Here is a 282823-nt window from a genome sequence, read left to right as displayed (position 1 = left end):
AAGGTATATTGAATAAAATTAATAATAACTATATGGCATGGAATTCCAGACAACATACAATACAAATCTGTCTGTGTCCTACCATTTATTTTAAAATGTTAGAGAATGTATACTACTTAGTATTTGTTCATAACTATTTTTTCAACCTAGTACAAAGATGTTCATTTCTGAATTTCCAACTTTTTGGTGTTGAGAGTACGTCTCTTAATTGTGAATATGAAAGATGAAAGACAATTGTTATACCATAGATAGACCATGATTCACCTTACAATGTAGATCTTAGTTCAAAACGACATTCAAATTACGTGCATATAATTAATATATTATGCACTTTCAGTTAATATATTATGTGTATTACACTTAAAATATTAAGTGTGTCTGTATATATATATATATATAGTTAACATATCTGCATGTAGTTATGTCGTCCCAAAAAAAAAAAATCTTCATGTAGTTATAAATTATGTATATATAATTAACATATTATATTATTATGTACATTTAATTTATTTATAAGTACATAATTTGTCAACTGCGAATACATAATATGTTAATTGACGATATACTTTAAATGTCATTTTAAACCAGGGTCTACAATACAAGATGAACTCTGAAACCATGGTATAATTTGCCGATGAAAGATGAATGATTAAATGTATGGTCACAATGGATATCAATTGTTATACCATGGACAAACTAATCAATTACATATATGTTAACATTGTGTATTAGTAGTATACAAATTGTAAATTTTTAACTAAGTATTGAAGTAAATTATAAATAATTGGATTCGGATCCACCTTGCGGAGTGGACTTGAATCCACATTATAATTTGCGAGGACTCACTTGTCTTAGGTCAATTTATGTTGTTTTCCAGTTCGACCCATATTTGGTACGACAGTTCCAGTGTTCCACAACCCAAAAATAGGCCCATATTAATTCAGCACTGAGACAAACAAAAAAAAGTCCTACTCGAGGAGTATTTATGCTGTGCATCCGTATGCACCATGCATGGTGCATACGAATGCAAAAACGACGTCGTTTTATTAAAAACGTCTCCCCTTTAAAAAAAAAAAATTCAGGTTCGATTCCCAGCAACAACATTATGTTGTTCATTCATTCTGGAATTTTAGTTCATAGATTATGGAATTTTAGTTCATTGATTCTGAAATTATAGTTCATTGATTATGGAATTGTAGTTCATCGATTCTGAAATTATAGTTCATTGATTATGGAATTGTAGTTCATCGATTCTGAAATTTTAGTTCATAGATTCTGGAATTTTAGTTCATTCATTTTGGAATTTTTAGTTCATAGATTAGATTATGGAATTTTAGTTCATAGATTATAGAATTATAGTTCATCGATTCTGGAATTATAGTTCATCAATTCTGGAATTTTAGTTCATATGTTGTTGCTGGAAATCGAACCTGATTTTGTTTTTTAAGAGGAGACGCGCGTTTTTAATAAAACGACGTCGTTTTTGCATCTGTATGCACCATGGTGCATACGGATGCACAACATAATTTGCCCTACTCGAGTGCCATTGTGTATCTAATAATGGGTCATGGGTGTATTATATTGTTTGGATTCAAATTTTATCTTCCCGGTTCATTAGATAAATCCAAAAGATTATGGAGTGTTTGGTAAATAGCTGTTAGCTGATTGTGTTATTGAGTTGGAGTGTTGGACCAGAACATGTTTGGTAATTAGCTATTAGCTGATAGATGATTTAATGCAAAATGATTTTCTCAAGAATATGATCGAAAGAGATGCTTTGAGCAGCTTTTGAAGTTTAGCGTTTTGGAGCAATAAGCTAATACAAAAAGCTAATTAATTAAACACTCATATTGATTGTTTAATCAAGTCAAACAACTAATACTGGTCAAACAAGCCAAAATCAACTAATAAACTAACTATGTTACCATACAGGATTACAAGGCCTTAAGTTAAACAAAATATTCAATATTTATATCACACAATTCTTCAATCAATCAATTGTTTAAGATTAGCTGTATTTAAAAAAAATAAAAAAAAAATTAGCTATTAATAAACAATTTAACACCGACATACTGCCAAGGATCTTGTAATCCAATGACACCAAATTACTCCCTCATAAGGGAGGTTGTAGGATTGAGTCTTAGTGGATGCGATATTGACTATATTCTAATAAAGTAAGTAGTATTTAAAAAAAAAAACACAGGCATACTCTTTCAAGCTAAGGCATGATAATATCTTCTTCCAAATCTTTTTTTTTTTCGAACTCCTTAGATACAATTCGAGAATTAAACTCTCATGCACTCATTAATCATTTTAAACATATACATCATTTATCTCTTCAATTAAGAAAATTCAAATTCACTTTCACTTATGTATCAAAATAGTCACACACAAGCCATTTTTCCAACAAATACTCACAAACATAAGTTTTAAAACCTCCCAACATGATACAACTTGTAGTAAGATCTCAAGTTCCAATATCGTGGAGTAGATCAATATTATACTTGTGTAACGTTTCCAAAAAAAAAAAAAATTAAAAAAAAAATCTCTTAAATAACATAGCAACACAACTTTACTCTAAATTAGTTAGAACTAAACATGATTTAAGTCAAATCACAAATGGAATACAACTAAAAAATTACTATTTTTTTCAATGTGTTATATATAGCTTATAGTAAGATCTTAAGTTCAAATATTATGAAGTGAAGCAATATTATATTCCTTTTGCATTAAAAAAAAAAAATCTCTTAAATAACATAAGAACGCAGCTCAACCCTGTTACCAATTGTCTGAATCAACTACTTGTCATTACGCCAAAAGCTATATCTAGTAGTGAAAACTAATTAAACGCAAGTTTATTTGCTTTTAACGCTACATTTCAATGGCAGAATGTTGCACTCGACTCTCCAAACCGCCGCTCATCAACAGAATATGACCAAAAAATTATTTATTTTTACTTCAAAAAAAAAAAAGAGGACCTTTTGGGGAGGGGGTTCACCATCCAATTTGTGTTGTGATGGCGGGAGAATTATTATGCAAAGGGAAAATTGACCACTCCACTGAGGATTTTGAAATTTGTGTGATGGCCGTGACAATGTTGAAGTGTGCTTTTCAGATGAGGAAAGCAATGCATGCAAGCTAGCTCATAGCTCAGCTCGGAAATGGGAATATAGCATAACACCATTTCATTTCATTTCATTTTGATATATATGGTGGAAAACACACAGGCATGAGATAAAGACGTCTGCACTGCACTGCACTTCACTTATAGATTGATGGAGTCAAACATTTTTTTTGTATTCAACTCTCTTTCTTTTTTCTGTGCAAACACCATCAATGCCCATCAACATTTTATCCATTTTCCACTCTTTCCTTTTTCTCGATCTGCATACACTTATACATGCCTATTTCTTTTTTTACCAAGTATATATACACTCCATTACAATTAATTAGCGTACCAAAAGTTATAGTTAATAATAACGGTACAATTTTATTTTCTTATACTTAGCTTGCATATAACAGTTAGTGTCACTTTTTGATGTTGCACTAAGCTATTCAAGTCCACCTAAGAAGATGAATCCCCATTTCCTTCTTTGACCCTCCTCCGGATGGTATTTATAGACTACTAGCTGCAAATTTTAATGGGGTTGCGTGGTCTCATTTTCTCTAATTTTTAGTGGGTTGTGTGGTTTCATCGTTTTCTCTAATATTTAATTTTCTTTATGCTTTCTCCCTTATATAAAAAATAGATCGAGTTGAGTTTGACATAACTATAAGAATAGTCACCTTACAATCATGCTAACAAAGCATGTGTGAGGATATAAATGTAACTTATTAGTTAAACACAGATACTAGACCTTTACTTAGTGCACACAAGGAGCTCGTCACTTTAAGAGATCGTTTTTACACTGCCGCTAGTGAGACTCGATCTCGAGTCATTGTTCTCAAACTTCACCCCTGTGACCAACTGAACTGCCCATGCAGGCAAGTAACAATATAATTATGCCGTAGTGACCAGTACCAATACATAATATTTGCACCACATATGTACATTACACATGTATGTATATATATATACATTCCCTTTCTCTTTGTTATGGGGAAAAGGAGAAAAGAGAAAGGTGGGAGGTAGAGTCAAAAACAAAGTAGATATGATAGAAAGATGGTGACCTAAATGTAGATGGATGGAGGGAGAATAACTTTCAATTACCACAATGATGTGTATCCCCATTACATTAAAATCACCTCAACTTTATATATACCTCAAAGGGATCACTGCTCACAATTCACCATCCCCCTTTTACATCGTCTATCGATTCCCAAGCCAGACGAAAAGGTTTCCAACCCAAAAACCAAAAGCCATTAGTAGCTAGCTAAAGTGGGTGAACATGACATTTCAACTATCTCCTACTATACTTTTTTTTTTTTTTTATTTCTTTGTGGAATTTGTAATCATGGCCCTAAATTTGATGCCACGTGTTAATGTTTTCCTCTTAATTTGCTCTTCATTGTCCTCTCAAATAATATTATACTTACTCTCAAATTTTACTCTGCACAATAAGGTGACACATTTTTACTAATTTAGTATTTTTAAAAAAATATCTTTGACACTGTAAGACTAATTAGGACACGGCACAAGTAACACTGCTTACCAACGTAACGTAACTATCCCAAATTGTTGGGTTACCTTTTATTACTTCTATTTTTACTGTTGAAAATTTGGGATTTCCCATCACCACCTCTGCGCAACAATTCCTCTCCCAATTTTGGGATTTTGCATCATTGCCTCCGCCCAACAATTCCCTGCCAGCCTCAATTACACATCATGCAAACCGTTACTTGCTCTAGTATCAATTATCAAGACAAACGCTTATTGTCACTGTGTCAAAAAGTTATAGCTAGTAGCAAAGGCGTAAATCTCTCCAAACTTAAGCTCAACAACAACAACTAGCGGTAGTAAAAAAAATAAATTAAGAATATCCTAAAATCTTCATTTATTTTTTGGCTGTGTTCAAAAGTGATTGAATTCTGAATAATTCTCTAACAATATTACATTTCTCCCTATAATAAAATTAGAACTCGTCATATTCGTTTCATAAAATACACTTATTATTTTCATGTCCTCTTATTTGATCTCTACACCTATCCTCTATTGGATTGTAGTATGGTTCCCAAAAAAAAACCTAAAAGGTGTAAGAGCATCCCCATTCAGAGTTTTTTCATGGTTTTTTGCAGAATAAAAATCACCAATAGATTTTTAACTAATATGAGGATAGTTTTTTGGTGAGTTTTTTCTCTTGTCATATAAATTTTTTTTGGCGTGTTTGGGCTGCATCTGAGCCCAGTTGGGTACGTGCAGTACACGCACTAATTAAGCGCGTAACTGTTCATTCGTATGTTTTTTTGGTCACATTTCTTTTTTTTTTTCTCTCTTTCTATTTTTTCCTACTTCTCGATCTCCCCTACTTGGATATGTAAAACTAAGTAAAAACTCCTACTATTGATGTTGCCCTAAAAAAATTGAAAAAATTAATAATAAATATTTCAAGAAATTAAGTCCGGTCTTAATTGCGATTACTACGTTCTAAATGTGCTTCATTTTTCAACTCAAAGGTACATTCAAGCATGTGATGGCGTTTGAAGTTTACCTTCAGACCTCGACAACTATATGGCATGGATTTCCAGATCAGACGACATACAAATCTCTCGTGTCCTCACATTTATTTTAAATTTTTTGGCTTTTAATTTTTCCATTTTAATTTCATCACATCAATAATATACGCTGTTGGACGGGTTGCCGACGATGAAGCCTTCCGAAATAGTGTATACACTTAAAATTAGAGGTTTATCCGATCCGATGTTGAAAATCTTGAATACATCTAAAATAAAATAAAAAAATTCTATTTTTAATAAAAACTATAATGTAGTGACATTGATTTTTTTTTTTCCTACGAGAGGAATAATAAAGAAAAAAACAAATATAGTTAAATAAATTAAAGCATGCCTGAGCCATACCCAAACTATCAGTAAGTAGAAGTAGCTTGATCCCGGTTGAGCATATAATCATTAACGTGCAATCTAACTATCAGTTTAGACTTTTAGTTGAGATGGAGCACATGCTTCAATTTGGTATTAGAGCCATGCCAAAGGTTATGGGTTTGAATGGTGTGAAGCCAAAGGTTATGGGTTTGAATGGTGTGAAATCTAACTATCAAACGATGTCGCTAAGTTTTATGAGTTAAAATAATGAATGAGTTTTATGTGTTAGAATAATGTACATTATGGGTTAAAATAATGAAACTTCTGGGATAAGATAATAATGCACATTGTGTTAGAATAATATACTTTATATATTAGAATAATGTACATTATGAGTTATAAAAATGTATATTGCAGTAAATTGCGTGAAGAAAAAATTTACGTGAAACGACGTAATCCACAGAGTAACTATTGCTTGATCCCATCTGGCTGAACCTCCACAACTCGCAAACCAACTAGCCCCCAAAACCCCAAAATTTATTTTTTTTAGTACTACTGACTTTGTTACAATACAGTATGTTTGATCCCATCTGGTTGAACCTCCACAACTCGCAAACCAACAAGCCCCCAAAATCCCAATTTTTTTTTTTTAGTACTACTAACTCTCTTACAATGCAGTATGTTCATAACTACATTCTTAACATATTGAAGCACAAAGAATCAATACCATTTCCACTAAAACTTAAACCCACAACCTTCCATATGAGAGAGCAACTTGGTGTCACTAGACCACAAGGTCATTGTCTCAGACTCTTATTAATTAATGAGTGATTTTTAATAATGTTATTATCCTATTACATTTGGATGTTAATGTGGCATGGACAACATTCCTAGTGTTGCATCATAACATAGAATCTAAATGAACAACATTTTTATGAAGAAGACAAATAAACATCATATATATATTTATACAAGATCGAAACACCCGTGTGTAATTAACACATGCTAAACATCAATAATCCAATTAGCAAGGTTCATAGTTGTCATTATTGTATTGGGGAATCTATGTACAAACCTTATAAATGATGTTTGCAGGCATATTAATGTTTGGCAATTATTACTAATCCATCTACCCATCCGTGGGTATAGAATATACGTGTGAGATGATGGATATATATACATATATAGCAGTATATATATATAGTGACATAAGCCCTAATCATTGAACATTCCGATAGTTTAGGGGATCATGATATGATTCAGTCGACAGTTCTCTTCCTCCTTCTATAATGAGCTGAACAGACTTGTTTGATGCTGGAGTTAATTTGTACCTGCCTACCTGGTTATTATATATATACCATCCGAGATCCTCTGAGTATAGTGGTTTTGCCACGTTTAATCCTAAACTTTCAAATTGACCATTTGTGATCCTTCGACTTTCAAATTTAACCATTCGTGGTTCAAGTTAACCACTCGTGGTCCTTCAAGTTTCAAAATTTAACCAGACGTTGTCCTCTTGAAAGGACCATGGTTGGTTAAAAATTTAATAGTTGATGAACCATGAATGGTTAACTTAGACCACGAATGGTTAAATTTGAAAGTCGAAGGACCATATATGGTCAATTTGAAAGTTTATAACTAACTGATAGACACTGTTGCAAAAATCGCGCCTAAGCGCCCGGCCTCCTAGGCGGTCCCCAAACGCTTAGAAGGCGCCTAGCGATTTTTTCAACATTGCTGATAGACTAGCTATTTTACCAAACAGGGTCATAATAAGTTGAGATAATTTATATATTTAAAAAAAAATGCTATTTGGACCGGCTCCGGCAAAACCCACGGCAAGAGCGGGGAAGGGAGGTAGGGGGCCGGAGGGGACACGTGGAAATGATGAGAAATAATTCTGAATCGCAATGATGGATTTCCACCGTTTGTTCCACTGTGTGGGACCCGGTGAGCTCAGCTCACTCATCATCATCATTATGCCATTTTTTTTTTCCCGGCTCATAGCTTCCGACTTCCAGGAACCTTTTTCTTTGACGGACAATAAACCCCGTCAAATCAACCTTTTCTTTCACTATATTTATAGCTTTAATTTGCTGGTTTAAATCCGGCCATATGCTCTTGTGATCATTAAATTCCTGTAAAAAGTTAAAATCATCTCTGCACTGTACGGGATGAATGAATGAATGAATGGATGGATGTTGTATGTGTGCATTGCAATTTGCATGAACATAATGCCCTCTCTCTCTCTCTCTCTTAGCTTTCAACTGCTAAAACAACATATTGATGATGATGATGCATGACAACTGTCTAACCATTTGCTTAGGTTTTACATTTTTTCCATGGAATTCTTTTTGCTAATTGAAGGATATGTTTCGTCTTTAACAAGAATTAATTATGAACTTTTGTTTTCTTATTTTGAATTGAAAGATATGTTTTGTTTTAATTAAAAGATTAAAATTTAAAAGTATTTTTTGTGTGGTTATAGATTTCCTCAATCAATCAATCAATCAAGTAGGACCAGCCTATTATATTCTTGCATAACAGGACTTAAGGGTGACAAAACACTTGTAAGTTTAAAGGTAGCTTGTTGGTCGAAAATTTAGAGGACCAACTCTAGCATTTTGCCTGGATGTTGGCTGGCTGACTGCTATGCAAGTTAGTGCAAATATAAGAAAATAAATGTATATATTCACTAGTAATTATAATTGTTACCATAATGGTAAGCATTTAATATGATAAATGCCATCCATCAAAACGCCCTTCAATATAGTATGTTAGCACAAAGGTCATAGTTAGACTAAATCACATGTAACTTCTTCTTTCTTTAATACATTTAGTTTATCAGCTTATGTCAAATTAATCCTGAGTCTCTAGAACTATTATCCAAGAGTTATTATAGGAGGTGAATCTCGAGTTGTCCAAAAAGCCTATCATCAATCCATTCATGTTGTTGACACTATGCAGTAGGGATCCATCTCCACGCTTTCATCAATTTAATTGGAACCCTCCCGCTGAAGTATTAACTTTAGGTCAGGTAGTCCACCACTTGAGCTAGCCTAGTAAAGCGACACATGTTGTTACCTGTACTTAGATTTGAGAAGCATGTTGAGCACGTACGCGCGCACACACATATATAATGAATATTCATGGAGTTTAAAATTTTTAAATGACACAGAATATATTATCCATTTTGCTCAATAGTGGTGCTCAAATGATTGTGGCAGCAAACTTACCTAGAATCTGCAGTACTACGTAGAGCAGATCGAATAAATCCAAGTATGTTAGGTGCATGTACGAGTTATGTATTTTTTTTTTAAAATATTTCTTTTGAATAAAGCTGTTTTATGTTGTCGTCAAGTGTAAACAGACGACAAACCCTAGAATTAGGTGCAGAATGATGAACTAACACTGGTAGCTGCTAGGAACCTAGACCATCATCTATCGTTAGTTTTCTCAACAAACCATGAAACACAATTTCTCCTGTCGTGATTGAAGGGCTTCAGATCAATATATTCCTGAATGAATGCTGATCATTGATCAACCCAGGCCAGTCTTGCTGTCATTGGTCGATCTCATCTGGTCTTCCCTGCGCGAGAGGTTTACACTAAAAACTCTCTCTCAATCATCATTCTCCCAGACACCCACTGCACCTAAACTGCCTGGTTTTTCAGCACTTGGTCTCATTTTTCCAACCACAAACAAACAATCTCGTACGACCATCATAACAGCTACTACCAGTCTACCACGGAATATAAAATTGATAATACACATAAAGCTAAGGGTATTTCATAACTAATTGATTGGTTGGTTTGCGAAGGCTCTCCCAGATTTATACAAAAAGAAAAAAAAAAAAAAACCTCAACTTTTTAACAACATGCATGCGATTGATCTTAAGTGTCTCAAACTGATGCACTTAAGTGTCGAACTTATGCAACTTAAGTCTTGAATGTATGCACCTTAAGTTTCGAACTAATGCACCTTAATTCTTCGAACTTATGCACCTTTAAGTCTCAAACTGATGTATTTAAGTGTCGAAATTATGCACCTTTAAGTACTGAACCGATGCAGCTTAAGTACTGAATTGATGCATCTTAAGTTTCAAAGTGATGCACCTTAAGTACTAAAATCGATGCACTATAAGTTTCGAATTTATGCACCTTAAGCTGGAAAATAATGTACCTTAAGCTTTAAATTTATGCACCTAGAGACCTAGAGTATGGAAGTTGATATTCCTAATGAATCAAAGTTGTGCACCTTAAGAGTTAAATTCATGCAACTTAAGCTGGAAACTTATGCACATTAAGCTTGAAATTTATGCATTTAGAGTTTGTAAGTTGTGCACCTTAAACTAGAAAATGATGCACCTTAAACTAGAAAATGATGCACCTTAAACTTTAAACATACGCACCTTAAACTATAAACATATACCTTAATTAAGCTTTAAACTTAGGCACCTAAACTATAAACTTACGCACTTTAAGCTTTAAACTTACGCACCTTAAGCTTTGAACTTACGCAAAATTACCATAATGATACTGCATTTTTAAAAATAAAATAAAAATTGTTCATTCTGTGTGTTGATTTTGACTAGATCAGTAGCTTAGATTTCACCTCATTTTTTACCTAAGAACTCCTTCGCATTTGATCTCTAGTGTGTGTGTGTGTGTGTGTGTGTGTGTGTGTGTGTATATATATATATATATATATATATATATATATATATATATATATATATATATATAAGTGTGCAAATGTATTATTTTTGAGTGACGAGGAAAACAAACAATCGCTATTCGAAGATGTACACTGAGTAAATCTCACATTGTGACTTTTATCGGATTACGAAGATGTAAAGTAAGTAATATAAATTATTTATTACTAATCAGTTCAAATCTAAGTCAATAAATGTTCTTGTTGGGAGAGTTACTTATAACATTACAGATGTATTATCATAATATATCCATGATTAATGATGCTAATTGCAGAGGGAATTAAGAATATGTGTATATATCATTTTGCTATTAAAATTAGGGAATGAAGTTGAATATCAGACTCTGATTTGACGTTCGGGTCCATGCGGTGTTCAGAAATTGTTGTTTAATATAATATTATTGCTTTGTTATGTATGTATCTTCTGTTGCCAAGTCAATGTAGCTTGTGAACTGTCCATCAATTGTATATTATTATTAAAATCAAGATTCCAATAATTAAAAAAAAAAAAAAAAATCTCTTTGCATATATACATACTTAGATAAGTTTTTTCTCTTATTTGTGTCTGTATGTGTATGTATTTATGTGTGTGTCTATATCTGTGACCATAATCGATACTTATATATCAATTATTGCTACTGTTAGTACCAATTTTTAAAATCATGTTTTTTTTTTTTTTTTTTTTTTGCATTAGATATTATGTTCATTGATATCAATATATAGCATCCACTATATTATGGTTATATATATATATATATATATATATATATATATATATATATAATTGTGTTAGAAGAAGTTTGGAGAGTTAAGTCCAGCATCCTCTATTTAAATGTGTGTATATATATATATATATATATATATATATATATACACACACAACGCATGGGGCACTTTAGATGACAGTACATTATCAAGAACTAATCCTCTTTTTTTCCGACCAAAGATCCAAGGGTCATTTTCATCGTGCCAAAAATAATGTTTTCTTCTGAATAACATGGCAATAAATTACTGCAATTAATCTTGAAATGGTATAAACATTCTTTTCGGCCATAAAGTGGTGTCTTTTGGTTTGCTGAAACATTTTTGGAATGAGGACAAATTGTAGGAGATCTAAGCTTTTTGCATTCATACCATGAAGAGCGATATTCTATGCTAGCTGCAGAGTAGCAGGTAAGATGAAGATATTCATAAGATTTGTAGTACATCAATTTCAGCACTATACTCCCTCCATGGTTTTTGTCAAAAAGAGACATTGTTGGATTCACATTCCTTGCTAATTAACTCATTTTATCATGTTATATTTTAATATATCTTAAAACTTTTATAGTGTTTACCAAAAAAAAAAAAAAAAAAAAAAAAAAAAAAAAAAAAAAAAAAAAGATCTTGCTAGCATCTATTTTTAAAATTGATAGAATCTGTAATACCAATTGTATGGATCAAACGCTTATCATTACGTCAAAAATTATAACTAGTAGTAGTAAAAAATACAAAAGACTAGTTTTTTCAGATAACAAAGAAATATAAATACAACAAAGGCATAAAAGTAGCACTGAGATTTGATCTCATGACCTCTCATATGAAAAAAGTCACTACATACCTTCTGAGTACAAAGTGCTTGACAACTTTTGGATACTTACTTGATCCTAATTGTTACAATTTCATGTCGCCTTTACAATCAAATGTGGACTTGTGTGTAAATACAAAATACGGTGCACGCAATTTTCCTTGTACATTGTACATGCTGAATATTTGATTCAAAAACTTAACTATTCAAATGTGGAAAATTGTATGTATAGGCGTGAATAATTAGAGACAATTGTCAAAGACAACAAATTGCATGCACAAATACAGCAGCAGTAATGTTTAGCCACGTTTCGGGATTTTGTAGGTTCCTACTAAATTTTCTTTTTGACTTTATCACACCCAAAAAATAAAAATAAAATGCCGTTTCGGTGCAATCACGGAATTAACCAATTAATATAGAGTTAGATTTTGATAGTTTATTTAATTAAATGTATACAATTAAAGAACTAAATAAATTGTCTAATGACTAAACCTCAAACAAATAATTAAATATTTTGACAAACGTTTTATTTTAAACTAATAAAACTCTAAACAGATTCTTTTGTTGCTATTTAAAAGATATATAAAAACGTACTAATAAGTGAGTTCCTTGTTACTTTAATATTTTGAAAGCCATATGTGTTGAAGGGAGTGACTTTACTATGTGACAAATCCATAGGGAAGTTAATAGATGAATTGATTATATGGCTTTGTTATCGAATTTTTTCTCATTGTGACGGCATGTTTTTACGATCCCGCAAAGGGATTGGTTAATGTTCGGCGGAAGTCTAGATGAGTAAGTCTATCATCCTATTGTTCAAAATATGAAATTGATTGCAATGCAAGTGCATCTGTGTATATATACATATATATATACATATATATATATATATATATATATATATATATATATATATATATATATATATATAAATGTGAACATGTCTTTCCGTGCGGATTGCACCATTAGGAATATATATAAATGCACCACAACGTATTCAAAAATATACCAAGGTAAAAATGCACAAATGTACCACAAAAATGCATCACAAAATGAGACGTGCGGTACGGTCATGTACCACGTGTTCAGAAATGCACCATCGTAAAATACACAAATGTACCACATCTTAGTGTATTTCTAAACACGTAGTGATGCATTCTTGCATACCTGGTGATTACATGACCGCACGGCCACACAGAAAAGTTTGTCTGCACAGGAACCAAATTCTATATTTGTATAGTCCTAATCATAAGAGAACTACTCAAATGGCCCTTTTGATTAATTAACTAATAAATATATAATGAATGAACTATAAACAATGGTTCACCTATGGCCCTTTTGATTAATTAAATTAATAATCCAACCATTATTGGTTGTGATAATTCATCTTTAGTTTTGGTAGATGTGAGCATGTGGGCAGGTGTTTTCATACCAAAATGGAACGAAAAAGGAGATGGTGGGTTTATACTATTTGGGAAATTGGAGTAAACAGTTCCCAAATAAGATCCTATATATACTTCTCTTACTATGTCGTACTCGTAGGATAACGGTTTTGATTTTTGAATGCTACATTGCTTTATTATATATATATATATATATATATATATATATATATATATATATATATATAATTAATTAATTAATTCTTAAATTCAAATTTTTAATTGAATAGTTATTTTTAAATATTTTCATTTTCAGTTTTCATAAATTAATGTATAATACAATGAAACGGCAGTAGTATTTCTTTTCTCTTTGCATTTCTTCGAAATTATGTGATAAGTTATGTCACTTTTTTATTTGGTAAGTGTTATGAGTTGGAATGTTATTACTTCATAATATAAGAGCTGATTCAATGAGAACAAGACTTTTATGATGTAATTAGAACACTAAATGCACGCGTGTCTAACTTTACCACACAAACCACTAACTGAGACAAATGTTTCACATACATCAACTATTAATTAATCACATTTTTATTATGAGTTAATAAAAATTAACACATAATTGCACGTTACATGTTTTTTTTTTTGAAAGAAACGATAATTCATTAATTCAAATTAGTCCTAATTAAGAACATTCAGACGAAACATAGGAGGAATAGAGAACCACCCCGAACAAGCAGATTTGATCGAGTATATATGGCTTCTCTATTTAAGAGATGGATTGCCATATTCGCAGTTCATTTAACAAAACCAAAGCGTAATTACACTAACAAACTCAGCCGCTAAACTTTTAATGTCATTAACTAGGAGATCAAAAGAGGATGTCATAGAAACATTGTTGATTCTTTGGATAACTAGTAATGCATCCGATTCGATCTGAATATGGTCCACACCGATAGCTTTTTTCCATTTCAACACCTCATTTTGTATTGAACTTTTTTAATTTGAGTTAGTCAGCTATGAGCAAGCTAATAAGCTAGCTTATCTTATTATGGTCTTTTCTCCACTAAAGTTATAAGACAGATTTCACTAGCAGTTGCGAATTTTTCTGTAAATCAAAGAAATGCATACACCTATTATGGAGTACCACATGTCCACATACTATTCGAGTATTACGTGGTCTCTCCCACCCACTTGCGGTGTTTAGTTTTGAAATGTGTTATTTGTCTCTTTCTTTTTCACTATGATTATTTATTGGATTATACTACAAAATATTCCATTCACCAGGAAATGTAAAAAGACGGCACTCTAGCTCCATTGCCAGTTCCCCATATCCGTATCTTCAAAAGAAAAAGATATATGGGGTTCCATTTTCAAGTCTAGGGATTGGGGGAATCTTTAAATAATATATACTACTTTTTTTCCCCTTCATTCCCTTCAATTCGCCTTTATTTCTTTTGGGGGTGATAAAGTTATATGGAAGAATGAGAGCCTAAGAGAGGCCACCGAAAAGCACATGGACAACTTTGCTTATCATCATCATCATGAAAGCAAGAAATTTTAGAAAAAGTTAAAGATGTATTCTGATTAGACGACCCAACTACACACACATGCACGGCAAACTTTATATCATTAATTTTTTTTTTTCGTTTCTTATATATATATATATATATATATATATATATATATATATATATATATATATATATATATATATATATATATATATATATCAATTTTCCTATATTTAATGGTGTCAAAGGATAATTATTTCAATTGTATTGGGTATAATTTCACTAGTATGTAGTCACACCACTTGGTCATCACTCCAACCATTTATATTTTGTGGTGTGAAAATGGGAAATGTATTTGGTATAGTATATTTTTTTGTACTGAATATTATTGACACTAATGCAACTTCACTAATAAAAGTATGGTTAGAACTTCAACTATTTTTGTTATGTGGTGTTGCAGCTGTCGAGCACACTCAAATCACATAACAGAACTAGTATTGTATACCTCTAATAAAAAAAAATAAAAAAAATAAAAAAAAAGCTAGCAGTATACATATAGTTGTACTTGATATTATTAATTGTTAGTTTCGAGTAAGTAAAAGTCCATAATGGCGGGGGGGGGGGGGGGGGGGGGGTTGAATAGGCATTTACTTCAATTCATTGATATCGACAATTGTTTTCATAGCAAGTTACAAGTTTGAATCCCATTGAAAGCATGTTGTATAGTTGAGGCTGCAGACAGGTGCTAAGAATGAGATTGTTGGGCTTCTGGCTTGGAAGATCAAGTCCAATATCTTGCCATTAAAATGTAGAGTTAAATGTTACGCAAGTAAAAATAAAGTTGCGTCTTCCCTACTAGTTATAACTTTTATAATTGTTTGATCTTGACAATTTGTATTAAAGCATGTCACGAGTTGTTATGCACTTAAGTTTGGGACTTAGTACCATAAAAAATATCAAAGATATCAACTCTTAAATAATAATAATAATAATAATAATAATAATAATAATAATAATAATAATAATAATAATAAAATACTAATAATAATAATTATTATTGTTATTATTATATTTAATTTCGAAATATTATATGGATGATTTGTACTAGCTACCTAATATTCTATTGTCAATCATGTATACGTGAATAAGAGCATGATACATTAATATTATATGAAGTATATGCAATAATTACGAGTAATAATAATTATTGGATGTTACACTTTTTGATACATTAAAATTAAAAGAGTGGTTACTACGAATGTTAAATTAAAGAGCGTTACTTTAAACCCATATGTTTAAAAGAATATTGACTTAAAACATAGGCTGATGAAGGCTAGTTGATCTTTATAGGGAATGGTACTATTGCTGGTGGGTATCTTAGTTTTTTAATGTAGAGGGTATTTAGTTTCCTATGTTTAAGGTACTTGTAATACATTATTCTAAACTCTAAAGGTCCCCAACGTCCTAGCTTGACAAAGTATGTAGGAGGAGATATATTACAGTAATTCATTGACTTAACAGAAATGATCAAATGTCAGTACGCAAAAAAAATCTGTTTATTTTAAGCATAATTTCTTTACTGCAGTTGTCGAATTTCGAAACTTGATCTCTTTTTTCTCAAATACTGCCTACTAAACCACTAAGCTAAGCCCGTGCAGACTTTTGTAATACATTATTATTGTTAATACTTAATAGCATGTGGGTGTTAATTATTATGTATTAATTGCTGTTTTTTTTTTCTTTTTTTTTTTTTTTTTTTTCATACTATGCTAGTATTCTCACTTCCTAAGGTGAAACTAAGTCAACCGAATTTTTGTTAAGCCTCATTTAAGGAGAAATTATCCTAAAAGTGTTACTATATATGTGTGAGTTTGATTTGAATATTTTTTTTTATTATTTTTTTTGGGAGATATGTCTAAACAAAATAATAAGTAACAATACTATTTAAAAAAAAAAAAATTTGCAACTACTATCCAAAGGTGCATTTTGGGTGAAGCCTGCTTTAAGACTCTAGTCAAAAAATAACTACATGAAAGTAAACTAGCCTAGATTACTCATGATTAACCAGTTCAAACCAAAAATACTAATAGACAGCTCCTATGAAAAGTCGAACTTGAAACCTTTGTAAGTAAAACCCTAATAAGGTTTAAGAGTTCTACTGATCCAGGAGCAAAATAATTTATTTGAAAGATTAGGAGTATAGTACAACAACAAAAAATTAGAAACTAATATAACATGCGAGTAGAGAATTGGATGACTAAAAACACATTTTTCCAAATAGGCTAATATTAATATAATCTTACAACATCTGATTATTACAAACTTTCAACCTCATACTTAAATAGTTTAGTAGGTTCTTATTCACTTGAATAAACCTATTTTGATATATAAACTTGAAAAAAAAAAAAGTAAAATTTTTTCTCTGTGTATTTATTCATTGTATCACCCACACGCTCATACACTGAGATAAAATGATGGGGTTTGGACAGCCTCTTTGGAAATCACTTTGTTTTTTATGCTTACTTTTATAAAATGGAAATCATAAGTCAACCTCGCCTCATCATTTGGTCTTGGTTCTTCTAGGCACCCACCTCATTTCCCACTTTCTTTTTCCTTTTTTTTTTCCCTTTCAAACTTTTACTATTTACCAGTACTCTTGCTAGTACCAGTCTTTTCACCTCTATATAACCCACCCTTCTGCGTGATCAAAGGTTTAACCCTCACGGGAGCACAAAACCCACATCATCTTCATCATCATCATCATACCCTGCAAAATTAAACCCACCATGAAAGTTCATCAGTTCACACGTGGATTCATCTTCGAACAAGATCAAGTCCCCTCCCTCTCCCTTGGCTGCAAGCGTTTCCGCCCTCTCGCCCCCAAACTCGGCGGCGGTGACGCCGCCACCGCCGCCATCTCCGTCACTCCTCCCGCCTTCGACCTCAAGAGCTTCATTAAACCCGAAAGTAGCCCTAGATCTCCCGACGAGAAGAAAGACTCCCCTCAGGTATAGCCAATCACATACATATATATAGCCTCCCAAAGGGTGAACTCGTGGCTAAAACATATATGATTAATACATTATATTCTCGGTTTGGGACAATTCCAGTCAAGTTTATTAGGTTGTAACTTGTAAGACTATTTATTTGTTAATTTATAAGTTTGATTCTCAATCGGAACAGTCTATTGTCTTTTGTCGTTTGAGTCCGTTAATAGACCTAGGATCACAGTAGGAATGACCTATTGCCGCTAAGAACTGTTTGAACTAATTTACCTCTCGTGACGTGCACTCCCTCGAACAGTGGTTGCTGTTTCCTTGCCACCCCAAAATGCCCTCTTGGTGTAATTTAGATCCTGGCTTAGGATCACAGTATGAACAGTCTATTAACCTTCTTAGTTTGAGTCTGTCATCTATGAACAGCTAGGTTAATTTACCTCTTGTGATCTAACTAGAGTCACTAGATCGTGTTTACCCGTATATACTTTCGGATAGTGATTGCTGTCTGGAAAATACCCTCTAGGTCTAGTTTGATTCCTCTTTTGTGTGATTAAATTGTATGATTTGTTTGACGCAGGCGGAGACGCACCCGGGTGGGACGAGATGGAATCCGACGCAAGAACAGATAGGGATCCTAGAAATGCTTTACAGAGGGGGAATGAGAACGCCGAACGCCCAACAAATCGAGCAGATTACAGCGCAGCTGGGAAAGTACGGTAAGATTGAGGGGAAAAACGTGTTCTATTGGTTCCAAAACCACAAAGCGCGAGAGCGGCAGAAGCAAAAGCGGAACAGTCTCGGACTCAACCACAGCCCAAGAACACCTCCGCCGCCGCCCATAACCACCGTTTCATCATTAACGTTCGACCCTTGGGTATGTAATACAATATTACTATTACTGTATAACAACGTACGTCGAGGTAATTAAGGTTTGATAAATTATTGTCGCAGGGGGAAGATATTGCATGCAAGAGAAAATGCAGGCCGTGGGCGTTTGAGTGCTTGGAAGAGGAGAAAAGATGGGCCTGTAGCAGAGAAGAAGGAGATGGAACTCTAGAACTCTTCCCCTTGCATCCTGAACTAGGAAGATGATATGATGATGCCTGGGCAACCTTAAAATAATAATGATTTCTGACTCATCGTAATTCTTGATGGCTAGCTAATTAAGTCCGATGTTGTTTTCCTTTCCTGATCTCCCTCGGGGGGTTCTTGCTTTTCTTCTTTCCTTAGTTTCAGGAAAGAAGACAAGCAAGTTGAATTTATTGTATCTTTCTAGCTACCACTGCCTCTCTCTTCAGTTCTCGCTCTCTAATTCTGGGTATTGAAAAGTTATTCTTATTCTTGACTACATCTGAGATTCACTAGTGTATTGGGTAATTTTTTATGTTTTAATAAACTTGAGGAATCGAACTTGAAACCTTAAGATTACACAGCCAAACTGTATTGCCTAACCAACTTAACTAGGATTGTCCTGTACATATTTTCTATATTAGCTGTTTATGATGTTTAGGGTTTCCTGATGAATCCCTATCCGGCCAATTAGGTCAAGCACTTAAAAACAAGATCTAGCGTCAAGTTTTGGAGGGCGGCCTTTAGGGTGAGTTTTAGCCAATTCAAGACGCCTTTCTAGCCTTAAACGCTAGCGGGTAGATACATTTAGTGTCGATTTTCAAAATATTTTTTAAAAACCGACATTATGCCCCAGTAGTGGACAAGAGCAATGTCAATCGTACATCGACACTAGCTAGCTTGTATCTAGTGTAGGCGGTTTTAAAAACCAACTCTAGATGTTGGTTTTATAGTAGAGATAATTGACACTATGCCTTGGTAGCAGACAAGATATATAGAGCAACGACAATCATACCTTGACACTAGCTAGCTTGTCTCTGTAGGTTTAAAAACCCCAATAATCATGAAATACAGGCAAGTTACTGGCTCTATTACATAAAGAACCTATCTGTTCAAGGCATCTTTTGAAAGTTACTGGCTCTATTACATAAAGAACCAATAACGCCTCCACTCTGAGGCTCAAACTCATAATCTTCCAAATGAAAATCCAACCCAGGTACCATTGGACCACATAGTCCTGGTATGTATTAAAGTATTTATATTAGATAAGATTGTTTTGACTTAAGAAGATGGTTAGAAGAAGGTGTTAGGTTAAAAGGTGATTATGAAGAAGGGCAAGTACAGGACACTGAAGTCCAGGCAGCAGCTGCTAATAAGCTCACACATATATACTACATATATATATAGGCCATCTTTATCCCAAAGTCTAATCGTGGTTTACATAAATATAGGAGTAGTTAAATTACTATTTTGAAAGATGGAGGATTTCAAATTTGCTTTCATTTCATGCAATAGTAGAGGTGCAGAGAATTTAAAAATGAAAGAAATCTTTCTTCAAAAAATAAAAAATAAAAAATGAAAGAAATCTGTAAGACTTTGATAAAAGCAGATTGTCAATCAGCTCAGTTGATGGCGACGACATGCTAATTATTTTTTAATTTTTTTTTAGGAAATTAAATTATTTATTTATTTATGCAGAGAGTAAGTAGTGGAATGTGGGGTTGATGTTAGGAATGTCGCCGTCGAACCGGAAAGTTTTGCCTTCACCTATCCAATATTAAAATATTTTTTAAATAATAATATATAACTTTTTAATTAGAATTCATATTCATATTATATTTAAAATATAATTAATAATTTGAGTAATAATTATGGTAAGATTAATATTATTAAAGTAAAAATTTTAATATAATAAAATACTAAATATAATTATGATAACATTTAATATATAATAATCTAAATAAAATCAAACTTATTTCTTATATTACTCCAATATATAATGTTTATATATATTATTACTATTGAAGAATATAATAAAAGATATTGTGTATGCATGTGCATAGTAATAATAATGTAAAAAAAATAACAGAAATAATATAATAGTTGAGATATTTTTGTCCAAAAAATTGTATAATACAACTTGCATAATGTATAAAAAGATTAACATAAAAAATAATCATAAATCAGGGATATAACATGAGTTTAGATTAATTATATATATATATATATATATGTGTGTGTGTGTGTGTGTGTGTGTGTGTGTGTGTGCGCGCGCATTGCCATATTTTATTGTTAGGGTTATAAATTGCCTTTCAGTATGCAAGATCTGAGTTTTAGCCTTAGCCTACGTATCAAGGAATGCTCTATGTAATGAACTTGATCTAAAGAATGTTAGTAAGAACTGATCTCATAATTTTCTAATATGAAAATCTTGCTCTATCACTTGTTCACTCCTTTTACAACTACTTCAATTCGTAGCATATTTGTCGTGATTGTTGGACATTGGTTGTTGATTAGGAAAATTCAAAATATTTTTTGACAATTCAAAAAGTTTGTGCTTTGACTTGAAATTAGTTTGGGTTAAGTAGAAATTTTATTTATTGAAATCAAGAATAATAAATTTGGCCTAAGTATGCGATTGGCTAACTAGAATTATGTATAAAAATTATCTATGATAAACTTTGGAATAGTGATTACGGATTTTTCTATATATTTCCAATTTTGTACTAGTGTATTACTCAAAAAATTAACCTAATTTTTTTATTCAAATTAATCCAGTAAGTAAAATTAAATTATTCATAATAGCAATTTTAATAAATCGTGACATATTGACATGAAGTTTTGACAAGAAAGTGTGCAGGTTCAAAAGGATTGGAATTAAATATTCCTAGCTCTAGTATGACTATGATTAAGATGATTTTTTGTCCTATAAATAAAACGTATCCTTAATTCTTGAAGCTATCAACTATCTCCTGAATCTCGTGAAGGCATCTCGCAGGTTCTTGAAGCAAGGTCTTAGACTTTTTCCGGTAATTTTTTCAGTTACATTTTTATATATGTTATATTTATTATTTATTTATTGGTCAAATCAATTCTTTCTTACTTATTTATTTTTGTAACATTTTTTTGTCCAATTTTACATGTTTTACTATTCATTGATCAAACTAACTCTTTTTAATTGTTAATTTTCTTTAATAATTTTAATTATTATTTTTTTGGGTGTTTAATAGTAGTTTTGATGTAATTTCTAAATACTGCGTATATAAATTTTATATATTAATACTAACCTTAATATTATGAAAAATTAAAAATAACTTTAATTAAATATCATTAATCGAACCAGACAAATGATATGAGACGGAAGGAGCATTTTTTAAAATTATTTTTAAATTACTTTTTTTTTTGTGCTTAATAGTACTTTTAATATAATTTTTAAATATATAAAAAAAATAAATTTTAAATAATTTCAATAATTAAGTGTGGTTAACTGAACTAGGGGTGTAAATGAGCCGAGCAGCTCGGTCAAAGCTTGGCTCGAGTTCGGTCAAAATCGGGTTTGAGCCGAGCTCGAGCGGCTCGTTTAGTAATCGAGCTTGAGCCGAGCCTAGATATTCTAGGCTCGTGGCTCGTCGAGCTGCTCGCGAGCCATATAATATATAATATATAATATATATAATACATAATATAATATAATATAATATAATAATATATAAAAATAACAATTAGAAATTAAAATTTTGAACTCAAAATTCCTAAAAGATTTTTATTATTTATGTATTGATTAAACAAAGTAGTTTGAATTTTATATCAAAAGTATTAAATAGGTCAAATTCAATGTCAAAATCGAGCTCGAGTTTGAACTCGAACAATACCGAGCTTGTGCTCGAGCATCAGTTCTTGAGCTTGATCGAGCCCGAGCTCGAGCTCGAGCCAAGCCTCCATTAACAAGCTCGAGCTCAGCTCGACTCATTTACACCCCTAAACTGAACCAAATATATAAAATAAGACAAAGAGCGATTATCTAGTAAATATGAATCAAAATAAGTTTAAAACAAAATTTCAAGATTAGTTTAGTAAAATAACTTTGGGCTTAAATAAGCTTTAAATATATATCACTAATTAATGTTTAACTCATATTTGGGTTTGCGTACAATTACAATTCAAATAAGCCCAGTTTGCATAACTGGACATGGGCCTCAAGACGATTTGGGCTTGGTATCAAGTCAGCCTAACTGTCACCGTTGACCGTTATGTCAATCCGAACTAATTTTCCTTAATCACAGGAGATATTATTAAATCGCAATCTACAATATCTACTTATCCACTAATGATGGTACTTAGACTTCTAAACCTTACTTAGCTTCCTGAAATTAGTTACCAGAATCTTAGATTATTTCGCCCCTATTTTAGCAAACTGGAGAATCGATCAACGGTGCAGCATCGCATCGTACACGTGTCGGGTGTTTTCGCGGTCCAGATTTCGCTCCACATTCAACTAGGGTTCTTTTGCAACCGCCACTGACACTCTGCTCAGTATTTAAACGTTGCGGTTTCATTTCCGCCGGTTTGCGGTGCAGTTCTCTCTGCCCTCCCCTGAAAAAGCCAGATATATTTTCTCCGATCGCCGGCGGAAGCTTTGTTAATCCCTGTTTTACCCTGCCGTTCCTTGTTATTTGCATTCTAAACCCTCGGGATTGTTGTTGTTTCGACTCACCTGGTTGCCGTTTTCGTTCGTGTTAGCTTGCTAGGGTTTTATACGGGAGACGAGGAAGATAATCAGCGGTTGTTGAAGAAATGGCGCAGATTCAGATGCAGCATCAGAGTCCGGTGCCGGCACCGAACGGAGTGCCGGCGGCGAGTGCTGTTGCCGGCGCCGCCGTCTCCATCGCTGCTGCAGCTCCTGGTGGTGCTGGGGTTGCGAGCCAGTTCACTACGACGTCGTTGTATGTTGGGGACCTGGAGCCGACCGTGACAGACTCGCAGCTCTATGATGTGTTCAACCAGGTTGGTCAGGTGGTTTCGGTTAGAGTTTGTCGGGACCTCAGCTCTCGCCGATCCCTCGGCTATGGATACGTCAACTATAGCAATCCTCAGGATGGTTAGTTCTCTTCTACATTGATGCAGAACTTTTAATATTATCGATTAAATGGAACAGTCTATGCAGTCTGGTTTGCATTTGCAGTGTTTTGTAGTTTAAGATAGTTGTGTAACATTCTGTCTTCATAACTTTTCTTTTTGTTGCATATGTTTTGGTTTTATGATGACATGATGCAAATACTTTGAATTTGGAAATTAAAAAAATAAAAATTATCCTGTCATTTTGATGTGTCTTTCTTGTAAAAGTTGCAAGAGTTGGTCTAGGAAATCAGGACATTTAGCTGACACTTTAATTTCTGCAGTTGTGAATTGTGATGCATGTGGCATTTGCATGATTAGGTGATTATTGTTATGCTCTTTGTTTTCCATTTCTATTTATGCTCAGTTAACATATAATGGTACCCTTTTGGGAGGGTCACTCATTTGTTTTCTGGTGTTACGAACTAAACCTCCCTTCTGTATGTTTGCAAGTTGGTAAATGTTACCAGGTTTGGATTTTATCTCTTCTCCATTGACTGTCCATCTAATTGCCTAAAGTAGTCTTGTTTCTTGGTTTGTGAAAGTGAGTGTGGTTGTGTGGTAGCATTGCTTTTAGCTCTGGTTGTAGTCTAATCTTTTGAATGATTTCATATGTTTTACATGTAGAAACCATATATCTTATGGCAGTATATATGTAGATTCAAATTGCCTAATCCTTTGTGACTTTGTCCTGTTTTTGTTCACAGTTTATTTTGGCCCAAATTGCTTGATTCTGGGACCATATCTTGTTATTTTCTACAGTATACTTTAATAGCATTGTTTTATTGTGTGTGGTGATGTTATGTTTAAACTTCCTGACAACCAAAACTACATGCTTCAAGAGTGTTTCTTGTGTGTGGTGATGCTATGTATGAACTTTCTGACAACCAAAACTACATGCTTCAATACTTAATAGTGCTTTTTTGTGTATTCTCTTATTGCAGCGGCAAGGGCACTGGAGGTTTTGAACTTCACACCGCTCAACGGCAAGTCGGTTAGGGTCATGTATTCTCATCGTGACCCTAGTCTACGTAAGAGTGGGACTGCAAATATATTTATCAAGGTATACGTAGTTGGCAAGCTTTTTTATTGGTACTTGTGATACTGTTGCTTTTGAATTTTATCTTGAATGTATCCTGGATGGAAGATGTGATTAGGTTCTTTAATTGCTATGCAGAATTTGGACAAATCAATTGACAACAAAGCCTTGTTTGAAACTTTTTCAAGCTTTGGCAACATCCTTTCATGCAAGATAGCAACTGATGCTAACGGCCAGTCTAAAGGCTATGGTTTTGTTCAATTTGACAATGAAGAATCGGCTCAAAATGCCATAGATAAGTTGAATGGCATGCTAATTAATGACAAGCAAGTCTATGTTGGACATTTTCTTCGTAAGCAGGAAAGAGAAACTTCAACTGTTAAGACAAAATTTAACAATGTTTTTGTGAAGAACCTATCAGAATCCACAACAGATGATGATCTGAATAAAACTTTTGGTGAATTCGGGACAATTACTAGTGCAGTAGTGATGAGGGATGCAGATGGCAAGTCCAAGTGCTTTGGGTTTGTCAATTTTGAAAATGCAGATGATGCTGCTCGAGCAGTTGAAGCTTTAAATGGGAAGAAATTTGATGACAAAGAGTGGTATGTTGGGAAAGCTCAAAAAAAGTCAGAAAGGGAGCAAGAATTAAGAAGTAAATTTGAGCAGACTGTAAAGGAAACAGTGGACAAATATCAAGGCGCAAATTTGTATGTCAAAAATTTGGATGATAGTATTGATGATGACAAGCTAAGGGAGCTCTTCAATGACTATGGTACAATAACATCATGCAAGGTACATCATATGAGATATGTGCACTTTTTGTTATTTCGTCTGCTACTTATAATTGGATAAGTTGTATTTGATTAACATTGTTTTCTTTGTTTTTCAGGTTATGCGTGATCCGAGTGGAATTAGCAGAGGATCAGGATTTGTTGCCTTTTCAGCTCCTGAGGAAGCTTCCAGAGCTGTAAGTTAACAGCAGTAGTTGATGTGTTGTAACATGGGTCAGTGCTAAGTATAGTTTCTCTTATTTTAAGTGAATAAGATACTAAAAATATTTTTATTATTATATTGTTGTAGCTTAACGAGATGAATGCAAAAATGATAATCAGCAAGCCACTTTATGTTGCAATTGCTCAGCGGAAAGAAGAGAGAAAGGCAAAGTTGCAGGTAATTTAACACTTGCTCTAGAACTTGAAATTTTTTGTTTTATTTGCTAGAATATCAGTTTGATATCCACTTATTTTCTTAATTACTCGTAATATTTACTCTGATCAGTTTTGATTCTTTGAATACACATATTAATTGATGCACAATGCTTATATGACTATCAGCTCTATGGCTGCATGGATGTCTTTCTGTTTCTAATTTTTGTTTATACGACACTCTTGCAGGCGCAGTTTTCACAGATGCGACCAGTTGCAGTGACACCAGCTCTCGCTCCTCGAATGCCAATGTATCCTCCTGGTGCACCAGGTATTGGCCAGCAGCTCTTTTATGGCCAAGCTCCACCTGCTATGATTCCTCACCAGGTATGACCTTTTTTTTTGTACTCTCTTTTAACTGATGATCACCAACCTTGCCTGTAAACCTAATTATTTGCTTTAGTGAAGACAAGTATTGTTAGTGTAGATTTTAAGCAATCAAATCCATTTGAGTTGTCTTACTGTATGCTTCAAGTTATTACATTCTTATCAGTGAATCATATTCTGCATCATGGAGACTGGTTAGTTATGATGTTAATGACAAGGCACTTGGGGTTTAAGCTAGTTGGAATTGAAATGTTAAGCCATCCTCGTATCCTTGGCTTCAGAAATTATGTTACTTCAAGAATCAATACATTCAAAGAGGATTATCTTGTAAAGTCTTTTGTTTCGTTTTGATGGTAACTAATTTTAGTCATTGTTTCTAGGCCGGATTTGGATACCAGCAACAGCTTGTCCCCGGAATGCGGCCAGGAGGAGCTCCAATGCCAAATTTTTTTGTGCCACTTGTCCAACAGGGTCAGCAAGGCCAGTGTCCAGGTGGCAGGCGTGGATCTGGACCAGTGCAACAAGCTCAGCAGACTATGCCCTTGATGCAACAGCAGGTAAGTTTTGTTTTAAAATCATGGTCAGTGTCCTGTGTCAATTGGTTGGTACTGTAAGATAAAAGAATTTAGTTTTATTTTAAAATGTTCAACAAGCAATCCTGATTTATTTATTGATCTTGTCTCCAAGATGCTCCCAAGGGGAAGGATGTATCGATTCCCCCCTGGCCGGAATGTGCCAGAGGTGCCAGTGCCCGGTGTGGGTGGAGGTCTTCTTTCTGTTCCATATGATATGGGTGGTGTTGCACTTCCTCGAGATGGTTCTTTGGGACAACCTGTACCAATTACCGCACTTGCAAGTGCCCTTGCAAATGCACCGCCCGAGCAACAGAGGACAGTGAGTATCTAACTTTCTCCACATCGATCCATGTTCCTTTTCAAGATAGAATTTGACTGTGTTTCTGTTTATCAGATGCTTGGTGAGAATTTGTACCCACTTGTTGATCAACTGGAGCACGAGCACGCAGCAAAGGTTACAGGCATGCTTCTCGAGATGGACCAAACTGAGGTCCTGCATCTGCTCGAATCGCCAGAAGCTTTAAAAGCCAAAGTTGCAGAGGCTATGGAAGTTCTGAGGAATGTTCAACAGGCTAACAGCCCAGCAGACCAACTTCAACTTGCTTCACTTTCCCTTAACGACACCAGCCTTGTGTCCTAGGCGCAGTCAAAACTGTCTCTGCTTGGGTCTGAAGAGATTAGATTTTTTTTTTTTTTATTTTTTTATTTTTTTTTATTGTAGTACCAAGTATTAATCTTGGTATGTTATCTCCTAGGATTTTCAATGCGAATAGCCATATGCACTTTTAGATTTAAAAAAAAAAAATGGATCTAGAAATTGTTTCCACCATTTATATTATTATTTGTTTTTGTTTTTGAAGAGTCTCTCTCATTGTTCATAGTGCTTGTGACATGCTTGCAGAGTTGTGTGTGGCTTCTATCTTATCGCTGCCATTATTTTAGTTCATGAATCATCTATTATAGTTGTAGAGCAAAAAAAAAAAACAAACAAACAAAAAAGATCTTGTCATTGGAAATTATTCTTTCCTAAAATATATTTTCACTAGAAAAAAGTTATCAAAATAATCATGTCCAAAATATAATAATATTGGGTGGTAAATGGCAAAAACGAAATCAAAAATAGAAACAAAAGAAATGCAAGTTCTTATTGTATAATGTCTTCTATCCCTATATTTTGAGTATATTTTCATATTTGCATGTTTACCTTGTGCTTTGTATCTTATTTTTTTTAATGAGTTTAGGATATAGTTAGATAAAATTGAAAAATTAGACAATAATAATAATAATAATAATAATAATATTATTATTATTATTATTATTATTATTATTATTATTATTATTATTATGTTGCAATATGCAAAGTATAAACATCCATTGATTTAGCATTATCTCGTAAAAAAGGTAATAAAAGAAAAATATTGATCTCATCTTCTACAATGATAAAAATTTAGACATAATCTTAACATAACTGAGATTTTATTGGGCTAACAAAATTTTTGTTAAATTTGAGAGCACTCATAATCCGAGGTGAAAGACAAGTTTCAAGATCCATGCTCCCTCCTCCCCTTCAATCCTAGGGAACAACGAGACCTTCCCATTGAACTTATTTGCACATTCACTTTGAACGGCCACAACTTTTTCGAAACCAACTCCACAAACACTATACATATCAAACCGGGGTGAGATGCCCATCATCATGCTGCAAGGATCAAACTCCCTGATACATTGGTGATTCCTACCCACGCGTTAACCCGTTCGCAAAAAATTCTATGTATGTGACGGTAATAAAGTTATCGAAATATTTACTTAGAGAGTGTAAAGAGTAAGCAGATGAGTAATCGTATTGCTAAGATTTTGAAAACAAGATTGAATGTGTCCCCTACCTATTACAATAAGTATAACAGTCCCTATAATAACTGCCCAGTGTTCCTCATAACTGTTGCTCCTTAATGAGGCGGTGTTCTGTAATAAGTAGAATGACCCTGCATTAAGTGTGTCGACTGTTACATTTTCTCGTTGCTCTACACTCGGGCCCAGGTTAAGTCTAAGTAACTTATCCCATTATCTTGTTAATTACCAGCTCCATACTCTTGAGCGATGAGATAACTGAGTCAGCTAAGGAGTAATAATAAGAATATAATAGTGATAGACTCATAGAATATTTAGAAACAAACAATGATAATTATTAATTGGAATTGATATATTCCTTTTATAGTTACATGTCACTTCCAACTAACACAAGCATCATTGGTCATTTTCCTCCTACATGCATACTTAAACTTTCATGTTTCTTTCTTTAAAATTCATATGCATTCAAATGAAATAGAGGAAAAAGTTATTGTACGTAGGACATGACACTCACTAAGTGGGTAGAAATCATAGTCATATCTTTTATGAGAAACTATGGCTAGTTAAGCCTGAGTTATTTGACTATATTTGTATTCCATATTTGTTCATTTAATTTGCTTTTTTTTTTTTTTTTTTTTTTTTTTTGAGGGGGGTGGGTTGGTGGGAGTTTAGTGGTAAAAGATTTAGACTTGTATGTTCGGTGACAATTATACCGAGTTTTTAATGTTAAGCTGAGACATGATTTGAACTTAACTTGAGACTGATTAGGTGGGATAAAACTTACACAATCTCATCCACACCCCGTAGTAGTTAAAATAATTTTTTTATTTTTTAAAAATCATTTAAGTTCTAGTTTCATTTCAATTGTAAAATGGAATTTTTCTGATTAATTGAAGATCATATTTAATTACTCTAGGAATAGTCCCAAAAGTGAAATATATTAATTTACAAAATATATACACAAATGGAGGCCTACATAAAAGCTAGTAAGGACAATCTCCAAACACTCCCAAAAGCTATATATGATATGTGTAAAGGCAAAATTAAATGGGAAGAAATGTCTGTGTGTTTATGTCTTAAGGAATGGGAAAAAAAAATTGTTTGTGTGTGGGGAACTTAGCATGCATATGATGTCCCCATGGACCATGGTGCCAATTATTTAGAGCATCCACATTTGTTGGGGAGAATAGGGGGATAATGTAAGAGTGATTAGGAAAGAGAAGATGGGAGGGGAGAGAAAAAAAAAAGAAAAAAAAAAAGGAAAATTAAATTTAAAAAAAAAAAAAAAATCAGACTGTCAGGCGCGCCTCTCGGCACGCCTGACGCGCGTGCGGTGCATGCGCCCGTCATGCGCACTGGTGACAGCCACGCGTGGTTGTCACCAGTGGTGGCTTTTGGGGTGGGGCCCACCATTTCTGCATTATCCCTTCATTTGCAGACCAATTATTTCTCACATTATCTCTTCCCCACATTAGTTATTATCTTGGGTGGGGAGAATTCTTTCTGAAATATCTCCCTATTATCCACAAATGTCGATGCTCTTAGGGAGGTCACTAAGGTGATAAATCAACCTAAATTATTAATTGCTAATCAGTTCAAATCAAGAAGACTAATAAGCAGTTATCATACAGAGTTGAACTTTAAATATGATGATTATCAAATCAACTGTCTAACTAACTTGGCTGAAATTGTCCTGTTATAGTGATATATCTAGTCATTAACAAGAATCTATTAATTACTGAAAATGAGTTTAAAATAATTATATTTTATACTCCTTTAATTAACATATAACATTATACCTCTCAATCAAAATCATTCTATGTATAGATGAAAGAGATAATTGTGAAAATGATGTGTTACTTTTATGGTTACATGTCACTTCCAACTAGTATAGCACACAAGCTAAAATCATTGGTCACTTCCCTTGGACATGCATACTTAAATTTCCAATGTTTCTTTCTTTAAAAATCATGTGTATTCAAATAAAAGATTGTATGGCATACACTCTTTGACCAAGTGGCAGGAAATCCATGGCTAACTAATAAAGGACAAATTTGACCATATGTACTCCATATTTGGTAATTTAATTTTTGTAAGTGTTATTATTCTTATAAAAATATATAAGGCTATTGTAAGTATCACTATATCAAGAAAATTTCATACTTAAATACTGTAGTTACAATGCTTATGGTAAAATTATACTAAATAAAAAAAATCAGAGAAGAATAAATGTTTAATATCCTCCTAAGCTCATCAAAGAGATGTAAGTTAAGAGGAAGACATTTATGCTTAGTCGCTATTTACTTTGCTTACTTATTAACTTCTTTGTGAATATATCTCATCAATGATCTGGGATGTAAATCAAGAGGAAGATGTGTATGCTAGGTTGTCTTGTACTTTGCTTACTTATTAACTTCTCTATGGATATGTCTAACGGTATAACGACAATCACATATAAGGTGTCTAACCAAAACCTCTAATGTTTGTGGCAACTTCTATATGAATATGTCTAATGGTATAACAACAATTACGTCTAAGGTATCTAACTCAAACTCTAACCACCAATGTTCTTGAAAGGAATCAAGCCTTTATTTATTACTCCGTAATTTCTATGTGAGTATGTTTAACGGTATACCAACAATCACGCCTAAAGAGCTTAACCTAAACTCAAACTCTCAATGTTCGTGACAGAAATCAAACACTTATTTATTAACTTCTCTATGAATATGTTTAATGATATAATAATAACAACAATCACATCGAAGGAGACTAACCAAATTTGGGATGAAACCTGGAGGGTGCGGTTAAGTGGAAGGAACTCATTCATCCTTAACCAAAGGTCAAGGGTTCGATCTTTGGCCTCCAGGAAAAGAGGTGCGGTGGAAACTCTGGTTATACAAAAAAAAAAAATTAAAAAAAAAAAATTGGGATGTACTCACCGTTAACACGTACACCTGAGATGACAGAATAAAACCCCCGGAGAAGCGTCACGGCGAAGCCTCTCCTGTCGCGCCCCTATATAAACCCCAGTGGTCATCAGAAAATCTTTCGGTGGCTGACTTGATTGTGTATTGCGAAGATGGGGGACGTCAACAAGGATACGACGTCGTTTGCCCTCCCAGGTTCAGGGTTCTACCCTTCCGACGAACAGCTTGTAGGCTACTACCTCTCCCTGAAGAATGACGGCGATCGTCACGGCGGCACGAACGTAATCAAGGATATTAACCTCTACAATTTTGACCCGTTCAACTTACCCGAGACTTTCCGCTTCCGGTTCGGCCGCGGCGGGAGGCGCCTGCACTGGTTCTGCTTTGTTGTTAGGGCTTTGAAGGATAGAGGAACCAGGCGAGCCGGCGGCGGGTACTGGAAAAGGAGAGGGGGGGTTAGGGTTGTTGTGGATCGGAGTTTGGGGAAAGCCGTGGTTGGGACGCGCAAATGCTTCGTTTTCTACTTTGGGGATTCTCCGAAGACTGCTGTGAGAACTGACTGGTTTATGTATGAATACGAACAACCTAATCATCCAACGGTACCCTCTTAATCAGAGCTCCGCTTTCGTATTTCTTGCACTTGTAAATCGATGGACAGATATATATATATATATATATATATATATATATATATATATATATATATATATATATATATATATATATATATATATATATATCAAGGTTTTGGTTATTCTTAATAATATGAGTCCTTGGGAGGATCAAATTCAGGTTTTTAAATCAAGCTGGGGGGTTTTGATTTTGAGTATGTTGAAGTAATGAAGGGGGCCTTTGTTTTTACACTTCATACTGCAAGGTATAAATACAATGGGGTTAAAATCAAGATGCTATTCTAGTATTCTGGCTCAATTGTTTACTAGCACAATTTATTTTAAGAAAACCTGTGATTTATGTGTTATTTGTGACTGGTAAATGTCTGAATATGAGGCAGTTGATAAGAAAATCAATTGTTGGTTCATGGTTTTCATGATTTTATTCATCATTGCCTTTCGCTCATGGCCTGTTCTGTCTTATGTTTGACTGTGAGTATAACTAGTATTGGTACATGCTTTTGTTCATATGCAGGCTGCTTTCGTCCTATGTCGAATTTTTTCCAAATCACATCACGGAAACAACCTGTCAGAAAATATGGTGAGTTCCTGTGCTGAAGAAAGTGTTGCGACTGTTCGTCACATTGGTATTCAGTGCAATGGAACTGCCACGTCAGCCACCGATGAAAAAATGCAGGATGAGAAGAATGAGGTTTTGAATTTCCCAGTGGATACAGTTAGCAAGATAGATAATCATGTTAGTGAACCAATTGGTGACCAGGTAATGCATGATGAAATATTTTCTGCTGCATTTTACTTCAATTTTCTTAGTAATCTTCCTTTGAATGATCTTTTTCTTTTTCCTTGATACCCTGAGTACGAAGTACTAAGTTATGACCAATGAACTAAACTTAATTTCAATGAACAATTCCAACTACCCACAAATCACAGCTACTCCTAAGTAATGGAAACTAAACTACTCGCCAATTATGAGATTAGATCTACCTTGCTCCTGGTGAGGTTTGAACAGGGCCTGGTCTTAAGGTCTTTGCCAACTAAGCAAGATGAGCTTTGAATTGTCTTAAAAATGGTAATGATCATAAGCTGAGCCAATGTAAACTGCTAGTTCTTGCTATAAAGTATTTGTGATGTGATATCTATATATGCTTTATGCACCTCATATCTTGTGATGTTAGATGTTCTAGCGCAGCAAATAAGCCTTTTCTAGCTTCAAACTTGAAATTACCTTTAGTTTCTATTGATGGATAGGTAGCCAATGTAGGCGTTTTCTGAAGCTTAATCCAAAGATTTCCATCTTTCATCTCCCAATCTACTATCTTTCATCATAGGTTATGCATTTAGTTCTTAATGTCAAATGAATTTGCCTACAATTCTTTATAGGTTGTTGCTTTTTGCAGATGAGATCAACGGGACTTGTTAGTACTGGTGCTACATTTATTGAAGCCTTGGCTGCTGAGGAAGAATTAGGCATTCTTGAAGGAGATTTTTTGGAGCTGGATGACCTTGTCTGCCCACTTTTGGGCGGTGACTAATTTATTACAATATTGATAAACCAATTTAAAAGGATTTCTCTAAGAGAAAGATGGATAATCACTAAGTGATACAAAAGTATTACAATACCAATCTTGGATTACAATTCCAATTCAGATATTATTGACACATTACGAATCTTGGATTACAATTCCGATGAGATATTATTGATACATTACCAATCTTGGATTACAACTCCAAATGTGATACATTACCAATCTTGGATTACAATTCAGACGTCTAAATGAGATACCATTCCATTACTTTCCCAAGAATAGTTGGGATGCATACTGAAGTTGTTGATACAATCATGTAAGGTTATGTAAGATATATTGGCGGTGAAAGCCTGAAGATATGAAGTGTTGTCTGTTCTTTGGAGACAATTGTCCCATGGCGCAAATCATCTGGCTTATGAGGTACTTTCTGGATTTTATCTTTTAATTCTATCTTTGATTCTGATGAGCAGAGAAAGTGACTTGGTTTATTATCGAAGTGGTCTTTCTGATTGGGCAATTCATGTCATTGATAGGGGGACCCGTTTGGTGGTTAGCACGGTGGTATTTGTGTCGTGGATTATCAATGTATCAATCTCAACTCTACTCTGTTCCCACCTTGCCAAGCTGTTGGCCATTTTGCTGAAGGTGGAGTCAACTATGCTGAGCAGACGCCGCTTAGCCTTTGTAGATTTTCTGTTATCTCAGCTTTGCAGACAGATTGTTTTCCTGTTTTGTTGGTCAATCAACAAACTTGCTTGTTTGAAATAAATGAAGTTTGTGTTAACTTTTGCTGCTTCAGTCCTATGCTGCTGCTTTAAACTACTTTCTATTTGTATCTGTAAAATACTTTGGATTTTCAGTAGTCTGATACTTTGTTATAGCAGCATTTGCAGGTCTTTTCATCTAGCTTTCTATGCTTATATATTTCAATTTGCATCTCACAGACTCACAGCCTTGCCTTTATTGCACTAATTAAAAAGCAAATAATTCAATGGTGGTTAGTATCCTCACTTATGTGTGTTTTTATTTAATTTTTATGTACATTATGCTATAAAAATTATACTATATATTATCTTGAACATAAATATTCTTGCTATTATACTTTTTGTATTATTGTTATAATAATAATACACTACATCTTTTCTTATATTATTATTACTATTAAAGAATATATAAATGAAATATATTGTAAATAAAAATGAATAATTATAAGCTAAATTTCATTTACATTTTAATTAGCAAGGATGGTTATTATTACCTAAAAATGAATATTAAATTTATATATAAAAAAATTACATTTTTATCTGATATATTGTATATATGGGTATGGGTACATACATGCGTGGATGTTGAAGCACGGATTCCAAATAGTGGGTCGAGAAGCTCCGGTCCAACTTAATGCCAAGCACGGATTCTAAATAGTGGGTCGGGATGCTCCGGTCCAACTTAATGCCAAAAGTCCCCTCTCAGTAGCATGAAGGGGTCAGTCTCCGGGTTCTCGGCATGGCGGCATGTAGCGGACATGCATCGGCTACGGTCGGGGCCGGGTACCTTCACGCCACGCGGCGGCTATACTCTGAGCCCCTTAGGGCCGGAGCTGGGGAGCAACGATCGGGCCTGACCATTGGGGTCGGGCCTCGACGTTTGACGGGGCGCGCTAGGGACCTGGCGAAACTGAGGCTTGGTCACGGCAAGACGCTCGGGAAGGCCGGTCGGACGGAGGGGCGACCGTGTTAGCGGTCAGCTAAGGAGACGCAAGGTGAATAAGCCGACTAGACCTGACCGTGGGACGGATCGGTGCCGACCGACCAGTAGACTTCACGGGCGTATATCCCTATCATTATCAAACAAAAGTATGAATATTGTTTTTCAATATTACTTTAATAAGTTATAAAATATAGTTAAGACCCAAAATTTTTAATAACTATGAGATGATTATAATTTTAATATGAAAAATATTATTTACCCTTACAAATATCACTCACAAATTTGTCACTTTTTTATGTGACAAATTTTAATAGGTTTGTTTTTTCTCTTTTTTTTTTTTTTTTTTTTTAAATTTAAATTTTATATATCAACCTATCAGAACTTGCTATATCAAATTTGTTTTCAAATAAAAAGTGACAAATTTGTTAGTAATAATGTAAAAGTATATAATATTGTCTCTTGAAATTGACACGGATTTATATTTTGTGCATTGCACATATTATACATTAGTAAATAAGTAAATATAAATAAATTTCAGTTATCATTCTAAATGGGTAGTAATAGGTCTAAACATTCCCAATACGCCAAGGAGTATAAACAAAGTTACCAAGAACAGTCCGCATGGGTAGCTCAATTGGTCATAGATGTGAAACTTTAGAAGAATGATCAGGGATCGAGTCTCATCAGCATCAGCGGCAGTGAGGGGGCTCCTTGTGCGCAGTGAGCCGGACTGAGGTGTGGGGGACTCTTAGGGTTGGGGTTCAGCCTTTTGAAAGAAAGTTACCAAGAGCACGAAATTCATATAACAAAAACAAAATTATAATTTCACCCTATTATGTTGATATATTTACAAAAAACACCTACTATATATTATTAAATTTATATCCCATCCTACACCCCTCGCCGCCTCTCGACTGTATTCCATGTTCACAGCTCTTTCTGGTTCTGCAAAATGACCATCTAATTTGTATCTATATCTGTATGTAATCAGTATCTATTGCAAATCATGTCATTATCAATTTCTAGGAGGCTTTTGCGTTCGTTTTGTTCATCTGATTCCCCCGCCGGTTTGCTCCGTTCCCTCTCTGGATCTACAGGTTTGATTTTGCTTTTAATTTTCATTCGGCATATTATAGAATTGAAATTTGGACCTTACTGAGAAGATTTCCTCCCCACTTTTTGATACTCTTAATCCTTGTTTTCCTATTATGCTAAACCATATGTTTGATAGCACCTCAATTTCTTTTTGATACAGCTTCGAATGTAACTTCTGCGAAGCAGTTTGCTTTTGCTAAGGTAAAATGATTGCCTTCCTTATTTCAATGCTTTGAAAATCGTCGTGTTTTTCTAGGGTTGACTTGTTGATTGTTTTTCATGCTTTTTCCTTTGTTGCATTACATAGCATCTGTATACCTTGGTCTTTGCTGCAGAATGAACCAATTTTCTTTGCCTTACGAAGATTTTCGACTTCAATCCTGGCTCCTGATTCAGGTGATGGTGAATTTCCATCAGATTTATTGACAAAGAAGCGTGTTTTGACTCTTGATCGTGAATTAGGTATGTGAACAGCATTACAGCACTTTTATAGTTAAATTCAGTGCTTTCTTTATTGACAAATCCAAATAATTGTCATGATTTATTATTCCTCAATTCCTCTATTTTCAGTTTCTCTCTCTCTCTCTCTCTCTCTCTCTCTCTGCTCTTGTTTCTGATATGCTAGCTTGGAACAAAGTCATGAAATTTGCGAACATTTTCCAAATTTAAGTATCTTCTCTAGTATCACTCCATCCTGTTTCGTAAATAATTGCTGTAAAAATCATGGTTACTTGTGCCTACATGGATGTAACTGGTTTTGAGTTCTCTTTTGTAGCCGTGTTTCAAATTTGCTCGCTACTGTTTGTTAGAAACCACTTATGAGATCTCTTCTGTTTAGTTAACTTGTTCTGAGTTTTGATTTTTCTTTTCTTGTTTCTTTGTATAAGCTTGTACAACTTTGTTTTATTGTGTTGTGATTACTGCAATAATGTAATAGGGCTCTATCAGGACCTGGTTGTTCCAGTAACAAACTTCCGTAATGAAGATAAGGGTTTTATGGTGTTGGCTGGTGATGTTTTCGATGTGCCAATTAGGAAGGACATTATACATCGTGTTGTAAGATGGCAGCTTGCTAAACGGCAGCAGGTATAGTATGAATCAAAAAGCTATCTTCGTTTAGAAATTATTTGTTTGGATATTTTACCTTCTTTTTTTTTGGTCATTTTGTTCACCACTGGCATACAAAGAAAGGAAATGATTATCTCAATTTGAAACTTGTGCCCTGGAAATAATGATTTTTTCATGTTGAGAAATCTGGTTTATGTTTCTGCAGATAATTTCAAACAATTGGATCCTTATGTAACATTCCCCTGATTTGTTCCCCAAATGTTTTGTTATTTCTGTACACATTTTTTAAGGTTACCCAAGCTTCATTATCTTTTGCACTTGATATTTATTCCCAAAATCTCTATAGAATTATGATTTCTGGTAATATATGAAATCATGGTTGGAAAATGTAGGGAACACATTCGACTAAAACTATTAGTGAGGTCAGTGGGACTGGGAGGAAGCCTTATCCGCAGAAGGGTACAGGTCGAGCAAGGCATGGGACACTCCGTGGCCCTCAGGTGATATTCTTTCCTACATTTGGCCCCTCTGTGTTCTTGTCTAAATTTACATAAAATATTTTCTCTCTCAGGTGTTTTTTTTTGTTTTTTTTCAGTTTTGTTTTTTGAGTTGCTGTTATAAAAGAATACTAATAGCATTTGTTAATGGGCAATAGTTTCGTGGAGGTGCAGCTATGCATGGCCCAAAGCCTCGAAGTCATGCTATCAAGCTGAACAAGAAGGTTCGTCGACTGGGCTTGAAGATTGCTTTGTCAGCTCGTGCAGCAGAGGGAAAGGCAAGTTTAAAGCCTCACAAGTATACGAATACACTGTTTAAATCATTATATGTTGCAGGGAATTTCAACTTAATAGCAAATGTTGTGCAATTTACAGCTCATGATTTTTGAGGATATGGAACTACCTTCACACAAAACCAAGAACATCGTAAGCTATGCCCAGAAAATGGAGAATGCCAAAAAAGTTTTGCTTGTTGATGGTGGCCCCATCAACGAAAACCTCAAGTTGGCCACTCAAAATATACATTATGTCAACGTTTTGCCTTCTATTGTAAGTATCAGAACTACATTGGTCTCTTCGATGGTTTATACACATTTGTCTGCACTTGATACTTGGCTATTGTAGCAGCTATTGGATCTAGCTTTTGAGTTTGATTTTTCTTCTAAGTGAGTTTTTTTTTTTGAGTACTATTGACCCTGTTACATGTAGTATCTGTTCATATATACTTTCTCAACCAACTAAAGCCCAACGAGTCAACACCGCCTCTATTGAGGCTCGAACCTATGACCTCCCATTTGAGAGAGTCACTTCATGCCGCTTGACCACAAGGTCTTTGGCTCTTAATGCATTAATTGAATTAGTAAAAATCTTTTGATGATTCTCATGAATCTGTTCATGCACACAATGGTTCCGTAGCTCTATCTGTGATGAACCAACATTGTATAAACATATTCCCTTTTTTGTTAATGCTGATATAGATGGTGGCTGTAATTTCTGATTCTCTTGAAGGCTATATTTATATCTTCAGCTCTCGCCCTAATTTCTTCCATCTAATTTCCCTTACTTTTTGGCAGGGTTTAAATGTCTACAGTATTCTGCTACATGACACGCTAGTCATGTCACGTGATGCAGTAAATAGGATAGTCGAGCGGATGCACACTCCAATCAATCGCTAATTGAGCTTCTCTAGGTTGGAATGAGTGTAGATCTTTTCCTTGTTTTTCAAAAATAGATGACGAGACAGTAGAATATGCGTACTGCTACCATCGATTGAACTGTTTACGATTTTTGCACTGCAATTAACTGCAGCTGTGGTTGAGAACAGTTATGAATATGCAGCAGACAAACCAAAGTTATTATTCGACATTGAACTGCTTTTAAAGAACCTTGTTCAACTGCTAATGAAAGATGATTATGTGGGAAGAATTGCATTTAACTGTTTCAGTGGCATTTTCTTTCATTGGTGATCAGAAATGAATGAATATATATATATATATATATATATATATATATATATATATATATATAACAGATATATTGTTTTCTGTTTTGAATAAAATGGTTGTGTTTTCCGTTTTGACAAAATGGCAGTGTCCTATTTTGTGGTTTTGGCAAAGCGGAATGGATAAAATTGTTTGTCCTTTTCCCTTTGATAGTTTATTGTTATTATTATCATTTTTAAAAAGTGTCAATTTGAGCATTAAGATTTAAGATTATAACTTTTGTACAATTAGGCTACTGAACTTAAAATATGTGCAAACAAACCATTAAACAAATTAAACATACGTAATTGAACCATCATTAAACAAGCAATATATATACAATTGAGATATTTTTAAAAAAATTTGGTACAATTTGAGTTGTAAATATTTCAATCGATCCACGGATCCACTTATCACAATGGAGAAAATAAAAAATGTTTGTACATACTATATTAGTAATATGACTAGATTTTGTTAGGAAAAAAAAATTCTAAAAATATATCAATTGTACATATTTTGTATGTTTAATAACTTAATTACACTTTTAAGTTTAATCGCTTAATTACCCAAAAGTTGTAAGTTTAATGGCTTTGCCATTTTTCTTTTCTTATTTATAAAAGTTAGGCCCTTGCCTAGGTAGCGTCTTACTTACAAAAACATTTTATTGTATTAATGTAACAACTAGTTCCGCTGTATCGCTGGCTAATTGTCAAAATTTCAAGATAAATCCGGGTTCGAATCCCGGCAGCGGAATACAATTTTTCTGTTTTACTTATCCTACATTCCCTAGGTAGTATCTTACTTACAAATATATTTTGTTGTACTATTATAACAACTTGTTCCGCTGTAGCGCTGGCAAGTTGTCAAAATTTCAAGATATATCCAGGTTCGAATCCTGGCAGCGGAAAAATGATTTTTTTTTTTTTTTTTTTTGTACATATCCGACAAAATTATTTTATTGTATTATTGTAACAACTGGTTCCGCTGTAGATTGGCTTGTTGTCAAAATTTAAAGATATATCCAGGTTCAATCCTGGCAGCGGAAAAATGTTTTTTTTTTTTTTTTTTTTTTTTTTTGTTTTTTTTTTTTTTTTTTGTTTTTTGTTTTTTGTTTTTTGGGGTACATATCCTAAGTTTTCCAATAACAAGAACTCCCCTTTAGTCCTTTTGCGCTTTTCACATAGAGATGACCATTGTATTTGAATAGAAAAAAGATTTATTTCACGTATTGTCACCTTTCGTTCTCAATTTTAAAAATAAATAAATAAATTGAGTGAGATTATAGATACTCATCATAATCATCATATTAAGGTAATGATTTGACCAATCCAAAAATAAATAACGAATTGAGACGAAAACAAAGCTCGAGTCTCGAGCTAGCTTGAGTCCTGTGAACTAACCATGGTGTCATCCAAATGTCAGGTGAAAACAAGACTAATCATCAGGAGATTAGAAACCAAAGAAATTTGTTGATTTTATTTAGTTTGAATCTTAAAGAAGATAATAAATAATAAAAAATAATTCAATCAAAACTTGTATTTTGAAATTTATATGCTAAATATTTTGTGCTCAATTGATACCTTTATGACTCTCCTTGAGAGAAGGTTACATGATCGAAATAGAGTTGATAGTAGTAAAAAAAAAGTGTATATTATGTATTTTTTTTTTGCTCTTTTTTAAGTATATAATTTAATTTGTTTAGTAGACAAGTGAACACATGATTTTTTAAAAAAATTCATTTTGAAGTTTTGAAATGTAGTATATTTGATGATTTTATTGGATTAGACCCACCATAAATTAAATAATCGAGGAGTAATATCTTAGGCAATGAGTACAAGAAAATAAATAAAAGAAGATTGACCAAGTGGCTTGTGGTCCACTGGTATCGGGTTGCTCCCCTAAGTGGGAGGTGAAAGATTCGAACTTCAGTTGAGACGAGTAGTGTGTATATGTAGGATATCCCCCTTCCCTTACAATAAAAAAATAAAAGGAGACTGGACCCTACACGGCTTCTTTGGTCCATAATGGACTAAGTAGACGTGGCCACAAGGCTCAGGCCCAAAAGCATAAGCCTAGGTCTAAGACCAGACTATTATAGACCAATCGTTATATCGTGCACCAGGACGCATTGTGCGCCCTAGTTTAAAAACGACATCATTTTTATAAGTTGGTGGAGAGCTGACGCGACAGACATCGTTCTGTCCGTTACAATTTTTTTATTTTTTATTTTTACATTTGTGTTTATGTGTATTCTGTTAAGAGTTTCTGTGTATTATGTTAAGAGTTTATGTGTATTATGTATTATGTTAGATTATGTGTATTATGTTAGGAGTTTATATGTATTTTACTATACAATTCTGTACATACGAAACACACCTTTCTCTTCTTGTCCTGTCATTAAACTCGTGTTCAAATCTTACGAGAAGTGTGTCTTGAGGACTAAATTTAAGACCTAGTATGTTTTAGGTTTAGACAACTCCGGTTGGGCAGACTTGTTATTATTATTTTTATTTACTTGTAGCCCAATTGTGAATATTGTTCGGACCTAGATTCAAATTAATATTATTCATATTTTTCTCTCGTTCTACCTAGTTTTATGATGGAGCCGGGTCCATAAAACCATTATTGAGTATTTTCGAATTTCCGCTACAACGTTTATCATTTTGTTTGCATAATTGTTTAGGGTTCAAATATGTATCTTAAATTTGAAAAAAAAAAAAAAAAGAAAAAAAAGGAAAAAAGAGTGTATACTTTATAAAATGATGGTTTTGTTTTGATAAAATGGCAGTGTATCTTACTCGGGGGGTTTTGGCATTGTTTTTATAAGAAACGCTACAACATTTAAAAGAAATAAAATCGTCCTATTATAACAAATGGCTCCGCTGTAGCACTGGCTAATTCTCAAAGTCTTCATTTGAATCCGGGTTCGAATCCGGCAGCGGAAATCAATTTTCTTCCTTTTCTAGAAAATGGTCTCTTCCCCTTCCGTTTTCTTTTCCCAGGAATTGGTCTCTTTACTTGGTCAATTTAGTGTTTTTTTTTTTTTTTTTTAATCAATGCCTTTAAATTTATTCATCTATCTTGTCTAATAACAATTTTGCCCATTCCACTCAAGGATGACAATTATACATTTATACCTAAACTTGATAGGAAGCCCAATTCATTGTCTTTGGGATAAGAATAGGGAGGACTTTTCAGAGAATGTTTTACACCCTGCACTGCTTTATCTTATCCTTGATATTATATATAAATTAAAAATATAAAATTTTTAAGGTGAGGTTGTGGATACTCATAATCAGCATCAAGGTATCAATGAGACTAAGTCCAAACTAAACAAGTTGTGATGAAGATAAGCACAAGAAAAAATATGGATCGGGACTAGTTATGTTGTCATTTAAATGCTGTAGTAAAAACGGAACTAATTATTAGAAGATGAGGCTCGTTTCCTACATAATTCTCACAAGGACAAGGACATGTATATTTGAATAAATCTTCAATCCATAATGAGGACAAGGACGGGGAATTAGGGGCACATGCGAAGAGTATGCCCTTTGCATATTCCCCAACCTGTTATAATCGCCCTTACTTCTATAATTGACTTGAACCGGCCATTATCTTTAAATATCGAATTATATTAATTTTTTTTTTAAATAATCAATGGAAAGTATTAGTAATTTATAGAAAAATGATATATTTTTTATCTGGATTAACAATTTATAGTGTTAGCTAATAACAAATAAAATAACTTATAAAGATATTAATATATTATTTTAATTATTTATTTACTTATTATCAAAATATTTTATAATTACAATCCCTGCCTGCACAAACGGTTGCAGGATAGAGACTAATGTTTATGTTATTGTTATTGTTATGAGTCTGATGTGAAATAATGCAATTTTCTTCGTGGTCCAATAATTTCAATTCATTTGAAACATCGCTTTAATTAAACCTCTCTATCGGCTCGTTAAATACGCTTGAAAAACCTCACATGCCATTGTCCTTAGCCGTTGTTTGTCACTTGCCGATCAATCATGCATGCATTCCATCTTTGTCCCGAACAAAATGATCGAGTAAGTAAAATTAAGACCAGTATAATTCGTAAAAAATATAAGTTCTATCTAATAGTTTAATTTTGACTATTTTTTAAATGATTATACAAGTAAGCTAAGTACAAATACAAAATAAAAATGTAAAAAAAAAAAAAAAAAAAAAAAACTTTTGTCAAAATATAATTCATAAAAATTCAACAGAAAAAAAATATAAATCAAAATTTAACATAAAAAAAGACATTTTTTGTGTATATTTAGATACAAAATTATTCACCAATTTTCGACACCAATTTCTATACAATTTTGTTTTCAGTTTTGCAATTAAAATCAATATGTGGATTCTAGAAACATAATTATCAAGTATAAAAATATTGAATTACATATAAAATATTTCGCCCTGGCCGTACACGGCCAAGGCCGGTCCTAAGTAGAAATGTAGAATATAATTTTTGTATTTAGCTGGTCACAAATTTAATTCTTATCAACACATTTATTATATATGGACGAATAGTGGTAACGGGTTTTCCTCCTACCAAATAATCACGCGTTGACACATTCTTATCATCTAATATAACAATATAAGAAAATGCTACCTGATTGTATGAATTTCTGAACAAGTAGTTAACCTCAAATTATTGCTTCAAAAATGTCTCTTACGTTATTTTCAGCTACCTGAGAAGCTTCCAAGAACAATATCAGTAGCTAAATGAAGACAAACTGATGTCTTTAGTCTTTACATGCATATATGGTACAACTGCAGTCTTGCACGATACTTGCATACTTTTGACATGTTTTTTTTTTAAGGAAAAAAGAAAACTGAAATCCATTATTTTCTCCTAATCAATCAGAACTTTCTGATCCACACCAACAAATTAATGAGTTTTTTTTTTTTTTTTAATAAGAATATATGCACTATTATTCTGAAAACTGTTGCACGATCGCACAGGAAGATTTCGTCGCACCGAAACTCGACTATATATATATATATATATATATATATATATATATATATATATAATCAATATTTTTCTTGTGATCTCAAAAAGACCCAAGACTCACAAAGTTACAAGGATATCACTTTCAAAGGACAGGGAAAATATGCCAGAATCTTAAGGTATTATAACCTTAATATGAATAGTAAAAACATTAAACAGTCCAATGTGGAGCCTAAGCATAGGTTCCATCGCACAATGTGTCTCTTCTAATACATTAACTATGGTTTTCAGCCAGCTGACAGCAGATCACACATCTCTGGAACAACTATGAAGCCGTCCATCGCCCGGCCCCTTGTTAGGGTGTTTAAGTTTCGGTTAATCGATCGAATCAAAGAATTTCGGTTAATTATTCTTTAATCGAAAATTTCGATTCAGTTAATGGTTAAAGGATTTGTAAAATTTTGATTAAACTGTGAATTCGGTTCGAAAATATCGATTAATCGAATTAATCAAACAATTAATTAAAATTATATATATATATATATATATATATATATATATATATATATATATATATATATATATATATATATATGGATATATGTTGGACTATATAATTTGTGTTTTTATGTTTGTAGTGTTGTTATGGTATTGTATTTGTATATTTTCTTATGAATTTATTATTATAGGTATTATTTTAAAGAATTAAAATTTAATTTAAAAAATTTTCGATTAATCCGTTAATCGAAAAAAAAAAAAAAAAACTTCAATTTGGTTAATTTGGTAATACAAAGTTTGGTTCGGATTAATCTTTTAAAAATTTCAATTCGGTTAAAACGGTTCGATTAACCGATTGCACACCCCTACCGCCTTCACCTTCCATTTTAATTAAAAGTTTAAACTAATAATTAGATTGTTCATTTTCACATTTACTCATTCTTTCTTATTTTTTGGTGACCGGGGAAACCCTCATCCAATATCTGAAGGTGTGCAGTGTGTAAAACTCGTGTTGTGACTTTAGCAAACAAACGACTACAAGGAAGTAAACCACTCTAGGTGTTGACCAATTCAAACCGAGAAAGCCAATAGGCCATGATAGGGATTATACTTTGTTCGGATACTTATACACGTGCTCAATATTTGTACAAGGGACTAGTAGATTCATTTCCCGAGCATAATCGACTATCGGGTGTTCCACCGGACCAGAGCCTAGTCAAAATTAAAGGTAGTCCCTTTGGGATTAGTAGCGCTTTGCTCCCGGGATAGGACTCTCGAGCTCATATGATTGGGAAGGCTATCCCGAGCACTGAACCTTCATTATCGAAAGACAAGTACAACCCAAACGTGTTGCCCGACTATAGCATAATAATGCAAATGTCAGAATCTCGTAGCATGTGGAATTATTATGGCCACCCCATCGCGATCGGTACACGTAGGACACGTGATTAATATGTCGGACGCTCATCATGTGTCACTTTAAGACTTCTATATAAGGCTGCCACAATTGGAGATTTTTGGGGGACTTTGAACCTAAACTCGGAAATGTCTGATCTCATAACCAGCTCTCCGAGTTCATACACTCTACGCAGGGCCGGATTTTAGGCTGTGCAAGCTGGGCTACCGCACAGGGCCTCCAATTTTAGAGGGGCCCCAAATTTTAGAGGCTCAATATTTAATTTTTACCTATCTAGTTTAGAAATAAAAATTAAAAGTTTTCAATTAAATTTAAAAGGTTCTATGAAGAGATGGTAGGAAACTAGGAATGTATATTTATTGTATTTTAACTTGGAAGTCAAAGGTTCGAAACTTGCATTTATTGGTTTTAAAAATAGGACCTCATTTATTTATCAGAACAGGGCCACCAAACCCTAAAATCCGGCCGTAACTCTACGGAATATAAGTATATAATATACTTACATATTTGTCACATCATATCACTCTTGCTAAAAGTCAAACTTTTAATCATTTGATTGCCAAGTCATTCTCACCAACATGGCTGAAACTTCCTGCTATTTCATTCTGAAGTAGTATAAATGTGCAGGTCAGAGATTAAACAGATTGCATAGCAAGAGTTTGTGTGAGAAAAAAAATAAAAAAAAATGGGTGGGCTTAAAGGCATTCCTCTTATCATCCTATTTGTATTGGTTTCCTTTCAAGAATATTTAGTTTCATCAAACAAAGTCACCTACATTGTCCACATGGATAAGGCATTTATGCCCAAATCTTTTGTCAGTCACGACCATTGGTACAACTCTGTTGTTAACTCTGCAAAACTCGAAAAAACAACCTCAGACGACCAACACAATCCGACCAGGCTTCTCTACACTTACGACCATACGCTTCATGGTTTTAGTGTCGTGTTGTCCGAGGAAGAATTCGAATCTCTCAAGGAATCTCCGGGGTTTGTGTCGGCTTACAAAGACAAGACTGTGACGCTTGACACAACCCATACTTTTGAGTTTCTGTCTCTCAATTCCGCCACGGGGCTGTGGCCGGCGTCGGACTATGGCCGGGACGTGATCGTCGGCGTCATTGATACCGGCGTGTGGCCGGAGAGTGCGAGCTTTAGAGATGATGGGTTGGGGGAAATTCCGGCGAGGTGGAAAGGGGAGTGTGAAGAAGGAGAACAGTTTGATCCTTCCTTGTGTAACAAGAAACTGATCGGCGTTCGGTACTTCAATAAGGGAGCTATGGCGGCGAATCCGAACGTTACGATAGTCATGAACTCCGGGAGGGACGTTGAAGGCCACGGCACGCATACGTCTTCCACGGCCGCCGGAAACTACGTGGATGAGGCGTCGTTCTTCGGGTACGCCTCCGGGACGGCGCGTGGGATCGCGCCGAGAGCTCGGGTGGCTATGTATAAGGTGATTTGGGAAGAAGGGCGGTATGCTTCCGATGTTCTCGCCGGAATAGACCAGGCGGTTGCCGACGGCGTTGATGTGATCTCCATTTCCATGGGGTTTGATTTTTCTCCGTTGTATGAAGACCCCATTGCCATTGCCGCTTTTGGCGCCATGGAAAAGGGCGTTCTTCTTTCTTCCTCCGCCGGAAATGCCGGCTCCGGGCTCGGAAACTTACACAATGGAATCCCGTGGGTTCTCACCTCCGCCGCCGGCTCCATTGACCGGTGGTTGGCCGGAACTTTGATTCTAGGAAACGGTGAAGAAATCCTCGGATGGACATCTTTCCCGGCGAGCGCTATTGTCATGAATCAACCGCTAATTTACAATCAAACAATATCCGCCTGCAATTCATCTCAGCTACTCTCCGAATACGACGGGATAATAATCTGTGACAACATAGGATCATTCATGTCCCAAATCCGCGTCATCGCAAACTCCAAGGTCCCAGCCGCCATTTTCATCTCCGACGACCCTGAAATCTTCAATTTCAACGATTTCCCATACCCCGGAGTCGTAATTTCCCCGGCAAATTCCTACAACCTCATTAACTACGCTAAAAACGGCGCTAACCCCTATGGCACCATAAAATTTCAGCAGACATTTCTGGGCACTAAATCTCACCCTGTGGTGGCCACCTACACTTCCAGAGGGCCGGCCCCGAGCTACCCGGGGATCTTGAAACCGGACATAATGTCGCCGGGGACATTAGTATTAGCAGCCTGGGTTCCGACATTATACGCGTCTTACATTTCCCCTGACATAGAATTATCCAGCCCATTCAACATGATCTCCGGGACATCCATGTCCTGTCCCCATTCTTCCGGCATTGCGGCTCTCCTTAAAGGCGCGCACCCGGAGTGGAGCCCGGCGGCGATCCGGTCCGCCATGGTTACAACTGCAAATCCATATGATAACACTAATAAGCCCATTAAAGATCCCGCCTTTAACTTCACCTCTGCTTCTCCCCTCTCCATGGGAGCCGGTCAGGTTGATCCAAATTCTGCACTTAACCCAGGGCTGATTTATGATGCCACTCCCCAGGATTACGTCAATCTTCTCTGTTCCATGAATTTCACCAAAACCCAGATCCTCACCATCACCAGATCAAAGAATTACACCTTCGAAAACCCGAATTCTGATCTCAATTACCCCTCCTTCATTCTCCTGTACCCGGTTAATCAATCTAGAAGTGAATCTGGGTATGGGATTAGAAGGACATTTGTGAGGACTGTCACATATGTTGGAGATGGCCCCGCAACTTTCACAGTTCATGTCTCGGGTCCTAGGAATTCCCAGGTTGAAATACAGAACGGAAATCTTTCCTTCAAGAACAAGTACGAGGAGGCGGAATATAAGCTCGTTTTAACCTACCTGGGGAATCAAACTGGGGAAGTTGAGTTTGGTTCTTTGACTTGGATTGATGAGAGTGGTAAGTATAAAGTGAGGAGCCCCATCGCCGTGGCGCCTATGATCCCGACATGGTGATTTCTTGGTCGCATACATTAATTAACCTGTTTCTCTACGTTAATAATTTGTTTAGTTTACTCACACTTTGGTCTGTTTGTTTTTCTTACACTTAGATTCTGATTCAGTAACAAAGTTGTTCGAATGTTGTTTGGATTTCATTTTTATGTTTGTTTAATGAAAATGTGAAGTGAGTGTTACTCTTGTCATGTGTCTCTTATGGATTGAACAAAAGATAAATAATAGAAGGAAATGGAGAGTGAACGGTTTATTAGGACTAGTGACGTTTTTGTTACATTAAAGAGTATAGAGTAAAGTAAGAGTACATGTAATATAACTCGTATTTAATATTTTAATGTCTTACGTCCAAGCACTAGTCATGGAGCATCACTTGCTGGATTTTGGGTGACAATTCAAAAGAAACATACAGTCACCAAGGATATGTATTGGATTCCCGTTCTTGTGTAATAGTTGTCGTTCAAAATTAATTGCTTGTTTGAGCATATACTTGCTTGTTTGTCCTGGTTTCTTTATTTAATTCTCTTTAAAAAAATTTGATTAACATGAGAGGAAAATACTCCAAATCGAAGGAACAGTAGAACTACACAAATCAAAAAACTCTCCTAGAATGTGTAACACCCTCCGAGCCCATCTGAATGATCTATCAATGGATTGGCAGAAAACTTATAACACAATGACTCAATGAGAGCAGTGATGGATTTAATTAACCCGGGGCGCCCCAAATTATTAAATCTGAATAAGAACGTAATATGGAAAATATATAAACAGGACAAAATGATGTCGTAAGGCTGCAGGGACCGTAGGTCGTGAGGACCGTATATTGTATTAAATGTCGTAAATAGGCTATTACAAAGTATGTAAGTAGGATAGATCGTGTCTTGTTAAGACCAAATGGGGGGCTTTTATACAAGTTATAAACCCCCCAATCGCCTCCCCCTAAAACGGGGAGTGGTTGAATCTCAAGTTAACCGCGCCCGGTCTCGCGACCGGGCCGTGCTGTGGGGGCCGGACCGAGCCCATCTGGAGGTCGGACCGAGCCCATCAGGAGGTCGGTCCGACCCCGTGGAGAGGTCGGTCCGACCTCCAGCTGTGGTTCGCGCAGGGGCCACGCGCTGAGGCCTCGTGCAGTCGTGCCGGGGCGGGTACACGGCCCCGCTCCGGGACCCGTTCTTGCTCCGCGGCTCTCTGGTCGGTTTGGGTCGATTCCCAATATATCCATCAAGCAGGATCACGCAAGACAGAATATTTAGCAATGAAATCTATCACTTTATTCTATGACTCTATCACAAGATAATATCTGTTCAATATATTTTTTCTATCTTTTATAGTCTAAAAAATTCCCCACCACCTGGTTCAAACATGTGACCTTTAAGAATTACACAAGTGCCAATAAGCACAAGTTGCTTAGCCTCTATTCTATTCTCTGTAAACACAAATCAATAAAATGTCTCACTTTCATCTCATTATAAGCTTACACACTCCCCAAGAATCTTTAAAAATAATAATAATAAATAAATAAATAAAACCTCTTCTTCCCTTCTAAATTTCTTTTAAATAACTTTGATATTTGAAACAGAAGAGAATTAGATACTGACAAATTATATCATGGACCAATGTCTACCTAACATTATGGATCTTGGTCTAAAATAATCTTCAAATTATATAGCTGAATATCTATATGCAGTTAACATATTATGTATCTGTAGTTACCATGTTATATGTTTGTAATTAACATATTATGTATTTTTAACTTATTTACAGACACATAAACAATTAATTACAAACACATAATTATTGAATAAAAACTCACAATCCAAGATGGACCTTGTCACCTAGGTCCATGGTATAACAATTGAATTGAATTAGATAAACCCCCTGATTTGGATATGGGATATTGGACCGGGTGACCCAAAAAATTCAGGCCTGGGAGGTCCGCTTCCTTATAAATCATTGAGCGGACCATTATAGTGGGCCTAAATCATAACACCAACCAACAAGTATTATTTGAAATTAAGAAAATGTTAAAAATATATGGAGCCACTGGATTGAATTGATTCAGATGTTGCCTCCACCAGATAAAAATTACCATGCTTCGATTCCAATCAAATTATATATTGTAAAATTGCAATTAAAATCAAAACCGGATTGATGGTTTCATTATGCTCTACACATCTATGTAAATTATAATGTACTTTTAGTATATTAAAAATATATATATTATATAGTACACTATATTTTTAATATATTAAAAATGTACTTTTTGTTATGGTCTACACAACAATGTGTAGACTATAATCCCCACATAAAAACCAAAACAAAAAAAAAAAAAAAAGAAAAAAAAAACAAAAAAAGAGATCAACAATTGGTGCGTGATGCTCAGAGTGTATGTTGTTGTTCAATTTGGCGATGAAACAATTATGAATTCAAAATGCAGCAATGAAAATCATGTGGAAACGAAAGAGAAGAAAGCAGCGAGTAGTAGGACCACTTCTCTCTGTTGTGATTGATTTGTTATAATAATTACTATTGTTTTTATTATTATCCTGTGACTTCCAATCATCAATAAATATAAAATTAAATTATTTTTGTCAATCTTCGAAATGATATATATTCGTCACATATGCATATGTGGAGACAAAAGTGAATGAGAAATGATGGAATTGCCCTCGCATACTAACTATGATTTATTGATTTGTGCACATATGGCTCCCAGCCGACAGGTGTATATATATTCAGTTAATTTTAAATTAAATAAATTAATTTTTAAATTTGTAAAAATTGTTTACAGAATTAAAATATCACTTTTTTAAAAAATTAATAGAATTTAATTTTTTTTACTTTATATTTTAATAATAATTTTTTGAGTTAATTTAATTAACAGATGAAATTATAATGGAAGAATAATGCTAGAGACTTCTAATATTTTTTCTCGCCAGTCCATCCCCCGTGAAGTGACATAATCTAGTTGGTAGTTAAATTTTATTCCGAATTAGTTGTGGGGCCAATTAATTTATGACACTGTATGAATGGGTGCCACGTCATGAGAAAAAATATTGGAGGTGAAATTTAAGAGTGGAAGAAAACATTTTCTTTAATCGAGTTTATATAAAGAATAGTGAATTTAAGTATACTAAACTCAAGTATATTGAGTTAAATAATGGATTCATGCAATATTAATTAGCATTGCATAAAACATTAAAAAAGTTGATGAATTTTCGGTAATTTAATTAGTGAATTCAGTGAAAAGAAATTGAATGTTAAAATCTTGATAGTAAAAATTAGACATGGGAGACGGAGAGTGCGTTTGATGGATATATTAGAGATGGATTTGAGGTAAATCAATTTGAGAAAAAATGAGAACAACCCGGAAGTCGACATCGGCCTAGGGCTGCCCAAGGCCAGTCTCTGAGGCGGCCTTGGCCTTGTGCGCTCCGCATGCCAAGGCCAGCTCGACTTCGATTATGGACATGGTAAAAGAAGATTCAACCGCCAGCCCTGTTCTCGTGGGGGTGGTTATGGGTAGCTTTAGTATAAATTAACTTGTTATTATTTCATTAGGACATTATTCATTCATTTGTAATTCTCTTACAATGCTTATTAATACAAATTTTGTCTCTACGACACATAACTCTTATCTTTTCCAATTCATTATCCATTTTATTTCTTTCTTTATTATTGGGTTAAATAATTCTGACTACCCGGGTTAATTTAATCCATCAATGTTCTTATTACTTATCCAAGTATAATTAGACTAGATAAAAGGTCAATAAACTGATATTTAACAATATAACAGGGCGTTTGGTTGGAGGGGGGAATTATGTGGGAAAGGAATTGTAATTCCATGGGAGTTGAATTACTGGGAATAAAGTGGGAATTAAAATTCCAGTGTTTGGTTCACAGGAATAGAATTACTGGGAATTTCAATTCCAATGTTTGGTATACATGGGAATTAAAAGGGAATAAGTAGTATAAAGTCAAAAATGTCCATTATTGTTGTTAGACATTAATTTTAGGTTAAAAAAGGAAGAGGTAATTTTGACTCATCACTATCTTTTTTCCCCAAGAATTAAAATCACAGGGGGGGGGGGGGGGGGGGGGGGAGGCATGGGATTTTAATTCCTCCAACCAAACGCCTTGTTACATAGAATAATAAGCTAGTACAAATCTACTATACTAATAAGAGCCCAAGAGAGTTAGGCCTATAATGGGTAGAAAAAATGACGGTCAAATTTTTTAAACAAATGAATGGCTCAGATTGATCTGATTTTAATTTTTCCTTAAGATTTACTAATTTATCCTTAATGAATATGATTATCCGTTAACTTTTCCGTTAAATATTATCTTTTTTGTTAATTTCTGTTAGTTCACCGTTAACTTACTCATTGATTTCAATAAAAAAAAAAGGTCTTAGGTTCGAACCTCATCCCAATCAAAGTTGGCATAATTAGTACTTTATTTTACTCTTATTAAATTAAATAATAGTTTAGTAGCTACAACAAAAAATAATACATATGCATTTCTTTAATTTAGAATAATGTGTCTACAATGTCTTTATTCAAAAAATTTTATTATTATCAATAAATTAATTAAGAGAAATAATTTTATTAGTTATATTGTCTTTATATTTCTCCAATGTAAAAATTTTTTACATTCAAATTCATCAATTGATTATATTCATTACATTGTCTATTATCTTTTTTGTGCACTGTTTTTTAATTAAATATCAAAGTTATAATACAAAATAATGCTATATATTTATTTACCAAGTATTTTATTAATACCATGAAAAAATTAACAAAAATATATAATTAATAAAGTCAATCATATTAACTACTTTAGGGATTTTTGACAGCAAAGAGGGTATTCAAATCACCCAACAAATTGAAGTGAGAACTACCTCACAATGTCTTTGTTTGACAATCAGCAGTTAGCGGTTAGCGTTAGCGGATTATATTAGCAAATTTGACCGGCGAATTATATCAACGATTGGTAAAAAGATATTTGAAAAAATTAGCTGTTTAGATTAACATGTAAAATGACCTAAGGGTATACATATATTTAATAATAATAATAATAATAATAATAATAATAATAATAATAATAATAATAATTGTTTTAAAAAAAATATAATTAAGCCAATCATATTAACTACTTGGGGATTTATTGACAAAAAGAGTACGTATTCAAATCATATAACAAATTGAAGTGGAAAATATCTCGTAATGTCCTTGTTTGGCAATCAGCAGTTAGCTCTTCAATATTAGTATATATTTAATATTTTATGCCCTAATTTTAATTTGTTCTCCCTTATGTCCCGTATTTGGCTTCAACCATACATATACAATTATTTTATTGACAATTATAATCAATCTTGACTCTATTATATTGCATTTGTAAACTTAGAATTGCCTATTTAAATATGCAAATTTAACATTCAATTATCTATGCATGAATAATTCCAATATAATCTTGTCTTGATATACTTTAAAGTACTTATTTACAAAAAAAAAAATAAATAAAAAAAAAAATAAATAAAAATTGGACATTATCTCAATCGCGTAAAAAACTAGTAGTAAGATACGAGAGAAAGTAAATGTAAGATGATTATATTCATACACATTGCGGCTTGATGAGAAATTTATATCGTATCCTAGTTACACATGTCATGAGGATGTCTTGCAAAGGAGTTGCGTGACACTTTATGATCAGTTGGTCAGGCGACATAATAGTACAATGTTTTTAGCTAACTATAATAGCTTATGTTAACATAGATCTATTAATTTGATTATCACATATATACCTAATTGGATCGATTACATACTTTTTAATTTATTAAATTAAAATCGATCATTCAAAAAGCTAAACATTAGGCTAGAAACTTATTTATGTTCACTATTTCAAATAAACAATTAAGTTTAATTTGTAACAATTCTTGCATACTGTTATTCCCATATACAAATTAAAGACATGGATGAATGGGTGCGGATTGAGACATTGCAACCTCTTCTCGTGTTGTCTTCTATTAGTTTCAAATTGAGTTGTTCTCCAGAGCTATTGGAAGCCTGCCTGCACAGAAATATAATTCTCTCCATTTTGCGACTCTTTCCATTAGTTCAATTGAAATTTATAATAAAACAATTTATAATAGAGTTGAAGAATATTGAGAACTTGAAAATACTTAACTCGTTACAATCTCTAATACGGAGAACTCATTTTGAACTCTATATTTTTCTTCAAAATTGCTTTTTACTAATCTTTGAAATCAAGTTTTAACTCTCACAAAATTTATCAAATATTTTACAATTTTAAACACAATTTTGAAACCTCAAAAACGAGCTACATAATTGACTAGTTAATATTTTATTTGTACCAAAATGTTAAGCAAAATTAGTTCAATTTACTTCTTCAGGTATCTATAAGCGAATTTATGAAATCTAAAATATAGTTCTGTGAAATAAAAAAATTTAAGTTATCAATAAAGAAAATTATAAAATATAAATAAAAATATATAATATGGAAAGATGATAGAAATAGAATGTGGGCCATTAGGGTGGAGGAGATAAGGTAGTGTTGGCAACTGTGATAATGTTAAGTAAAATAAATCCAACAACAGATCTCTCAATTCTGACCTCTTTTTATCCAATGGAACATCTTCTTGCTGCAGATAACAACATGTCTCTTTATTCATGTCTTATTGATAATAAAATACAATATTTTAAGTATCCAATTTTTATTGTTCCTTCACCCTAAGGGACCATTGTTTATTAGGCGCAACGAATCCCCTCACTTTGAAAGGTTATTCTCACAATACCACTGATGAAGTTTAATCTCAAATTATTGTTTTTAAATTTTATTCTTGTAATCAACTGAGCTGCCCGTTCAGACAAAGTATCTTATTTTTGAATGGAGAGAAAAAAGAAATGGCGGTGGTGGCATTTCTGATCACCAATTTATACTATTGCAGGCGGCATAGCATATGCAGCAATGGAAACCAATTAATTAACCTTAGCTTATTTTTCTCATTCCCCTTTCCCTTTCTTCGCCCACCCACCTTTGCAAAACTACAACTGTCATATATATGATCTTCATCGATCCCTCCAAATAAGAAACATAAAACTATTTCTCTGTTGCTTCTACCTGTTTCTCATCCTCCTACCAACCAAAAACAATGGCAAATGCCATTACATTCACGCAATTCATCATCCAACCATACTTCAATTCAAATGTTTAATTTGTGTACACATTTTGATAACATGATATTGGACTCGCCCCTCCACATCGCTGCTCAATAACCCCTTCCTAGTTTTTATATGTTAGCCTCAACTGCACTGAAAGCTATAGTTAGTAACAAATGTGAAACTTTATTTCTTTATACTTTGGTAGCAATCACTGTCACATTTTGATGGTAATATTTTATGGACCGAGCCTGAACTAGTGAGTTATTTATTTAATGTTTAGGGCTGACAAATGTGCGTAGATAGATGGACAAAACCTCATCTTATTACTATACGTAATATTGATTGATCTGCATGCATGCATCTGCAACAATATAATAAATTCTTGTTTGTTTCGAGGCCTCACTTAATGTTGCCTTGAATTGTCTCTTAACTCCGATATATCAACCATTAATGTCCTTAGCTTTCCGAATGCGCCGGGAAATCACATCCGATCCTTCTCTTCAATTCGTAAATGCCTGCCCGTTACATGTCCCAATCAATCTCTGCAACCCATTGACACAACGTTTCCATCAGCCGTCGAACCAGCGCTAGCTGTTTTCTTATATATACTTGCATAACAGTCAGTCTCATAGTCTGATTTTTAATAGGATTTTAAATTTCTGATCCTAACTCTGATACAATCAATCATATTCTTATCAACTTTAACTAATAATAAAGACGTGACTTTATTTCCTTATATATTGTACTGTAAATTAAAGCTAAGGTTATATATATATATAGAGAGAGAGAGAGTAGTAGAAATTGGGATGGTGGTTTGGTTGAGTGTATAGTAGCGGTGGTGATGGCCGGAATGAGTTGGTTAACGGGAAGCAGACAAGCTAAGGCAGAACCTGATCTGATCCACCTCGAAAAGCGTTCCATAGGGACAGGTTTATGCTGTGTGTGCAGTCTATCGCACCCCCCAATAATTCCTACCACTTGATTGCTCACATCTGGCTAAACTTGCTTACACAAAACCAAATTCTCTAACCTTCTTAGCATTTTAATATCACCCTTGATAAATGACGATAACTCACGGCGGGAAATTACAGAATTTCCGACCACCTGAAAATGATCTTAAATTAAGTAGAAAGTATTGTTCTGATCACTTTTGATATTCGAAAAAAACTTTTGTTGTTATTTTCGATCACTTTTTACTTTCAATTTGATATAAAATCACTTTTAGATGGTCAAAAATTCTATAATTTTTAACCGTGCATACTCAATAGCTCATTCGGTAGGAGGACTAGCTATTGTTTGGTGCTCATATGAAACCAACTATATTAGTTCCAAACTCCTTAAAAAGATTGAAATAAGGGATAATCTCAATCAAATTAGTCATGTTGTTGACTCTGTAATCATAACATTATAACTTTAACTCGGACAAAAACGACTTAATAATTTTCTTAATTTGAGTCTGTCAATTATGAATAACCTTAATTGTTTTACCTCCTTGTAATATTTTACTGATTAAAATTACGAGATAGAGGTTACTCATCTTGAGTTTCTTGCCGTGACTAAAAAGGTAGCTAGGTTGAGATAAAGAGTAAGCATGACACGTGATGAGTTGATGAGGGGTGTAAATTTTAGGGTTCTAAACATCATGAAAGCAATAAATTATTTTTAAAAGGGAAAGTTTAAAGAGTGATCCTCGGTTCCACTCAATACTTATAGATAGATATATAAATATATAAAATACTCAATCTGTTCATGCACCATCAAAAGCACTTATGGCATCCCTGCAACAGCTGGTAGATCTTTGGAATAGTTGGTGCCTGGTGGGCCCAAATTCTTCTACAAGATAACAACGTATGTCTGTGTCCGGCTTCCCATTTGATTGATATATATTTTCATCATTTTAATATTCAACATTATACATTTCAGTAATATAAATATATATACTGTGTATACACACACGATATTAATTCGATCATATACAACTTTATAAACAAAATTTAGTACAGTTATATAACTTTTAAGTTACACCCCAAAAAATATTTATGTAAAATATGAAAATTCTACTGTCTATATTAACGTTTACCTATAATATTTTACTTAGAGAAAATAGTTAGGCCGTTAAAACCAATATGACATCTTGTCTTTGATACGAAGGCGATGGCTTCAAACTTGGCATGCCAGGATTGCCAGCAACATTAAATGTGATCAAATGCACATGCCAACAAACTTGAATTGGGGAGCATTTAATTTGGTTGAAACATTGAAATCAAAATCCTAGTTAGAATGGAATACATGGTAATTATAATGGGTTAAAGTAAAAAAGATTTCATTGTTGGGTAGTAAATAGAAATAAAAATCAAAACAATTAATTAAAATAAATAAATAAATAATATATACATACATATATGTGTGTGTATATATACTAAAGTTCCATATTGAATACATGAATGTACAATGACTTTTTATTATTATTATTTTTCTTACTCAATTTTTATTCCATTGTTCACGATGAAGGAAAGTGTAATGAATTTTATGATTACTAAAGGATTTGAATCAAATAATAATAAAAGTATGGTATGTAAGCAAATTAATTAAACATGGTCATTTTTGGGCAGAGACTTGAAGAGCCAAATCAAGCATGCTACCATTGAAATGTGACACTAGTTACGTAATAAACATGTATAAGTAAATAAATTTGCTTTTTCGCTTCTAATTATAACTTTTTGACATAATTGTAAACGTTTGATTTGAACGGGAGCTATCAAATATTTCCCTTTCGCTACTAGCTATAATTTTAGTGCAATAGTAAGCGTCTGATTGCAACATTGATTTATTAGGTTTAATTTGGGTTGTGCCCTAGGTTTGCAAGTTGCAATAATCAATGAATTTGGTTTTATATGAAGATATTTTTTTCAATAAAATAAAGAGAAAAGAAAGATTAAAAAGCTTACCAACTTTAATTTCATGGCAGTATGAAAGCGATTATATTCTGATGAATTAATTGCGGAGTATATATATAAATTATATACTACAATATAATATGTGTGTATATATTTATATAATAATGAACCACTTGAGCTTATAGACACATTTCCCGGAATCACTATTTCATTGCCATCATATTTAATTTCTTCTCCAAGCAGTCTGCTTAGTGCTTTGCCGACCTTCACTGAAAATTCTGATGAAACTCTCAGACTTCTCTTCTCTTTACCCATCCCCCCTCAGCTTTTGATCATTTCTCTTTCCTTTTTTTTATGATTTTATTTTATCTTTTTTATTCATTATTATTATAAGAGTTCCCTAGCCGCCATGGATATTGAGCTCTTGAAGTCTGCTTCTTCTGAGGCTGATCAGATGGAGATGATGCTTATGATGCAGATGGACAAGCTCCCCGGCGACTTCTCCGGCGCTGGGGATGATTATTCCGACGTCAACAACGTGCAAGTCATGGATTTTACCTCACAGGGGATTATTGATACTACTTTCATGAACGTGGCTTCTTTCGCCGGCGGGTCTCCTCCGGCGGCGTATCAAGAACCGGGTTTTCCGGCGGATTCTGTCGGGAGGCTCCGGGGCGCCGGCGGGGGGAGCGGTTATCCTCCTCAGAAGGGGACGACGACGACCTCCATGGCCGCAATGAGGGAGATGATATTCCGGATAGCCGCCATGCAGCCGATTCATATCGACCCGGAGGCGGTGAAACCGCCGAAGCGGCGGAACGTGAAGATATCGACGGATCCCCAGAGCGTGGCGGCGCGTCACCGGCGAGAAAGGATCAGCGAGAAGATCAGGATTCTCCAGAGACTCGTTCCCGGCGGGACCAAGATGGACACCGCCTCCATGCTCGACGAAGCGATTCATTACGTCAAGTTCTTGAAAAACCAGGTGCAGTCACTCGAACGCGCCGGCGCAAGTCGCCGGCCAACCGGGATAGAATTTCCGGTGCCGATATCGACCACCAGCACTTACCTGCCTACCTCGGGAACTCAGAGTTATCATCAATCTCCCCAAAACGTTCAACATTATGGCGATCCTTAATTACAAAGGTGTAGTCATTTAATTTTTAGCATAAATGCATGGTTTTAGTGATAATTAATAATCCATAATCACTTGTATGATCCGTGTTGGGGTTAATTTGCCATGCACGTGTTGTATCACGTTAGAATAATTAATATATGGTATAGTACTATATAGTATATATAATCACAAATGATTAAAGCCTAATCATATTCTTGATATTCAATAATTTTTCTTTTCTCTCTGTAACCGTTATTGACGATGAATATATAAGCATATATGGCAATAATTACGCTTCCCAGAATTCTATGATGATGTCAGAAATTAAGGTTTGATTGCTTATCTTGCTAATCCCGAGGTTGACAATGCAACCATGTTCATATTATCTGATCTTTCGGAAAATATCTAGAAAGAACCAAGAAAAAAAACACCATTTTTTGCATTTTATGTATTCATTCTCTTATTTTGAATAATAATGAAATTTATAAGTGTATATTGGTAAATATTATCTTGTGACTCTAGTTAAAAAAGATAAAAAAGATTACAAAGAGATTAGCCTAAGTTACCAACTTGAATGTGATTGCATTTAATCGCAAAAATTTTAAGAAAAGCATCTCTACATTTTTTTTTTTATTAAAGTTTTTACAATTGTTTATGTCAGTTTAATAATTTAATTTATTTACAAGAAACATTTGTAAATATATCTTTATATTTATTTGTATAATAAGTTTCTTTATATATTGTATCTGTGCTACTAGTTTCTTATTTCAAAAGGTTAAATTTTTAACTCTAAGGGTCTCACACCTTAGAGGATGATGTAAATCACCGTGATTCAATGACTCAGCAGACATGGTCAAATATCACTACACACAAAGGATCTGTCCCGACCACTTTAGACATGCATAATTCTCACACTGTCGCTACCGAGATTCAAACTTTAGTCTCTTCTTCTAAATACTGCCTAATAAATCAGTGAGCTAAGCATGTACAAATTTCTTACTACTAGTTTGGTTTACGGGGTCGGGGTCAGGGTCGCCCATGAATTAGAAAGGGATTTGAAATTAAGAGCAATCTATTTAGACTTTTATAGGGTACCTTTGCTCTGAGAAAGGGATTTGAAATTAAGAGCAATCTATTTGGACTTTTATAGGGTACCTTTGCTCTTAAGGTCAATAGCAGCACATGCCCTTAGAACAAGAACACACATTAATGGAATACAGTTATGAGCTTATGTTCCAATATATTTTTTATTCATGGGAAAATAAATAACCGCCACTTATAAATGATTGATTAAAATATAATTCGCTTTAAATCATACAATTATGTATATATATTTGGTTATATCACAATTATCAACATTGGTGTTGTTAATACATTGTACAACTAGCTAGCTAGACATACATATATTATATCATGTACATTCGAATATCGCATGTGAGAGAGAAAGAGAGATATTTTAATTTACTATGTGCAACTCAGAATGGTACACAACTTTTAATCTATGAGAAAGTTCGCAGTCATTATCTGAATGTGCGCTCTCGATTAAATCTACCTTGTGCCTCTAGTCGTCAAAGGATCACATAAAAGTAAATTAACTAAGCTTATTCCTAATTGACAAGTTCAAATTGAAAAGACTAACAGGCAACTCCAACATCTAAATATGTTGACTCATTTCAACCTTGGAACAACTAACAATGTTGAGTCATTTTATACATTTAACCACATATTTGGTTCATTGAATGATAAATGAATAAGAATAACTAATATCAAAGATGACGATATAGTTCGAAACGTCTATTCGTTTAGCATATATAGAAAATAAAATCATCATTTTACAAGTTGGTTCAACAAAGTCCAAAATGAACTACTTTAAAAAAAAAAAAAAAGAGTCCAAAATGAACTAAAAGAAAGTAGTTTTGCAAAATTTTATTTTGAACAATTTAATGAAACAAAAATTTCATGATTGAGATAACATAATGAAAAAAGCATACTCCGTAGTCCGTATCTACTTACTTAAAAAAGGCATATTTGAAACCCCACAATTACAATTACGTAGGCCTGATGTGGCGCATTGTGTAGTTTTCCATCCGCTCCCAAATTTGAATCCCCAACCTCAAGGGCTCCCAATCCCCGACTCGACAGAACATTTAGAATGATATAAATCACGTCACAATGTCTCAAGGACATGATCAAATGTCACACAAGGGATCTGTCCACTTTGAACATAATCTCCACACTTCAGTCGTCAAGGTTCGAACCTTTTCTCTTCTCTCAAATATTGTCTAATGAACTATTGAGTTAAACTCGTACGGACACATTGTATAGTTTTTCATCATCTCCCAAAGTTGAATCCCAACCTCAAGGGCCCTAATTCCCGGCCCGACAGAACATTTGAGATGATGTAAATCACGTCACGGTGACTCAAATAAATCAGGGACATATCAAATGCCGTACAAGGGATCTGTCCACTTTGGATATAATCCCCACACCACAGCTGCCAAGATTCGAACCTTATCTTTTCTCTGAAATATTGTCTAATAAATCATTGAGTAAACCTGTACCGACACATTGTATAGTTTTGCTGTATGTATATGCATACGCAGACGTACACATACGAATACGTAGTTGTTTGGGAATGAAAGTAAAGGATGGAAAATTGGGAAAGTGGTTGGGGAGCGGGGATGAGAAGTCATAGAATGCACGAGATGTCCACGTGACGGACTGACAGTATGCGGTGGTTTCTGCTCTTTCACGATTGCGTTTAGCCGCTCACGATGACGTCGGTACCGTATTTGCCGTCGAGACACGTGAACGCCATCCCACGTGTCATTTCCTCTCTCCGACGTGGCGCTCCACTTCACACCTGATAACCCAATTCACAGAGTTTTTTGGAATAAGGTTCAAATTGGCCACTGAACGTAACCTGAAAATGCAATTAGGTCACTGAACGAAAAAAAAGTGCAATTAGGCCACTGAACACTCCAAATGTATGCAATTTCACCTGATAGCAGGTTACCATCAATTTTAGCAAATTACCTGCTTACGTGGCAGCTGAGTTGGCATTTTAAATAATTTTTTATAAAGTTTAATAATAAAGTTAAAAAAATATTTAAAACAAATTTTATTTTTTAAAAATTTATTTATTTTCAATTTTTTTATAAAAAATTATTATTAAAAGTTATTAAAAATTATTAAAAATGCACATTTTTGGGTGTTCAGTGGTCTAATTGCATCTTCTCTTTTTTTTTTTTTTCGTTCAGTGGCCTAATTGCATTTTCAGGTTACGTTCAGTGGCCAATTTGAACCTTAAATAGAATTTTTTCAATAGTTTTTTATACTCTAACATCCTTTATCTCACTCAATTACAAAACTCTTCTCACTAAATTTTAAAAATTAAACAAGAAAAACTTATAATAATAATAATAATAATAATAATAATAATAATAATAATAATAATAATAATAATAACAAAAAAATAATAATAATAAAAAGAAGCTAGTCCTTGTAACCGCCAACTAAAAATAAAAAAGAACAAGCTTCATTTCAGAGTGGCCGCCAGCTTGCAGCCACTTTGAAGCACCCCAACAGGCTCATGTGGAACATGCGTCCGTTTAGGGCGACCGTGCGCTCAAAAGCTTCTTTTTTTTTTTTTTTTTTTTCTCTCTCTAAGAAAAACCATTCATTTGCATGAGAAAAATTTACCCAAAATCTTCCTATAATCCTATCTTATCCGTCAAAAACACATGTTCAGTTTTTTCTACCCTAAAAAACCAACAAAAATGCACTAATAGGGATGCCTAAAAATATATGTCTAATATTAATACTCAATTGTTAAAATATTTTTTAAAATAATAGTATATAATTTTTTTAAAAAATTTATAGTTGTAGAATTCATTATATATTAAAAGTATAGTTGATAAATTGCAAATAATTATGAATGATTAATATTATTAAAATAATAAATTTATAAATGATAAATATATTACTAAATATAATTATGGTAACATTTAATTAAAATATAATGAAATCAAACTTATTTCTCATAATAGCATGTCTACATCCATTATTGTTATAATTGAAGAATATAAGAAAATATATTATGTATTCATGTATGTGCATGATAATAATAATGGAAAAGATATCAGAAGTTATAACGGTATGAATCGATATTTTTGTCTAAAAAATTGTATAATACAACTCTTATAGAATAATGTACAAAAAAAAATTAAACAGAAAAACAGACATAAATTAGGAATATAATATGGATTGAGACTTTAAGAAAAAAAAAAAAAAAGATTTTGTGAGCCCAAAATTTTCACATCACTATATAATCTACTCTCTTATTTTTTCTTCAATTCTTTTTATCTTTTCTAACTTTTTTGTGGGTCATACTCAATAATTATTAATTTCAACTTTATAAATTTAATTTTAATTTTAAATCAAAATAAAATAAATTTTGAATTATAAATAAAATTTAATAAACTAATCAAAATATAATTGTATAAATAAAAATTTGCATTCGAAATCATCTATGGAGAAAATTAACATTCAGAAGCAAATACAAAATTTTAAATACTAAATATACCAACAAATAATACAATTAATTTTTAAAAAATAAATTAAATTGAAAATAAAAATAAAATTTAAAAATAGAATTAAATTTTAAAATTGAAAAAATTGAAACAAAACAGCAACCGATGGTTTCTTTTTTTCTTTTTTTCTTTTTTAAAAATATAAAACAAAGGGCGGGGAATCTGTAGGTGTGTTCTAGCCCTTCTAGGTAAAGCTCACCTTATAACCCTAGCCAATAAATCAGTTTAGATTATCTATAGTTGTCCGACTCAAACCAAGAATCAGATAGACAGTTCTTACGGAGTCAAACTTAAAACTTTGTGGTTACTAAATCAACTGTTTGACCAATTTAGTTTAATTGCCCTTAATTTTTTTATTTTTTTTTTTGAAAACCAAATGAAACCACATATATTAATTCATAAAGTTCTTACAAAACAAAGTAGAGATAAAAAATTTATTCATAAGATTTGAACTCTTAACCTCTCAATCTAATGTTCCGCCCTCTATTTATATAAATATTAGGAGTTAATTTCATTTTTGGTCCTAAATTTATAGGTGACAGTACACTTTTAGTCATTTTTTTTAAAACATCCACTCTTGGTCCTCTATCAACAAAACAGTTTAAATTATGTTAAATACAATGGTGCTTCGATCTTCAATTATAGATTTTTTTTAAAATAAAAATAAATATAAAAGCGGGTCTACCTACTTTATATAAAAAAGATCAAAATGTCCTTAGCTTGTATTTAACAGTATTTCAATGATTTTTTTGACGAAGGACCAATAATAGTCATGCGGCAACAAAATACTAGGACCAAGTGAAGATGTTTTGATAAAATTAAACTAAAAATGGACTGGTACTTATAAATCTAGAACCAAAAGTGAAATTAACTAAAATATTATATACATATAATTTATGGTTGGGACCCTATAATACCCAAAAGATATATAGTGGCAGTGTAGGTTGGGGAAGGCATATATCATAATGCATCACCAAATGTCTCATATTCCTCTCATCCGGGATCTTAACGCAACCCTATCAAATCCAGGAACATTGAATTCATACTATAAAACTGAAAAATAAAACATATATAAAAACAAAAGAAAAACAAGAGTGGTCAAAGCACTAGCGGAAAGCCCATGTGAGGATTGTCGTAAGGTCCCAAAAATGGAGTCATAGGATTGAGTCTTTTTTTTTTCTTTTTTTATATGAAAGGAAGCTAAGGTAGGATTGAAGATGAAAGGGGCGTTTCTTTTCCTGCAGAAAAATGGAAATAGGGCATGCACTGCACCCTTTCAATCCTGCTTTAGTTATCCCATGAATATGATTAGTCAAAATCAATCAAATTGTATCAAAAGTTTTTTACTAACATTTTCATTACTTAAAAATTAGAAATGATCAATCTTTAGTCGGTTTAAGCTAAATTCTCCCTTATATATGAGTGAGATATAAGAAATATTGATATCATCTATTCATGTTTTGCGAGGAGGTAATCAATGTGCGGACTACCTGGTCAACTTGGGACAAACCAGTGGGAAATAATGATTCTGGATCAACCCTGGAATGCATCAAGACCTTGTTGGAAAAAGATGCTAGAGGTGTTGCTACTAAAAGAATTTACTACCTCGCATGGACAACTCAGTTGGTCATAGGGGTGAAATGTGGAAGAATGATCAGAGATCGAGTCTCACCAGCGGCAGTGTGAGAGCAACCTGTTCCTTGTGCGCAGTAAGCAAAGGTCTGATCTAGCCTCTGCGTTCAGCTGAGTTACCATAATTTACATCTTCTCTGCCCTCTGTGTTCAGCTGAGTTACCATGATTTACATTTCTCTACTTCTCATATGCTCTGTCAGGTCGGGTTACCCAAAAAAATGGTAGACCCATCCAAGACCAGAAATATTTGACTTATAATGTCCACCCCTGTTTGAGATAGGATTAAGTTTAGTATAATAACACAATATAATAAGATATTTGGCATAAGTATCATTATTTATGAATTAGATTGTATTAAAACTCAAGATCATTTTTTTGGTTAAGTTTTACATTATTTGAGATTAGACGTGACTACTAGACTAATTCAGATTCATCGTGTCCAATCAATATATAGCCACCTCTATTTCTGATATACACAATCAAATATAAAAATTTTACGAAATTTTATCATACCATATTTGTTTTAAAGAGCATTATCAACACCATCAAATTGAAGCCAAGAAAGGGAGTGGTGTGGTATGCTTGAATATAGGAGTGCAAGTATGTCCGAATACGAGGAAGCTATTACACCTAATTACTTGCCAAACCTAGTAATTCGCTAATTGCAGTGATGGATTTAATTAATTCGGAGTAGCACGAATTATTAAACGCGACAATAAAGACAAGAAATATATGTCGTGGAGATAATTGTTATATTAATAATCGTTTGTAGGAAAATTATAAGGAAAATTAATAATTGGACAAGTGAATCAGATTAGATGTCTAATCAAAACAATAATGAAAGATTTTATACTAGGCTTCCTCCTAACTTGCTTATCGCATAATGGTTCCCCACTTTCCCGACGGTTGTGGTTTAAGTATATCATTTTTTTTTTGGTGAGAGTGGTTTAAGTATATCATGTACTTATTTACTAGGAGCTTAAACATATTTCTCAAATTATGGTAATTTTTGTCAAGTCAGCGATCATTCAATAATAATTTAAAACTTTTAATCATTTTACTACAATCATTGTCTTCGAATAATCATGTAGTTTTCTTATATATATATTTTCAAATAATGTGTGTGTGTGTGTATATATATATATATATATATATATATATATATATATATATATATATATATATATATATATATATATATATATATATGCTGGTTTCTGTACAGACGTGTGGTCATGCACCAGGGTGTTGCATTTCACCTTGGTACATTTCTTAATATGTTGTGGTGCATTTATGCATATCTAATGGTGCATGACTGCACGTCCGTACGGGAAGGTTTATCCGCATTTGTTCCAGTATATATAAAATAAATATAATATGTGCTTTTGTGTCTTATGTTATGCGTTATTGTATCTTATGTAATGCAGTTTGTACCTTAAGAATATTAATTCTATACCTGAACTAAAGTAAATATAAAACATGTCTATGTGTCTAGTATTATGCGTTTGTGTTTCATGGTATGCAATTTTATAATTTAAACGTATGGTTTTTGTACTTGAAATATATTAGTAGTTGTGTAACATACAACATATTGTGTGTCTTATTTTACAAATTTATGTCTTGTATTATAAAGTTATGTGCCTATAGGACATATAATATCTACATAAATCATATTTAAGAATAAGTAAATATATAACATCTGTATATATCTTGTTTTTTTGAGTTTTTATGTCTCGTCGCATTATGAAATTATGTAACTTAAAAGTATTGTCCATTCAATATGAACCTGGTCCACGAAATAAATTTGCCCGTTCAATATGGACCAACACAGAATAAAGAATTTCCTCGAATGATAGAAGAAAGCCGAAAGAAATTTTAAACTTTACTGATTTCGGGCCTTTAACTAAACCGGACCCCCTATTTCTAGCCCAATTTTTCGTGTTTGATAAAGCCAACTTGTTAAAATAAAACCAACGACAATTTGAGCGCAAATTATGCTGTGCAACCGAATGCACCTTGCAAGGTGCATACGGTTACAAAACGACACCGTTTTGGTTAAAAAAACGCGCGTCCCACTTAAAGAAGAAATCAGGTTCGATTCCCGGCAATAACATTTTTATATATCCAGAAATTCATAACTATATAACCACAATTTCATAACTATATATCCACAATTTCATAACTATATATCCACAGTGAATGAATGAAGTAAAAATCCACAATTAATGAATGAATGAAGTAAAAATCCACAATTAATGAATGAATGAAGTAAAAATCCACAATTAATGAATGAATGAAGTAAAAATCCACAATGAATGAACTAAATATCCACAATATATGATTGAACTAAATATCCACAATGAATGAACTAAATATCCATAAATTCATAACTATATAACCACAATTTCATAACTATATATCTACAATTTCATAACTATATATCCACAGTGAATGAATGAAGTAAAAATCCACAATGAATGAATGAATGAAGTAAAAATCCACAATGAATGAATGAATGAAGTAAAAATCCACAATGAATGAACTAAATATCCACAATATATGATTGAACTAAATATCCACAATGAATGAACTAAATATTCATAAATTCATAACTATATAACCACAATTTCATAACTATATATCCACAATTTCATAACTATATATCCACAATAATGCTATTGCTGAGAGTCGAACCTGATTTTTTTTTTTTAAAGTGGGACGCGCGTTTTTAATCAAAACGACGTCGTTTTGAACCGTATGCACCATGCACATGGTACATTCGGTTGCACAGCATAACTATTGCAATTTGAGGGCAAATTAACCTGTGGACCGATGTCTCGCAAATTATGCTGTGCAACCGAATGCACCTTGCAAGGTGCATACGGTTGCAAAACGGCGCCGTTTTGATTAAAAAAACGCGCGTTCCACTTAAAGAAGAAATCAGGTTCGATTCCCGGCAATAGCATTTTTTTATATCCAGAAATTCATAACTATATATCCACAAATTCATAACTATATATCCACAGTGAATGAATGAAGTAAAAATCCACAATGAATGAATGAATGAAGTAAAAATCCACAATGAATGAAGTAAAAATCCACAATGAATGAATTAAATATCCACAATGAATGAACTAAATATCCACAATGATTGAACTAAATATCCACAATGAATGAACTAAATATCCATAAATTCATAACTATATATCCATAAATTCATAACTATATATCCACAGTGAATGAATGAAGTAAATATCTACAATGAATGAACTAAATATCCACAATGAATGAACTAAATATCCATCTATATATCCACAAATTTATAACTATATATCCAGAAATTCATAACTATATATACACAATAATGCTATTGCCGAGAATCGAACCTGAATTTTTTTTTTTTAAAGTGGGACGCGCGTTTTTAGTCAAAACGACGTCGTTTTGCATCGTATGCACCATGCGCATGGTACATTCGGTTGCACAGCATAACTATTGCCGATGTCTACAATACTACAATACATTGTGATCCAGACTTCAAAACAGTGTCGATTCTTTTAATGAAAAGAAACGACATCTGTTTCACGTCGTTTCACATAAAGTAACCTCTGTTTGTATAACATATTCAGTTTCATTTTATATACACTGCAGTTTTATTTCAACACAATTACAGTTTCATTTCAATATAACTACAGCTTCATTCGACATTATACACTCAAATATGTTTTCATTTTATATACACTACAGTTTTATTACAATACAACTACAGTTTTATTTCGATATAACTATAGTTTCATTCGACAATATACACTCAAATATGTGAAATTGTTATGCAGTTTCATTTTAATACAACTACAGTTTCATTTCGATATAACTACAGTTTCATTCGACATTATACACTCAAATATGTGAAACTGTTTTAATTTATATATACTATAGTTTCATTATAACACAACTACAGTATCATTTTGATATAACTACAGTTTCATTGGACAATATACACTCAAATATGTGAAACTCTTATTCAGTTTCATTTTATATACACTGCAGTTTCATTTCGGCACAACTACAGTTTCATATTAATTCAATTACAGTTTCATTTTTAAAAGGTAAATTGTAAATATTTAGACCTGAGTCCACCTTGCAAAGTGAACTCGGGTACACACAATAAGTAACTTGGCCGGCTAAAACGTAACGGCGTAGTAGTGGAAACCCCTTAGAAAAGTACTAGTATGCATGTATGTACAATAATTATTGTGTGGATCGCGGTCCACACAATAATTTGTCATGTATGTATGTATGGACTTTTCTTGTTTTTATTTAATAAACTTTTAGGAAAAAATTAAATTTCCATATATATATGATAAAAGCAACAACTTTTCTAACTTGTAAATTTGCCATTAGTGGCATGCTCTACCTAACACTCCTTTGCCATTTTTTTTTCCGCCACATTCCATGGGGAAAAGGTGATACATTTAAATTAATTATTAAGAAAATTTTTAAATACACCCTAAACTTTACAGAGAAAAGGTTAATTAAACTCTTAAACTTTAAAAAGTTATAATTAAACACATCGATATCAAGAACTAATTATTGACGACTTCTTGTAGTAAACGGTCACTAGGATTTCAGTAATGTTCCAGCAACTGTTGTCACCTCCGATCCATCATTGACGAAGAAGGCAACATGCTGGACGACTTCTTCGTGAGGAGACAGGGGTTAGTTTTAGTACTCGGAGTTAACTAGAGCCTCGTCAAAATCCTACTGACCGACTATTATATACACAAAAACTTACATATGTGAGATCGTCTCACAGACACTTATCCGTGAGATGTATCGAGTCAATATCAAATGTAATACTTATATTGAAAAATGTAATCCTAATAAAAAATAAAATGTTTACACATATACACACCTACCTATCATTGGGCTTTCACACTGACTTGGATGTCAAATTCTTGAAGTTCCATCCCATGGTCTATATATATCTATTTTATTCATTAATAGTATTTGATAGTATTAGAGCTAGTATTAAAGTGAACTTGTACACGTTCTTTCATAGTTTTAGTTACTATATAGTTTAGTTAGTTATCTCCTCCGGTTAGTACAAAAGTACCCACGGACTACTGTTAAAACCTAAAGCACAGTCAATATATATATATCAAAATATTGATCGGAAGAGCCGTGTGGATATGATTTTATAATTAAAATCCCACGATATGATCTATCCTCGCGTTGCTCGTGCGACTATTAAATAGTTTTCATTGTTTGATTAATCTCAAAAAAAAACCAAAAATTATATTACAAACAAATGACGCGTAGGACCAAGTCGAAGAATTATATTCAATTTTTAATGAATTTTCCAACGTTTTATATGTCGAAGAATTATTCAATTCAAGATTCATCCCATTAAATACAACCATCTTAATTTGTTCTACCAGAGAACACAATAATGTTGGAATAGTATACAATATCTTATATATCTATGAGAATCATATCATCCACCACACAACTAATAATATATATATTCTTTCTATCTCATTTTATGATTTTTATCTGTCCGGTTTACTATTCATCATTAGTCAAATCAACTCCTTCTTCATTTCTTATTTTGTTTAGTAATTTTTAATTATTTTTAAATATGATCCTTTTGTGTTTAATAGTACTTTTAATGTAATTTCTAAATATATAAATTTTATATATTAATATTAAACTTAATATTATGAAAAAAAAATAAAAATAACTTCAATCAAACTTCATTAATCAAACCAAACCAAACAAATAAAATGAGGTTGGGGAGTATATTTTATCAGTTCAGCAACATCGAGTTCCACTCTTACTTGAAACAGTTTTGGCATGGCATAAATGTGCAAAAGTCGGTCGATTTGACCTTGTAGTTGTATTAGTCGTATGTTTACCAAATCATCAAATGATGTGTTTCATTTCAAATAAAAGTTTAAATTAATGATTTACATATATTATTTATATATTAATTACATGCTTTATTAGTATGCCCCTCAAATGTGTAGGGCGATTACTTTTTAATGTTACACTCACATGGTACGATCAGTTTGATACCATATCAAATGGCATGCTTGTTCTATTTCAACTAGAGTTGTATGTTGGGGTTAGATTATTGCACATTTATTATTTATATGTTATATATGTTCAACATGTTAATCGTACATGAATTGTTGATTTAATATTATTTTTTTTGTATATGATTAATATACAATTCTTTTCATAAGCGAGTAATCAGAGTTTTATTGTCATGTTGAGTAGAGAGGGGTGGGTGGGTGGAGAAGCATTTTTTTTAAAATATATAAATAAATTGTATAATTGTAAGGCAAGTGGCAAGTGAAAGTTACTACTATAAATTTGGAGAGTTTGACGTAGAACTCATCCAAAGTGAGTCTCTCTAATATTCATTTCAATTCAACTCAAAACCCATTATTTCCATGGCGGCTTGCAACGAAGACTTCTGCTCGGAATATGCCGAGCTGAAACCGGAAGAAGCTAGCTTCTTCGATTGCCTCCGCATCCTGTTCTCGCCGGAGTTGGGAGGGACAGACTGTTTCGACACTAACTCCTCCGTGCCCGGCGGCCGCCTGAGCTTCCGTAGCCGGTGGCTCATTTTCATCTCCGTCGTCGCCCAAAAAATCCTCATTTACTTGAAAGAGCCATTGGCGTCGCTTGGATCCGCCTTAGAAATCTTTCTTAATTACCCTTCCTTCAACGGCGGCATTTTCTGGCTCCTTATCAATTTCCTAACAGGTTTTATATACGTAGTTTTGCACCCAGATGATCAGAAATGCAGAACTGATTTTCCAGTTTTTCTTTTCTTTTTTTTTTCTGATGAATTATCGGTGTGGGTTTGCAGGGAAGATGGTGCGGCCGGAGACGACGTCGGAAAATTTCAGTTCGTTCATAGCGAACATGGACGTGAGGGTTGACTTGGATCGGAAAATCAAGAATGGCGACAGCCGGTATGCTCCGCTTTTGTCTATCATGGCTGCCAAATTGTCGTACGAAAACGAAGCCTTCGTCCAAAGAGTTGTTACGAATAATTGGAAGGTAACTAAAATAATTCAAACTATGTAATTTTTTGAAAACAAACTATGTAATTAATTAATCATAACAAATTTAATTAAAATTTTCTCAATCACCCAAAAGGTCAATTGTTATACCATGGATCTGCTCCATCTTACATTTAATATGTTATATATCTGCAACTAATATATTACGTGTTATTAATAAATAAATAAATAATATACAAACCGTAAATTACGTATCTGCAGTTAACCGCATATACACCACATACACATAATATGAATGTTATTTTCAACCACGATCCAAAATACAAGATGAATCATGGTCCATGGTATAATATGTCTCGAAAGGAATGATCGGTTGTACGGAACATATTTAAAGATAATGAGTTTGATTCTTAGTCAAGTTCGTCATGTTCTACTCCCTTACATAATATGATTATATTTTAACTAAAATATATTATTATACATTTAACGTGAGACGCCTCACATAATACTCCCTCTTATTATTTATATTTTAATTAATTTTTTTTTTCATTTGAACAGATGGAATTTTTGGAGTTCTATAATTTCGAAAACGGTAAAATTTCATCTGGCCTCTTGCATTACTTGTATAACATTATTTATTTCAATAATTTTGCGTGGCGTGCAATTTTTTTTCCTTTGACAGTTGAACCATTAAGTAAGGTAGTGAACAACGTTAGCCATTAAAAAAGGAAAAAAATTCTAAAATATGAATCTGACGAGTGACAACCAACACTTTTATATATATATATATATATATATATATATATATATATATATATATATATATATATATATATTCTGGTAACGATATAATAATAATAACCTTACATAACTCAAAATGGGTAGTCAAATGTAAGTGGGTAGAGTATGGTTCTTCTACCTAAAGATCACAAGTTTAATTTTTGCTAACACTCTTCTGATTGAACCGATAGCACGAGATCTGAAAAATAAATAAACTTTTTTGTTTGGTTTCCCTTTAAAGAAAAATAAAAAATTCCAACGATAAAATTTGTTATTTTACTAAGAATTTAAAAAACTAATTATGCATCGCACCACACTATGAATTAATTAATGACTTAAATTTATACCATTGAGAGGTCAAACTAAAAGTGTGTTGTTTTAAAAACATTGTAAAGATAAGGTTATCTTCTTTTTTGTGGGTAGATGATGAGATTCAGGACTAATGTTGCATTATCACTAGCTAGTGGTAATTATACTATATTTGAATCCATGTGAGAATGTGCTGGCAAAAAATCACCGTCACATATTGCATGCTTCCAGCTACTTATACCTACTCCATTATGTTCACTTGGCCAGTAGTCTTGATCTGTAATCTCTTGATTAATGATTTACATTTATCCAATCCCCCCCCTCAATAAGACCCACTATTATTATTCAAGACATCATCATGTGCCGGGTAATAATTAAAAAAACAAAAATTATATATTGACATCAGTTAAAAGGAGTGTGTAAATTGAACGCCCACAATTTGTGGTTAGGGATGCACAAGGAGCCTCATTATTTTGAGAGGATGTTTTCATACTGTCGCTAGTGAGACTCGATCTTTTAATCTTTTGTGACAATTTTCACCTCTGTGACCAATTGAGCTGGTCATGCAGGCTTTTAATATTGGGTAACACTATCCCTCTCACTTTGTCAGCATGGGTAGATGGTTTTTTATGAATTCTTGAGAGAATCTACTCACTATTAGTGCATGATACTTTGGAGTTTTTTTAGCCAAAATGCATATAATAATTGTTTTTCTTTTTCTTTTCCCCATATCTAACAAGAAAGTTGTAATTCAAAAAGATAGACGAAAGGGTAAATTGAATAGTATTTGAGTTTGGAGTAAATGTTAGTAATTTTATTGTATTAACAGACTATGGTGACGATAAGTCAACACAAGCAATAATGTTCCAAGACAAAGCCGAAGATCCAAACCTGGTGGTGGTGGCGTTTAGGGGGACAGAGCCGTTCAACGCGGAGGACTGGCGGACTGATTTGGACCTGTCATGGTACAAGCTGGAAGGAGTGGGGAAGCTTCACGCAGGATTCATGCGGGCCTTGGGCTTGCAGCAGAACAAAGGGTGGCCCAATGAGATAGAGAGAGGCCCGGGGAAGAAACAGTTTGCTTACTACGAGATCAGGGAGAAGCTGAGGGAAATACTGAGGTCTAATGAGAATGCTAAGTTTGTAGTGACAGGGCACAGTTTAGGAGGGGCACTGGCAATTTTGTTTGCGGCTGTGCTGATTATACAGGAGGAGGAAGAGCTGTTGGGGAAGATGGAAGGGGTTTACACTTTTGGGCAGCCAAGGGTGGGAGATGTGGAGTTTGGTGATTATATGGTGGAGAAGCTGAAGAAATATAGGGTGAAATATTTGAGGTATGTTTATGCTAATGACATGGTTCCCAGGTTGCCATATGATGACAAGACTTACTTCTTCAAGCACTTTGGCTCCTGCATTTACTTCAATAGCCTCTACAGTGGCCAGGTAACCCACACTCAATCTGATCTCCAAGTTGTTGAAAAAAATGCTTGTATTATATAATACATTTGAGATACAACAAAAATACAGAAGACAATAGGGAACAAAAATTGGATCATTTGATATCTTCAAGCGTGTAATCACTTGTTGCTTTTATAGAGGGAGATTTAAAGCTTATAGGAAAGTGATTACACGCCTGAAGATATCAAATGATCCAGTTTTTGTTCCCTGTTGTCTTCTGTATTTTTGTTGTATCTCAAATGTATTACAGAATACAAGCACTTTTTCCAACACAAGTATTTTGGTTGTTTTGTGTTTATGAGTGATTGATTTCTGATGAAGAGAATGTTGGTGCTGGGAATATTAATGCAGGTTCTTGAGGAAGAACCGAACAAGAACTACTTCTCACTGCTGTGGGTGATGCCGAAGATGATGAATGCAGGTTTTGAGTTGATGAGGGGGTTCATGCTTCCATGGATAAATGGTGGAGATTATAGAGAGGGTTGGGTTTTAACACTAGGTAGGATGGCAGGATTATTGATTCCAGGAATATCAGATCACGGCCCTGAAGATTATGTTAATCTCACCCGATTGGGAACGCCACTTGAATCCCTTCAGTTTCCAGAAAGAGTTCAACAGCAAGGTCTTAAACGTGATTGAGAGATCTACAAGATTCCAAGTCATTCACTGTCAGCTAAAAATGCATGAAATAGCTTTACCTCGTGTTGTTAGGTCGTTTCACTTTTCTGTCTGGGTGAAATGCTAACAATATATATATATATATAACATATATTCCCAGGTTTTATAAGTAACTTGTGCTACAGCGAATAGTTCATTTCTTCCCCACCATAGACGATTATGAAAAGACAAAAGTTTTCAGTTTTCAGTAGTTTATTCGAAATGATCAATACATGAGCAAAGTTAAGCCCTTTATAAGAGTTTAAAAAAGAAAACAACAAACAGGATAAGAATATTCAATATTGTAAAGAAGTTACCTGCCAACTGAGGCTACACGAATCCAAGGATAGTCTCAGAATATGTAATTAAAATTCATGGCATGTAAAGCAGCCACTAAATGAACCCATATGATGAGTCTGGCGAAAGAATAAGGCTCTGTGGGAGATTCTTACGACGTCATGACTCTGTCTTGCTAATGCTGTGCTTCTCATTTCTTGTGCCTTTTTCTGTGCAGATCTTAATTTGTTCATAATCTTATCCATGGATGATGATCTTTTCTTCTGCAGTTTCATCTGAATAATACTTATAATGTTAGTTAACTTTATGGGCATATAAAATTCCACTTACATGAAATTCAAGATTAGTATTACTTAATAAGAGATTCAGATAGAAGTGTCAACATGTTGGTAGACAAAAACTGAAAAAAGTGATGAAATGAATTTCCTTTAAAATGCCTAACTCTAAGTGATCTGGGCTGCAAATTGCTTTATGTAATTTCTAAGTTTTTTTTCTCCCACTTTATCAAAAAACAAAAAAAAGTTATCCCTCAAAGAGGAAGTAGTATGTTCTACTAAACAAAGTTAAAGAGGTCTAACCTAAGGTTCTAAAATCTTTTAAGAAAATATTTATTACTCCGTAATACAGTTAAGCATACATTTGTGTTCAAAAGAGAAACCATAACTTTGGTGAATGAAAAATTTAGATGGAATATCACTCTTTTTCATGAAAAAGATGGTTGGAATAACCTCAAGTTTTTGAATCTCTGCCTCAGCTTTTGCCGTTTGCAAGTTCTCCCAGGCAGTTATTCTGGCTTCTTCCTTCTTGACTCTGGAATATATTCAATGCAAAAGAAACAGACAATTACATGCATATAATCAGTAAGAATTTACACCTGATCAATCAAAAGAAAATAACCTCCAATATGCATGTAATAATGCAAAACAAAACAACCCTCAAATATAAAGGGACAGAATATAAAAAGAAGAAAAAAAGCAACCAGGAGATAATGTATCAAAATGTGAGATGCAAATGTACGCCAATATTGGGATAGACAAGACTAAATGATCATTGTCAGAGTAACTACTTATTTTTACTTCTTGAGGTTCCCAGCTTCAACTCTTTTTGATAACATCTCAAGAATGAGGTGGCTACAACTTAACAAATTAAAGGAAAGTTGATCATACACTTACTTGGATAAAGAATGTGCTGTTTCTAAAACTTCCCTGGCACCAGAATGCGTTCCTACATGTTTGCTTTTCCGATAATCAACAATGTCCAAACTCCCCCGTGGAATCCGAACCTTCTGTTTCTTTCTCCACCTTGTTAGAGTGACCTGCTCATCAACTAGAACATTCCTGATATCTGCTTTTGAGGAAAGGACACTCTGCACTTCCATAATTGGTTGGATAGATGGTCGTTCAGTAGGGGATGATGAGGATCTCATTGGAGATGATTGGGGACTAGCCTTGGGTCTCATTTGAGTTGCCATATCCTTCCTTGAAACAACATGAGGAATATTGGCATCCACACCTTTAGCACAGTCACTCTCACCTATACATCCAAAAGCCAAAAACAAAGAAAGCTGAACAATATCAAAATATAACTTGCATTCCATCTTTCTAAGTGTCTAAAGGTCAAATGAAGTGGAGACAGCTAAAATGCCCCATATATAGAAAAAGAAAAATAAGAAATCACTAGATATTTCCTTAGTAAATAATTGAATCAACCGTAGATCAATGACATATTCAGCAAGAAGCAAGAAGCAAGAAGGTTAAGATATTTACAGTGTACAAAAGAGTAAATCAAATATTTTCACTTTTCTTCTTTCCTTAGCTTTTGATTAGCTTTAGAAACAACTAGCCAACTATAACAAAGAATGCACTAAGTTTCTTGACAGCATTACAAAAGTGGAGCAGCATGGGAAACAAATAAGGAGCCATACTAAATTTCAAATAAATGCCAATTTTTAATTAAATTCAGCAAAGACTCAGGCAGCAACTACAACATAAAACCTGTACCTTGGGGAGCAGGAAATGAGGATAAGCAAAAATTTTCAGAAGATCCATGGACACTAATTGACCTTGTCATGCATAGGTCACAGCATGCAGCTAACTTTCCACGAATTTCATGGCCCCCATATTGAACCGATAAACCATCTGCAGACATCACTCGAGTTGAAAAAGGAGAACTAGCTTGTAAATAAAAATCATTTCCTCCTTTAGACACAGGCACTATTGGAGAATATAAAGCAGACCCAGGAGGCCCAAGAGGTCCACTCTTGGATTTAGGCCGCATTTGTGGCTGCTGCAATGAAGTCCTAATAGCACCATCCCTCGATACTGGACTAAAGATCCACCTCTCAGCATCAACCCACTTGAAAGGTAAGGCCCTTCCAGTATTAAAAGGCAGAAATGTTGTATTCACTTGTCTCCTGTTAGCACTTGTATGCAATGGCCCTTGCACTGAACTCCTGTCTTTCTGAGCCCCCACACTGGAATGGCAGTAATTCGGAGTTTCAGGACTCGAAAATGCACTAGCTTGCCGAGTACTAACAGATGGTTTCTTCATGAGTCCATACCGAGGCGATGATGAGTTTGCAGCATGTTTCATATCTAGTGAAGCAGGTCTTTGCCTATCTAATGTCTTCAGTTCAGATCTCAACCGCCTATCTTGACATTCTAACAAAATAAAAACAAAAAGTAAAGCGCAGAGCCAGCAGAAATCAAGTAATATTTTGGTACTAAAAAGTGTATTAAGCTGTATTGCCTTTAAGTGCTTGAGAGAAGGAGGTTGACGCCAAATCTACAGCTAAACCTTCACCCTCTGTCTCAGCAATGCTGATAGTGGCTTCGTGAACAGGAAGAAACAAAATTCATAAGCCACTGAAATGATTGAATTCAACAGGTGTATGTTCTTCAAGATTCTAATAGGAAAGCAAGCTGACCAAAGAGAGAGGTAAGACTACCTTTCGACTTTTCCTTTCTGCTAAGGTGACTATTCCTGTGTACAATATGTTTGATTGGATCTAAAGCCGGACCACCTGAAGAACCGTAAAATCCATGTCCAGCCAAATGCTAGTTCAAATCAAAGATTCAAACTCAGACAAGTTTCCATGGTTATGAATTAGAAATTACTCTCTACACTTATCCTTCTAGTAATTAGTATCAACTTCAACAGAAACAGTGAAACACCGAAAATAAAATAGCTCAAAAGTTTCCGCTCGTGTATTGTTCATATTATTGCAATCATGTTCTCCCTCGTGTAAATATTGGCATGCATATACTGATATACAGACAGCTTTAGGCTGTTAGGATGAAACGCAAGCTCGTTTATTGTGTATTTCGGTTCAACACTTGTCATTCGCATTGACGACAAAAGTTGCAGATGTGTACACAATTCAATACACAGAAAGAGAACATGCAGTGCATACACATAGATAGATATATAATAATCATATTATAAATCAATACTCTGCGAAAGGTAAATGAGCAGAGAGAGAGATTACAGTTCGAGAGGCAGTGCGGAAGGAGCATTCTCGGTGGTGTGCGTCGGAAGAGAAAGAGCAACGATCCACACTGCCGGAAGCAGAGGAGTAGAGACTGAAGTTGGAATCGGCGGCGAAGATGACGGAATCCGGGCTGATATCTCTGGCTCCGAAGCCGTGTCTCGTCGGATCGTGAATACCTAGCTCCGACATGTTTCGAAATGGCTTCGCATTCATTCGCTTAGCTTCCTCCTCCTTCCTAAGTCGTCATGGCGCGTAAAGAGAAGGTGAAGAGTGAAGAGTAGAGTGGTCATTTGTTGTTGGGGTGGGAGTGCGGAGTAATGGCCTCTTAATTGCGAGCTCCTTCCTCCGTACCTCAAGGATTTTAAAATAGAAGATTTTGACAGCAAGGACAATGACAATAATAATGACAGGGAGGAGAAGATGTCCCAATCATGATCGCGTTTGTATTTTTGACCAACTGTAACAGTAGGGTAAAAAACAATATATATATATATATATATATGACCAACTGTTCAAGTTATTGGTCTTTTTTTACCAGCGGGTTTAAATTTTTCCTGTCATTAACTATTTTCATGTTTTGAGGAAACTATTTTCATGTTAAAAAAGTGTCTGCCAGTGAGGAATCTATTTTCGTGTTCGAACTTCTGTCAAAGTAACAGTGTGCGGCCAGAGTGCCAGTCTGGCTGCTTTCACAACTTTGACGAAATCACATTTTTGTCTTCCTAACGCCCTAGGCCCGTATAAGATTGTGTCATAATTGCATGTATGTTGCTGTTATCAATTTTTTTGAAATACATTGTTGTTATTTTTTAGTTATGTTGCATTGAATTTTGAAAGTATAGTAAACATTTTTCTCCAAGATTGACTGTAAATTGAAAAAGCACGCTAGGCTTCAGAAGTAACATTAAATGGCAAAGGTTTCATAAAGTCATGAAAAACATTAATACCCAGAAGCAAGTTTGATATTTAATGAAACAAACAAAAGCAAGCAGACAAAGCTGGCTGCTGCAAAGCACACTCTAATACTCCTCTCCATCATCTCCGTCCTCGCCCTCATCCAACTCAGCGCCAACTTCCTCATAATCCTTCTCCAGGGCAGCAAGATCCTCACGAGCCTCACTGAATTCACCTTCCTCCATACCCTCACCGACATACCAGTGGACGAATGCACGCTTGCAGTACATGAGGTCGAACTTGTGGTCAATGCGCGAGAACACCTCAGCGACGCTGGTGGAGTTGGAGATCATGCACACAGCCCTCTGCACCTTGGCAAGGTCACCTCCAGGAACAACAGTGGGTGGCTGGTAGTTGATACCGCACTTGAATCCAGTAGGGCACCAGTCCACAAATTGGATGGTTCGTTTGGTCTTGATGGTGGCCACTGCAGCGTTCACATCCTTTGGCACAACATCACCACGGAACATAAGGCAGCAAGCCATGTACTTCCCGTGGCGAGGATCACACTTGACCATCATGGATGATGGCTCAAAGGCACTGTTGGTGATCTCTGCAACAGAGAGTTGCTCATGGTAGGCTTTCTCAGCTGAAATAACTGGAGCATAGGAGGAAAGCATGAAATGGATCCTTGGGTAAGGCACCAAGTTGGTTTGGAACTCATTCACATCAACATTCAAGGCTCCATCAAATCTCAGAGATGCAGTAAGTGAAGAAATCACCTGCAACACACAAACAGTAATTGTTAGAGCCAGTTCAATATATACAATCAATACAATTAGAACTATAATCAAACACTAGGGGCTAATAGATACCTGTGAAATCAGACGGTTGAGGTTTGTGTAAGTGGGGCGCTCAATGTCAAGAGAGCGGCGGCAAATGTCATAGATGGCCTCATTGTCAAGAAGCACAGCAACATCGGTGTGTTCAAGAAGGGAGTGTGTCGAGAGGACACTGTTGTAAGGCTCAACAACAGAAGTTGAGACCTGTGGTGAAGGATAAATGGTGAAACCTAGCTTTGATTTCTTGCCATAGTCAACAGAGAGCCTCTCCAGCAGAAGAGATCCAAGACCTGAACCAGTGCCACCTCCAACAGCATTGAAGACCAGAAAGCCCTGAAGACCAGTGCAGTTATCTGCAAGCTTACGAATACGATCCAAGCAGAGATCTACAATCTCTTTCCCAACTGTACACAACAAATAGACAAGCTATTAGAGCCCAAAACATTTACATACAACACTAAGCAGAAGAGAAACAAGTGGTGGTAATTACTGGTATAATGGCCACGGGCAAAGTTGTTGGCAGCATCTTCCTTGCCACTGATAAGCTGCTCAGGGTGAAAGAGCTGTCTGTATGTTCCAGTCCTGACTTCATCAATGACAGTTGGCTCAAGATCTACAAAGACAGCACGGGGAACATGCTTCCCAGCTCCTGTTTCGCTGAAGAAGGTGTTGAATGCATCATCACCACCTCCAGTTGTCTTGTCACCAGGCATCTGGCCATCAGGCTGGTGCAGACAAAACAAAGGACAACTGATTTTAGAACCATATACATGATCAAAGTGTAAATATAGGCAAAAACAAACGGCCCAAAATTCAATCCTATGAATCTAAGGGCATAGAATAACCTAGGTGTATTCATTCATTCATATATATATATATATATATATATATATATATATATATATATATATATATATATATATATATATATGGTTTATATACACACAGAGCAAAGCAAATATTTAAGCTGTAAAAGTTTCATTTAAATACAATATAAACTACAAAGTAAAGGTAAAGTGTATCACAGAAATCACAAATATCATTCAGTAAAAAACAAAGCATCTTATAGTCTAAACACAAATAAATATATAACCACGCGGTTCTAATCAATCTATTGAAATGATAAAGGAACTACTCAGATCTATCCATGTATAGATTCATAACATAAACGAATACATTTAGAGATATCAAAACTGCAAGAGATTCATGTAGATCTACGAAATGAGACAGATATCAATGCACAACTAGACGAAGATCGCGCATGCAAACTAGAAACTCACACAGATCTATACGGGTAAAGAGATCCGCGAAGATACAAGGGAAATGACTAAAATGAGTATATACCTGAATGCCGTGCTCGAGGCAGTAAAGCTCCCAGCAAGCATTTCCGACCTGGATACCGGCCTGACCGATGTGGATTGAGATGCACTCTCTCATTTTCGCTACAAAAAGAGACGATTCGAAACCCTAAGATTTGGAGAGGAAGGAGGGGAGGAGAAAGCAAAAGAGCAAATGAATGGCGTTTATCAAGACGCCTTTCAGAGTTCAGATGTGCTTCCTCAAACGGGCTCTCAAGGGTTTATATACAACAGAGAAATGATCCGTCCCCGCTCGCTGCAGGCGATTGACCATGGTTAGTTAACCGCGGTGACAGCTAATATTACTCCACTAGATAACCCGGATAATTGGGCCTCAACTAACCTTGGTTAGATCTAGCCGGCAGGTTCAAATTTTAAATTTGGTAGCGAAATAGGTCTTCCTTTTGCTAGTATTTTCAAGAATACCATTAGCTTTTGGGTTACGTTTTTTGCTTTGGAAGGGCACAAATTTCATTTTCTCCTACCAACGGATACTTCTGACTTGCGAAGGCTTTACGTCTTGTGACTTGTGGGCCCATCCCACTTACCATAACGTAAGAGTGGGCTGGCGCATCACATAACGTGCCCTGTCAGCAATGATTTTAAAATAACATTATATTAATTAGTTGGGGATTTCAAATATTTCGTAATTTGAGCGGGATTAATGGTTTTTTTTTTTGAAAAAAAAAAAAAAAAAAAAGATGGTCATTCATTAGTTGGCAACTACCAAATACGAGTCTAAATACACGAAAGGCACACACTTATTGTGTGTAAGTCACACTCGTATAAAAAATTTCCTCTTTCTTCTTCACATTACAAAAAATTATAAAAAATCTTCAATTGGGAAGGCAAAATGAAGAAAAATAAAAAGAAATAGCTTTACCAGTGTACTTTTTTTCAAATATAATCTCAATAAAGTAAAGGAGACTTGTGACTTTTTTTTCTCATTCACATCATATATTTAAATTCATCCCACTTAATTAATATCTTCTGATTAATTATGACTATTAATATTGGCAGCTTGTAAAGAAGCAGAATTTTTTTTTAGACCACCACATAGCAATTATCCGAAAATATTTAAAATATACTAATTGAAAAAATTACTCCATAACAAATGAGAAAACACAGAATACGTTTACTCCATGAAAATGAAGAATCAAAGTAAACACAATGTTAAATTCTACATTTTGTCCGCTAATTAAAATACTCAGTGGATATTGATCAAAAGGGGCTAGTTCATCCATTTGACACTGACAGTTAATGTACTCCGTATTACACAAGTGTGTGCAAGAATATGTTGATAAATGCTAATACATATACATATGTACGAATTGAGATTTGAGAAGAGCCAAAGATGTTCGCAGTACTACAGTAGGACCATGTAAAGTCTTGGTTTGATGCTGACCTCGGACTCGCATGTCTGCTATGAGGAAGATTTAATGAAGTAGGCAGTGATTGCTTTCAGCTTGCCATTTAAGAAATTTTTCTCCACCTAGGACCACAGACAAGGTAGAGTTAAAATTTATATAGGGAGGACGGATACTTTGTTACTCCGTATTTCCAAATGCATTATAGTATATAATAATTCGCAGCCATTTAAAATCACCTCCAACCCTCAATGCCCCTCATGATTCACTTTTTTTGTTCCAACCACCCCACATGTCACAACCCTCCTCAAACCATTCTTTTTAAGGCAGTAACAGCCGCCTTGATCAGAGAATATATTATTGTGAAGATGGATACAAAAATAAGATCTAGGAGACCCTTGTATATATAGAAGTTTGCAACCATGAAAAAGGATTTAGGACAAATACCTCTAGTGACCATGGTGGATTGGCGGATAAAGCAAGCTCAGCCAATTGGTTGATATCAACATTTTTAGGAAGGAACATAACAACTTTAGGAGCAATTCCCGTGGCAATGTTGAAGAGAAAATGCCTGATAGATATAGACAAATTAGATACACAATGCTATGGTCACTATGAAAAGGAAAGTAACTATCAAAGTTAGTAGAGGACTAGAGGCCATATACAGCCAAAGTCAAGCAAACATACCCATCATGTGGCTTAAGCATAGTTTGGATGTCAAATGTCTTAACCTTGGCATAATCAGGTCCACCCCATGGTGGCGACATGAAGACTACATCGACCTGCAATGAGACAAACACCATTTTTCAATAACATAGGACGAGTGAGGAGAAATAAATTTTTCTCCAACTTTATTGAATGAATGCAGCTAATATATATTCATTTGAAAATGGAAGAGTTGTGCCATAAATATGGTTTATAGCTCTTCAAGTACATATTATAACATGGCCTTTAAGACCACCAACTTCAGCAGGTGAAAGAGCTGTGCAGGATATTCCGGGAATATCACAAAGTCAATAACAATTCCTACATGCCAGAAGGGCATATACAAATATACAATAAGCAATTATTTAAACTCTGCATCTATTTCAAATATCTAATGCAAATAAGACATCCAAACAGTCGCACAGAATAATGGGACAAAGAAATTAATACCTTCAACATTGGAGCCAATGTCAAGGAATCTCCTCGAATGAAATCTATCTGGTCACTAACTCCATAGATGGCTGCATTATGTTGTGCGTAGTCAATTTTATTCGGATCAATATCAATGGCAATTACATGTCTACACCTGAAAAGGGTTGGGTATGAAAGTCACAGACAAATGTTGAAAGTTCTTTACAGCAAACAGAGAGTAATAAAGATATCCAGAGTTTTCTGCTATATGCAAATCAAAGAAGTAATGTAAATCATTGTCCTTGTGAGGTAAAATTAAAAATGAAAATAAAAAAATAAGCAAGATGCGTGAGCATCGGCAATGTCTGGCATGCCATTTTTACTCAAAATAATGTGTCGTAGACTCGTAGTGTGATAAAACTTCAAAGGAAACCAAAAGCAATGGCTAGAAAGAATATGTAGCATTATCAATACTATATAATGGACATCTGAAGCATGCCTAACATGCCTTAGCCAGAATGGACAGGAATTCCAGGATTTAGTCCAAATTAACTTCAGAATGTAGATTGTAGAAAGAGAGAAACTATGTTACTAAAATCAACAAAGGTGTAACTCACAGCATTATTACCAACTCTCTAATTTCAGTAAAACAGTCTTTACATTTTTTAATACATTAGAGATATGTAATGGTGCAATTTTAACCACTAGGGAAATTAGGGCTTGAAATAATAGGAAGGAGAGAAATCAGAATGCTCACCTTTGTGCAAATTGAATTGCATTTCCACCAACTCCAGTGAAGAAATCAACTAAAGTACCATTTGCACAACGATGTGCATGATGCTTCGCTATGGACTCAGGAGTAACAGAGAACCATCCTTCTTCATCCATTTGAATGCCTTCATCATATTTTGAAAATAAACGATACCTTTGACACCAGTATTTACTCAAACCAGGATAAAACCCTTCAATTATCAACGGGAATTGAGACTCTGTTGGAGAAAAAGATAGGTTAAGGAGATATAAAACATTTTACTTGTAGACTCAGTGAGTAAAAGAGTAAATGAGATCTGAACAACTGGCATACCTCCACTTCCTACGGATAAATTCTGTTTGGACTTCACTCTCCTCGATTTCTTTTTTCTTTTTGCAGAACTGATGTGACAGGAAATGTCAGCAACGAGTTCATCTCCAACTGAATCATGAAGCTGTTGATCTAACAATCCAATATCCCCCTTGTGTTCTTCTGATAAGTCAAGACTAGGTTGTGTACCACAAGAAAGAAGCTGATCAGCAGATTCTTCAAAACCATAAAGGGTGACATCCAAGTTAGCAATATCATTCTCTGGCTCTGTCGCCTTATCTGTGATATTAATAAACGCTAGCTCTTCTATTTCTGGATTTGGGTCCCATGTACATTCAACTTCATCTCCAATTGAATCATGAAGCTGTTGATCTAACAATGCAATATCCCCTTTGTGTTCTTCTAATAAGTCAAGAGTAGGTTGTGCACCACAAGAAAGAAACTGATCAGCAGATTCTTCAAAACCAGCAAGAGTCACATCCAAGTTAGCTATATCATTCTCTGGCTCTGTTGCCTTATCTGCAATATTAATAAACACTAGCTCTTCTATTTCTGGAGGCGGGTCCCATGTACATTCAAATTTATCTCCAAATGAGTCATGCAGCTGTTGATCTAACAATCCAATATCCCCTTTGTGTTCTTTTGATAAGTCAAGGGTAGGTTGTGCAGCACAAGAAAGAAGCTGATCAGCAGGTTCTTCAAAACCAGCAAGAGTGACATCCATGTTAGCTATATCATTCTCTGGTTCTGTTGCCTTGTCTTTGATATTAATAAACACTAACTCTTCCATTCCTGGAGGTGGGTCCCATGTACATTCTTGTGAAATAAGATTATAAAAGTAGTTCCTCGAGTAAAAGTTGTCCCAATACACCTTCCAATCACCAAAACCACTTCTACCATCATGGTTAACTGCTAAGGTGGACTCCACACAAATAGACTCCATGGGGTCTCCTGTTAGGTCCTTGCTATCACATACAGCACCAACTATCCCATCTAAAGATAAGTGCTCCATAACTCCAACGTCTTCACTTAGTAAAATATCATGACATGTAGACTTGGAATTTAATTCTTGGTCCTGCCCAAGATCACTGGGAATAAATTCATAAATTGTAGATTTAGCACTAGACGAAGTTGAGCTGATTGAATCTTTCACTCTAGCAGGGATATGACAAACCTCATCAACACTAGCTGCATTATCAAAGGTTGACAATTCACTCTCTCTTCCTATTAACAAGCAAGACAATGATTCACTTGTTTTGTGCAGAATTGTAGAAGATGCATACCCACCCACCATTTCTTCTATAGGCTCTTGCAAACCATCTTGAGTGGGAATTGTATGCTTCTTCTTTTGCTTTCTCTTTCCTCCAGGTGTTTCATTCCTCTATGGAAACAAAAATAATCAAATCACCAGATGAATTAAAAATAAAATCTAGGTATATAAATGAATAGCCTTAATATCTAGACTACTGCAATCCACCATATCCGCTACTCACAAGGGGGTGAAAACACAAAGAGAAGTGTCAAAAGAAATGAGATCAATTTGAAAAAGTGCATTTATCCAATAAATTTTTTTAGGACTGGCATCATGTTTCAAAAAAATTTCATAAAATAGATTATCCACTATAAGTTCCCTAGGAGTTCAATCTATGCAGGTCATATGCACTGGCACAACACAAATAATTCGCGAAGTAAAATAACAATGCTCTTAAGTCTTAACTTCAAATTCACTCGCATTTTTCACCATTCCTAAAACAGGATACAGTAAACATTAAACCAATGTCAGGCTAACAAGTCTCATCATAAGCTACAACTTTGTAAACCGAGCATCATCTTCGACCTTACTGTCAAAAAGAAAAAAAATGCATATGCGAAAACAATTTTTTAACATGATACCTGCTTGGTGTGGAATGACATAGGGAGCCCCATTCCACTCATCAGTTTGGCAAGCTCCATATCTTCTGGTAAGAAATCAAATTCCGAATTAATATTTGAATCAACAGCATCTTCATGGATGGCTCTCTACGCAGAAAAAATAAACGAAATAAAATCAAACAACTAAATCTCAATATTTACTCTCACTGCGACCACCAAATCAGCTCTAACCAAATCCAATAGAAATAATATAAGAAACGTAAACTTAGCATAGCTCACCGTAGCTTCCGTAGAAGCCAAGCATCGTTGAGCTTCATACGAAGTATCATCCCTGTAACCGTAAATACTTAGGTATTATTCCGACGAATTTAAGAAAAAAATCAAAATTAACATGCTTATATCGCCAAAATTTTCGATTAAACGTACGAGAGATAAATTTCGGTGAGCTTGAAGAGAGAGCCGAGAGCTTTGATTGCCGGGGGCGTTTCTTCTTCAACAGCGGGGGCGGGGCTTCCCATCTTTCTGCTGAGATTTCTGTCCGAACGAGAAACGAAACGCAGAGCTTACAAGTTACGATACTATGGGAGAAGAATGGAAGTTATGTTTGTACCACTGTGCTCCGACTTGAGTCAATAAAGCTGGACTTATTCTCAACGACGTCGTTTAGTACCCTGGCCCTAGCCCCTAGAGGACTGTAACGTCGCCGTCTTGGTTGACGTGAGCTGTTTTGCATGCGCACAATTTTGGGGATTTTAATTGAAATAAGACAAAGGATGTATTTGGTAAACATAATTGAAAAGCTATAAGCTAGGAGTTGAAAGTTGAAAAGTCATAAGCTCGGAGCTAAAAACTGAAAAGATGTTAAACTAGCTGTTTGATTGAAAATGTTTGGTAAAATTAACTTTTTGATAAGCTGATAAATGTAAAAAAGACTAAAAAAGACATATTCATAAAATTTAAATTAGTTTGTTTACATATTAGAATTTAACATTTTGTCTTTTAAAAAAAATAACATTTTGAAATAAAACTATTAACATAATCATGATTTAGCATCTCATAATGAAGTACCAATACTGTTGCAAATCTCATAATAATAATAATAATAATAATATTATTATTATTATTATTATTATTATTATTATTATTATTATTATTATTTGTGGTGAAAGTTGCGGATAAAAGAGAAGAAAATAGTTTTAATTGGCAGAGGTAAATTATGTTATTTCTTTAAAACAACAAGGATAAGGATGGAAAAAAAGTTATGAAGCTAGAAGCTTATTTTGAAACGCTACCTAAAGTAGCGTTCCAAAATAAGCTCTTATTTTAAGCTAGGAGCTTATTTTATGAACATTACCAAACAGAGCTTATAGATTATTAATAGCTTAATATAAGCTATAAGCTCTGCCAAACAGAGCCAAAATAAAATGGAATTAGGCATACAAAAGGAAAATAGTCAAAATACTACATGTACTTTCACTTTATATTTCAAACTTTTACTTCCACACATAAAATATTGATGTAGACGCTTGTATTGAGACGCACATTAAAAATATATATATAAATATACGTGCCTGTCACATCAGGGAGCAAAATTTAGAGAATATGATTTGTGAGTCTATGTAGTAGAACTCCATACAAAAATAAGATGTTTCTAAAAATTAGATAAAATTAGAAAAAAAAAATATTTTTAGAAAATGTCAAATGCATTTTTCACAAGTGTTCTCTTCAAAAGCATTCTTTTAGTCTATGTAGTTTTTTTTTTTTTAAATACTATTGACTCTTTCCTCCACTAAGACTTGATCTCAGCACAAAGTGCTTGGCGGGATAATATATTTTAATAAAGGGAAAAGTGCATTTTTCGTCCCTAAGTTATAGGGTAATGGTAGGATTCGTCCCTAAGTGTTGTAAATACCCACTTTTCATCCCTAAGTTATAAGCTATGATGCAATTTTCGTCCTTTTTCTAACAGAGGTGTTAAGTGACTGTTTAATGTAAGGGTAATTCTGTCCAAACACATTTAGGCTCATTATTAATTTAATATTTCCCTAATTATACTCTTTCCCTAATTATACTCTTGTACTCTTGCGTAGACTGGGTCATTTCTTTTATCATTTTTTCATATTTTAAACATGCAAAATTTATGATGTTAAAAATTGTTTTTGAGATGCTCCGGCTAGTAAGTACACAAAAATTTTAAAACAACACTCAAGACTTTCAATAAATATAATATTGATTTCTTTCAATATATTGAAATGTTGGTAGTTTTCAACACAAAAGACTTTCAAAATTAAAGTGATTCACAAAAATCATTCCAGAACTTACCTATTAACTACTTAGCTTGTATTAAATATTGGTTGCATTACAAAAAATAAAAATAAAAAATTCAAGATCTAAGCAGCATTCAAAAAGCCTTCTAAACCTACATACTAATTGATGCTATAAAGCATCATCTTCATTTATGTTGTTTGGTCTTTCTTGGTGCATAACCTTGACTCAATTTTCTTTTTCTTGGTGACTTTCCAACTGTCTGTGATGGAGTTGTTTCTCTATGTATCTGTGTGCATTGGGGACCAAGGAGTTATGTTCTGCAAACAAAGAATTAGATAATTGTAGTGCATTGAAAATCAAAGTTTTTGCAAATTTACATATTATCTTTAAAGAAAAAGAAAAATTTAAGAGTATTGACCAACCAATTCATCCTGCAAAGCATTAGAGATTATCATTTCAATGACATTATCATTTGGAACAAACCATGCAACAGCACTAGGGGGCTGGACTTAAACATTAGCAACTTCAACAGCAAGTGGTTCAACTTCAGCAGCTATATTAGCCACAGGGTGTTCAACTTCAACTTCAGTAGCAACAGGGTGTTCAACTTCAACTTCGGCAGGGGGTTCAACATCATTTTGCCTCTATTGAGAAAGTGTAATAAATGATAATGAAATTGTCGATATAGAAAACATAATGTAAAGACAAATACAAGTGTAATTACCTGGTTTTTGCAGCTACGCTTGTTATGGCCATATTGTCCACAAATTGAACACTTCTTTTTCTCACCCTTTCTTGATAACTTGCTAATTAGTTTATCACCCACAACAGATTCATTCTCAATAGGATCTCTCTTCCTTAGTTTTTTTGGTCTGCCTGGTTGCACTTTATACTTGGGTGGTAGTGGTGGTTTTTGGCCAGTTTTTGTCCATAAATCTGAGGGATGAATTGGCATTATTGCTGGTTTATAACTCCTCATATATGCTTCCACAGTATAGCAATGATGGACATAATCTTCAGGTACTTCCCCTTTTGTTCTAATTGCTGCAATGGCATGACTACAAGGGATTCCATTAAGATCCCACCTCCTACAACTGCAACATCTTTGATTCAAATTTACCTTGTAAGTCTTAAAAAAGCCAGAAATGTCTTCAACTTGGTAGTTGTCATCATTTGCTTTGTATGCTATCAAATCACCAGTGTGTGCCTTGTTTTGTTCAAGAATTTTTATGATTTTATGGCATATTTTCATTACACTTCCCTTCATTTTGTCTCTGTTCTTCTGCATCCTAGACATTAGGTAAATTCTCAAGCTCTCACACATTGTTAGTATGTACTTATCCCTTGCATGACGAATGGAGCTGTTAAATGACTCACACAAATTATTCAGCAGCATGTCAGACTTTAGATAATCAGAAAAATATGCCCTGCAAAAGTGTCTTGGTTCCCTATCTAATATCCATTGGGCAGCTTTTGGATTTAATAATCTCAAACCTTCCAAGTGCTTTTGAAATTCACTTTCTGTAGTTGATCTACAAGCAACCCAAAAATTCTGCTTCATGACTTGACCACCATATCCATCCTTGCTGAAATTAGCATGGAGATGCCTCACACAATGCCTATGTTCTATATATGGAAATAACTCTTCAAAAGTAGGTACTAATCCCTTTTGTTTATCAGAAATAAAGGTCCATCCAATGGGGTTTTGAGAAATATGAAGATCACCATCTAATAACTCAAGAAACCACTTCCAAGTTTCGTTTAACTCACCTTCAACCACAGCAAATGCAATTGGGTACATGTTGTTATTAGCATCTACTCCAACTGCACTTAATAATTGTCCTCCCTTTTGATTTCCCTTCAAATGGCATCCATCTACACCAATTAAGGGCCTACATCCATTTAAAAACCCTTCTTTACATGCACCATAACATATATACAGCCTCTTGAATCTACTCCTACCCTCCATTGAATAAGTGTTGTCCAAAATTAACTTCACAGTAGTGCCAGGGTTAGTTTTCTTAAGTTCTTCACAATAATCCGACAACAAATTATACTGATGATTTTGAGAACCAGTTACTAGCAACTTTGCCTTTTGCTTGGCCCTAAATGACTGAAATTTTGAAATATTGCATCTAAACTTTTTCTTCACATGCCTTTGGAATTGAACTCTGCCCCATTCCTCATTTAATTTGAATTCATCCTTATAATATTTGGCAAGAAATCCAGATTTAATCAGTTGATTGTCATGTTGTTCACCACAACTATGATTGAACCTATATGTTTTAATGGTAAAAGGACAATTTTCATTGCTCCTAGAACCAAATATAACCCAGTCACAATTTACATCCCTACACTTTGCTCTAACTCTCCTAGGCTCATTCTTCACAAAGTAGACATCCTTTTTTCTCAATGCTTCATACCTTTCAACTGCCCACTTAAACTCCTTGTTATCTTTAAAAATCATTCATTCTTGAAATTGAAAATCCTCCAAGTTGAATTTTGATTCACTAAAAACTAAACTAGAATTACTCCCTTCCTCCACATCAGAATTTGAACTAATACTCCTTAATTCATCTTCAGAATCAACACAATCTACTTCATTTATTTGGGCAATTGAACTACCAAATTCCTCTACAACATTTGTAGCTGCACTATCAGCAACATTACCATGTTCATCTTCACTTGAAAACTGAGAATCATCAAATTCACCATCTAATGATGTTGATTTTTCATTCTCAGAATTACAGTTACCCCCTTCACCACTATGTCCTTCATGTGAATCTAACAAACCAAAAGACTCGGTTAAAAAAAAAAAAAACAAACAAACCAAAATATATTTTACAATTAAACAAGTACAACACTAATCAACATTAAATAATGAAGACAAACAAAGAATAACAAATATACTATTCTGGTTTTATTCATACGTGGATCCAATATTTTTTTGATTACATAAACTAATTCATAAAAATTTCAAAACCCTAAACATGAAACTATTAAACAAATAACAAGAACTAATATTTTACCCAACAATCAATTAAACAAATACACAAATTTTTCAATTATATAAACTAATTTGTAAAATATTTAGAATCTAAATGCAAAACAATTAAACAAATATGGAGTAACATGAACTAACATTTAACCCAACAAGCAAACAAACAAAAACTAAGCCCTAAACATTAAAACAAAATAACGAAATTAAAGAAAAATATGCCTTGCAAAATTAACGAGAAATTGAATTGCTTAAACCTTCGAAAATTAACAAAGGGGAAGAACTTACACGGTAGAGTTCCCTTCCAGCCAAGTAATCGCCGATTAATCATCGAGAAATTTTTAGAATGCTTCATCTCTTGACCATCAATTTTGTGTGTTTGAAATATGAAAAAATAGTAGCGTGAACTGTGAAGTGGAAGAGTCAGTGTTGAAAACCTACGCAAGAGTATAATTAGGGAAATATTAAATTAATAATGAGCCTAAATGTGTTTGGACAGAATTACCCTTACATTAAACAGTCACTTAACACCTCTGTTAGAAAAAGGACGAAAATTGCATCATAGCTTATAACTTAGGGATGAAAAGTGGGTATTTACAACACTTAGGGACGAATCCTACAATTACCCTATAACTTAGGGACGAAAAATGCACTTTTCCCTTTAATAAATGTTACATTCTTAAATATGAACTAATTTAATGGTAAATGATAAAGGGAACAAAGCAATTTTTATTTTATTTTTTTTGTATTAAATTGCTTGAGCCTTGTAAAGGATGCTAAGGAGTATTATATATTCAGAATTAATTTCACTTTTGGTCCCATGACTTTTGAGTTCTTATCACTTTTGGTGCACAACTTTAAATTTTTTCAATTTTGGTGCCTATCTTTGTTATTTTTATCAGTTTAGGTCCTTCTAGCCAAATTGACAATAAAATATTTCCAGATTTTTATATTTTAGGGGCAAAATCGTCATCCCATGGAAAGATCTTCAATATTTAAACAAAAGAAAAATCATATTAAGAGGAAAAGAAGAGTTTGTCAATGGTCGAAACTATAAATCCCATAGATCTGTTTGGTTTCTGCCCATCTTCCCCATTATTCTCATCATCAAACACCTATAGATATGATTTTACGGTGATTTTGTTTAGATATTGAAGATGTTTCCTTGGGATGACGATTTTACCCCTAACAATATAAAATCCAACAACATTTCGCTGTCAATTTGGCCGAAAATACCAAAATTGATAAAAATAACAAAGTTATGCACCAAAATTAAAAAATTTTAAAGTTGTGCACCAAAAGTGATAGAACATTAAAAGTCGTGGGACCAAAAGTGAAATTAATTCTATATATTCATAATTTGAACTTTGTAACTCCCAATTAAAAGGTGGAATGTCAATTTATACAATTAGATGAACCCACACGACATTAAACGATTAACTTGAGCTATTGATACACATAACAAATTTTGAAGAAAAAGTTTTGACATTAGTTACAACACACTTCTTTATTTTGTATTGAGTAATTGTTTATTTTGTTATGTAATGACTTTTTTGAACAAGAGTTACAACATGCTTCTTTAAAGGAATTATATCTTCAAATGTTTCTTAGAACTACATCATAATGTTGATTTGAGTTTATTGTCATTCGCCATAATCTTTATCTTATTGAACTTGAAAAAAAAAATGTTATAACCCCATCACTTATTTGGACTTGACAAAATATTATTATAGCCACATCAGTTATACTTTTTTTTATTTATTAATTGAGAACCAACTAAGTTATGCCAATAAATAATGTTATCAAAAAATTAAGTACGAAAAATAATGACACAAATCATGCATTATACAAAGGGTAAGGACTAAGGAATAATGACCTGTTCTTTCCTTTAATTCCAAAAAAAAAAAATAATAAAAAAAAATAATAATAATAATAATAATAAAATTAACATAGCTTGTTGGTATTTAAACTTTTGATATTAGTACCAATTAACTTATAACCCAACGACCCTTTTTGTAGATTTCTTAAATTGAAAGTCACAAGTTATGGACATATATTACATTGCAATAGAGTCAGTAATACAAAAAAAAAAAAAAAAAAAAAAAAAAAAAAAAAAAAAAGCTTAAAATCATTATATGTTGTACTAATCATGTTGTTTAAGCAATTGTTACAAGAATTTGAATTTTAGCAAACTTAGCTACAATTACGCTATTTTGTACTCAAGCTCCCCAAACACTCGTAAAAATAATATTATAACTGCTTCCAAGTTATTTATTATCTTATTACCTTATTATTACATACTAAAATTAGTACCTTAGGTCGATAAATTTGTCACTAAGCTAATAATTGAACCGTGTAAGCTGTAAAGCTGTTAGTATCTGTTCCATAACATTTTGCAGTTCTTGTATGGCCTAGGATGAAGACGAAGATTGGCTTTTAACAACAACAACAACAACAATATTATTATTATTATTATTATTTTGCATCCAAGTCACTAAAATACAATGTTGCAAAAAATCACGCCTAGACGCCGATCGATCGCCTAGAATTTCATCGTAATTGATGTTCTAGGCGGCCAATTAACTATTGTTCTGTGTTTTTCTAATGAACTATTTCACTTAAAATAACGTCATTTTGAGCAAAATAACCATAAATCGTTCAAATCCATCGCAAACTCAAAAAATCCATAATAAACAAAAATCGAAATAAGCTACTCTAACATTAATACTTTGTGAGTTGACTTTATAAAATTATGTTCTGATTTTTTAAATCTTTACATAATTTATAATTCTACATGTTTTTAAGTTAATATTTAATATTTTAATATTAGCTATTAAAGTATTAAATAATTTATAATTATCAAGTCTATTTTGATAAATAATTAATAATTATCAAGTCTTAAATAGATGCAAAGAACACCTAACGATTTTTACAATCTTGCTAAAATATAATGATGTGAAACTTATTTATCTACAGTAATAGGTCAAAATAACTAATTACACATTTTCTCTAGGTTCATGTGTTTAGTTGGATTTTTTTTTTTTTTTTTTTTTTTGGTTTAATTCAAGAATCTTAATTAAATTTTCTTGAATAGTTCAAGAACTTATTTGACCATTATCCTAATCCTATTTAACCCAGAAAGCCTGTAATAATTAAGGGTGTTAGAAGCAGAAAACTAGTCCTAGATATCTTCTAGTATAGGAACATGAAATTTTGCAGACCTAAATGATCTATATATCCATTCAACTAGATATTCTAAATTGCCTGCATATGTGCAGTGTAAACAAGGCAGATTCCAAGTAAAGAAGAAAAAGAAAATAAAGAAAAAGAGACTGATAACTCTCTTCTGATTTAAATTTTAAAGTGAATATATGATTCATTTCCATATTTACGAATGCCTAAACTCGATTTAGATGTATCCCAGCAATCAATGCCTGCGCTGCTTTTACCATGGACTTGTCTGTGTGCGTCTGAGGCATCGCCTTTTAGCTCCACGCTGAAGATTCATCATCTCAAGAACCTGCAGTTATAATACAGTTTGAATAAATTGAAGAACTTTAATTGATTGGATACAATAACAAGGCTGTTGTTGTGATAGTTCCAGAAATCATAACACTATGTTGATTATGCAGACTGGTCGATAATCAAATTAGACAGCTTTGTTCACTCTAATAAGACTGGGTTCAACTAGAAGATGAATGATCAGAAGCTAAGAACTTTAATCTTTGCCAAACTAATCTTCGGCATAAGTCATAAGAAATTCATCAATTGATCTACCCATCCTAACAGCTTTAATTTTTCCTTTAACCCAATGTTAGTATCGAATCTTCCCATCTTTACAATCATCTATTTTATCTTTTGTGACTTTTAACCAACACTTTCTCATCTAATAAGTGTCTGGATATACCTTTCAAGTTTCAACTAAATTATGAAAGCCAAATTTCTGGCAGTTTGATCTCCAACTCACCACATAGGAAAAGATATTCTACTTTACCACTTCTGAGCATGATGGCAATTCCTTTTGTTCTACGTGCTAACTACTTAGCCCCCAGAAGTTAACTCCAATGTTTTCTGAATGAATAATACACACAAACACACAACCTGTCCTAGGAAACTTCAGAATTTCGTTTTAGCTTAATATTAAGTTAAACCCCATATGGGAGGTTGTGAGTTCGAGCCTCAGTGGAGGCGTTATTGGTACTTTGTGCTTCAGTAGGTTGAGAAAGTAGTTATGAACATGAACAGATACTACATTGTAATAGAGTCAGTAGCATTCAAAAAAAAAAAAAAAAAAGTTAAACCCCTCGCCAGGTAGTAGGCTTGGGTTTGCATCCCATCCCCTACCATCCCCATTAAATGTACCCAAAAAGATAACAAAAATGATAAACCCAGAAGCAGTATATATAAAATTTGGTGTACCTGATTTTTCTGCATTTCCATCATCTCCGCCTGCAGCAAAAACAATGTACATATTCATGTCAGCGAAAAGGATATATAAAAGTGCTCATACATAAACGCATCACATAACAAATTCAACACTGACCTGTTTCTTACGTAGTTCTTGGTTTTCTTCTTTTAGTTTTGCAACTTCTGCTTCTAACTCCATAGTATATGCCTGGAAAGAAGTTAAACAGGCAGACACTACTCAGTGAAACTTATTTGCAACTAAAATATTGATTCTGGATCACATTCTTAAGCAAAGGAAAGTTAAAAAAGCATTTGTTTAGTACTGTTTCTTGCAGTTATTTAGAATAATGATGAAGGCACCAGCCATTCTATAGCTGATTATGAGTTTCATTTGTACAAGTCGTCAATACTCATTTATATGACCTTGTTGCAAATGTAAGTCACATAAACTAATAAAAGTTGAATGTTATAATAATAATAATAATCCTCAAAGCAACAAGAATTAGTAACTCGATCATTAATTTCCCTTCCTATTCTGTAAGTTTGACTACTATATATTTCATTTAAACCATTTTATACTCCTCAATCCCGAGATGGAACAATTAAATTTGAAACTTTCTTTAATTTGATAATACCATCATATTAATGAATGGAAACTTTACTATAATGCAAGCAAGACAGCAAGTACCTGCTTCCTGGCCCTTGATCTTGCAGCTGACTCTCGATTTTTTATCATTCTCCTCTGTCTCCTTTCAACGACCTTCTCCAGTGCACTGCCTTTCCTCCCCCTTACACTTCCATTGAAAGCATAAGGAGCTGGCGACACAGAAGAGGTATCTCCATTACTCTTGGTGAGCCCGTCTGATGAAACAGCTGGGGATCCTGTAGCAACGGTAACACCCCCACCCCCAGCTCCTAAAGCTACCAAACCCATCCCTCCACCCTGCAGGGCAGAGCCTTGAACTAGATTGCCATTGATTGCAGTATCGGGAATTCCCATAACCCCACCACCCTTCATTCCATTACTGCGTAATTGACCATTAGCCGGGATTGGCATTGGAGCACCATAGGCCAAGGGTGGTTGCTTAGGAAACAGCGGTTGCTGGTGGTGGTGGTGGTGGTTCTGCTCTACCTTTTGTTGTTGTGAAGTCCCGAGCTGTGGCTGAGAAGGCCTTGCCCTGCTCATGTTCAACATCAAATTAGCGGATTGGATACCAATTTCAGCGTTGTTTTCAGGCATCCTACCGCCCATTAATCCTGCGTTGTTGTTGTTCTGCCCAGCCTGCTGATACCCGAATCCTAGCCCAGAATTACTCACCAAATCACTAAATACTCCTCCACCATTAGTAACCTGTCCACCCATCTGTGTCTCTTCCCTCACAACCCCAGCTTTAGACAAGAACTCCTCAAGGGTCATCTCTCCCAAAGTGTGCTGCCTCTGAGGCATATTTGAGCCGCCAACACCACCACCACCACCACCGCCGCCACTCCCATCTTTCTCAACACAGTATTCCTTCATTATATCCCTCCAAACCTCATCAACAGTCTTCTGACTCAGTGTTCTTGGCAATGTCAAAGACCCTTGTCTCTGCAAATACCCACCACTAGGACCACTGTTCTGCTGCTGCCCACCACTAGCTGATCCCATGCTCTGATTCTCCTCTGCACTCCAAATATTCTTCAGCAACTCATCCATGTTCATAGACCCAAAATCCTTCCCAATCCCACCCCCCACCGCGCTCTGAAACTCATCAAAAGTCAAGGAATAAATCGACGACTGCCGCACCAGCCCAAAACTCCCCTGCCTTCCCCCACCATCCCCCAACTGCTCATTTCCAAAGTTCTTGAAGTTCAAATTACTCCCCATTTCAATCACCACTCCCACACAGCCTTCACAATCTCACTGAATTTCTAACAATCACAAAAAAAAAAAAAAAAAAAAAAAAAAAAAAAAGTATGTCAGATTAACAATCAATGAATCAAACACCTAAACCAGAAATCACAAAATTTAACCAGAAATTCACCACATTCCATCATAAAACATCGAAATTCCAAACACAAGCAACAGAGATTAAGCTTCAAGCAACCATTTAAAAGCAAAACAAAACATCTCAAAGCTTATTTTCCCCCAAAAACAATACTATTCCAATAAAGCAAGCCGATGATTCAACCAAGTAAAGCTAACAGAAAAAAACATCAAAGCAAAGCAAGCTCAAGCAGCTAAGAAGGAAAGCGAAGCAGCAATTAATCATCCCGGAGGCACAAAAATAAATGAATAAATAAACAAAAAGAGGAATTTGAAGGAGACAGAAATGGAGATTTTCATTTTTCCATTTTTGATTACCTTTTCTGAGATATTTAAAAATAAAAGATAAAATTTTCTCTCTTCTCAGGTGAATGCTTATAAAGAGTGCAAGCAGCCAAGACGGTTCTTGTCTGCAATGGTTCTATTCAAAGCGACAAATGGCTCGCTGCTGCTTTCTTTTTATTTTTATTTTTATTTTAGCGGAAAAAAAAAAAGAAAAAAAAAAAAAGAAAAAAAAAAAAGAAAAAAGAGGCAAATACGGAGTATTATTTACGGTGGGGCCCGGGCGGGACGAAACGCGAATGGTATGAGCAGTAGAGGTTGGTGGAGATCAGCCAATGGGAGACGGGCACGTTGGGAGAAGGATGGGCGCACACGTATCTGAAAGTGGACGGTCTGGATGGAGTCTTGAATGTTGATCAGATTGGGGAGGATGGGTCATGGGACAGTGACGCGGCATAAAGTATGCACGAGGCCGCAGCGTGAGAAAAACTATTCTAGGTGGGGGCATATTGGGTCCTCCCTTATTTCTTTTAATAATCATTTATAAAGCTTCCTTTTCTTCTTTTTTTTTTTTTGGTGAAAATGTATATCTCGTTTAATATTTTTAATTAAAATGTAATTATTTTTTATAAGTTCATATTACATGTCAAGGACTTTGTGATCTAGTACCAAGTTGTTATCTTATTTGAGAGGTTATGGGTTTAAACTTCAGTAGAGACAGTATATACTTATTCTTATATTGCGCAAGTTCTCTGTTGAGGGGGCGACTTTATAAAAATATGAAACATATTGACAATCAAAGGTACAAACCCCTAACCTTCATTGTAACCAAACACACGTTTTACCAACTAATCCAAATCATTTCTTATTAACAATCAACAGTTTTTATATACTAATACTCAAACGTATACTATATATACACTCAAAGATTATATATGGGGTGGGGGTGGGGGTAAGGGGGGCAGCTGACCCTCCTGCCCCCCTTTGGCTCCGTCCATGTAAATAAGTAATGCAAGATTATATATTATATATGAGAAGTTCATACATAAGTAATTGAAACTTTATAAAATCGATAGTCTAAATAAATACTACTTTTGATTTGAATTTTTCTAAGTATTCTTAATTCTCTTTTGAGTAGTATTGTCATTGCCATCTTCATCTTCACTATTTGTCATATTCTTTTGGTAGTGTGTTTTTGTAATTGGGAAATTAAAACAAAAAAGGGAAAAAACATTAGTGTCTAATAGACTAATGCTTGACACCAACATTTGCTTTTGCGAACATGAAAATGAAAAGAGGGGGAAAATAGAGGAAACGCTAGTGGTAGGCATACAACTACTCATCATTGACACTTGCTTGCACCTTACGAACAAGAAACTAAAACAAATATGGGAGAAAAAAACACCAGTGCCAGATAGATCGTTGCTCACCAGGCTACTGGCATTTTGCTTTGTAAGCATGTGTAAACACGAAAACATAAAGAAGAAAAATGGAAAAAATGTTAGTGATGGACAGATAGCTACTCATAATTAACACTTGCGTGCACCTTATGAACAAGAAATTAAAACGTAAAGGAGGGAAAGATGGAGGAGGGGGGAGAGGGGAAATATCAGTGGCGAACAACTCACTGTTAACATTTGCTTTGGAATATGTGCGAACACGGAAACAAAATAACAGGGTGGGGATAGATAATTGTCACTACTAACACTTGCTTACACCGTACGGATGAAAAATTAAAACAAAAAGGGGAAAAAATTAGTGTCTGATAGACTAATGCTTGACACTAACATTTGTTTTTGCGAACATGAAAACGAAAAGAGGGGAAAATAGAGAATGTTAGTGGTAGGCATACATGATACAACTACTCATCATTGACACTTGCTTGGACCTTACGAACAAGAAACTAAAACAAAAATGGGAAAAAAACACCAGTGCCAGATAGATCGTTGCTCACGACAGGCATTTTGTTTTGTAAGCATGTGTAAACACGAAAACATAAAGAAGAAAAATAGAAAAATGTTAGTGGTGGACAGATAGTTACTCATAACTAACACTTGCGTGCACCTTATGAACAAGAAATTAAAACGTAAAGGAGGGAAAGATGGAGGGGGAGGGGGGGGGGGGGGGTCTATGATGGACAAATAATTGTGGCGAACATATAACTATTGGAAAATACGAAGGGGGGATCCGGAAAAGAAAAGAAAACATTAGTGACAAATAGACAAATGCTCACAATTGACACTTGTTTGCACCTTATAATAGTAAATTAAAACAAAACGAAAGGTTAAAAAAAATCAGTGGCGGATAGACTGCTACTCACTAATGACATTTTCTTTTTAGGCATGTGTGAACACGAACACAGAAGGAGGGGTAGGGATAGATAGTTGCTCATGACTAACACTTGCTTGCAACTTATGAATAGGAAATTAAAACAAAAAGGGGGAAAAACAATAGTGGCGAATATATTGATGCTAGCCACTAACATTTGCTTTGCGAGCAGGTGTTAACCCGAAAATAAAAATGGGGATAAAATAGAGAAAATATTAGTGACGGACATATAACTGCTCACTACTAAAATTTGCTTTGCGAGCATGTTTTTGAAGGAATTTTGGTCACAACGAGAGTTGTGTCAAGATTCTAAGTCACTCATTGCATAATCATTCTTTCTTACTATGAAAATAGGGGAAATATGAGACTTTTGATGCTAATTGTGTTTGAAGGACTTAGAATTCCTCTATCACAAGAGTGAGGCAATTGCTAGTCCGTCCTAGCCATTGGTTATATGTTCAGAAGAGTAACTTGTAGACTAGGATACCTACACGCATCCCTTCAAATCCTTAGTTGTATGTTCTTTCCCCAATCCTTAGGATTGTGTTATACATCTAGAAGATAATGTTCTATAACTTGAATCTTATTGTCCTTATTTAGTGTTATCCCCTTGTTTATATGTGTGTTTATTATTTCTTATTTAGTTATAGGTGTCTTTGACTTCTTGTGTTTGCTTAGCTTTTGTGTATTTCATAAGGTTAAATTTTAATTGGTTGTTGTCACATATTGTATGTCATAAACTACATTCTTAGAGAGCGACATTGCACCTATGCACACTCTATACCTACATCACAAGTGTACCACATACACTTACACGTTATAAGTCGTGCTCCACATGTGATCTTACCTCTTTTTTTTAAAAAAATTATTATTAAACAATAATCTTGACCAAATATCTGGATACAAAGTTGCACCAGAATATTTAGCCAAGCCAAATATCCTCCATCCCCATTCCCCAATGTAGTATATGTGCATATTCCCTGATGTGGTGCCTTATATTTTTTGTGTATTGATTCCTCCTTTCGTAGGTATATTTATTCATGTGCATGCCTTTCTTTTTCTTCATCATGTTATGGTGTCTTTTCTAGCTGTATGTTTTGCCCTCAAACTCATATCCTTCTTTGTTTGTTTTCTTCTTCTTCTTTATTGGCTCTCTTTTTTATTCTTGTCCTTTGCTCAATCTCAGTGTGTTAAGAGTGTGTATGATGGTACACATAAATATTTAATGAAAGATATAAATAATCATTATATATATGTTTTTGTATGAAGCTTAATGCTAAATTATTTACAAATAAAACATTCACAAAAAAAATAAATAAATAAAAAAATTAAGATTGTGCCCTCAAAATGCAATGTTACCAATTAAGTTTGAACCATAAACTTAAAGTCTCTCACCTATTATCACAAGTAATTAAGTATGAACCACAAATTAAAGGTCCCTCACCCGTTACCACAAGTAATTAAGATTGAATCATAAATTTAAGACCCCTCACCATTCATAGAAACGGGTGAATAAGGTAAAGCGCAAGCGCAATTTGATTTAACTAGCCTATAGGTCTCAAATACTTGTTCACTAGTACTAACAATAATGTCAAATTTATACCTTATTTTTTTAGTTATTAATAGACTGAATTTTGTGTTCTGCCACTACTAATAAAGCAAAACTTATGAAATTATTTTGAATTCTACCTTATGGAAATTAAGAGCAGGACAAAAATTGTTGAAATTATCCAAGGAAGATCTGAGGAGGACAGACAAAAGTAAGAGAGTTGAAGTGGGGATGGCCTAGGTCAATAAAAGTTTTTCAAAGGGATAAGATCAGACGTGGCTGAAAATGGAACTGCTACCCTAATGGCAATCCAACTATTATGAAAAGATACCACCAAAAGAAAGGGGAAGAAATCAACATTAAAATACATAGATTTTAATGCATCTTATCACAGACCTCGATTTGTCAAATAAAAAATAAAATATTTTTTGTCAACTTATACTATTTTTTTTTTACCATTCTCAACCCAACTAATAAAACTATACGATCATAAGAGATATCATAGAAAGTTTCATATATATTATATTTGGTTGAAAATATATAGGCCAAGGCTTTCTACTTTTGCATCAGAAAATCTCACCTAACAGAGGATGATCTAAAAACCAGCCTCTGGGCCATCAACAATTGTGCCTAACACACAAACACTGCACTATCCCTATGCCTTTCTCTATTTTTAAAGCTATAGTGCACATTGGCAAATTATTGTGTGGACCATGCTGTATTAACCATAACAAAAAGTACATTTTTAATATATTAAAAGTACATTATTTGTGTACTGAATGTACACTATACAAAATAATATACTTTCAGTACTCAAATAATATACTTTCTCTGAATATAATGTACATCTTTAATATATTAAAAATAAATTATTTGTGTATTGAATGTATACTATTTGATAGTATGGTCCACACAGCTATGAGGATCATAGTCCACACAATAATGATTGGTGCACATTGCACATACACAACATAATGTACTTAGCCCAACACAATAAAATTTATCACCAGTAGAGGTTGCCTTTTACTAAGAAAAAACCTGTTGATCTTATAATTGTATTAGTAGTTCATGTATCAATTACCTCAAACTGTTGAATTAGTGTTAGGGATTTTTAATTACTATTAAATAAAAAATATTAGACAAAACAAGTGGCATTGTGGCAATACAAATTGAATGATTTTGAGGGAAGAAATGATAATTTCAAAGTGAATACTAATTTTGAGGGAAGAAATGATCTTTATATTTAGCAACTATAAAATACTAATTAAACTCACAATTTCTACTCCACTCAAATTTGTAATGTAGACATTTTTCTAGAAACCTATATAATGAAAGATAGCCTGTCACTGCTTGCTACATCAATGAGTAAAAACAATCATTATACAATGGACCAGGAGGATGATCCATATTGCAAGATAAACCACTAACATACAATTTCATATTTAATATACTAAAATTTCATTTTTAATGTACTACATGTTTATTTTTAGTATACTAAAAAAAAAAATGAACGTTCAATACATTAAAAATGAACCTTCAAATCCTTCGATATATTAAAAATGAAAATTTATTAGTGGTCCACCTTACAAAGTAAATCATGCCCCATGGTATAATTTGCCGAAAAAAAGTTAGTAAAAATTGGGAATACATATAGTAAAACTTTTAGCAATATTGTGATATTGATGAAATTTTGACTTCAAAGTCTAATATTCATAAATCTTCATTTTGTCTATATAAGAGGAAATATTGTCCACACACTCTATGCCTAACTTGAGAAGCTTCATTAAAACTTTTGACTTTCAAAAGCTTTTCCCTTGCCTACTTCAATTTTTAACTTTAAATTGTTATCCAAACAAGCACTAACATAGCAAATAATTGTCTTAATGATGTCACACCTAGAGCAATGTCTGGGGAAATCTCAATGAACACTATTCATAATTCATAATGATAATATTACTTCAATGACAATGAACATTCATAACAAGTGGGATGAATATTTTACCAAAAACTCACTGAGGTTGGTGAGCCCAGCAGGTTCATGTGATCTGCTTTGCTGGAGATAAAGAAAAGGCAAGGAACCTTACCAGCAAACAGCTATAAGTGGCAAACAATTTCACAAAGTCAGACCAAACCAAAGAAACAAAAAAGAACAAAAAGAAATTTGTGACCAAGCTCTTATCCTCTTTAAGACCTTAACCAAAAATGGGTAGAGCAAGGGGCAAAAAAATCCTCCCCAATGTCCTTTCCTGTGGCTGCAATAGCCAGTGGGAATGGATGGATCTCTCTCTATGTTATCTCACTCCAAACCATTGACAGATCGATGCAAACTATTACTCAAAAGATAAAAATGGCAGTTAACAGAATTATTTCCTATGGCTAATCACCAGCATGCCAAAACCTGTCTTAATTCAGTGACTACCTGGCATCATTAGCAAGTTAATGGTCCTGATCCCAAGCATATCAGACATCAAAGAAGTAAGGCATTGAAGTCAAGAAGATAAATATAGCTCTTTACCTCATGGAGATTGTATAAGTGTTCTAGTTGTATTCAGAACACATTACGTGTATATCATGTCTTTGATAGATCTATATCAACAAAAATTAAAGATAAAGTAACCAACACTTTGTGTTCCAGAAACAAGAAAACCCATGCGACTGCAGTTCAGAACAAGGCGAATTGATTAAACATGGACTAAAGTTATACTATAAAGTCATAACAAAAATAATTAAATTTTGACATAGCAATTCTTCCCGTCAAAGCTAAAGTTAGAATCAATACCATGGACTAAAATGACCACAAAGTACTATACAACTAGACGACTAGTAATAGGGTTACAAAGCAAATGCTGCATTCTTGTTTGGCAGGAAATGTCTAGCTTGTAAACATTTCATCATACCATTTCAGGATAGCCTAGGAGGGGTAGGCAGTACTTTTTGCGGAACTTGGCAATTAAAAAAAAAAAAAAATCATTTCCAATTTTGGCCTCTTGACTATTGTGTTTTTGAACTTTGTCTTCAAATTCAAAATGACCAAATTTGGTCCGTAACCATTACAAATGTGTCACTTTTACTCCTAATAGAGGACTAAAGTGACATTTTCAATAATTGAGGACCAAATCTAGTCTAGTTGATTTTAAACTCGAGAACCAAAAGTATTAAAACGCAATAGTCAAGGAACTAAAACTAAAATTAACTCCAAAAACATAATATATAAGGGTTTTTTTTTTGGATTAATATTTGAATTATGAAAATAATATACAACACCAGCACAATCAATACAGGGCTATATATTGGTTATAGTAAGTTTGAGGAGCAGCAAACCATCCGGACCAGGAAATCAAACCAGATTAGTGAAAAAAGATGATGGGGATGAAAGAAATAGTTAAACGCTCATCTAGGTAAAAGAAAGTTTTAAACAATCATCCTCCAACTGAAGATTTACAGAATTATACTCTGGTACTTTTCACAACATACTAAATGCAACAATTTACATCATCTTAGATCATTGCCCTTAAAGTGGTGGTTGCTCAAAGCAATAGGTCCAAGAATTTGTTTTCATAGAAGTTGGGATAACTACAAGTTCAAAACTATACCTTCACTCACGCGTACGCCTCTGAAAATGCCTAAGAATAAAGCTGTCAGCATAAAGTGGGTAGTTTTTCCTGATCAAGCCCTTTACGCACTTCCAGTAAGAAAAGTCAACAGATTCTCCATCGTTACGCACTATGAATAAACATCTTGATCTTCCAAAATTAGGGTGGTATCCTATCTGTAAACCAGAATCGATAATTGCAGCATTTCAGATTCAGATACAGGGCAATCTAATTATTTGAGTGAGACCTAATTCTTACACATGCAAGGTAGATGTTGTACAAGTCATGGCAATTTATTTTTTCAAAGCCTTCTCTGTTCTTTTTACAAAGGTTCTGGTACTATTTAGCAGAATAATTGCATGCACATTTTCTAGCATACTAGGCTGACAAGATTAGAAGAATTATTTTGGGGAAAACGCTGTGCTAGTAATTTCTTTTCATTTTGGGTAAATGCAGGTAGTTGAATAGTCAAATAGTCATTAAAAAAATTCCTTATACACAACCCCCTTGGTCTCTTGAAGCCATGTGAATATAGAAGTCTGGTTACAACTTGCAAATACTAAACAGATAAAGATAATCTACAAATTCAATTACTTATTTTCTTGAAGAAAAAGTACAAAAGAATCTCTTATCCTTCTGACTTCCACAAAATAAAATGATTACATCCACTTTTACACCTTTCAAGTATATCTTAATTCTTGCAATTTTTTGCTGCTAATTTTCCAAAATTATTACAAGTTTGTAGTGAGAAGAGTTACACCACTATGTAGATAATAATGATCGAGAAATCTTTAAAAATTATCATGTGCATGACAAAGATTTTCAAAGAACTTCTCATTTAAGAAATCACCTTCCTGTTATGATTGTGTGTGCAGTACTGCAGTCATGCTAAATTCATGGTGTATAGGATGAACACATGCAATGTGTCGTTTAACAATTCTGAGCAACATTCATGGACAAGAAATTCTACATATGTAAAATGTAAGTGGTGAAATGGATAGGAATAGATAGCCAGAAGCCCAGACAGATAGACAAATCTATGAATTAAGAAAAGGGGAAAGGAAGGGTTACATACAGTAATATAGTTAACACCACATCCAATCTTCTTTTCACCCTCTGGATGGTATGGAAGAAACCTTTCTAAAATAACTTTTTCATGCTCAAAGCTTAGTCTATCACCAGGTTCGTATCTGCCATGAAGAAAATCCCATCCGTAAATGACCTCACTTAACAATTAATATGCATTCAACAAAAATACAAATAAAAATAACAGGGGGATCACTCAAGCACCAGCCATTTGCCCATTTCTATGATGAGCAACACAACAATACGTTGAAAACACAAATTCTCACTGACAATGTAAAACCAACTTTACTCGCAATGCAGAGAAAGCAAGCATACACATACATATACATACCCATATAATTATGAGTTAGATGGCCAACTTGCACCAAGATTGCACATGGTCATGGTAACAGCTTACCAGGTATGTGCATACACCTGATTTATAACACTGATAGTGAGCTATATGCAAAATAGCAATAATCACAGTGATGGAAGGAAAGCATGCTGATGTTGCGTATGCTTGGTCGAGAGTGATCTTTATGTTCTTAGAAGTGTACTCTGTAGTAATACAATCAACTACGCTTAATTCGCCACACCACGAGCAACTGTTATGGCCATTATGAAGAAATCCTTTACTGAAGGAGATTGATTGGTGACATTTATATATGAATAATCATTATTTGAAGATATAACATATTAACATAGGTCTTCTAAAAGTTGGTCAGCTATTAGAAGTGCATTTGGTTGATAAACAATTTAGGAGGCATTGACATTTTTTAAATGCAGAACTTGCCTCACTACAAGTCAATAACATATAAGCAATGCATTATACTACCAAATAATGACAATTCGGTAAGTAGGTAACTCTTTCCCTACAGCTCAGCTGTTTTCATTAATTAATTTTCAAATAAACTATCAATGCGCGCAAAGCCATACTGGAACAACAATAATCAACAATTTTGAGGTTAAAATACTTGAAAGATGAAGCAAATAAATACTTTACCTTCCAGAATGAAGAATCATCCTAGCAAACCCCACAAGCGGAATGGTGTCCTCCAAAATCTTTTGCTCCCAATCAACCCAACTCTCTTCGTCACTCTTCTCATTCTCATCGTAATCCTCCTCCTCCTCCACTGGCTCTTCCTCTCCGGCAGGATCCAACGACGGCGTGGCCACCGGTTTCCTCAGCAGCTCCGAGCCGTAAGCGTCCTGGTCAGTCCCAATCCTGCCACCCTCAGAGCCGATCTTCAGCGCCGTCACGCACCGGCGAAACTCAGGTTGCCTCCACCCGTGAAATGAACGAGACGACGGCGGCGGCGAGAGTGAATGGCGAGACGACCGGATTCTGTTTAGGAGTTGAAGTTGCAAAGGTCTGGACGAAGAAATTGAAATCATTTCTATATAGATTAGCAAATCCAATAAACTTTCGCTAATTTCGTTATTACTATCGCGCGCAATTCAACATGATAATAGTTTCTCTCTATCGCTTTTGAACTTTGATTCTATGAAGAAGCTGCGAGTACTGAGAGCGTAGTGTTTTCAGTTGTTCACAGCTTTACACGTTGGGGAAGATTGAAAGAAGATAAAACCCGAACTCCCAAGGTGGGTTTTGGGTAAATGGATTCGGGTTCGGGTGATCTGCATGCGAATTTTGGGTCATACAAGTTATTTGTAATTGGAAAAATAGATAAATATGTCCATAAACTTTAGTTAAAACGTTAATTAGTCTCTTAAACTTTTAAAATGTGTTATTAAATTTATTAATATATTATTTTGCATTGTTTAATTTTAGGGCGTGCAAGATGAACAATAGCACAGATTCTCAAATTTTAAAGGACCCAATATTTATTTTGACAGTGCTACTTAATTTAAATTGAAAGTGGATTAAGGTATGAATTGTGATTTTTACATTTAGCTAGTGTTACACCCTTCGTACGTATTTGGAGTAAAAATCATATATTTTACGATAGTGATTTAAAAATTGCGCTTATAGTTCTGGTAGAGTCTCATTTATTTAAAAGAACGTTGCCACAAAAATTCAAAACCGACCATGTTATTTTGGTACATCGAAGTTTAAAAAGTGACTTGTAATCCATGCTACTAGATACTAGGGTTCTGGCGACTGGCGACAGCCGAACAGTTTGAGGATCAAATTTGGTGATTTTTCATAATTTTAAATTTCGTTAATTTGGTTCCTGAAAGAGTTTAATTGATGAAATTTTAAATAATTTGATTATCAAATTGGTTGAAATTGAAAATTATTGACTACATTGACAATTGAAAAACAATTGAGAAACTCAAATATTGATTTCCCCTAAACTAATACCGTAAAATATAAAAATCTAAAAAATTAATTAAAGGTGATGAAGACTCATTTATTGTAAATAGGGGTAGAAAGTAGAAACTAAGAATTGATTAGATGACTCATAATTTACCTAATTGCTAGGAGTTGGGTCAAGATTGGGCCTTGTAATCATTATATTCCATATCAAGAGGGATAATCAGCCTTATTGGCAAGCATTGTCAACCCAATGTGCGCCTCCAATTAAATACTCCGTATGAACTTTGATAACAACTTGATGTAAAGTGTAAACTCAAATACCTTTAGGTGGCGTTTGGTTCAGGTCATCTTTGATTACCTAGGTAATCTGAGTCTGGTAATGTTATATTACCTTGTTTGGTTCAAGTTATGAGATTACCTGGTAATGTTATATTACCAGAAAGCTGATGTGGCGGTAATGTTTCAAGGTAATGTGATTACCCCCATTTTTTTAGGTAATCTTAATTTGAATTATATATCCACAAATTCATAACTATATATCCACAGGTTCATAATTATATATCCACAAACTCATAACTATATATCCACAGTGAATGAATAACACAAAATCCAGAATGAATGAACTAAATATCCATAATTAATGAACTAAATATCCACAAATTCATAACTATATATCCACAATAATCATGGTTGCAAAACTCGGCCGCATAGGCGCTAGGCGGCACCCATCCTTGCCGTTTTGGCCTATACTCGGCAAAAACTCGGCCGGCCGCCTAGGCGGCCAACTCGACCGATTTCGTCCGATTTTGACTAATTTCGTCTGCTTTCGCCTGATTTCGTCTTTCATTAATTATTGATTTTAATATTATTATGATGTTATGACTTATAAATTATCATTATTTCATTTATTTGGAGGTGTTATTTGATTGAATGTTGAAAACATGCTCATTAAAATTGTCAAACTACAAGCTTGTCACTATTTTTTTAAAAAATTTTTTTGTGCCCGCCTATGCACTAAGCGCTGCCTGGCCGCCCGATTAGCGCCTAGCGCCTAGTGCAACCTTGACAATAATTCATAACTATATATCCACAATAATGTTGTTGAGAGGAATCGAAATTGATTTTTTTTAAAATGGGACGCGCGTTTTTAATCAAAACGACGTCGTTTTGCAACCGTGTGGATGCACACGGTTGCACAGCATAACTATTGTATAGTAAGTGCGATTTTCCATCATCATCCAAAATAACTTTGAACTTTTGCATTCATGTATTAACGTTGGTTCATACCTTCTTTTATATGTTTTTTTTTTTTAATAAGAGTTAAACCATGCACCATATGCCTACTAGCAAAACAAAGTGTATGAATTTATTTCAATTAATTTACCAGTTAAATTGTGTCCCATGGCTTTATTTAATACCTCATATGTCTCATTTTGTTTGTTTACTATTTATTGGTCAAATCAATATTTATTCATTGCTTATTTTCTTTAGTAAATATTTTAATTATTTTTAAACTTTGTGTGTGTGTGTGTGTTTAAGAGCACTTTTAATGTATTTTATGAATATATAAATTTTATATACTAATACTAAACTTAATATTATGAAAAGTTAATTAAATATAACTCCAGACATGTCTCGTTAATCGAATCAGACAAACAAAGGTCCTGTTTGGTAACATAGTTAGCTTATCAATCAATTTTGACTTATTTGACCACTATTAGTTGTTTGACTTGATTAAACCGTCAATATAAGTGTTTGATTAATTAGATTTTTTTTGTACAACTTATTGCTCCAAAATATTAAAATTCAAGAAGCTGCTTAAAACAACTTCTTCGATCCACTTTTTTGAAAGTCATTTCGCATGTAATCAGCTATCCGCTAACAGCTAATTTACCAAATATTTTTTTACAATCAGTTAATGCTATCAACTAGTCAAACTCACTAATCTAATCAACTAACAACTATTTACTAAACACCCAAAAAATGAGACGGAAGGAGTATATATCATTATATGGACATTAGTTCATACGTTATTTTACTTCTATTAATTAAAGTATAAATAATAAAATAGTACTAAATTTAAAGTTGGTTGAAGCCATGTGATTCAAAGAATGCTCACCGGTTAGACAATATCGTGACTGAATTAAATTGTATGGCACTCATTCAAAGTCTTCAGAGTAGCAGTATGAACTTATTTATTGTATACGAGTTGAGTCGTCATTAGGAATTATCTTGATTTATTATAATTTAGCTTTAATTTTGTTTTTCCAATCCCATATAGTTAGAAGATTAACAAATCAAGTAACTCGTATTCTAACAAAAGTTACGAAATTTTAAATTATTTTGGGATATAGTTACCCCTCCCCCTCTACGTATTTTAATTTTTATTTCGATTTAATATTTTTTTTTGAATGTCATTAGCTCTATTACAATGTATTTTTTAATATATTTGTATAATTTTGTAAAAAAAAAATACAAAATATTACTTTTTTTGAATGCTACAAAATATTACTTGTAATAAATATTTTTCATAATTTCATTTTATGAATTGATCACCCATCACATGACAAATTGACAACAAGAGAACATGAGATTATCCCCTCAACAATCAATTTATTTTTAGGTGTGACAACCTTTGTTGATTACGTTATATGTCTTTTCATATTGGAATATTTTATACTTTAATCTTAATTGTTTGGTTGAATGTCTTTTCCGAATTCCAAGATCCGAATTGAAGAGCTATTATCCATTCGCATATAAGATATTTTTCAGTTGCTCAAGATATTTTGCTCTAAGGTATACTGTTGTATACTTGTATATAAATTTCCAAAACAACTCAACAAACTCCGTACACCAATAAACCTTCTTTCTCACGTAAAATATAGTTCCTCAAAGGAATGTAATGGCAACGAATTAATTTCACTATTAATTTCACTGACTTTTGAGGTCTTATCAAGTTTGGTGCACAATTTTAAATTTCTTCAATTTTGGTATCTAATGTTTTTTTTTTTTTTTTTTTTTCAGTTTTGATACTTCCGGCCAAACTGTGAAACTGATGGTGAAATGTTACAGAATTTTATATTTTCAGGGATAAAATCGTCATTCCAAGGAAATGTATTCAATATCTAAATAAAACCATTGTGAAATCATATCTATGTATGTTTATCGGTGAGAATAATAGAGAAGACTGGTAGAGACTAACACAAATCTATGAGATTTATAGCGTCGACGATTGGTAAACCCTTCTCTTTCTCTTGATTCTCATTTTGTTTAGATATTGAAGATACATCCTTGGGATGATGATTTTGCCCATAAAAATATAAAATCCGACAATATTTTGCCGTCAATTTGGCCGAAAGGACCCGAACTCATTTAAAAAAAACAAAACAAAATTAGACACCAAAATTTAAAAAATTTAAAATTGTGTACCAAAATTGATAGGACCTCAAAAGTTGTGGGACCAAAAGTGAATAATTCTAATGGCAACTGTTGTTGAGAATATGTTACAGCCCACTAAATATGAAATATTACATATTTAATCATCAAGCAGCAAAAATTTAAAAAAATAAATAAATTAAGAGTCAAATAAGTCAACAAATGATACACAAAATTGTAATTGATCGAGTTATTCGATTCAAAAAATTATAATTAGATCTCTGAACAATAAAAAATCATGCAATTAAATCAAAAGTAATAGTTTTAATTGGATAAATATATTATTTAGCACATGTCACTTTTTGTTTTTTTCTTTTTTTTTTCTTTTCAAATTTTAATTTATTCAAAATTAAAATGGATTAAAATTTAATTGTTACGTTTAAAAGTTTACCACAACATCAACCTACTATCAGAAGTACAAGTCACTTTCGATTTAATTACGTGATTTTGAATTATTCAGGGACCAATTATAATTTTTTAGCTAGATGACCCAATTCTAATTTTTGTGTGTAATTAAATGACATATTTGACTTTTATTCATACATATAATAGTGGTTTCAATTTTTGTATAGCACTATCATTTTTTTTTTAAATGTCAATGAAGTCATACTACCAATCTTTTTCTTAATGAATTTGTCAAAATTAACCATTATTCTTCAAAAATCATTGTTAATTAAAACTACTAATGAAATTTTACATCTTATTTCTCCTTTCTTCCTTCTCCAAAATGCACTATGGCTCCACATTTTAGTAGGTACAAAACACAAATCAATAATCTGTGTTACACTACTAACTTTTTAATTTGTCATTATCAATGTAATAAAGTTGATGTCGGCGATCTACTTTTCTAACCGCTGAAACAATGACTCAACACGTTAAGTATACAATATATTTTTATGATTACAATATTGATTAACCAATGAATAACTCTAATATAATTCATGAATATGCCATTGCAACACAACTAAACTCATGATCAAATGTTTTGCTAATTGGATGGCTTAAGATTTGTTTTTTGTTTTTTGTTTTTTTGTGTGTTTTTTTTTTTTTTTTTTGTTTTGTTTTGTTTTTTTTTTTTAATTTTTTTTTAATTTTTTAATTTTTTTTTTGCATATAGCAATAGTAGCATTCGGTATCTCTATTATTATGAGACTAATTCAGATTTGGCATGAGTTTTTCTCATATAGTTTGATTCTTATTCATAAGGAAAACTAGTGCATATATTGAAATTTATTTATTAGTATATGATTTGTGTTGGGATTATGATGCCTGACCCAATCCATCCTAAAAGCCATGCAATAAGAAATTAATTAGCTAATTATGAATGCCAAGCTAACATTCTAACAATTTGTTTGCATTTTTTGTACTCCCAATTTGTGGTTACACGAAATTGAAGAGTGTGCCTAATTGCATATGCTTCTTGATTATTAATTTCAATTTGGCCCCATTCACGAAATTCATGCTAAGAGAGAATATTCCCCATGCAGCATGTGATATGTAGCGATATGGGTAGTATATATTGTCAAGAGTATAATAATAATTGTCCGGGGATCAGCGTAGTTGGTTCATCGCATAACGTAAAGGTCATGACGAGAGGTATGTGGGTTCGAATTCCACACAAAAAGGCCCAAGATGCCGGTAGGCCTAGATTGGATTCCTTGTGCGCACATAAAGATTAAGATCTGACTAGTAGGTTGATCGCGCAACTCGTGATTTACCTCCGCAGTAACTCTAGGGACAGAGTCCTACACTCATGTGAGCATAGGATTAGTCCAACGAAACTGGGATCATCAAAGTTAATAATAATAAACCAAATTCACGTTTGGTGTTGTTTCTTTTTGACAAATAAATAAAAATCTTCTCCCAAAAAAATCTTGATAAGATTCTATTGTGCTAAAGTATACATTAAATGCGAAGCAAATTGCAATTTGAAAGACTTGAAAATATATATCCTATCTTTTTACTCTTTACCTTTTTTTTCATTTCTTCATAATGGATATGGCTGATGTCCTAATCACACCACTTAAACTTCTTAATCCATTTTTAATGTGAAAAATCCACAGCCACTAATTAAGGGTGTGCATGAGATAAATCTCGCTCTTATATAATAGCTCGCAAAGTATATTGGAGAAACAAATTTGACTAAGAAGACCTTTGTAAAATGTGTTTGACTGTAAAAGTATCGACAATAATCGAACTCATGACCTTAATGTACGCGAATTATACTTCATCAGTTCATCCCTACTTAGGTATTGCATTGAAAATGTCCACCCATTATAGATCAAAGTGGGAAAGTATGGAGCAAACATGGGTTATGGGCGGTGAATGCATGTATAGTAAATAGTAATCATCCTCAACGTACCAATTCATTGTCATCCCTACTTAGGTATTGGATAATAATGTTTCATTTGGTGAAAACTTATGACTATTTTGAAATAGTATCAAATGTTAATAACTATATTTAAGATCATTAAAGAGTATTTGAATCTAATTTGGACTTTTGAGGTTCAAATACTAAATTGGTTCCCACTCTTTTGAATACTAAATTAAGATCGACTAACATTACATTTGTTATGATAAAAATAGCATTTAATTCAGATTCGACCAAAAACATTCTGGCAGAGTTTGATTCTTATTTAAGAAAAAATTTAGCTAATTTTTTTAACATAACACAATATTTACAAGAGTTTAATCTTTGATTTTTACCAACCAAAAAAAGAAGAAAAAAAAAAAAAGAAGAGTTGATTCTTTGACTTTATAGTGCGGGCATGAATAATTCATTTACCAATTATCTAAATTACTAGGTTAATTTACAAGCAATTTAATGAAAATAATTATATGCGTTGTTATAGATTTTTATCACACAACATTTATTAATTGGTCAAAAAGGAGAAGACAAAATTAATTGTCCATAAATTAATGTTTAATTAAACACTTAAATAACACTAAATAGAAGTAAAAAAAAAAAAAAAAAAACATCAAGCACACTAGCACTATGTATATAAGCCTATAAGGTATATCATTAATGCTTATGTATCTTTTAACTCTTCCCCTAAAAAATTGAATCCTCAATTCCAAGGGCCCCCACACCTCGGTAGAATTTTTGAGAATGTAAATCACGATGACTCAACTCAATGGCTTAACAAGGTCAAATTCCAAGGGCCCCCACACCTCGGTCCAGAATTTGAATTTGAGAGTACCCTAATCACGGCAACTCGAGCCCCCACACCTCGGTCCAGAATTTGAATTTGAGAGTACCCTAATCACGGCGACTCAACAAAGCATTTGAGAGAATGCAAATCAATGCCGGTGTCCCGCCCCCTCCCCCCCGATCCGACTTAGCAGGATCAAATGCCGGTGCGCACAAGAGATCTTTCATTTTGAACATAATCCCCACACTGTCACCATCAAGGTTCGAACTTCGATCTCTTATTCCAAATACTGCCTACTAAACCATTGAGCTAAGCTCGTGGGCCCGTGTAGGCGTATATCTTTAACTCTCTCCTTAAGAATAGTAGAAGTTATAATATTTAACAGATAACAAACTCGATTGTCCATGCATTAGCAAAGGCCACGAACTCTCAGACTAATGTCTTGGAATGGGTTAGAACTCTGCATGCCTGGCCTTAGCTTCTTGTATTAGCCATATTATTTCTGATAATTTGATGTAATCCAAGTTTGTTTGGTTTCAAAAAAATAGAATGAGAATAAGACTCGACTGCTCATCATTTGACAAAGAACGAGCGATAGCGTGCCGCTGCCACGGTGGAGGGCCGTGACAAGAAAAGCACCAGACATCCCATTAGGCATTAGGTACAAGTATCCCAACAAAATGACACAATTGTCACATGGTCAAACAATGTTCCACTTTCTCTACTAGAATAATAGATACGATTTAATTTTTCGTATTTTAGAGTTTGATAATATAAATTGATGCCGGTGAGCGACCCTTGTGGTCATGAGTTCGAGTTCGAGTCTTAGTGAGAACGATATTGACTCTTTGTCCTTCAATATAAACTACATTGTAACACCTGATCATTTACTATTTAATTTAGACAGAGAAACAATCACCTCATATTGACGTTAGAGTTAAAGTCAGCTCCATTTTCTCTCAAAAGACATTATGTACATGAAGTTAACAAATCTATGAGCTAGTTTGGTATCCCACACACACGTACACACGCGCGCACACACACACACACACACATATTCAAGTGAGAACATTTCTTAACGTGAATACATGCAGACTTCTTCAATAATATATGGTAAGTTCTATATGAATGCAATAACTACTCCAGCTCTGTGACTACTACATGAATGGCACCGTGCATTCGTTTAGTAATTTTCGTGTATTTATGTAGTAGTTTCAGTGCATTCTTGTTATATTCATAAAACTAGAGTAGTTATTATGCATTCATGAAGAACTTACCGTGCATTACTGAAGAAGTCCGTATATACTCACGTTAAGAAATGTTCTCACCTGAAAATAAAAAAATAAAAAAAAAACAAACAAAAAACAAAATAATATATATATATATATATATATATATATATATATATATATATATATATATATATATATATTTATTTATTTATTTTACCAAAACTTTAATTAATAAGTATAGGACCATACCAATACTCATGCACAACAAATATCTTGGCAAAGTTAAATAAAGATTCACCCGAATGACCCGATGACCCGAGGAGACAAAATTCTGAATTAAATTTCAAGTAAAGAACAATCACTCATCTTTTAGTAGGATCTAATTTAAATATTACTATTCAAGCCTTTTTTATTTAAATAAAAATATCATAATATCGTGCGTAAAAATATAATTAAAAATATTTTTTTTACTTGATATAATGTATTTATTAAAACAATTTAAATTTTAATATCACTACGTCATCACTTTTTTATTTGCGAGGAAAATGTGTACAAAATCGAGAGTTATAATATTATATATTTTGTATAAGTATACTTTATATTTTACAAATTGCAATCTCTATTACGTATTGATGAGTGATGACCAAACATATCGCAATTTAAATCATGAATCGAGGTCCACCATACAAATTGTAGACCATGATCCAGATTATGTACATACAGTTAACTTATTATGTATATGTAATTTACATATTATGTACATGTAGTTAATAAATTATGTATCTATTACAATTACTACAATTAACATATTATGTACATTTAATTTATTTATAAATACCAAAATTATGTGGTCTAATTGTACTCGAGTTGGACTTCTATTTAGAAGATTGTAAGTTCGAGCCTCAGTGGGGGTATTACATTGTAATAAAGCCAGTAGCATTCAAAAAAAAATTATTTATAAATATATAATCTGAATATCGTTTTAAACCAGATCTACTGTGCAAGGTGAACTGAGTGGGCCTGGACTGTTAAACCGATAGAGAAAGAGTAAAAGACCCGAATCACCTCGTGGTTTAAAAAAAAAAAACAAAAATTGTCAAACTTAGGAGTTAGGAATTATAAACTCGTCTAAAAAAAATTGATTTTTTTAAAAAGAAAAGGATTTAATATTACCGGGAAGATATTTTGGGGCTGATATTTTCAGAGAAGGCGTGCCAAAAATATCTGGCCGTCTTACGCTAGCTATATGGTACCATGGCGGATTGATGGTCAGTGACACGTGTAAAAGCGGTGACAGCTGGCGCGCTCTTTTCCCCCCTTTTATGTATCTGTTGGAAACTTGTTTAACATTACTCTTTCATCTCAATCTGAAAAATTCCAATTCAGGTCGTTCGCTGTCTGCTCTGATAATTTCTGAAGATGGAAAGTTTAGTTGATTTGGAAGGGAAGCTTGGAGGAGGAAGAAGCCAGCATGGAGAACTGAGAAATATTGACGAACAGGAAGCTAGTTCGACTTTTGAGGTTAGTTTTGCTTGATCTCCTTTTTGAACTTGCTTTGTTGTAGATTAACAGTTTTGTTATGTAAATCTGGATTAGCTTGTGTTTATTTGAGGTGTTTATGTATTTTGGAGTTGGTTAGGGTTTCTGTGTTTCTGATATTGCAGTGGAGAGGATAATTGACATTTTCAGGACGAAATTTTTCTGTTGTTTATAAATTTGTTTATGGAGTAGCTGAGTAGAGTTTGTTGAGCGGATTGAATGGATTTTGGTTCTGAATTCTGAAAGTTTTATGGCAGGATTCGCACACAACGGAATCGAAGAAGACGGAATGGACAAACGAGAAACACAGTTTGTATCTCAGCTCTATGGAGACGTCGTTTGTTAACCAGCTATATGATTCCTTGGACTCATTTGGCTGGAACTCTGAGGAATCAAATCCTAAAATCTCGAGGCAAAAGCATTCCGCTTCTGGCCAGGTTTGCTCAAATCTTAGTGGCTGTTGCTTGCTATTCCGCTCTAATATATGCTCTCGTGTGATTCTTTCAGATTCTGGTTTTTGCTCATTTTGATTGTCTGCTTTGTTGTGTTTCAGTTTAAAGTCTTTCGAGATGGCAGTTGGACGAGAATTGATGTGAAGAGAGATGAACCTCGGTTGAATCGAAAAGAGGAAGCTGGTCACTTCTTGGCAAGCCCTTGGATTAAGCGCTATAGACCACACAAACATCATAGTGGAACATCTCAAAACCAATCTCAGCTTCCTTCGCACCAAGATTCAATTGACAGCATTGCAGGTAGCTAAAATTGTGAATCAAAATGTTTTACTTAATTAGAAATCCTTGCAGTAATGGAAGACGAGCCCAAATGATGTTGTTTAATTTTAATTTGCTCTTTTGCTAGAGATGACAGATCAAAACTTTGTCGATGACGATCTTGAAGCCAAACCATCTCAGAAAAGGCAAGGCATAAAGAGGGTTAAAACCTCTTTAGTTTCTGAATCAAGCAATGATCAAGTAAATGCATTGGGCTATAATACTATTTGCAGCTTTAAATTCTTCTATTCTATTTTGAGACTAATATTGGTATAATGGTGTCAACTGTCAACTAACATTGTCGACCTCTGAATTCATTGCGCAGGTAGTACCCTTTGGCAACCATCCTTTAACAGGACACAATGCTGAGGTTCATGGTTGCACGCAAGTCATTGGAAATCATCAGTGAAGAATTGCGACGTATATTTGACTTTGGATTCATCATTCTAACCCAAGATGAGAAGCCAAGAACACCTTTTATTCCTCCCCTACATAGGTAGTGTAATGGCAGGGAGAAGAGGCTAAGGGTGTGGTGTGTGGGGTGGGTAAGGTGTAAAAGCTTGAGCTATTTGTAGTATTATAACTATGATTTTGAAGGTGCCTCTAAGCAGCTGTAGGTATGCTTTCGGATCCACAAATCACGATCTTGTGAATCTTTAACGTATTTCGAAATTAAAATGGTATCTTGATTGTTTTTACCTGGGAGCTTCAAATTAGTTACACATTTAAAATCCTAGGTAATTACTTGGAGGTTGTGTGGAGCAGTTACAATAGTCAGAAAGTGGCAAAGTGGGACCATTTCAACCAAGTTGGTTTTGCTGATAGACTTAGTAATGATAAAGTTTTATATTAAGTTTTAGTAGGAGCTATTAATTTTCTTCCCCAAAAAGTTGAATCCCCAATCCTAAGTGCTCCTCACATCCCGACCCAACATAAAATTTGGGAGAATGTAAATCAGGGTGATTTCAGCAGTTATTAATTTTCTTAATTTGAGACAATTCTTAATGATTATAACCAACTTTTGCCGATTTAAGTTACAAGGTTTATTCCAATATAAGGTACTGATTTATTCAATTTACACCTTAGATACTAATTGTGAATTTCTTTTGTCTTCTAAAAGAAGAAGAAAAAAAGCGGCCAAAGTGCTAATGAAACACCCTGCAATTGCTTCGGGTTTTCCAATTTGACAACGATTGGTTTTGGATCCCAAGCAGGTTGTTTTTCTTCTAGGCTATATAGAATATAGATGCGGAGGTTGTTGATACCCGTGGGCCAAAAGTCCTTTGGGTCAAGACCACTTTGGCCCCGTATGGGCTGAGCTTGGGCCACACACCATTCTTCCTTTGGGTCATGGTTCGTTTTGGACTTCTAGATCACTGTCCATTATCACAACATCAAATTATTCTGTGGACCTGGTCCACGTTGCAAGGTATATTCGAATTTAAAAATATACAATTTATATATTGAATGTTCACAATTTACATATTAAATTCAATATGTAGATTGTGAACATTCGGTATGTAAATGGTATATTTTGTACTCAGGTCCATCGTATAACTGCTGTTATCCCATCACTTTAGATAGAGATAGCAGAACCATGATTACCAATCGTGTTGGAGAAGTTAGTTCCTTCAAATTTGAGGCGGTCAATAGGTAACTATTGATTGAACTATAAAGTTGAATGGTCAATAATTCCTTATTGATTGAATTATAAAGTTAAATGGTCAATAATTCATATTTTGTCAAACTTTGCAAACGCAACTAGTGAATGCCAAATGGAGTTGAGAGCTGGTTGTTAATGCAACTATAAGAAATGCAATCTAGGCCATCATGAACAATAGATAGTGAATGCTGGGTGGAGTTGTTGGGGGTGGGTGGGTTGGGGGTGAATTTTTTTTTTTGGTATACACAGAATTTCCACCGTCGAACATAGTGACTAATTCCCTCGTTGAATTGCAGATACCTCTTTTTGAGAGGTCCCCTCGCTGAATTGTAGACACCTCTTTTGGGTGGGACTGCTTCGCTGAATTGTAGGCACCTTTTTAGATGGGACAGTTGGCCTGGAGATTTAAAGCTGCTCCATTCCCAAAGTCAAGGATTGAACCTTAACCAAAAATGAATTCCTTTCACTCAACCACACCCTTCAGGTGGGGGAGGGGGTGGGTGATTGTGTAGCTGGATAGCATTATTTAGACATGATACTTCTTGCTCTGCAATGTATATACTGTTAAATCCGAAGATAAAATATCTTTGAGTATGGTTGGTGGCTTAGGTTATCCTTCAACGCAGTACTTTACGTTCCAATAGAAAATCATGTAACACGAACATCTGTCCAAACCAACAAGAGCTGTCTATCTTTGACAAATCTTATCTTCATGGATCCATGGTTTCCAATCACAACCAGTACGTACGCAGTAATACAATGGTGATGTCTTGTTCACGTGATCAAGAAGCTAGCTAGGTTACAACTATCAACTTTAATTTTGTGTTGCCATTTCAGTTTACAAGAACCAAGAACAAACAATTACATGTCTAATATAAACAAATCGAGACAAGTTACTTTCACGTTCGATTCTTATTATGTCTAATCGAAATACAGTATTTTCACATTTGATCCTTATTACGTCTCGTCTTGATAATTCAAGAAGAGTTTACTTCAGGAATTAGGATTTAAATTTATTTAAGATTTTTAATCAAGTTGTTTACTTGCATTTGGTCTTCTGTTTAATAGTTTATTGGAATTAGGTTCAAATTGGCCACTGAACGTAACCTGAAAATGCAATTAGGCCACTGAACGAAAAAAAAGTGCAATTAGGCCACTGAACACTTCAAAAATGTGCAATTTCACCTGATAGCAGGTTACCCTCAATTTTAGCAGGTTATCTGCTTACGTGGCAGCTGAGTTGGCATTTTTAATAAATTTTAAATTATTTTTAATAAATTTTAATAATAAATTTTTATTTAAAAAAATTTTAAAAAAATAAAAACGACTTTATTTTATTTTTTATTTAATTTTTTTTCAATTTTTTATAAAATTTATTATTAAAATTAATTATTAAAAATTATTTAAAATTTATTAAAAATGCCAACTCAGCTGCCACGTAAGCAGGTAACCTGCTAAAATTGATGGTAACCTGCTATCCAGTGAAATTGCATACGTTTGGAGAGTTCAGTGGCCTAATTGCACGTTTTTGGAGTGTTCAGTGGCCTAATTGCACTTTTTGTTCGTTCAGTGGCCTAATTGCATTTTCAGGTTACGTTCAGTGGTCAATTTGAACCTTATTCCTAGTTTATTTATTTACTTATTGTTCAAAGATAAAGATAATTTATATAAAATCAATTGCTCGTGGATCAAAATCAAAATAATCTTGAATGTACATTGAAAGTTTTCAATTGAAGGACAAAATGTCTCAAATAAAAATGGTGAACTCAATAATAATAATAAAGAAAACTTCAGTCCGCATGGGCAGTTCAGTTGGTCACGAGAATAAAATTTGAGAACAATGATCCGAGATAGAGTCACCAGTAGCGTTATCAATTATCATGATTTACATCCTCTTAGACTAAATGCTCTATCAAACTAGGGCGTAGGGGAACATTGAATTAAGGATTCAATTTTTTTTTTCTTTTTTTAAACAACAATAAAGAAAACTTCATACCGAAAAAATAAGAAGTAAAATTTGTCCGAATGGGCAGCTTAACTGGTCATAGAGGTGAAAGTTGGAAAGAATGATCAGAGATCGAGTCTCACCAGCGACAGTGTGAGAGTAATCTCTCAAAGTGAAAGGGGCTCCTATATTCTACTGGATCGGAATGTGGAGGTCTTTAGAATTGGGATTCAACGTTTTGGAAAAAAAAAAGTAAAATTTAATATAACCGGAATCTAGCAAACTTTTGGAATTGTCGTGTTTTTGCGTTCTGATGAGGCTTGTTGGATATAAATGGAGATATCGTGGTCCCATCACACAATTTCCTAGGTAGTGTTATTTTATTTTATTTTTATTTCGGTTTACAAAATGATGAGATTTTCATACTTTGGTTAAATGATTTTCGATTTTCAACCTCAATGGGTATGCAATAACGTACGTTCCATAAGAGATTTATTTCTAAATAACATTCACTACTACACAGCTGGCTTTTAACGTCGGCTAAATAGACCTTTTAACGTCGGCTAAGATACGTAGTTGTTGCGGGCGACGTTGTAAATATTATCTATAACGTCGGCTATTTATATAGCCGACGTTATATATTATTTAAAAAAAAAAAAGAAATAAAGTTTACAACGTCGGCTAATAGCATTTAGCCGACGTTGTATGGTATTTTAAAAAATAATTAAAATACTTACAACGTCGGCTAATAGCATTTAGCCGACGTTGTATGGTATTTTAAAAAATAATTAAAATACTTACAACGTCGGCTAATAGCATTTAGCCGACGTTGTAGGTATTTTAAAAATAATTTAAAACACCTACCACGTCGGCTATTAGCAATTAGCCGACGTTGTAAGTATTTTAATTATTTTTAAAATACCTACAACGTCGGCTAAATGCTATTAGCCGACGTTGTAAACTTTATTTTTTTTTTTAAATATATTCAACGTCGGCTATTACTTAATAGCCGACGTTGTAAGTGTTTTTTTTTTTTTTAATATACAGTTTATATGTCCATTTATACCCAAAAACCTGCTCAAATCTACTCACAACCACAACCTAAACCTGCTCAATTTCTCACAACCACAACCACAACCTAAACCTGCTCAATTTGCACAACCACAACCAAAACCTGCTCAATTATTTCACCACAACCACAGCAAAATATGTAAAATCTAATATTTATAATGAAACAAGTAATAAAAGTAATGAATCTCACAATTTGATACTAATTAATAATACAACTTAACATTATCAAAAGCTAATATCAATTTGTTTAATTTACATACTTAACCATACATCAACAAAGAAGTCGGCCCATACATCTCTTACTTGATCAATTTCTTGTTGAGTGTAGCTCGATCTACCAACTCTCTCAACAATCTACAAAGTTGATAATTATTAAATAATTAGTAAGCTAGCATTTTTAAAATTAGAAAAAGAAAGGTATTATATTAAATTACATGCCTTATCCATTCCCGCACATGCTTCTTTGGAAAGAATTTCAAGCATGTATTTCATCACATAATATCCACATGCCGTACTTCCAACTTGTTGAGCACACTACATTTGAATTAAATTACATTTAAAATTTTATTTAATAAAAAACAATAAAATATATGTAGTTTTACAAATGTATAAAATACTTACCAAAACCTTAGTCCATTTTGGTGAACGAGTTGATCCATTGCTTCTCAACAACTTTGCTGAATTGACACACCTAAAATTATAAGAGATTAGTTTACATAAATACTTTATACTTTACTAATTATACATATTAATACTTATAAGTTCACATACTTTTCAACAATATCTTTGATGTCATCACGTGGCTGGCCTCCAATTGAATCAAACCAATAGATTTCATTAAGTTGAGGACAAATTGCCATCAACATCCAATGATCACTACAAATCAACAATATATTAGTTGTAAGTAAATATAATATATAATAAAAGTGTATTATATATAAGTTATTTTATTTTAAACAATTAAAACTTACTTTAAAATATATGGCTCTAGATAGCATTGTTTTTTGCCATATTGCATGGTGACGTTGATATACCCTGTCCGTTCATCTATAGTATTTGAAACTGGTTGAATGAAATGCGGATCTAAGAAGCCATATGTGGTCTTTGATGCCAATTCAAATTTGTCATAAAGACCCCTATTCAAAAATACAATCAATCATATATATCAGTAATATAATAAATGAATGACAAATATTATATAAACAAATATAAGTAAAGAACTTAATTATTACCTTATAAAGAACTGCAATATGGAAACATCTAACGTCTCCATCCTTAAGAAACGCATAATCTCCAACGGGTCAAGTTGTAAGCGATAGTCAACATCGCCCACAATACCACGCTCCATCTTTATCACAACATTTTCATCAAGTTTGCGAATAATTCTATATACCTTTAGACATCGAGGACTCAAAGAAGACGGATCAGCTATATTCAGATCAGCAAAAGGTCGTTGCACACCGGAATCATAAGTCTTTTGTACCTGTTCAATATAACTAACAATTACTATTTTTAAAAAGTAAATTAAACACTATTTTAAAATCCAAAATTTTTAAAAATACATACCTCATCACCTTCGGTATACAACTCAACCAACTTCTTTGGCCAAATAATAAAGTTGTGCAATGCATCCCTTAACAGTTGAACCTCATCGGTAGGGAAGGGTACACTTGCACTTGACACGAGAATTTCAGTCACGGTGACCTTCACTTGATCCGCATGTATTTGTATCCCGTGAACCCTTTCGGCCTTGTAAACTATCCCACGTGCAACTTTACGTCTAATGGGATCTTCCAAAAACAATTCACATTCGGCTCCTAACTGCATGAATTCATATTAAGAAATAGGTAAAATGTTTTTAATAAATAATAAGATTAGTTATAAATGATTACTTACGGCCGGTAAATCAGCAAAAGGGTCTGGAGAGCTTGCTTTTTCACTTTGACCATGTGGTTGGACAGCTACACGCATGTCTTCCTCCTGCCTTGATGGTACAGGTTGAGCCGCTGGAGTCCTCATACTACTAATTTCATCCCTCATCTCTCGAATGGCTGCTTGCAAGGATGTTTCATATTGCTCTCGGGCAACTGCTAACGCCTCAGCAACTGCTGTCTTAATCATATCTTTCACTTCTGGTGTAGACTGGCTTTGACGACGTTTTGCAGGACCAAAGTAGCTTTTTAAGCCATGTGCTCTACCCATGGCTCTAACACGTCCGCAATGCTCATCTGTACCTATGGCACTAGACAATATATCTTGTGTACCGGACTCAACAAACTCTCCTTGAGAAGCTTGCAATGATAGCAAATCCTAACATATAAAAACAATATTTAATAATGTAGAAAATTTTAACATTTTACTTACAATCTTTTCCACGACCATTCTAGTCGCTTCATTGTTGATATTTCCTGATTTGTCCATTCTTGCCCTCTTCCACTTTTCATGTCTAGCTGGCGGAGATGGAGGAACAACTACTGACGATGGATCTGATCTTGCAGCTTCTTCTTGTTCTTTCATCTTCTCATCCATCATAATCTTCTCCAATCTCTTATAGCCTCCTCGGGCTAAATGATGTGGATGAACATTCTTACTCCGTATTTCTTGATGTTTCCTTCTTGATTCCTACACAAAAAGAAAACATTAAGTAAAAATATATATCTTTAACATATTTGAGTTAATAAATAATTGATAGAAAAATTACAATATATACTTCAAACTCTGCAGTTTTACGCCGCTCCACGTACGTTTTCCATGTATTTGGATCAATAAATGTGTATGTTTGACATGGAGTATTCTTTATTGGATCTTCATTATGGAATATGTACTCTCTGTTCAATCTAGCTTTAAAATCTCTCCACCGTTCACCCGCATATGACATCAAAGAATCCTTCAGATCCACATCATCAGTGGGAATATCATAAACGCTCTGCAAGACAAGATTACTTATTAGAAACAAATTAAATACAATTAATTCAATAGTTTTATAAATAAGTTGCATACCATGATATCATCCCACAGCAGCACTTTACTCTCTTCTGGGACCTCTTTCCAATTTTTATATGTGATTGGAACTTTGCTCCGTGCAATCAACGCAAAGTAACTTTTGAATTGGGTGCTCCCTGGCCCAACAGGTTCGTGTTTCTTATTAAATTGAACCACCAATTTTGTGTCACCACGCCCAGAAATTAATTTTGTCATAACGGTGGCACCCCGCCTCTTCTTAGTACTTTTAGCTTGGATGGTACTATCAACAGGGGGGTCATTTGATGAATCCATATGCCTGTTTAGCAAAGAAATTATTAGTGAATTGACAAAAGAATAATATACATAAATATAACTGTAAATATTTAGATATAGTAAACACAAGAAGAAGTTAAAGCATTACAAATAACAATCAATTCTCCCATAGCCCTTCATGATGATCATCACGTGATGCATGCACTTCATTTATCTCATTATCTATAATAACTGGTAATAAACTTGAAGAAAAGGGTAGTATTTCCTCAATCTCATAACTAACATCTTCATTCCCATCACCAGTAATTTGTCTCTTTCCATGAAGAACAACAGACCATTTTTTATCACTAGGATCAGTAACAAAAAATACTTGTTTTGCTTGAGATGCCATTATGAATTGCTCATTTTTGTGACCTTCCCTGTTCAAATCGACAAGTGTAAACCCTAACTCATCAGCTTTAACACCGTGTTTACTATCTACCCATTTACATCGGAACATCGGCACTTTGAACTGAACATAATCAACCTCTCATATTTCTTCAATCACACCATAATATGACAACTCTGCAATGACCGGATTTTTATCTTTTGAACTACTGAAGTGCACTGAATTTGCAACCAAAGAAACTCCACTGTTTTGCATAGTGCTCTTTTCATCTTGTTTTTTTGTATAAAAAGAAAATCCATTTATATCATATCCAGTATAACATATGACTTGCATACAAGGACCATGAGCTAACCATCGTACTGTTTCAGAATAGTTAGTAGCACTCAGAACTTTATTCTTGAACCAACTAATAAAAGTACGATTATGTTCGCTCACAATCCACATGTCTGTCTTTCTTGGATTTTGCTCTTTAATCAGTGCCTTGTGCTCATCTAAATATGGCTCGACTTCACTTGTATTATGCAAGATGTACAAATGTGCTTCCTCAATATCTTCACGAGGCATACCGGCTACTTTGCGTCCTCGAGTACCTTTCCCAACACTTCTTCCTTCATGTCGATACTTAGAAAGGCCAATAGCTTCTACCCCCGCCAAATATTCAGTACAAAATTCAGTTACCTCCTCAGCAATATAGCTTTCAACAATAGATGCTTCTGGTCAATACCGGTTCCTCACATAACCTTTTAAGACTTTCATGTACCGTTCATATGGGTACATCCACCTCAAATAAGCAGGACCGCACTGTTTGATCTCTCGCACCAGATGTACAACCAAATGAACCATGACATCAAAAAATGACGGTGGAAAATACATCTCCAACTGACACAATGTAACAATAATGCCATTTTGCAATTCATCTAGTTTGTCTGGATCAATCACTTTTCCACAGATAGCATTGAAAAAGAAACAAAACCTTATAATAGTATATCTCAACTTTTTGGGCAATATACCTCTAACAGCCACTGGCAATAGTTGCTGCATTAAGGCATGGCAATCATGAGATTTCAATCCCACCAATTTTAAATCTTGCATATTCACAAGTGTTCTAATATTTGATGAGTACCATTGTGGTACCTTGACTCCACGTAAACACTCACAAAAACTTATTTTCTCCTTTCTTGATAAAGTATGAGCAGCTGGTGGCAAATATGTCTTCTTATCCCCTTGGCGTGGAGCTAATGTTGCTCTTATGTTCATTTCAATCAAGTCTAATCTAGCATTGAGTCCATCTTTAGTCTTACCTTTTATATCTAAAAGAGTTCCAACAAGACTATCACACACATTTTTCTCCACATGCATCACATCAATACTATGTCTCACATCTAATGTCTTCCAATATGGAAGATCAAAAAATATGGATTTCTTTTTCCATGGACTCTTTTCATTTGGAGGTACCTCAACATTAGCTCTTGACCTCTTACCTCTTTGAGATTTAAGCTTTTGAGTTTTACCAAAAGTAACATTTATACCTTTCACACGTTCATAAAATATTTGATTGAAATAATTTTTGTTGAATTAATTGTACATTGTACATTAGAAATATAAATACTACTCCGTAATACAATATGTTAACAGAAAATGAAAAATGTTAATGATAGTTATGGACGGAGTTACTATGGGGGCAACTGTCTCCACTCTCTCACCTTATCCCTTTATTTATCTCTTTCATTTTTTATCCAGAATAAATTAAATATTTTTAGTCTATTTTTAAAAATTAATTTAATTAACAATTAAATGCTGTTTTAATCTATTTTTTATGAATCATTTAATTAATGTAGTATACACGTTTATATTATATTTAATTGTAAAATTAAAATTAAAAATTATTTATGAACATAATGTTATTCAAATTATTTTATCTAATTGATTATGTTTCATATTTTGTCATAAATATTTTCACATTTTTACCGCACTCAATTATATTTTTAACTCCGACTCTAACTATCGTGTAATCTATCGAAAACATTCTATTGTAATTTATAATATATTTTGTATTTTAATATTATTATGGTTGTTTGATATTTTGTAATTGACATTTCTATTGTCATTTAAACTTCGCCCCCACTCAAATAATTTTTTGACTCCGTCCCTGATGATAGTCACACATAATATTATGTTTGTCATTGTTTAGACATTTGTGTATAAACATTTAAGAGTCTCTCGGTCAGTTCAGACATGTTTCACGATTTATATTTTCTTCTAGTCTACATGACAAAGCAATGAATGCCCCATAAATTTAGGGTTCAAACTTATGTTTGGCATACGTTTTATACTCCATAACCCATATATCATATTTTATTTAGAGTTAATACCATTTGAGGTCCTCCGAGTATAGTGGTTTCGTCATGTTTAGTCCTAAACTTTCAAAGTGACCATCTGTGGTCCTTCGACTTTCAAATTTAACCATTCGTGGTCCAATTTAACCACACATGGTCCTTCAACTATTAAATTTTAACCAACCATGGTCCTTTCAAGAGGACCACAACTGGTTAAATTTCGAAACTTGAAGGACCATATGTGGTTAACTTGGACCATGAATGGTTAAATTTGAAAGTCGAAGGACCACATATGATCAATTTGAAAGTTTAGGATTAAACTTGGCAAAACCACTATACTCGGAGGACCTCAAATGGTATTAACTCTTTTATTTATTATGTTTACTGTATATTGGTTAAACTAACTCTTTATTTATTTCTTTAGTATTTTGTTTATTTTTAATTTAACATTTTGTATTTAATAGTACTTTTAATATATTTTCTAAATATATAAATTTTACACTCTAATATTAAACTTATTATTATTAGAAAAATTAAATTGTAAATAATTTTAGTTAAACATTGTTAATACTTAATAGAATCGGGCACATTAAATGGGAGTAAGGAGTAATTATCAATCATGAATGTAACATTAATCAAACGTGGGAAAAATTAATTTATCTTGAATTGTGGATTATATTTATGGAGAAAAAAATCTTTTAAAAAATCTATTAATTAAAAACATAATCACCATACAAAATCTTTGCCATTTTGTATTAAGATTGAAAACTTGGGGAGTAATATGAAATTTAGGGGAGTAAAACAATTTAGACAGTTGTCGTTTTTTTTTTAAAAAAAAAAAAATTAAATTTAATTATTTAGAGTGACAATCGTTATCTATCATTCTATTGTAATAGGCATGCTCAATTATTTTGAGTGTGGTCAGTTTAAGATTTTGGTCGGCTCTAGATTTTAAATTTTTTTATTAAATGGGTGGATGAATTTTATATACATATATGTTTTAAAATAATTAATAGGAGAATGCATGAAGAAATTGATTTTAAAAGTATATTCATAAAATTAGGAAAAAAAAAAAAAGTGAAATGGCATAAAAACTTGTCTTGCCTCATCCCAATTTCACATTAGTAAAAATATGCTATATAGAAATAAGTGCTTCCACTTGATGATTATAAGATAATTCAATTGGCTTAATAATTCACATTGTAATAGAATAGACCTATGACTAGCAACCCCTTTGTTAACCGTCGAAGGAGTTAAGCCTGCAAGCTAGATGACAAAGTATGTAGCTGGAGGCTAGCTATGACTGACACTTGATGGGCGCATAACTTGACTGACATCCAAGTGGATTAACCGACTGTCTTAACGTCCTCTTGCAATTATAATGTGACACATCAACCCCACTTGCTACAAGTAATCACATCACTGGTTAACGTCTATAGTATAAATAAATACTTTTAATTTTACCCCATCAAGATCTAAGCTAGCTAGTGTCAAGGTATATGGTTGTCGTTGCTCTTGTCTGCTACCATGTCATAGTGTCAATTATCTCTACTATAAAAACTGGCATCTATAGTTGATTTTTAAAACCTACACTAGATACAAGCTAGCTAGTATCAATGTACGATTGACACTACTCTTGTCCACTACCTAGGCATAATGTCGGTTTTTAAAATCGACACTAAATGTATCTACCCGCTAGCATTTAAAGCTAGAAAGGCGTCTTGAATTGGCTAAAACCCACCTTAGAGGCCGCCCTCCAAAACTGATGCTAGATCTTGTTTTTAAGTGCTTGACCAAATTGGATAGGGATTCATCAGGAAACCCTAAACGTAATAAGATCATCATGAACACCAAATATAGAAAATATATACACTAGTGTATCAAGGACAACACTAGTTAAGTTGGTTGGACAGTCTAGTTTGATAGGCAATCTTAAGGTTTCAAGTTTGCCTCGTCGTGATTATTAAAACATAAAAAATGTGGCTAGGTAACCGACTGCCTTAACTTCCTCTTGCAATTATAATGTGGCACATCAACCACACTTGCTACAAGTAATCACATAACTGGTTAACGTCTATAGTATAAATAAACACCTTTAATTTTACCCCATTAAGAGAACATCATCTACACATACACTCATTCACTTGTACTTATATTGTAACAGTTACTCAAACAGCTCCGATTCTCATCAGACCAACTAACTGCCTCATACTAACTCCACTAATACATTCTTATGTCCCAGTCCCTTATTTCACAATGTAACTCTAGATAGTTATTGTCGGTCCAATTTATTACGCCATTACTATTTAAAAAAAAAAAAAAAAAACTTATTGTACCTATACTTATAACTTGTCCAATTATTTTTCACGTGCCACATTCTATAAAAATTAATGTTGAAGTAATATATATGTTACTTTCAAAATTTTGACCCCATGCTAGATGCTAGATACCTACCAATAATATAATACATATATCATATAGGTACGTACGCATGCGCTATTCATTTCCAAGGTGGGATCGCGAATCCACCTTAGCTTTCAATTATATCTATATATGTATATATACTACCTCCCATCCTCAGATCATAACCGGTACATCATATATATAGGACCGGTGCATCTAGCATATATATCTACAATATCATATAAAGAAAACAAAAATAATTGAATTTCCCTCATCAAATGTCACAATACTATGTGTTCATTTAATTCTATTGATAATGATAGTTCATGTTCATCCATGGTTCTAAGAGTGTGACTCTAGCATGATTTCACACATACCTCACTAGTTTGGAGCAGATGTATGACTGAGACATAAGTATATGTGACAGTTCGTTAGAGATATTATTGTGAGATTGCTTCTCTTAGATGTATCAAAGATTGAGATTCGGAGAGTGAGAGATCAGACTAGTGCATTTACTAATTGGAGAATTTCTTTTGTCCCTTTTTTAGATAATAGGTAATAGGCCGGCATGTAATACATTTACTTGTACATCTAGAAAACAGAAGCAGGAACAGAAAATCGGAAAAAAGAAAACTAAAAATAGAAAAATTAAAAATTAAAGTAAACTCGACTTAACATCCTAATATTATTTTGTTGTTTTTAGCTCGATATGTACCAAAGATTTAAACAAAAAAATATATATATTCTTATTGAAATGTCGACTCGCAATGTGGTGTGTTATATTCAACCTTTCAATTGTATTAAATTCGTTGTATATTTACCAACTGTCCCAAATGACTGGTTTGGAACATATATCATTATAAAATAAATAATTAAAATTATTTAAAAAACCCTATTAAAAATGAAAGTTCATTTTATGGTCAATGAAGTGAAAATATCACATTAAATAGAAAATTTAATTTTTTTTTAAAAAAAAAAACTCATAACCCACTCCACTTGCTGACTAGCCTCACCTATTAATAATTATTCTTCCACAAATCATCAAAGGAAAAAACTTTCATACTTTTTTAGTAATATTGCGTGTGCATATATATATATGTATGTGAATGTGTATAGGGTGTGATTGGTGGTTGAGTAAGATGCAATTATACAATTTTGACTCTATTAAACCAAAATCCTATACTTGTCTTGGCAATTTTTTTTTTTTTTTAATTTTTCAATTGATAAAATAATGAATTATATTGTCGATATATACTTCTCGGAGACACAGAACCTGTGTAACTGGCAAACACATTGGCTTGCAAAAAAGCTCTCTCAGCTCTTGGATCAAATAAAAATTTTAAGACATCAATGTTAAACTCTCAATTAACAAAGTTATCATGTGTTATTCTATTAAATTGTCTTATAAGGGTATGGTTGTTAATGATTGTATTAACATTTTAAGTTTGATTGGTAGTGCTATTATCCAATCATGTTAGGAGATCATCAACAAATCATAGAGAAGATAAATCACAATAATTTAGAAGTTCTGTTGATATGGTCATTCAAAAAAATTATTATTTTATTGATGTGCTATAAATGATTAAATGACACAAATTATAGTAAATTAACATACATATATATATATATATATATATATATATATATATATATATATATATATATATATATATATATGTGTGTGTGTGTGTGTGTGTGTGTGTGTGTGTGCGCGTGTGCGCGCACACACATATAGGGTCCAGCTACCCTATATATCAACAAGCACTTATATATATGTGCTACTCAAATAAAGAAATTCTTATCCTTATATTCCAATATAAGTAGAATAGCTTTTAGTTTGAAATATATATTTTATTTAATCAATTATTCTCAAATAGAAAAGTATTCTTGAAATATATATTAATTCTCAAATTGGGCTACTTTTAAATTTTAATCGTGATGGAGGAAATGCACGATGCATTTTACTATTTTAGCCCAAATTATATCGTGAATCATGGTTTATCTTGCATGGTAGACTCTGGTCTAAAATAACGTTATTTTATATTAAGTCGTTAGCTGTGTCAACTAGCACATCATGTTAATAACTTTCATCATGTACTATATTTAATATATTTGTTATGATCTATATGTTCATAAACCTAAACTTTAATGTACATAAACATTAAATTGTAGGTACATCATATCTATTTAACATTTATTTTATATGTTTATATTAAAAAAAAAAAAACCTGTATGTACATAAACATTATACTATAATCCTATCATGTTTTTTTGAATGCTACTAACTCTATTACAATATAGTATCTGTTCATAACTACTTTCTCAACCTACTGAAACACAAAGAGTCAATGCCACCTCCACTGAGGCTCGAACCCACACCCCCCATATGTGTGTTTGTAGTTTGTACTATGTGTTCTTATTATTTGCTCTATATGCAAATTAATATGTTAAAAAATCTACACATGCGCACGCGCGCGCGCGCACACACACACACACACACACACACATATATATATATATATATATATATATATATATATATATATATACTTTTGTTTAATCTATAGTATGTTTATAATGTTGTTTCTATATATTTAAGAAAACAAAGTTTAAGTCAAACACCTTTTGTTTTTTGGCTCCCGTTCTAAGAAATTCACAAAATTAAACTCAGGGAAAACAAAGTTTAAGTCAAACAAATTGTGTTTTGTGGCTCTCGTCCTAAGAAATTCACAAAATTAAACTCGGGTATAGTATTGACTATTTGGACTGCAACACAGAAAACAAAGTTTAATGTATATAAATAATTAAAGCGTGATGTATCGTGCGCTAATGGGCGGTTAATATGCTACCTAGAAACCACGTCATTTTGAAAAGACTAAGGGTTTAAAGGAATGGCGGTGAGGTACATGAACGATATAAGGATAGATATTTTAGGAGTAGCAGGAAAGTGTAGGGTTTAAAGAAAGGCATGCGACGTTGTCGAAACCTAAGAAGAAAAGCATGGGAAAGGTTATAAGAATTTGACACCTGCCCAAATCATTTGCACCTCAGTATCCCCACCAAGATCCTCGATCTGCCTAGGATAGCTAGCTACCTAATTTATACATATGAATCTGAAGAACAGACAGACAACGTACGGGGAGGAAGATGAAGGGGTCGACACGTTACGTTGTATGACAACCTGGCTAGCTTCACAGTTCACAGTTCCTCGTTGGCACCATGAATAATGACCTTAATTGGCTGGATTATATTTATATATATTATGGGTATTATTGATATCCTGGAAGCATGCATGCATGCAGTTTCGCTGTTGCTGCATTTGTCAACCTGCAGGGGTTCATATTGGCTCTTTCTGGGAGCAGAGGATCGGATTTATAATAATATAATTTGGCGATCTTTGTGCAGACAGTACGTACAGTTCATTACCGTATGCATTGTATTGTATTTGATATCAACAATTAGATGGGGGGTAGGGGCCTAGTTTAGTTCTCATGAAATATGTAAAGTCACTACTACGCTTTTAATCATGCTCTGATGTCAATTGTCAGATAAAAGGTATCAGTGTCAAAGTTAAAATGAATACACAACTTTATTTCTTTATATTTGCATAGCAGTCAGTATTATGTTTCAATAACAAAATGCTGGATTCAGTACTTGAAGCCGCCGCCCAATATTAGTCTATGTCATGATTACAGATTGCAAATGTTTGAATTCTTGAATGAGCAAATGTTTGAATTCTTGAATCGCGTCAAATAAAGAACAAGTTGTAATGTTGTATGATATATATATATATATATATATATATATATATATATATATATATATATATATATATATATATAGAGAGAGAGAGAGAGAGAGAGGACATGAATAAGGTGAAAACCAAGTGCCATGAGAGAATTCATAACCAATCACAGCTGTCCACGTGTCCAGATCTAACGGATCAAAAATACTATTTTCTAAGCGGTGACATTTTTCATAAATAATTGAACTTTGAAGTGCAAGTAAATTGTGTTAAAAGTACAAGTAACAGTTTTATATAGTGCACCTAAGTGCAAGTAAAAAATATATTAAAAGTGCAAGTAAAATGAATGTATTAAAAGTGAAACAAATAATGTACACTGAGCATCAATATTAAGTGCACCTAACGTTATCATTAGTTGCACCAAACACTATTATTAAGTGCACCAATGTGAAAGACGTTATCATTAGGTGTACCAATAATGTTAAAAAGATAAAATAATTGCACTATTTAGTGAAAATGGTTGCACTTGTAGGTGAATTTTTTTGCAAACTTGCACCAGTTACTTACACTTTTACACACATTACTTGCACCAAAGTTTGAGTTATTTGTGAAAATGTCACATTGTCGTTCTTTAAAATTACATTTGATTCGTTAAATCTAGACATGTGAACGGCGACAATTGGTTCTTAGTTCATTCTAATATGGACACGTGGACGACTGCGATTGGTTCTTAGTTTTTTCCTGGACAGTAGTTCTCACCGGAGCACGCCCATATATATATGGTAAAAACTTTGGTAAATACACCTTATCATACATTTTAATAATATATGTTTCACAATTATGTCAACTTTGATTGAGATGAGGTTAGAACCTAAGAACTTTCTTATCAAAAATCAACAAGTTAAGAATAATAAATAATTAACAAAATATTCTGTTACTAAAATTTATACTGACGGGATGCATATGAATACTAGATAGATAGATTTATTAAAGCCCAGTGTTCTTCATGACTGTATTTCGAAGTATCTGGAATGGACCACTATGATTTTGACAGGTGTCACCAGCTGGTTCCGATTGTGACAACCACCTGACCGCTCGCTCCAGGGAATTCCCGCATTCTCGTTTACAATAATCGTTTAAAAAAAAAAAACAAAAAAATAAAAATAAAAAGAGAGATAGAAAATAACCCACCTTCTGCACACGTGTGCCCTATTAAGCTAGTACCGTACGTTAAGGACAATTACTTAGGATAATTCTTGATTATAATTAGGGCATCCCCAATCAACATGCAAAATGGTAAAATATTTATCGCAACAGATCTCTAATTAAAATATTTATCCTAACAATACGTTATAACAGATTCACGCATGTTGTCTATAGCCTCACAAAGTCACAAATTAACCTATAATACTTGCATGATTGTTAAGAAAATTGTTTTTTTTTTTTCCTTTTAAATTGATTCTCTAATTTTTTTTTTTTTTTTGAATGTTACTGGCCCTATTACATTGTAGCATCTGTTCATATACTTTCTCAATCTACTGAAACACAAAAAACCAATAACGCCTCCATTGAGGCTTGAACTCATAACCTTCCAAATAGAAGTCCAACCCGGATACCATTAGACCACATAGTCCCGGATTCTCTAATATTTACTTCTTGACTAATAATATTTTTTAGATTTATCAGTTATGCAACTCATGAATTAATCTAAGCTGTTAACAAACTATTACTACTATTCTTGTAGTATAGTAAACCTGATCTGATCTTCTCATATGATGCAATGTGCATGGAGGATTTGGGGTTATCAAATTCCGGAAAGTTAATAGTTGAAATTAAAAGTCAAAAAATGCAAATTCAACTTTATTACTTTACAGCCATCATTCCTTTTTTGTGTTTAGCTGGATACAATAACCAAAATTTTGCTGCTAAAGTTAGTATTAGAACCACTATTAATTGCATCATATCGGTCCAACTCATCATTAGAATCACATCTCATGACAACATTATTATGATCACTATTTTTTAATTTACAACCACACATTCTCATATGCACCCACTATTAAAATTGAGAATGAGTTACCAAGTGAATGGAACATATATGATTATCATATTTAAATGTTAGATTCTTATTAGTACCTTTTTGATTGAGATCGTCGCATAGGGTTTATCTATTGTGATTTATCTCTTCTTTGTGATTTGTAAAAATACGATCAGAATTTACTCAATGCATATTGTCAGATAGAGTGGATGTTGATTTCCCTTTCCCCAGATAAACCATGACCACTAGGAAATTAATAACTTCAATTCAATATTTGGAGTCTTCAATTAAGGTGTGGTCGAGCTGTAATTGAAAAAAGACACCCCAAAAAGAATAAATTAAACAGGAAAAAAGAATTGATTGATCATAATACTTACACACATAGGAGATATATGGTATTGTGCTTAAGGTTGCCAAAGATAGAGATAATGACATTATTACTTATCTCCTAAAAAGCTATGCCAGAGTAATAATGGAATTGCATGCAAAAAAGATTGGGATTGCACTATTTAACACATTTATAGAAAAATTATTTTTTATGTAGATTACAAGTATAAGGAAATAAAGTTGGTTGAACCATTGAAAACATGTTGTGCAATTGAAACTAATAAGTATAAGGAAATAAAGTTAGAAGCGCTTGATCCTGACATCAATATCTTTAATTAATAATGTTGGGTGGAGGCTGACGACTTAGTGAACCAAATCTAACATCCTACAATCAAAACGTGACATTAAATAATATAGAGTTAATACCCAAAATAGTCCCTCGATTATGTCGTAATTACCAATTTGGTCATCGACTATCATTCTTACCCAATTAAGCCCTCAACTATACAATTTTTACCCAATTTAGTCCTTTGTCAATTTGACTGTTTGTTGACTGTCAAAAGTGGAAATAAAGTTGTAATTTTACAAGTTTTCTCCTTCCTCCTCATTTAGCAGCGCCAAACCATGTAGCAATAAGCTCCGGTTGGGTTCTAAACCTGTCAGTATCGAAGTAGTGGTTATGCATCGGATAGCCCATGAATTTGATTTCCAACGATTTTTTGACGATCAAAATCTGATCGGAGTGTATTGCTGCATGGTTTGGCGCTGCTAAATGGAGAGGAAGGAGAAATCTTGTAAAATTATAATTTTATCCCGACTTTTGATAGTCAACAAACAGTCAAATTAATACAGAGGACAAAATTGGGTAAGAATTGTATAGTTGAGGACTAAATTGGGTAAGAATTGTATAGTTGAGGACTAAATTGGGTAAGAATTGTATAGTTGAAGACTTAATTGAGTAAAAGTTACATAGTTGAGGACTTAATTGGGTAAGAATGGTAATTGAGGACTAAATTGGTAATTATGGCATAGTCGAGGGACCATTTTGAGTATTAACTCAATAATATACATACTTTAATTTAGTATCAGAATCATGCCAAAAGTCATTGGTTCGAATCTCTGAGGATCCATCCTATGGCCTGAACGACATGTCGGCAAATTAGACAATACATAAGCGGCCGGCCGCCTAATTGAACTTTGATTGAGAAAAGTATATTAATCCAGAATAAAGCAGACAACATGATTCATAGTAGCTACCAATAAAAGACTATTATCATTTGGATTTGACGATGGGAAGTGGTAATTAATTATATATGCATCGGACTGCAAATTTTACCATTTCTATTTTGATATATAATCAATCTCCAAGTAACACGTTTCACCACCTTTGTTCATTTTTTATTATTATTTTTTTTAATGTGGAAATGCAAAGTCAATTTGATTCTTTAGCATATAGATAGTTTCAATGCAAATTGTGTAAAATAAATTTTTTTTTTTTTTGTTTGTTTGTTTCATGTATTGTAATTGTAATAATTTATACATTCAATTTGACCATATAATTTTATGAGAGATATATATCTTATTATCTTAGCATATAACTTTATAGCATTGTACTAGAACAACATCTAGTAATATAAAATTATTAGGGCAACTATATATATTGTAATTTATGGAAAATATTTTGAGACTACTTACTCTAATAATGTTACAACGTCAACAAAAAAGGGTGGGGGTGGGAATGATATTTGGAAGAATTATTTGCTTTCCTTCTTTTTGACTATTTAATATAATCAAGATATCTTACATTTTCAATTGGCATGTAAGAAGAAGTGAAATATGAGGCACGTAAGAATTTTCTTATAATTTATACACATATATTTCTTTATATTTCTTGTGTCTTTCAGTATATTTCTCAACCTACGAATCAATTCAATTATGATTTGGCTAAAGTAGCTGGTTCCCAATCAGGCCGATTGAACTGATTTTTTTTTTTTTTTTGAGGCTTAATATAATATATCATTGTGTTTTTTGGTTTCAAAATAATAATAATAATAATAATAATAATAATAATAATAATAATAATAATAATAATAATAATAATAATAATAATAATAATAATAATAATAATAATAATAATAATAATAATAATAATAATAATAATAATAATAATAATTTGGTTGGTTGGGTAGGTGGGACCGTGGGAGTGGGGTGGGAGGGGGTGAGAATTTGGAAGATTTCATTCATTGTTCTTCTATTTTGATCATTAAATATGATAAAACATCTTGCCCTTTCTATTTTTGGTAAGAAATATTGAAGTACGAGATACTTAAGAATTTTTTAATAATCTATACTCATCTCTATATAAAACTAGTGAGGTGACACCAATAAAAATATTTTTATTTTAATTTCTTTGAGATGTTAAATTAACTTGTTCCACCACCTTTAATTTGTTAAAAAAAAAAAAATTGTTATTTTGATGATCAATATGCAAAATCCAATTGATTTTTTCCAATATAAATAACTCCAATGCAGATGAAAAATAATCAATATTTTATTTTAAATTTTGCGATTGTAATAATATGCACAGTCAATTCAATCATGTTATTCTATGAAAAAAAAAAAATACTCCGTACTATATAGTAAGAATAAAAGACACGTGGGAGTCATATAAGATTAGGGCAATCTACATCATAACTTTTTTTTTTTTTTTTTATTCTTCTGGAAACAAAATCCGTGTTCGAATTGAGACTAATAAAAATCTTTTTTGTTCCCATTGAGAAATAACATATATTATATTCCTGCAGCCACAAAAATATATTATATTCACGTAGAATTGATGGAATTTACCTGAAGAGAAAAATTGATTGGGAAATATATGAGTGCATTGATATTGTATGTATGTCGATGGAGGCTAACACGTAAAGCTAGCCAACGTCTCATATACAAAAGGACATCATATCGTAATAATAACATGAAAGAATATTGTATAGGTCGGAAATGGACATGTAAATGTTTTGTCTGGTTTCATAGGATATAGCAGCTGAGATAACCTGATCGAAAGGATATGATATTGGATGGGCATGATCTGATGTAGATTTGGATTTACCAGATTTAGAAATGGAGAAAAACTGTGAATTATTGCATTGATGGAGAAGAACAATAATATAATCCCAGGTGGAACTAAGTCATGCTATGTCTACAATTTTTTTTTTTTTTTTTAATTTACAATAAGGAAGGGTGAAGCCCGGGGGACAAGGCAAAAATCAGTCACCATGGGCAAAAGGAGCTCCAATACAATTCCTATGAACCCGTGCCGCAAGGTCAGCATTCGGGCAAAAATAATGAAACGGGGTTCGGGCAAAAATTGTCAAAAAATGTCATCGCAAAAAAAAAAAAAAAAATAGTGTTTCTGATCTGTTAGATATGGACACGTGGATGGCTGCGATTGGTTTTCAGTTCTCTCCTGGGCAATTGGTTCTCACATGATCCATCTCCTATATTAAATACCAACATTTCAAATTATATATATATATATATATATATATATATATATATATATATATATATATATATATATATATATATATATATATATATATACTTTCACTATAAATACATGCAAAACAAATTTCTTTATTAGGGTAAGTAAAATTATTTGCCTAACAATATAATTTAAATGAGTTTAGACATATATAAATATATAGTTTTAAAAGAGTCAAAGTTGAATCATTGTCCATCTAAAACAAGTTTAAACCAAGAGAACCTTAAAATAGTACAGTGCATGTAAAGTAAGTGGTGACATACATTATATTTTGGAGTATCAGACAACATGCACATGCTTGTCTCTTTGGAATATAATGCGTGTTCTCGAATCTTTCATAGTGTTTAACATCGTACTTACATGCCCAGACATAATTGATAAGAGGACACTTGTCTTCTAAATTCATTTATCTCTTTAGAATCATTTACCGATTAAAATCCGAAATTTATTTAGAGCACATATTTAGGTAGGAGCTGTGATTTTTTTGTAAATTTAAGAAGATTGTTTTTCTTTTTTTTGGAAGAATGTTATATAAATAATCATATGAAAACTATCCGTCTCGGGAGAATATGCGAACTAATCTCATTTGTCTATCTAAAATGATCCAAAGTTAAAAATTTTAAAGGAAGAACGGCATAGTGCATTCATGAATAATTGACAATGCACTAAGAATCTATAATAGTGTATTCACGTGTGTGTACTATTAGTTATCAGCGGATACATTATAAAGCGTTTCCAAATGCACTATCTTAATTACATAATGACGTAGTATTTTCTCATTCTGTCTTTAATTTACAACTCTTGATCATCTTATCTAGATGGACAAATGAGATTAATTCACACACTATCACAAAATTATTAATTCTTTTTTTTTTCTTCTTCTTAATTTATCGTTCTTAATCATCCTATATTTTTTAATATAATAATCGTTGTCTGGACTTTTGTTGTTAATTATTATTAATCGAGTTGGGGCGGTTAAATAACTTTTATTTGTATGTATAATAGTATAGTAGGATTTTTTTGTGAGTTTTTGTAAATGTGATTAGGAAAGAGAAAACGTGATGAAAGAGAAAAAACAAAATCTGTTTAGTTAGTTTAACGCGTCTTGCTGGGCGCGATTTTAGTATTCACGCAACATTAAAAGCTCTGTAAATTGAAATAATGTGGCCCACAAATCTGCAAAGATCCAATTTGCGGGAGGTATTTTTCTTCCCTCTTTCGACATTATCACTCATCCATGTCACCTTGCATTTCTCAAAATCCGTGTAAAATTCTTGCAATATATACAGATATAAATGCTCTCAAGATAAGATATTCTCAGTATTTACTAATGACTATTGAGATTATATGACTTGAAAAGATTCATATTTGATGGAATATTAGTGAATGAATTATCCTAATAGATTCAATTCATTAGATATTATTTGAATTGGTTCAGTACAGTGATCCAAGAATTTTAAGTCCATGTCGTCAAGTCATCTGCATGCCCATTAATTAACAAGTGTAGTTCAGGCTGATTTGACTTTCATAATTTATTTATTTTTTTTTTAACTTTTTATATACTAAAATTTAAAATGTTTTTGAGTTTATTTTCTAAAGTGAAAATATTTTATTGACTATTGAAGTATTCATTGAATAGCTTCGAGTAGTTATAGATTTATAGTCCTAATAAGGCCGCATTACATTGTAGTTTGTTTGTACGTGTGTATATACCAACCGTTATACCGTGCACCATAGCATATATGTAATGTGCGCTCCATCCTACTAAAACGTTGTCGTTTTGTTAAATTGTGTAGGAAATTAACGCGATAGAGTGTATGTGTATTTTGTTATATAATTATGTATATTATATTATACAATTATGTACATTCAAAATAGAGAATTTTTTTTTAAGAGTTAAGAGTTTATGTGTATTATGTTAAGGGTTTATGTGTATTATGTATTATGTTAGATTATGTGTATTATGTTAAGGGTTTATGTGTATTATGTATTATGTTAGATTATGTGTATTATCTTTTCAAAAAAGTGTATGTGTATCCTGTTATATAATTATGTACATTCTATTATACAATTATGTATATTCTATTATACAATTATGTATATTCGAAATATAGAAATTTTGTTTTTTTTTTTTTAAAGAAATTAATACCAGACACAGGAAACGAATTTTTTTAAAAAAAATACAAAACGACGTCATTTTGAGTTTTGCGCCCTGATGCACGACATAATTTGCCATGTATATAACATAGCAAATATTCCGTAATATATAATTTGCAATGGCGCTATTTGAAACTATGCATGCATTATGAGATTGACTATGATGTGTTTGGTAAATAGCTGTTAATTGATAGTTATTAACTGATTGGGTTGGTGAGTTTGACTAGTTGATAGCATTAGCAGATTGTAGAAAAGTGTTTGATAAATTAAATGTTAGTTGATACTTAGATTATATACAAAATGACTTTCTCAAAAAGTTGATTTGAGCATCTTTTTTAATTTTAACATTTTGGAGCAATAAGCTGCTACAAAAAAACTAATTAATCGAACATTCATATTGATTGTTTAACCAAGTCAAACAGCTAATAGTAACAAATAAATTAAAATTAACTGATAAACTAACTATGTTACCAAGCGGGTCCTTAAGCAATATTTGCAAAGCTGGCGTCATTTTGCAAACCTTGCAAACATTATTTTGACAACTTTTTTTTTTTTTTTGGAGTGACAATTTTATAATTTTTTAACTTTTTTAATAATAAATTAAGAAAATATTAGTGAATTGTAAATATAATGACATGACAACAGAATCCGATCCATTAAGTTGAATTATAATAGATTTTAATAGTCATAATTTGGTGTAATTAATTTATAGATACATCATATATAATATAATTATTATTTAAATTTTAAAACAAAATATAAATATCATACATAATATTATAAAATTTCACATTCGTCCTAGGGAGGAATCAAGTCAAAAATGTAGGGAGGAAATTTTGAAGGATTACAATGTTAAGGTTAAACACATGTTTAGAGAGCAAAACATGATTGTCAATTGCCTTATCAATATGGTCGGAGAAAGAGATAAGTAAGGTGTGACAATAAGTAAATTGGGTTTACCTTGAGCATAAGAGAGACATACCTAAAGTTAGGAGCGTTATAAGTACTTATAAATAATCTCGAATTTTCTCACATGAACCCCAAATTTTTCTATAAAAAAATAATAATAAATCAAAAGGAATGTGCTGGCGGCTGGACAGGAATCATATTGATTTTAGTAGTTATTAGTCAATTATTAAGCAGTTACAACACAAGCCAATGTTATGTCGTGGAAACATTTACGGAGTATTTTATTTAAGGATGTCTCTGTGTGTGTTTTTTTAGATAAAAATTTATAATTTATGTTTATAATAATAAAAATATGATTACTTTTTATTTGAAATATAATTATTACACATTATATTTACATATTTACAATATGTTCAAAGTCGTTAATGATCGAATAAAAAGTTGATTATCATAACTCACTAACTTGAGAGTTGAGACACATAGTGAGCAAATCACTAGTACATGTGTAAGGTCGAAGTTTTAATTTCCTATTTTTGTAATTTTTAGAAATGTAGTGTTTTTTTTTTTTTTTTTTTGAAATGTTGTCTCTGAACTTTTATTAAAAAGTAATTTTTTTTTTAAATATGTAGATTCTAGTCACTAATAATAAATTAAATAATATACAAACTTAAATTAAAATTAAAGATAATAGAAAAAATTAAGTTATAAATAATGTAAGCCAATCATCTTTAATTAAAATATTCACATAAAATGGAAAAAAAAAATATTACGAGAATAATAATTTACTATATACACAGGACATAAAATACTTAGGAAGATCAGGATTAGATATCCAGTACATAGTACACAGACTACAATCACTCTAGCTAGATTTCTCAAATTTTCATTTTATTATGTCCCCCTTTCTTTATATATTAGATTTTTCATCATTCGGTAAACCAATTCTAAGTCCCTAGAAATCTCAGGCTGAAAGAAGTAAATAGCGAATCACACAATCAGTCCTTAGTTTTTACCTGTGCCCGTATATTATTCGCACAAAATGTCTTCTCGCCTTGATTAATTTTTTTGGGCTTTTGGTCCATTATTCTTCTCCCAAAAGGTTGACTCCCTAATCCAGACCCGACATAGCATTTAGGAGGATAAAATCATGGTGACTCAACTGACAGGGTCAAATGCCGGTGCTTACAAGAGATTGTTCACTTTGGGCATAATCCCCACACAACCGCTGCTGAGATTTGAACCTTAGTCTCTTTTCCTAAATATGGTCTACTAAACCAATGAGATAAGCTCGTGCTGGCTTGGTCTATTATTTTCCATTGAATATAAAAGTTGATTATAATAATAATTATTATTATTCTGAAGAAAAAAAATGGTCACATCTGGGCCTGGCGATCCTCTCCTATATATAGAGCCAACCTCTGCATTTGTTGGTCACTCAAATCTTCCCATTCCAACAACATTCTCACCATTATTAGGCTTAATATCAAACGTAGTAGTACGACAAAACCTTGAAATCTTCATACACATACAACAATGGCGGAAAGCTATGGCGTCCTTGTCTACACTATTATACTTTCCCTCTCTCTATTATTTCTCTACGTACTCACAAGAACCAAAGCTCACCCTAGGAAGAAGAAGCCCAAGCTCCCTCCAGGCTCAATGGGCTGGCCTTACATCGGAGAAACTCTGCAACTTTACTCCCAAGACCCCAGCATCTTCTTCACTGACAGAGAAACAAGGTTCCATTCCTGTCTTTTCTCCATTTTAAAGATTTCGGGTAGAAACTATGTTTTTTTTATGAGGAAAATCATAGTCACTGCACTGTATTACTGATCGGCTCAAACTAAGAAATTTAATAGACTGTTTTCATTAAGAGTTAAACTCAGAATATTGTGATTACCAAGCCAATGATTTAACCAATTTAGGACTACTGACCAACCAACTTAATAGTAAAACTTAAAACGGTCTGACCAATTTGGCTGGGTTGCTGTTTGTTGGGTTTTCAGGTATGGGGAAATCTTCAAGACGCGTATACTGGGGTATCCCTGCGTTATGCTGGCGAGCCCGGAGGCGGCGCGGTTCGTGTTAGTGACGGCGGCCAACTTGTTCAAGCCGACATATCCTAAGAGCAAGGAGAGCTTGATAGGCCCTTCTGCGCTGTTCTTCCACCAGGGGAGCTACCACATGCGGCTGAGGAAGATGGTGCAGGGGGCGCTCAGCCCGGAGTCGATCCGCGGCGGCGTTGCAGACATTGAGGCAATTGCAGTCTCCGCATTGGACTCATGGGCCGCCGCCGGCCATGCCGTCAACACTTTCCAGGAGATGAAGAAGGTACACAATTTTCGTATCACGTTATTAACGGCAGATACAGAATATGTTAGTATCATTATTGAAAATTACTTTTAGGTGGTCGGAAATTCCATAATTTCTAATAGTATATTTATATGTGGTTGTTCTGCATTCAGTTCTCGTTCGAGGTGGGGATTCTTGCAATCTTTGGACACCTTGAGGATCACCAAAAAGAAGAGCTTAAGAAGAATTACGCCATTGTTAACAAAGGGTACAATTCTTTCCCAACCAATTTACCAACAAGTCTCTACAGGAAGGCTCTAGAGGTACTCTCCCATCTCTGTTCTGCAATGTAAAATGTTCTTTAGACTAAATGACTAGAAGTTGTTATTCAATCAGACTCTGTACCTAATATAAACCAGCAGTAGTTAATGCCATTGATGTTATCTGCAGGCGAGGAAGAGACTGAGCAACATAATTAGCGAAATCATTAATGAGAGGAAGGAGAAGAAGGTAGTGGAGGAGAAGGGGCTTTTGAGCTGTTTCATGGGTTCCACCGACGAGAAAGGGGAAACTCTGAACGACGACCAAATCGCCGACAACATCATCGGAGTTCTGTTCGCGGCGCAGGACACGACCGCCAGTGTCCTCACGTGGATTCTCAAGTACCTTCACGACAATCCGAAGCTTCTTGAGGCCGTTAAGGTAAGGAAGGATCTAGAAGGTCCCAAGATGTTTTTTCATGTTGAGACTCTAATGGCTGTCGAGAACCCGGCCAGGAAGATTTAATTTGAGCCAAAACAAAACATTGTTATCGGCGCATTTATGTCCGCAATGCTTATGCAGGCTGAACAGAAAGCAATCCGCCTGGCAAAAACAGTAGAGAATAGCCCTTTGACGTGGACTGACACAAGACAAATGCCGACTACTTACAAGGTAAACATAATTAATTCCCGGGTTTATGATGACTAAGCATGTTGAGCCGATCAGCTATGAATAACTTAGATTAATTTATTTTCTTATAATTCTTTGTCAGTTATAAAGTGGGGTTTACTCAGTACACACTCTCAAATAGTGACTCTGAGTTTCCCTGTCACGCAAACCGAATTGTCTAACGTGTCTTGTCTTAACTAAAAGTTTAACTGTATGCAATTTAGGTTGTTTTGGAGACGTTGAGGATGTCTAGCATCATATCTTTCACATTCAGAGAGGCAGTTGCTGATGTAGAATACCAAGGTAAACTGATGGCTAAGGCAAAAAATATATATATATATATATATATATATATATATCTTTAATTGTTTAAAGGCTAAGACTTGGAAGAATGTGTGTTGTAGGGTACCTAATTCCAAAAGGTTGGAAGGTATTGCCTTTGTTCAGGAACATTCATCATAACCCAGACTTCTTTACTGATCCACAGAAGTTTGAGCCTTCAAGATTTGAGGTACATAAGATGAACTTTAATTTACTTTACATTCTTGCAATTGTTAACTTCACTAGTTTCATGGTTTAAGAATGTTCATTGGTGTGTATATATGCAGAATGCTCCAAAACCCAATACATTTATGCCATTTGGCAGCGGGGTACATGCGTGTCCGGGCAACGAGCTTGCTAAGCTGGAGATGTTAGTGATGACACATCACCTCGTAACCAAGTTCAGGTATTGCTGTCCATCCAATTTCCATATACACAAGACTAAAGATTTAGATGTCAAGGAGCGACGTAACCCCAGTCAAATTGGTCTAATCTGGCTGTTAACTTGATAACTGCAACGTTATAAGTTCAACTCTCGGCCTGAATGCCAATCAGCTCAACTCCCGGCCTGAATGCCAATCAGCTATGAGCAACCTAGGATCTTAATGTCTGCACCCATTTGGCCTAAATGCCAGTTAGCTATGGGCAACCTAGGATTTAAATGTCTGGACCCTTTTTTTTTTTTTTGTCATGGTTTGTATTATGAGTGTGACAGAGAGGAGAGGATCTTAGGCAAAATGGGGGGATGATATTTTGACAAGGGCATTTTTGTTTGTGTTGCAGGTGGGAAGTGGTGGGATCTCAAAAGGGGATTCAGTATGCCCCATTCCCAGTCCCTCAAAATGGCCTCCCAGCCAGATTTTGGAAAGAATCTTCAATCTAAAAGGAACCATCATCATCATCAAGAAACAGAAGCAGAAGCATGGGTGTTTCTGATAGATTTGCTAAATATTCTTTCACCCTAGCTTCAAAGATTGTATTTTTAGGGTTTGGGCACATGAAATAAGTTATGTCCCAATAACCCAAAATCTCTCTACATCATAATATATTCAATTTTCTGGCATTTACTTCTCCTGTCACAGCTTTGCCTGCCTTTACAGCTAGCCATTTTTACCATTTTACAATTGAAGAAGAAATGGAACCAAAAAGTTGATTGAAAGAATATATTGTGTCCCCTCCTTTGTCTCTACCTTTTTTTTTTGACCTGTGAAAAAAAAAAAAAAAAATTGATCTGGATTTTCCTGTGTTGGAATGGAACATTGTTCATTGTTGTGATCTTCAGAGTTGCCACGTGTCCATGGCATCCCTACCAGGCTTATATCAGAGGCCCTAGGGTGCCCAGATGTTGGGAAGTGATTGGTCCAGTGAGAAGAGTAATGGGCTCTCAGCTGGAGAGCACAGACAGACAGACACACACAATCAAAGACATTCATCCTTGTACTCTGTTGAAATGTGGCTCTCACACCATGATGGGAAATAAATACCTTAAATCTTTTCTTAAATTTGATATTTCATGAATATATATAGTGCCCCTTTAAGTTTTGCAAATTTGATGGTATTCCCACTATTGATGACATTTTTAGTATTATTAATGTACGACTACAAAATTTCAATTTTTTTCACTTTTGCTCATTCTGACGAAAAATTCCATTGATTTTGTTACGAGTAATACAATTGAACTGACACAAATCCAGAATTTTGCCAAATTTCTCGCCAGAAGGACGAAAAATGATAAAACCAGAAATCCAAAATTCTACTGGATTTCTCGCCGGAAGGACCAAAAATGAGAAAAACAGAGGCGTGCATTTATAGCAACAATTTTCATAGTTGTGCACCAGTAGTGGGAATGTCGCCAAACTTGTGAGATTAAAAAAAATAAAAAAAATAGCAATAACTCATTCATAAAACATGCGATCCTGCCTGCATGGGCAGCTCAACTGGCCATAGAGGTGAAGTTTGGAAAGAATGAAACATGCAGTCCTATAGAAATAAACTTTTTGCAAAGAGGAAAATATGCTCATGACAGTAGAATATGAGAACTGAGGACATAAATTCAGCAATAACTAACTCTTTCAAGAAACATGCAGTTCTAAACAGAAAGACAAACTTTTTGCAAAGAGAAAAATATGCTCATGACAGAAGAACATGAGAACAAATGACATAAATTTCTCCAAAACATAGATGCCGGTACAACGTTACAAATTCCAATTTCAAGGAAACGAAAACCGTGGAGGGGCGCCCAGCGTTAGTATTGAGCACCAAGAATAATAAGGTACAAAGGCAAAATATTCTGGACTATTATTTCTAAAGGTCTAAATGCAAACCAGATCATCAACTCAAGCATCTTGAGGAGAAGAACCCGAGTATTTAAGAATGGCTGAAAGTATCCTCTCTTTATCACGTGTAGGAAACGCTTCGAGTAGCACTCCGTTCTTGTAGAAATGAAAGAGGGGCACAGACTGCATCAAATCGAAAAAACTATACAGTGTTATAGAAGGAATATCACAATCTTCTTTCAGATAAGGTGCACAAAGAGTCAATAGTCGGCTAGATAAGGTACTACTGACTCTGTTACAATGCACAAAGAGTCAATAGTCGGCCTCCACTGAGGCTCAAACCCACAACCTCCCATATAAGAGAGTAACTGGTGCCACTAGACCACAAGATCCTTGGCAGGCGATAGTGTTACATCAATCTACTCAAACTCATGTATAGAACGAGATGTGAGTAAGTAATAGTTTTACCCTGATTCGAAGGCGTTCTGCAACCTCGGATTGTTCATCGTACTCATCAAGCACCTAAGAAATTGGCATATTTAGTGTCGGGATCCTTAATGCAATAAAGACAGGATAGGAAACCGAACTACACAAGATCTTTTATCATGACCAAGTGGGAAAAAATGGATGAAAGTAATACTCACATTGTGTTTCAAGAAAACAACGGGTGCCTCTTCGTCACCGGATCCCTTGCAGAGCTTCACGAATCCCTGCTCGATGTACTTGCAGCTGCCACAAGACGTGCGGTAGAAGTCCACCACAACCAGAGCGCCAGTTTGCTTTGCCTTCTCCATTATTCTCGAGAATTCCTCATCCGTGTTAAATTCTCTCACGCATTCAACCGGGCACAACTCATCATCATCATCTTCATCACCACCGCCATTAAATAATTCATCAACATTATCATTATTCACACTCCATATCCTCGAGGACCTAACTGCACAAATTTGTTTCTCGACATTTCCAAGCCTAAACACACCTCGTGTCTTTATATAACAAGACTCAATAGCATTTTTACGTATAATGGGCAATATTGATCCAGCTAAACAACCTAGTTTTTGATCATTAAAGCTTCTCCCAAAGCCAAAAGAGGCCTTACAACCAAGAACACTCAGCCTTTGCATGAGTGCAAGTTGCAAACCTTACAAAATCAACCTCTTCATCCACCATTCCCACGTAGATTTCAAGAATTTTTACAATATATAAAACCTTGAACCTGAACCAACTGTTCTCTCACATATCACTATATGAGATCACCACCTTTCCATGGTTTCTTCAATCCAGTTTCTCATGTCATACACTGAGCAATATATAAACAACAATATAATGGTCGTAGTTGAGATAAACAGGAACATACAAGAATGCAAAATAATGGCAAAACTAAAGAAAACAAGATTTATGTGGTTCGACTACCAGAAAACTGTTTTTTTTTATTAATTATAATGGTAAAACATCTTTATATGCAACCCTAAGAGCTTGTTTGGTTGGAAAGGAATTGAAATTCCTTTCCTATCAAATTCTTTAACATGTAAAATTATATGGTGGGAATTGCAATTCCCCCCTTCCATGAAATTGAAAATCCTACCCCCTCGCCCCCCCCCCCCCCCCCCCCCACCCCAAGCTAGATGGGAAGAAAAAATGTGTTGTATGGATAATTTACTACTTTACCAAAAAGGAAGTTAATACTATTATTATTATAAGGGAATTTTAGTGTTTATATCACTTCTTCCCTTTCAATTCTCGTATCTACCAAACACTTCTTCTCCCACCCATAATTCTTACATTATTCTTTTTTTCTTTTCACTGCTTCGTTCCATCCAACATCTATCATCGTTTGGTACATATGAGACATACACAACAAATATCGGAAACTTGAAACTATCAAGAATTCATAAACTGATTCCTAGATCTTTCAGTGTACGGTGTAAAGACCAGACATTTCAAGAACTTACAAACCAACAAAAGAAAAGAAACAGAAAGAAGACACCAACTAACATTCATAAGGAAGACATTATACGAAGAAGTCTTACCATGACGCCAAGTATGGTTTGCAGCAATGGCGCGAGACAGTCGCAGAAGAAGCGATTTTTGGATTTTTGGATAAGAAGGCAGGATAAGGCCATTATCGACTTATCCTTTAGTTTTTATGAGGTTTGCATTTGTGCCCCTTTTGGACTTTGACTTTCAGTCAACGGTCCCTGTTCCCATAGGCATTATTGGGTGGACCAAATGTTACGTGGATCATAATAAAAAGTACATTTTTAATATATTATATTATTTTTGTATTGAATGTACATTATACAATATAATGTACACTTAAAACAAAAATAATGTATATCTCCTAAATATAATATACATTATTTTTTTTACTGAATATACATTATTTTACAGTAGATAAAATATGATCTATACAATTTCTGTAGACCATGGTCCACACAATAATGATTGGTTATCATATTTGGTTTTTGGCCCCAAAAGTTAAGAAAGTGGGCTTCTGTATGAATGTTCTTAAAACAGTATGGGCCAAACCATCATTGATCCATTAACCCCTCATATGCTTATTTCAATATATACTTATTACCTGGACCGTGGTCCATATAGGTCCCCACAATAGTGAGAATCACGATTTAAAAACGACGTTATTTTGTGTAAGTTTTTGTACATAATCAGTTATAATATACATTTTTATAATTTATATAAATATTATTTTAATTCATAAAAACATTATTTTATTCTAAAAATTTTATTATTCTAACCCATAATATACATTATTTTAATATATAAAATATATTATTTTAACTCATAAAATTCACTTCGTGTTTTGCCATGGTTATTTGGTTTTGTTTTGTTCTTTTATTTGGTTGGGTGGATGAGTTTAAGATAGCGAACAACTTTTTGATTTCTAGTGAACAGTGATGGCCTAAGAATGGGCGCTCTCCCGTAACAACCAATCGCTGCTTCCAAACGTCGCGCCTACACTCTATTATTAGGAATCAAATAAAAAAAAAATTCAATTCGTAATTCGAATTCGTAATTCGAATTCGAATACGTTGATTCGAATTCGAATTCTTTTTTCGAATCGAATAATTTTTCTAATACGAATACGAATGAATTATAGTGTGTTCGATTCGAATAGTATTTGAATATTTTATGTTATTTAAATATAAATTTTTATTACATTTTATTAATTTATTGGAGAATTTTGTAAAAATAAAAATTAAGTTAGTTATTTTGATTTCGAATATTTGATTCTAATCGAATATATTCAAATTACCTAATCGAATCGAATACGAATCAAATTTAAGAGTCGAATATTAAACGAATACGAATATTTGAATATATAGTCGAATTCGAATCGAATAACAAGATATTTGACTCGATTCGTTTACATCCCTACTCTCTATGCCTCTAACATTTAAAAAAAAAAATTATTACATTTAATTTTATAATTCAAATTTATCTATTATATTTTAAACTTTATAAACTTTTTTTTTAAGCAAACTTTATAAACTTACTTTCAAGTCCATAAAAAGATAAATTAAGTTCTAAACACCAAATTATATATACAATAAACCTAAATCAAATTCATACTCTCAATATTAAAATATTGTAACTTTAATTTTTTGATTAATTACGATTGTCTTAATTAAAAAGTATTTTTGTCAATTATTAACTGAATAAACACTACTCATTATTTATCTCAAAAAAAAAAAAAAAAACACTACCCATTATCATTAAATTAAATCATTAATCAAAAGCGAGTAGGTAACTCTAAGCAAAACGCGCGTGGCTGAGTGTTTGATTACGTCACACAATCATATACGTGCTCAACCAGAAATCCATACTCTGCGTGTCCATCGGTAATGAATGCAACCTCTTTCTGGCAGTTAGGCAATCTGCTTCCACGCTGCATTCGCTTCTCGATTTCTTTATATTTTTCTTTTCTTCCAATTTAATTATGCTATTATTATTCATCTATTTATAGCAATAGCAATTTACATCCCCCATCTAGCGCTTATCTCTTCACAGTCAGTGCATTCTAGTGAACGCCGCCATGGCCGACGCCGCTCAGCTCAAGGCCGACGCTCTCATGGAGCAAATGAAGCTTCACCTCGCCTCCGACGCCGGGAAGGAACTCACCAAGAAAATCGGCCTCGTTTACCAGCTCAACGTCGCTCCTAAGGTCGTTTGCTTGTTAATTGCCTCTATCTGATTTTGGTTGGATTGGATTGTGTTTTAATTTTGAGTTTTGTTGGTTGGTTGATTGACAGAAGCTTGGATTTAATGAGAAGATTTATGTTGTTGATCTGAAGAAAGGGGAGGTTAAAGAAGGTTAGGGTTTATAAATTATAATTTGACTGTAGTTTCGATCTGATTTCGTGAACTGGAAATTATTGAACAATTTCGGGTCTGGAATTGATGGAATCTTTGGATGGATTTAGGGAAATATGAGGATGGGAAGCCTGATGCAACCTTTTCCTTTACTGATGATGATTTTCTTAAAATTGCTATGGGGAAGATGAACCCCCAAATTGCTTTTATGAGGTGCGGCTTTTCTCCTATATTTTGGTAGTCTATATCATTGTTGATGTATATAAATTTTTTTTTTTTATATGATAATTTGATTGCTCCTACTAAAAACTCAGTGAGACTCGAGTTGAATCCAAATTAGTAAAAACTTTGTGAGATTCGAGTCGAATCTGAATTAGTCATATTGGATGCACATGACAAAAAATCTAAGCTTTATATGATAAGTCACTTGCTCTTAGTTGTAGGACTCTAGGTGCAACTCGGGTTGAATCTGAATTAGTCTCGGAATACTTAGATGCCATACCACACAAAATCTAAGCTTTATACGATTACGATAAGTTGGTTGCTCTTAGTTTTTTGGACTCTAGGTGCAACCATGGTTTTGCCCTATATTTATTGTTGATGTAAATAAAGATCTTAGCTTTTTATGATAATTTGTTTTCTCCTAGTAAAAACTCTGTGAGACTTGAGTGAAATCCGAATTAATAAAAACTCTGTGAGACTTGAGTCGAATTTGAATTAGTCATATTGAATGCCATGTCACAAAAAATCCAAGCTTTATATGATAAGTTGCTTGCCCCTAGTTTTTGGACTTGGGTGTTGAATCTGAATTTGTCTGGGAATACTGGATGCCATATGCCGAAAAATCTAAGCTTTATATGATAAGTTTGCTTGCTCCTGGTTTTTGCACTCTAGGTGCAACCTGGGTTGAATCTGAATTAGTTTAGGAATCTGGGAAGCCATACCCAAAAAAAAAAAAAAAAAATCTGGGTTTTTATGATAATTTGATTGTTTTTTGTTTTAATAATATTTTCAGGGGTGCTATAAGGATCAAGGGAAGCATCAGTGCAGCTCAAAAATTCACACCAGATATATTCCCAAAGCCATCTAAGATGTGAGCAGGGAAGGATCCTTTAGAATTAAAAAAAGATTTGAATTTGTCCATCTTTTATCTCATATCAGATAAGAATCCTTGTTCCTGTCTAATGTGATATGGTACTTGTGGCATTTGATAACTTATTCAATATAACAGTTCATATTTTACTTTGTGTTTCATTTCTCTTTTTCTCCAGTTATGCTTAGTGAACTTTTATCTCCAAGCTTTCTTTTACTTGAGCTATGCTCAGTGAACTTGTCTTTTTTTGGGTCGGGAGGGAAACCCGAAGCCACTACCTGAACTGTTGAGAGTTTGACTTGTAATATTGTGGTTACCAAGTTAATAATCTGACCAACGATCTTCAGGCTTTCTTTGCTTATGCATCATTTTGTGTTACAGTTTGCTCTCAATTTGCTCTACAATCAGATGTTGGACTTGGGTTACTTGTGTGCCTTTGTCTTCCATTGTTTAGATATGAAAACCAGAGTTCCTAGATAAGGCACAAAGTCCCTTATTACTTGTGTGACTTTTTTTTCTTTGTTGAGTAACAAGGTAAACTTGTAGCCACTATTGATGGTGTGCACGAGTAAAATTTTGTTCTTAATGACTTTTGAAGGAAGAAGCTGTCGAATATGCCAGGTAGCTCTTTCCTATTACACAGTGACCTTTCAATAAAAATACCAAATGATATCAAGATCCTAACTCCGCAATAAAAGTTAACTCATGAGTGGACCTCAATTTAAATACCTATATATATATATATATATATATATATATATATTGAAGTCGAGTGAGATTGTGTCAAGTTACGATTTTCAAGATGATATTCTTAGTGACGGTGGAGGGATGGTGTCGGAAGAGTATATAATATGTTTTGGCGAATTTGTAGAGGACAAGAGAGTGAGGGTGGTAACCTTATGCTGCGTCTCCTTCGTCGGAGAAGGCAACCACTGTTTCACTGGTGTTATTTGCTAGAATATGATCGGAAATTTGTCAGAGGTTTATTGGAACCCTAGTGACCTATAATTATAGGTCACAAACCAGTTTTTGGATCTCATACTTTAAAATGATATATTTAAAGACTTAATTGTAACATTTAAAAGTTTAAAGATTTAATTGACTTTTGAATAATGTTCAAGAAACTATTTGATTATTTTTCTTAAATATTATTATGATTCTATCATAAGAAAAAAAATAAGTATATTAAATAATTAAACATGTCTCACGGATCTTATATCCACTTAACTATTAACTAATTTTTAAATTAAAAAATCATATTTCATTCACTTAATCATTCAGTTGATTATATTACCGACAGAAAATATCTTAGCACTTGTACAACACGTAGGTTGAAATATTGAATGAGTTTCCAGATGGTTGTGTTTGACTTTAAGGCGGCGTAGCTAGGGCCTGCGCTTGAGTCTTAATCAACAATTAATATCAGAAAATTGAATATTCATCTTCTTAAATTTTCTTCCAACACCATGCAAATCAGTCAACAACACTGACGCGACGTGAGGCGGTCCAGAAAGTCCGATCCGATGAGAGACACTTCACAAATTCCACATGATTTACATACTCTTCTTCTGTCCCTTTATATGTTTTCCGTTAAAGTTTTCATTAATTACGGTGTTTTTAGATGGGCGGTTGAAACAATATAGTGCTCTAATCTCTTCTCAATGTACAAATTGTTTAACTCTATTTTTGGAATATCAAAGACAAGAAAAATGAATGAGGTTTAAACAAGTCATTTAATTACATGCGAAAATGTAATTAATTAAGTCACTCAATTACAATCATCTGATCTTCTCAAAGAATAGTCAAGCTAAGGTTTCCAGCTTAATTTCCACATTTACCTAACTTTAATAATGTTGTCTACATTTTCTTGAAGAAAAGTTAAGCTGGAACTTTCCGGCCAGCTTTATTTCCCCCTCTCTATATATATGTATATATATAACCACATCCTATCCTTGAATTGCATCCATATATACATCAATCAAACAAAATCCCAGAAACAATAATGAAGTCCTCATTTTATCTTTCTTTATTCTGTATTGCTTTCTTTCTTTTCCCTCTGCACTCTTCTTCAACAGTCCTATTCCAGGTACTTGCTCTTACATATATAGTAAATAATGCATGAATCTAAATAACTCTATGATTATATATGGAGAGCCATGTAAGTGTTTCTCCAACAGGTGAAAAACTCAGCTAGCTCTGATATTAAATATTCTAAACCCTAAGATTTTAGGTTATATTAGAAAAATACGACAAAAAAATAAATTAGGTAAAGTTGTTCATAGTTGATCATTCAAATCATCAAAACTAAAGACCAATAAGCCAACTGATCAATTGGTCAAGTTCAAACCAAATTAAAAGGTCAATAGGCTAATTGACCTGCCCGTTCGTCAAACCGAAAAAAGCTAGGTCAAAGTGCCACACGCTCTCATTGAGACTTAAAATCTTGTACGTGAATATGAAATCAACAGCTCGAGCAATTTGGCTGGATGGTCCTGGTTTGACCTAATGAGTGAAATTAAGTGATTATTAGTGGTCAAAGACTTTGTGGTCTAATGGCACCCGGATTGGACTCCCATATAGGAAATTGTGAGTTTGAAGTTCGTGGAAGCGTTATTGGCTCTTTGTGCTTCAGCAGGTTGAGAAAGTAGTTATAAACAGATACAAAAAGTGATCATTAGTGGCTCATTTTTGCAGGGATTTACATGGACGTCTAAAGACCAGCCAGGAGGATGGTGGAACTGGCTAATAACCAAAGTCCCAGACTTGGCCGACGCCGGAATCACCCACGTTTGGCTTCCGCCGCCGTCCAACGCCCGGGAAGGCGACGACCAAGGTACCAATACTCGCAATATCTTCATTTTATTCGCATTGGGCGCACGTTAATCATACAACCTTTTCACGACAGGATACATGCCGAAAAGGATGTACGATTTGGATACCTCAAAATACGGGAACAAGAAGGAGCTGAAAGCCCTAAACGACGCCTTCCATGGCCGCGGGATCAAAAGCGTAGCCGATATTGTGTTGAATCACAGAGCCGCCGAGAGAGCCAATAGTAGAGGAGTGTTCAACGTCTTCGAAGGCGGAACTCCCGACGATAAACTCGACTGGGGCCCCTCCGAGATTTGCGGCGACGATGCCGCGTTCGAAGGCACCGGAAATCCCGACACCGGCGACCCGTGGGGGGACGCGCCGGACATCGACCACCGCAGTCCGAGAGTGCAGCGAGAAATCTCGGAATGGATGAACTGGCTGAAATCCGATGTCGGATTCGACGGCTGGAGATTCGATTACGTCAAAGGCTACGATTTCGTCAAGGGATTCGCCGCCGTTAAGATCTACATGGACAACACGAAGCCGGAATTCGCCGTCGGGGAGTTATGGAACGCTCTTTCGCCGGGGAGTGTTCCGAATCCGGATTACAACCAGGATGCTCACCGCAATGAGCTGGTCCGGTGGGTTCAGAACGCCGGCGGGGCTGCGACGGCGTTTGATTTCACGACCAAGGGGATTCTTCAGGCCGCGCTGAATAACACCGAGCTCTGGAGATTGAAGGACGCTGCCGGAAAGCCGTCGGGGATGATCGGAGTTTTGCCGCAGAGTGCTGTGACTTTCATCGACAACCATGATACATGGTCGCAGAGGCTTTGGCCGTTCACCACTTCCACAGATGATGCCGTTAACCACGACAGGGTTTTGCAGGGATACGCTTACATCCTCACCCATCCCGGGATTCCATCCGTGGTAAAATTGTCATTTTCTATTACTTTTGTCTTAAACCTCTAGTAAAGGAAATTGAAAATGACAATTTTGTCCTTCAAAATAAGTTACTGGCTCAATTTTGAGTTTATCGCACATTTAGTCCCACGACTATAATTGCACTATTAGAATTGACCCACGACTTTTAAACCTAAGAATCTCGGTCTACGACTATTATGTCCTTTCGGTCCATTTTCTGTCAATTTCTTACCGGAGTAAGAACCATTTTCAGCAAAAGCAGGCCAAAAAATTGACAGAAAATAAGTCGGAAGGACCATTTTTGTAAAAAAACAATAGTCGAGAACCGAGATTGCAAGGTTTAAAAGTTGTGAATAACCTGATAATGCCACTATAATCGTGGGACCAAAAGTGCGATAAACTCCTCAAAATTTGATCTCCAGTGACTTATCTTAATAGGTAAAATTGTCATTTCCCCATTACTTTACTCTTAAACATTGCTGCGAGGAATTAGAAATGACAATTTTGCCCTTCTAGATAAGTCATTTGTTTAAAATTTAGTCCCCGGTGACCCAGAAATCAAGTAAGAGGGACTAAATTAATCTATGATCAAACATAAGTTTTAGAGTGTCTAACTATGAGTGCCTTGTCTCTTTTGCTGCAGTTTTATGACCATTTCTTTGAATGGGGATTGAAGGATGCGATTTCAAAGCTGATATCTATCAGGAACAAGAATGGCGTTTCTGCAACAAGTCCTGTGGAAATCTTGGCAGCTGATGCTGATCTTTACATAGCAAAGATTAATGGAAAAGTTATTCTCAAGATTGGACCAAATGGTGATCTTAAAAACCTTGTTCCATCCGATTTTATGCTGGCAACAAGTGGCAAAGACTTTGCAGTGTGGGAGAAACCAACATGATCGAGGCTACAAATCTCCACTCATCAATCAACAATTTTAAATAAATATTTCTCATCAATCCTCGCTCAAATACTGCTTACTAAACCAGTGAGCTAAATATGTGCGGACAATATCTCTCATCAATCTGATACTAAGAAATAAGTCCTGTTTGCAATAAATGTTGTATATGATATCACAACTGCAAAACAAATAATAAAGCTTTTATCAATCCAGTTAACCCTGAAGTTTCATAATGTATTGAATGTTCATTTTTAAATAATATATCAAATAATAAACATTCAATACACTAAAAATGAACTTTCAAAAAATAAACGTTTAATGTACTAAAAATTAATTTTTGTGTCACTGAACTACCTTGATCCACAATATAATGATTGAGAATAACCACAAATTTCCAAATTCAATTTGACTTTCAGTGGGAGCTGAGTTGAGCTGGTAAGCTATAAGTAACCTAGAAAATCGGGATGTCTGTATGTGCAAACGTCAGCAATCTAGAACTCATGGAAATACAATGTTTTAAGTCATATAAAGTGTGAAATAAAGCATCTTGTTTTTGGGTTGGATTTAGCAGATTTGAGAGTTATCCAATGAACTTTAGCGTATGTATTCGTCATTTTGGCAACCGCCCAAACTCCTCAGTAGATTGAACGTAAAGGAAACAAGATCAGATGAGATGAAGCCAATACCAATTCACAAGCTCTGATCTGATCTGATCTTCAGTACTAATTGGACACTCAAACTTCCCACCTATATATATAATAATAACTCCCCGGCCTAATCTCACCATTGCTCCTTAATTCACTTCTGGGTTCTATCAATAATCCACAAAAAATGAGTACTCTTTTTCAGTTTCTTTCATATTGCTTCTGTCTTGCCTGCGCTTTTGTTCCTGCATTTGGCTCCACTGTGTTATTCCAGGTATCATCCATATATCCCACCATATATATATATATATTATTATCTGTATGTATATGCATATGTATATATGGTTTTGATTGGTTTGATGTTTTTTGGTTTAGGGGTTTAACTGGGAATCAAACAAGCACCAAGGTGGATGGTACAATTCCCTCATCAACTTGATCCCGGATTTAGCTAATGCTGGGATAACTCATGTTTGGCTCCCACCACCCTCTCATTCTGTTTCTCCCCAAGGTGCTCTCTTCCTTCTTCTTTTTTAATATTTTTTTTATGATGAGGAAACCCATAATCAGAATTGTAGCATGTGCTCCATCCCAAATAAAAGTCTAAGTTGATAGTTAGATTGTACATTTATGTTCAACAATCAGATGTGCATTAGATAAACCTCATCTTATAACTCTAGTTAGCAAATGACCACAAAAAGGTAAATCAGTATATGTTACCGATCTGTTCAAATTAAGAAGACTAATAGACAGATTGTTCCCACAAGAGTCAAACTTACTAAGTCAACCGCATAAGTAACTTGATTGAGTTCTCAATTTTTATTTATTTTTGATTCATGTGCATTATGAACTGGTTTTATTTATACAATTAACCTTAGTTTGTGGTAAATTCTAATAATGTTGGGTGTCAGGTTATATGCCAGGAAGGTTGTATGACCTGGATGCATCCAAGTATGGAACTAAGCAACAACTTCAAGCGCTGGTGGCGGCGCTTCACGACAATGGGATAAAAGTCGTGGCCGACATCGTCATCAACCATAGATGCGCAGACTATAAAGACAGCAGGGGAATCTACTGTATCTTCGAAGGTGGCACGTCCGATGATCGCCTTGACTGGGGTCCGGGCCTTATCTGCAAAGACGACACTGAATTCTCCGACGGCACTGGCAATGCCGACACCGGCGCTGATTTCGCCGGCGCTCCGGATATCGACCATCTTAACCCCAGGGTACAGAAGGAGTTATCGGAGTGGATGAATTGGCTCAAGTCCGAGATTGGGTTCGATGGCTGGAGATTCGATTTTGTGAGGGGATATGCCGCTAGCATTTCCAAGATTTACATGGAGAATACTTCGCCGGAGTTGGCCGTCGGCGAGCTGTGGAATGATATGGCTTATGGTTCGGATGGAAAACCGGATTATAACCAGGATAACCACAGGAATGAGCTATCCCGGTGGGTGCAGAATGCGGGTGGCGCTGCCACCGCCTTTGATTTCACCACCAAAGGAATTCTTCAGGTTGCTGTGTTAGGGGAGCTATGGAGGTTGAAGGATCCCGACGGAAAGCCACCGGGACTGGTCGGAATTTCGCCCAGAAATGCTGTCACTTTTGTGGATAACCATGACACCGGATCAACACAAAGCCACTGGCCTTTTCCCAAGGATAAAGTTATTCAGGGATATGCTTATATCCTCACTCACCCCGGAATCCCATGCTTGGTAAACTTTTATTATCCTTTCATTTTTACCTGCTTTACATAATACTAATTCAACAAGATTTTAAAAAAGTTGGTCAAGTTGTTGACTTAGTAACCACAAGATTTCAAGTTCGACTCGGAGCAGTCTATTGTCTTCTTTAATTTGATGAACAGGTAATCTGTGAACGACAACTCAAGTTGGTGATTCTTTGTTGACTAAGGTTATTGACTTGATTTTCATTCTTTGTTTTGCAGTTCTATGATCATTTCTTTGATTGGGGGTTGAAGGATGAGATAACAAAGTTGATTTCAGTTAGGACTTCGAATGAGATTAGTGAAACAAGCAGTGTGGAGATTTTGGGGGTTGATGCCAATGCTTATGTTGCAAAAATTGATGATAAAGTTATAGTGAAGATTGGATCAAAGCATGATGTAGGAAACCTTATTCCATATAATTTCAATGTGGTCGTGTCTGGACAAGATTATGTCGTGTGGGAGAAAAAGGCATAAATATTAACTGTATAGATCATAATTATCTAAATAATATGTACCCTCTAGCCTTTTAATTTCTTTGAGAATAATACATAATTTTATAATGTTCTCTATTAACTATTATTGGAAGGTGTGCATTAACGATTGGATCATGTGTGATAGACTCGACCAAGAAAGTGTTGGCAAGATGTGAACTTATGATCTTCAAGTATGATGATATATATTAAAATTTTGTTAATTTATTCAATATTAAGTTGTATATTATTGAAACAATATTCAGAGCTTCACTAGTTATTTCAATTAAAATAAAGATTACAAAATATACCTCACTAACTTGTGATAGTTAGTAAGCAGATTGTTACTCACCATTGTTTTTCTTCATCTAGGTGAGTCCAATAGTCAACAAAATTGAATCTTTTTTCAGTGTCTTTCTTGCTATGAGTTAAGCTACTGGGGTTTGATTCAATGAATGCTTAAATTTGATTCCCGTTTAGCTCAATATTAGCTTCAATAATTCGAGTGACTAATCAAACCGAATTCGAACATCTTAATTCTTGCCTTAAATAATTTGGAAACTTAATCGAACATTGTTTTTATTTATTTATTAATTTATTTTATATAAAAATATAAATATAATACGGAGTATTACAAATTTAGCTAATAATATTTATATATTATAAACTAAGTAATCACAAGATGTACCATTGAGCTTGTTATGATATTTGGTTATGAATACTTATTATTATAATTTTCATGTAAAAATTACAAACTTAGAGCTCAAATTGCTCAAAGTTGAGTTCAGTCTACTAAAAGAGTTAGAGCTCAATCAAGATTACATTTTTTAATTTTTTTATTTAAGCCGAGTTTTGAGTTTGACTATTCGAATATGACTTGACTTGATTACGTACCCATATTCAAAACCAGAAATATAGTTATACTTGCAGACGCTAGGATCACTTGTTTCTTATATTTCAATCCTAAATATAGGAAAAATCGTGGAGATTCAATGTTTTAATTAGGTCATAAAGTGTGAAACAGTTTTTTTTTTTTTTTTTTCTTTCCAAAATTGTCTTGGCATTAGCATCCCACAAATTAAGTTGATAATTAGTTTGATTTATGGCAAAGTTTGTAGTCTCTATCCGATCCAAATGTGCGCTTTTGATGAAGTTTGTATTGTGAATCTAGCTAGTAAATAAACACAAAGAGATAAACCAATATAGGTGACCCATAACTTGGAGGTGTGATTGAGTGGGGAGTGGCTTATCTATTTTTAATCAAAGGTGAAGGGTTTGATCCTTGATTTTGAGTCTGGATCAGCTTTAAATCGCTTTGGGTATCTCGAAACCAAACCGATGAAACCATAATGTTTCACACTCATGAGAGCTATTAGGCTTTTCTGAAAATTAAAGTATATATGTTTAGATAACAAATTAAATTAAATATGGTATATATGTTTAAGCATTTATTTGATAGCAATTCCTAGCAGGAAATTTGGTTTAATATAGAAACGCTTAACAATGAAATAAAGTGAGAAATGTAACGCCCCCCAAAAAGACGCATAGAGTGTGAAACCAAACAGCAGCACGGCTGCGAGTCTGTATTCACCCTCAAACTTCCCACCTATATATATAACTCCCTTTCTATTCTCATCATCTCATCTGGCTTTAACCAATACAATACAATATTATATTCCTCAAAAATGAATCTTTTTCAGTTTCTTTCTTGCTTCTGTCTTGCCTCCATTTTTGCTCCTACATTTTCCTCTACTGTGTTATTCCAGGTTTCATCTATCCCAGACAACATATATTATCTCATCTGATCAGTATATGCATATATATGTATGGTTTTGATTGATTTGATGTTGTTTGGTTTAGGGGTTCAACTGGGAATCAAGCAAGCAGCAAGGTGGATGGTATAACTCCCTCATTAATTTGGTCCCTGACTTGGCTAATGCTGGGATTACTCATGTTTGGCTCCCACCACCCTCCGCATCTGTTGCTCCCCAAGGTACCTTTTTCCCTTCTTTTTTTAGTACATGATGAGAGAAATTCGAAATCAGAAGATGTATATATACTAAGTAAATCTCTGTCCATACTGATTGGCTCAAATCGAAAAAGTCAATAAACTGTCTCTAAAGAGAATTGAACTAATTGTAACTTTCTGATTTAGTTACCAAACTAACAGTCTCGCCAAGTTAACTGAGGTTGCCCGCCTTTTTTCCATTTCTTCATTATCCATCAACTAATCTTATTTACTAAATTCTTACACTTTTTGGTGTCAGGGTATATGCCGTCAAGGCTGTATGATCTTGATGGATCCAAGTATGGAAATAAGCAACAGCTACAAGCTTTGGTGGCGGCGCTTCACGACAAGGGGATAAAAGCCGTTGCCGACATAGTCATCAACCATAGATGTGCGGACTATAAAGACAACCGGGGAATCTACTGTATCTTTGAAGGTGGCACGCCCGATGATACCCTTGACTGGGGTCCGGGCCTTATCTGCAAAGACGACACTGAATACTCCGACGGAACTGGCAATGCCGACACCGGCGGTGACTTCGGCGGCGCTCCGGATATCGACCATCTTAACCCCAGGGTACAGAAGGAGTTATCGGATTGGATGAATTGGCTCAAGTCCGAGATTGGGTTCGACGGCTGGAGATTCGATTTCGTGAGGGGATATGCTGGTAGCATTTCCAAGATTTACATGGATAACACTTCGCCGGAGTTCGCCGTCGGTGAGCTGTGGAACGATATGGCTTATGATTCGGATGGAAAACCATCTCAAAACCAGGATAACCACAGGAATGAGCTATCCCAGTGGGTGCAGGATGCAGGTGGCGCTGCCACCGCTTTTGATTTCACCACCAAAGGAATTCTTCAGGTTGCTGTGTTAGGGGAGCTAGGGAGGTTGAAGGATTCCACCGGAAAGCCATCGGGATTGATCGGAATTTCACCCAAAAATGCTGTCACTTTTATTGATAACCATGACACCGGATCAACACAAAGTTACTGGCCTTTCCCCAAGGATAGAGTTATTGAGGGATATGCCTACATTCTCACCCACCCCGGAATTCCATCCGTGGTAAACTTTTATTCTTACATTTTTTACATAATACTAAAAGATTTTGAGGTGATTGACTTGATTTTCATTTTGTTTGGAGCAGTTCTATGATCATTTCTTTGATTGGGGATTGAAGGATGAGATTTCTAAACTGATTTCAATCAGAAATTCTAATGGGATTAGTGAAACAAGTGCCATAGAAATTTTGGCGGCTGATGCAGATCTTTACGTGGCAAAGATTGATGGCAAAGTTACAGTGAAGATTGGACCAAAAGAAGATGTAGGAAACCTTATTCCACCTGGTTTGAGCCCCGTAGCGTCTGGACAAGGTTATGCTGTGTGGGCATAAATGTTAACTTTATAGACCACATACAATTATCCAAATAATATTGTACCATAAACTTTTATTTTCTTTGAGATCAGAATAATACATTAATTGATTCATGTCTTATCACCATTTCATGTGTGTGTGAAACATGCATTCTATATTATACCAGGCCAAGAATGTCTCCTATAATAATTATCCTCTTTCGTTATTGTTAAATTAAAAATATTTAAATATTAATGATAATCAAAAGAATACACCCTTTCCAATTTAGTTTTGAGTCATTTGATTGACTTTTATATTCTTTTTTTTTCAACCACGAGATGGGGTTAAATGTGAACTTTAATTGGGTTTTGTCAGAAGACAATCTCAAAAGATTAGATGGCAGTTAATCATGTTTTTCAATTCCTTTTATGTTGTTTTGAGTCCTTTATGTTCTTGATAGGTTTAAGGAAGCAATGAGCGTGAAGGTAGTTACAGTCTCCCTATATTGTCGCTAACAATGCTTCCACCGTTAGTGCTCCAACCATGGTTAAAACTTAAAAGTTAAAACCTCCTCCCTATATTCTCACTAACAATTATTCCACGTAACTCACAAACTATGTATGAGATGTAAACTACAATACAGACAAAAGATATATCTATATATATGTGTGTTTTGCCTGTCGCGTTGGACCCCTATTCTCATAACATTAAATGATGATCTTAATTGACAAAGAATCATGAGTAGGTAAACTAATTTAGATTGTTCATTGTTAATCGGCTAAAACCAATAAGGTCATTAGGTCATTCCTATTGAGTGTTGAACTTGTAATTTTATAGTTATCAAATCAAAAGTCTGACCAATTTGGTTGAATTGTCCAATATTAACCATTTATATTAAACAAGCATGGTTTAGCACATTGTGCCTTCGGGACTTGAGCCATTGACTAGACTATAATGAATTTTTTATTTAATTATTGGAGCACCACCATTTGTGGTTTTTAGATGGTTTTTTGTGGAGCCAAGAATGAGATGGAGGAGAGAACATATAGGAGAGAATAATCAATGTCTTCTTGCCAGAAAGGGTTGATTTTTGTAAGATCCACTAAAAAAATAAAATTAAACAAAGCTTTATTTTAGTGAGGGTGTTGTGCACTAAATGCGCCCAACTGGGCGCGTGCAATACACACCTGCTGGGCATGTAACTGTAGTTTTTTTTTTTTTTTTTGGAAACTAAAACATTTGATTAGACGTGTTGAAGTAGTATGTTACCCAATAAATATAATTTGCATTAAACATTGTGAATGAAATAACATTGGTCAAAAAACTTTTGGTTCAAACATTTGAATCGAAATATCATGGGAATTGAATACTTGACAATAGTAGTGGATTTAAGTAGAAGGAATTACTTTGTTGGGTAGTAAATAAGAATTTGAATCAAGATAATTAATTAATTAATTAAAATTATATATATATATTATTATATTATAACATTAGGATAAATTATTGATAATGTTAAGTATTTGATGTGTGGTGCAACACTAATAACATAATAGCTAGACTACCATTGTGATTAGCAGTCTAGTTAGGGTTTAGGAGACTTAAAAACATATCATCACAATGATGGCCCGTGGTTATATAAGGTTACTAGTTCTCTCACTCTTACATTACATATATACACCATCTAGAGAGAGCTGAGTAGAAGTGAGAGACAAAGCTCTGCAGCAGACCGGATCGCTCAATACAAGAACTAATGGTTGGAGGTTAGTATGATCCTGTTAATATATATATATATATATATATATATATATATATATATATATATATATATATATATATATATATATATATATATATATATATATATATATAGAGAGAGAGAGAGAGAGAGGGAGAGAGAGAGTTAAGTTCAGGTGCGGTCGCACCAATAGTTAAACAAATATACACCATCAACGTTAGGAAATGTACTACAAAAACACACACAAATTATGTACGCATCACCAAAAACACACCATTAGGTATGAATAAAAGGCTAAAAGCATCACACCGTGTTCTGAAATACACCATTAGGTGTAGAGAGTTATATGGTGTATTTTCTTTGGGTGTGTTGTGTATTTTTTGGTGTATTTTTGCATTTCATTATTGTGTGTTTTTCTTACACTGTTGGTGTCTATTGTTAACACTATTGGTGTATTATGTAAACGACCGCACAGGAGGGTGCGGCCGCATTTGAGCAAACTTTTATATATATATATATATATATATATATATATATATATATATATATATATATATATATATATATATATATATATATATATATATATATATATTAAAATTCCATATTTAATGTATAGACAATGACTTTTTTTTCTATTTTATTTTTAATTCCATCGATCAAAAGTAAATGAGTAAAAGGATAATGCATTTTGTATTACTAAAAGGTTTGATTTTAATCCTTTATATAATAAAGCTATATGGTTTGGAAAATAATTAATGTTACAATTAATGCCACAACATCCTTTATTATAAATTAAAAAAAAAAACAACATTTAAAAAATAAAATAGCTATATATTATATAATCATATAAAAAATATACTTTTGAAAAATAAAATAGCTACATATTATATAATCATATAAAAAATATGTTCAATTAGAGTTTAAATTTACACATACAAAATTTGAAATTTGCTTTCCAAATGTAATTATCTTAGTTATTATTTGTATTGTGAAAATTATAATATAGATGAAATACAATTAAGAATAAATCAATGTAATTATGTAAATTATCTCTATAAGTTTATTTGAATATCCACATAATTATAGATTATATTAACCATACAAAATTTTAATTTTAATTTTAATTTTAATTGTAATTTTGTATTCTATAAAAATAATAAATACTTGACCAATGGAAGCTCAAAAATATTATTATATTAAATAATTTAAAATATTTTAGTTTTTCTATTTTTTATTTATATTTATAATAACATAATTTTTTCCGTGCATCGCACGGGTGAATTACTAGTAATATATAAGAACAATAAACAAACATAGTAATTAATAAGTACAAAAGTCTGCCAATGACCTTGTAGTGTGGTGGCACCAATTAGCTCTCCCAATTTGAAAAGTCATAGAATCAAACTTTAAGGGGCGGTATTAACTTTTTGTGCTTCGGTAGGTCAAGAAAGTTTATGAACATATACTTACATAATATAGTTCGCTGCAAGTTGCTCAATTCTCAAAATGATTTTATGTAAACAAAATGTTAATATAATGTCGGTAAAGAGTATGGTGCCAAGAAGCTCGTATGATTGACTATATTGATAAATACTATTATAAATTTTACATGGATATAGGTCTTAATATTAAAATTTTAGAAGTGTATAATGCATTAAAAAGTAAAAATAAAAAGATAAAGTAAAAAGATTCATATCTCATTTCAACAAGATAGTAGAGGATCGGAGTAAATTATGATGACTCAATGATTCACAGAAAATAAGGATACTTGGTTAATAATTAATAAAATATGTTTGTTTTGGTCAAATCATATCATAGATAAAATTTGTACTTAGGTTTTAGATTTTAATTTAAACATTTTTTATCGAATAATGTTGGTAATTAATTGTAACATTAATCTTAACTATATGGTTTGGAAAGTAACATTAATTACTTCCCAATTAATGTTAGTAAATAGTGCATTCATTACAGATAAACAAGAAAATATTATTAATGCTATCATTTCAATAAGAATTGAAATAAGTATTATTCTCAAACAAATTACATATTATTTGTGTAACTATGCTCTATAAAGTTAAAATTTATGCCTGCTGCCCCCATACAGCATAGCCTTGTCCAGACGCTACGGGGCTAAAACCAGGTGGAATAAGGTTTCCTACATCTTCTTTTGGTCCAATCTTCACTATAACTTTGCCATCAATACTTGCCACGTAAAGATCTGCATCAGCCGCCAAAATTTCTATGGCGCTTGTTTCACTAATCCCGTTGGAATTTCTAATAGAAATCAATTTTGAAATCTCATCCTTCAATCCCCAATCAAAGAAATGATCGTAGAACTGCTCCAAAGAAAAGGAAAATCAAGTCAGTCACCTCAAAATCTGTTAGTATTATGTAAAAAATGTAAGAATAAAAATTTATCACGGATGGAATTCCGGGGTGGGTGAGAATATAAGCATATCCCTGGATAACGTTATCCTTGGGGAAAGGCCAGTGGCTTTGAGTTGATCCGGTGTCATGGTTATCAATAAAAGTGACGGCATTTTTAGGTGAAATTCCGATCAATCCGGATGGCTTTCCGGTGGAATCCTTCAACCTCCCTAGCTCCCCTAACACAGCAACCTGGAGAATTCCTTTGGTGGTGAAATCAAAGGCGGTGGCAGCGCCACCCGCATCCTGCACCCACTGGGATAGCTCATTCCTGTGGTTATCCTGGTTTTGAGATGGTTTTCCATCCGAATCATAAGCCATATCGTTCCACAACTCACCAACGGCGAACTCCGGCGAAGTGTTATCCATGTAAATCTTGGAAATGCTACCAGCATATCCCCTCACGAAATCGAATCTCCAGCCGTCGAACCCAATCTCGGACTTGAGCCAATTCATCCAATCCGATAACTCCTTTTGTACCCTGGGGTTAAGATGGTCGATATCCGGAGCGCCGCCAAAGTCACCGCCGGTGTCAGCATTGCCAGTTCCGTCGGAGTATTCAGTGTCGTCTTTGCAGATAAGGCCCGGACCCCAGTCAAGGGTATCATCGGACGTGCCACCTTCAAAGATACAGTAGATTCCCCGGCTGTCTTTATAGTCCGCACATCTATGGTTGATTACGATGTCGGCAACGGCTTTTATCCCCTTGTCGTGAAGCGCCGCCACCAAAGCTTGTAGCTGTTGCTTATTTCCATACTTGGATCCATCAAGATCATACAGTCTTGACGGCATATACCCTGACACCAAAAAGTGTAAGAATTTAGTAAATAAGATTAGTTGATATCAACTTGGCGAGACTGTTAGTTTGGTAATAGATCAGAATGTTACAATTAGTTCAACTCTATTTATAAAAAATTTATTGACTTTTTTTATTTGAACTGATCAGTATGGACAGAGATTTTACTTAGTATACACCTTTTCGAGTTTCTCTTAATAAAAAAAGAAAGGAAAAAGGTACCTTGGGAGCAACAGAGGCAGAGGGTGGTGGGAGCCAAACATGAGTAATCCCAGCATTAGCCAAGTCAGGGACCAAATTGATGAGGATATATATATATATATATATATATATATATATATATATATATATATATATATATATGCATATACTGATGAGATGAGATAATATATGGTGGCTGGGATAGATGATACCTGGAATAACACAGTAGAGGCAATTGCAGGAGCAAAAATGGAGACAAGACAGAAGCAAGCAAGAAACTGAAAAAGATTCATTTTTTTTGGAATATAAACTCAGATGAGATGATGAGAAGTGGTGATGAGAGTAAGGGAGTTATATAGTGCTGAATTTCACACTATAATTAAGCGTCTTTTTGGGGACAGTTATATTTCTTGATTTTATTTCAATTTAATGCTGAATTTCATACTTGGAATTGTTAATCCATGCATTAGAAAGATACTGTGCAACTAGATTATTCTGGATAAGGTTAACAAGAATCAAACTTAATAATGTTTTGATACAAATATTATGTTTTACTTATTTAGCTACTCTTTTTGGACAATTCATCAATATAATTAACACCAACCGTTTTGTGATGATTGACTCAAACCCAAAAATCTAATACGCTGATCCAGTTGAAATCAAACTTGAAATCGTATGTATGTACAAAAGTAGGGATGACTTACCAACATATTTTGTAACCTCGAGAATTAACAACCTATAATCAACTATTCTTTCTTTTAAAACTCAAAAGATATATGGAAGTTTAAGATCCTATCTTCAAAGGTTAATCTCGAGAATCAACAACCAGTAATCAACTATTAGGCGGTTTCTTAATTCTTAATGGATTTAATGTTAATATAGGCATAATTGGCGCTTTTTAGTAATCGTCAATTTAATTTGTGGATTATATTCTTAATCCAATGTTTCCGTTACGTTCAATCAACTCAAGATTTTCGCAAAATTACAAATACTTGGTATGTAATAAATACTGCTGGGTATAAAACATTGTGTTAATGTTCCTCATAGCAAGAAAAACTAAATTAAAAAAAAAAAAAAAACAAAACAAAACAAAAGGGTCCTAGCAGTCATTATATCATAGACCGTGGTGCATGTGCATCGCGGTAAAAAACGGCGCCGTTTCTTTAAGTAAAGAAACGGCCCGCCGTTAGAGTTAACGGAGTCCGCTTGTTTGGTGTATTAAACACCAACTGACACTACAGTATATCTAAACCGACACTGCAGTTATATCAAAATGATACTGTAGTTATAGTGAAATGAAACTACAGTGTATATAAAATGAAACTGAATAACATTTCACATATTCGAGTGTATATTGTACAATGAAGCTGTAATTATATCAAAATGATCATGTAGTTGTGTTTTAATGAAACTATAATGTATATAAAATAAAATTAAATAACATTTTCACATATTTGAGTCTATAAATATCGAATGGAACTATAGTTATATCGAAATGAAACTGTAGTTGTATTGAACTGAAACTGCAGTGTGTACAAAATGACACTGAAGAACAGGGTTACTTTTTGCGACGGCGAAAAACAAACACTGTTTATTTTCATTTAAAAAAAAAAAAAAGACGCGCGGTGCATGATATAATTTGTCGGGTCCTAGACTATGGCAAATTATACTATGGACTGGGCCACTGGGGTCTACCTTGCATTGTAGACTATGATCCAAAAATACTTTCAGCTTCTGCATCTATAGTTGACACATTCTATACATGTAGTTGCTGATTTCTATAACTGTAGCTGTCAGCAATTATCAAGTCGGATTTTATATCTATAATTAACACATTCTATATCAATGTTTTTCCACTTTTCAGAAAAGTTTCAAGTCTCCGTCAATATACTTCATAAATTTTTAAAAACTTTGAAAGTTTTAAGTTAAAACTAATTGATATATAAATACGTTAAAGCAAAAAGGAAAATATTATATGTACTCCATCCTCTACTCCCACATTTAAAATATTGATGTAGACACTTTTACAGGGTCCCACATAAAGAAAATAACATATCAGAGCCTGTCACATCAGAAAGTAAATTTGAAGGAGTAAGATTTGGGAGTACATGTAGTAGAACTCAAGCAAAAATTTTTGAAACTTGCACTACACCTCAAGGGGCCTCACACTCTGACCTGACAAAATATTTAGGACGAATGTAAATTATAGTAACTTAATGATTCAGAACTCAGAAGACATGGTTAAATGTCGGTACGCAAGGAATTTGCCTACTTTGAGCATAATCTCCATACTGTTGCTATCAAGATTTGAACATTGGTTTATTCTTCCAAATATCATATACTGAACTATTGAGCTAAGCTCGTGCATGCATTCTCTGACTGACTTGGTTGGCTGAAAGGATTGTATTTTTAATTGCACTATCGTTCATAATTTACAAAAGAAAATACTATGTGTATTCCATTTTTTATTTCCAATTTTTACTTCCACACACAAAACTTTAATGTAGACACTTGACTAAAATGACACTCATCAGTCAGCTCGGTCCATTTCCTATTTCGCTTTTCATATTTTAAGAGAGTAGGTCCGAAAAAGCGGCCCGCCTTTCATAATATACCAGCTGCCACGAACAAATATATTGAGTCCCACATAGAAAAATATCTTATCTGAGCATACAATATCAAAAAATAAAATTGAGATAGTAAAATTTGAGAGTACATGTAGTAAAACTCATTTACAAATTCAAGTCATAGACTATTGTTATTGGAATCAAATTTGTAACTTTCAATATTGTTGGGTGGATCCCAAAAGATATGAAAGATCTCCTTCCAAGCCGTACATTCGACTTTAATCGAATACGGCTTCCCGCGGAATTCTATATGTATCTATGAGGTTGAGTATGGAATTCTGTTTACTCACTTTCAATTGAGTATCCGTTTCCCTCCATTTCTTGCTATGATTGAAAATCCAATATTTTACATATCAATATGATTGAGTCCTTAGGTTTCCTAAATAGTGTAAAAAGAAGTGCTTCGAATCATTGCTATTTAATTCGGACATATTCTAAAAAAGTTGAGGTCTTTCATAATTATTTGTTGACACGGACAAGATTAAGAAAAATTTCTGAAATTATTCCAATAGTGAACCTGGCCGAAAAACTTGAACTTGTAAATTAAATTGCCTAATTGGCTTTTGTAGGAATTGTCTTATGAAAGTGTGTGTGAGCTTCTTCTTCTTCTTCTTCTTCTTCTTTTTTTTTTTTTTTTTTTTTTTTTGGGGGTGGGGGGAAGATTGTGAAGGTATTTACACCACGTGTGAGAAGAGAGATTAAGTTACGTGGGCAGTGTCAAGATTACTCAATTATATTTCTTTTTTTTTTTGGTTTAAAAGTTTCAATCTGTTATTTTTCTTTTTAAAAAAATTACTTTTTAGAGTACAGTTAAATGACTCAACTGCATATTTTGCATTATTTGCTTGATTTAATGCTTTTCTTTAGTAAAATGATGTTTACACAGCTGGAAATTATGAAATTTCCGACCACCTAAAAGTGATCTTAAATCAAGTCGAAAGCCTTGTTCCGACCACTTTTGGTATTCGGAAAAACTTTTATTGCTATTTCCGACCACTTTTTGCTTACGACTTGATTTAAGATCACTTTCAGGTGGTCAGAAATTGCATAATTTTCAGTAGTGTTAATTTGAACTTGAAAATGAAATACAATTATAAGTTTTTCACTTAATAGTGTATTTGAAAATCATGAAAATGATCATTTTTTGGACTTTTAGTGTTTGACAAAACATGAAAATCAAAGTCAATGAAAAATGACTTTGGATCAAAGGGAAAATAAGGGTGTTTTTATGAATTACTTCCCCCAAAGCCACACGAGTACACGTCTTTTTCATTTTTTCTCCAAATCCTTTATTCATTTCTTGCTACCGAAGAAAGCCACGAGTTATTACATCAACCAACAAGTCATTTATCTCTTTTATTTTTTGAATTTTTTTTCCGGTGTCCTATCTGGTGAACCTCAGCCACTATAGATGGTTTCCGAATGTGGGGATGAAAACCCACCATCAGAAGAAAAAAAAATATACAAAAATCAGTCTAGTTTCTGCATTTCCAAAGCGTGAAATCAGTGCTCTGATCGATTTCCAGTTTCGTAAGCTATATATATATATATATATATATATATATATATATATATATATATATATATATAAAATCATGTGAAAGGAATACAATATTAAAGATTTATTGTAAGCAAAATTATCATGTTTGGAAGGTTTTGCTAAGACTATTGCACGTACCAAATTGATAGAGATCATAAAAGCATAGGTGTTTGGAAGGTTTTGGTAAGACTATTGCACATGCCAAATTGATAGTGTTATTAAGGAAAAGTGTTTAAAGACCAAAATCAAAGAATTTTGTACGATCAACTTTGTCTTGGAGAATATAGTTAGGATTTTTCTGAAAAATAAACCAAACATAAATAGTTTTCTGAAATGTAACAAAATACTAAAAATAAAAATATTTTCTAATTTTTTTTTCTAGTTTCTAAATACACCCTTACTTCTTTATTATATAGGAATCAAAATTACAACAATAATGTTACCCTAAAATGTTTTTAAAAGAAGACACTAACAAAGAATCCACTATATAAGACACAAAAAATTGCCATTTTTCCTTTATCTCTTTACAACGAAAACACGATTTCCATAATCTCTTTTTCATTCTTCCAAAAGACTGAGCACCAACCCGACAAGCGTTTGGTAAGACTTGCGCTCACTGTGCATAAGGAACCCCCCTCACTTTGAGAGGGAGCGACTCGATCCCTGATCATTCTTCCAAGGTTTCACCTCTGTGACCAGTTGAGCTGCCCATGCGGGTATAATGTATAATCTCTTTTTCATGCTCAACCTTTTGGAAGAATGTACAAAAGACAATTATATAGTTGAGATTTCAATTTGACTTAATTAATACAAAAACATGGGTTATATATGGTAATGCCATTATTAAAAAAAAAAAACACATTTTATAGAATAATGGTACCCAACTAGTCTATATAAGTATATTTATCTACCATATTTGACCCAAGACATATAGGTATGACCTAAAATATTAATATATGATATACTCCGTATAAAATAACATATTAAAGTCTACAACTATAAATAGACAAAATAGTATATAAGTCTGCATAGACAGCTCAATTGATCACATGAGTAAAGTTTAAAAACAAATAACTCAAGATTAAATCGAGTCAGAGTATGGGGACTAACTTTTATGGTAACAAATAAAAGCACAAGATAACTCAATAGTTACACAAACTCTCAAAGGCAATAAATGCGCTCCTCATTAATGTACTTATTACGGAGTAGTTATTACTATTACTAAAAGCTCAGACCCTAATTTGAAAATAGTTTAGCCAAATGAGCCGTGACCGACACCATTCGGATCGGATCGGATCAGAAGCCCTAATTTGAAAAAGCGTTGCGTTTCAAATTTCAAAAGTTTCAAACTCGCGCTCCTTTTCTTCTAAACTCTAAAGCCTCTTCTCATTTCTAATTTTCACATTTCGCAATCTGCAATTTGATTCTCTAGCTTTCTATTCCTTAATCGACGATACGTCTGATCCAACGCCGTAATGGGTGCCAACCATAGCCGCGAAGATCTGGAGCTTTTGGAGTCCGAATCGGAATCGGAAACCGGGTCGGAGACCCGGTCACACGACGGCCGGAGGGACGAGGAGGAGGAGGAGGAGGAGAACTACGAAGACGCCAGTACTCCCTCCTCCTTCCAACCGAAGACGCCGAAGAAGCCGACGTCTTTGGACGACGTTGAGGCGAAGCTTAAAGCGCTGAAGCTCAAGTATAACGCCGGGTCGCAGCACAACCCGACGAAGAACGCCGTTAAGCTTTACCTGCATGTCGGCGGCAACACTCCCAAGTCTAAATGGGTCGTTGCGGAGAAGCTCACCACCTATTGCTTCGTCAAGGGCCCAGCCGGGGACGAAGACGAAGAAGATGAAGAGTGCGAGGAGGAGGGGGAGGGTTGGTGGGTTTTAAAAATCGGGTCAAAAATCCGGGCGAAGGTGGACGAAAATCTGCAATTGAAGGCTTTCAAGGACCAGAAGAGGATCGATTTTGTGGCGGATGGGGTATGGGCCGCGAAGTTCTTCGATGATGAAGAGTATACTGCTTTCTTTGACAGGTACAAAGACTGCTTGTTTGAGAATACGTATGGGTACGAGGCAAATGATGCAAATAGGGTTAAGGTATACGGGAAGGACTTCATTGGGTGGGCAAAGCCAGAATTAGCGGATGATTCAATGTGGGAGGATGCAGGGGACAGCTTCTTTAAGAGCCCTGGCCCAGCTAAGACCCCCTTAAGGGAGAGCCATGATCTGAGGGAGGAGTTTGAGGAGGCTGCTGCTAATGGCGGGGCAATTCAAAGCTTGGCACTGGGGGCTTTGGATAATAGCTTTCTGATAAGTGATTCAGGGATTCAGGTAGTGAGGAATTACAATCATGGGATTCAAGGAAAAGGAGTGTATGTCAATTTTGATAAGGAAAGGTTTAGTGCTGCTCATTCCACTCCAAGGAAAGCTTTGCTTATGAGAGCTGAAACTAATATGCTACTCATGAGCCCTGTCACTGGTAATACTCCTCATCCGAGGGGTTTACACCAGCTTGACATTGAGACGGGTAAAGTAGTGAGTGAGTGGAGGTTTGAGAAGGATGGGGTTGACATTTCAATGAGGGATATTACTAATGATAGCAAAGGCGCCCAGATGGATCCCTCGGGATCAACTTTCTTAGGACTGGATGATAACAGATTGTGTAGGTGGGATATGCGTGATCGTAATGGGATGGTTCAGAATCTAGTTAATGACAGCAATCCTGTCTTGAATTGGACTCAAGGGCATCAATTTTCTAGGGGTACTAACTTTCAGTGCTTTGCTACTACTGGTGATGGATCTATTGTTGTTGGGTCTATTGATGGGAAAATAAGGTTGTATTCAAGCAACACCATGAGACAGGCAAAGACTGCTTTTCCAGGGCTTGGCTCACCAATCACCCATGTTGATGTTACCTATGACGGGAAGTGGATATTGGGGACAACTGATAATTACTTGATACTGATATGTTCCTTGTTCACTGACAAGGACGGGAAGACAAAGACTGGGTTTGCTGGCCGTATGGGGAATAGGATCTCTGCTCCGAGATTGTTAAAGCTAACTCCTTTGGATTCTCATATTGCTGGAGCTAACAATAGGTTCCAGAAGGCACAATTTTCATGGGTATGTATGCATTTTACCTCGTGCATTCTGTGCTGATTAATTGCTCATATGGTATGCAGTTCTTTTGTTTAAAGCTCCCTATTCTGTTTAATCCATATCTGAATGAAATTAGCTCGGTTATTTGCTTAATCTATTGAGGTTATGAATTGCCAAGATTGTCGTGATGATAATTGTATGAACATGTGACCTTTTTGCACTATTTACTATCATTTCCAGCACTACATTCTGCAGAGAATTTGAATTAGGTAATGGAGTGGTAGTAAGAGGCATTTAATTATGATACATAGCATAAGAAAGTTGGTTCCTGTGTAGCTTTTAGACTACTACAAACCTATCGTATATGGAGCACATGAGCCAAATGGAATATAATGTGTTAAACTGTTAATGGTTTCAATGTTCAGCTAATATTGTGATCACCTTCATATGAAAGTAAAATATGCCTGCTAATATGTAGCACTGGTTGTGGTGAATTACCTTTTTTCATTTGCTACTGCATTTTGCCATCGCTATCACCTCATGCACATTTGCACTGCATAGTTTATGCAATTCTTTGCTTGCATTCTATCACCAATTGTTATGCCATTTGCTAGTATTCTTTGCTTTTTCACTGTAGTTAGTATATGTTAATTATTGTTTTTGTTTGAGCTATCGCACTTTGAGTTAATTCAGCCAGAGCTACAAAATTGTTTTAGGTCACGGAGAATGGCAAACAGGAGCGCCACTTGGTTGCAACAGTGGGCAAGTTCAGCGTAATATGGAACTTCCAACAGGTGAAAGACGGCGCTCATCAGTGTTACCATAATCAGGTGGGCTTGAAGAGTTGCTATTGCTACAAGATTGTTCTAAGAGATGAATCTATCATAGACAGTTGCTTCATGCACGACAAGTTTGCTGTGACCGACTCTCCTGAAGCACCTCTCGTGGTTGCCACGCCGCTGAAAGTTAGCTCCTTCAGTATATCAAGCCGGCGCTTGAATCTATAAACTACAAACTTGCTATCTCTTCAGTCATAATAGATTGGTCTTTAGTCAGTCCAGCATATCTGAACAGAGCCCTTTTGTTCATTTATGCATCCTCTTAGATTTCATCTGTCATGGAAGAAGAATTGATGTATCTTTGGTCATTGCTTGAAAAGTGTATATTTGGAAGCTATTTCAAAGAGACTTGACTTTTATGTAGCTTGCCTGATATCTGAGATTTAAAAACTGTTCTAGGTAATAGAGTACTTGTTTTGAACCCAGTAATGCTGTTGTTGTAATAAATGCAGAAATAGATTTTAAAGTGCTTTTTTGTTAAACTCTATGAATTATGATTATGATTATCATTAAGTTGATTGAACAAATCATAATTCATAATCTGTGAACATAAGATGTAGATTGCAGAGTATTACTTATCCTTCAAACCCTCACTTTGACCTGTTAGAATAGTGAAAGGGTAAATTAGAGTGACTAAGTGACTTAGATTATAATACTAATAATATGGAGCAATAAGATTATATAATATTTACCCAAACACCGTGATTTTCTATTTATACAACCATAAAAGGATTTAAAGGATAAGATTAATACGGAGTAATAATCTAATAACAGAATTTTTATATAAGGTTTTAGTGTTAAGACTTGAAAAAAAGTTTGACTTTTAATGATTTGACTTTGAGAAATGTTTCAATTTCAGTTTAAGACACTATGAGTGAAATTTTCCCAATAACTCAAAGACAAGATGAAAAGTTAAAGAGCAAATGGACAGTGAATTTACATATTTCTGATAGCTGTATTCAATATCCAATACCATAGTGCATACAAAAAACTCAGAAAACAACACAGAAGGACCTCAAAAATGTCCAACAGGTTATACATCTACAAACATCACAAACAAGGAATGAAGGAGCTCGATTTAATTACAGAACCGCCTTATTATCTGTTTCTCATGAAGAGACAACAGACTTATTCTATTCCCGAACCCTGCCAGCCACTTAGCCTCAGAAACTGAATATTAATATCTATATAATACATAACAATACAATCTATGTTCTATAAGAATTTGACTTTGGTGTGTGAATGCCATGATGGCGTTTATAGCTGTGCACACAGAGCATCATGTTGTCTTGGATGATGATTTCTTTTTGGTCAAGAACATGAGGAACCGTGGAAATAATCTCTTCTTTTTCTTTCTCATCTTCACTTCAGAAGATGAATCAGTTTCAGTGTTGCTTTCCTGCATGAATGATTTTTCAGGGTTGTTCACTTCCCTGTGCTCATTGGTACTTAATGTATGCTGCAGGACAGAGGCCTTTGGTTCTTTTATATCTTCATAACTTGATCTTGCGCTCTTTGTTGGCTTCATCACTGGTTGAGGTTCATTGTTTTTCCGTCTTTGCTCATGCTCTGCCCTCCACTGTCTCAATTCCTGTTCTCCAGCTAGTTTCCCTTCTTTGGCTTTCTCGGCCTTCTGCAGTGCAAGTTCTAGAGCCTCCCTTGTTACAGCTTTCTCATTATTAATTTCCTCTAGCATACTCAGGCTTTTCATCTCTGCCTCCATGGCAATATCAATTTGGGAGATAGCAGCAGCCACCCTCATGTTAGCTTGCTCTTCTGACTGGTGGGCTTCCTTGCTGAGTAAATAATACTCTTCTAATGTAAGTGTTACTCCAGTTGGTGACTCTTCATCATTGGTGCTTTGAACCGATTCACTCTCTTGCAGTGCATTGATAGCTGCAACTGCCAATTTCTCCGAGGCTTTTGCAGCTTCTATCTCCTTTTCAGCTGCACTTAATCTACTTTGTATGGTACTTGCTTCAGCCTTTGCTTGCTCTGCTTCTTCCCTTGTCTTTTGCAGCTCATCACGTGCTGTTTTAGCAAGTGACTTTGCCAAATCTGCCTCCTGAGCAGCATCTTGAAGTTGTTTTGGAATCTCTAGCATCTTTTCTCTTGCTTCTTTCTCCTTCATCTGCGATACGGCAATATCACATTTAGTCCTATTTAGCTCAGCTTCAAGAGATGCAACAGCAATTGATGCCATTCCTTCTCTTTGGCGAGTGGTGGAAAGTTCTGATTTTTCTGTATCCAATTCCGATTTCAACGAAGTGGCTGCCACTTTCAAGCAATTCACTTCAGCAATTGTTTTCTCTAAATTGAGCTTAACTTCGTCAAGCTCCTTCCTAGTTGACTCAATTGCTGATTGTATTTCACCATGAGTTCTTTTTCCAGGCTCTACCAACTCACCTACCAAGTTTTGATCATTATCCACTTCTTGTTCCAGTTTTGATTCCATATAAGCAGTCAATTCAGCTTTAAGATCCTGTAGCAACGCATTAGCAGCATCTAATTTTGATTGGAGATCTACAGCATACATAGCCTGCTGGTTTAGCCTCGCGAGTTCATCTTCTGCCTGCTTAACTTCTTTCTCCCACTGTAGAGTATCTTGTTCTGTTGCCATGGTTGCTCCAATTCTATGTTCCTCGGCCTCCAAATGGGCAGCATGTGCAGCATCTAAAGATTCCTTCAAAGTTATGAGCTCAATAGTTAAATCCTCTACCGTTCTCTCAACTTCTTTTGATGAAGAAATAGCCTCCTCTGCCTTTTTCAGTGCTACTTCTTTCTCATGCAACAAGAAAGCATAATCTTTACGAAGCTGTTCCAATTCAGACGTCACAGTTTTGAGTTCTGATACCGCAGCAGTATACCTGGCTCTAGCAACCTCGAGCTGTGCTTTGGCTGCAGTGCTCGACTCATCAGCAATCCCTTGCTGCATCTCTTCTACTCTTAGCTTCACAAGTTCTGAATCCTGTCTTGCTTGTTGCTCTTCTGTCTGTGCTCTCTCCAAGTCAAGCTTCAATTGTTCGACAAGATGTTTAGTGCTATCCAACTCCTTCAAAACCAACCGTTTTGCATCTTCAGCAGCTTCAGACTGTTTTTTGAGCAATGGAATCTCCTGCTGCACTTTCTCTAGCTCTTGATTAGTAGACTTCTGTCTCTGCATTGATGATATGAGGTTAAATCACATGCCACATATGACTGTAAAGAGAACTTCAAACAAACATCATAGGAAACCATATTTTGTTAGTGAGATGCCAAATTTGAGAGAATTTTATATATGCACAATTACAATCTCACAATATCAAGGCAGAGTGCTCGAACTGAAGCCACTCTCAAAAGCCGGAAATATAAGTAATCAATGAATGAGGTTAAGACTCAACCAAAAATAAACATTTGGAGAGTTGGAAAAACTATACCTCCACAGTCTGAGCCTTCCAGTCAACAATTCCACCAAACTTAGAAACAGCTTGCTTTACAGATCTAAAAGGTACTGCCGTGTCAATTATACCTTTGTTCTTTTCAGCATTTTCAGGATGATTGGAGTTGATAGGGGTTGGACTTTTAATGGAATGGGTAGTAATTCTGGCTAGTGGCTGACCAGTCTTATCTGATGGCAATGAGTGATTCTCATTTTCAATGTGTCTAACTCGAGGGGACAAAGCAGGAGTATGAATGGCATTTTTGGTGCTGTTAGGATAACCACCTTTTATTTCTGAGTCTTTAGATGGAATAGATACAGAGGATTCATTTATCTTTCCATGTTGAAGCTTCAACGTGTCTGAGTTACTGGATGAACGAGGTGAGACGCCATGCTCAACTGAAGGCGCATCAAAAGTAGTACGTGGTTTCTTATGAATGTAAGATCCATCATCCTTAGATTGCTCCAATAAATCATTTGGTTTCTCATCCAACACAGAAGATGGAATGGATACTGAAAGAGTTGCTAAACGTGCATCTCTGCGAGGCTCCAGCATCTCTGGATTTTCTGCTATGCATGTAATACTTTCAGCTATTTGTGAACTATGTTGAGTTTCAGTTCCAGTAACTTTACCTGATGTTGTAACCAAATTTCCTGCCGGGGAAGGATAATCCTGTTCTGGGGATATGCCATGGGAGTCTTCTTTCAAGTGCTCTAATTTAGAACTATCCACGGCTGAATGTTGTGCTTCGGTGGTCACGTTTCCATTGATGTGTTGACTCATTTCGGGGGATGCACTGTTTGTTAAAGAAACTCCTGATAGAGAAGAGGATTCCAAAGGAGTATTTTCTTTTGTATTTCTCGCATCCTCCATTCCGAAAAGTGCAAAGGTGAACCAAGCGGAGACCTGATATAAAGTAACCATAAAAAGTTTAGGTGAAAATAACATATTTGAAGCAAAGCTGAATGACAGTAAACTGCTCTTTACAGCCATGTCGGTGAACATAAATCAAAGGAACTGTTACCATTGTCTCTCAATGTAAAACTTTTACTGGGCACTTATCTGACAGTATATATACCACTTCCATGCCCACAGAATCTCAGAAACTAGTGAAGTCAAGCTCACTTCACAATAATATTTTAGTTCATACACAGCACATAAAAAAAACGATAAAAGTAAAGAAGTACTTTGTAATGCAAATAATACAGCACAATGATAGAAACGTAAAAGGAAAATGTAAATACATTGGGTATCTGAGGGAAGGTGCATTTTGTTATGCAGCTTAAAGGAATAAAGAGATTTAATGAAACCAAAATAAGAAAAACGAGAATCCTGTAAAAGAAGAGATCAAGAATGAAATTATTTGCTTGGACAATTATGTGGTTTACTATTCTAGTCATACATATACAACACACATCTTCAGATGCTGGATAACATAACGAAAAATTTTAATCTCTTTTAGCTATTGGACAGAGTCGCAACGAAGCCTAGCATCCATACTTTTACTTGGCCTGGATCAATATTCTGATTATATTACGTGGTTTAAAAGGAATCAGTCATGATAAACAGCATCTACAGTGTATTAATCAAGTCTTAAAAACGTTTGGAAACCCAAAGTCCAAAGAAACCTTAGAAATTTTCATCACATCACTATCCAGGGGCCAATTGAAAGGAATTGGTTGCTGTTCCTACTTGTCTATTCAACCAACTACAGCATTAAAATTTAGACTTTACAGACCACCGGAGGCACAAAGTATTCACTTCTATGCTAACAACAAACCTCAAAATAATAACTTAATCTTAGAAAGCAAGCCAGCAACACACACACACACACATAGACTTCCTCATCCAAGAACATCATTTCGCATAGCATCTGAAAAAGATTGTTTTTCATTCAAACATGTCTCATATGCAAAAAAAAAAAAAAAAACGTGGGTAAACTCTAGATGAAGATGGTTCCAGCCCTATGCTGCATAGCAGTCAACCATCCAATCTGTGGAATTTCTGGGAGAGAACACAAACTTTTATGCACCTTTGGTCACAGCTTGTAGCATACAACACTCAACCATTCTTGTCAACATAATACATTTGTTTATCTTTGACAAATGATAGGATTAGGTAACTCTCAACATTCCAACTTCAATTAGACACAAAATGTACACATCAGAGAAGCTAACAAATATTATCCTTTAAATATATATATATAACCCAAATCTTAGCACTTCCCTATCACCACATAACGAATTGTCGAATTCCAAATCAAAGTTCATCAGAACCACAATTCCCAGCTAAAATCACTTCTCTTTTAAAAAGATAATCTCAATAATCTCCCAAATCAATAATGTCCTTCTCAAAAACCTCACAGCAGGCTCCGATTTCATCTTATTTGATTCTCTTTTAATTTTTTACGGCATATATATACACAGATAGATAAACACATTCAGAATTAAAGGCCAAATCAACAATTAAACATCTACAGAATCGGATTCACGAATTATTAAAATTATTATCTTGAATGTATGCGAAAATTAAAGAAAAATTTAGAAAGAAATACAGAGAAAGAAGAAGAATAAGAAGAACACATACCAGGTCCAGGAATCACCCAAAACAAACAAGAAAAAATCAGAACTCTGACGCCATAAATGGATCTTTATGAATCTCCTGTCTGCTTTCTCTCTCTCTCTCTCTCCTGTTAATAATTTTTTCTTTTTTTTTTTTAAAAAAAAAGAGTAAAAAATTATAGGGTTAAAAATGAGTAAAGAGAAAAGGAATCATTACGTGAAAGCTGTAAACAATGCAAATACCTCAGTGATTAAAAAATTACGAACAAACTATCAAAAGAAAAAGTAAAATATATTTAATTAATTATAATTTTTAGTAAATTATATATGTAATTAAATAAATATCACTTTTAATTATAAATTAAATATGATAGGATAAGGATAACAGTTTTTTTTTTTTTTTTTGGAAAAAAAAAAAAGAGAGAGAGTAATTAATGGAAAAAGGGGACGCGTGCGTGGCATACCTTAATCAAGAAGGAGACAGTGAACTTAAATTTCAAAAGAAAAATAAAAATAAAGGAAAAAATATATACGGAGTATCTATAAATTATACTTTATAGTTCAGTATAAATTATAGGAAAATTTAGCATACCTAACAGTAAAAGTATTGACTAGTGGTCTTTCGCCATTAAAAAACAAAAAAGTATTGACTAGTTATTTAGAAAGAGATGACTGAGTAAATGAAGCATAATTCTTATACTATAACGGAGGACATTTAGTTAGAGTGAGGAAATTTGTGGGAATGAAATTGCAATTCTATGAGGGATGAATAATGTAGAATAAAGTGGTAATTTAAATTATAGTGTTTGATTTGCAAGACTATAAGTATTGAGAATTTCAATTCTAATGTTTGATATACATAAGAATTGAAAGGAAATAAGTAGTATAAAGTCCAAAATATCCATACTTATTATTATTATTATTATTATTATTATTATTATTATTATTATTATTAATCTTAAATGATCAAATTCAAATTTTGCTTTTGAAAATTTATGTTGCAAATAAACTATAAAATTGCATAACGAAATAATAAAATAGATAAGCGAGTTTTGACATACTGATTGACATTTTATGTTGAGAGTAGAAGAAGACACCCTATAATCAAAAGAGAAGTCAAACATCAATTTTAGATTAAAAAAGAGAAGGGTAATTCTGTCTCAAACTTATTTTTTTTTTCTTCTGAAAATTCATGGAATTGAAATACCAATGGAACTTGAGATTCTAATTCCATGAAAATGATAGGAAATTTCAATGTTGCATAATTGCAATTCCATCTAACCAAACGAATGAATTTAGTTGCCTTCTAAATTATGTGAAAATTAGGTGAGAATAGAATTGTAATTTCCTCCAACCAAACCCTCGTAAAAGTCACGAATTCGATTCTTATGGACCTAATCTTATTGCAATAGCGCAGGACATTGCCCAGATATTAGAATTAATATAATTCCTTTTACTTGTGCTAGCAAAGTTATGAAATCTACTTAATTCAGTCATTTATTACTTACATTGAAAAAACTAATTTGAGTAAATTTTGCATAATTGAAGGATCATTTTGGATAAATATTGATAGCCGGTGATTAATTTGAATATTATGGCACAATCAATAGATCATTTCATGTATTAACTCTTGTTTTTATGAGAATTTTTACAATAATTTTTAATTCAATATTTATTTTTTTTTTTGGCTAAAAAGGAAAATAGAGATAACAATCACTTTGTTACATGTTACTTTAAAAAAAAAAAAAAAAATCTTTGTTTAATCTTGTTGAAATGATAAAAATAATTTCACTTTTCTAGTTAAAAAAAAAAATTATAATAAAATATATTTGAAAAGACTCAAACTAAAGTGAATAAAACCCAAATCCATTTTGTGTTGGTTTGATTCTTTATTCTAACATGCCAAGCACATCCTAGTGTTGGGTTGATTTGTCACAATTTGTTTAGGGGGCGTTTGGTTCACGGAATCTTGGATTACCTAGGTCATCTGAGTCTGGTAATGTTATATTACCTTGTTTGGTTCAAGTTATGAGATTACCAGGTAATGTTATATTACCTGAAAGCTGATGTGGCGGTAATGTTTCAAGGTAATGTGATTACCCCCATTTTTTTAGGTAATCTTAGATTACCTTGAATTATTCCAACTTTGCCCTTGTTAACTAATAATAATAATAATAATAATAATAATAATAATAATAATAATAATTATTATTATTATTATTATTATAATAATAATAATGAAATTAATATATGTTTATATAATCAAATATACATATGTGTATATTTATATATTTAGTTTTTTTAATATTTAAATTTTGATATACATTCATACATATAAATAAATAAATACACACACATAATATATATATATATATATATATATATATATATATATATATATATATATATATATATATATATATATATATATATATATATATATATATATATATATATATATATATATATTATTGAGGGCATTATTGTAAATTGATTCATATAACCTAAAATATAACCCTGAACCAAACAAGGTAATATTATATTACACCATCCAAACCAAACACACAAGATAATCTTACATTCCCAAAATCTCACATTACCTTCCAAGAGGTAATCTTATTACCTGGGGTAATCCAAGATTCCGTGAACCAAACGCCTCTTAATTTAATTTGTAGATTGTACGTGTGTGATTAATGAAATTTAGTTTTGTGTGAGATAATATATATTATTGAATAATCATAGTCATAATTCAAATAAGAAATTAATTATTAAATAATATATAGCCTTGTTGGACCATTAGGTATTTGGGTACACCAACATTTGGCTAGCTCAACTAGTTGTCTCCCCTTCTTTGCTTCAACATGTTCTCCTCCAAAAACGTAATAAGGGGATGTTTGGTTCATAGAAAATGTTTTTTAAAGGAAAACATTTTCTTTAAAGTGTGGGAAAATGTTATTTGCTTGCGTTTGGTTCATGAAATTCATTTTCCATTGGAAAATGAATTCATCAAATTTGAGGAAAATAAAATCCTTGGTCCCTTGTTAGATGGGAAGAAAAAGTGAGATAGAATACCTATTTTACCCTTGTTTACTTTTTTTTTTTAATTATATTACTTTTATTAATTTGTAGGGGCATATAGGTCTTTATACTCGTTATTTCTTACAATTCCAAATCTAACCAAACAATAGAATTAATATTCTCAGTAATTATTTTTCCACCAACCAAACAATGAAATTCATCTTCATAGTAATTATTTTTCCATGAAATTTCAATTCCACTTCCCTTAAAATATTTCCTGCGAACCAAACGAGCCCCAATTGAAGTTGTTATTGGAGTATCACGTCAATAAATATTGGTTATTGAATAATGACAAAAGAAATATTTAAAAAATTATATTGGAAATAAATGAAATGTTAAGTGTTAATGTGTAATGAGTAAATCCTATAAATATAATACTTTTTTTGTCTCATTTTACCTGTTTTACTTACTATTCATTTGTCAAATTATTTTTTTTTTATTTTCTTTAACATTTTTTTATTTATAATTTTTTTTTTTTGTTGTTTAACAGTAACTTTAGAAGGGTCGGATATTTGATTAATGAGGTCAAAGATTTGACATCATTAATCAAAAATTCGACTCGTCTTATGTATTGAGACAGTGAGATGGTTGCACACAAATTTTTGCTTCAGACATATATACGCGTTATTAATTAAATTAGGTGATTTTGTCATTATACAATAATCAGTGTTGAAAAAATCGCGCCTAAGATTGGTGCCTAGGCGCTAAGCCGTCGACTTCCTAATCAGCTTAGGCGCTCTAAGCGTTTAGGCGCCCTAGGGGGTCCCAGACGCTTAGCGATTTTTTCAACACAATAATAATAACTTTAAAAAGAAAATAAAAATTAGTTAAATCTTCTAGGGTCAGTGACGTTGATCCTCCAATGCTGATCTGGGAACCCCATTTTTCTAGCCGTCTTCCTTTCCTTCTCCAGCCGGATCTTTCTCCAATCGGATAACCCGCAAAACCTCTGCAACTTTTCATCCATGGCGTCGTGCACTTTCCACCACGTCCGGTGCGCGACGTCGCTAGCATAAACGCGTTGGTGGCTGATGTCCCAGTTGCAATCGTAATCCCTGTAACAGAGCCACGGCTTCATGCCCAGATAATGTATGGCGTAAAGCTCCGGAGGGTCCGACCCGAACAGGCGATTCTTTAGGGTTGTCTCAGCCGACGAGTTCGACCAGAAATTCTTCAGGAAATTCACCCGCCGGGGCAGCCGGTGCCACCACACGAAGATCTCGTTGAGGAATCCCTGGTCGCCGCCGTTGTACGAAACGATGTCGTTCGCCCGCCGCATGAACAGCCCGAACGTGCAGTTCGACGGCTCGAGCACCATCACGCCGGAGTTGAAAATCGAGCCGTCGTTCCCGGCGGCGGAGATCTCCGGGAAGTGGAACAGGACGTCGATGTTGCGCAGGACGATGACGTCGGAATCGACGAAGATTACCTTGTCGTAGTCCGTGAGCTGCCATAATCGGAGCTTGCTGTAGTTGTATTCGTTGTAGGATTTCTTCTCCGCTCTCGGGTTTCGGATCCGCTTGATGAACCGGAGTTTCCACCCGGCTTTGGCCAGCGCCTCGCGTTTGGTTTCGGGGATAGTGCTGTCCAAGAGGAGGATAAGGTCGCGTTTGGTTCCGGTTCGGAGGAGGCTTTGTGCTAGAGTTATTGCTCCACAAACATAGGCTTGGGACGAGTGGAGAACTGTGGCATAAGCCTCTCTTTTAGCAGCTACCATTGCTGTATTTTCTATGTTGGACACATCATAAACCTTGTTCATGCCTACAAACAAATACAAGTGAGAATTTGAATGATAATGAGGATAAAAGTTTTAGAAATACAAAAATAAAATAAAAAAAATCAATGACATTGATCCTAATATAATTACATTTAAAGTATCAATATGAACAAAAAATCAAAACAAAAATCGGCGGGATATAGTGAAGAAGCGACAAATCGGGAGGTAAAGATGATAATGAGGGGATAAGATGGCATGATACACATTTTTAATTGAAGACGTAATCAATGAGGGGATAAGTTTGGCATGATACACATTTTTAATTGAAGACGTAATCAATGAACCAAACGCACTGATGGGGAATATACCCCGGATTCAAGCTCCCCGTACGCTTCGAGCTCCTATTTGAGTCGGGTCAAACGGTTTGGGTCATGATCAAACCCGTATTGGTTGCACCTATTTAAGGACACTTGACCCTCCATTTTGGGGGCATCTTCTCTCCTCCCTACACTCCCTCACCTTCAATGAGAACTCTCTCCAGTCTCTCCTCTCTAGAATATGTACTAGATAACATACAAGAACACCCATAAATAAAAGGCTTTCTTGAGCTACATTTATAACATACAAGAACACCCATGAATAAAAGGCCTTCTTGAGCTACATTTATAACATACAAGGACACCCATGAATAAAAGGCCTTCTTGAGCTACATTAATGACTTCTTCCCTTTGTTATTATTCTACTATTCTCTTACTTGCTCTATACATACGATACGGTATACGCAATTATCCACATCACGCACCCTAATATTCGATGCCATTAGGCTAGATTTGGGTCTAATGTTAGTATAGAAATGTAATACTTATTCTAGAAAATGTAATGCTAATTATGAATAAATTGTTTGTAGGAAAATGTAATATTTTTTAAGAAAAATATAAATATAATATTTAGTGGTTGAATAGTTCCTTATAAGCAAAAAAAAAAAAAAAAAAAAAAAAAATTGCAACAATAATCATGATAAATTGATTGATACTCATGAGAGAAAGAAAAAAAAATAATATTTTTAAATTAAAATATAATATTATAGACTGAAGAGTTACTTATGTGAAAAATTGTATTTCGTAATATTTATGAAGAAAAATGTAATATTTATGAAAAATTTGATCCGTCTACAGATGAGAATCCGTGAGACAGTCTCATATGAGATTTTGTCAAAAAAGAAATACACACTAAAGCTATGGTCTATTTTTGTACTAATATAATAAACGCAAGCTAAATCGTATACTGAATTTTGAATTGTTTAGTGATGAAGGCTCAATTAAGCTTTTCCATTTCAAGAAGCTATCATTGGGTGCATTGCATGAAACTATAACACTTAATCTCATGAACTTGGAAAGTTGACTAAAAAATATGAGAAGAAACTAGATTAATTTTAGGTATATGGGGTCGTTATGTTAGGTATATGTAATGATTTCATAATTATGTTAGGTAAAATTAAGTAACAAAATTGATAGTAATGGCTATCAACATCTAATAAAAATAATGATATAGTATAACTACCATGAAACAATGAGAATTTTATTTAATTTTAACAATATGAAAAGAGTATGTTTATTATTTAAAAAAAAAAAATCTTATACATGCAATGTCTCATGTTTTGGGAGTATTTTATACTCTGTAATTTATATTTAGCGCAACAGAATTATAGACAAAATGAAATTCTTCCATAAGTGACTTGTGTTAGTTGCTTTTAATTTTCTATAATCATCACCCACTCTTAGAAATTAATTCCAACTATAATTACAAGAAAGTTCATTATGGTAGAATCCCTAACTAAAATTATATTATATATAGACTTAATTTATACCCCAAATATAATAATACACACAAAAGTTATGAGCTTTTATCATTTTTTTATGCCACGAATTTAATTAAAGATATTTTTGTTATTGATGCATAACTATAAAAATAGTTAACAATTATATATGCACGACTTCAATTAAAGATATTTTTGTTATTGATGCATAACTATAAAAATAGCTAGTAATTATATATGCACGACTTCTATTTTTTCTCATTGTTGATTATTCTGATGAAAAATCTAGTGAAATACCACTGTAACATGACTTACAAGCTGAATGCATTCATGCAAGAATCCGGTGAAATCCCACTCTTATATGGCCAAAGTTTATAGAGAAAAACCATACTAGCTTTAAGCAATTAAGAATGATGTCTTGTGAATGAACATTTTTATCCAAAAACTTTGGTTACTTCTAAATAGTATGTGACAAAATCGGGTAGGATTTCTCTAAATTCTCATTGAAAAGGTCAAAAGCATGGTTGCAGTAGGCACTAGGCGCTAGTCGGGCGGTAGAGTAGCGCCTAACGCCTAGGCGGTCTAGGTGGGCGCCTATGCGGCTAACTAAAAAAAAAAAAAAAAAAACGTGCACCTTTATGAGTATATATATGTCATATTATATATAATGAAAAAAGATTAGAAAGGTCGAGCCGACTAGATTAACTCGGCTAACTTGATCAAAATGAACGAGTTAACTTGGTTGAGTTAGTCGCTAGGGGGTCGAGTCGGCCGAGTTAGGCACCCGATTGCTTAAGCAGGCGCTTAAGGGAGAAATTGCCAAAGTCTAGGAGCACCTAGCGCTTAGGCAGGCACCTAGATTGATTTTTGCAACAGTTGTTAAAAGTGAGTCATGCATCAATAGCGAAAATGTCATCAAAGTCGTGAAACTCAATCTCAATAAGTTATTCAAAGAAGGTTGAGCAAGATACCTTTTCCCCATAGAGGCAGGGCCAAATTGCAAGAACCAATAGGCAAAGAAACTTTTTGGGACAATTTGATTATGTCAGCCTCAAAGTACCACCAATCATTTTCTTGCTTCTTCAACTCCTTACATCTGAACAACTCCACCATTGGCCGGCATTTGCTCAACAACAAAACCTTTGTTTTCTTGTACCAATCCCTCCGCCCTCTCGCCACCGCTAAATTTGCAGCGATCAAATGGATTTGCAGCCGGAAAACGTCTCTCCCCCACCCTCCCGCCGCCGCCGCCGAAGTTCCGTTGCATGGCAGTTTGGCCACTATAAGGTCCATGTATGGATAGTCCGCCATCTCCGGCATTGGTATCTCCGGGCACGACGGCTTCCCGGCGGCGGTTTCTTCCTCCTCGTCGATCCACTCCGGGAACAGGCGTTTCCATTCCAGATTCTCCGACACCTTCTCGTACCGGACGGTGATTGTCTCCCCGTCGAGATTCCATTCTCCGACATCCTCGTCCTCCATGTTCACCATCCCTATCTTCATCCCTGATCCCCCTATCTCGTTCAAGAAACTCGGCTTCTCCCGCTTCACCGCCGCCGCCCTCCTCCGCTCCGCCGTTGACCCATCTCCCCGCAGCTCTCCCAACGCCGCCGTCCTATGCAACCCATCTTCTGTCTACTAGTCAAACAACATGAAAACAAAAAGCAATTAATTATCAATCTTTTTAAGTTGTATCGGGTACTATAAGAACCAGAGCTGATAACACTCATACAATGTAACCAAAAAGTATATATGATTTGGAGACAATATAACCAATTAAGTTGGTCAGATCAGACCGATAGTTTGGTAACTCTATTGATTTATCTTTTTCTGGTCCTTTACTGGTTAAGATTACAAGACAGTCTTTTATCTGTTAAGATCACAAGACAGAATTTATCTAGTACACATTCTAGGTAGTGACTACAAGTTTCATGTCATTCAAAAAAGGCATATATAGATATCAAATTAAAATGAGCAATGAAAAATCAAATGATTGATTTGATTAGTCTCACCTCACCTTTGGAGGGCAATTAAGAACAATGGAAGGGAAATTTGTGAAGAGGAGAGTAGCATAGAAAATCAAGAAAAATCCAAAGAAAACCAAGTTGATCCGGACAACCAAAGCTTTTGAAGGAGCAGCCTTTATCATCATCATCATCTTCTTCTTCTTCTTCTTAGATGATCTTTTGAAAGCTGGCTGCTATATATATTTGTGTGAATGCTTGTATACTTTACCTAATGATCTAAATTGATACAAAGTATAATGGTTGATTGATTAAGAAGATAATTAAGGTTTATTTAAAAGGGATTTGTGGGTCGTAGTGGGTGGAGGCGTACAACTGCAATTGTACTTAAAGAATGGATAATTATATTGAGAGAAAAGTCGTTATGGAGAAGTTGCATTCAATTAAGTCTGTTATCTCGTTTTGCAGTATGCATATATTATTGCATTATGTTTAAAAAAAAAAAAAAACATTAAAGTTGTAAATAATTTTTTCGAATCCTCGTAGTAGAAAACACAATTTTCAATCATATATAAATCTTAGATTTTTTTTACCACTTTCTAGTGATCAAAATTTTAAAAAAATTTCGACGTGATTATGCCGATAGATACATCCCTACACAAAATCAACAATCAAGAGATTGCTAATGTGCCCGCACTAGCCTCGGAATAGGTGAAATTAAACATTGTTTTCGTACCGAAATGTTAAAAGTTTAATTATTGTCAATACTTTTTTGGTTAAGCTTTTGCATAAGATTTTAGTATGATTTATCTCTTTTGTGTAGCTTGTGAGTTATTATTATACAAAAATGATTGTTTTGTTTTGTTTTGTTTTTTTTTTTTTTTTGTTTTTTGTTTTTTTTTTTTTTTTTTTTTTTTTTAACTTGCCGACGTGATTAAAGATTCGGATCAAGTGAAGGCTAACTTGTCGCTCCAAAAAAAAAAGATTAAATAAATAATATAATCCAATATAATTATTTTGAAAATGTAGTTTGTTTATATACACCAATACTCAAGGTGAAAAGCTATTTGACATCTTGGATGTGAAGATACTACGCGTGACAAAGAAAATAATGATATATTATAATTAATTAATTAATTAAATTTTGATATCACAATTTTAATAAAATATACTCAAGAAAAAGAATTGAATATCTAGACATAGACTGCATGTATATCTTTTTATCATTATTATTTCTATGTAATAATTTTGTTGGGATGATACATTATATCACTCAAACCAAGCTTCTAATTTTATCATAAAACCAAGTTTAATAGTTATGTTTTTTTGTAGATTCGATGCAGGATTGTTTCATTACCCATCTTTTGAAAAGTCGATATTCACAGTAACTCACTCTTCAATTTAGGCACTTCTCAGCACCAAGTAGCTTTTTAATTTTCAAGGTCATTCCCTCCACTAGGTTGATACCAGATGAGCGGAAGGCTCTTACTCTAGATAGCCTTTGCAATTTTATTTTGAGCTCTTATTGGTTCCCTTTGAACCATATTAAGCACCAAGTAACCCCTTTAGTTTTCAAGTAGTTATTTCCTGCCACGCACCAGTCTATCACTGAGAGCACCAATAGTATAACATAGCACTCAAACCAATGCCCTAATTTCATCATAAAAGTTAGCTTAATAGAATATGTTTAAGCATAACTTAAGTAAATACGATTCCAAAATTTATTGTGAAGCCGGTGTGAGATTGCGTTGTAGATTGAATTTGAGTTCGGGGTACCAGATACCATATGGAAAAATAAAGTAAAATAAAATAATAATAAAAAAAATAGTTTATGTTACTAACTTTCTGGAATAAAAATTAATCCAAATCAAGTGTTAACAACCACAAATCGATTTAGTTTATATAATCAATTGCAACATGCGAGTTGATACAATCTTTTTTAATAACGAGGAGAATTCGCATCCACTATTTGAGCGTGTGTACGAAGTAAACTTTACTCTTGTATAATAGGTAATAAATTACTCAGAAAAAATTAATAATACTAAGAAGATTCTGTGCAATGAATTGAACTTGACTAAAAAAATAAAATGTGTGGTTATATATTCCTAATGTATATATATAAGGCGTTGGTTGCAAGTGCTATTCACGATTTTATACATAACAATGATGAATATATAGTTGACTTGATGATATGATGATGATGATGATGTTCATCATTTTTCGCAGGATTATATTTATTAAGTTATTATATCTCTAACCACAGCGCAGCACGTCTGCCTTAGCTCCACGTTTTCATGCAACTCTGTCGTCTATATTTTTGTTGAAATTGAGCAATGAGTGGTTTGTACCTAGCTCGTTGAACATTATTATTGTTAAAATTTTTCATATAATAATTACTAAAAATAATAATATAATAATTATTTAGAGATTATGGTTTATTAGAGAGGAGCTTTGACAAAATTGACTATTATTATTATTATTATTATTATTTTATTATAAGTCTTGCAATTTTCAATCACTCAAAAGTGATTGGAAGTTTTCAATTAAAAACATAATTTTTGATCACTTTTGGAATTCACAAAATTTTCTTTTGGTATTAGACTTAGTAATTACAAGGTTTTAAGTTTAACTTATCATGAAGTTGTCTATTAGACTTTTTGATTTGGGTTGATTAGTTATGAGAGAGCGCAACTTCATCAAGTAACAGTTCCTACTTTTCTCATAAATCAAAGGTATTACCCACTTCTTTGGTGATTAGAATATTTGGTCGGTTAAAAATTGTTTAAAAATTATACTCAGTGATTTTGCGAAAACAATGATGGTTAGATGCTAGACTTGGGATCACATAAAATCATAATTTTTCATGAACATAGAACATATAAACTAATTAATAAATATGTAATTTTATTATAATAAATTTAAATTTTTAATTAAAACGTAACATATTTTTCAACTTGTTTTGCAATTTTCCACCAAAATCTTCTTAGATGGGTGATATTATATCAATCCCAATTCCCCACAATGCTAGCTATACTTTAAACCCTATCTTTCTTTGTACCAAAAATCCCAAATTGTTTCCGCTTGCATGCATGCTTTCATCCATGGTGACACGCACGTATGAAGTTTCAAGTTTGAGGTCACCACGTCCTCAATACAACATGTGAGCATGCACATGCATCCATTATCCGTCCAGCTACCAAGTTGCCAAGTTTTTTTTACCTTCGTTATGAGCAACTAGATCAACGACTCACATCTGACTTGCTCTTTTATCGGGGAGTTCTTTTGCTCGTGAACCATCTTCTCTCTCTCTATATATATAAAATTGTATTCGCGTGCGGTAGGTCTTCTCATGTGCGGTTGCTTTAAGTGCATGGTTTTAATTTCCTTCTTAAGGTGCGTGGTTAGTGTGCTTAAGGTGCATCAGTGTTAAAACTTAATGTGCGTCAACCTAAAGCTTCAGGTACGTGGTTTTCCTTCTTAAGGTGTCTTGTTTTCCTTTTCAAGGTGCGTGATTTGTATCCTTAAGGTGCGCTAGTTGTTGAAACTTAAGGTGCGTGGTTTGTGTTCTTAAGGTGCTTTGTTTGTGAGCTTAAGGTGCATGATTTATGTACTTAAGGTACTCGGCCTAAAGCTTTAGGTGCGCGTGGTTTGTGTTCTTAAGGTGTTTTGTTTGTGTGTTTAAGGTGCGTGATTTGTGTACTTAAGGTGCATCTCGGGTTAAAGCTTTAGGTGCATTGTTTTCCTTCTTAAAGTGCGCGATTTGTATGCTTAATGTGCGTCAGTTGTTGAAATTTAAGGTGTACCATTTTAAACCTTTAGGTGCATGATTTGTGTCCTTAAGGACGTCTTTTTGAGTTAACCGTACAACCGCACGGAAAATTATACTTGCACCTGAACCCTTCCATATATATATATATATATATATATATATATATATATATATATATATATATATATATATATGTGTGTGTGTGTGTGTGTGTGTGTGTGTGTGTGTGTGTGTGTGTGTGTGTGTGTGAAAGAGAGGGAGAGAGAAATTTTTTTAAAGTAAATCTTTTTTTGAAAACTTAAAAGTAAATCTATTTACCTCTTTATTATGTAGATGAATGTTATCTAATATGCACATCTATTTACGGCAATTTATATCGTGCACCATGGCGCACATAACAATGTGTGCCCAGGCACAAAACGCTCGCGTTTCATGCTGACGTCATTCCGTCTATCCGAACAGATCAAACCTCATTATGTGTATTTAATTAAAATTTTATGTGTATTGTGTTATGAATTTATGTGTATTCTGTTAAGAGTTTATGTGTATTATGTTAATCAAATTCATTATGTGTAATTAGTTAATGTGTAATCAAGATAGAATTTTTTTTTTAATAACTTAACAAAACGACGTTGTTTTGGGAGGCGCGAAGCGCACAGTGCTATGTGCGCTGGTGGACGGTATAACGATTGTCTATTTACCTCTTTATACACATACCCAATTAAACCGACCCAATTGTGATTCTAGAAACTCCAAATTGCTTTCTTTCAAAAAAAAAAAAAAAAAAAAAAAAAAAAAAAAAAAAAAAAAAAAAAAAGACCACCTCCAAATTGCTACCCTTTTTTTTTTTCGAGCAAACTCCAAATTGCTACCTAGTGGCGCACTGGCGCCAATGAATAAATTCCAAAGGCATATATATACTGCACACATATTCGAACATATATATATATATATATATATATATATATATATATATATATATATATGCTGTGTTATCATCTTCGCATTATTACCATAAGTCAACTTATTATATTATGTTCACTTTTAATTTACGAAAAAATTTGTAATTGTTATTTAAATGTGTACTTTAACTGATAAAAAATTACAAGGAAAATTGATCAGTTTAAATTAAAAAGATTAATAAACAATTTTTTTTTTAATCTCCTCGTTAAATGCTGATATGGAAATTTAAAGCTGCTCCATATCTAAAGCCAAGGATAGAATCTTAACTTTTGATTAATGATGGATGAGTCATTTCCACTCAATCACACGGTTAATTAAATACAACTTTACTTATGCATCCGATTCCATTCTCATACTCCGATAAGTTATTGGAATCTAATGCAAATACGAGAAACAAAAACACCCTTGGAATATAGCATTGTTCAAAGTAAAAGAATCACCTTCGTGTGTATATATAATTATATTTATATACCCTCTATATCGATCTTGTAAGACACAGAGGTCTTAAGACAAACAACGTTGTACTGTTCAAATCTTTGATGGCTGGTCGGAGCAGCAGTGTAAGGTGTCCATGTTGCCAGCCTCCATCGGAGGAACAACTGAGGAAATTGTTCAGCAACCAGGACGGCAATCGCGATGCTTCGCTTAGCAAGAAAGAGATCGAGAAAGCGTTTGCCGAGTTAGGATCGGCGGTGCCCGGGTGGCGAGCTAGGCGAGCACTCCGCCGTGCAGATTCCAACCGTAATGGTTTTATCGACGACGAGGAAGAGATGGGTCGACTCGTAAAATATGCACACAGCCTCAGCTATAAGTAAGCCCCTCCCTGAGATGGGTGAAATTAATGTTTGCTACAATAATTGTCTTCTACAATAATCTTTGGGAGGCTGTTTAATTTGTTGTTCAATATCTTATAGTTGTATTAAATTTTAACTAATAAAGGTCTTTGATCTGCCAATGACCTTGTGGTCTAGTTGCACGGAGACACGGAGTGGCTCTTTAAAGACTAGAGGTCATGGTTCGAGCCTCAATGGGGCAATATTAACTTTTTGTAAGGTATCAGAGTGGCTCTCTAGAGACTAGAGATCATGGATTCGAGCCTCAATGAGGGCAATATTCACTTTTTGTAAGGTGTACTTAGGGTTTCCACTGTTAGACACAAGGTGTACTCAGGGTTTTCACTGTTGGACACAGTGACTAATTCCCTCGCTGAATTGTATGCACCTCTCTCTCTAGAGACTAGAGGTAGCCTCAATGGGAATTCCCACTGTTGGACACAGTGACTAATCCCCTCGCTGAATTGTAGGCACCTCTCTCTAGAGACTAGAGGTCATCATGGGTTCGAGCTCCAATGGGGGCAATATTAACTTTTTGTAAGGTATCGGAATGCCTCTCTAGAGACTAGAGGTCATGGGTTCGAGCTTCAATGAGGACAATATTGACTTTTTGTAAGATTTATTCAGGATTTCCACTGTTGGACACGGTGACTTTTTGTAAGGTTTACTCAAGGTTTCCACTGTGTCCATACCCTTGTTGAATTGTACGCACCTCTTTTAGGTGGGACAGTTGGCCTCTCCTTGCTGAATTGTACGCACCTCTTTTGGGTGGGACAGCTGGCCTAGAGATTTAAAACTACTCCATTTTCAAAGCCTAAGGAACGAATCCTTGACCTTTAGTTAAGGATGGATGAGTCCCACGAGTCCCTTCCATTCAATCACATCCTTTAAGTTACTCACGCTTCACACTCTAAACTCATTTCTCTTTAGATCCTTATCACGCACCAGGTAACCTTTTTCTAAGTCATCCCCTCCTCTCCCACACTGAATAATTCGCTCTAAACTCTTTATTTGACATCAAGTAACCCTTACTATTCGTCCTTTCTCGCCATGCACCAACCTCTTAACGAGAGCACAAATGACAGCTATCAAAATAAGATAATTGATAAAAGTAGAATGCAACTTGCAAGCTAATCACTAGTGTTATTGTTGAACTGACAATTATACAGATGTATTATTACTTCCAAGAAAACAACTTGATCAACATGTATTATTGCCAACAAAACAATTTGAAAAAATTATTATCCTTAGTGGGATAATATTCCTACAACTATACTAATGTAAACCAGAACTATACATGTAAAACAAAGCTATCTATGTAGCAAAGCCACCAGGTTTAGTGGACTTATCTAATGTACATACCTTCCACTGCAAGCATAAACACTAAACGGATGGCGACTAATTGAAACGCGAATCGAATGGCGTTTTTCTACCAAACAATTATCCATTCAACGAGACTCTGAAACACGAACACGATTTTCATCACTCATGTATAGCTGGCTGGCAACTCGATCTGTTCCTGTAGCCTGCACGCTTTCCTTCCAACTAGGAACCGCTCTCTTCGATCTCAAAGAACGCTGAAACTCCACGAGCTTCATGTCAACGAAGAATCGGGGGAGGTGGAAGTTTCCAGAAGTTCCACGAGTTGAAATCCTCTTGCTGCAAATCAGCGGGCAATAATTTATACGCCCAAGTAGTCATAGATATTCAATGTTTCTAGTTTCTAGAGAATACGGGCATGATATCAAAACCAGCAATCATTTGTCGAGAAAATTTTGAAATAACCAACCTGCTCTGATGAGGTAAAGTCTGGAAACATGCCATTCACGAGAGCTTGAAGGGACGTGTATGATTTTGTGTTGGTGATATGTCGGTTCATAATAATTTCACCCTGTATTGTATTTCGACACCATTCTCAAACAGTCTCTAGTAACATCGTATGCAGAGAAACTCGATAGAAGATATAGAGATATATAATTACGTACCTTCGGGTTAATGATGAAAATTTTTCCCTTGGGGATTCCGACCTTAAGGTAGCTAATCTCGTCAGTATCTCTGTTCCCAAAACCGGCATAAAAGGGGTTCCTATCAGGAGGAAACAGCGCCTTAATATCCTGCAAAATGGATAAAAACGATATAATTATTTGCCAATCACGAAAATCAAATTAGGGAATTGAAAAATCGATTAAGTAACTGACCTCCAAGCACGAAATTTTGAATTCATGTGGGGCTCTTCGTACCACTAGAGAAGGTAGACACCACGAGATGTTAGTATACATGGAAAATTAACTCGACAAAGTTATTCTCGCCTTCTTCTGGAAGAACTCAAATGAGAATTTACGCTACTATAAACATTTAAAATTACAAAAACGGACAGACAGAATGCTTAAGTGACCTTCTCGAAATAAAGAAGGAAAAAGTCCATCAGGAGATATAATAACTGGACCTTCCGGCATTCCCTTTCCATCCTGCAGCGAAAGACGAGGACTTAACATTTACCCAATTTTCGCTTCTCGAATCATATATACATATCCACACAGTAAAATTTTATCGAACCTACTTGCATAAGATTAACTAGGAATTGTCTAGTAACATAGGCCTGTGAAATTGAACGAGCACTTAAGAACAGCATCTGATATCCATTCTCCTGCACCGATACGAGACAAAAAACCCATCAAACATAGCACACAAATCAAATGTATTTACACACGAATTCTAAAACAGCATCTTTCAACTGGGAAAAAAACAGACCTTTATAGCTGAAAAGAGATGTACGACACCAGTCTGTGACCAATCTACCCCGACCAAAGGCATGAATTGTCCCAGAACATCGGATCTGTGAAATTCATCGAACATCATTAAAGAAAAAAATTGTTCTTTGACCCTATTTGATAAAGCATATGCTATATCAATAATCAGTAGGGTATATAAGCGTTGCAAGTTCTCGAGAAGAATACTTATCCATAGGAATGAGAAGAAATCGAAGAGGGACAAAAAGCAATTACCTTGTAATTGTCCCATCAACATCAGATATCACAATGCGCATGTCCCATTTCCAAAGATAAATCTGTGCATCAACCTGTGAAGTATATATGTTATATATGTTGAAAAATAAAGAGTTAGGTTTACCTATAAAGTTGTGTCTGTTTATGAATAGGTGTCAGTTATGGGTAGTTACTTACAATTATGTGTTTGTATATATACATATACTATGTTTCTTTGTTAGAAACACAGACAGATAATACATAATCATACATTATCTATACATTTTCTATTCCTTGATTCTTCATGATTGTCCGCCTAACTGGCGGGTGGTTGTTATTCTCCACCCGCCAGGCCATTCCATCTTCCAAATTCAACAATATACACATGAAAAATACATGGTTATTGTGTAGATACAGAGATACCGGATGGAAAAACATGGAGGTATTTTAAAACATCCATAAAAGCAGTAGAACGTTAATAAACAGTGAACCAAAACTAATTAACCTTCTGCTCCCCGAGCATTTGAGTTGAGAATGTGAACACAATTTCATTCCTCCCCTCCTTAAGGTTCAAAGATGCCAGCTGTTCAGATGTTGGAGTGAGTGCCCGTACGATCTTCTTATTAACTTTAGGCAAATCTTCTCCCACACTGCCACCTATGCCTCTCGGGAGACTTTTGGTACCAATATTTCCAATGACATTCCGAGAAGGCCGAGGGGGATTTGAGCTTTTTGCTCTCTTTAAAGCAAGCGGCCAAGTCCTCTTGGTATCTTAATCATACATAATATAAACACAAAGTCATTACAGCACAGAGATAGATAGATAGATAACCGGAAATTTAGAGAATGTAAAAAAGATGATAATTTGTGGACAAAGCTGTATTCTTTTACCAGTTTCTGGCACAGCAGCCTTAACATTTGGTTTCGGTGTGATTGAAGCAACTTTAGCTCTCCGGGATATCTCAGACAACTTCTGATCACCATTCCCGCTAGACAAATGGCTATCATGAGCCCACAAATTGGGTAAAGACATGGCCATCCTCGGAAGTTTATCGGGCTGAGTTTCACAGACGACGGGAATGTCAACATTGCTTACAACGCTTGTCAACTTGCTTGCATCAGCAAATGGAACATGAGATTCATCCCCTTCTTTTTCCTCGTTATCTGAAGGAACACTCGACGTGTTCTTCTCATTGTTGGCACTTAAATCATCAAAGTCGCCAAAGAGGAGCCGCTCATCTTCCCCTTCCTCCGAGCTTACTGATGTTACAGTGCTGTGGAAGGAACAAAGACGATCAGATTCAAGACGACGAAGCTGGCTACTTCTATCGTCTTTTGTACTACTTTTCTCGACTTGTGCCTCGTGAGTCGAGTTAATAATACTCGGGATGGCAAAAATGCCCGGCACTTCTCCATCCTCGTGAGAACAATTAATCGGATGGGAATAGAGAGGCGGGGAATAAGCTTCAGTATCGTGATTTGGTGTGTTTGAAGAAGTCACATCACTTTCGATAGGTTCTTGATCATGGAACGAACTTTTGTCCCCGATACTGACTTCAATAGCAGAAGTTTCAGTATTCTCTAATGCCGGGAAACTATCAACGCTTTTATGATCCAGCAAAGCGTTTTCCAGAGAATCCAATTTATCTGATACGCTTTTATTGTCATTTTTCGAGTCCCCCTTTGACACATCTTGTGAAGAAAGATTTGATGCATTATTATCTTTAATGCATTTGGGGGCTTCGTAATTGGTAGTCCATTTCATCTCCAGAAGATCAGCAGCAATCTCGGCATGCTCCAAATGATTATCCTTAACACCACTATCCTCCTTCTCGTTCTCCGAAAGACTGCCTTCTTTGACACTCGTTTTCCTGCCAAAAACATACCCAAGAAACCCCGTTCGTTGCCACTTTGTCCTAACCACGCCATTCCCATTCCCCAAATCAATCTTGGTAGCTGCAACCGTGTCCACACCTTCAAAACTGCAACTTTTCGACTTCACTGACAGTCTAGTATCCGCCAGTTCCTCGGCATCATCACCATCCCAAGGCGGGGGAGACGAGGGGCTCTCCTCCCCGTCCTCTACATCCACCTCGGTTAGAAAACACGCCTGCCCATCGTTCTCCAGACACATATGGAAATCCATTTCCACACCATTCACACATATCTTAACCACCTTCTCTTTTGCCTTCAGGACGCCCTGAAACTTCCCAAACCGAACATACCAAGGAGAGGATTTGAAACTATCGTCCTGTTGCCTCACCACAATGATATCCACAGCCCCACCAAACGGATGGAATGGCGTGGAAACAGTATACACGCTTCGAGAAATATAGCTGCCAAGCCTCCCCACTGCATTCATCTTCTCACAATATTCGAATCCCCTAACCCTCTACCTGACACAATCTCAATCCTCATCACAAAAACCGCCACCCCGTCTCATCAAGATTGCGTCTTTTTCACCTTATTCTCTACATTACACCCATTCCCTACACCCAATCCTGCAATTTTTTCACTTTACCACCTCAAAATTCAATCCTCTGAAATTGAACAACAAATGGATCAACAAATATCATTAATAACATCAAAAATCACCACCCAGCTTCATCAAGATTTCATTTTTTAACCTTATTACCTACATTACACCCATTGCCTACACCCAAGCTTGCAATATTTTCCACTTTACCACCTCAAAATTCAATCTTTTGAAATTGAACAAAAAATGGATCAACAAATATCATTAATAACATCAAAACTCACCGCCCTTCCGAAGTAATCACCCCAGAAAACAATCTGTATCTATCACCATCCACCAAGACTAAATGACATCAATAAAATCCCCACAATTCAAATATTCCACCTCCCGATCGCTTTACTTCACTACCCAGAATCCCAGATGATCAAACCAATAGAGAAAACTTTTGTCTATCAAACCCCAAATCCCGGCCAGAAAATTATGATAAAAAGGCAACGAATTCCAGAGAAAATCCAAAACCAAGAGGGAAAAAAAAAAACCAAAAAAAAAAAAAAAAGAAAAGAATGTTGAGGACTTGAGATTTATTAATCGCCAAGACTCAACGTTTTGGCGACAGAGGCATATTCCCCTTTATATTATTGGGTTATTCGGATTTGGACTCACAATTATTGAAACGACATCTGCATTATAGTTATATACGTTGTGGACTCGCACGCATTCTTGCACATGGGTATATGTGTGTATTTACGTACAAGAAAGAGTGATCAAGAAAGCCGGGTTCTTGCTCACCCAATGCGAGGCTCGTAAGGAAAGACAGATAATTTTTGCAAAGGGGAGAACTTGAAGAGGAAATGAGTTGAATTTGGGTGTTTTTGTTGCTTCAATTAATCCATTCTTTGAGTTTAAGAGAAAACTTAAAAGAATATCTCAAAAAAAAATTAAAAAAAATATCGAATGTGGCAGAGACACGTCAGTTCGTTATGAACGAGGATGTTTTTTTTTTTTTTTTTTTTTTCTTGTGGTCTAGTGGCACCCGGGTTGGACTCCCATATGGACGGTTGTGAGTTCGAGTCTCAGTGGAGGTGTTATTGGCTCTTTGTTAGACCTGACAATTCACGATAAGAATAAACACGGATACGACACGTTAAGGTTAACGGGTTGAAATTATTAACACGAACACGATTTGTAAACGGGTTGACACTATAGACACGTTTTGTTAATAGGTTTAAGGTCGTGTCAACACGAATATGACACGAAACCCGTTTAAACCCACTAAACATATTTATACACAAAGAAATTCTTAATAGTTAATGTAGTTCGCAATGCAGACAACAACTTATAACATTGAACATATAAGATTTCAAGTATATTACGAACTTACCATGAGTCACGATCAAAATATTAGATTATTTGTTAAGCAAGTATGAATTCTGAAACCATATATATCTAAATTCCTTAATTAGTTAATCCCACAATCCCGCATGAAAGATCTGTTTATAGAATAAATCTATATATCTATATATATTCTATATATATAAAAGTAAAATCCTCCTATGTAATTTTCCCGCTCAAACTTTTATAGTCAAATTAATGAAATATTTTATTGGTCAAATTAATAAAACTTATTTGGTAAGCAAATGTAAAATGGAAATGTTATAAAAGCTATTAATTGGTAATATTATGCAATACCAATATACCATTGTGAAATCCAGTCAATATAAATTGAAAAAAGGAAACTGATATTATTAATTGATTGAAAATATAAAAGGATTCTAATGAAAAAAGGAAACAGAAATTAGGCAAATTGATTGAAAATATAAAAATAAATTAATTCTCACATTCTCTATCTCTACCTATAAATACAATGGATTAGTGACTAGAAAAATTATAACTCTTCCTTTTTGTACTGGGGTGAGTTATGCATTGCGTCTTTCATTTTCCAATGGCATAATTCTTAATTTATGTTCTTATTTCTTTTCTGCATCTTTTGCAAATATTGCAGGATATAAATATAGAGACAATTGAAATGGTTCTGAACAACTATTTACATGCATTAAGGAGAGTTGATGACTTCCAACACCACGTGTGCCCACGTTGTAGAAGGTACGCACAATAACTGGATAAACTACAATGATGTTAAGCATTGGCAATTACAACGAATTTATAAATTTACATGTAATATGCATTATTATTATATAATAGTTGAAACTACATTTATTTTTTAAAATTATTTCTCTTTTATTTTTTTATATATTTATTTTAAAAATAATATAATTGTCTAATTGTTGTAGCAGGAAGTCACAACGAAATTGTTGGTAGTCAACTTCATCCTACACTCATTTGGAATAGAATCAATGTTGGAGTGCTCCGTGTTGTTCATCTTCCAGAGGCAAGAGGTTTTGAAACAATGAACTCTATAGAGTGTGTAGTCCATGATAAAGAGGTGTTTTTTTTTTTTTTTTTCTACAAATTCATGGTACTTTTCTACATATGCATATTCTTTGAAAGAATATGTGATTCAAATAATGATGGATATGTTAATAGCTCTAAAGATTGTATAGTTATTCCAACATTCAACTTCACTTATAATTTTATATTTTGTTATTGTTATGTAACAGGCATTTCTCACTTCTCAATAAGATCAAATATGTTTTTGGTTTTGAGAATTTTGGGTAATATTTACCTTAATTTACTACTACTCTGCACTATTCTTTGAAATTTTCGAAATAAAATCACACAGATTTTTATAAATCATTTACGAAATAGAATCAAATTTACGGATGTGGTTACATTTTTGCTAATTTTTTGTTAAGAGTTTTCCAATTTGTATAATTTAACAATTTAATCATTTTTAATTTATATATAACTTAATAAAGCTTATTCTATAACCAAGTATTTTGTAATATTTACAGTGTGTATATATATGTGTGTGTGTGTGACCTCAAGATCAAAGTAAATTATAAAACAATTTACGTATAAAATTTTTCGCTCCTTATAATAAAATAATTTAATAAAGGTTTATATATAAGAAAATTACCCATAATATTTACCTTTTAAGTATAATTTATCAATTTAATTACTTTTTATTTGATAAAGATTATTTTCTAACCAAACAATTGGTAATATTTACGATTTATTGAACCAACCTTCATATTTCCGGTCAAATGAGTACACAAGACGAAATATGTTCATTGCGCTAAATCTTAATATTAATTGAGTTGCCAAATTGTATATTGCATAAGAATTATTCATACCATAATATGAATTGTAACCAATTTAATAAATCAAAATATTAACAAGTATGTATGGTAATATTATTTCATATGAACGTGTGTGTGTGTGTGTGTATATATATATATATATATATATATATATATATATATATATATATATATATATATATATAAAGTAAAATCATCCTACATCATTTTCACGTCCAAACTCGTGTATTAAATTAATTAAATATTTTTTATTTTTAGTCAAATAATTAATAAATCTTATTTGGTAAGCATATGTTTAATGTAAATTAATTAAAATGTATTAATTGGTAATATTGCATAATTATGGTATTGTAAATGTATTAATTGCTAATCAATTTATAGTAACGTGAATATTATGTATGGGAATAACAGATGAAACACGGATTTGGAAAACGAAAGTGAAATTATGCAAATTGAAAAAGGAAACGTATATTATTAATGGACTAAAAATTATAAAAATCCCTAATGGACTGAAAATTATAAAAATCCCTAATTGACTGAATAGAAAAGGAAATGGAAAATGAAACTTATATTATTAATTTATAATTCTCACATTCTCTACCTATAAATTGGTGACAAAAAATGGAGAGATTTTTTTTTTTTAACCAGAAATTTCAGTTGCTATGTTTTTTCGGATACAAATTTATAATTATAAATTTATATTAATAAATAATTATTTAAGACAAGTATAATTTATTTTATATTGTGGACACATTATTTTTAATAATTTTGGTTTAATAATATTATACCTTAATTATAAAAATTATACCTGATAATCTTAGTATTAAATGTCATACAATAATTACCATAAATAATGTTTAACAATTGACAAATTCTATTAGGCAATAAAAATTACTATTATAAAATCTTTTGTAATATGGACACATTATTTTTAATTATTTCGATTTAATAATATTATATCTTATTTATAAAAATTTGAAGTAATACATTTAGTACTATTGAATATTGATTGACTAAAAATTATCTTAATTATTAAGGTAATTAATAGGTATTTAGCTTTAAAAAAATTCAAATATATTAATTATACATAGTAGTATGAAAGCAATTAGTGGGACAGTTATATTATGTAATCTAATTAATAATTTATTTTTTAAAATTATATCCTCTTTTCAATAATTATATATATATACTTAATGTATAATATTATTGGCATAAAATAAATTATACTTACATTAATGTATAATTAATTTTTAATATTAATGGTAATTATTCTAATAATTTTCTTTCCTTCTTTCGTGTAATTATTATGATAATTTTATGGTAATGTGTTTAAATATTGGAAGAGAACAAATATTAGAATTAATATAATTAATGAAATTATTTTGGTAATTGTCACAATATTTATTAATTATAATTAATATAATTATTAAAACTAAAAAATATAATATTTCTTCCCTAAAAATATTTGTGACAATTTCATTAAGTTATAATTAATAAAATATGAAATATAATTAAAGAAATGAAAGTATAAAATTAACAAAACATGAATATTTATAATTTTACATACAATTATACACTATAATAATCATACAATATTTAAATGCTACATTTTAAATTTCTAAATGTAATTTTTTAATTATAAATCTATCAATATAAATTATAATTATTGAAATTATATTATAGAATTTGTCTATATACATTTAATAAATATTATGTGTATATACAATGTATTATACAATCATATAAGGAAATGCGTCCGATTAGAGTTTAAATTTATTCATACAAAATTTAGAATTTACATTTTTTTATTGATTTCGAAGTACAATTCTCTTAGTTAGTATTCATATTTTTAGAATTATAATATATATGAAATACAATTAGGAATAAATAAACTTAATTATGTGAATTTTTCAATAAATTTATCTAAATATGTACATGATTAGAGATTATATTAAACATACAAAATTTAAATTTAAATTTTGTATGTTATGAAAATATATACTTTACCAAATATATAAAAATCCAACTATATTATTATATTGTACATTATAATATATTTTCATTGTTTTCTATTTTTAATTTTAAATTCATAAAAAAAATAAAAAAATCCGTGCAACGCACGGGTAAAACACAATCGTTATACCCTGCACCACGACGCGCGCAGCACTGTGCATCTCGCGCCTCCCAAAACGACGTTGTTTTGGGAGGCGCGGAAGGGGGTTGACGTTATTATGTGTATTTGTTTATATCATTATGTGTATTTATTTATACAATTATGTGTATTTTTTTATACAGTTATGTATTACATCAGGACGCACGATGCAATGCGCACCCTGGTGCATGATATAAATTGCCGGTAAAACACTATATTTTTAAAAATACAATTTGATAAATATCATAAATTAATTAGTACAATATCATTTCTGTTTATAATAATTAAAGAAAAAATAAATAATTCAAATATGTGAACCAATGATTTCAAAATAAAATTAATATATAGTTACAAATAAATATAGCATTATTAGATGTACTTTAATTAGTTTTAATTTTCTTAATGAAATGACTTTTCTTTATCAATTTTTTATGGTAGACTAAGGGAGTGTGTGGGCTGCTGGAAAATATTTTAAAAATAAAAATACTTACTATTAAAAAATAATTTTAAAATATGTTTTAACCCCTCATAACATGTGTAAATCTTATATTTTTTTAAAAATACAATTTGATAAATATCATAAATTAATTAGTATAGTATCATTTTTGTTTATAATAATTAACGAAAAAATAAATAATTCAAATATGTGAACCAATGATTTCAAAATGAAATTAATATACAGTTACAAATAAATATAGCATGATTAGATTTAATTTAATTAGTTTTAATTTTCTTAATGAAATGACTTTTCTTTATCCATAGTGTTTGGATTGCTGGAAAATCTATAATCTATAATCTATAATATAATTAAAAACAAAATTCTATTTACTTGATTTCCCGCTCAAACAATAGTAAATAGTAAAGGTAAATTAAAAAACGAACATAAATATTTCACAATAATTCTCTACATCATCATCAATTAAAAATGGAACAAAAATGAGGTAAATTGGAAAATAAATGAATATTAATAATTGACTGAAAATTAAAAATGAAAAAAAGAAACAGAAATTAGGTTAAGTGGAAAAGAAATGAATATTAATAATTAACTGAAAATTAAAAATGATTCATAATTGACTAAAATTGAAAAGAAAATTGTCAGATTATTGCATTTTAATTTTCACAATAATATTACATAGTAGAATAAATCAAAACACAATTATATCATAAATCTTTCACAATTTTAAGCAATGGAACAGAAATTAAAAATGGAACGAAAATATTTCAATAATAATATTCTACATCATCAAGTAAAAGTAAATAAAAAATGAAAAGGAAATATTTCAATAATAATATTCTACACCATCAATAGTAAAGACATATTTTAAACAACAGTAAAGGTAAACTAAAAATGGAACGGAAATATTTCAATAAAAATATTCTACATCATCAATTAAAAATGGTTCGGATAGGTAAAAATATCACTGCATCTGATATTCTAATTGACCAATTGACTGAGAATAAAAAGAATAATTGCCTGAAAATGAATCTGATATTACTAATTGACTGAAATTATAAAAGGAAATGAATATTAATAATTGACTACAAATAAAAAATGATCCATAATTGAAATGAAAAAATAAATTGACAGATCATTGCATTTTAATTAAAAAATGAAACAGAAATTAAAAATTTGACGGAAATATTTCAATAATAATATTCTACATCATCAATAGTAAATACATATTTTAAACAATAGTAAAAGTAAATTAAAAATACAAAGAAAATATTTCAATAAAAATATTCTACATCATCAATTAAAACTGGAACAGAAATTAGGTAAAAATATCAATACATCTAATATTCTAATTGACTAATTGACTAAAAATAAAAAAGAATAATTGGCTGAAAATGAATTTGATATTACTAATTGACTGAAAATATAAAAGGATTACTAATTGACTGAAATTCTACCATTATATATTTTTACCCGAGTCACTCATCCTTTGGGACTAAAGGTGTTAGCTCTAGACGAAGATAGACAAGATTGTGTTGTTACTATCAATGTTGTCTACAAAGAGGTTTCAATAGTATGTAAATACAATCTGTGATATTATGTTTTTTTAAATGGCAAAATTGCTATATATCTAGACAAAAAATATATTTTCCATACAAATAAATTAGGATATCAATTCATTTTTATAACTGAGTTGCTAGAGAACGAGCACATTTGATTAATTTATAAAAGTACTGAACAATGATAAATAAAATCTCCAAAGTTACAACACCGCATGTTTACATTTACATATTAGCTATTAATTTGAGCAATTAATAACATAAAAACACATAAATGATCCAAACCATACTTTCAATTGCACTATATAATCTTTGATGTTCTAATTTAAATAATTATATATCGATCCAAATATTCTTAGTATATTACAACAAATTCATTCCGTGCATCGCACGGGCGCAAATACTAGTATAACTAAATAAGAATAAAAATTTCCAAATTTCAAGTCTTTTAGGTAGGGGTGTAAATGAGCCGAGCGGTTTGCGAGCCGCTCGGTCAAAGCTCGGCTCGAGCTCGGTCAAAATCAAGCTCGAGCTGAACTCGAGCGGCTCGTTTATTAAACGAGCCGAGCCCGAGCTCAAATATTATAGACTCGTGGCTCGTCGAGCCATAATTAAATAAATAGATAAATATTACATATATGGTAAGGATCAATGACTACTATTGACTTGTAATTAAAGTGAAGTTGTAAACTTGTTTTTAGTGTTTGGAGTCTTTAAACATTGAAGTTTGGACTTTTGAATTTTTTAAAGTTTTTATTATTTATGTATGGATAAAACAATGTTTATTATTAATTGAAATATGAATTCAAATAGGTCAAAATCGAGCCCAAGCTCAAACAATTGAGCTGCACGAGCCGAGCTCGAGCGGCTCAAAAAATTGTCGAGCCGAGCTCGAGCATCATTTTTTGAGCTCGACCGAGCTCGAGCCGAACCATGCTTATTGAGCTCGAGCTCAAGCTAACCCATGCTTGAGCTCGGCTCGGCTCGTTTACACCCCTACTTTTAGGGTTTTACTTTTTAATTTCCTTTTATATTAATTATTAGATTATTAGATAAGTAAAATAAAATTATAATAATGGTTCTTAACGGGTTATACACAGGTTCATATAAACGGGTTCGTCTAAACGGGTTAACAAGATAACATTAACGGATTAAACATGTTCTTAATGGGTTTGGCGGGTTGACCCATTAAGACATGAATCATAACGGGAGACAGGTTAAGGCTTATCACTAATCCGTTATTTTCGTGTCGTGTTAACGGGTCATGTCGATAATTGCTAGGTCTACTATTTGTGCTTCAGTAGGTTGAGAAAGTAATTATGAACAGATACTACATTGTAATAGAGTCAGTAGCATTCAAAAAAAAAAAAAAATTTAAGTTATTTAGAGTTGATGAGATCGAAAAAAAAAAAAGTAATTTTAAATCACTGGCTGGAGTACTGATTACAATGCAGTATCTTATTCGTGCCACTAAACTATACTTTGGCTTAAAAAGTTATAACTTAATGATAAGAAAAAAGTTATTTTTAGTTATTTCAGTCACGAACTCTTTGCCTTTATTTAAAGGAAATTAAACTCGTCTTGACAAAAAATTGTTGTTAGCGGTTAAATTTATCTAACATATAATATGATACAAATCAATTATAGCGCATTACGTTAAGACATGATTTTATCATATTATAAGTACACTCAATGTTGGCGTAAATTAATCCGCTACAACCCCAACATTGATTTATGTAGTATATTAAACATAATAGTTGGGTGAGGTTGAAGACAGTAATGGAAGTAATTAATTGCAGTTCTTGGCAATGTTGAAAAAAAAAAAAACGTTAAGCGCTTATTAATCCAACAACAACAAAAAAACTCGGTCGATTCAACGGCCTAAGCACCGATTAAGTCGCCTAATCAGCGTTTAGGTCGCTGATTTCGGTGATTTCCTAGGCGACATGCCGCTTCCTAGTGCCTAGGCGCGATTTTTACAACATTAGTTCTTGGTAGCTTCGAGTTACAAGAACAATATTGTATTGAAATTTATAGACTTCCTTGTAGTAGACCGCTATCCTATTAGAAATAAGATGGTTGTGTGTGGTATTAGGTCGTTTGCCTTGAGATTGTTGGCATCAGCAAGAACTTTGGAGAGTTACAACTAATTTCAGGTGTCTTTAATAACAACAACTATCTAAATAGGTCTTTTTAGTACAATTTATCTCTCTTGTGTAATTTGTGAACTATTAAACATAGCAGTTTCCTCTAATACACACTAGTGACGGAGGGTTTCCCTTATCACAAAAAAAAAAAGAAAAAAAAAAAAAAAAAAAAAAAAAAAAAAAAAAACCAAGAAACCACAAAGTATTTGCTTGATGTAATCTACATTGCTAATTGCTAACTTCACTCTTAGTTTTGTGAAAGCATGACTAATTTCCTTAATAGAATCAAAATCATCATTAATCTTTGTTTTGCCTTTGTAAGATTTCAAGTTTATTGTGTTCTTTATTGGATTGTTTTGAAGTATCAGCAACATAATCATAGATTGCACCTCGTCCTTCTAGACCACTTGTAAGTGGTATAGCTTCATGTGGGCATAAGTTCATTTTTAATATGAGATTGACATGAATCTTTTTAGTTGACTGGTCGAAAAAATTTGTAATTAGTCTTTTATTTTTTTAATAACTATAATTAGGATATATGTTTTGTTTTAAATTTTTATGTGAATAATTGCAAATTATTTTTACTCAATATAAGGTAAATAAAAAAAATTACATTTTCGATCCTTCAATTATTTAACCTAAGTTTCTTGGCTTCGTTAAATCCACCTCAAATTCTTAGTGGCGTTGAAAGCAATGTTAAACATTAATTCGACGACCACTTGAGCTACCCAGACAGAACTTGATCTTTTAATTATTGACCTAGTTGTAAGTAGGGGTGTAAATGAGTCGAGCGGTTCGCGAGCCGCTCGGTCAAAACTTGGCTCGAGTTCGGTCAAAATCGAGCTCGAGCCGAACTCGAACGACTCGTTTATTAAACGAGCCGAGCTCGAGCTCAAATATTCTAGGCTCGTGGCTCGTCGAGCCGCTCGTGAGCCATAATTAAATAAATAGATAAATATTATATATATGGTAATGATTATTGACTACTATTGACTTGTAATTAAAATGGAGTTATAAACTTGTTTTGAGTGTTTGAAGTCTTTAAATATTGAAGTTCGGACTTTTAAATTTTTTAAAGTTTTTATTATTTATGTATGGATAAAACAATGTTTATCATTAATTGAAATATTAATTCAAATAGGTCAAAATCGAGCCTGCGCTCGAACAATCGAGCTGCTCGAAAAATTGCCGAGCCGAGCTCGAGCATCATTTTTCGAGCTCGATCAAACTCGAGCTCGAGCCGAACTATGCTTATCGAGCTCGAGCTCGAGCCAACCCATGCTCGAGCTCGGCTTGGCTCGTTTACACCCCTAGTTGTAAGTTAGTAAATGAAAGATTAATTTACAACTATGTCAGCAATTAAATAACTAGATTTACCCGATCAAAAAAAAAAAAAAAAACTAGATTTACAATAATTGAAAAATAAAGACTAGATTTTATAACTACGTTAACATTTGAAACTCGAAAACAATTTAATTACCAAAAGTACAATTTCTCATAAAGAAAGTGAAAACAAGCTACTATACACAAATTACGGCCCGCTATTTGGAAGGCATTCATAAACCGCAACCCCCGGGCCAAATTCAACACCATCCACATTTCTTCTATTTTAACTAACAGTTTAAACTGATAGTAATAAAAAGTACAAATGGAGTACATCAGAATATCTTGTAATTACAGTAATAAAAAGTACAAATGGAACCAAATCAATGCAGAGGGCATAGGATTCTCTTTGTTAAGGATTGAAACATTGTGAATCTTTCTACTTAGGAACAATGGGAAATCCTAAGAATCCTATAAAATAAGTAATCAAAGTGTAATAGAATGATCTTAAGATTTCCATAATCTTGCCACCACAAATGAAGAATATGAATATCTGTATAAGAAATGTGTTCCGGGCTTCCAGCAAGACCGAGCTATGTACAATGAAGATCTTACCCTTGTTTAGGCGTTTGCGGAAGATGATGATTGTATCTCAAGAACATCATCACGAGAAGCATCAACTGTCGGTTTTGTTGAAAAAGGGACGGGATTTGGTCGGGGACACTGGCGTTGAATAAAACGGTACGTTAGTGATTGAACTGCAAATGGCGTTAGCTAGTTGCTTCCATCTCGGGCATCTGCAGAATGGAAAAGAAGAGTAGCTTCTTCAATCGGTTCTGTCGTGTGGGGTTTATCGAGTAAAAAGACGAGGGTTCTCACCGGCAGAAGGTTTCTTGCCTTCCATAGCTCGACGCTTCTGTTGGCAGCTGGTGCAGAGGAAAGGGCCATCCCAAGGGCGCGACGATTTTCTTGAATCCACTGACTCTGCGTGTACTGAAATGCCCTCTCCGGGTTTTATCTCGACTTGACAGACAGCGCACATGAACAACTTAAACGCATTACAAATCGGGTACCCTGCGTCCAACCTGCAATCCATAGAAAAAACACAAAACATGTAAATATTCGGGACTAAGCGGTACATCCACCATCCATAAGAACAATCTATGCACACGGGATGATTCCCAGTGAGAGCGGCCTATTGGCCTTATTGGTTTGAGCCAGTCAGCTATGAGTAACCTAGACTGGTTTACCTCCTTGTGGTCATTTATCGGCTAGGGTTGACAAGAAACGCTACATGACACACCTTTCTGCAAGTGAAGCCGATCCTTCCTCGAATATCTCCTCGACGACATTTGGTTCACAATACTCTTTCCCATTTCTCGAAGACGATTCGTTATTCTTTTTGCGGAAAATTGCCTTAAGCACCCTTTTCCCCGTCTTTTTGGGTTGTGGTGGTGGAGGGTTCGCCTTCTCTGCGGGTAGTATATCAATCACAATGCAAGTCGTGTCATCTCGAAGCCCTTTTGGCTGCACAGCTTCCTACAATCCGAGGGCGGGAGGAGTTCGATTAGGGATACTAAGAAAATTATTTAGCAAATACTCAAACTACCAAACATACTCGAACAATTTGTGAAGCCGCTGCATCCGGCTGCATCCCACGACAACACTCAAAAGCTGCTTCCGCAGATAAAGCATCCCAAACACCATCACTTGCGACAATAAGCCTACCCCCCGCTGAAGAAAGCTTTAAACATAATAATTCAAAAATTTGTTAGTAAAATTAGATTTTTGAGGGTGAAATGTGAAAGTTGCCATACAATATAGGTAGATTGTGATATAAATCTAGATCACTAAGAGGATCGATGGATCATGATCCTCTTGGTGATCTATAATTATGACCAATGTTGAGAAAATTGCTAGGCGCACTCTAGGCGCCTGGGGACCGCCTAGGGCCTAGGAGGCCGAGCGCCTAGATACGATTTTTGCAACACTGATTATGACCAATAAAAAACTGATTGGCATCGGGAATTAATGGAGATAAACACTTTCAATTCACTTTCGCAAATAATTAAATATTAGACAAACCTTGACTTGCTTTACATATGGCACGGGAACTATGAATTCACCGACATCCATGTCACCGATCGATCTTGAGAGGCATAAACCACCAGGCCAGCACCTCAAAGGACCAATCTGAAATGAAATCAAACACAGATAAGACCAGTGTTGCAAAAATTGCGCTTAGGCGCTAGGCGGTCGGCCTCCTAGGCGTTCCAGGCGCCCGCCTAGGCGGTCCCAGGCGCCTAGAGAGCGCCTAGCGATTTTTTCAACATTGGATAAAACACAACACACTATAATCCCACATCCTCTCCCCGAAAGAGAGAGAACGAGAAACGGGAGTGAGAAAGAAGGAACTATAATTTGGAGATAGGTGATGGGTATAGCTCATATACACGGGAAAGTAAAGATACCTCTGTTCCGCCACCCGTATTAAGCCGGCCAACCTCTCCACCGCTCGCTGTAATGCGTTCCCTTCTATTGTTTTAAGAACACCGAATTCAAACCTTAATCTAAGGGCTAATCCATATAATGTATCAACTATCAAATACATAGACATAAATATATATATATATCTTACTCCTCTACATTGCATTCAAGTCTATGATCCGCTGACAAATAATATATCTCCCCTTCAGCAGATTCAAGAATGCATCGAGAATCGCCAACTGATGCAACTGTTACAACCCATCCTTCAATTATAGCAAGCGTGACAGTCGTTCCCGAAGTGTGAGCTGAAAGTTTTGCACAATATACAAAAACGGCTTATATATGATCCTAATAATAGAGTTTAGCGGCTGGCACTTTAGTAGACATGAATCTAGTACCTTTTTCTTGGAAGTCTTTATCGGTTTTCACAAATCCGGCAACCAATGCCCTAGGCAGTGCTGCAACCCATTCATCCCGGTTGAGTTCTGTTGGGATGACACTCAAAATGTTATTCAAGAGATTTTCTTTAGAATATATAGCGGCAGCAGACCCATTATGCCCATCAAATAGCTGCAATAAGTGCGAAAGAAAAGACAAACCGATGTAATTAGCATTGTAAAGGAATGGGGCGATTGACATAGAAAGTTCTATCGGTATTCAAGACACAGATTCTACACAGAACAATGCCAATTCATTAAAAGCATACATTAGCAAGAAACAACACGAATTCCTTAAAAACATACATCAACGAGAAACAACACAATCTCCTTAAAAACATACCGTCGAAATAAGCATGATAAACATACCGTGAAAACATACATTAGCAAGAAACAACGTGAATTCCCTAAAAACATACATTGGCAAGAAACAACACAAATTCCTTGAAAACAATCAAAACATACATTGGCAAGAAACAACATGAATTCATTAAAAACATACATTAGCAAGAAGCAACACGAATTCATAAAAAAACATACATTGGCAAGAAACAACACAGATTCCTTAAAAAACACACATTAGCAAGAAACAATGCAAAGTCCTTAAAAAAATACTGACGAATTAAGCATGATAAACATACCCCGAAAACAGAATAGGTGGTGAATCCCTCTCCCTGAACCCGTTGGCATCCGGTCTTGAGGAACGTAAAGTCCTCACCTTTCTTGCTCTGGCTGCCTTGACCATGGAGAATCTCGGGATTTTCAATCTTCTCATGGGCCACTTCACGCTGCAACAACACAGACAATGGGACCGACTGATGCTCGCCTCTTGACGACATTGTTCGGTCCCTCCGGACTCAAATCAGCATCAGATATTTCTCCAGCAACACAATTTTTTTTTAAAATCCCAAATCTAATCTTCCATTTATCTCTAAGTCGATCAATTCAACTCTGTATAATACACATCAAAAAGAAACCCCCATATAAATCAGTGCTGGAAAAACACAGTATTCCGCATAATATTCGATCAAACTTCCCTAACATAGAAATCCAAAAACAAAAAGAACAGAACTTTATCAACATTCAACAAAGAGCCGTTTAATATATTCATCAATATCTCTTCTCTTTTTTCTCTTTTTATGACCATTAACAAGAACATTAATGAGGTTCAAGAAATGGGGTTGAGCAAATATAATACTCCTATGAAAAATTCAAGATAAATGGCAGGAAAAAATGCAAAACATTAGATAGGAAACGTAAGATATACTCTGTTGCAGAAGAAGAACGATGGAAAAAAATGTGTCGGGCAGTTACTAGATGGCGGGTTCATTCATCAATAAGACGCGGATCCCAGCGTTAAAGAGCTGCGGAAAATGAAATTCCATCCTCCGTTCTCATTGTCTGTTGTTTGTAGCGCTGGGGAGAGAGAGAGAGAGAGAGAAAGGCAGAGGTAAATATAGGGGTGTGCAAACTTCGGATAATTTTCGGTTAACCGACCGAACCGACAAAGTTCGGTTAACCGTTTTCGAACCGAACTTTTTCGGTTCGGTTAATGGTTAAAGGAATTTTAAAATTTCGGTTAACGGTTAATTCGGTTCGAAAGGTCGGTTAACCGAATTAACCGAACGGTTAATCGAAGTTTTTAATATATATATAAAAATAATAATATAAATATAAATACTAATTTGAAATTATGGATGTTTGGAGTTTATAATTCATGTTATTTATATTTTGTTATGAATGTATTATGATATGTATTTTATTTTAATGCGATTTATTATTTTAAGTGTTATTTTTAGAATTTTAAATTTTAGCTTTAAAAAGTTCGGTTAATCGGTTAACCGACCGATTAACCGAAAAAAATTTCGGTTCGGTGAATTCGGTAGAGCAAATTTCGGTTCGGTTAACGGTTAAAGGAAAAAAAACTTCGGTTAATTCGGTTCGGTTAAAACGGTTCGGTTAACCGAACGGTTAACCGATTGAACACCCCTAGGTAAATAGGAAAACACCTGGGAAGACATAAATGACGCTCTCTATTGGGGGTTAGTTTAATAATTTCGTTTTTAGTTTGTTTTGTCTCAGATTTTTGTCGATCCCAGCTCACAAGATAGAAGAATATCCGTTGAATTTATTTTAATTGTAACTGATTAATAGGAGGTTTTTTTTTTGTTTGTTTTTTTGTTTTAATTTTTATTTTTTTTTAGTAATACTAACTCTGTTACAATATATTATCTATTCATAGCTACTTTCTCAATTTATTAAAGTACAAAAAATTAAAAATATAATTTTTTTTTTTAATAAAGGTCAATAGATTTTTTTTTTTTTTTAAGTCCACGCTTCCGGTTATACATTTCAAGATCTATACCATTATATGGAATATTTAACTGTGTAATCTATGTGCGGTTCAAATTCAAATAATATAAATGTTTTTTAAAATAACTCACCTCCTATTACGTAGCAAAGTTTCGAATAAGGTTGGAAAATTTTTTTATTAAAATGATCAAATGTGATAAGAATCCAATAGTTATGTATACGAAGTGAAAATTTGACACTCATCAAATGTGAAATATGTACAATAGGCGTGGGACACTGGGACCAATAATGAAAATAACTCAAAGTCAATATTGTTAAGAACACATGCTCCATTCTTTTTTATGATTTTACCTCCTAATATTCTGTTCATTATGTTTCAATGCTTAATCAGTTATTTTTATATTCAATTAATAAGTAAATTTTTGTAAACATAAGGTTGGGTCAACTAATTCATATGAAGTCAATATATAATTATAAATATTTTATGAGTTAATTACCAATTTGGTCCCTCGACTATGAGGATTTTATCAATTTAGTCTTCGACTATTAAAATTTCTCAATTTAGTCCCCGACTATGTCATTTTCACCTGATTTGGTCCTATAGTCAAACCAGCATTTTTAAAGTAATAAAATTGAAGACATATTTGTAATTGCACTTTCTTTCCCTTGTCCATTTTCATCTCCATGCTTTGCCTAATTTCAACACACAAAACCTTCTCATTCTAGAATTCCCAAATATCAAACCCTAATCGCACAATCCATGGTCGAAAACTTGAGAAATCATGTTGTTATTTGTAATGGGTTCACCAAGATGGCAAGATATGATGCGCGTCGACAAACCAGTGCTTGCGCTTAGCCGAACTGTCAAGGATGGAGTTAATCATGCTGGTTCTCGAATCGGCGTCAGTCAGAAAATGAAAAGTTGCAGATGTGCCGCCGACTTGTGACTCTGCGCCACCCAGTCATACTCCTCCATCATATTCTCCACGTCTTCGCCCGTCGTAACCGTAATCAACAAGTCAAGGTCCTCGTAGGGAAGCTAGTAAGTACTTCACGACCACGCTGCCCGTGCTGAGCGAGCTTGGACAGCTTAACGAGGAGGGATGAGAAAGACGCGTGGCGGTTCAACGCGACTATGCGCGTGTCGTCGCCGACGTAGCGGAGCTAATTGTCGTGGGGTCGGGGAAGGATCTTCCCACTAAAACTGCACATGAAGCGAACGTGTGGCAGCTACTGCATAGAGACTCCATCGTCGGCGAGGTTTTGGTACAGCGGCGTCAAGTCCACCGAGTCGCCTGCGTTGGACTGCATTCTCGACTGCTATATAAAACAAACGAGTTTGAGTTAGGGAAGAAGGAGATGTTTTTTAAAAATTTCCAATTTGCCTTTTTAGTTTGACTGACAAATTACCTGAGCCCATTATAAAGCCTTTGAAGAGGTATATCGATAATCGAGCCCAACAACTATTGGCTAATCAGATAAGCTCCTACATGTGGAGGACTTCCCTTAGCCTCCGGGACCGCCGAGTGCATGGAGGACACGTGGAGTGCATGTCATCCTCCTGGTATGTGTTCCCTCCAATCTTCTATAAATACCCCACGAGATGCTTGTATGGTGGACTTTTGGACTCTCTATCTAGACTATTAATATACTAGGGAACCTCCGACATCCGGTCACCGTAACCCGAGCTGATACATCCAAATACTCATTACTCAATAACACGTAGGAATACGTATATCTGATGGAATTTACCACATCAGATGTAGTTTGTTAGATTTTTTCTACACATGTACAATTATAAATAGTGATTTCATTTTGGAAGAAAAGGAGCTTTGAAGATTTGCATATCGAAACTCTGTTGGAATCTCGTCAGGATATCATCTGGAACACACTCGTCATATATCTGCGATGAGGAACACACTATTTGAGTACCGAAATCCCTTTTTTGATGATCAAGCTGCATATAAGCCTTTCATCAAAGAACAAGCTATTTAACTCCGGAGGCCCTTTAGTAAGGAACTAGAACGAGTCAGTATACTTTTAGTAGAAAATCAAATGACTTCTCATATTCAGAAATTGTACCCATTCTCAATTGATATATACTTCATTGTAACTGATACTTTTAATTTAATATATACACTTCAAATTTTGTAATAATAAATTTTCAATATTTTGAAAAAAAAAATTATAAGTTTCGAAGTTTTTTTTTTTTTTGAAGTAACTATTGAGGTGACCGACCTCAAGGCTCAAGCCCCGAGCCCCAAGGAGAAGGATACGGAGCCGGTTCATTTTAGCAATGCGTGCGCTTGGTTGACCAATGTATAAGAGGGTATAAAACTCCGCGATCTTCATCATTTCTTGCTTTCTTATGTTAATCACGCTTTACTTTCTTTAAACAAAGAGTTACTCCCTCTGTCCCATTTTGCATGTCTTACTTTCCTTTTTAGTTTGTCCCAAAATGTTGTCCTCTTTCTAAAATTGAACATCACCATCATTCTACTTTTTCTCAAATTACCCTTATGACTTTTACTTTTATTTCCAAAAGTGAAAAAGTGGAGGGCATAATTGGAAAATACATAGCATTTACTTTAATTCCTTAAAAAGCGTGCAAAAAGCAAATGAGACAACCAATTCGGGACGGAGGGAGTATTATATAACTATAAATCTAGAAAAAGAGCTGTACAAATACCAAAGCTCAAAATCCCAGACCTAATTGTTGCTATAAATTACCAAGAACCTCATCATTCTTGATTTCTTGTTTATAGCGCTAATTATTCTTCTGTAATGCTGTTGATGACTTGATGGTGTCATATTGCAGCCAACCATAAAGTTCACAGCTTTAGAATATCGAAGACAAAAAGAAAAAGGGAAACTTTTTTGGTTCTTCTTTCTTGCTTCCCCGCATTGAAGTCTGAAGAAGAGTTTGAGAGAGAGAGGATGGGGTGTTGAGTGGGAGGAGAGAGATGGCCGGAGGAGCTGAGTGGATCGGTGGAGGAGGGTATATTGTGAGAGGGAAATGGTGTTCATACAAGCGGACCACAATAATTCTGTGCTCAATCAACATTCTTGTTGCTCTCTATGTGCTTCACTCTCTCTATACTTCACTCTACATGTACCCCTATAATGATTCCCAGACTGGTAAGTGGATTCACCTCTCAAGTCTCAAGTTTTAGTACTTTTCTGGGTGACCCATTTCCTGATTTTGGTTCTTGTGTGGAACCCTTTGAGCAAAATCTTCATTTTTGAGCAGTTGATTGGTGGATTTGTTAATTGGTTTGATGTCTGCAGCTTCTAGGTATACCCCACAGCAGATAAGGCAAATGGAAGAGTCTATTCGAATTCGAAAAGAATCTGAACCTACAGAGCTTATTAAGTTGGTGAGATTTAAGTGTTTGTAGGTTAGGGGTTTTTGTTAACCATGTCCTGTAGATGCTATTAGTATTAGTTTGATAGATTTCTGGTGATTCTTGAAGTTATTTCATCACAATTTTGAGTGACAAGGAAAAACCCGCACCCGTCTTGTGACTCTAACCGACAAAGGACTACTAGAAGGTAAACTAGCTTAGGTTACCGGCTCAAACCAAGAAGGCCAATAGGCCGTTCTGGCTGGGAGTCGAACTTGTAACCTTGTGGTTACTAAGTCAACACGGCACACAAACTTGGCCCCCAGGGTTGTCCCGTTTCGTGCAATTTTAGTGCTAGTGCTTGATGACAGTTGCATTGTCTTTGCTTGAAGGTAAACCAAATAAAGAACGAATTTTTGATGGAGCAAGAGCGTGTTGAAGTATCAGAGCCCATGAAACTGAAGATAGCAGATGAGGTAATAGCAACTTTAAAAGGCTTGGATGGCAGCGCAAATGCAACTGTGAAGCGAGGTGAGTGCACCTTCATTTCATAATTCGGCACTGATATTTCCTTCCGCTGAAGAATTATTAATTGCGGGTTTTCAGTTCTTATGCTTAAGCCTCTAAGGATACTTCTTGCTTTAAACTATTGTTCTTAATTCTTATACATATGTTGTCTACACTGCACTGGATGGCTGCAAAGTATACTTCTTTATAAGTTTGACAAGTGAAAGATTTAATTAAATATAAGTATTCCTAGGTCTATTGTCTAAGGATTTTTCGTTGAAATAAAAGTTGCTTGATTCTTGTAATAACTTTTTAAGGTTTCTTATCTATTTCAATACTCCTATGATACTTCAGGTTTGTTTAGCTGTCTTTGATTTATAACATTTGCTGTCTTGGATTTTGAATGAGCAGAGGCGGTTGAAAACTGGCGGAAGGAAACATTAAAAGAAGCGAAGAAAGTTATGCGTGGGAAGACCTCAAATTACAGTATCACACCTGTGGAAGCCGGTATAGATCTTTTTGTTTTTCTTTGTGTTTTGGTGAAACAATATGGATACAAGTTCGAATATATATTGTATAGCCAAATTAGGTCACGAAAATCTCTATAAAGTAACCTATAGTAATTGTTAATAAACCACATAATGTGTACCAAAAGGAAAGTACAACGCACAAGGGGTTAAGGATATGATAAATTTACGTAAATTAAGGCATCCGCCCTTATTTCGTTAGAGTACTCTTTGTTTATAGGTGTACTTGCGAGAGCTTTGGAGACTGATTGGTTTCAGCTATCCGATGAAATTGGCCTTTGGATACCCGTTGAGGTCGTTCACGAGGAACATGATGACAAACCTGAGGGAGCGGAATTTGGTAATGACAATTTTTTTTTGAGTACTACTGACTCTGTTACAATGTAGTATCTGTTCATAACTATTTTCTCAACCTACTGAAACACAAAGAGTCAATAGTCCGTCTCCACTGGGACTCGAACCCACAACCTCCCACATACGGGAGCAACTTGGTGCCAGTGGACCGCAAGCCATTGGCACATTTATTCCTTTTTTGTCGAAAGGAGAAAAAAGTGAAGATTTTTGGGTCTTGACATTGGTCGATATTTTACTGAGGTGAACTTTTTCTTCAGAAATTGAAACGGTAGCAGGCAAACCGCTCCCTCCCGAATGTCGTGCTGAACTTCATACGGATTATGATGGTGATGCCGTGAGATGGGGCCTTACCCACCATAAAGAATCTGCATACGACTGTTGTATGGCATGTTTGGATCAAGCCAAGCATGCTAAACCGGGTCAGAAGAAATGCAACGTGTGGGTTTACTGCCCATCCGGGACGGGATGCTACTCCCCAGATAAATACGAACATAAAATCCACGAATGCTGGCTGAAATACGTAAGTTCTGGCCATTTCACAAAGACGGTATTTGTTTTGCTCGTTTCATGTTAGACTAAATCTGTTTTCGTATTGGCAAATGCAGTCCGAGAAGCCCAGATTGAATTTTAAGGACCAGTATTCTGAATCATATAGAAACGCCCACCCAAACGCGCCATTAATCGTTCCATGGATGTCTGGAGTCGTCACTGTATCATAAGGTACTTGCTATTGGAAGAACAACCATTTTGATCCTCGAGGAATGTTGCGAGGACGACATAGGTAGGCAATACGTATCTAGATAACGGCATTCGATTCGATTAGATTCTCTTGGCTTTGAGCTCCAAAGGATGACTTCTTGTTTGTTGGAGGATAGATCATTCAAACTTTTGTTGGGTTCTGGTGGTTTAGAAGCAAAACTTCAGTGCTTAGAGGGGTGAAAGAAACATTCAAAAACCTTCTTCTCATGAATGTAATCATAATCTGAGAATTGTTGTTACATTATTATTTAAGTTGTCCAAATTTCTAGCTTGCAATGCTCATACTAGGTTATATTTCAACCTAATTATTGTTTATGAGTGACGAGAAAAACGCGTAGTCACTAGCTGAGGATGTAGCTCACAAACCACACTAAAAAGTTGCGATCTATTCGATTGAGAATGTGTTGGTGAGAATTATGCTCCATCTACTTGACCACTCTCCTTTTGGAGCATATTTCAACCCTTATTTAAGTCGTACTTTAGATATTTAAAAAAAAAAAAAAGATAATATAAACAAATTATAAAAGTTATCTAGTATTAGCTTTTTGTTTATTAAGCGGTCTGCGAAGAAAGTTGTTTATCTGTTAGCTCGAAAAGTCTTGTTTAAGTCTGACTTATAGACTATTTTTTGGTCCGTTTTCTTTTGTTGTTTGCGCTCTTCAGCTTGACTCTTCCTAATGAATGCTTTTCGTTTTGTCCCCCCAAAAAAAAATTATAAAAGTTAAAGAGATAGTTTGACATTTGAAACAAATTTGGGGTAAATATATAGGGGTGTGTAAAGTTTGATTAATTTTTGATTAACGGATCGAATCGAAAAAATTTAGTTAATGTTATAAATAAAACTTATGGTGGACATTAATATAGTAGCTTTGTAACGTCTGTAACGGATGTAATTATCCTTCATTATTGTATGCCTTTAGTGTATCTTGTATATATATCATTGTACTATGATGGATGATGATGAATGGATCTATCCTCCTTTTCTCCCTCATCTTTCTACTCTTATTCTCGTTCTTACTGTTCTTCACGAGCTAAAGGCCTGCAAACTAACTTGCAATACAACACGTTATCAGCACGCTCGATACACTCTGGTGAACGGTAATTTTATAAATTTTTTTTATGCCTAAAATCGCACATATGTTTTATGCATTTGTGAATATGTGGTTTTTGACATATGATTATCTTACTGGTAGTATTCATATAGATGCATCAATAACATTTATTTGTGAACTTATATCTTTTGTTATTATTGGTATACTTTGATACTTTGATAGTATATTTTGCATAACCATTTCCAGTATGCATTTCCAGTATATATATATATATATATATATATATATATATATATATATATATATATATATTTTCCATACGAATATACATTCCAATATGCATGATATACATATGTTTTCCGGATTTTTTTTCTTGTTTATAATATATACTGTGTACAAAACAAAATCAATCAAAAACTAAACCTGTATCTGCGATTTGCGGAAGATTATCCCGATCTACAATCCTTCGTACGGCGAAGGCGTTTTTTTTTTCGAAACCCAACGGCGGTGACACCGGTTCAAACGCCAGCAAGGGTGGTCTTTGGCATTTGAGGTCTTCATCTTCTAAAATGGAAGTACGACCGGAATTCTAGCTATGGCGGCTCCGATCTGCCGGTTGGACGAGGCCTGTGCCTCGGGCGACGATGGCACCGGCGGCTGTATGCGTCGACGATCGACGCGGCGGCGCTGCTCCAGCGATGGAGGCGGCTCTGATGGCGAACGCCCCCTTCCCCTCCTCCAGCGGCAGAGGTGGCGGCTACGGGCAGCCGAAGATGGTGGCCGCGTTACTGATGATCGGCGGTGGTCTGCGACATTTCTGGAAATAAAAACGCAATCGGGCAATAAATCTCCAAGCGTGGCCTGTAGCGGAGGTCTCTTAAAACCGTTTGCGGTGTTTTTAAGTTTAATAAAAAAAAAAACGCCAGAAGCGTTATTTTTTGGTTGGGAGTGCTGACTTTGACTTACGGTTCTCTTATTTAAGTAACCTATTATATATTTATTGGACCATTTTTTATTTGAATGGACTTAGGATTATTTTTTATTTGGGCCATTTTTATACTCACCCAAGCCCAGTATTTTAGATAATTTATTTCTTTACATAAAATCCTAAGTCTCATATTTCTTTTATAAAATATGTTTTTCCTTGGTCCTCATTAAAACTATTTTCGGTAGAAAATAGTTGCTCTTGAAAAAAGAAAATTCACTGAGCTCGCACTCAATGGAAGAAATTTCTTTATTTGGGTGTTTGATGTCGGAATATATCTTGCATCTATAAAACTGCCAAACACCATCAAAGAGGCATCTACGAGTATTGAGGCCCAGAAGGCAATACCGCTCATTTTTCTTCGTCACCACCTTAACCATGACCTTATACAATGAATATTCAATCTCTATTCCATGCCTTCGAGCATGCTTCTGCTTGAACGATTCTTTCATATCTGAATGCAAATATACCATATAGTGGATCGTTCTTAAGCATTATCTTGATACCCATTTTTTCTCTCAATTATATTGTGGGCTGTTTTTGGAATAATAAAATATTCCTAATAATTCTTGTAGCTTATGCCATATGCTTTTGCATCCCGTCGATGCGCATGCATAGAATTAGAGAGCTTAATTAAAATACATAATATTGTGACACTTTCTTGATGTGATCACCAAATACATTGTATGGTCGGTGCACTTGTTGTCAAGTGTCAAATTTTTGTTGTGTCACAAATTGCTATCTCATGCCTTACAGGGATGTGAGTCATCACAAAAGAGCATTTACTGATTTGCTCTTGATGGTAGCAATTGTTTGCTATACGCCATATATTTTAAGATTTATTATAAATCTTACTAGAAGCTTTGCCCGGATGGCAAATCAAAGCCACTGTTTATTATGGGACAATCCCTGAAGGATCGTTTTAATCAACAAGTGGTCATAGTCTGAATTCTAAATATAGTTTTGCCTAGAAGGTAAATCAAGAGCACTATTTTTATTTGTCACCCGTTATCTTGCCCCAACCCTCGATTATAGATATTTGATCTAAAAGGATTTATAGACCCTAAGTCAATCCCTGAAGGATATTTGGTGTATGCGGGTCTTATTGTCAATGGTCGTATTGTACTCCAGTAGTAGTACATGACAAAATTATGCTAAGTGTTTGGTCATTGGGCTATTTTTTAATAAAGTCTGAAAGACTCTGAATGTGGATTGATCTTTAAGGTGACTAATGACTCATGAATGAAGTTTGCAACTTCTATTTCTAATGTTATGCTACTCTCCAAAAGTCAATATTGACTCACATCATGTTGGTTTGCCTGAAGCAAACAAGTTGTGATTTTTTTTACACATAGTAATCACTGCCTAAAAATTCTGACCGGCGCAGTTTGAAAATTAAATTCATGAAAAATACTTGTTGAACTCCTTTTGGCATGAAATTTTTTTCTGGAGAACCTAGACTCGTGATATTTGATGTCTGTAAAAATATTTTGTTAAAAATATGCTTTGGTTATTCCAGAAAAATTTGTAAAGTTTTGGCAGTGTGCTGCCAATTATTTTTCTGCCTGGAGCAATGTTGTGAAAAATTTCAGAAAAAATACTTTCACACCTTGGATTGACATGAAAATTTTTATGTACGTTCTAGACTTACTGAACTACATATCTGCCAAATTTTGTGTCAAAATGTGTTACCTTTTTCCCCCAGAAGATTCTGCAATCCAGGTCAAAATTATGAAAATTATATCTTGCTATTTTGTGATGTTTTCATGCTGAGATATGAAACTATGAAATAAAATGAGAGTTTGCTTGGAAAAGTGCTGTTTTTGACGCCCCGAAATAGGAATGAATGGGCCCGGCAGCGAACATGTGTTCATTATTATTCGGCGAACGGTACTTCTCTCATTTTTCTAATTTATGAATTAATAAACAATATCTCTTGTCATGTCATGCCTTGTGTGTACCAAACATGATATTCTTTATTTAATTGATATGCATGACTCAATTGAGTGTTTGGTGTCAAAGACATAAGGGACAATTATATCACATGTTGCATGTGCTTCTCTTTAATTGACAACATTTAGCATATAATCTCTTGATTATGTTCACATAAGAGATTTTGTTATTTATCTTGTTGGCAATTTATGATTTGTTATAGGCCATAGCTATTGAGATTTATCACCCAACTTATAAGTGGGAAAATAGCATGAATTCTCAATATGGTTAGGTTGCACCTGTCGTTGCTAAACCTTAGCTTGCATGTGATAATAGTTAAAGGCTATGACATATTTACAGTGCTAGTTTCGGCTATAGAAACTTTTTGACATGAGATTTGGGCATATGATATTTAAATTTATAGCCCTCATTATTTTGTGTATTTATTTGTCCAGAAGGTAGATTAAGGATTTTAATTCTCTAAGTCATCCTGTTTAGGATGAATCTTGACAATGAATTCTTGACCAAAAATGGTCAACCTATCCCATCAATCCTCGAAGGATTGTTTGACGTTACTATGAGTCAAATTCTTTTTTATCCAAGTCTAACTCAATGCATATCACAAATCAATCCCTCAAGGATTGCTATACCCCCTTTTTCACCTAGTACGTGATTTCAGAAGTAACATTTTCCTATCTGCGTTATTTTATTTGCGCAGTCTATTTTATATCACCACCACAACGTACCTCTAAAAGGGCTATCAAAGAAACCTCCGTCTATTGATTAAATACAGAAAGCCCATGATAGGGGATCAATACATATAATTGGGTACGTTGACTGCATTCCTAATGAAGATTGTTTCTCGGCATTAGGGGGAGATAATATACTACTCCGTAGCTTTTTGGAATGCCAAGAAAATTCATAAGGATAAAAACATCTTCATTATTTAAATCCATGTACTAGTTAGATTGAACTGGAAGTTCAAAAGATAATCTATTTGCGATTTTAGCAAATAATCTGCCGAATACATCTATTGATCATAATGATCATAAAAGAAGTGACTAGGTCCTATATCCTTGGACCAAACATATCTATCGATACTCCTTGACACCAGAAGTGTAGGAGACCTATCGGTGAAAGAGATATGAATCATAATACTAGATCTAGTAAAGAAATATTGTCACTCTTGAAATAGTTTGAATAATTATGTCCTGCAGACGTTCGTCCAGATGACGAAAAACCCTGGTAAGACTTATAGGTGCACCAAACAAACGTAATACTAGGGATGCGGAACGACCAGATCAAAATATCTTTGGGAAATGTTTAGAATCTGGTTGTTTTAGAAATTGCCATTACTTTTACAAATATGGGAGTTTTACAAAAAAGTTATAGTTGTCGACAACACAATTGCTATTACAAATTGCTCGTTATATAATCTGGATCCAGAGTTAAGCACCAGAAGTGCCATGACTATTTAATATATAAAGGAGCAATTAAGGCATAGCTCGACTCGCTAAAATGAATAAATTCTCTTTATAACAATACACCATTTGAGTGTTAACCCTGAAGGTTACAAATGGGTGTGTGCATGAAAGAGAAATAAGAATAATGAGGTGATAAAGCGAATTTGTAGCCTATGGGTTCACGCAGAGACCCTTAATTGATTTTAATCAAATATAATCTCCCACGGTAAATGGCATTAAGTTCCGCTACATAATACAATTGGCAGAATAATAAATTTAGATATGCAGTTAAATTTATCTTGAGAAATCCCTGATGGATTCATAATTCTCATTTTTAAGTATTATTATGTGTCATTATCTACTCTTTAAAAGGGTTGCGAATGGAGTTAATATCCTCATTGAAGGAATAATATGTACCATTGTGTGCTCGATAAAGGGTTGATAATGAACTTATTTATTATTTATTATCTCAGTCAAGATTGATGGTGTAAACATCAATGAAAGATATAAAGAGCTTGATGATGTCAGTTCATGTTTAAAGACTGAGACTTTTGAAACAAAAAGCTTGTGAAAGCTATAAGTATTATCTTGACTTGAAGATCGAGTTTTTCTTTACAGTTTTTTTTATATACACCAGTCAGCCTACATCTAAAAATGCTTTTTCATATGTCTATATGCATATAAGTGTCATGTTTTTATCAAACTAAAGGTTGCCTAATAATCTCTTGAAGTAGATAAGGAACCTTTTTGGACTCGAAGTCCCTTACTTCATTATCATTGGAGCACCATTATAGAACCAGAAGTTCCATAACCGCAACATATTTGCGATAAAATTGCTAGCAAAATCTAGTGCTCCCCCTACAAATGAAGTACTTGAATAATGATTAACATATCCTCCGGTATCTTCGAGATACAAAGACATGACATTTATGTAAGAAACCATGATACGGTTTTAATAGGCTACTTGGGTACTGGCTGTTTTGTTTGATCCCCGCAATGCCAAGTCCAAACTGGTTATACAATGAATTTCCCTAAATGTTCAAAATGAGGACAATAACACTTGTGTTGCACAAATGTTATATTAGCTCTAGAAGAGCCATAAGATTATTGTACACTACTCTAAGTGACAATCCAGAAGATTTGTCCAATCCATCTCTTCAAAATTTGAAATATATGTAGAACTTGAAGATTGTTATCTTCAGGGGGAGACTGGAAGTACATTTACTCGAATCAATCCGGAAGATTGAACATTGAACGTAAAATCCTGAAGATTAAGTCATAAAAGACTAACAATTGCGCACTATTTGCAACACATAAATACATAAATATCATGTACTTTTTTCCTCACTAGTTTTCTCCCATTGGGTTTTCTAGTGTGGTTTTTAACAAGGCATGAGTATGATATAGTAATGACAATGAGGAAAAGTTGCAAAATAATTGCTTAAATGGACAAACCCCAAAATCCTGAAGATTATGCGGTTTGCGCCCTGAAGGCTTATGGTTGTACTCTTTTTCCCTTAACTAAGTTTTTCCCACAGGGTTTTCTTAAGTTAAGGTTTTTAATGAGGCGACCAAATACAATATATGTTTTTATATATATCATGTACTCTTTTCTTCAACTAGGTTTTTCCCACGTGGTTTTCCTAGTGAAGTTTTTAATGAGGCATGAATATATTTTCTATTGTACTCTTTTCTTGTCTAGGTTTTTCCCACAGGGTTTTCCTAGAAAGTTTTTAATGAGGCAAGATCATGATCAAATAATGTCCAAGGGGGAGTGTTATAAATAAAACTTATGGTGGACATTAATATAGTAGCTTTGTAACGTCTGTAACGGATGTAATTATCCTTCATTATTGTATGCCTTTAGTGTATCTTGTATATATATCATTGTACTATGATGGATGATGATGAATGGATCTATCCTCCTTTTCTCCCTCATCTTTCTACTCTTATTATCGTTCTTACTGTTCTTCACGAGCTAAAGGCCTGCAAACTAACTTGCAATACAACAGTTAATTATTTTTTAACTGAACTTGTTCGATTTCGTTGATGGTCAGTTAATCATTATTTCGGTTCGAAACTACCGGTTAACCGAACTTTTAAATAAATAAATAGAATCTAAATTCCCTAAAACTAAAGTCTAAAACCAAATCTGAAATCCCTAACCATTTCAGCCCTGCCGCCCTCCGACTCCAACCTCCGTCTACTCCGACCTGGAAAGCTCCGTGTCGGCGTCTCCTCTGTCTACTCCAAGGCATCTTGTCTGACCTCCACCGGACCACCGCTCCAGTCTCTTATCTCCTCCGATCTCCCCACCGAACCGCGACTCCAGTCTCTTGACTCTCAGAGGTGCTTGATTATTAAACCTGATTGGATATCTTGGAATACTGTAAAATAATAGGTTGGTTTTGGGGACTGTGGTAATTGATGATCAGTAACCTTTTAGCCTTAGATAAGTTTTCATAACTATCTTGAGTAAACAACATAGTTGAGGTCTCTGCATTGTTATCTAAGATATCTTCCCATTAATGCAATTAATGAATTGTTGGAAGATTTAGCTCTATAATTATAGTCCCAATTTACAAATAAAGAATAGTGCTTCATAATATCTAATCATAACTCGATCCTCATTATCTTTTCCCTTTCTCCCTGTTTAATTCATGCTTCTTTTTCTTTAATTTTGTATAATTATTTGTGAAGGCTTTCTTGGGATCAATAATTTTCCTATAGTATTTTGAGCTTGTTATATTCTTGTTGAACTTCAAATCTTAACTAGTTAAATTTACAGAAATGATTCAGAGGAAGAAAGACAATTAGAGTTGAACAGTCCAGACTGCGTGAATCATTTTTCAATAGTTAACCGAAAAAAATTTTGGTTCGGTTAATTCGAAAATAAAAAGTTCGGTTAACGGTTAAAGCTTTAAAATTTTCGGTTAATTCGGTTCGGTTAACCGAATGCACACCCCTATAAATATATATATTTACTGAAATCTCAACCCTTTCCGGCCTCCTCCAGTCCTCTGCATCTCCGACTCAGGTGACCTTACTCTCTTCCCTTTTTTTTTTTTTTTTTTTTTTTTTTTTTTTTTTTTTCAATTTCTAGTACTGTTCGTTCTTCCGAATTTTCATTGTATAGTTAAAGATGGAAAAAGACAGAAATTTTGAGGTTCATATGGTTTATGTTAAGGAATATATATTTGATATATAGAATCTCTATATATTAGGCAGTTTAGGGTTTTAGGTAGGTAGGACATATGGAAACTTGTTTCCTATTCGTAGTTTTTTAGTACCTATTTATAGGACTCTGTATTTTCTATTCCTATGAGAGTTTGATATAATATATGACAGCACATTAGAAACTCTCTCTCTTCACTTTCGTAACATGGTATCTGAGCCTTTACGATAAATTTTTTTTCCGCTCTGTTGTCGTCACGTTTTGACTAGCGCGTGAGCCTCACGTGCCGCCGGCGCGTGAGGCTCCTCCAATGATTGAAAAACGTTTTGGTCAACTTGTTCCTGGGTAGCCTAAGTCTGTTTGTCTTGGTTCTGGACTTAGTTTGGACTATTGCCTTTTGTTCTACGGTCAGTTTGTCTCGTTTTGTGTTTTAGTGCTGTCTCGTTTTGTGTTTTGGTGTTAGTCTCCTTTTTTTATGCTCTTATGCTCGCTAATTGGAGCATGCTTCCCTTTTGTTAGTCAAGATACTTCCCTTTTGCTAGTAAAGAATTTGTGTCCTCCGGTTTGGAGTTTGTCTTCTTTACTTTGTGTGTCCAAGCTTGTTCGGTCCACTTTTGGTTCACCCGGAGTTGCGGTATTGGTGGAGTCCAAGCTTCTGGTTCAGGGGAGGGTTCAATCCCAAGCTTGTTCGGTCCACCACGTTGAGTTCACCCAACTGTCCGTAGGTATTGGTGGCGTTCACATCTTTCGTTTCAGGGGGAGTATCCAATTTCAAGCTTGTTCGGTCACTTTGTGTTCACCCATTGTTCGTGGGATTCGTGGCGTTCAAAGCTTTCGTTGGAGGGGGAGTATGAGTATCCAATCTCAAGTTTGTTCGGTCTTTGGTCAAAGGAGTGTCCTAAATGGACTTGAGTTATTAGTTATTTAGTTATTTTGGGTTATCACTCATTTGTGTAACAAGTTGGGCATTATTAAAATACATGCTCCAACTTGAGGGGGAGTGTTAAAGGAATATATATTTGATATATAGAATCTCTATATATTAGGCAGTTTAGGGTTTTAGGCAGGTAGGACATATGGAAACTTGTTTCCTATTCGTAGTTTTCTAGTACCTATTTATAGGACTCTGTATTTTCTATTCCTATGAGAGTTTGATATAATATATGACAGCACATTAGAAACTCTCTCTCTTCACTTTCGTAACAAAGGTTAATACCTAATTTCAAGCTAATTTATAAATCAGTTCTTTGTATATGTAATCTGTTTAGCTGCAATGGTAGATTGTTAAGTCCTTCACGATATGTTAATTATAATTATCAGAGGCTTATAGTGTCCTTTGCAATCAGCTTCTGGACTGCAGGGAAAATTATTCATGTTGGAGGATAATTAGGGTTAGTTTTGTGGATTCTAATGTATAAGAATTTATCTTCAAATAAATTTTGTTATTTTTGTGTCATTTTTCCTTTCATCAAAGAGGCTATGGAATTGTGTGTAGTAATGCCTTTGGGAGAGCTGCCCGAAATGGGGTCTGATAGGCTAGGTTGGATTAGTCTCAATCTTGCAAGATGCGGATACTAGTGTAGTATTGAAATGTAACTAGTAATTTGCTGTCCTCGGTTAAATGCAATGGGGTAATGAGATTGAGCTATTAAATTTTTTTGATTAAATGGATTTTATGCTCTATTAATACTTCAGGCTTTCAGCTTAGCCTAGGAATCTGCCAATTTAACTATGGTAGTTTACTAGAAGCGTAATGGAGTTGCTTCGGGTAGATTTCTAAAATTTGATGCTTAAGAGAACCCGAGGTTTTTTTGCACGGTGTGACCAGAAATGTGATTACTTGAGGGGAAGTAGCAGATAGGGAGAAGCATATGAATCTGCACTAGCTGCATTATTGTGAATATTTGTCATCCATCTCAAACTAATCTTACCTTCTTTTATGTTTTTTTTGTCCCAACGGTTTTTTGCTACTAATTTGTTTATTTATTCATAAATTTACATAGGCAGGCATCAACCATGATTTTGAATGGCAACGCTGTTCATAAATCCCACTATGACATCCTTGGTGTCGAGGAAGACGCAAACTATGAAGATATTCGTGCAGTTTATCGATCTGCCATCCTTAGTTTCCATCCTGATAAACTGCACAGTGCTTCGGACTCATCCCCTTCCAAGCGTGAGACAGAGAACAGGTTCTTAGAGATACAAAAGGCTTGGGAAATCCTTAGTGATCAAAGATCACGCACAATCTATGATAACGAGTTGCGTAGTTTGAGACAAGATGCAGCAACCTCTGAAGACATTGGCGTAGATGATCTCAAAATTGAAGCTGCCGGTGATGTTCTTGAGCTCTCTTACCCCTGTAGGTGTGGCGACTTCTACGTGATCGATTCTTTGGATTTGGCAGATATAGGATGTCCAGTGGTGAGGGATGGAAAAGAAATCTTTATAGAAACATCAAAAGATTTGCCAGCATCTGTTGTTCTTCCCTGTGGTTCCTGCTCTCTCAAAGTTCGCTTATTGATAAATCCAAACACCAGGCTTGAGTTATAGATGATACACATTTCTGAACCTTTCAAAATGGCACATTCATCTTTTAGAAAGAGTTATTTATCACTGAGGAGCATTTTTTAGAGCACACAACTATACTTTTGTATTACATTTAGCAAGTTTCACTTTATTTTTTTGTTTTGTTTTTTTTTTTTTTTTTTGGTGGCAAGAGAAACCTGCAACTAACACCCAAGAGTGTATAGTGGGTAAATTCCGTTCTTGTGTAATAGTCTGCAAACTACTCAAGAAAGGTAAATCGCATTAGGACAACCCTGTATGAATCAGTTTGAGAAAGTGTTGGCAAAAATTGAATTTTGTGTAATAGTCTGCAAACTACTCAAGAAAGGTAAATCGCATTAGAACAACTCTGTATGAATCAGTTTGAGAAAGTGTTGGCAAGAATTGAATTTTGTGTAATAGTATGCAAACTACTCAAGAAAGGTAAATCGCATTAGGACAACCCAGTATGAATCAGTTTGAAAAAGTGTTGGCAAGAATTGAATTAGGGTCATGCTATGCTTACTCAATCACTCCTCTCATGGCCTAACAAAGAAATATATATTTTTTGGGTGTATGGATTATGTTGATTTGTTCTTAAACATGGTATACAATGTTGATGAATGATGATCATGGTATACAATGTTGATGAATGATGATAAAGAGTATCTTTTTAAGTCTTTGGTTGGGAGGAATATATCTTTCAAAGCACCAGTAACAAGCAAAACAAAGCCTTACATTAACAGAACATTTGCTACATCCAAGTGTCAGGCAACACAAAATTTGGGCAAGAATTATTTAAAATCCAAAAGATGACAAATGTTTTATCCAGATGGGAAATTATCGCCATTATTATTATTATCTGCAAGCTGTTCTAATGTCCGATTTCTTCAAATTTGCAAGAAGCTGATTGCAACAGAACAAATTACAGCAACCAGTTGGCTCGAGAACTGAATGGACTTCAAAACATGGTCTTGGTCATCTTTCAAGATTTACGCTCTTTGCTCAACATAAGAACCAGCAAGTCCAGATGTTCCAAGAACCGAAACCTGTAAAGTATGACGCAGATCAGTTAGACAGCGTAATAAAGGTCTCATGTTTTGAGGATTCCTAGAACCAGAGAAATCGCAAGAAGCAACACCTGTTTCAGAAGTTCTTAGCAAATAAAAGTATCTGAGTTTAGTTTCTTTTAGAGTAATTGTGATCGCATTGTTTGAAGTTGCTGATATTCCTTTGTGTTCTTTTTTTCTGTTAAATTTTCCTTCTAGAAGTCTCTAGTAACATCTACTATTTAATCAAAATTCAGCATTTCAATGAGAGAGATGGAACGTGTAATCTTGCATATACTGCTTTTTGAAAAGAGTCCATCTTAAAAGTCTGAAAATGTGAAATGAACTTGCTACTAAGATAAACGTACCTTTCCCCAGTCAGAATGTAGGCCACTGCACCTCATCTTCAAGAATATCATCCTACCTCCTAGTTCGGTCTCAACTTTCTTCTTCAAATATCCCTCCTCGGGCCCAAAGGAATTCAAATATGTATTATAGCGTTGGAAGATTGTATCCAGTGCATTAGCCATATGTTTTGGCATAGGCTTCACATTCTGCCACAGATACAGATTATTAGAAAGTAATTCCACGAGAATGCACACAAAGTATTGACTTACTCAAAACTCTTGTTACCTCGCCACTTAACCCAATAGAATCGTCAATTGCCATTTTCAAGTTTGTGAGAATCCCAATGAATTCCTCAATGGCTTCTGCTGCGCGGAAAACATTAGCCAAGGCCTCCTGGCCAGCCTTGTCATCAGTACTTTTGGATAATGCCTTCTTCGTTTCATCGATAACAGCTTCTGGAATCTCATCCCAGCTTGCAGCCATTAAGTCTTTAAATGCACACCTGATTTCTTCATCTTGCACATTGGGCATGTGGGCCACATCCTCGCTGAAAGAACGTACACTTCCCAATCCCAATGAAAATGGATGAAGGCATTCTACAGCAAACAAACCACAAGGGTAAAGAAAAGAGACCTTGAAGCCCGATAAGAGGAAAACAAAGAACAAAAGGAAAACCCAAACACAAGATGCTGGTGCCATCACCTTGAATCAGTTAAGCACATCAATGCTATGTTTGGATAGGTGGAAAATAGGAGGAACAAGATGCAGTGCAAAATTTTAACACTTGTACCATGAGAATTCCATAGTTTTTTGGAAAAAATAAGAAAATAGGAAATAAAAAATAAAGTTTTCTATTCAAAATGAATTATCTTCTTAATTGGAAAACAGAAAATAGAAAACACTTTTTTTTTTTGTAATATATGGGAAAGTAAACAAACTCAAGGGCTACATAAGTATGGATCTTGCCAATCCAAATGTGTTGGCCAGGGCCCAGGAGTAACGCAGTAATGGGAAACTTCTCACTTGCTCTCATCTAAATGCACTACTTCTATTTCTCACTGCTCTCTCTACCTTTCCTCTCATTTAAATGTAAACTTTCTCCATTTTCCTTCCCTCGTATTTTCTCTCCTAACTACCCAAACATAGATAAAGGTTCACCAATTAAAGAAGAAAATGATGTCACCAAGGAACACTTCTAAACAGAACAAAGTGGTTGTGATGTAATAAATTTTTGTCTCAAGCACATTCTTTTTTGAGCTCTTAACCTTTATTGAGTTGATTGTGATTTATCTTTTAGCCCCCAATATTATAGGTTAGCTCACTCAATACTAACACTAATATGAATATGAGGTACCAATAATGACCAGCACAACTCATCGCATATCCTGCACTCCTGCTGATTCCACAATAGAAATAACTCAAATAAGCAACAAAATAGCACAACAAATTGGTCGGGCCGTTGGCTTGGTAAACCCAAGGTTCCAAGCCTATTGGCCAACCGGTGACCTAAGGACAACCTAGGCTGGTTTAACTCCTTTAGGCCCTTTACATGCTAGGGTTTGAGTGTTTGACTAGTTCTGGTATGCTTAAACCCATCATTAACCTAATTCCAAATGCATATCAACAAGGCACTAAAAGCCATGAAAGCAAAGAAACAAGATGGGGAGAACTCAATACAAATGCATAAATCATAAAAATCCAATCTTTTTTTTTTTTTTTTTTATCTTTCTATGCTCGCCTACTCTCAATTGGTAATGGGTAAATTAAAAATCCCAGAAATAGAACCAGACTGATTTTCAATGGCGTAAATTACATTTCATAATTATTAGTGTAAATCAATGGAATCGATCATCAATTTAAGATCAATACACTCACGCGCATAAACACTGTATCATATAGCGAATGTATATACGAGAGGATTAGGGCAGGGGGTACCTGGATTAACAGATTTTGGAGAATCCACAAAAGAAGGGGGGGAGATATGAAGGTGGCGGAAAGCTTGGTGGTTGGCTGTGGCCGTGGCGGCGAGGGCGGCTGTATAACTGGGGAAAACGGAAGATCTGCGGTGAAAACATCGGCATAGCGATCTCATTAGCATCATCTTCTCCATCCCTCTTTTCACCTTTCCCTTTTCCTGCTTCTCTGTTTCAAGTTTTGGAGCTCCGAATCTCCGATGACCCAGATTACACCTTCCTGTGTTTGGTTACGTTAATCACTGACTGGTACAGCGTGTTTTTATATGGAGATTGGGGGTTAGGGATGTAATTCAATGATTTAAATAATTACGCCATCAAACCAAAGCAAAGCAAAATGTAATTGGGTCTTCGAACTTTAAAAAAAAAAAAAATTATAATTAGGTCTCCAAACAACATAAATTTATGTAATTCAATTTAAAATGACTTATTGACATAATAATATATTGATGTAAAGATACCGAATTAAAACATATTTTTAAAAATTTTATTTTGATAAATTTAAATAAAATAATTATTAAAAAAAAAAAAAAACCACCACACCCCTCCCTTCGTCGCCGACAAAAATGAAGAATCGGTCTTCGTCTTCAACATAAGACGAAGAAAGGTTCTTCATTTTTTGCATGGAGCCAAAAAGATCTCTTCGCCTCCATGAAAGGGACTTCGTTTCCAACCAGGAGACAATGGGACCCACTTCATCTCTGACGAGAGACGAAGAACTTTTATTTATCTTTGGCTATTTCGTATTCTGCGGGAGACAAAGGCAAGGGTGAAGGGTGTGTTTTTTTTTTTTTTTTTTTTTTTTTTCATTTTTAAATAATTATTTTTAAATTCGGTAACCATCACGTCAGCATATTACCAGGTCAACAGATCGTTTTAAGTTGAAGTGCATGAATTTGTGTTGTTCTTTGGAATCTAATTACAGTTTTTTTTTTTTTATTTAGTTTGATGGTTCAATTGCAATTTAATGTGTAATTGAATGATATATTTGACCCTTATTCCTTAAAAAAAAAAAAAAAACATTAGTGCAACTTTGAACCGCAGGATAATATTTTATAAGAAAAATGACCAAATAGGCTATTAAACTTTTGAATTTTAAAAGTTAAAATTAAATACAAGATTTATTATTTAGTGCATTCAAGATGCCGATGGACTCGGGGAAGAAATTTAAATATAAAATACATAAAATCCTAACAATTCATTATTCAAAGATCAATGGATGCGATGACTTGTCCATACGGAATCATAGAAAGGATGAACCACAATGCTTCCCGTGCGGTCACTCATTATTAGATACGCATAAATGCACTACAAAGTGTTCGAAAATGTACAATTAGATATTTAGGTGCGGTGCGGATCGCACAGTGTAATGCATTTCCAAACACTACGTGGTTCATTTTTTTCATACTTAATGGTAATATTTGTTATCCATCTATAGAAAACATGAAATTGTGCATCATTGCGATCTTGTGCGTGATGGACAACACAATTAAGATAATGTCATTTTTGCAACAAGGCCCTAAAGTTGTATACATATGTTATCCATCTATAGAAACACATGAAATTGTGGATCATTGCGATCTTGTGCAGGATGGACAACACAACAAAGACAGTGTCATTTTTGCAACAAGGCCCTAAAGTTGTATACATATGTTATCCATCTATAAAAAACACATGAAATTGTGCATCATTGCGATCTTGTGCAGGATGGACAACACAACAAAGATAATGTCATTTTTGCAATAAGGCCCTAAAGCTGTATACATATATATGTTATCCATCTATAGAAACACATGAAATTGTGCATCATTGTGATCTTGTGCAGGATGGACAACACAACAAAGATAATGTCATTTTTGCAACGAGGCCCTAAAACTGTATACATCTTGTCAGCTAATGGTATTGTCACCAGCCACTGTAGCCCTTCGTCATTAGCCATTAATTTTCGGTAATACTGTCACATACGAGGTTAATTGATTCAATCTAGCTATGTGCTATTACATTCTTTTGTCTTCCTTCTTGTTTGACAAGACTTGTTATTCGTGTCTTGAATCACTCGTGTCCTCGGAAATCAAACTTGAGTGCATCTTGTCCTTTACAAGGGATTTTGCTGTAATTTCGTTTATGAGAATAATTAAGCTTCAACTCTTGTAATTCTTCAACATCAAAATGTTTGGGATGAAGTACGTGCTGAAACATCATGTATTGTATCTTAAGTAGTACTAGGAAGCTTAAAGCATGCATACACTTATTTTTATAACTTTAAAATACGTACTGCTTGGATTTAATTTGCATAATATTAATATATAATATATATGAAAATAACTTTAAAATACTTACTTCGAACTCACAACCTTCTAAATAGAAGTCCAACCCGGATACCATTAGACCACATAGTCTTGGTCTTATTGCTTGGATTTAATTTGCATAATATATAATATATATATTTTATGTTTCATTCTTTTCAAAAGGTCGAACTCCAACCCTAAGTAATAGTTATGCTGTGCAATCGAATGCACTATGCGCATGGTGCATACGATGTAAAATGGTGTCGTTTTGACTAAAAACGTGTGTCTCACTTAAAAAGAAAATGCAGGTTCGATTCTCGGCAATAGCATTATTGTGGATATATAGTTATGAATTTCTGGATATATAGTTATGAATTTCTGGATATTTAGTTCATTCATTGTGGATATTTAGTTCATTCATTCACTGTGGATATATAGTTATGAATTTATGGATATATAGTTATGAATTTCTGGATATATAGTTATGAATTTATGGATATTTAGTTCATTCATTGAAGATATTTACTTCATTCATTCACTGTGGATATATAGTTATGAATTTATGGATATATAGTTATGAATTTATGGATACATAGTTATGAATTTATGGATATATAAAAATGCTATTGCCGGGAATCGAACCTGATTTTTTTTTAAAGTGGGACGCGCGTTTTTTAACCAAAACGACTTCATTCATTCACTGTGGATATATAGTTATGAATTTGTGGATATATAGTTATGAATTTATGGATAAATTTTATGGATATATAAAAATGCTATTGCTAGAAATTGAACCTGATTTCTTTTTTAAGTGGGACATGCGTTTTTTTTTTTTAATAACCAAAACGACGTCGTTTTGCATCGTATGCACCATGCGCATGGTGCATTCGGTTGCACAACATAATTTGCAAACCCTAAGCCCCCCCCCCCCCCCCCCCCCCACACCTCGGCCCGACAGAATATGTTTTCTATTTCATACTTCAACGAATCGAAGATATTTGATTAAATAAATATATTTATCCAGGATAATGTTTATTGCACTTTATAATGAAAACCAAAAGAACTAATTCCACTTTTGGTCCCACGACTGTTGAAATTATATAATTTTTAGTGCACAACTTTAAAAGCTTTTAATTTTAGTGTCTAACTTTGTTATTTTTATCAATTTTGATCCTTTTGGCCAAATTGACAACGAAATATTGCCGAATTTTATATTTTTACGAGTAAAATCGTCACCCCAAAGAAACATATTCAATATCTAAACAAAATCACAGTAAAATCATATCTATATGTGTTTGATTGATGAGAAAAATGGAAAGGATGAGTAGAAACTAGACACAAACATATGATTGTCAACCCATTCTTTTTCTCTTAATATGATTTTTCTTTTGTTTAGATATTGAAGATTTTTCCTTGTGATGATGATTTTGCCTCTAAAATATAAAATTTGGTAACATTTCATCATTAATTTAGCAGTAAGTACCAAAACTGATAAAATAACAAAGATATGTACCACAATTGAAAAATTTTAAAGTTATATATCAAAAGTGATAAGAACTTAAAAGTTGTGGGATAAAAAGTAAAATTAATTCAAAATGAAAATATATAATATTGATTTTGGTAGGAAATTGAAGTCTCCTTTTATTTGCTTGGAAAATGTTCGCCCCACTATTGAATTATTGCATCAAGTTGTAGAAAGTCATAGATGAAGACATGAAGTGTTTAATAAATGGTTATAAGTGAGTCTTGTGTCTAATGATATCAAGTTACTCTTTTGTGAGATTGAATCTTAATAGAGGTGATATTGACTCTTTATGCTTCATTTAGTATTATAAAGTGTTATCCTACACCATGAACCATTTCTAATTGTTCATGCCGCACCATGTCAAAAAAAATTAATAAAAAATTTCATGTCAGCAATATTATTACCAGTAACCTGTAGGAAACCTGTAAAAAATTATAGACAAAAGAAATATTATTTATGACTTTAAATATCACTTATTAAAAATCATGATTCGACATAAATAATTAGGAATGGTTCATGGTGCGATGACACTTTAGTCTAAAAAAAATAATGTAAATAGTGGTTGCCAAGATAAAAATAGATATCTTAATATATACTCCGTAATTGGTGCAGCGGTTGCAATTAAGAATATAATTTAATGAAAATAGTGGCTGCCAAGAAACAAAACATTGGCCCACAAATCTGGAATTATTGCACCAAGTTGGAGAAAGCAACATTGGACCCCAAGTCTTGAATTATTGCACCAAGTTGGAGAAAGCCATGGAATCTTTTGACTAGAAGTTAAAAAACTGCCCACAGATTAGTAGCATTTCCCAATTCCGGTTCATATCTCTCTCTCTTCATCGATCTTCATCTTCCTTTTGCTAACCTTCACTCAAACAATTCAAACTCAGATCAGATAAACAAAACTCTCTTGTTTTCAAAAAATAAAAAATAAACAAAACTCTCTCCCTCTATCTCTCTCTCTCTCTCCCATTTACATATAACACATACACCAATACAGAAAAATGGCTTGTGTGGCTGTACTTTCTCTTATGAGAACAATGGAGCTTGAGTTCTTGCAAACTCACCCTCGTCCAATTCTACAACAAAATCAACTACTCATCCCTCCCAACATAGACTTCATCCAATCTCTCCTTGGAAAACTCCAATCTCTTGTTGAGTTATTTGATGAGAATAGGATGGATGGTGTGGAGGCAATTAGAATCTTGGAAACCAGACTCAGAGATGTAGCTTTCAGAACTGAAGATGAAATTGAACTCCAAGTAGTACATCTTTATCAAGAAGAGGAAAGGGCTACTCGGGGATGCTCAATGCTTTGCCAAATTGTTCATCGGCTAAAGGGAAATCCAAGGGAGTATAATGATGATATAGTGGAGAGAACTTGTCCTTCTCTCACACTTGGTTATATATTGCAACAAGCAATAGATGATATTGATGCCATCAAAGAAGAGCTGGTGAAAGTGAAGGAGGAGTATGAGCTTTCCAAAGATCTACACGGAAGAAATGCTGCCCTTCATGTTTTACCAAAGCCTGCAGATGATGAAGTTATCACGATGGCTTCACACTTCCAGGAAATAATGGTTGGAAAGCAGGATGAGTTTGAGTTTATAAAGGAGAAGTTAATCCAACATCCATCCAAGCAGCTAGAAGTTGTCACAATTAAAGGTATGGGAGGTATTGGTAAGACAACTTTAGCAAAGAAAATTTATGAAGATCCATTAATCACTTCCTACTTTGATATGCGAGCATGGACGGTTGCATCACAACATCACAGTAAGAGGCAAATGCTCTTAGATCTTCTTGGTTCCAAAGACGATGCTGGCAAAAGCAGTGATGGGGACCTAGCATTACTACTCTACCAAAGTTTCAAGAAGTGTCAAAGGTACTTGGTCGTGATGGACGACATATGGAGCGTAGAGGCATGGTATGCTGTCAAATCTTGCTTTCCGGATGATGGAAATGGTAGTCGAGTATTGTTGACAACTCGCCTTTCAGAGGTGGCTAATCATACCTGCTCCAAAGGTGACTTCTCTCATCAAATGCAATTCTTAGAACAAAGTGAGGGTTGGAAACTATTTAATGAAAAGGCATGTAAATCTCGTGGTGCTGAATTTGAAACGATTGGGAGACCGGTAGTTGAAAAATGCAAAGGACTGCCTTTGGCAATTATTGTGGTTGCAGGTCTTTTTTCGAAACTTAACACTCTAGATGAGTGGATAAGTACTGCCAATGCTCTAAGTTCTTCTGCAACTACGCTAGATGATGAAGAATGTTTGAGAATACTCTCATTGAGTTACAATCATTTGCCCCACAACTTGAAAGGTTGTTTCTTATACTTGGGAGTTTTTCCAGAAGATCACGAGATCCATGCTAATAATCTTGCAAGGTTATGGCTTGCCGAAGGACTCGTGAAGACATTTGAGAATGAAAACTTTGATGCAGTGGCTAACAGGTACATGCAAGAACTTATGGATAGAAACCTAATCATTTTAAGCCAGCTATGCTCTCGTGGAAGAAAAATTAAGAGCTTTAGGATGCATGATTTATTGCATGCCTTTTGTGTAAGAGAAGCTCAAAAGGAAAACCTGTTACATGTTGTCATGAGTGAAAATAGGTCTGATTTCCCTCAGAAAGGCGTTCGCTGGTTAAGAATCCAATCGGTAAACTTAGACATGTCTACAATTTATTCTCAAACAAAAAGCTCCAGGTCGTTCTTCTTTTTTTTTGTTGAAGAGATCATCTTTTAAGTTTAAAGATTTCAATTTATTGAGAGTACTCTACTCTGCAACTATATACGCCAAGTTCGAGAAGGGTGTGGTCCTTAAGGATATTGTCCATTTGAGATTCATAAGATGGAGAAAGGATATAAAACTATTCAGAGCTCGGGGATTTCTAATGTCAAGGCGTAGAAATGGTATAGAATTGTTCAGGTCTTGGAATCTTCAAACACTTAATTGTTTCGGAAAAGTATCATATAGATCAAATGATGAAGGAAATTATTCGGAGTTTCCACAACTACACTATATTCATTGCTATGGCTGTATTCATGGAAATCCTCCCAGTTTTGTTCATAAACTTTCTAAGATAAGAGTTGATGATTGCTCACAAGAATACATTAAGAATATTCCATTCTTAAAAAAGGTAAGCGTTGATAGTAACGGCAGAGAGGATTTCAATGCTTGCATTACGAACTTTGCCTCTTCAGAGCAGCTTGAGGGACTTTGTTTTTATGGTAATTGGCAGTACATAAATACTCCAATTACTAATCATATTGTTAACTTAAAAAATCTTAGGACGTTGTCCTTACGATCTATAAGATTTTGTTCAGAGGAAATTAATATTCTTAGCAAGTTGCCTAGGCTTGAGGTGTTGAAGTTAAAATGGACGCGATTCCTAGGCAAAGAGTGGAAAATACAAGAAGAAGTGATATTTTGCTGTTTAATTTCTTTGCAATTTATTGGCTCTAATCTTGAGCATTGGCAAGCTAGTAGTTCTAATTTCCCAAAACTTGAGCACCTATATTTTTTTGGTTGCCCTAAATTGAGAGAGATCCCAATTGACTTTGCTGAAATTTCAACATTAAAGTCAATCATATTACGGAGGTGTCTTCCTTCTGCTGTGGAATCAACCAGGAAAATTCAGGATGAGCAACGTGAGTATGGAAACGACAATATGGTTGTTACTGAGGAAATGACAAACGTGTATGTCACCCTTTCTCTTTCTCAATTGCATTGTTCCACTTGTGCCAAGCAATTCAAATTTAATTAAATTCAGTGACTCATGATAGGTTTTGGGAATCAAAGAAAAGCCTGAGAGAAGAAGAGCTAGAAGTGGATAACTGAAAATTGATACCTTGTATTCAATCACTTTTAGCCATAAGACAAAAATGGTATGTTTTCAAGAACACATATATAATTGTAATTACATACATATATACATACAGGACTGTATTTGTAGTTTGATTCATGCATTTATCACAGGACAGGCAACGACGGTATGCTATCTATTTGTTGGAGTTTAGTTGTTAGAATCATATATGGGGAGTGCTCAAACTTCATGTCTTGTATTTTAGTACTGAATTCGAAGCTTTAAACTTTATAATAACTCTTGAAGTTTAGATTTGCAATATGTGTGTGTGTTTGATCATATATATGCAGACTTATTGCTGGAGTTGATGATGATGAGTGTTAACAAACTAATTAAGAAGATTGCTTTGCCTAAAAGAAAGCATATATGTATCCCAGTGGTTGGTTTTGGCATTTGAACTTTAATTTGCTTTTTTAATAGATGTAATGTAGCCTCTGATCTGTTAGTTTCTGAATCATGCATATATGATGTATGTGCAATGCAATATATACTGAGTTCTATTTTCTATCCCTATATATATTCATATTTAGTTGAGTTGCATATATTGTAATATTGTAAGATGATGGAAATCATAGAATGGGTTTTGGCTGGATTGTTGGTAATGAAGCGGGCATTGTGTTAAATGCAGTTATGTTTACTGTCCAGGAGCTAGAAGGGGTGGCAACGGGTGATCTTAGAGACTGATGCTCAAGTGGTGACATGTGGTATTGAGAAGGCAGTGAGTAATTCTCCTTTTGGTACTATTATCTAGGAGATTAGTATGTTGTTGCAGCAGTTCCCTCATGTTAGATTTGTTTTTGTTCAGTGTAATGGTAATAGGGCCTGCTCATGTTTTAGCATGGCAATCTTTATGTAATTCTGAGGAGGGGAAGTTTGAGTATTCTGCTTTTATTCCTTGTTTTCTTTCTGAGTCCGTTTGTAAGGACATTCTGAGAAATTAATTCAGCTTTCTTTGGTTTTCCAAAAAAAAAAAAAAAAAAAAAAAAAAAAAAAAAAAACCTTGAAACATCTTTCTCTTCAATTCTTATACCATATTTCTTTCCCTTGAAACAAAATTACTTCAATTTTATGCGTCTTTCCCATGTTTGATATAAAATATATAGAGGGAGCAGTTCCGATGCGAAGATGTTCTCAGTTGAAAGATGGGGTTATATTTGAGTTGTTGATCAAATCTAGATCAACGGCTCAAATTAATGAAAAAAAAAAAAAAAACTGCCTCCTCATATGCATCTATCCATTTTTTTCATGTTTACTCCAAAGATAACAACTCTAATATTTGTTATTATATTGCTATCATATTTTTTTCTTTTGAATTAGATAAACAACAAAACCTGGATCGAATCATTTTGAACTTGTGAACCAAAACTGGAAAAATACCTTTGTACTATTGAGTTGAAAAAAAACTGTAAAAATGGTGCACCTTAAAAAGAAAAAAAACCATACACTTAAAGCTTTAGGCCGACACTATGCACCTTAAGAACACAGCAAAAAGCACCTTAAATTTGACCTAGGTGCAAAAAAAAAAACAAATTATGTGTTCAATTTGGACGGTTGATTTTGATTAGATCAAGGACTAAGATTCCCCATCTTTTACCTCATTTGAACCTAATTCTATATATATATATATATGATAAGGTTCCGGACATACAATACTTCTTAAAAACAAAGACAATTTTCCTTACTTTAGTTTTTCATCATTTACCAAACAGTAAAAACTCATAAAATGATTTCCATAAGCTTAATAAAAAACTAATTGAATGGGGCTCAAACACACCTCATAGAATCATAGAAAATAAATGATTTGCATCAAAAGTACAGATTTGTGAACAGACAATAAACATAAGAGCATATGACAACAAATCTCTCTTAAATCACTTCAAAGTTACAATAACACCAAGGACAAACTGGTCAACATTGTCTCTGTTTCACCATCTCAAATAACAATGTGTAGAGTTTTTTTAGCAAGAATTCTAGAAGACAACTGTATCCAGCATAGTTCCCAGTGTCTGAACAATGTTTGATGACATCAAATTTGACACATGTTCTTCGAGATGCTTCTTGGCGTCTTGCCTTCCCACATTTGCAATGGCCAGCTTCTCTGGTGGCAACTCATCCTCTTCCTGGACTGCTTTATTATATTTGATAGCAAGATTTAGCATTTCCTGCGCGTGAGATTATCAAAAGTAAGAACACAGGAGAGTTTCAATTCTACCATCATGAAAGACTTTTAGTCATTGATATAAACATGTAGTTGCTTTGCGACCAGTGAAAAAGCAGCTTTGCCAGAAGCTTTCATATCATGATTGAAAACCAGAAAACCATAAAAGCTTTACCCACCTTCTATTATGTATGTAAATATGATACAAAAGGATACTTAAATGGAAAAAACAATTGTACCTGGACTGTCTCCTCATTGGTTTTGGAGTGGGCATCAAATCGCTGGAGTGTCAATCCATCTGTCCATTTCTTCTTATGGAGATTCAGTAACATCTTCTCTTCAAGTTCATTCTTTCTATAATTGATTGCTATGGAGTAATAGTGCCTGTTCAGACCATGGATCAATGCCTGCATGATACATCACCCATCATAAACCACAAATATGTCAATGACCACTTATCTGAAAACCCTTCTCAAAGTATATATTTATCACTAACCTGAATGGATGGTTTGTTTAGATGTCCCAAGTTAGATGTTGTCTGCCGTGGCTCTTGGCCAAGCATCATGGTTTGGGGGTTGATCAAACGAAAGGCATCAATCACCACCTTTCCTTTAACACTTTGGATCGGATCCACCACCACTGCAACCGCTCTTTGATTAAGAGCTTCAAAACTCTGCGCATTGCAATATCAAAAAAAGATAGCTATTATGCATGTTCAACAATGACTCCCCTATATTTGATGATGTCAAAATGAGGATCATTGCCCAAAATCCACATATGGTTCAGGTACTTGATATCTCAATTATTAGTGTTCATTTTATAAGTGCATATCTTCCTTAAATGCTTTAATTACAGAATGCATAATGGACAGTCATGGGATTACTGGGGAATGGACTAATGACCCCTATTAATCACCGGATTGGTTATTTTAAGAGATTAGGTATTGGGGCACCCACACCCACTCGATCCCAAGAGATGAGCTAAATTAAATAGGTGGAGAGAAATCCAAAATTTGGGATAGAAGTGGTGAAGGGATACAGAATCCTTAATTATGTGTTTTGAACCACAAAGGCCCTCACGATAGATAGGTTGTATCCCCATCATAGAAAATAAATGCAGATACCTGCTGAGTATTGATGTCCACACCCGAAAGCCAACAGCCGAAACCAGGATGTGAATGATACCAACCAACAACCATCTCTGGCCTGCAGCACCAAGCAAAGATACCAATCATATACATTGCTAAATTCAACAATGCAGGGAATTCAATAGGCAATAAGAGATTAAAAAAAATACATTCACATGTTTATAGCAAGAGTTGGCAATCCCTCTAGGGTAGGGAAATTAAGAGTTGTAGAGGATTCAATGTTTAATAAACTGCAATTCACATCAAACTTCAGAATAACTGCTTACTCTAGTTGTGCACCACCCCCCGCACAAAAAAAAAAAAAAAACAAAAACAAAAAAAAAAAACAAATATATCCCTCATGCCAAAGCATACCATTTTAAAAAGTAAAATGGAAAAATAAAAGTAACTAAGTAAAGTAGACAGACACATTTAGCCACCTCTATTCACATCAAACTCCAGCTAGTAATCCCAAAAAAAAAAAAAATCCCATACAGTATCAAGCATGAGAGCTTGGCTCTGAACTCTGAAGCCCTAGATAGCATAAGACACAGATATCCAGTTAAGGATACAACTGTAAGGTGGACAATGGATTATCACCATCTCCAATCAATATTAAGTTATTATGGACCTCCTGAAAATGCAAACCATACACTTAATTCTAAATCATGACCTCCAACTCTCTAACTATTTGAAACTCACCAGAAAGCACAAAGCCTTTAAAATCTTAAAATTTCAGCTTAATTTTTCAATCTGTTGAAGAAGCTATAAATATACAGCACATATCAAAATGAGAGCTCAAATTATCCACGTATTATGATTGAAAGAGTGCTGAACGAATATAAGAATCAATAACGAAAACACACTAGCAATACCTGCCAGTTTGCTTGAGCATGTCAAGCATATTGGTCTGGAAGACATGATCAACAGCTTCAACACTCACTCCGGTCCCGCTCTGTGGCATAGCGAACACATCGACCACGCGGACCGTGTACTCATCCACAAATTCCCCCAACATCAATCCCATGACTTCCATCGGAACCCCGGCTCTCCCTGTTCAATAACACCGCAAAACCCTAACATCACTCCAAACCGCAGACGAATACACAACTCAATTCGCATAAACATATAAAACAGAAACACAGATTAGGAAGAAGCCCTAGGTTACCGTGTTTGAGCATCTTGAGGAGAGCGAGAGAAGAGATGTAGACTTGCTCCGATGAATCGAGAGTAGGAGAATCCGGCGGCGGGTGACCTAACGCACCACCGGCTCCGGCGAACATACGCTGCAGCCTTTCCATTCCCGACATGATTGGTTTAAGATTTACTCTCTCTTCCGCTATGCTTTAGCCGCTTCGATTTCTTTGGAAACACGACTACTGTGGAATTAAAATCCTCACCCGATCTGGGTGAAGGAAGAGGGTATATAAATAAAGTAGCAAATATTGCAATAATACCCCTCTACTTCATTCAAATTTCGATTTCAAACATCCATTTTGGCAAATTATATTGTAGATTTGTAAACCTTAGTCAAGGGGATTACTAGAGTTGTTAATGGGACTGGTGGGGCGGGCCCGCCAAAGCCCACCATTGTGGCGGGATGGATAAAAAAAATTCGCCAAAATACGGGCCTAGTAAGGACTAGCCCGCCCTGTCCTCTTAGGCCCGTGGAAATTTTTAATAAATATGAAATTTTTTTAGTGTGATGAAATATGGAGATGGTATACTAAACATGGGCCACATAGACGGGCCACATATAGACTTATATGTCATTGTCATGCTTGGTTAACACAATTCCTTGACAATGTAAGTATATATATGGTGTCGGTGGCAATCCAGGTAATTTAATTGAATAATTGGTTTGGTTATCATAAGATTTTAAGTTTAACTTTTTGTATAAACTCTTTATTGATATTACTGATTTGTGTTGGTGGCCCATAATCTTTAAATCAAAGTGTCACTATAACTCTAGAAGATAACTTAAAATAAATTAATCCTAACTCCCAATATCACCATGTTTGTATTTATCTTTCACTAGGCTTTAATCATATATATCATAGTAGTTAGTCAATCCTAATTCCTAACTACTACATATGGAATACTCAAAAACAATTTTTTTTTTCATTTAAAACAATATTCTATATTAAGAACAGATGGTACAACTAAATTAATTGAAAGTGTGAAGAAAAAAAAATTATCTTACAAACTAAATTAATTACTTAATTAAGTGAAGGCTGAACAAAACACCCTATAGTTACAATCACCCATTTATATTATCATTGTTTTATTTATCATCTATAGACTATACAAGGAAATTAAAGTTGCATGGATTCAGTGCCCTGGTCAATTGATTGGATACCGTATTTTGTCCCGAGTCTTTACAACTAGTAAAGGGCCGGGCAACCTCAATTCTGTAAGTCTTGATCAATTGATCAGGCGCGACACCTTATAACTTTGTCTGAACCATTATGTACGTTTAGTAACCGGCGATCTCGATTCTCTAAGTCTCCTTTCATTCGATAGAAACTTTGCCAACCTACATATATGATATGTAATATAATATTACAAATAAAGTAGTTGAATTTATGACAAGAAAAATTGTAATTAATTTTGCAACATTGATTATATATATATATATATATATATATATATATATATATATATATATATATATATATATAATTAGTACCTTTTGAGAGCATCTTCATTTGTGCCAGAATGTGGAATTGGTTCACTGATACCAGTCTCTAAATTCACCCTGGAAACTGGCTTCTTCAGCAGCTTCTCCCCAATTTCCACCAGCTTTTCCAAATTTTCCTCAGTGGCTACATCCATGGAAGATTGTGTTCCAGTCAGTGAAGTTTGGAAAGAATGAATAGGAATCGGGATAGATGCAGGTACTTGAATTCTGAGATAAGAATTTTCACAGTCCCCGAGAGCCTGGAAGACGGCGGAGTTATGCAGATCCACCATATCTGAACTGGCCTCCATGAAAACTTCGATCAATGGGGTTGAGCTTTTGTGCAGTAACCAGCTGAGAATACCCCATTTCGCCGCTTCCTTAGAATTATACTTGTACTCATTTCCAGCAGTTCCTGTCCCGATAGATATCACAAGAAAACGGCTCAAATCCATGGGCTTGATGGGGAACAAGTCTGGGTTGTTGTCGAAAATCTGTTTGGTCACTTGGCTTATGGCTACCAATGTCTGCAAAACCATACATATATACATGCATTATTAATACTATAATATATATAATGATGAACACTACTGGAAATTATGGAATTTTCGACCACGAAAGTGATCTTAAATCAAGTTGAAACCAAAAAGTGGTCGGAAATAGCAACAAGGTTTTTCCAGATACCAAAAGTGGTCGGAACAAAGCTTTCGACTTGATTTAAGATCACTTTCAGGTGGTCGGAAATTCCATAATTTCCAGTAGTGATAGTTTTTGTCTGGTTTTTATTGTTAGTAGTGTCGTCGTACCGGATTATTGGCAGCGACGCCCCCGTCGATAACATTGTATTCTTTGGGAGGATGATTAGTAATTCCTTCTTGTTTGGGACCTTCTTGAATCTTGAAATAATGAGCAGGAAGGTATGTGGGGGCAGCTGAAGTGCCAATGCAAACGTCTGACAAATAAACATCCATGTTTGGGCATCTCTTAGCCTGCAACCATATCACAATAATGGAGAACAGAATAAACATATGGGAGAGTTACTTCGTGTTACTAAACCAGAAGGTCATTGGCAATTTATCCTTATTTATCACACCAGAAAGTAAAAACAGGGAAGTAGAATTTGGGGTACAACTCTTTCCAAACACCACTTTACCTCGTAAGTGGAGAAGATGACAGGCTGCAAACACTTGATGTCAAAAGTGGGAATAACAACGTTAGTGAGAGTGTCTTTTAGGCGAATGTCTTTCAGCTCCTCCTTCACCAGACTATGCAGGTACTTGCCGTCGTATTTGGGGCGAAACACAGCTCTAATCAACCGCCATATTTCACAAAACCATCCACTGCCGGCCCATGATTCAGATTAACGTTAATCATCATCGCTAAATCAAGAAATTAATAAGACAGCTTAGCTTATTATTCATTACCTTTTTTGTGGGAAAATCTTGGGACAGTTGTTCAGGTAGAAAGGCTTTATATCTCTAGCTGCATAAAGGGGGCGGCCATTCTCGCCGGGAGCCGCTAACATGGCCGTCACAAGGCCGCCGGTGCTTGTCCCCGACATCACGTCGAAGTAGTCTGCCAGTCTTGCATCTGCTCCATCCAGCTCCTATAATCGAGTTAAGTTACTATCAAACTTTATTTAAAGATGAGTTAATTACCAATTTGGTCCCTCGACTATGAGGATTTCACCAATCTGGTCCTTGACTTTTAAAGTTTTTCAATTTAGTCCGTGACTACGTCTTTTTTTTTTTTTTTCTTTTTTTAATATCCGAAATGGTCCTAACTGTTAGACATCCGTTATCTCGAGACCAAATTAGTAATTTTGCTATAGTCAAGGACCATTTCGGTCATCACATGCACCATTTTATTCGAAAGTTAATTACGGAAATGGTCCCTTGACTATAGCAAAATTACCAGTTTGATCCCGAGTTAACGGACGTCTAACGGTTAGGACCATTTCAGGTAAAAAAAAAAACATAATCGGAGACTAAATTGAAGAATTTTGAAAGTCAAGGAGTAAATTGGTGAAATCCTCATAGTCGAGGGACTAAATCGGTAATTACTCATTTAAAGATTGTAACTCATCCACTATTGTGGATAAATGTTGGGTGAAGGTCACTGAATGGCCAAATTCAACAATTGATGACTCGGGAATTATTGGGCAAATGTTTGAAGGGTCAAGTCCAGCACCTTGTATCTTGAAAATGTGACAGTAATATAAAGAAATAAATTAAAGTTGCATCTTCGCCATTACTCACTATAACTTTTGTCATAATGGTAAACGGTTAATCTAATAAATGGTATTAGAGTCAGTCACAGTTAAGACTAACAAGGGTTGGGAGGAAAAATTGTTGGGCGGAGATGACTCTAGCACTTTTCCTACTAACTATAGCTTTGGGCATAGTACATAGTGATAAAAGGTTGATCCTAACCATAAATAACTTACTTGAAGTTGAGATTCGAGGTAATCTAGGATAATGGCAGGAATGATTCCTCGAATGCCACCGCCGTCTATGCTAAGAATAGTGACTAGATTTCCATAGGTGGGAGCTTGAATCTGTGCGGGTTTTCTCTCCATTTTCACAATTTATGTGATAACAATTCAGATAATTCAAGTTTTGATCGAGCAAAAATGAAGTTTCTGTTAATAGCTAACTTGTAATATGTAGCATTATATATGAAATATTCAAGTTTTGTGTAGTAGTGCAAGCTAGTTTAACTGCGCCAATCATAATGGTTGCATTAAATTTGGTTTATAATAATGGAAAACTGGTCATTAATGATTACAGGGGACAACTGGCTTTTTTCTAGATTTTTTTTTTTTTGAGGAGTTGGACATTTTTGGGTGGTCGTTGTTGTTTAATTTAAAATTCTAAATGCTTAATCTTAAAATTATTTTAGAATTAAAACATCCTTTAAAAGTTGAACTTAAATAATTTTGAAAATAAAAATCAGGAAGCTTAAAAATTTTGAACCGGTGAGATTTACCTGTTAGGATCAACGCTTGTCACTATACCAAAAGTTATAACTAATTACAAATGCAACATGTTTCTAATGGGATTCATATACCAATTGTCAGGATCACGAGATTAATTACCATCACGACAAAAGTTATATATAGCTAGTAGCACGCGAATAATGTACAATTTTATTTCCTTTACTTATGTAGCAATCTGTGTTACGTTTCAATGACATAATGTTGGACTCGACTCTCCAAACGGCTAGCCAACAAGATCGTCCCATCATGAGATATTTTTATTAATGCATACAGATGTATTACATTTTAACTAAAAATATTACATGTTTAGGTCAAATAGTCTAAGACACAAGACTTACGACGATTAATATAGGTAAAATAAAAACGTGTTGGGTTGGGAATTCAATCTTTGGGAGAAGAAAATAAAAACGTGTTATTGAATTATTTTAGGTCTAACATTATTGCTTAATTTCTTTCTTTTTATTGATGAATGTAACTTTCCTGCAATTTTCAGGATTTTGGGGATTCAGCTTGCCATTAATAAGATCAGTTAATTCAGAATTACGTTATGCTGAAAGACTCTTATATTGGTTGCTGTATTGAAATAGTCATAATATAGATAGCTACATACCATCTGCCATTAATTAATGCTTATCTCTCTCTTTCTTACACACACATACATATGTGTGTATATAAAAAATATTTTAATATTTAGTATTAATATTGGACATCTATTTTTAAGCATTGCACCTAAAAAGGCTAGTATATATTCATCACTAATGTATTTTCTTGTGTTATTTGTAGTAAAAAAATGGAGAGTATATTTAGATAAAATTCTTCAGTTACATTTCTTAAAACAAAATTATTGGTAAAGCAACCTAAAAATTTTGCATATCTTCTTATATATCTTATAAGTCTTAATTAATATGATTTTCTCTAATCCTTAATGATGAGAGAGACTAAAAATTTATAGAAAATGGATTATAATTAAACCTGAATATGTCAAATGGTCTGGTTTTTATCCCCTCAGTTTCCTTTTTATATTTTGTATTACAGGAAATTTTCCCAACAAATCCTAACTACTGTGGAATACTCAAGAAAATTTTTATTCTTTAAAATATTATATATATATATATATATATATATATATATATATATATATATATATATATATATATATATATATATATACTATAATAAGAACAAATGGTACAACTAATTAATCGGAAGAACTTAATTAATTGAAAGTGGTGAGCAAAAGTTATAATCTTATAAACTAATTAAATTATCACTTAACACTACTGAAAATTATTGAATTTGCGACCACCTGAAAGTGATCTTAAATCAAGTCGAAAGCAAAAAGTGGTCGGAAATAGCAACAAAGATTTTTCGACTTTCGACTTGATTTAAGATCACTTTCAGAGTTTTAGGTAGTCAAAAATTTCATAATTTCCAGTACTGTAAGTGAAGGCTAAGACAAAACACTAACAAGCTACTTAATTGTAACTTGTAAGATACTATATATGTATGTTAGTGACTAATATGTCACACTGTAGTTACAACCACCAATTTATATTATCATTATTTTATTTATCCTTTATAAACATTTAAAATGAGATAGAGAGAGTATAATTAAACTACACTAATCATGAAATACTCAAAGCAACTTTTATTTGTTAAAAAAATAATGCTATTATAAATGAACAAATTAAAGAGTACATCTAGTTACAAGAATACAACTTAATTAATGGAAAGAGCAGAGCAAAAATTTTAACCATATATATAAACATACTAAATAATTATCACCTAGCTAGCTAAGTGACTAATATGTCACACTATATATATATATTCTTTTCTCATCTAGCTTGAGTACAGGAGAGCAACGTAACATGCATGGATCCTGATCAGTTGATTGCATGCATTAATACTTTGGTCGAGCTTTTGTTGGTGACAGGTGACTTCAGATCTCTAAGTTTCTTTTCATCTGATAATAACTTTGCGAACCTATATGATATATATATATATATATATATATATATATATATATATATATATATATATATATATATATATATATATATATATATATATATTTGACATTAAAAAGAAATCAGTTCAATTTGTTATAACAACATAAAACATTGTTATATATTATGGTTCACTGCTGGAAATTATGAAATTTTCGACCACCTGAAAGTGATCTTAAATCAAGTCGAAAGCCTTGTTTTGACCACATTTGATATCCGGACAAATCTTTGTTGCTATTTCCCACCATTTGTTGCTTTTGACTTGATTTAAGATCACTTTCAGGTAGTCGAAAATTCCATAATTTCAGTTCACTACTAGCTATTAATTACCTTTTGAGAGCATCTTGATTTGTGCCAGAATTTGCAACTGGTTCACTGACACCCGTCCCTAAATTTACCCTGGAAACTGGCTTCTTCAGCAGATTTTCCCCAGTTTCCACCAGCTTTTTCAGGTTTTCCTGGGTGGCTATGTCCACAGATGATACTGTTCCATCCAAACTGTCATCCTGTTTACCAAAAAGCATAGGTTTTCATAAATTAATGACACCAGAAAACAATAAAAGACAAACTAATTGAAGGGGAATTGAAGTGGTATATATATGTACTTGAATTCTGAGATAACTATCTTCAGAATGGAGAGCCTGGAAAACCACGGAGTTATGCAGATCCACCATGTCTGCACTGGCCTGCGAGAAAGCGTCGATCAATGGCGTTGAGCTTTTGTGAAATAACCAGCTGAGAATCCCCCATTTGGCCGCATGTATAGAATCATACATTTTCTCATTTTTGGCGGCTCCTGTCCCTAGAGATATCACAAGAAAACGGTCGAAATCCGTGGGCTTGATGAAGGAGAAGTCTGGGTTCTTGTCGAAAATCTGTTTGGTCACTTGGGTTATGGCTACCAATGTCTGCAAAACCATACATACATAGATTCATTTCTTTAGTATTAATTAATGACAAGAAATTAAAGATGTTGTTTTTATTGTTAGTATTGTCGTACCGGATTGTTTGCGGCAACGCCACCATCGATAAGATTATACTCTGTGGGAGGTTCAGTTTCTTGCTTGGGATCTTCAATCTGGAAATGATGAGCAGGAAGATACGTCGGAGCGGCTGAAGTGCCAATGCAAATGTCTGACAAATAAGGATCCATTTTTGGGCATCTCTTAGCCTGCAACATGCATGACAACCACAATAATTGTTGAGATTAACAAAAACAAAAAACAATAATAATGGCAGAAAGGTAAAGAAAGCAAGATTTACATTATTCACCGGCTTCACTAGTATAAGACAAACTCATATTCTTAATTTCTATATGAGACAAACTCAACAATAATTAAAAACAGCATAACCAACTTGGCTGGAGTGACGGGTGGAGGACACAAACCTCGTAAGTGGAGAAGATGACAGGCTGCAAACTCTTGATGTCAAAAGTAGGAATAACAACGTTAGTGAGAGTGTCTTTTAGGCGAATTTCTTTCAGCTCCTCTTTCACCAGACTATGTAGGTACTTGCCATTGTACTTGGGGCCAAACACAGATCCAATCAATTTCCATGTTTTACCAAACCATCCCCTGTCGGAGATTTAACGTTAGTAATCACAAAATCAAAGAAATTAAAAAACGAACAACTACTGCTGGCAATTATGAAATTTCTGACTACCAAAAAGTATCTTAAATCAAAGTTGAAAGCAAAAAGTGGTCAGAAATAACAAAAAAGATTTTTCAGGATAACAAAAATAGTTGGAACAAGGTTTTGGACTTGATTCAAGATCACAGGTGGTCGGAAATTCTATAATTTCCAGTATATTGGTAGAAAGTAAAAGCAAACATCTATATATGACTTACCCCTTTTGTGAGAAAATCTTGGGACAGTTATTCAGGTAAAAAGGCTTAATATCTTTAGCTGCATAAAGGGGGCGACCGTTCTGGTCGGGAGCCGTCAACATGGCCGTCACAAGGCCGCCGGTGCTTGTCCCGGAGATCACGTCGAAGTAGTCTGCCAATCTCGCATCTTCTCCATCCAACTCCTATATATATATACATAATATAATCAACCCAATGAGCTAATAATCCGAGTTAAGTTACTGCAAAACTTTATATATATAGCTTACCTGAAGTTGTGATTCGAGGTAATCGAGGATAACGGCCGGAATAATTCCTCGAATGCCACCGCCGTCGATGCTAAGAACAGTGACTAGTCTTCCATAGGTGGGAGCTTGAATTTGTGAGGGTTTTCTCTCCATCTTCACCATTTTTATGCCAACTTTAGATGCAAATTATAAGCAAAAATGGAGTTTAATTAATTTCTGTGTGAATATGAAAACAAGCTAATTTAAGGTGTGTTATTAGTTTCTCAGAATCAGATGTATGTTCTACTTCTCCCAGGCCACTTCCATTTATAGCTAGCTAGCATTGAACCAATTCAAGCTAAGCAAGTCATCAAGACTGTATTCCGAGTCAACAAACTCTCCATTGATGAGCTTTCCTGCAAGTTTCAGGACTGTGAAGATTCAACTTTGGGCGGCTAATAATGAAGATCGGATCGTTCATTCAGAATTAGGCCGGTTTTGGCTGGGTTTAAGAAGTCATATGTGTCCATCCTGCTACCATTTATTATCGTTCATTCAATTCTTTGAAGTTTGACTAGTCGTCTTGCAAGAAAAGTCTTTCCCGGCCTAACTTAAGTTTTGCCATGGCCGGCCTCCATCAAGTTGCATGAGGCATGCACATGCATTTAAATGTGAATAAGTACGTGGTACAACATAATTCGGACAGTTAGTTTGTTAATCATAATAAGGTTTCAAATTTGACTATTGTGGAGAGTTGTCTATTGATTTAGATAGTCTTTTTTTTTTTTTTTTTGAATGCTACTAGTTCTATTAGATTGTAGTATCTGTTCATATACTTTCTCAGCCTCCACTGAGGCTCGAACTCACAACCTTCCAAGTGGAAGTCCAACCCGGGTACCATTGGACAACATAGTCTTTTTTATTTGATTAGGTTAAGTTGTCTAATTATCTCTTCTTGATTCTTTGCCAGCTAAAGTAGTCACAAGACATGCATGGAGAACACCTTTGGGTAGGATTCATTAAAATTTACATAAATATAATATGGCGCGACACCGTTAAGTAGGATTCATTAAAATTTACGTAAATATAATATAACGTGACAATAATGAATTTTTCAATTAAAAGTTATTGACGCTTCATATTGACAAATTAATGATTGTGATTACCATGACAAACTTGGGTAACTGTAATTCAATAGATTTACAATTAATTAAATGGACAGTTACTAAAATTTTTAAATTTATTCAAACAACAAGGAACAAGGACCATAAGATCTTGATAAATGGAGGGTGTGAATATGTCCACATAAACACTTTCAAATTAACCAAGTGGCTTGTAGTCCACTGGTATCGGATTGCTTCTCTAGGTGGAAAGTGATGGGTTCAAACCTCGGTTCAATTCGTTAACTGATGTCCCACCAAATTGTGCGTACCTCTAGATATAATATAATTAAACTACAGTGGAAATGTGGAGTGAATACTCTCAAAGCAATTTTTATTTGTTATGAAGAACAAAGAGTACATCTAGTTACAAGGTACAACTTAATTAATTGAATAAAACAAATTAACCATATATGAATTTACCCACATGAGCAGCTCAACCTCTCATAGAGGTGAAAAGTTGAAAGAACGGTAGTGATCGAGGGGGCTCCTTGTACACAGTAAGTAAAGGTTTAGCCTAGGATTTACATCCTCCCAAATATTTTGTCGGGTTGAGGTTCAACATTTTGAAAGAATTTAATTAAATTATCACTCAAGTAAATGGTGAACAAAAAACACTAGTTCCAAGGTAGTTAGTTGTAGGATACTATGTGTGTTAGTGACTAATTATCGCCAATTATATTATATTCTCGTTTCATTCCTTTCGGGACAGAGCATGTGGGAGGATGTAAATCATAATTCCCATACTGTCGCCGCCGAGGATCGAACCTTGGTCTCTTACCCCAAACACTGCCCACTAAATCATTGAGCTAAGCCCATGCGAGTTTCTCGTTTCATTTCTCCTCTTAGGGATGGTCGTAATTTGAATTATCCGAACTACCACCCGAAACTCGAATTCAATTTTAAATTTCGAATGAACATGAATAGTTATCGGTACGGATCATTTAAAATTTGATATATGCGAATATAAATTTGGTTCGAATAGATATCGGGAATTAAAAATTTATCCATACCTGAACAAACCAAAATTTTATTATAAATATAATAATATAAATTATATATTTAATTTTAAATATATATCATAATTAATAATATATTAATTCTCAAAAGTCTCCTACTTAGTAATTAGTATTTTTTTTTTTTTTAAGTTTCATAGTATATAGAAAAATAATAAAATTGTTACAAAATTCAAAATTGATAAAAACAAAATTTTAGATATATCCAAACTAATCCGAAATAATTTCACCAAACTGAATATATCTGAATTAAATTTAATTCGGATATTTGGTGTCAAAAACATCACTCAAAATTTTCAAATATCTAAAATAAAATTCGGGTGTCAAGTGTCACTCGAACCGAACCGCGCCCACCTCTATCTCCTCTAGATTACAAGGCTGGCCGGAAAACAGCATGGATACAGTGGCCTTATCAGATCATTGATTGCATGCATTACTTTGGCAATTCATAATTGGCGACTTCGATTCTCTAAATCTCTTTTCATCTGATAGTAACTTTGCAAACCTACACGATATGAGGTATATAAAAGAAAAAAAAAAAGTTAAATTTGTGACACCAAACAATTTTTTTATCACTATTATCAGTTTTGTAGGTTATTGTTGTTGTTATAACCTCCACCATCATCAATATATCATTATCATAGGGGTAATATATAACCAAAGTCAAATTGGTCAGACTATTGACTTGATAATCATAAGATTTTAAATTTGACTTCGAACCTAGGCTGATTTTATCGTTTTATAATCATAGGGGTAATCGCAAGTTAATTAGACTATTGACTTGGTAACTGGCCATAAAATTACAAGTTTGATGAATTCCAATCTAGACTAGCTGGGAGTTTACTTCCTTAGTCTTTATGCTTATAGGATCGATTAATCTTCAAATTGGTCAGACTATTAACTTGACAGTCCTTAATATATTATGATTACCTTTTGAGAGCATCTTCATTTGTGCCAGAATGTGGAATTGGTTCACTGACACCAGTCTCTAAATTCACCCTGGAAACTGGCTTCTTCAGCAGCTTCTCCCCAATTTCCACCAGCTTTTCCAAATTTTCCTTAGTGGCTGCATCCGCAGAAGTTAGTGTTCCAGTCAAATCGTCCTCCTGTATGTTTACCAATGTTCATCATAAATTAATATCAGAAAACAAAACAAAAAATGAAAAACTAAGAGCTCATATATGAATAGGAATCGGAATCGGAATACTTGAATTCTGAGATAACGATTTTCACATGAGTACTCGAGAGTCTGGAAGACGACGGAGTTATGCAGATCCACCATATCTGCACTGGACTGCATGAAAACTTCGATCAATGGCGTTGAGGTTTTGTGCACTAACCAGCTGAGAATACCCCATTTGGCTGCCTGTTTTGAATCATACTTTTGCTCATTTTTAGCAGCTCCTGTCCCTATAGATATCACACGAAAACTGGGGGAATCTATGGGATTCATGGGGGAGAATTCGTCGTCGTCTGGTTTGTTGTCCAAAATCTGTTTGGTCACTTGGCACATGGCTACCAATGTCTGCAAAACCATACATTAAAGATATATAATGTTGTTTTGTCTGGTTTTTATTGTTAATGTCGTACCGGATTGTTTGCAGCGACGCCGCCGTCTATAAGATTAAATTCTCTGGGCGGTTCAGTTCCATGTTTGGGATCTTGAATCTTGAAATAATGAGCAGGAAGGTATGTGGGAGCGGCTGAAGTGCCAATGCAAACGTCTGACAAATAAGCATTCATTTTTGGGCATCTTTTAGCCTGCAACATATATATATGACAACAGATGATGATGTTACTTATGATGCCGGGTAGAAATTATGGAATTTCCGACCACATGAAAATGATATTAAATGAAGTCGAAAGTAAAAAGTGGTACAAAGGTTTTTCTGGATACCAAAAGTGGTTGGAACAAGACTTAGATTAAGATCACTTTCAGGTGGTCGGTGCGTTATCATTTATCATTTACAATTACTTTATAACTTAGGGATGCAAAATGCAATTTTTCTTTAATAAAATGACACCAATGGTACCAAGTTGCTCTTTATAGGGGAGGTTGTGGGTTCCAAACTCAACTGAGCGGAGGCAATATTGGCTCTTTGTGTTTCATTTGATTGAGATCGAAAGTAGTTATGAACAGATAGTACATTGTAATAGCGTCAGTAACATTAAAAAAAAAAAATGGCACGAACCTGGTAAGTAGAGAAGATGACAGGTTGCAGATTCTTGATGTCAAAAGTGGGAATAACAACGTTAGTAAGAGTATCTGTTAACCGAATGTCTTTCAACTCCTTCTTCAGGAGACTACGCAGGTACTTGCCATCGTACTTAGGGCCAAACACGGATCTAATCGACACCCATATTTCACCAAACCATCCTCTGTCCATCATTTAACGTTAATCATCACGAAATCAAGAAAATTAATAAGATCAAAAGTTAGAGAAAATGAAAGAAAGATATATATACATTCTTGATCCACTTATATATATATTACTCCGTATTACTTACATACCCCTTTTGTGGGAAAATTTTGGGACCGTTGTTTAGGTAGAAAGGCTTAATATCTTTAGCTGCATAAAGGGGGCGCCCATTCTCGTCGGGAGCCGTCAACATGGCCGTCACAAGGCCGCCGGTGCTTGTCCCGGAGATCACGTCGAAGTAGTCTGCCAATCTCGCATCTTCTCCATCCAACTCCTATAATCAAGTCATTACATATAGTCCACCGTTTTCTTTAATGTGTTGTCTTTAATTAAGCGCAATTATTTAATATGTTATAAGTGACAACATTTAAACGACAATGATTATAAACTCTATATCACACTGCTGAAAATTATGGAATTTCCGACCACCTGAAAGTGATCTTAAATCATGTCGAAAGTCTTGTTCCGACCACTTTTAGTATTCGAAAAAATCTGTGCTGCTATTTTCGATCACTTTTTGCTACTTTAAAATCACTTTCAGGTGGTCGGAAATTTCATAGTTTTCAACCATATAAATAAATAACTTACTTGAAGTTGGGTTTCGAGGTAAGCGAGGATAACAGCCGGAATAATTCCTCGAATGCCACCACCGTCGATGCTAAGAACAGTGACTATATTTCCGCCGGTATGGGCTTGAGTTTGTGAGGGTTTTCTCTCAATCTTCACCATTTTTACCTCTAACTTGAGACCTTCAAGCTAGCTACCTAGTTAAGATTATATACTACGATACCAAGCTGAGTCAACTTTCCTGTTTCTTTTGTTTACCAGGTGATTTTCTGCCTTCACTCCATTGATGAACTTTCCTGCAACTTTCAGGTACCTGATGAAGATTCAACTCGGGCGTCAATGTCCCCATAGAACCGGGTGGCTCTTATACACTAATACACGTACAACCTTAACGTGAGTCATGAGTAGCTAAGTCTTTGATTTTATACCTGGATGGTACGTGGTATGGGATACTTTATGAGTAGCAGTTATACCATGGACCCGGTCCAAAATATACAGAATGTTCACAATTTGAATTGTGAACATTTAATTAGTATGTAATTATGTATGTAAGTTGTAAATATTCAGTATGTAAATTGTATATATTTTTGGATGCGAGTTCACTTTGCAAGGTAAATTTGAGTTCACAGAATAACAAACGAATTTGAGATAGATTAGATATATATATGTAATTTTAATTTGGGCAGGTGTAATGTATTTGGGTTTTGAAATGATTATACGGGCAATTATATATGTTATTCTATATATTTATTGTCATTTATTACGTAACATTTAATCTTGGTAAGTATGTTATATTGAGATGAGTAGATGGAAATGGACCGGGGTGAATAGATTGATGATGGTAAGTGAAGTAAGAAATGATGGAAATGTAGTCGGGTGGGTAAATAAATAGTAGGAGCGATGGTGGTCTGGTGAAAGAAAAAATAAGTAGATAGAGATAGATCATGAACATATGAGTAAAGATTATGTAATGATAATGGTGAGTTATATATATTTCTTCATTTGAAAAATATTTTTAAAAAAATTAATGCTTTGTTAAATTGAAAAAAAAAAAATTGCTTTTCCAAATGTAAAAAATGGAAAACAATGAGAAAAAAGAAACAAATTAAACGTTTTCTGGTTAAAAAAAAAAATATTTTTTGTTTCCCATTTTTTAAGTACATGGAAAACATCTTCGGTTATTAAATGGAACGTACTTTAGGTTTTTTGGTACAGTTTTAGCTGTGTTGAAAAAGTCATTCTAGCTACCAACCATTAATTAATGTAGGTTTTTGGTACAGTTTTGGCTGTGTTGAAAAAGCCATTATAGCTACTAGCATTAAGTAGCTATTAATTAATGCTGAAAGTTTAATTTTAGTCAGTATGTGAAAGAGTATCATTACATCGGATATCGTTCACGGAATGGATCAAAAGAGTGTTGGATAGTAAGTTGTTAACCACAAAACATATGAAGTGTTTAGAAGTTAGTTACGTTCTAACAAAGTAGTTGAGAGACGTCATAGAAACAATCAAGTGCAAGTAATGAAAAGAGTTCTACTACATGGACCCCTATCTCTACTCTCTTACTTTTACTTCCTAATGTGACAATGAATGATTAGTTATCTTCATCATGTGGGTCCCAAGAGAAATATCAGCATCACAATTTTGAGAGTAGAGTTTGTGAGTAGAAATAATATTTTCCTAATGAAAAATGTAAGTAACAAGCAATATATGTGAAAACGAAGGTCTTGGACTAAGCCGGCCAACTCTTATCTAGATGCTAAGATGTTTAATTTCCTAGGTTAGAGATCATGTAATGATTTAACAAGAGATTAAGGGAGACGTTACTAGATGCCAAAGTCATTCGCATGGTCATTAGTCTATCAATTAGCTTAAGATCCCATTCTCTGGGCAATCCATGCTAATTGAAGCAATTAATTAAAGACTAATCAATGTGTGTGTCTCCTTCCAACCCCCTTTTCTCAAAGTAACGTTGGAAATGCGAGTGATTTGGCTATAGCGTTGTGGATCGTTATACCCTGCACCACAGGGCACTGTGCGCGGGGCCTCCCAAAACGACGTTATTTTGGGAGACGCGATAGGGAGTTGACGTGATTATGTGTATTTGTTTATACAATTATGTGTGTTTTTATACAATTATATACATGTTTTTTATACAAATATGTACATCCGAATTAGGAGATTTTTTTTTTAAAAAAAGTATGTGTATTTTGTTATATAATTATGTACATTCATGTATACAATTATGTATATTTTTTAGTATAAAATTATGTACATTTTTTAACATGAGATTTAAAAAAAAATAAAATAAAAATAAACCGCCAACATAGGGTAGCGAAAATTTCAAAAAAAATAAATTTTGAAATGACGTCGTTTTGCATTAGAGCGCGCATGCATTAGGGCGCACATTACAATGCGCGCCCTGATGCATGGTATAAATTGCCTAGTGTTGTCCTATTATCATAAGTATAGCAAAAATACACATTCATGATCTTTTGTATAAGTGGGCCCAAATTATACAAAAGTCCATACAAATCACAAAACTCTCAACAAGAATTACATTATCTGTTATTGCAATTCAATTCATACAAGCATCCATAGCAAGCAAGAGCTCAATCCATTCCCTATATAAGACGTAGCTACTCATCATTTCTATTGAAGAGTAAAAACAAAGTGAAATTGCATTAATAAGCATAATTGAATTTTTTATTAAAAAAAAAAACTTAGCTTGATCAATTGGAAGTTGGAAGATACAAACTTGGAATGAAAATGAATTGGAATTACAATCTAAAATCTTGGATGAGCAATCCATCCTAAATCTAGATTAGTTGCAAAGAACAATGATGTTTGAGAGATTTATCTATAAGGAAATTCTATAGAGAGAGCAGGGGAACATAGATAATGATCTAAAAATAACATGTATTCAACGTTCGATCCCTGCTTAGGATAGATAAGTGTTATCTTTTGAACTTTTCTTGGTAAAGATATATTTATTTTAATGATTGTTCAGTAGAATGCAATGTCTTGGAACCGTAGTGTCGTTTGGGTAAATAATGATATATCTTACATAGGAAATTTCTAACATTTATTTTGTTTTCATTTTAACCTTTGTTTTGTTTTAATTTCATGAGTGCGTCCATTTTGACCATGAAACCTTCCGACTTTTGTTTTCTTTTCATGAGTGTACCCGTTTTGGTCATGAAACATTCTGTAAAAAGTTTCTAAATTAAGAATTGAGTCTAATCAATTCTTATTTGAAGCACTTGATATGTGATTTTTTTGAGTATAAGAAAATGCGAAATTGACTGCTACACAAGTATATATAAGGAAATAAAGTTGCACCGTTACTACTAGTTATAATATTTTGTGTACTGGTAAGCGCTTCTGACAAAAGGTATTAGAGCAGGTCACTGCGTGGGATTAAAGTTGGGAGAGGGATTGTTGGGACAGCGGTCATCTTGCCATCAAAATATGGAGTTGTTATTGGACAGCAACTCAGCCAAGTCCAGCATCAACTGCTACGCAAGTATGAGAAAAATAAGGTGGACCTTATAGCTTGCTCCTCGAAAGCAGCTAGCTAAGTCTGAACTCTGGAGCACACTCGAACTTTGACAATTTTATGACAACTTATAGTGGCTACAGCATGAAGCTAATGTATGTACGATTGGGCTAAACTTTTGGGCAGTTCTGTTGCCCATTGCTTAAAAGAATGTCTCTCAGAGTCTTAAGGTTTTCAAGAAATAATTATACGTAGCACAACTAATACTGGAGTCTATGAACTCAATAGGAAAGTCTCAAAGCAAACTTTCCATTACCATCCGAAGTGCTTTTAATCTTATGACTTCCATCACATTTTTTTCTAATGGGCAACAGCTCCATTTACTAAGGACACCTTTTTCAATATTTCGCAACATAAACCTATGACTCTGTTTGTCACACCTAACTGAAAAGCTAGTAGTTGATAAACTAACTGATTGAAATTAAGGTGTTTGGTAAAATTAGATGTTGAAATAAGATGATAAATGTAAAAACATATAAAAGGATACACACACATATATTATTCTGATTAAATATTAAGAAAAATGGAGTTTGATTACTTTGGATGACTACAATGCAATTAAGGGTGATGAGGGTTGGTTGTCTCTCACTTTGATTAACATGTACATACGATAAAAAATTGGGAGGAGAAGAAGGGAGGAGAAGTGTGTTTATAAAAAAAAGTAGATATTAGGATTTTGATTAATAAATTAAAGAATGATAAATTGTGTCATTTTTGTAAATTAATAAGAATAAAAGAATGGGAAAAAATGTATGTTAAAAGCATGTATCTTATTTTGAAAAGTTACTTGGAGGAACATTTCAAAATAAGCTATTATTTTAACCTCCCCATGTTTTACCAAACAGAGCTATCGTCACTACAGTAGAGTTTAACCACCAAATTCGGGATGGATTGGTGTGGTTCCTCTACGCCTAGGACACCAGAAGATCGAATCATGAACGAAGAAAGGCATGAGAGAAAAGCATATTGGCTAACTTTTTTGTAGCTTAAAATAAGCTATAAGCTGTACCAAACATAGTTATAGCTTATTTGTAGTTTAATATATTACAACTAACATTAAGGGATGGAGAAGCAGTGGGATATTCACCTAATGCATATTTTTTGGAGAACAAAATAGAGTGGTTTGTTGAGAATATAATATACTTCGTATAATAATATAAATGTGCTGTCCAAATAATATTATATTAAATTATACTTTTAGTTGTGCTAGATCATACTCTTCAGTTGGATATCAGAGCCAACCGGATATCAAAGGTCATGAGTTTAATTTGAATATCCATGTCTTTGCATCACCCGATTAAATAATATTTACTCATCTCCCCCTCATTATTTGTCTCCTTTCTTACATATAATAAACACTTCAAACTCAACTCTCTTGACTTTTTGGACACGATGATTTCTATTATAAATTAAAGAACCTCACACTTGTACCACTAGTCCACTACATTACAAGATTATTGACAGCGAGAATCAAATTCTTAACTCATCCATCAACTACTATGTTAAGAGTCGTCTCCCCTTCATTATTTGCATCCTTTCTTGCATATATAGTAAACCCTTCAAAATTCATACTCATCTCTCTGGCCAGACTTTTTGAACACAATTTTTATTACAAAATCACACACTTAGCATATACCACAAAATCACAAGATTATTAATAATGAGATTCAAACTTTTTTCATACCCAAAGCCCAATGTCAACTACTATGCCAATTAAGAGTCATCCGCTAAACCATAGTAATTTCAATTCTATGGTTACATAAATGGGTTTTCCTTTAAAACAATTTCAACACAAGCGATGATTAATTACAAACTAAACTTGTCGAAAATCTATTGAATAATGTGTGGAGTGTGGTAGATAGAGAAAAAATGTGTCAGCTTTTTAAGGTGCAGCAGCAAGAAAACCATGAATTTGAAGTGGTCGGTCCAAAGTTCCCCATGGAGGCAACCATGGAAGATCACTTTTGGTGTGTTTCACGATTGGTGAATATTGGAAAAAGGAAGATTCCTTGGGGTCGTGGGAATCTTCGAGGACTGCTTGACTTATTGAAAGAAGTATATTGCAGCGGCAGACTGTATATTTCATTCACTGTCAATGTGTTCTCCCCATTAGCAGTACATTTACATGTGCGGTTCCCACTATATATATACTTATTGCCAAGGACAAGACAAAAGTTCGTATAATTTAGATAGAAATTGTGTGGTTTTCTTTGTTTTTTTTTTTTTTTAATCGAAACGATAATTATTGTCACACGTTCAAATTAAAATAATATAAGAGTCTTATCGATGTTGACAATTGTAGGATAGAAGTTCGATTCTAACCCGTAATACGGTTTGAAGTTGGATCTTCAAAAGTTTATATCATTAAAATAATTTTAAAAAATTGTGTAGTTTTCTTTTTTCTTTTTTTTTTTTTAAATCAAAATAATAATGCACAAATTAATAAAATAATATAAAAACTTTGATTTATGGAAAAATGTGCAGTTGTTACTCGAATGGGCGTTCTGGGTGAAATCTACCTTGTGACCCTAGCCAGCAAATAATCACAAGAAGGTATATCAATTTAAGTTGGCATAGCTGGCGGACTCAAACTAAGAAAATGAAGTATTGTAATCTCATCTTACGTATAAATTGAATTTAGTTACGTTATTATTTATTTATTTATTTATTTGTGATGAGTACTAGCTCTAAATCTGTAATATAATGTATCAAATTCAATTCTTATTTCTTTTGATAATAAAAGTAAACAAATGAGACTAAAGAGTTAGCCTCACGATAAGTGTCAAAATATGTCATGATTAGTAACAAGATATAATATTGTTCTTATTAGTGTGATATGACATACTTATTAAACGACTAGTGGTAGTGTGACACGGACTAAGGATAGGGATTACAAATACTTAGTTATAACATATATGATTAGTATATAACCTTAGCTTGATCATTATATTCATCATTATCAAATGGCTAATTAATATTTAATTTTCACAATGAACATCTTCTAATAACCATGTATGTTAATCGCCATTTTGGTTATTTCTTGTGAATTCATTGATTTACAAGTAATAAATAAATATCACTATATCAATAGTTGTCAAATCACTTAAGTTTGTATAAGAGCATCCCATTGAGGGGTACCCTTTTGCTAAGTTTTTGAGGTTAATATGCTGAAATAAAAGAGAGAAGATGAGATTAAAAAAAATGAGTAACCTCAATAGATGAAGATTTTAGTTGATTTTTGCATAAGTGATTAAGAGAGAACATTGGAGAAAAGAGGAAAATGATGAAAAAGAATTTTTTTTTTTTTTTAAGTAACAGAACTAACGCGGCTCAACAAGCATGTGCAATGTGCATGCCAGGCTTTTGACAACTTTTTTTTTTTACCTTTTTTTTTTTTTTTTTTTTTTTTTTTTTTTTTTTCTTTTTAAGGTTGGTTATATGCTTATCTAACAAAAATTTATGAAAAATTCAGACAATTGAATTTGCTCTAAAATGTTACGAGATTTCACTGTCTATAAAAAAACAATGACAATACTCTTCTTTCCAAAAGGTTGAACCCCAACTTTAAGGGCTCCACACCCCGACCTGACAGAATATCTGGGAGGATGTAAATCATGGCAACTCAAACAATGACAATTTCAAATATGTCGTAAGTAACTCTTACCTATGCATGTAGACGGCAAATTATATATACTGTGGACCGCGGTCCACAATGCATTGTGGTTCAGGCATCAAATATGCAGTGCAGTTTCATTTCAACATAACTATAGTATCATTTTGATATAACTACAGTTTCGCTTGATAATATACACTCAAATATGTGAAATTGTTATTTAGTTTCATTTTGTGTACACTGCAGTTTTATTTCAACACAACTACAGTTTCATTTCAATTCAATTCAATTGCAATTTCATTTGGTAATATAATAAAAATAATACGTGAGACAATGTCAGTTTAGATACACTATAGTGTCGTTTTGAACCATGGTCCATAGTATAATTGCTGGCATGTAGACACGTATGTCTAATTATATTAGATATTCATATTTTGTAATTGTATTTTAAAAATATATATATATATATATATATATATATATATATATATATATATATATATATATATATATATATATATATATATATATATATATATATTGTAATTGTACAGTTTTAATCATAATTTTGAAAATTTACAGAAAAAAAAAAGACAAATTAAATATAAAAGTGGTTGATATGAGACATCGAATCAAATGTAGAATCAAGATGGTGACATGGAGTTCGACTAAATAATTGTTGTAGGCCGGCAATGTACATATAATGCTGGAAACGCTGGCCGCCGTTGTCTTGCAAATTTCAGGGCAAACACCCAAACGAGGTAGGGAATTCATGCACGCCTTCTATTGCACCTCACTTGTCTCCTTTCCTATCCCTCACTATCTATTTGTTTTATTATTATTTATATATTTTTTGGACAACGAAAGAAAATTATAGCCACTACCCAATGATTTGTATGGAGTAATTAAACTTCATTTTTGTGTAATAATTCGAAATAAACCATATAGGAAAGGTAAATTGTTGGATCTAGCATCTTGTTAGTGTTAGATATAGAATAATCTAACTATACTGAACAATAGTATACGAGAGATCTGACCTCGTTAAGAGCGGAAACGTAGCCGTGTTGATCTCCAGCCACAGTTGATGTTCCTGTTGTGTTGCCTCTTAACGGTAGACCGTTAGCCAAACCACTTAATAAGTCTAGTCAACTTGCATCACTTAATTAAGGCCCTAATATATAATATATAATATATATTAATAGGGAAAATCTTACATTTAGACAATTTGTTGAGTATGTCTCATATAAGAAATATGAGCGGGGTGGAATTGGTATACGTTGTTTGTATCTCTAGGTATTTTATCACCAACAATTAATAAAATAGTAGTTTTGCTCCTATATGAACTTTTGTCATTGTTATCTTGTTCTTATTAATCTCAGCACAATTGGTATCAAAGCCATTGTTGAGAGGCGATTTAGAGAAACAAGTCTAGCATCATGCCATCGGAACGTGGCACATAGCTTTTGGCCAGCATAGTGATAATTAAGTGCTTGATCTTGACATAAATCATACTAGAAAGACCATATGCGACTGACTCAACTAAGAAGGTGTTGGCATTGAAAGAATCGAATTCGTGACCATTAAACACTAGAATCATATTTCACCCACCCGAACATCCCTTTCGATGCATTATTTATATATTCTTTACAAGTAGTGACGGTGGCATATATAGCGAGCATTAACATCGAGTGAACTAACGATACAACTTTTTCAAGACTAGAATTTACATCAATAAAAGCGTATGTTTAATTTACAATTATCCGATCATGTCACATTTTTATAATTAGGTATTATTATATTGATACGATATCATATCACGTTGCTCTGTATTTAATTTCCGGATCATCTACCCAAGATCGAGTATCTAGCTAGCTTAGCTTGTTGTCATTCCGTACGCACACGTTTCTACAGAGCAATAATTGGGAGGTCCAATATTATATATGAAGACAAGAGATGAGACCACTCAGACTAGCAATAATGTACTGGTTGTAGGAGAGACACATGATTTACATGAAACATCTTTTTTCCTACTAGGAATACCATAAAACACAAATACTTATTACTATTGTGAAAGTTATGGGAAGTAATGAGAGTGCCTGCATTATGCATATATACCCACCCCCAATATCACAATATTGTTTGCATTGCATGCATGGTAATTAAGTAATAAGCAGCATTGCATATAGTTGCCATTCGTCAATAATGACTTGATTAATAGTTAGAAGAGTAGTGTTTAATTATGATTGAAAATTGAGGAAATTGTAATTTATGCATTTCACAAATATGTCCATTATCAATGTTGTCACTCCTGAATTATTAATGGTGTAAATGTTGCCCTTTAATTTTTAAAACGTGACATATATTGCCCCTCTCCTACTAGGAAGAAGGAGAAACATTATTGTCAGTGGAAGGAGAACAGACGAAGAACGAAAAATGGAAGGAAAAAACGTGATCTTCGAACAGGAAAACGACGGGTAACCACATTTACACCAGGCCGCTAATAATTCAAGGGGCAATATATGTCACATTTGGAAAATTGAAGGGCGACATTTACATCACTAATAATTCAGTATTGACATTGATAATTAACATATTTCATATGGGTATAAAGTACAATTTTTTCTTGAAAATTCATTAAAAAAAAAAAAAAAGTGCTCGCTTATTTCAATATAGCAAGGAAGACAACTTCCAGAGGGTGTTGGTTCACAACTTTTTAAGCAATGAATTAGATTATGATATGGTCACACATCGCGTCCACAAGAGATTATGGAATGATATTTGAGTTGGGGTCAAATTTCCACTCATAATCTAACTTTTATGGTGGAGTTAGGGACTTGGTTTGAATGTCATATCATTTGGTGCTCTTGTTTAGAAGCCAGTGCATGGTAGAAAAGAGTTATTCAGTGCTTCATAAAGTTTAAAGGGTGTCAAGAAGAATTCGGATTGGAGTGAAGCTATCCATAGTAGACCCGTCTGCGAAAGAAGAAAAAGGGCTACTTGGTCCCAAGAAAAACTACTTGGTGCTTGATAAGGTTCAAAAGATGTCAAGAAGAATTCGAAATGAAAGCTATCTAGAGTAAAGCCCGGGCTACTTAGTGCTGGGAAGAATTTGTAGTGAAAGCTATCTAGAATTGAGTTGTCTGCTCGTCCGGAGGAGGTGGCAAAGGAAACAAGGGGGCGGGGGGGGGGGGGGGGGGGGGGGGGGTGAATGAGGCTACCTAAAAGAGTGCTACTTTGTGTTTTATAAGGTTCAAAGAGTACGGTGCTTGAAGAGTCTGGAGTGAAGGTTATCTGATCTAGAGTAGAGCCATCCGCATGTAAAAAGGGTGACCCGGTGTCGAGAAGAGTCTATGTGAAAAAGTAGAGTCGTCTTCTCGTCTAGTGTTGGCCTAGCGAAGGGTGCAACCTAGAAAAAGACAGGATACCTAATTTTGAGAAAAATTCATACTGTGAGTCGTTTAAAGTACTCCATTTTAAAAAGTGTGCAGTAATATATATGATCCCACATCACACTCCATGAGATTGTAGAGTGATATTTTAGTTGGAGGCAACCTTCAATCCTTCATTCATAAACTAGCTTTAATTTTATGTTGAAATTAGGAACTTGGCTTGAGTGCTATAGTCTTAGATTAAGTTTGTAATACTAAAAATCTGGCACATACCCTGATATCCACTTGCCTTAGCTTCATGGAAGGTCAATTCCGATCCTAAAGTTATACATATCTAAACAATGGTTTCAATAATAATTTCAACTTCAATTTACTACCAATCAAATAAAATACTTTTACATACTAATAATTAAAATGGGTCCCAATTTATTTGATTTTAATTCCCATTCTAATTTTCATGTTGGAACCTAACGTGGCCCCTTAATAGATGGAATTATATGTTCATAATTTTCAATGTTCATATTTCTAATTGTTGAATTCTGTTTTCACAAATTACAGAAGTATATGTTCATAATTTGATAACTATATAGTTTAGAAATTATGAATCTACATTACAGAAATTATGAATCTACAGTACATAAATTATGAATCTGCAATATATAAATTATGAATCTACTGTATTTAAATTATGAATCTACAATTTAGAAATTATGAATCTAAAGTATAAAAATTATGAATTTACGGTATAGAAATTATGAATATTGAAGCAAGGTGGCATGATTCCCCGCAATATATTTGTAGACATCATCATTGTCGTCTCACTCTCATATTGGTGGGCCGGGACGAGTGACACTTTGCTGCTTTAGCTATATCAGATTTGATTTGTCATAGTGATACTTGCGAGCCTAATATGTATATATGTCTTTGTGCGTGTATGTACACACACTTACATAAATTAAATATTTGATGACAAGAAAACTCGTAGTTACTATTTAACGGTGTGTGTGCATTAAATAAATTCAATTTTTGTGTAACAACACAAACTCCATTATTGCGAGTCAATACTTCATCATCGGAGTTCGATCCTGTGACCTTCCTTCAAGGAGAGCCGCAAAGGTGCCATATGAGAAAGTATAGAACAGAAAGAAAAAAAAAATAAAATTAAAAGTTCGAATTCATATGTATATATGTCATTCAATTCAAACTTATGTGTATGCACTAATAATTATCGAGAGTTTCTCCTAAA

General features: G+C 34.1%; 33 protein-coding genes and 2 long non-coding RNA genes across 59 annotated transcripts in view; 18 read left to right on the top strand and 17 right to left on the bottom strand.

The window, feature by feature from the left end:
• Positions 1-3251, top strand: part of LOC109153256 — a 17511-nt gene extending 14260 nt beyond the window's left edge. Inside the window, exon 3 of the long non-coding RNA XR_002049478.1 lies at positions 3241-3251. This is a non-coding gene — a long non-coding RNA (uncharacterized LOC109153256). The remainder of the gene's footprint in view (positions 1-3240) is intronic.
• A 14607-nt stretch (positions 3252-17858) lies between these two features.
• Positions 17859-19545, top strand: LOC109152670 (WUSCHEL-related homeobox 4-like). The gene is made up of 3 exons (XM_019300318.1): positions 17859-18163; positions 18732-19028; positions 19106-19545. The coding sequence occupies exons 1-3, from the start codon at positions 17942-17944 to the stop codon at positions 19244-19246; spliced, it is 660 nt and encodes a 219-aa protein (XP_019155863.1). The 5' UTR covers positions 17859-17941; the 3' UTR covers positions 19247-19545.
• A 3995-nt stretch (positions 19546-23540) lies between these two features.
• On the top strand, positions 23541-28126 carry LOC109153133 (polyadenylate-binding protein 2-like). Its single transcript, XM_019300919.1, has 9 exons — positions 23541-24101; positions 25063-25181; positions 25296-25952; positions 26050-26127; positions 26241-26330; positions 26555-26692; positions 27073-27249; positions 27380-27586; positions 27662-28126. The coding sequence occupies exons 1-9, from the start codon at positions 23798-23800 to the stop codon at positions 27905-27907; spliced, it is 2016 nt and encodes a 671-aa protein (XP_019156464.1). The 5' UTR covers positions 23541-23797; the 3' UTR covers positions 27908-28126.
• A 4018-nt stretch (positions 28127-32144) lies between these two features.
• LOC109153135 (NAC domain-containing protein 72-like) lies at positions 32145-35124 on the top strand. Its single transcript, XM_019300922.1, has 4 exons — positions 32145-32641; positions 33189-33434; positions 34072-34620; positions 34734-35124. The coding sequence occupies exons 1-3, from the start codon at positions 32195-32197 to the stop codon at positions 34204-34206; spliced, it is 828 nt and encodes a 275-aa protein (XP_019156467.1). The 5' UTR covers positions 32145-32194; the 3' UTR covers positions 34207-34620; positions 34734-35124.
• A 1677-nt stretch (positions 35125-36801) lies between these two features.
• Positions 36802-39999, top strand: LOC109153134 (50S ribosomal protein L4-like). Of its 2 annotated transcripts, XM_019300921.1 has the most exons (9): positions 36802-37004; positions 37163-37203; positions 37338-37464; positions 37940-38088; positions 38463-38570; positions 38726-38845; positions 38943-39116; positions 39641-39756; positions 39876-39999. In XM_019300921.1, exons 1-8 carry the CDS (start codon positions 36914-36916, stop codon positions 39740-39742), a joined length of 912 nt encoding a protein of 303 aa, XP_019156466.1. In that variant the 5' UTR covers positions 36802-36913; the 3' UTR covers positions 39743-39756; positions 39876-39999. The 2 variants fall into 2 exon arrangements, with proteins under 2 accessions (XP_019156466.1, XP_019156465.1); XM_019300920.1 differs by having other exon boundaries at positions 39641-39999.
• A 7113-nt stretch (positions 40000-47112) lies between these two features.
• LOC109152655 (subtilisin-like protease SBT1.9) lies at positions 47113-49574 on the top strand. The gene has a single exon (XM_019300299.1). The coding sequence runs from the start codon at positions 47135-47137 to the stop codon at positions 49424-49426; it is 2292 nt and encodes a 763-aa protein (XP_019155844.1). The 5' UTR covers positions 47113-47134; the 3' UTR covers positions 49427-49574.
• Positions 49575-59691: 10117 nt separating this feature from the next.
• Positions 59692-60918, top strand: LOC109152850 (transcription factor HEC2-like). 2 transcript variants are annotated; one of them, XM_019300517.1, is made up of 2 exons: positions 59692-60591; positions 60622-60918. In XM_019300517.1, exons 1-2 carry the CDS (start codon positions 59911-59913, stop codon positions 60637-60639), a joined length of 699 nt encoding a protein of 232 aa, XP_019156062.1. In that variant the 5' UTR covers positions 59692-59910; the 3' UTR covers positions 60640-60918. The 2 variants fall into 2 exon arrangements, with proteins under 2 accessions (XP_019156062.1, XP_019156060.1); XM_019300515.1 differs by having other exon boundaries at positions 59692-60918.
• Positions 60919-73231: 12313 nt separating this feature from the next.
• Positions 73232-77212, top strand: LOC109153144. Its single transcript, XM_019300939.1, has 5 exons — positions 73232-73615; positions 73722-73915; positions 74437-74470; positions 75797-76410; positions 76777-77212. The coding sequence occupies exons 1-5, from the start codon at positions 73300-73302 to the stop codon at positions 77062-77064; spliced, it is 1446 nt and encodes a 481-aa protein (XP_019156484.1). The 5' UTR covers positions 73232-73299; the 3' UTR covers positions 77065-77212.
• Positions 77213-77277: 65 nt separating this feature from the next.
• LOC109153143 lies at positions 77278-81312 on the bottom strand. Of its 2 annotated transcripts, XM_019300938.1 has the most exons (8): positions 80867-81312; positions 80327-80435; positions 80128-80208; positions 79940-80039; positions 79380-79852; positions 78552-78912; positions 78108-78189; positions 77278-77654 (listed from the first exon to the last, which is right to left on the bottom strand). In XM_019300938.1, exons 1-8 carry the CDS (start codon positions 81080-81082, stop codon positions 77448-77450), a joined length of 1629 nt encoding a protein of 542 aa, XP_019156483.1. In that variant the 5' UTR covers positions 81083-81312; the 3' UTR covers positions 77278-77447. The 2 variants fall into 2 exon arrangements, with proteins under 2 accessions (XP_019156483.1, XP_019156482.1); XM_019300937.1 differs by having other exon boundaries at positions 79380-80039.
• A 425-nt stretch (positions 81313-81737) lies between these two features.
• LOC109153145 (tubulin alpha-3 chain) lies at positions 81738-84176 on the bottom strand. The gene is made up of 4 exons (XM_019300940.1): positions 83950-84176; positions 83096-83330; positions 82639-83009; positions 81738-82545 (listed from the first exon to the last, which is right to left on the bottom strand). Exons 1-4 carry the CDS (start codon positions 84040-84042, stop codon positions 81889-81891), a joined length of 1356 nt encoding a protein of 451 aa, XP_019156485.1. The 5' UTR covers positions 84043-84176; the 3' UTR covers positions 81738-81888.
• A 907-nt stretch (positions 84177-85083) lies between these two features.
• LOC109153322 lies at positions 85084-90023 on the bottom strand. Of its 4 annotated transcripts, XM_019301219.1 has the most exons (11): positions 89826-90023; positions 89679-89730; positions 89421-89546; positions 88819-88908; positions 88702-88715; positions 87531-88615; positions 87204-87435; positions 86486-86621; positions 86018-86112; positions 85778-85901; positions 85084-85455 (listed from the first exon to the last, which is right to left on the bottom strand). In XM_019301219.1, the coding sequence occupies exons 1-11, from the start codon at positions 89915-89917 to the stop codon at positions 85387-85389; spliced, it is 2115 nt and encodes a 704-aa protein (XP_019156764.1). In that variant the 5' UTR covers positions 89918-90023; the 3' UTR covers positions 85084-85386. The 4 variants fall into 4 exon arrangements, with proteins under 4 accessions (XP_019156764.1, XP_019156762.1, XP_019156761.1 ...); XM_019301217.1 differs by having other exon boundaries at positions 87531-88715; positions 88815-88908; XM_019301216.1 differs by having other exon boundaries at positions 87531-88908.
• A 7806-nt stretch (positions 90024-97829) lies between these two features.
• LOC109153117 (ABSCISIC ACID-INSENSITIVE 5-like protein 5) lies at positions 97830-101522 on the bottom strand. 2 transcript variants are annotated; one of them, XM_019300900.1, is made up of 5 exons: positions 101417-101520; positions 99761-100983; positions 99209-99280; positions 99085-99114; positions 97830-98185 (listed from the first exon to the last, which is right to left on the bottom strand). In XM_019300900.1, the coding sequence occupies exons 2-5, from the start codon at positions 100937-100939 to the stop codon at positions 98111-98113; spliced, it is 1356 nt and encodes a 451-aa protein (XP_019156445.1). In that variant the 5' UTR covers positions 100940-100983; positions 101417-101520; the 3' UTR covers positions 97830-98110. The 2 variants fall into 2 exon arrangements, with proteins under 2 accessions (XP_019156445.1, XP_019156444.1); XM_019300899.1 differs by lacking the exon at positions 97830-98185 and adding an exon at positions 98192-98680 and having other exon boundaries at positions 99019-99114; positions 101417-101522.
• A 7105-nt stretch (positions 101523-108627) lies between these two features.
• On the bottom strand, positions 108628-111504 carry LOC109153118 (protein DCL, chloroplastic-like). Of its 2 annotated transcripts, none has more exons than XM_019300901.1 (3): positions 110919-111500; positions 109926-110040; positions 108628-109026 (listed from the first exon to the last, which is right to left on the bottom strand). In XM_019300901.1, exons 1-3 carry the CDS (start codon positions 111308-111310, stop codon positions 108853-108855), a joined length of 681 nt encoding a protein of 226 aa, XP_019156446.1. In that variant the 5' UTR covers positions 111311-111500; the 3' UTR covers positions 108628-108852. The 2 variants fall into 2 exon arrangements, with proteins under 2 accessions (XP_019156446.1, XP_019156447.1); XM_019300902.1 differs by lacking the exon at positions 108628-109026 and adding an exon at positions 109802-109849 and having other exon boundaries at positions 109881-110040; positions 110919-111504.
• A 9790-nt stretch (positions 111505-121294) lies between these two features.
• On the top strand, positions 121295-123022 carry LOC109153119. Of its 2 annotated transcripts, none has more exons than XM_019300903.1 (5): positions 121295-121536; positions 121812-121991; positions 122108-122306; positions 122413-122525; positions 122650-123022. In XM_019300903.1, the coding sequence occupies exons 1-5, from the start codon at positions 121435-121437 to the stop codon at positions 122731-122733; spliced, it is 678 nt and encodes a 225-aa protein (XP_019156448.1). In that variant the 5' UTR covers positions 121295-121434; the 3' UTR covers positions 122734-123022. The 2 variants fall into 2 exon arrangements, with proteins under 2 accessions (XP_019156448.1, XP_019156449.1); XM_019300904.1 differs by having other exon boundaries at positions 122413-122470; positions 122650-122710.
• Positions 123023-127509: 4487 nt separating this feature from the next.
• On the bottom strand, positions 127510-138834 carry LOC109153121. The gene is made up of 5 exons (XR_002049463.1): positions 138824-138834; positions 136034-136037; positions 127775-127879; positions 127625-127694; positions 127510-127537 (listed from the first exon to the last, which is right to left on the bottom strand). It is a non-coding gene; the product is annotated as an uncharacterized LOC109153121 (long non-coding RNA).
• A 10690-nt stretch (positions 138835-149524) lies between these two features.
• On the top strand, positions 149525-152697 carry LOC109152675 (abscisic acid 8'-hydroxylase 4-like). The gene is made up of 9 exons (XM_019300324.1): positions 149525-149823; positions 150091-150415; positions 150550-150699; positions 150827-151078; positions 151220-151309; positions 151531-151609; positions 151711-151817; positions 151915-152033; positions 152411-152697. The coding sequence occupies exons 1-9, from the start codon at positions 149618-149620 to the stop codon at positions 152508-152510; spliced, it is 1428 nt and encodes a 475-aa protein (XP_019155869.1). The 5' UTR covers positions 149525-149617; the 3' UTR covers positions 152511-152697.
• A 976-nt stretch (positions 152698-153673) lies between these two features.
• On the bottom strand, positions 153674-156023 carry LOC109152645 (thioredoxin-like 4, chloroplastic). The gene is made up of 4 exons (XM_019300289.1): positions 155934-156023; positions 154548-155203; positions 154372-154425; positions 153674-154086 (listed from the first exon to the last, which is right to left on the bottom strand). The coding sequence occupies exons 2-4, from the start codon at positions 155025-155027 to the stop codon at positions 153964-153966; spliced, it is 657 nt and encodes a 218-aa protein (XP_019155834.1). The 5' UTR covers positions 155028-155203; positions 155934-156023; the 3' UTR covers positions 153674-153963.
• A 1685-nt stretch (positions 156024-157708) lies between these two features.
• Positions 157709-159489, top strand: LOC109152636 (non-specific lipid-transfer protein). Its single transcript, XM_019300277.1, has 5 exons — positions 157709-157789; positions 157933-158086; positions 158175-158235; positions 158346-158448; positions 159251-159489. The coding sequence occupies exons 1-5, from the start codon at positions 157767-157769 to the stop codon at positions 159330-159332; spliced, it is 423 nt and encodes a 140-aa protein (XP_019155822.1). The 5' UTR covers positions 157709-157766; the 3' UTR covers positions 159333-159489.
• A 1797-nt stretch (positions 159490-161286) lies between these two features.
• Positions 161287-164181, top strand: LOC109153362 (alpha-amylase-like). Its single transcript, XM_019301281.1, has 4 exons — positions 161287-161414; positions 162023-162161; positions 162234-163072; positions 163710-164181. The coding sequence occupies exons 1-4, from the start codon at positions 161331-161333 to the stop codon at positions 163962-163964; spliced, it is 1317 nt and encodes a 438-aa protein (XP_019156826.1). The 5' UTR covers positions 161287-161330; the 3' UTR covers positions 163965-164181.
• A 590-nt stretch (positions 164182-164771) lies between these two features.
• LOC109152681 (alpha-amylase-like) lies at positions 164772-170307 on the top strand. Of its 2 annotated transcripts, none has more exons than XM_019300331.1 (4): positions 164772-164882; positions 168667-168799; positions 169074-169879; positions 169962-170307. In XM_019300331.1, exons 1-4 carry the CDS (start codon positions 164796-164798, stop codon positions 170205-170207), a joined length of 1272 nt encoding a protein of 423 aa, XP_019155876.1. In that variant the 5' UTR covers positions 164772-164795; the 3' UTR covers positions 170208-170307. The 2 variants fall into 2 exon arrangements, with proteins under 2 accessions (XP_019155876.1, XP_019155877.1); XM_019300332.1 differs by lacking the exon at positions 164772-164882 and adding an exon at positions 168450-168572.
• Positions 170308-173957: 3650 nt separating this feature from the next.
• On the bottom strand, positions 173958-175633 carry LOC109153080 (alpha-amylase-like). The gene is made up of 4 exons (XM_019300842.1): positions 175512-175633; positions 175353-175440; positions 174325-175132; positions 173958-174242 (listed from the first exon to the last, which is right to left on the bottom strand). The coding sequence occupies exons 1-4, from the start codon at positions 175621-175623 to the stop codon at positions 173988-173990; spliced, it is 1263 nt and encodes a 420-aa protein (XP_019156387.1). The 5' UTR covers positions 175624-175633; the 3' UTR covers positions 173958-173987.
• Positions 175634-180791: 5158 nt separating this feature from the next.
• On the top strand, positions 180792-183909 carry LOC109153078 (protein CYPRO4). The gene is made up of 2 exons (XM_019300840.1): positions 180792-182628; positions 183321-183909. The coding sequence occupies exons 1-2, from the start codon at positions 180973-180975 to the stop codon at positions 183609-183611; spliced, it is 1947 nt and encodes a 648-aa protein (XP_019156385.1). The 5' UTR covers positions 180792-180972; the 3' UTR covers positions 183612-183909.
• Positions 183910-184355: 446 nt separating this feature from the next.
• LOC109153077 (protein WEAK CHLOROPLAST MOVEMENT UNDER BLUE LIGHT 1-like) lies at positions 184356-189556 on the bottom strand. 3 transcript variants are annotated; one of them, XM_019300839.1, is made up of 4 exons: positions 189449-189554; positions 187348-187768; positions 186860-187293; positions 184356-186600 (listed from the first exon to the last, which is right to left on the bottom strand). In XM_019300839.1, exons 2-4 carry the CDS (start codon positions 187733-187735, stop codon positions 184723-184725), a joined length of 2700 nt encoding a protein of 899 aa, XP_019156384.1. In that variant the 5' UTR covers positions 187736-187768; positions 189449-189554; the 3' UTR covers positions 184356-184722. The 3 variants fall into 3 exon arrangements, with proteins under 3 accessions (XP_019156384.1, XP_019156383.1, XP_019156382.1); XM_019300838.1 differs by having other exon boundaries at positions 186860-187768; positions 189455-189556; XM_019300837.1 differs by having other exon boundaries at positions 186860-187768.
• A 3551-nt stretch (positions 189557-193107) lies between these two features.
• LOC109153079 (UDP-glucuronate:xylan alpha-glucuronosyltransferase 2-like) lies at positions 193108-198223 on the bottom strand. Its single transcript, XM_019300841.1, has 4 exons — positions 198052-198223; positions 197006-197669; positions 193312-194262; positions 193108-193185 (listed from the first exon to the last, which is right to left on the bottom strand). The coding sequence occupies exons 1-3, from the start codon at positions 198190-198192 to the stop codon at positions 193325-193327; spliced, it is 1743 nt and encodes a 580-aa protein (XP_019156386.1). The 5' UTR covers positions 198193-198223; the 3' UTR covers positions 193108-193185; positions 193312-193324.
• Positions 198224-204750: 6527 nt separating this feature from the next.
• LOC109153057 (phosphatidate phosphatase PAH2-like) lies at positions 204751-209864 on the bottom strand. The gene is made up of 10 exons (XM_019300804.1): positions 207439-209864; positions 207053-207318; positions 206569-206642; positions 206315-206399; positions 206124-206210; positions 205959-206031; positions 205762-205805; positions 205549-205677; positions 205353-205454; positions 204751-205222 (listed from the first exon to the last, which is right to left on the bottom strand). The coding sequence occupies exons 1-10, from the start codon at positions 208907-208909 to the stop codon at positions 205163-205165; spliced, it is 2391 nt and encodes a 796-aa protein (XP_019156349.1). The 5' UTR covers positions 208910-209864; the 3' UTR covers positions 204751-205162.
• A 10343-nt stretch (positions 209865-220207) lies between these two features.
• LOC109153053 (probable protein phosphatase 2C 12) lies at positions 220208-234555 on the bottom strand. Of its 4 annotated transcripts, none has more exons than XM_019300796.1 (9): positions 223445-223940; positions 222765-222936; positions 222518-222671; positions 222351-222414; positions 221965-222072; positions 221498-221623; positions 221183-221418; positions 220759-220964; positions 220208-220676 (listed from the first exon to the last, which is right to left on the bottom strand). In XM_019300796.1, exons 1-9 carry the CDS (start codon positions 223640-223642, stop codon positions 220654-220656), a joined length of 1287 nt encoding a protein of 428 aa, XP_019156341.1. In that variant the 5' UTR covers positions 223643-223940; the 3' UTR covers positions 220208-220653. The 4 variants fall into 4 exon arrangements, with proteins under 4 accessions (XP_019156341.1, XP_019156339.1, XP_019156340.1 ...); XM_019300794.1 differs by lacking the exon at positions 220208-220676 and adding an exon at positions 234539-234555 and having other exon boundaries at positions 220683-220964; positions 223445-223927; XM_019300795.1 differs by lacking the exon at positions 220208-220676 and adding an exon at positions 224071-224254 and having other exon boundaries at positions 220683-220964; positions 223445-223754.
• LOC109153054 lies at positions 227776-230883 on the top strand. The gene is made up of 7 exons (XM_019300797.1): positions 227776-228254; positions 228405-228493; positions 228853-228991; positions 229379-229474; positions 229715-229834; positions 230106-230368; positions 230454-230883. Exons 1-7 carry the CDS (start codon positions 228080-228082, stop codon positions 230565-230567), a joined length of 996 nt encoding a protein of 331 aa, XP_019156342.1. The 5' UTR covers positions 227776-228079; the 3' UTR covers positions 230568-230883.
• Positions 234556-238166: 3611 nt separating the features above from the next.
• On the top strand, positions 238167-242078 carry LOC109153056 (DPH4 homolog). Of its 5 annotated transcripts, none has more exons than XM_019300801.1 (3): positions 238167-238388; positions 238828-239076; positions 241222-242078. In XM_019300801.1, exon 3 carries the CDS (start codon positions 241231-241233, stop codon positions 241765-241767), a length of 537 nt encoding a protein of 178 aa, XP_019156346.1. In that variant the 5' UTR covers positions 238167-238388; positions 238828-239076; positions 241222-241230; the 3' UTR covers positions 241768-242078. The 5 variants fall into 5 exon arrangements, with proteins under 5 accessions (XP_019156346.1, XP_019156345.1, XP_019156348.1 ...); XM_019300800.1 differs by having other exon boundaries at positions 241218-242078; XM_019300803.1 differs by lacking the exon at positions 238828-239076.
• A 398-nt stretch (positions 242079-242476) lies between these two features.
• On the bottom strand, positions 242477-245387 carry LOC109153055 (succinate dehydrogenase subunit 5, mitochondrial). Its single transcript, XM_019300798.1, has 4 exons — positions 245094-245387; positions 243444-243754; positions 243179-243364; positions 242477-242810 (listed from the first exon to the last, which is right to left on the bottom strand). The coding sequence occupies exons 1-4, from the start codon at positions 245266-245268 to the stop codon at positions 242754-242756; spliced, it is 729 nt and encodes a 242-aa protein (XP_019156343.1). The 5' UTR covers positions 245269-245387; the 3' UTR covers positions 242477-242753.
• Positions 245388-249680: 4293 nt separating this feature from the next.
• LOC109153359 (disease resistance protein RPP13-like) lies at positions 249681-253694 on the top strand. Of its 5 annotated transcripts, none has more exons than XR_002049498.1 (4): positions 249681-249852; positions 249908-252648; positions 252735-252836; positions 253443-253694. XR_002049498.1 is itself a non-coding variant. In XM_019301278.1 (2 exons), the coding sequence occupies exon 2, from the start codon at positions 249952-249954 to the stop codon at positions 251692-251694; it is 1743 nt and encodes a 580-aa protein (XP_019156823.1). In that variant the 5' UTR covers positions 249681-249837; positions 249878-249951; the 3' UTR covers positions 251695-251708. The 5 variants fall into 5 exon arrangements, 2 of the variants coding, with proteins under 2 accessions (XP_019156823.1, XP_019156822.1); XR_002049499.1 differs by lacking the exon at positions 253443-253694 and adding an exon at positions 252933-253251; XR_002049500.1 differs by lacking the exon at positions 253443-253694 and adding an exon at positions 252928-253251.
• LOC109153360 lies at positions 251701-252819 on the top strand. The gene is made up of 2 exons (XM_019301279.1): positions 251701-252637; positions 252733-252819. Exons 1-2 carry the CDS (start codon positions 251843-251845, stop codon positions 252787-252789), a joined length of 852 nt encoding a protein of 283 aa, XP_019156824.1. The 5' UTR covers positions 251701-251842; the 3' UTR covers positions 252790-252819.
• A 900-nt stretch (positions 253695-254594) lies between the features above and the next one.
• On the bottom strand, positions 254595-257525 carry LOC109153199 (26S proteasome non-ATPase regulatory subunit 14 homolog). The gene is made up of 6 exons (XM_019301030.1): positions 257267-257525; positions 256974-257151; positions 256096-256177; positions 255469-255645; positions 255212-255379; positions 254595-254976 (listed from the first exon to the last, which is right to left on the bottom strand). Exons 1-6 carry the CDS (start codon positions 257406-257408, stop codon positions 254785-254787), a joined length of 939 nt encoding a protein of 312 aa, XP_019156575.1. The 5' UTR covers positions 257409-257525; the 3' UTR covers positions 254595-254784.
• Positions 257526-258294: 769 nt separating this feature from the next.
• On the bottom strand, positions 258295-261409 carry LOC109153196 (patatin-like protein 2). 2 transcript variants are annotated; one of them, XM_019301026.1, is made up of 7 exons: positions 261225-261409; positions 260203-260384; positions 259932-260118; positions 259585-259767; positions 258788-259305; positions 258583-258634; positions 258295-258490 (listed from the first exon to the last, which is right to left on the bottom strand). In XM_019301026.1, exons 1-7 carry the CDS (start codon positions 261354-261356, stop codon positions 258401-258403), a joined length of 1344 nt encoding a protein of 447 aa, XP_019156571.1. In that variant the 5' UTR covers positions 261357-261409; the 3' UTR covers positions 258295-258400. The 2 variants fall into 2 exon arrangements, with proteins under 2 accessions (XP_019156571.1, XP_019156572.1); XM_019301027.1 differs by having other exon boundaries at positions 258402-258542; positions 258576-258634.
• Positions 261410-263422: 2013 nt separating this feature from the next.
• On the bottom strand, positions 263423-266189 carry LOC109153198 (patatin-like protein 2). Its single transcript, XM_019301029.1, has 7 exons — positions 265896-266189; positions 265630-265811; positions 265170-265356; positions 264783-264953; positions 264388-264690; positions 264113-264288; positions 263423-263759 (listed from the first exon to the last, which is right to left on the bottom strand). Exons 1-7 carry the CDS (start codon positions 266034-266036, stop codon positions 263660-263662), a joined length of 1260 nt encoding a protein of 419 aa, XP_019156574.1. The 5' UTR covers positions 266037-266189; the 3' UTR covers positions 263423-263659.
• A 2064-nt stretch (positions 266190-268253) lies between these two features.
• On the bottom strand, positions 268254-271343 carry LOC109153197 (patatin-like protein 2). Its single transcript, XM_019301028.1, has 7 exons — positions 271038-271343; positions 270542-270723; positions 270222-270408; positions 269620-269790; positions 269237-269554; positions 268960-269135; positions 268254-268534 (listed from the first exon to the last, which is right to left on the bottom strand). Exons 1-7 carry the CDS (start codon positions 271176-271178, stop codon positions 268447-268449), a joined length of 1263 nt encoding a protein of 420 aa, XP_019156573.1. The 5' UTR covers positions 271179-271343; the 3' UTR covers positions 268254-268446.
• Positions 271344-282823: the final 11480 nt, after the last annotated feature.

This window comes from Ipomoea nil, unplaced genomic scaffold (assembly GCF_001879475.1).
Source record: "Ipomoea nil cultivar Tokyo-kokei standard unplaced genomic scaffold, Asagao_1.1 scaffold2480, whole genome shotgun sequence".
NCBI lineage: Eukaryota > Viridiplantae > Streptophyta > Magnoliopsida > Solanales > Convolvulaceae > Ipomoea > Ipomoea nil.
Note: the sequence above shows the minus strand (reverse complement) of the source record. Positions and strands in the feature narration are given on the sequence as shown.

What these genes read in the sequence shown, in the direction of transcription:
- LOC109153360 (XM_019301279.1), top strand. Translation starts at nt 251,843, where the DNA reads ATGTCAAGGCGTAGAAATGGTATAGAATTGTTCAGGTCTTGGAATCTT. An exon ending in ATATGGTTGTTACTGAGGAA is followed by an intron (nt 252,638 to 252,732) that starts ATGACAAACGTG and finishes GTGACTCATGAT; the next exon opens with AGGTTTTGGGAATCAAAGAA.
- LOC109153057 (XM_019300804.1), bottom strand. Translation starts at nt 208,909, where the DNA reads ATGAATGCAGTGGGGAGGCTTGGCAGCTATATTTCTCGAAGCGTGTAT. An exon ending in TCCTAGTTAATCTTATGCAA is followed by an intron (nt 206,032 to 206,123) that starts GTAGGTTCGATA and finishes CTTTCGCTGCAG; the next exon opens with GATGGAAAGGGAATGCCGGA. An exon ending in TCCTTCTTTATTTCGAGAAG is followed by an intron (nt 205,806 to 205,958) that starts GTCACTTAAGCA and finishes TACCTTCTCTAG; the next exon opens with TGGTACGAAGAGCCCCACAT.
- LOC109153144 (XM_019300939.1), top strand. Translation starts at nt 73,300, where the DNA reads ATGGCGGCTTGCAACGAAGACTTCTGCTCGGAATATGCCGAGCTGAAA. An exon ending in TTGTTACGAATAATTGGAAG is followed by an intron (nt 73,916 to 74,436) that starts GTAACTAAAATA and finishes TCATTTGAACAG; the next exon opens with ATGGAATTTTTGGAGTTCTA. An exon ending in ATAGCCTCTACAGTGGCCAG is followed by an intron (nt 76,411 to 76,776) that starts GTAACCCACACT and finishes ATATTAATGCAG; the next exon opens with GTTCTTGAGGAAGAACCGAA.
- LOC109153118 (XM_019300901.1), bottom strand. Translation starts at nt 111,310, where the DNA reads ATGATTTCAATTTCTTCGTCCAGACCTTTGCAACTTCAACTCCTAAAC. An exon ending in ATGATTCTTCATTCTGGAAG is followed by an intron (nt 110,041 to 110,918) that starts GTAAAGTATTTA and finishes TCTTCATGGCAG; the next exon opens with ATACGAACCTGGTGATAGAC. An exon ending in GTGGTGTTAACTATATTACT is followed by an intron (nt 109,027 to 109,925) that starts GTATGTAACCCT and finishes TCTGGTTTACAG; the next exon opens with ATAGGATACCACCCTAATTT.
- LOC109153053 (XM_019300794.1), bottom strand. Translation starts at nt 223,642, where the DNA reads ATGTCGTCAAGAGGCGAGCATCAGTCGGTCCCATTGTCTGTGTTGTTG. An exon ending in TAAAGACTTCCAAGAAAAAG is followed by an intron (nt 222,672 to 222,764) that starts GTACTAGATTCA and finishes CAAAACTTTCAG; the next exon opens with CTCACACTTCGGGAACGACT. An exon ending in TCGGCTTCACTTGCAGAAAG is followed by an intron (nt 220,965 to 221,182) that starts GTGTGTCATGTA and finishes TATGGATTGCAG; the next exon opens with GTTGGACGCAGGGTACCCGA.
- LOC109152636 (XM_019300277.1), top strand. Translation starts at nt 157,767, where the DNA reads ATGAATGCAACCTCTTTCTGGCA. An exon ending in GAAAGGGGAGGTTAAAGAAG is followed by an intron (nt 158,236 to 158,345) that starts GTTAGGGTTTAT and finishes GGATGGATTTAG; the next exon opens with GGAAATATGAGGATGGGAAG. An exon ending in CCCCAAATTGCTTTTATGAG is followed by an intron (nt 158,449 to 159,250) that starts GTGCGGCTTTTC and finishes TAATATTTTCAG; the next exon opens with GGGTGCTATAAGGATCAAGG.
- LOC109153197 (XM_019301028.1), bottom strand. Translation starts at nt 271,178, where the DNA reads ATGGTGAAGATTGAGAGAAAACCCTCACAAACTCAAGCCCATACCGGC. An exon ending in GCGTCGCTGCAAACAATCCG is followed by an intron (nt 269,555 to 269,619) that starts GTACGACATTAA and finishes ATGGTTTTGCAG; the next exon opens with ACATTGGTAGCCATGTGCCA. An exon ending in AATGAAGATGCTCTCAAAAG is followed by an intron (nt 268,535 to 268,959) that starts GTAATCATAATA and finishes CATATCGTGTAG; the next exon opens with GTTTGCAAAGTTACTATCAG.
- LOC109153133 (XM_019300919.1), top strand. Translation starts at nt 23,798, where the DNA reads ATGGCGCAGATTCAGATGCAGCATCAGAGTCCGGTGCCGGCACCGAAC. An exon ending in AGAGAAAGGCAAAGTTGCAG is followed by an intron (nt 26,331 to 26,554) that starts GTAATTTAACAC and finishes ACACTCTTGCAG; the next exon opens with GCGCAGTTTTCACAGATGCG. An exon ending in CTGCTATGATTCCTCACCAG is followed by an intron (nt 26,693 to 27,072) that starts GTATGACCTTTT and finishes CATTGTTTCTAG; the next exon opens with GCCGGATTTGGATACCAGCA.
- LOC109153119 (XM_019300903.1), top strand. Translation starts at nt 121,435, where the DNA reads ATGGAAAGTTTAGTTGATTTGGAAGGGAAGCTTGGAGGAGGAAGAAGC. An exon ending in AAGCTAGTTCGACTTTTGAG is followed by an intron (nt 121,537 to 121,811) that starts GTTAGTTTTGCT and finishes GTTTTATGGCAG; the next exon opens with GATTCGCACACAACGGAATC. An exon ending in AGCATTCCGCTTCTGGCCAG is followed by an intron (nt 121,992 to 122,107) that starts GTTTGCTCAAAT and finishes GTTGTGTTTCAG; the next exon opens with TTTAAAGTCTTTCGAGATGG.
- LOC109152675 (XM_019300324.1), top strand. Translation starts at nt 149,618, where the DNA reads ATGGCGGAAAGCTATGGCGTCCTTGTCTACACTATTATACTTTCCCTC. An exon ending in TCTACAGGAAGGCTCTAGAG is followed by an intron (nt 150,700 to 150,826) that starts GTACTCTCCCAT and finishes TGTTATCTGCAG; the next exon opens with GCGAGGAAGAGACTGAGCAA. An exon ending in TTGAGCCTTCAAGATTTGAG is followed by an intron (nt 151,818 to 151,914) that starts GTACATAAGATG and finishes GTATATATGCAG; the next exon opens with AATGCTCCAAAACCCAATAC.
- LOC109153056 (XM_019300803.1), top strand. Translation starts at nt 241,231, where the DNA reads ATGATTTTGAATGGCAACGCTGTTCATAAATCCCACTATGACATCCTT.
- LOC109152670 (XM_019300318.1), top strand. Translation starts at nt 17,942, where the DNA reads ATGAAAGTTCATCAGTTCACACGTGGATTCATCTTCGAACAAGATCAA. An exon ending in AGAAGAAAGACTCCCCTCAG is followed by an intron (nt 18,164 to 18,731) that starts GTATAGCCAATC and finishes TGTTTGACGCAG; the next exon opens with GCGGAGACGCACCCGGGTGG. An exon ending in CATTAACGTTCGACCCTTGG is followed by an intron (nt 19,029 to 19,105) that starts GTATGTAATACA and finishes TTATTGTCGCAG; the next exon opens with GGGGAAGATATTGCATGCAA.
- LOC109153196 (XM_019301026.1), bottom strand. Translation starts at nt 261,356, where the DNA reads ATGGAGAGAAAACCCGCACAGATTCAAGCTCCCACCTATGGAAATCTA. An exon ending in AAGATTTTCCCACAAAAAAG is followed by an intron (nt 260,119 to 260,202) that starts GTAATGAATAAT and finishes ATGGGCCGGCAG; the next exon opens with TGGATGGTTTTGTGAAATAT. An exon ending in GCGTCGCTGCCAATAATCCG is followed by an intron (nt 259,306 to 259,584) that starts GTACGACGACAC and finishes ATGGTTTTGCAG; the next exon opens with ACATTGGTAGCCATAAGCCA.
- LOC109153359 (XM_019301278.1), top strand. Translation starts at nt 249,952, where the DNA reads ATGGCTTGTGTGGCTGTACTTTCTCTTATGAGAACAATGGAGCTTGAG.
- LOC109153145 (XM_019300940.1), bottom strand. Translation starts at nt 84,042, where the DNA reads ATGAGAGAGTGCATCTCAATCCACATCGGTCAGGCCGGTATCCAGGTC. An exon ending in GCCTCGAGCACGGCATTCAG is followed by an intron (nt 83,331 to 83,949) that starts GTATATACTCAT and finishes TGTCTGCACCAG; the next exon opens with CCTGATGGCCAGATGCCTGG. An exon ending in TGCCCGTGGCCATTATACCA is followed by an intron (nt 83,010 to 83,095) that starts GTAATTACCACC and finishes TGTTGTGTACAG; the next exon opens with TTGGGAAAGAGATTGTAGAT.
- LOC109153322 (XM_019301216.1), bottom strand. Translation starts at nt 89,917, where the DNA reads ATGGGAAGCCCCGCCCCCGCTGTTGAAGAAGAAACGCCCCCGGCAATC. An exon ending in CTCACCGAAATTTATCTCTC is followed by an intron (nt 89,731 to 89,825) that starts GTACGTTTAATC and finishes TTACGGTTACAG; the next exon opens with GGATGATACTTCGTATGAAG. An exon ending in TGTCATTCCACACCAAGCAG is followed by an intron (nt 88,909 to 89,420) that starts GTATCATGTTAA and finishes TTGTTTCCATAG; the next exon opens with AGGAATGAAACACCTGGAGG.
- LOC109153143 (XM_019300937.1), bottom strand. Translation starts at nt 81,082, where the DNA reads ATGAATGCGAAGCCATTTCGAAACATGTCGGAGCTAGGTATTCACGAT. An exon ending in ACAGCACATTCTTTATCCAA is followed by an intron (nt 78,190 to 78,551) that starts GTAAGTGTATGA and finishes AATATATTCCAG; the next exon opens with AGTCAAGAAGGAAGAAGCCA. An exon ending in CAGAGATTCAAAAACTTGAG is followed by an intron (nt 77,655 to 78,107) that starts GTTATTCCAACC and finishes AGTATTATTCAG; the next exon opens with ATGAAACTGCAGAAGAAAAG.
- LOC109153054 (XM_019300797.1), top strand. Translation starts at nt 228,080, where the DNA reads ATGGCCGGAGGAGCTGAGTGGATCGGTGGAGGAGGGTATATTGTGAGA. An exon ending in CTACAGAGCTTATTAAGTTG is followed by an intron (nt 228,494 to 228,852) that starts GTGAGATTTAAG and finishes CTTTGCTTGAAG; the next exon opens with GTAAACCAAATAAAGAACGA. An exon ending in TATCACACCTGTGGAAGCCG is followed by an intron (nt 229,475 to 229,714) that starts GTATAGATCTTT and finishes CTTTGTTTATAG; the next exon opens with GTGTACTTGCGAGAGCTTTG.
- LOC109153055 (XM_019300798.1), bottom strand. Translation starts at nt 245,268, where the DNA reads ATGGAGAAGATGATGCTAATGAGATCGCTATGCCGATGTTTTCACCGC. An exon ending in TCCAAAATCTGTTAATCCAG is followed by an intron (nt 243,755 to 245,093) that starts GTACCCCCTGCC and finishes TGTTTGCTGTAG; the next exon opens with AATGCCTTCATCCATTTTCA. An exon ending in TACATTCTGACTGGGGAAAG is followed by an intron (nt 242,811 to 243,178) that starts GTACGTTTATCT and finishes CATACTTTACAG; the next exon opens with GTTTCGGTTCTTGGAACATC.
- LOC109153199 (XM_019301030.1), bottom strand. Translation starts at nt 257,408, where the DNA reads ATGTCGGGAATGGAAAGGCTGCAGCGTATGTTCGCCGGAGCCGGTGGT. An exon ending in TGGACATCAATACTCAGCAG is followed by an intron (nt 255,646 to 256,095) that starts GTATCTGCATTT and finishes TGCAATGCGCAG; the next exon opens with AGTTTTGAAGCTCTTAATCA. An exon ending in CCAATGAGGAGACAGTCCAG is followed by an intron (nt 254,977 to 255,211) that starts GTACAATTGTTT and finishes TCTCACGCGCAG; the next exon opens with GAAATGCTAAATCTTGCTAT.
- LOC109153078 (XM_019300840.1), top strand. Translation starts at nt 180,973, where the DNA reads ATGGGTGCCAACCATAGCCGCGAAGATCTGGAGCTTTTGGAGTCCGAA. An exon ending in AGAAGGCACAATTTTCATGG is followed by an intron (nt 182,629 to 183,320) that starts GTATGTATGCAT and finishes AAATTGTTTTAG; the next exon opens with GTCACGGAGAATGGCAAACA.
- LOC109153134 (XM_019300921.1), top strand. Translation starts at nt 36,914, where the DNA reads ATGTCATTATCAATTTCTAGGAGGCTTTTGCGTTCGTTTTGTTCATCT. An exon ending in GACTCTTGATCGTGAATTAG is followed by an intron (nt 37,465 to 37,939) that starts GTATGTGAACAG and finishes ATAATGTAATAG; the next exon opens with GGCTCTATCAGGACCTGGTT. An exon ending in AGCTTGCTAAACGGCAGCAG is followed by an intron (nt 38,089 to 38,462) that starts GTATAGTATGAA and finishes TGGAAAATGTAG; the next exon opens with GGAACACATTCGACTAAAAC.
- LOC109152850 (XM_019300515.1), top strand. Translation starts at nt 59,911, where the DNA reads ATGGATATTGAGCTCTTGAAGTCTGCTTCTTCTGAGGCTGATCAGATG.
- LOC109153135 (XM_019300922.1), top strand. Translation starts at nt 32,195, where the DNA reads ATGGGGGACGTCAACAAGGATACGACGTCGTTTGCCCTCCCAGGTTCA. An exon ending in AACAACCTAATCATCCAACG is followed by an intron (nt 32,642 to 33,188) that starts GTACCCTCTTAA and finishes GTTCATATGCAG; the next exon opens with GCTGCTTTCGTCCTATGTCG. An exon ending in GTGAACCAATTGGTGACCAG is followed by an intron (nt 33,435 to 34,071) that starts GTAATGCATGAT and finishes TGCTTTTTGCAG; the next exon opens with ATGAGATCAACGGGACTTGT.
- LOC109153117 (XM_019300899.1), bottom strand. Translation starts at nt 100,939, where the DNA reads ATGGGGAGTAATTTGAACTTCAAGAACTTTGGAAATGAGCAGTTGGGG. An exon ending in AAGAACTACGTAAGAAACAG is followed by an intron (nt 99,115 to 99,208) that starts GTCAGTGTTGAA and finishes TTTTTGCTGCAG; the next exon opens with GCGGAGATGATGGAAATGCA. An exon ending in TATCTTTTTGGGTACATTTA is followed by an intron (nt 98,681 to 99,018) that starts ATGGGGATGGTA and finishes GAACAAAAGGAA; the next exon opens with TTGCCATCATGCTCAGAAGT.
- LOC109153077 (XM_019300838.1), bottom strand. Translation starts at nt 187,735, where the DNA reads ATGGAGGATGCGAGAAATACAAAAGAAAATACTCCTTTGGAATCCTCT. An exon ending in GGAAGGCTCAGACTGTGGAG is followed by an intron (nt 186,601 to 186,859) that starts GTATAGTTTTTC and finishes TCATCAATGCAG; the next exon opens with AGACAGAAGTCTACTAATCA.
- LOC109152655 (XM_019300299.1), top strand. Translation starts at nt 47,135, where the DNA reads ATGGGTGGGCTTAAAGGCATTCCTCTTATCATCCTATTTGTATTGGTT.
- LOC109152645 (XM_019300289.1), bottom strand. Translation starts at nt 155,027, where the DNA reads ATGCAAAGGCTGAGTGTTCTTGGTTGTAAGGCCTCTTTTGGCTTTGGG. An exon ending in TTGTTTTCTTGAAACACAAT is followed by an intron (nt 154,426 to 154,547) that starts GTGAGTATTACT and finishes CCAATTTCTTAG; the next exon opens with GTGCTTGATGAGTACGATGA. An exon ending in CAGAACGCCTTCGAATCAGG is followed by an intron (nt 154,087 to 154,371) that starts GTAAAACTATTA and finishes GATTTGATGCAG; the next exon opens with TCTGTGCCCCTCTTTCATTT.
- LOC109153079 (XM_019300841.1), bottom strand. Translation starts at nt 198,192, where the DNA reads ATGATGATGATGATAAAGGCTGCTCCTTCAAAAGCTTTGGTTGTCCGG. An exon ending in TTCTTAATTGCCCTCCAAAG is followed by an intron (nt 197,670 to 198,051) that starts GTGAGGTGAGAC and finishes TTTGACTAGTAG; the next exon opens with ACAGAAGATGGGTTGCATAG. An exon ending in CCTGCCTCTATGGGGAAAAG is followed by an intron (nt 194,263 to 197,005) that starts GTATCTTGCTCA and finishes ATTTGTTTGTAG; the next exon opens with GCATGAACAAGGTTTATGAT.
- LOC109153198 (XM_019301029.1), bottom strand. Translation starts at nt 266,036, where the DNA reads ATGGTGAAGATGGAGAGAAAACCCTCACAAATTCAAGCTCCCACCTAT. An exon ending in TCATCTTCTCCACTTACGAG is followed by an intron (nt 264,954 to 265,169) that starts GTTTGTGTCCTC and finishes TGCATGTTGCAG; the next exon opens with GCTAAGAGATGCCCAAAAAT. An exon ending in AATCAAGATGCTCTCAAAAG is followed by an intron (nt 263,760 to 264,112) that starts GTAATTAATAGC and finishes TATATCATATAG; the next exon opens with GTTCGCAAAGTTATTATCAG.
- LOC109153080 (XM_019300842.1), bottom strand. Translation starts at nt 175,623, where the DNA reads ATGAATCTTTTTCAGTTTCTTGCTTGCTTCTGTCTTGTCTCCATTTTT. An exon ending in TCTGCCTCTGTTGCTCCCAA is followed by an intron (nt 175,133 to 175,352) that starts GGTACCTTTTTC and finishes CTTTTTGGTGTC; the next exon opens with AGGGTATATGCCGTCAAGAC. An exon ending in ACCCCGGAATTCCATCCGTG is followed by an intron (nt 174,243 to 174,324) that starts ATAAATTTTTAT and finishes TCTTTGGAGCAG; the next exon opens with TTCTACGATCATTTCTTTGA.
- LOC109152681 (XM_019300331.1), top strand. Translation starts at nt 164,796, where the DNA reads ATGAGTACTCTTTTTCAGTTTCTTTCATATTGCTTCTGTCTTGCCTGC. An exon ending in GCTCCACTGTGTTATTCCAG is followed by an intron (nt 164,883 to 168,666) that starts GTATCATCCATA and finishes TGTTTGGTTTAG; the next exon opens with GGGTTCAACTGGGAATCAAG. An exon ending in CGCATCTGTTGCTCCCCAAG is followed by an intron (nt 168,800 to 169,073) that starts GTACCTTTTTCC and finishes TTTTGGTGTCAG; the next exon opens with GGTATATGCCGTCAAGGCTG.
- LOC109153362 (XM_019301281.1), top strand. Translation starts at nt 161,331, where the DNA reads ATGAAGTCCTCATTTTATCTTTCTTTATTCTGTATTGCTTTCTTTCTT. An exon ending in CTTCAACAGTCCTATTCCAG is followed by an intron (nt 161,415 to 162,022) that starts GTACTTGCTCTT and finishes TCATTTTTGCAG; the next exon opens with GGATTTACATGGACGTCTAA. An exon ending in ATCCCGGGATTCCATCCGTG is followed by an intron (nt 163,073 to 163,709) that starts GTAAAATTGTCA and finishes CTTTTGCTGCAG; the next exon opens with TTTTATGACCATTTCTTTGA.